At 41.9% G+C, this 288,358-nt stretch overlaps 2 protein-coding genes across 2 annotated transcripts; one reads left to right on the top strand and one right to left on the bottom strand.

The window, feature by feature from the left end:
- Positions 1–112,355: 112,355 nt before the first annotated feature.
- On the bottom strand, positions 112,356–126,655 carry PERP (p53 apoptosis effector related to PMP22). The gene is made up of 3 exons (XM_081094920.1): positions 126,299–126,655; positions 116,578–116,718; positions 112,356–113,836 (listed from the first exon to the last, which is right to left on the bottom strand). Exons 1-3 carry the CDS (start codon positions 126,510–126,512, stop codon positions 113,610–113,612), a joined length of 582 nt encoding a protein of 193 aa, XP_080951046.1. The 5' UTR covers positions 126,513–126,655; the 3' UTR covers positions 112,356–113,609.
- Positions 126,656–152,854: 26,199 nt separating this feature from the next.
- Positions 152,855–279,672, top strand: ARFGEF3 (ARFGEF family member 3). The gene is made up of 34 exons (XM_081094574.1): positions 152,855–153,085; positions 159,091–159,142; positions 186,904–186,985; positions 190,112–190,243; positions 202,937–203,005; positions 215,386–215,508; positions 218,771–218,813; positions 221,215–221,293; positions 225,471–225,575; positions 226,435–226,768; positions 232,903–233,015; positions 233,811–234,721; positions 237,979–238,145; positions 239,114–239,279; positions 242,907–243,014; positions 243,344–243,559; positions 243,722–243,832; positions 245,983–246,133; positions 246,731–247,051; positions 248,927–249,060; positions 251,311–251,456; positions 252,988–253,167; positions 255,501–255,645; positions 257,159–257,281; positions 259,318–259,421; positions 261,083–261,227; positions 265,767–265,895; positions 267,862–268,038; positions 270,336–270,450; positions 271,124–271,226; positions 271,401–271,532; positions 272,761–272,882; positions 275,784–277,002; positions 278,622–279,672. The coding sequence occupies exons 1-34, from the start codon at positions 153,001–153,003 to the stop codon at positions 278,811–278,813; spliced, it is 6,534 nt and encodes a 2,177-aa protein (XP_080950700.1). The 5' UTR covers positions 152,855–153,000; the 3' UTR covers positions 278,814–279,672.
- Positions 279,673–288,358: the final 8,686 nt, after the last annotated feature.

The raw sequence follows: 288,358 nt of genomic DNA, 5'->3' as shown, positions 1-288,358 counted from the left end.
TCCACATTTTTGCTGCTTCCCTGTGTTGATAGAGTGGCCCTGCGCGCCAGGTGTCCTGTAGGGCCCAGTGGCTCAGCCTCCCCAGTTACCTGGGGTGGACACTCTTGGTGCACTCTTGGTGCCTTGGTTGTTGTAGGATCACTGGGAGGAATTGACCTCCAGGCCAATTGGCTGTGGGAAGCAGCTGTGTCTGAAGTGGGAGAATGGTCCCCCTCTGACCACTGGGTACAGTGGCTCCTGGATCTAAGGAGGTGCTAATTCAGCCCCTGCCTGAGGCCACACAGCTGGAGCCACGAAGAGGCTCAGCTGTGAAGCAATGCAAGCCGCTGCGGGGCCCTGGGCCTTCCCTTGGAAGCTCCGGGTCTGCCTGGCTGGGCTGTAGTTAGGTACATTCACATGCAAAAGCCTCTGCCGCAGCCTGGGTGGGGCGGGGTCTCAGGGAGTCAAAGGGCGGAGAAAGCAGCTATGGTGATTCTCCACGCCCGGAGTCGCGCGTCTCAGTGTCCCGGTAACGGCTGCAAGCACCTCTGAGGGAAAGCCGCCCTCAAGTTCGCCCGCTGCCGCCTGACAGACCAGCTTCTCCCCGTATGAGTCCTGGGTCCCCAGAGACTTGCTGGAACCGGAGTTCAGAGCAGTCGGGAGCTTGTGATTCAAAAAGACAGGCGCATCCTCAGGTGCCACCCCCTTTCCGCGCGCGCGAGCCGCCACCGTACCTCTGCACTTCACCTCCGCAGCTCCTCCGGCTCTCAGCTTGCTTTTCTTTTCTTCTAGTTGTAGAAATTACACTCAGCCAGCCTTCTGGTTGTTCTGGATGATGTTTGCTCTGACCTTTGCGGTATTTTTCAATTGTTGTGTGAGGCGAGAATTTCCCGGTGTTTATCTATGCCGCCATCTTAGTTTCTCCCCCGGAAAACAATTTCTTAAATGAGACCAAATACACTATCCAAAAGGAGAAGCAAATGTTGATAAATTTGAAAATCAATTATAGTCCCCTCCAGCTCTTCCTTTCAAAGTCCTACACCCAGACTCTATTTCATGTTCAACAAAATAAAAGTGCCTCTGTTACCAACACACATCCCTCACAAAAGGTATTGAAGTTATACATAACAACAAAGCCTTGTGGAGAGTCTACTTTTAAATGCAGTATTAAATCCTAAGACTTACTATTCCATCTACCCCAATTTTAGGGAAGGCTGTGGGAAAGATTCAAATGCACAAAGGTTAAAGCTCAGTTTCTTCTTCAAGTACATGTTAACATTGTTAAGACAAGGTTGAGGCTAAGTGTTGTTAACAGTGGGAATATACTTGTCACTGAAAAACAGAGTCTATATCCAAGTATTTTACATGCAGCTTCTGTGAAATGCATTTCATGGGTGGGATCCTATTGATTTGTGATGTCAAAATCCAAGGCAACGGTTTCCCAAAGGAGGTAGGAAGTGGGTGAGATGTCCAAGCACTCCTCCTCAGAGGAAGGCAGTTGTCCAAACACTTTTCATATCTGGGGCTCCTTATTTCTGTGTGAGTGAGCAGCCTTTGGGCAGTTTCTAGAATGTCCTATCATGTGCTGGAGAACAATAATAGTGAATTTCGAGTAGTCTCCGAGAGTCAAGTTTGGGAGATTCTCTCGTTCTCTGCTTTGGTAGACAACCCCTGTAATTGTCCATTCACCTGCATTGTCTGGATAATAATTCACCCTCCCCAGCTTCGGGAGTCCTGTGAGGTTTTAGGGTTAGTTATTGATTTCACTCTAGTGTCTGGAAGAATTCACGCTGCCTGTTGGTGGGATGCCCGCCTACTGGAAACATCTCTAGCGGGTGTCCTCCTGAGAGTGTCAGTGGATGACTGAATAGTAAGAGCCAATGGGCCATCTCAGAGTCCTGGATCCCACTACAGGTGAACAGGATTTCCTCTGGACCTGTATGTGGTTTTAGGTAAATATTTGGCTTTCTGAAAACCCAGAAAGTAGACAAGGGGACTGGAAATTGAATTTATTATTGGACCTTTATCATAGAAAGGTGTAGGGCAGGAAAGTCAGCACAGTGCCCTGGAGTTCCCATTTGGTCTGTGGATTATTTGCGGGCACTTCCTAGGGGGTTCAGGTGCTACAGATACCTGTGCAAGGCCACAGTGGGAAAAGTCTCACTGCTATTCTTATGCCCACGGGGCTGGGTTGTCTACAGGTCCTCAGTCACACCGGTCTGTCCTTCAGGCGCAGATAAGGCAGTGATATTGAAACTGTTGCATCACCTTGCTGCAGCCATGCATGATTAAATAGACATGCTGGAAAGGCAGAAGAAGGGGCTGAGTACAGAGCTGAAGCAGTGTCATTTATGGTAAAGCACATTTTTCCTTTAGTTTGTAATAAAATCAATCATAGGTGATGGTAATTACTACAATACGCTTTTCGTATTGGTTTGATTTCTACATTTCTAGATAGTGTTTCCCATTCGGGGGTTTTCTTTTTTGTGTGTTTTTTTCTTTAAATGCCCCATAGAAATCTAAAATAAAGTTTTGACTGAGGGCGGGTGAAGGGAACATGGAGTATGATAGTCACTTTTGTTCCAGTGTTAATGTTCAAAAACTCCGGATGTCTAATATTGAAAGCCAGTCCAGAGTGTGCAGAGTTAAAGAACTCGCTGCCTACCCCTCCTCTGGCTGTGGGGCTGAATCACACAGGAAAGTCTGCCTCACAGGATTATTAATTCACTACTGTGATTTTTCTCTGTTGCTGAAGGGGAGCTGGGGGAGGAGTGTGGTAAGTTGAGTGGGCAGCCAGGAAATGTGATATTTGTCTGGGTTCCTTGCGATTGGAGGAAATTCTGTCTTCTTTTGATTCAGAAGTTTAGCAATGTAACTTTTTCTTTTTTTTAAGTAGTTTGACTTTTGACAGTGGGAGCTACCCCAAGTCCACTTCTCTGGGGCTGTAAAACCAATTCTCTTTGATATAATTTTATCGACTGATGTCATGCAGATGGAGTGCCCACATAAAACCTTAACCTCCGGAGGAGCTGGGTCCCTGCCTGCCTCTAAATCCTTGTGTAATTTAAGGCGGCACTTCTCAGCCAAGTCTGCTCAGACCTGTCGCCTAACAGTCGCCTCTTTGAACTTTACCTCCCTTTTCTCCTTTATCTTCTTTTGATGAAAGTGTACATTAATACGAATGATCTTCAATGCCTGCCGTCTGAAGACCCATAATCTTAGTAATCAAGCCTACTATAATGGACAAAATGCAAGTGACATGTAAAACGCCCCCTATAAAATGGGGCTGTGAGAAAGTTTCGATGCTGTACAACAATTATTTTGAGTTATTTGGATAAAACATATTCCTCAAATTGGGGAATAATATTATAAATAATGTAGCACTAACTTAATATAACTTCAACATATTTCATTTCCAAAGATGAATTGTAATTCCTATTTCTGTTAATTTGTAAAGAACTCTTCTCTATTATAATATGATATTCTAATAATAATCATAAAATCACACATATTGCATACTTATTATATGGCAGTCCATGAGGTAGGCTTAAAAAGAAAACCTCTTATTTAATCCTGACAATACATTATTAGTTAAGTATTATCCCCATTTGACAAACTAAAAAAAAACCCGGAGGCTCAGAAATGCCACACACAGCCAAGTTTAAAAATACCGTTTAGCTATCTCCAAAGCTCGTGTCACACTAAGAGGAATGTTTAGACTGCTCAAATTAGTTTTAATAAAGTTTTCTATCATTTTTTAATGTTTTTATTTTTAATGAAAAAAACCATATTTAGAGTTATGTAAAAGGTCTAAAGAATAGTATGTAAATGGATACTTGTATTTCCACCACTGAGTTTAAGAAATTAGACATTGACAACACTTTTGAAGTCCCATGGACCCAGCTCCAATCCCATTCTTCTTCATAATTCCAGATACTTGCAATTTCAGTGCCTGGGAGTGAGCCATATCGCCAATTAGAAAGTAGGCTTCTTGAAAAATGAACTTTTTTTTTTGTTATGGGTTTACGATTCTTTCATTTTCTTCTTAGTTTTACCACATATGTATTTACTCCTAAACAATGTATTGCTTTATTTTGCTTGGGTTTGAACCTGATATAATTATTCTTTTGTGACTTGCTCTTTTCATTCAATATGATCTATGAAGACCGTAGGGTGGTCATTTTCATTGTGACATAGTATTCGTTAGACATTTATGTTACAGATGTCTTCTCAAATTTATTTTACTAGCTTTTCACAAATAGCTTTAATTTTAATGTTAGTCAAATTTAATTTTTCCCTTTATAAGCAAAAGTCTTATTTAAGAAATATTTTCTTTCCCAGAGATCATATAAACATTATCTTATATTTTTATCTAAACATTTAAAAATTTTGTTTTCCATATTTAAATATTTAATATCTCAGAAATTGATTTTGAGATATAGTAGAGAACAGTGAGGAATTTTATTTTAGTTTTCCATAAATTCGGAGGAGCCACATAGTCTGAAGTCAGACCACCTGGGTTTGATAATTAAAATGTTACAATATTCTCCATAATATTCTGGCACCTCTTCTGAAAAAGGTATTTCTGTGTACCTTATATTTTTTGTTTATTGCTTTTGTGACTATTATCTTTTTTAAAATTTGGTTACTTTTCCTAATTTGTTTGCTGTTATATAAAATAAAATTGACCTTTATGGTTGGAGTTGTATTTTAACAAATTATCTATAGATTCTTTTGGGTTTTTTATGAACTCAATTATATCATCAGAAGTGTGATTTTTTCTCAAGGGTGTGTGTGTGTGTGTGTGTGTGTGTGTGTGTATGCACATGTGCATATATGTGTATAAAGACATTAAAGACTAAAAAGTTATCCATTTATTCTGTTATTTTACCACTTAAGAACTAATTTCATTTTTGTATATTAATTTCATTCTTTGTCCATATAGATAAATTTTCTATAGAATAAAATTTTATTGGTTTTTCCTTTTTTTAATTTTGTTTTATTGATATCTGAGAGAGGAAGGGAGAGGGAGAAGAGAAACATCAATGATGAGAACCATGGATCAGCTGCCTTCTGCACGCCCCCTACTGGGGATGGAGCCCAAAACCCAGGCATGTGCCCTGACTAGGAATCAAACCCTGACCTCCCAGTTCATGGGTCAATGCTCAACCATTGAGCCACACCAGCCGGGCTGTTTTCTCATTTTTAAGTAATATCTATTAGTTGCAGAAAACTCAGAAAATAGACATAACAAGAAAATCAAAATACCCATTAACCTATCATACTGTTTAATAAAATTCAGCAATATATTTTATATAACTGACTACATATCCAAATAAAGCTACTTATTTCCTATTTTTGAGGATTTTGCTTTCTAGTAAATAACTACTGTAAACATTTTGATGTTATACTCATTGTCTTTTTTTTTCTAATAATAAATACATATTTTAACACAAATGAGGCAGTAGCATACATGCAATAATATAACCTGATGTTCTTCATAAATGATATATGCAACCATTTTTTCACATTACTGAAAAATTTTCTGTAACATTATTTTTAATTTCATTATATGTGGAATTATATTATTTCAATTATTTTATTTTGTTGCATACTGGTGTGTTCAATTTTTTGCTGACTATAAATAGTTATAACTTTGCTCAGCCGATGTGGCTCAGTGGTTGAGCATTGACCTATGAACCAGGAGGTCATGGTTCGATTCCCAGTCCAGGCACATGCCCAGGTTGTGGGCTCAATCCCAGTGTGGGGTGTGCAGGAAGCAGCCTATCAATGATTCTCTCTCATCATTGATGTTCCTCTCCCTTGCCCTCTGAAATCAATAAAAATATATATTTTTAAAAAAGAAAACCTAGTTATAACTTTCTGTCATTCCATGATGATTGCCTCAAGAAAAATTTCTGGAAGAAATGGAAAATTCTAAGGTTTTTTAAAAATGGTATTGCCAAATTGTTGCCTTCCAGATATTTTGTTCTAACATTCTACTAACCATGTGGCTGTTCCATTCTATAATCTCTGTCTCTCAATCTCTCTCTCTCTCTCTCTCTCTCTCTCTCTCTCTCTCTCTCTCTCACACACACACACACACACACACACACACACACTCATACGCACACGCCCCAGGACTCTAAACTTGAATCATTACGTGGAACAAAAAAAAAAAAAAAAAGTTCCTAAAAGTTTCACTAAAACTACCTGGGAAAACTTTTTGCAAAATTACCCACCCTAGAAATTGCTGTGCTTGCTCCCACTGAGTTTTTTAAAAAGTGTTTTTCCTGGCACCTTTCAACAAGATGTCTAGAGCATAAAACTCAATTTTTCTTTCTAAGGTAGAGAGAAGCTTTTTATTTTAAATTACATCTGATGGAATTCCTTCACGTATTTATTTCTTTGTTTCTAAATATAAGTATGACACGCTCAGAGCTGTCTGTGGTTACACAGGGATTTTTGGAAACAATTTTAACTTTGGGCATACCCCTGAACGTGGGCAGCGCCTACACATTGTCATCTCAACCTCCTCTTACCCTTTTGGGAAGTCCTGATACCCTCGTGAGGAGACTTTTTTTTCTTCTTTATTTTACTCTTCTCAAATCAATGGGGGTTTCCTTATACTCCCCGGCCCAATTCTAACTTACACAATTTTAATAGTCAGTATTATATTGAGAAGGCATGTTCTAAAATATTGGTACTCACTTTTGACTACACATTAAAATCACTTAGAGAGTTTTTAATATGCCCATATATGAGCCTACCCTGATGTTCAGGTTTAGTAATTCTGAGGTATCTGCTCAGTTATGGGTCTTCTAACTTGGATTCTACCATCCACCATTCTAGATCATCAAAATGAGCTCTCCAAAGGAAAATGAAGCTAGAAAAGGGAAAAGAGCTGACCAGGAGAAAGGATACCCATGAAGCAGGAGTGAAAATCTCTTTCTTGAAGTAAAACAAGATTTCAAAAGAGAATCAGGTTAAATCATGTTGGTTAATGAAAATTAGATAGTGTAAGAATTTCATCATTTCATCATCGTGTTTGGTACATCCATTTCAGCTCAGTAATCTTCTTAATAAATCGTGAGTATCTTCAAATCATGGTATAATTCATTGTTTATTACTTTTGATTTCCCATAAAGGAAGGAGGGAAAGAGGGAAGAAAAGAAAAGAGGGGGGCGGGAAAGGGAAGGATAAAGGACACAACAAATGTGAAGGGCACAAATGAGGGGAAGGGGAGAAAGTGTGAGCAGATCCAGCAGGAGAGCAGGAAGGTACCCACAGAGGAACAGTGAGTGGCTGAGAGCAGACATCCTGTGAGGGGCAGACAGGTATGCTCAGTAAAAATAGGTGGGAAAGAAAGAGGTCGAAGCAGAGGAAGATTGATAGAAAAGGAAGAGGAGGCACAAGGAACACCAATGCCGGGGCTTGCCTCAGACAGGAAGATAAGCCAAAATGTAGGAAACCAAGAATCCAGCCTTCCCATTTGCTCATATGTTCCTCCTCTTAGCACACAATTACTTATCCTCTCAAAGACAAGGCAATTCAACCTACAACTCTCAAACAAGACTATGATTGCTATGACATCATATATGGAGATGCTATCAGTTTCCGCGGTGATGTACTTATCTCACCATTCAATTTTCTTTAATTCTTCTCTTCTTTAATAATGTCCATGCATTCACAAATTAAAAATGAATGTTAGTTATTGATCTCCTTTTATACCACACTAGTGGCCCAGTGCACAAATTTGTGCACCTTGAAAGGAACTTAGGTGGGTCTCAGCCCATCCTCCACGCCCCCACCTGGCCCCTCCTGCTGCAGCCCCTGACCCCCTGTCTGCTGGCAGCCCCACTCCCACCGCTGCCACTCCCACGCGTTTACCATGCCAGCCCCACCTGCACCCACTGATGGAGCAGAGGGAGGTGGAGAAACCCTGGGGGGCAATTGGGGCCAGCAGCCACTGCTCACATCTACTGATGGCGCCTCCGAGCAATCAGGGTTGGCACCAGATGCGGGCAGCAGGTGTGAGTAGGGGCTCCGGTGCCAGCAGTGGTGCGAGTGGGGCCAGCACCAGCAGCAGATGTGGGCGCCGGAAACAGGTGCGAGTGCCCGGTGGGACTATGGAGCGTGGGAGCAAAGAATTTTCAGTAACCACCAGAGGTTCACCCCTATGACAGCGACTGGCGCCCTGCTTTGGTCTGGTGCCCCTGCTCACCTGCTCCACCATCCCACCGCGGCTGATGCCCTCCATGATCCGCTCTCTGCTGCCTGCTGCTAACATTCGCCATGTTCAGCGCTCTGCCTCCTGCTGCTAACACCTTTCATGTTCTGCATGCATGCTCCCTAGTGGTCAGCACATGTCATAGCAACTGGTTGTTCGGATGTTCAGTTGTGCCGCTATTTGGTCTATTTGTATATTAAGGTTTTATATATATAGATTAGCATATATTTAAGTATTTTTCACATAACTTCCACCCACCTTACCTCAAGTGGTGAAAGAGAAGGTGTGTGTTAGGGGAAAAGCCAATATGAGAAAATCTTGCTCTACGAGCTGGCATCTTCCTTCATCCTTCCTGGTGAAGTAAGAATGGCATATATGGGGAAACCCGTGTTTTCAGGTGTATTGTTTATGAGATGTCTGGAGTAGGCACTACAGAGTTCATTCGTTGGCTCAGTACCTTTTATGCTCCCAAGCTGTGTCTTTCTGCTCAGCTAACCTCGAGGTTGTCTTCATCCTTCTGGCTTTGTTTCATGGTTATACGTTTTTGTCTTCAGTTCAGCATCTCAAGCAGGAATCGGGGCCAAGGGAAACTTTCTGCCCTTTTAATCAGAAAGCAAAATATCTTTCCCAAAAGTCCCCCTGCAGATCTACTGAATGCCTCTTCACCAGAAATGGGTCAAATAGCCACTCTCAGTTCCAAGGGAGTGTGGGAAAGAGACTGTGCCTGTCCTGCTTCCATAGTATAAAGAGAAACAGGAGAAGGGGGATGAGGATGGCTTGGGGAAGCCAAACCAAAGGGACTTCCACACCCTCATCCCTCATTTGGCTGGTGTCCCTTTCTATGCTCCTTTCAGGCCCTAGGACTTCCTAACGAACTTGTCCTCTGTCACTCCTTCCAGCACAATTTCCAAAGTGTGTTCCTTTTATAGAAACACAAACCCATGGAATTTCCACCCATTAAAATAAAGCACATCTATATGTGTTTTTAAAATATGGTTTACCATCTACATGCTATGTTTCCTGGGGGCAATACTTACTTCATAGGTTTCCCAGGTCCCTTGCCCCTTCCTTGATATCTACCACCTTTGAAATGCCAGGCTTCGGGTATAACATGGCTGCAGCTATTCTTGCAGCAGGTATGAACAAGTCACTGGGGGGTTATTTATTGCTTTCATCAGTTAAGTGATGTATCCAAAAATTCTCTAACTTCTTCAAAATCTCCCTCCACCCCAACAATAATTTTTTTTTTTTTTTTTTTTTAGCGATAGGGAAATTTTATTCCTTTTTTATTTTCTTATCAATAAACAAAAGCTCAGTTGTTTTTATTCCTCAAGAGTCCCCTTTATGGGTACTCAGTGCCCACTAAGAAGTCTCCCCTGACCCCCCCCCCCCAAGGGCTAGAAGGCCTGGAAGGGTTGGAACTGGGCCTGTGCCTTCACTGTGTTCTCATAGTTCCCCATGTTCCCATCACTCAGGTAGATGTGTGTATTACAGATGCCACAGAGAAAGTATGCTGCCGTCACCTCATAATCCCTGAGCCCAGCATAACCTCCGAGCAGAGTGGGACTTCTGCATCAACACTGGATAAATGCCGATTCCACTGAAATGAAGTGAAAGGATCTGAAATGGTCCATCTGGCCAAGTGACTCTCAGCTGGTAGGAGCTGACATGCCCAGATCAGGCGCCAGTCTATAAAGGAAGTCCCTCTGTAGCTTCAGTCAGCCACAGTCTCTCACCAGACTGTTCTGCATCTAAAAAAACTCCCCTCCCATCAAGTCAAAGAGAAAAATAAGCAGATTTAGGAAATGAATGAAAGTGAGGATTGATGTACTCCTTTTGGCATCTTCACAGCTCATTTGTTCTGGGGAAACACCTTTATGCTACAAAACAGGTCCATTGGCAGGAGGACCCGCAGGGAATATGTTAGGGAAACAACAGAATCCTGGAGCCAAATTGTCTCTCTCCTGCCCCCTTAAGCTCTTCTTCTTTGGTGGCCATTCTTTTCATTTTAATTCATTTCCTACTTAGAGATTCTTCATGGGCAGGCCCTAGGACTTCCTAACGAACTTGTCCAGCAAGCACAATTGCTTCCTCTTTTGTCAGCCTACCCTATCCTCTATCATTTTTAACTCTCTCTTAATCAAACTCTTTGAAATCAAATTGAACTAAATCCAAAAGCAGTCTAGTGTTCATCAGTAGAATTGAAAATGTATCTCTTGCTGAAAGGCTCATTTAATTAATCCACCCTGACTTTATGATCACCCTTTAATGTACCTTCTTAGGATTTATATTCCCAGTATTCTCCTTCAGCTTTTCATTTAGTTAAGAGAGCCATCTTCCCCATTATAAAGGTGGCTTCTTAAGAAAAGGACTGTGTTGTGTTCTGTAATTAAAAAAAAAATCTTTCTATTTGACAGTATTGTTCTCCCACTAATGCACTCACCATTCGATTAGTATATGTAAGTAAAGGTCCTGCAATGGATTTATCCTGAACCTCTCATAGACCAATCCTGACCTTGATGTTATAAACACTGAGTACTACCAGCTATCTGTTAAAATAAAAAATACTAGTGGGCTGGTGCATGAAATTCTTGCATGGGGGAGTGTCCCTCAGCCCGGCCTGCACCCTCTCCAATCTGGGACTCCTCAGGGGATCGGGCCTAAACCAGCAGTCGGACATCCCTCTTGCAATTCAGGACCACTGGCTCCTAACCACTCACCTGCCTGCCTGCCTGATCACCCCTAATCACTCTACCTGCTGGCCTGCTCGCCCCCAACTACCCCTCCCGCTAGCCTTCTCACCCCCAACTGCCCCCCCTTGCCGGCCTGATGGCCCCCAACTGCCCCCCCTGCTGTCCTGATCGCCCTCAACAGGCCCCCACTGCCAGCCTGCTTGCCCCAACTGTCTCCCTCACCAGTCTGATCACCCCCAAATGCCCTCCCCTCCTGGCCTGATCACCTCTAACCGCCTTGGCCCCACAACCATGGCTTTGTCTGGAGGACATCCAGAAGGTCTCCCGGTCTAATTAGCATATTACCCTTTTACTAGTATAGCTATGTGTATATATCATGTCAGACAATTGAAATGCATTTCTTGAGTGTGTACTCTATTTTGGCTATTGAGGATGACCACAGAGAAATTAAAAGATTTGTTACAGATTTAATATAAAAATTGGGTCCCTTTTCCCTTAGTATACTTTTTCCTTCTTTGTCCCTGTCACTGATGCAATGCTTATGAATTTGTTGGACTAAGTGTATACTAACTGAATGTACCAGGATTTGAGAAAGCCAATGGGCAGGGTCTCTTTCTTCAAAGTATCAATGCCCATTTTACAATCTAGCTTCTTTACTGTGGACAGCTCCAGTGGTCTCCTAAGTATAATATGTATTGTCCTGAGAAAAATGTAGTTAATGATCAGGGTGGGGCAGAATTGGAGAGAAATGGTTAAGCAGTCACTATACTGAAGGTTTTATACACAGGAAGAGGTGGGGCAAAAGATAAGATGATATCTTTATAAGAGATTCCTAAGACAAACAAGTTTTGAGTGGATATATTCAACACCATTACCCAGCCCCTTTCTCCCAATGCCATTTCAGCCCTCCGCTATACGGTAGAGTCTGGAACATGTAGGAGTATCCAAGTCACATAGCCATAGCCAAAGAGAGTATGCAAAGGGAAGTCTGTGACAAGGCCTCTGCCTCTTTCCTAATAAGAAGACTAGATGTGGCAGGTGCCAGCCTCTCTCCCTTCTTTCTTTCTAGACTGAGATGTGGTGATCAGCCTGGCCATTTTCATCATGAGCCAACCAGCATAAGGCCCAGAGGGTTGCCCCCTAAAAGTTATGGAACTCAAAGCTAGAGAGAGCCAGTGTCTCTGATGATGTCTTTGATAATGATTCCATATCTCCAGGTTCTTATTATGTGACATAATTTAATGTGGACTTATTATTAAAAGAGTGCCTCATTCATAACTTTTCTGGGGTCAGCATTGATTTTATGTGTCTTCTTCACTTATTAATGACAGATTTAGTAGCCTGCTTGCAAAAGTCAAGCCCTGTGCTTCTGTTATATCATTGTGAGTCTCAATATTTTATTCTCCCTTAGATAGCTATTTAATTTCAAAATAAATTCTACCCCAACATGGATTTTGGAGTGGAAGATCTTCATTTCAATTTGAAAAGGAGCACAGTGACTCACAAAGATTATAGTTTTGAGAACCAGACCTAAGACACACAGAAATTCAAGTCTTATCAAGTCATGAAAAGATATGGAGGAAACTTAAATGCATATTGTTAAGTGAAAGGAATCAGTCTGCAAAAAGCTACACGTAGTCGGAGTCCAACTATGACACTCTGGAGAAAGGAAAACTACGGAGACAGTAAAAAAGATCAGTGGTTACCAGACAGTTGTGGGGAGAACGGAAAAGATGAATAGGAGCACAGAGGATTTTTAGGGAAACTACTCTTTCAATATGAAAGTATAATGGTGGGTACACATCATTACACATTTTTCAAAATCCATAGGATGTACAACATCCTATCTAATAAAAGAGAAACATGGTAATTGGCGTACGACCACTACCCTTCCCATTGGCTAATCAGTGAGATATGCAAATTAACTGCCAGCCAAGATGGCGGCCGGCAGCCAGGCAGCTTGACACTAACATGAGGCTTGCTTGCTTCAGTGACAGAGGAAACCAACATTCCCCGCCTGCCGCTGCAGGCCTCTGAGCCTGCAGTTTAAGAAACATAGTAATATATAGAAGCTAAACAAAACCCCAGGAACCTGCTTTCAGGGAGCCCGGGATCTCAGAGCTGGAGTTGATACAGAGTTTCGATTATAGAACCGAAACAAACCAGATACCTTCTTTCAGCAGCAAAGCCTCAGAGCTGGAGCCAGAGCTAAAGCTGCCCCAGAATAAAAAAGAAAAAAGAAAAAAAGGAGCAGTTGGGAGCTTCAGTCGGCCTGAAAACAGCCCTCAGCCCCTCACCCAGACTAGCCAGGCACCCCAGTGGGGACCCCCACCCTGATCCAGGACACCCTTCAGGGCAAACCATCCAGCACCCACCCGTGCACCAGGCCTCTACCCTATATAGTAAAAGGGTAATATGCCTCCCAGCACCGGGATCAGCAGAGCCGCGAGGCCTCCCGGCACCGGGATCAGCATGACAGGCCCAAAGCCCCTGATCGCCCTGTGGCTCTGTGTGTGACAGGGGGCGGGGCCACAACCTCCCTATCCACCCTGCTCTATTCGTGACAGGAGAAGGCGCCCCAACCCCCTGATCAGCCCTGCTCTGTGCCTGATAGGGGGGAGCTCCCCAACCCCCTGGTCGCCTGCGGCTCTGTGTGTGACAGGGTGTGGCGCCCCAACCCCCTGATTGGCCCTGCTCTGTGTGTGACAGGGTGTGGCACCCTAACCCCCTCCTCCCCCCCACGGGCCCTGCTCTGTGTGTGATGGGATAGAGCCATAACCTCGCCATCGGCCCTGCCCTGAGTGTGAGAGTGGCGGCGCCCCAACCCCCTGATGGGCCCGGCTCTGTGCATGACAGGGTACAGAGCCCCAACCCCCCTGATGGGCCCTGCTCTGTGAGTGACAGGGGGAAGTGCCCCAACCCCCTGATTGGCCCTGCTCTGTGCATGACAGGGGGTGGCACCACAACCTCCCCATCGACCCTGCCTTGAGTGTGACAGGGGACGGTGCCCCAACCCCCCAATCGGCCCTGCTCTGAGCCTGACCAGGGGCTGCACCTAGGGATTGAGCCTGCCCTCTGCCACCAGGAGCAGGCCAAAGCCAGCAGGTCGTTATCTCCCGAGGGGTCCCAGACTGCGAGAGGGCACAGGCTGGGCTGAGGGACCCCCCCATCCCCCCGAGTGCACAAATTTTTGTGCATCGGGCCTCTAGTAAGTTAATAATAATGTATCAACATTGGCTCATCAATTATAACACATATACCACACCAATGCAAATGTTAATAAAAAGGGAAACCAGAGGGTGGGTGAGGGAGCATGTGAAAACTCTCTGTAGTTTCTGCTCAATTTTTCTATCCGCCTAAAAGTGCTCTAACAATTCTTGGAGTATCTGGAACCCAGGGAACACTCAATAAATAACAGCTATTGTTACTCACCGTCTCCCTTGTGAGTGTGTCCCTGTTATAACAATTTCATAACTGGCTTAGGGGGCCCATTGTGTTAGAGTTTCTCAACTTTGGGACTATCGGCATTTTGGACTAGATAACGTTTTACTATGGAGAGCCGTCCTGTACCTTGAAGGACTTTAGCAGCATCTGTTCCCTTCCAACTATAGAGAACCTGCTTCCCACATCCATCCATATTCTGTGACAAAAATGTCTTCAGACATTGTGAAATGTCCCCTGAGGGGAAGAAGTGCCCCCACTGAGAACCATTGCATTAATTGCTGTTGAAGGAAAGTAAAGGGCTCCAACGATGGTGATCTTTACTTCTGTCCCATTAGAGGAGAATTTCCAAACTCCTAATGTGAAACGCATGCCACTGGAAATAAGCTATTTCTGCTAGGGACTTTTCATTTCATGATTTTGGCCTTGAGACCAAAATAGACTGGGGACAGATCCTGCTTTCGCATTATTTGAAAGCTGGGAAGCTCATCAGTTTCTGCCTTTGGAAGTTTCTGTCCCAACTGATCTAAATAAAACTAAAACCATATGGCCCGAGTGGGGATATGACGCTCACCTTTCCCCGCTTCATTCCTCTTGAAATAAGCACAGGAGCCAAGAGTGGCAAAGCCCTTTGCCAAAAGATCGCTTTCAGCCTAGTTTATTTTTGTTTGTTTTATTAAAATAACTGCTCAAGACATTTTGATACATCATGGTATTTTCCTCCCAAGAAAAAAGTTTTCAGATTAGTAATATTTTTCTTCACTAATCTCAGTCTTAGCCACTAAACCGCAATCAAAGGGTCTGGAGAAAAGCAAAAGACCCCGTTGTTTATTATTTATTGGGCTAAAAGGGGATTTTATGTGTGCACCTTAATTGGGTTGGATACCCTATGACTATCTTATTGAAGTTTGAAAGCTGGGAGTTTCCAGGAGATGTGCTAAACTTAATTTGCCTGTATGAGTTTTTATTAGGTACCAGCCAAAAGATTTTATTTATTTGTTTATTTATGTGAAGAAACAGGGATTTCGGCAACAGGCACCAGTCCAGGGGAATTCACGGTTCAATAAAGACTAACAACCCAGACAGGGCTCATACTTGTTTCTCCAGATTTGTTATCAAAGGAAAACAGGACTTCTAAGAATGAACTTCAAATGAATCATTCCTTTTCACCAAAACTTCTTAGCATAGCCAAAAGATACTCTGGCTAGTTTGGGGAAAGAGGAGAGGGTGGGCAGAAAATAGGACATGTGTGAGAAGGGGGCCTAGTTGGCTCCATCCTCAGAGAAGACGGTTCCTGTGCCACCAACAGGCCCACCTCCAACTTTGCTAAGCTTCAGTTGTTGGACTTGAATGGTGTCAGTTAAGAGTGTTTAGGGTTGACCTGGCTGGGTAGCTCAGTTCGTTAGAGCATCAACCCGATAGGCTAAGGTTGCAGGTTTGATCTCCAATTAGGACACATGCAATAAGCAACCAATCAATGCATAAATAAATGGAACAGCAAATCAATGTCTCTCTCTCTCTCTCTTTCTCTCTCTCTCTCTCTCTCTCTCTCTCTCTCTTCCTGCCTCTCTCTCTCTCTAAAAAACAATAAATGAATTTTTTAAATTATAAAGAGTGTTTAGGGTATGGGTTGTATTCTAGGCCAGCACTAGGCAACAGACCTTAAGCCACAGAGCCACCCATGTGTTCTTCAATAAACGTATTTTTCGTGTGCTTGTGAAACACTGGGCTTACTAAAGGGCAGGGTAGGGATGATTCTCACACTAAAAAAAGTACATACTATAAGTCATCTTTATCACCAAAAGACTTTTCCTTGGAGATTTCTATGAAGGTGGTAACAGCAGACAACTCTGGCTGAGCATCAGAATACCTGTGGAATTTTTTAAGACACCCACAGTCTGCTCCAACTCCTTTTCATCAGATCTCTCAGGGTAAAGTTCAAGCATCAAAGGTAGTTTGAGGTTGGAAGCCAATATCACATAGGGTATGTAAAAACAGTAGTTACAGAAGGTCACCCAACCATGTGTTCCATTTGGACTCCTGGTAAGTAACAGAAGCACATGTCATGCCCTGCCCCAGGTAAAGACGCCATGCAGAGAACAAAGGGTGCCTTTCTTCCTTAGTTCACCTTGGATGGCCAATTGCCTCAAACTTCCCAGGTCAGATATCTTACTCTCTATAAAACTATTATCATTGTCAGCCTCTTCTGTGTGCTTAATATATTAACCAGTTAAAGTGGTAGATAATTATTCTATTCTCTGAGTCCCTGGGTTACCCTTCTCCATCAGAGCCTAAATAAATATTAGAAGAGGCAACAAAATGAGATCTTGAGGGATCTAAAAGAATCTCCTATGGGGAAAAACTAGCTCTTATAACAGCTTATATGTATGAAACCTGGCAAAGCCCTGCCAGAAGGTGACCTTTTTAGGGAGAAGTTGAGCATATTCAGAATTTAAAAGGTCCTTCTATTTAAACAAGTATTCTATATGAAGAAAGTTTTAAATTTTTAAGAGGATTCATTTAAAATTGAATTACAGAAATTGCATATCAAGCAAGATACCTTTGATCTGGGCTAGTAAAGAACTGGAGGTGCCATTCAGTAGAACCAGCCAGAATATCTGCTTAAAATGTGCTACTCTTAGCCTGCCCCATGATGTACTTGACCTCTGGGGTTCAGAACCCCATGATGCATGGACAACGTCTTGATGCTGTCCTGTAGAAGATACAATTTTCAATGTTGGAGTTTTAGGATTCTCTACTAGACAAACTCTGCCTCTGGTGGAGTCCTGTGCAACCAGGCCACATAAATGGGCCCCTCGAGAGCTCAACTGCTAAATTGAATTGTGATGGGAACATATAATAATCTGATGGGTGAGTTGTGGAGCTACCACTAAATAACCCTATATCACTTTAGGGATGTTAATCAATTCATTCATTTATCCATGTACTTATAAAGCACCTATTATCTGCCAAAAGGTGTTTCAATAGCTTGGGATGCAACAGAGAGCCCCATGTCCTTGCCTGGGGGGGAAATGTACATGAAACAAACCATCACACAGATACATGTAGAAATGCAACTTATGATTAGCATTGGGAAAGAATTGTATATCAAGGGGGTCCCTCTGTTGGCATGAGGGGTCAGGGAAGACCTATCTAAGTAATTAAGCTGAGATCTAAAGGATAATTGGGATTCAGACAAAATGGGTGGGAAGGGGAGTACCAGCTATGGATAATAGCAGGTGTGAAAGATGGTGCTCAAGGAAGAGTTGGAGAAGTGGGCATGGGAGTTACAAAGATTTGCCTCACAATGATGGCCCCAGGGTTCTAAGGCATTCATGAAGGAAATGAAAGGGAGAGGCTCTGAAAGCAAAAAGAGCAAGTGGTACATTGGTGATCTGTATAGTGGCCCACAGCTGATGAGATTGAGAGCTGTTGGAATGAAGGAACTCTAGCCTGTATGCTCAAAGGATATAATTTTCTCCTTAGAGAATTTTTTTACCTACTCATTAACGTGTCTTCCAGGAGATAGCAATAAGAATGGATGGCTGAGGTGGAGTGCTGGAGAAATGTATTGGCAATGAGGAGGTCATAGAAAAGAGCCTATCATATGAACTCTATGTTGATTAGGCCTCTGGATATTACGTTTCTTAGGACAAGTACTTATCCAGGTGCTAAAGTCTTCAGTGAGTGAAGGGAATTGATCAGAAGACCTGCAGATAATCTTCTCATGCCCTGGGGAGCCCCTAGGACTTTTTCCATAAGCAGTAACAATATTCACTGTTTTCTCAACCCTTTCAACATTGTGAAAACCACACTAGACTTAAAATCAGAAGTCCCAGGTTCAAGTTCTGATCCTCCGACTCTCTAAATGTGCCCTTTACCTTGGATATGTCACTCTGAGCCTTTGATTCTGGGTTTTCTCATCTGTGAATTATATAAATGACCTTCAGAAGGTGGGTGGGAGGTGGAGAAGGGATGACCTGCCTCACTAGGGAAATACATCACATTTTTAGTGCAGTAGTTTTCAACTCTCCTCACCCATGAGAATTTTGAATTTGATCTAGATTGGGCCAAGCTTTGGGAAAATTTTAAAGGTCCCCTGTGATTCTAATGAGCAGAGTTTGGGAACTACTGCTCAAGAGAAACAGATGTCATTTGAGAAGCATGTTCAATATACACCACTAGACTATAAGCCCTATTTTTCTCTTTTGTTCACTGAAATTACCCTCGTGCCCAGAGTATCTGTCACATAATAGGTACTCAATAAATTATATTTGGGAAGACCATGATTATAAAGCAGATCAGAGCACTGCCCTGGGGACATAAATAAAGTTAAAATTGTTGCTGAATTTCTTATTTGATTACTTAATTCTCTAGTCAGTCCTGGCCATAGAACTGTGGATGACTCTATAGCCCCAACCATAAAGCTAAAATATTTAGGTTTGTTTACATATAATGAACCTCCTTTGGAATGTTCCCCAACACACACATATGCCCATGTGGCTTCAATCTCATAAGGGGGTCAGTATTCAGAGAATTTCTTTTCATCACACCCCCAGGGAGACTGAGGCATCTTCTACCTTGAACCTGTTTCATCCCTCAGCAATCATAGAGTATAGAGATGATCTGTTTGTAAATGTCTCCCTGTCTCCTCCTTTTACATAAAATTCCCTAAAGACACAGAGTCTGTGTTTTTTCTTGTAATTCCAGCACCCATGATAACAATGATGATAATGATGTCCCTGGCAAGGAAACAATATTTTATCATTTAATGAATAAGTTTGTATACTGTCTGGAACTCATTGGGGATTTTCCTCTACTGAATTTCCTCTCAGCTAGGGAAAGAACCAGGATTAGACCACAGAGTCCAGCCAGAAACGTACTTGGTGGCCAATCGTGGAATAACTTAGATGTTTATACGTTCCTGAGATAAAAATTAAAGAGAAGGGCTAAAGAAAGCTTTGGTGGCCATTGGCCCCTAAGGATAGACTTGTGGGCTCAGGGTACTGGCTTTTTCCCAGCCTGCTTTGGGGAGATCAGCCAATAACCTTGGCATCAAAAGTTTAAAGGAAGGAGAGCTCTTATGGGGTCAGAGGTGTCCCTAGCTGCAAATTCTTCTACTGTGTGGTCTCCCAGAACTAACTGAAGAATGAGACCTTGGAAACTCAGTCTCCTGTCTTCTCATTAACCAGCTGAGTGATCTTGGGTAAGTCGCTTAACCATCTATGGGTTAGTCTTTTCATTCATAATGGGAATAGCTAAAAATCATTGCCTTACCCACAATGTAGTAGTGAAAACAAAAACTAGGCAATACCTGTAAAGCCTCTTTATCGTGAAACTCTTTATTGCTACACAAAGTGATACAGACAACAAAGCACTGCTCATACTTTGGTCACTTAGGTTCCCCCAGATCTAGCACAGGGCCTGGAAGTAAGCATTGGTAATGGGCCATTGCCCATGCTGCCTGTCATTTTAGCTGTGAATAGTGGTGCTATTGTCTCTTGATAGAACAGATAAGAGTCCAAGGGAATCTCAACTTTACAAGATACTTTAAGCTATCCATTCCCTCCCCTGTGGGAGTCCCCCAGCTATAGGGAAATAATCAGAGCCTCTTTGAAAAAGTTCTTCTACCTGCCCAGGACTGCTACACCTGCTACTTGTAAGTGCCCAGGACACATCCATGAGGGACCCTGAAGGCCTAGACGTCATCCACAGCGGCCTTGCCTGTCCTTGTCCTTCACAGCTATTCCTCCACATCCATGTTTGCACATCATGTAGCCTCTAACTGATCCTCTCCAGCTCTCTTGATAAACCAAATTGCCCAGTAGCTGTTAATCCATAAGAAAAATCCTTCTTCAGAGAATCATCCTTGACCCACTAGCCTGCCTCCTCCTGGATACGCCCCTGTCACAGTCCACTTTCCTTCTCCAAGTCAGTAGGCTTCTTTGGCAACTTTCCTGCCTGGCATTCTAAACAAAGGCTTACGCTCATCGTGTTCTTGTTATTTTTCTTCCTCTGCTTAAAGGGGCCTAGATTTTCCTTATCGCAAGTGGGCACCGGGATAGGGAAAACATGGTATTTCTTATTTTCTGACTTTTTTCCACACTCAGTAGAAATGGCGCACATTTCCTTCTCTTCTTGATATTGTTATTCTTTAGATGGATCTGGGCCTTGTTTAAGAAAAAAATAAAAATCTTTTTCTTCTACCTATCTTATGTTGTCCAGCTGGGGCCCTGTACATTGGACTTACGAAAGGCAGGTTAACAAGAGAGAAACAAGCAGAAGTATATTAACATGTGCATCACACCTACATGTGGGATCATTCAGGGCTGACGGACTCAAAGGGGTGGTTAGAATGTGGGATCTATGTTTCTACCTCAATAGGGGAAAGGCAAAGCAAATGATTTTTTTTGAAAGATAGATTGGCTCTTAGGAAAATAGGTGGGAGATACTATAATTTGTGAGATGTCTGTCTGAGTGTGGTGCCAACTCTGCCTCCCAGAAAAGAAGAGTAGAGTTACCCCAGGAGATTTATGACAATTGATTTCTTTTCGGAAGCTCTCCTTTTAAGCAGATAAGGGATTTCAAGAGTTCAAATCCCTTGCCCAACCAGTGTGGTTCAGTGGTTGAGCATCAGCCTATCAACCAGAAGGTCATGGTTCGATTCCTGGCCAGGGCACATGCCCGGGTTGTAGGCTTGATCCCCAGTGTGGGGCAGGCAGGAGGCAGCTGATCGATGATTCTCTCTCATCATTGATATTTCTCTTTCTCCCTCTCCATTCCTCTGTCTGAAATCAATAAAAACATATTTTAGAACAAAAGAATGTGCCTAGGAAAGACTAGAATAGATGAAAGGAAGTTTCCATGAAGTGAGAGGAATCCAAAGTCTAAAGTAGCCTGAAATGGCCTGACTCTCCTTAGAGGTTGGCAGGCTCAGGAGCTGCATTGCTACTGATGGCTTCCAAATTCCATCGATAGGGAGGATAGTTTGAGGTTTACTCAAAAAGGCTGTCCACTGGGAATGTTCCTACTTATTCTGAAAATGATTAATAAATTAGGAGAAAAGAGCCAGAAAACTTGTTATAAAACATTCTGTAGAAACTTGCAGGGGTTGGGGGAAGTGGACCAACATAGAAGGAATTGGTCATTTCAAATGGATGGTGCTCAAGCTGACACTTCAAAATATTTGATGGAAAACTCTAACCACCAACCTGTGAATTTGGTGACACTGCTCCAAGACAGCAGACAAAAGGTGAGCGAGACTGCATTATCTTCCTCCCACTTTTTCAATGGAGGCAAAGAATCTGTTTCGATGTAATCCTCTAGGCAGTGGTCGGCAAACTCATTAGTCAACAGAGCCAAATATCAACAGTACAACGATTGAAATTTCTTTTGAGAGCCAAATTTTTTAAACTTAAATTGTATTGGTAGGTACATTGTTATTAACTTAATTAGGGTACTCCTAAGGCTTAGGAAGAGCCACACTCAAGGGGCCAAAGAACCGCATGTGGCTCGCGAGCCGCAGTTTGCGGACCACGGCTCTAGGGCACAGTGAGAAAGAACTTCCCCTCAGTCCTGGCCTTGTCCCATCAGCTCTACGCTTGGGCTGCTGAGAGGCACAGAACATGGCAGTTGTTCAGAAAGCCGTTTGCAGAGAAGATAGGAAATAAAATGGAAACTGAATTGGGCGGACCATGTGCCTCCCATCTCCAAAATTAAATCAACCCTGAATGGCCTCTGCTTCTCACCTTTCGGGGTAACTAGAACACACCAGATAACTCCTGCTGAACTATATGTGAGCTATCGTGGAGCCTCTGTGCAAAGCCCATCTTTAAAAACCAGCCTTTCCTTAGGAGGCTTTGCATTTTAAAGGGCTTTTTTTTTTCTTTAGCTTTTTTAAAATAAGTGTCTTTTTACTTTTTAAGAAAAAATGCTCATAATAGAATCCATTTTTTCTTGGTGCTATTTTTGCATTATGAGTAACTGACAGTCTAGGTTACACGGAGACTCCCGTGGGCTGCTGGCTCCAGACAGTCTCCACAGCTCCCAGCAGTGTAACCAGAGCACAGCTCCACCAGCGAGGGCCCCTGAGAAACCACTGCCCAGATCTGGGACATCTCCCGGGTGAAAACCACAGTCTAGAAATTGTGAAAAGTACAGAGAAGCCTGAAGAAGAAAAAAAGTCCCTGACCATTTCACCACTCTCAGCATTTTGATGAAAATACATTTTTTTGTCAGTGCAGTGGTGGCTTCCTAGATTTTAAGAAAATATCTTGATTTCAAATGGAACCCCGAGGGTTAATTGAGCCATCTAACATGTGAAGACTGTGGGCCATGTTGCAGATGGACTGTAAAAGCCATGAGGGGAGGGGAGGGAGCTTCTAAATTTAACAAACTTCCCAAAAAGGCAATCTTAAACCTCACTGAAGCCCTACTATTTTTGAAATTGGAAATCCCCTCTTTCACCACACAACTCAGTGGTCGAGCCATCTAAGAATTCAACTTTTATGCCGCGACAGGACAAGCGCGTCCTTCGGTGAATGCCACGGTTACTCCTCTTCCTTCCTGTCACCCACGGGGTCAGGGACAAGCGCTAAGTGAAACGTGACACCTGGTGCCCACGGGCTGCCTCCCGTGGGAGCCCACTCCTTGTGCTGCTGTGGCTCCACTTCAAGGGGGTGTTCCCTTTCAGACATTTCTTTTCAACCCTCATATCAGCTCTATACTCGTTTCTGGACTTTTGCCAAAACTTCTCCTTGAGACAGCTTGTACTAGTATTTGCTTTACATTTTTTTTAAAGGGCTTATATTTTGGAAAATACACTTCATCCGTGTCTCTAACCTTTAACGTGGCCTGGAGGAGAAATGCGGCAGTTTCTTTTTTATAACATTGAAGAGAAGCGAGATATCAGTCACTTTGTCCAGAAAGCCAAGCTTGTCCACATCCTTACTCTCTCCCTCAAAGTTCATTCTCATGCTCATTTTGACTCGGGCTATATTTAGGGTGTCAAATGGCCTGCCCCGGACATTCCAGACAGTCCCACCACCCCTCCCCCTCCTACAGCAGAGCTCCTGGTGCCTCCCCCCACTCCGTGGCCCATGAGTGACAGGGGATGGGCACAGGACCCCATCAAAGCAAACTGCTTTCCTTTCATATTCACAGGCTTTAAAAAAAAGACTTTATTTTTTTAGAGCAGTTTTAGGCTTACAACAAGTTTGAGAGGAATTTACAGCTATTTCTCACACACTTTCCAGGCAGAATTGAAACGGCTTTTCTTCATTTATTTTCACTGCTAAGCCCTGACATGATATCATAATATCTCAAAAGCCCTAAGGATTAAGAGAAAAAAAATTAAGATCACCTTTTACATAACTGAAAACAGACGACTCCTGCTACTTATTCCTGTCCATTATGGTCATTCCTCACTCTGTAATGTGCTGTGTGCGCCTGTTGCTGTTAGATTGAGTTCCTGACTTATCCAGCCAACGACTGAGAAACATAGAAGCGAGGTGACCCCACAAGGAAGATGAAGCCCCTCATTCCATACTGTGTACTTTTAAAAATTGAAGTTTCTCTCTTGACTATGTCAGAAATTCAAAATTTTGGAAATTTGGGGAAATATTGAAAATAAGCAAATGGAACTACCAATATATATCATCTCCCCAAAATTGTCACTCTGAATGTTTTGGGAAATATTCTTTTGTCGATTTTTCTGTGCCTATAACACACATTTTGCCAATCCCCACTCCTCTAGTTAGGATCATATTAGACATACTGTTTTATAACACATATCTTTTCACTTACTATATTATAATCATTTTCTTATCATTAATTTTGTGTATCTGTTGTTTTATTTGTTACTATAGGCCTGGTGCATGAAATTCGTGCATGGGGTGGGGCGTTCCTCTGCCTGGCCTGCACCCTCTCCAGTCCATGACTGTTCACCTGCCTGCCTGCCTGATCATCCCCTAACCCCTCTGCCTGCTGGCCTGATCATCCCTAACCACCCTCCCCTGCTGGCCTGATCGCCTCTAACTGCTCCCGTGCTGGCCTGATTGGCCCTAACCGCCTCTGCCTTGGCCCCTGCCACAGTGTCCGGAAGGAGGACCGGACGACCAGAAAATGTCCGGTCGACCCGGTCTAATTAGCATATTACCCTTTTATTAGTATCCTATCTAATAATAGACAAACATGGTAATTAACCATAACTTTGCTACCCTTCCCATTGGCTAATCAGCGAGATATGCAAATTAACTGCCAACCAAGATGGCGTCCAGCAGCCAGGCAGCTGAAGCAAACAGGAGGCTTGCTTACTCCAGTGACGGAGGAAGCCAAGGTTCCCCGCCTGCCACTGCCGGCCTCTGAGCTGCACTCTAAGCAACTATGTTGCAATTATAGAAGCTAAACAATCCCCAGAAACCTGCCTTCAGCTAGCCGGGCCTCAGAGCTAGAGTGGTAATAGTGTTTCAATTATAGAACCCAAACAAACCCAGATACCTGCTTTCAGCAGCTGAGGTCTCAGAGCTGGAGCTGAACCTCAGAGCTAAAGCTGGCTCTCAGTTCCAGTGACAGCCATAGAAGGTAAATAAATCCCAGAATTAAAAAAAAAGAAATAAAGGAGAGGTTGGGAGCTTCAGTCGCCCGCCAGCCTGAAAACGGCCCTCAGCCCCTCACCCAGGCTGGCCAGGCACCCAAGCAGGACCCCCACCCTGATCCGGGACACCCTTCAGGGCAAACCAGCCAGCCCCCACCCATGTACCAGGCCTCTATCCTATATAGTAAAAGGGTAATATGCAAACTGATCCTAACAGCAGAAAGACTGGGAATGACTGGTCACTATGACACACACTGACCACCAGAGGGCTGGTGCTCAATGCAGGAGCTGCCCTCTGATGGTCAGGGTGCTCTCACATGGGAGGAGCTCTGCTCAGCCACAAGCCAGGCTGATAGCTGCCAGTACAGCAGTGGTGTTGGGAGCCTCTCCTGCCTCCTCAGCAGCGCTAAGGATGTCCGACTGCAGTTTAGGCCTGCTCCCCGCTAGCAAGTGGACATCCCCTGAGGGCTTCCGGGATGCCAAAGGGATGTCTGATTGCCATCTTAGGCCCAATCCCCAGGGGAGCCGGCCTAAGCCAGCAGGTGGTCATCCCCTGAGGGGTCCCAGACTGCGAGAGGGCACAGGCTGGGCTGAGGGACCTCCCCTCCTCCCCGAGTGCACAAATTTTTGTGCACTGGGCCTCTAGTAGATTATAAAAACCCACAAAAATAGCCAAGGCAGGTATCAGCCCCATTTTACAGATTATAAAAATGAGGCACAGATGTGTCTATATTAAAGTCATAGAGCAGCTCAGCTTAGATCTCCCAACTGCCAATATAGTGCTCTTCTCCTACATCAAATTAAAAGGGCAGAAAAGCACAAACTGAGTTGTCATTGATATGCTTTTGCAAGGAGTAGTGGTATTAATAATAGGTAATTACTATAGTGACTTCTTGGAGAAAAAAAAAACTAGGTAAAAGTTAATGGTTAGAATGAATATGGCTGAGAGAAAATACAATGTTTTCAGGAATTTAAAGATATTTGGGAAATGTTGGTGAAGATGCAGAATTCTTACCCATTGCTGGTGCAGTATAAATTGGTGCCACTACTTTGCAAAATGGTAAAACATATTAAAATGCCACTATCCTAACACCCAGTATTTCCTGTCCTAGGTATACACCAAAGAGCAGAGCAAGATTCAACAGACCATGGTGTGCAGGTCAAATCCGGTCTTTATAAATAAAGCTTTGTTGAAAGACAGCCACACCCATTTGTTTATGCATTATATAGGGCTGCTTTTGCCCCATGATAACATAATTGAGCAATTGTGTCAAAGATCATGTGACCTAAAGTATTTACTATCTGGTTCCTTACAGAAAAAGTGTTATGCTCCTACCTAAGAGGAAAAATGCACATATTCACAAAAGGACATGCACATGAATATTTATAGAAGTTTTATACACAATTTCCCAAAACTGAAATCCACCCAAATGTCTACCAATAATAGAACAAATAAATGTTGGTATATTTATACAATGGAATACTATAAAATAATAATAAAAAACTTGCTACCTGTAATACAACATGGATATATCTCACAGTTAATGTTGAGAAAAGAAAGCAGACGCAAGAGGGTATCTATAAAATGATGTAGTTGCATAAAGTCCAAGAATAGTCCAAAATTAATCTATGGTGACCGATGTCACAATAGACTGGAAGGAGGTATAGAGACTTCGGGGAGCTGGCAATCTTCTATATCTTATTCAGGGGGGTAGTTAAATATTTTAAAGTCCATCAAATGCTAGCTACACTTGAAAGTACATTAAATCTCAAAAAAATTTAAAGAAAAATTGTAAAATATCATAAATTGTCCAAAGAGCTAATAAAAGGAGTACAGAAAATAATTTACCATGCTATAGTCAGATATGAAGGTTCCCACTATATTATGAGAGAGGTCTCTGATTAGAATAAAGTAACTATGTTTTTGTTGTTGTTGTTTTTTTAATATATTTTTATTGATTTCAGAGAGGAAAGGAGAGGGAGAGAGAGATAGAAACGTCCATGATGTGAGAGAATCATCAATGGACTGCCTCCTGCACAACCCCCACTGGGGATCGAGCCCACAACCCGGGCATGTGCCCTTGACCAGAATCAAACTTGGGATCCTTCAGTCTGGAGGCTGATGCTCAATCCACTGAGCCAAACCAGCTAAGGCAAAGTGACTATGTTTTGTTAGCAAAAGTAATGGAACATGAATGCAATGAAAGGAGGTCACATTAGCAAGAGATAAGTTTATTTGCCTTGTAAATGTTCACTGAACAAAATGAAGGGCCTAGTAGAGCCTGCTCTAGGAGTAGGCAAAACCCCTGGACTCAGACGCTGCCTAGGGAGGACTCAGAGGGCAGGCAGAGGAGGAGCAAAAGCACGAAGGGGACAAGGAAGGGAGATCCGAGGAGGGGCTTCGAAGGTGCCTCTCAAACTGCTGTCTTCCAGGCAGATCTGTATATACTCAAGGGTGATTTTATGGAAAAAATAAAGAAATTATCTGCCCACATCTCTGAACTGTGTGAGCATGCAAGATAGACCAAAAGTAAAACTACCTTCCTGATCACTGACAGGACCACGCAGCCTCCAGATGTTAAGGACATAGGGTTCCATGAATCGAATATATGAATGAAGAAAGTCAGCAAAAAAGAAACTCTAAACCTTGGGAGAGAAGGGCGCAATCTGCATTCATCTTCTTGTCCAGTTCTTTTTCATTATTGAAATATAGTTGACATGTAATGTTGTGTAAGTTTAAGGTGTGCATCATTTGATCTGATACCTTCACCTATTGCAGTCTGATTGCCACTGTAGACTTAGCTAGCACCTCTGTCACATCACATGATGATCATTTCTTTTTTGTGGTGGGAATAATTAAATCCAGTCTCTTAGCAAATTAGATGATTATAATATCATCTATGATCACTATACTGTGCATAAGACCTTCAGGACTTATTCATCTACTAGTGGCAAGTTTATATTTAAGCATCTCTCCTATCCCCTCACTGCTCAACCCCTGGTAACACCATTTTACTCTGTTTCTATGAGTTCAGCTTTTTTATATTTATACTAGAGGTCCGGTGCACAAAAGTTTGTGCACTCAGCGGGGTCCCTCAGCCTGGCCTGTGCCCTCTCGCAGTCTGGGACCCCTTGGGGGATGACCACCTGCTGGTTTAAGCCCACTCCCTGGGGAATTGGGCCTAAGCTGGCAGTCAGACATCACTCTGGCAGCCTGGGAGCCCTCGGGGGATGTCCACTTGCCAGCGGGGAGCAGGCCTAAGCTGCAGTTAGACATACTTAGTGCTGCTGAGGAGGCGGGAGAGGCTCCTACCACCACCACTGTACTGGCAGCCATCAGCCTGGCTTGTGGCTGAGCAGAGCTCCCCCTGTGGGAGAGCACTGACCATCAGGGGGCAGCTCCTGCATTGAGCGTCTGCCCTCTGGTGGTCAGTGTGTCATAGTGACCAGTCATTCCCAGTCTTTCTGCTGTTAGGGTCAGTTTTCATATTACCCTTTTATTATATAGAATAGAGGCCTGGTGCACGGGTGGGGGCTGGCTGGTTTTCCCTGAAGGGTGTCCCGGATCAGGGTGGGGGTCCTGCTGGAGTGCCTGGCCAGCCTGGGTGAGGGGCTGATGGCTGTTTTCAGGCTGGTCAAGCCCCCCCCCCCCAGTGGGGACCCTTACCCATGGAGGTTTGGCCAGCCTGGGTGAGGGGCTGATGGCTGTTTTCAGGCTGGCCACACCCCCTTTAGGGTGGGGGATCCCCACTGGGGTGCCTGGCCAGTCTGGGTGAGGGGCTGAGGGCTGTTTTCAGGCTGACCAAACCCCCCGGTGATGGAAGCTCCCAGCCTCTCCTTTTTTTCTGTTTTTCTTTTATTCTGGGATTTATTTTCCTTCTATAATTGAAACTTTGTTGTCTTCAGTGGAGTTCAGAGCTGGCTAGGAAGCTTGGCTTCCTCCATCACTGGAGAAACCAAGCCTCCTGCTCGCTTCAGCTTCATGGCTGCCGGCCGCCATCTTGGTTGGGTTAATTTGCATATAGTCGCTCTGATTGGCCGGTGGGCGTGGCTTAAGATGTAGCAAAGGTACAGTCAATTTGCATGTTTGTCTTTTATTAGATTAGATTCAACAACTACTGTATTTTTATCTGTTTATATTATTTATATTTATACTGGCTCTTTCCTTTGCCTGAAACTTTCTTCCCCTGTAAACATGTGACTAGCCACTCCTTCACATCCATCAAGTCTTTGCTCAAATTTCACTTTCTGGTCCTGACCTATATTTAAGCTGCAGTTTACATTGTCATCTCAACATTGTAGATTTTTCCTTACTCTGCTGTTTTTTTTTTCAATTGTACGTATCACTTGCTTACGTACTATGCAATTGACTTATTTATTATGCCTATTGTCTGTCTTTCTCCCAGTAAACTGTGAATTTCATTAGAGCAGAGATTTATTTTTGTCTTATGCATGTCGGTACCCCTGGCATAGGGTAGACACACAATAAATATGTTTCATGAATAAGTGAATTAAGATGGACAACCATCCTTTTTGACACTAGTACTAGTATTTAAAATTACTCCTGTGGTCCATAGACTCTCTTCAAAGAGATTGCAGTAATTTGTACTCCCAACTAGTAATATATGAATATGCTTATTTCCACACATTTTTATTAACATTGCATGTTATCAGTCTTTTTAATTGTGGACTATTTGTCAGAGGCAAATATATTTCATTTGCCTCTGACAAATAGTCCACATGTCTATTAATCATTTGCAATTTTTCTCTAGAAATTGCCTGTTTATATCATTTGGCCACTTTTACTTTGGATTGTCTTTTTATTAAGTTAAGCATCCCTTTTATAAATAAACTTAACCCTTTATCTATCATATATAGTCTAAATATCTTATTCCATTCTCTTTATCTTTTAAAATTTTGACTTGAAGCATTTAGATACTTTTCTGTCCAAAGAAATGCAAGAATATGAATATTCCCTTTTATTATCTAGATAAAACAAAAGATATTTATTTTATAGCCAAACTTTACAATGTCTTTTTGCAGGAAAGGATTATTTTCAAGGACCAAGGCTCTTAAATTGCAGTTGTAGTTCATAGCAAGGACAGGAACCTTGTCAGCAGATGACTTTGCACAAAGTCTTGCCTCTCAGGAAAAAGAAAGATAATTGCTAGGCTAGGTTTGTTAATCATTTGACCTTTAGGATAACTCTTTATAGTCAGTAAGAAGAAACAATTTTATTGTTGGTTTTTGCCTTTCTTTTTTAGTAAAACAAGAAACCCGGTTAGTTCCAGGATAAACCAAGGCATGATTCTGTAAACAAAGAATAACAGCTTTATTAAATAATACATTTTATTTGTATAATGGCTTACTCTTTCAATGTGCTTTCATAAATATTATTTGATTTGATCCTCAAAAACAAAACTATCTTACAGAAAAGAAAATCAGAAGTTCATAAACTCTAACTCTGGCAACCAGGATCCCATGCTGAGTCCATGAGAGAGTCAGACCATGTGAAGGATTTCCTACTCAACTGAGTTTTAGTAAATAAAATGTTAAAAGAAAATGATATTAAAATATTAAATTGAACAAGTTAGGCCTAAAAATAAGTTTCTCTTTTTGTTTTAATGAAAACAGTTCTTGTGCATCTCCTCCTGTCTAACAACAAAAAAAAAAAACACAAAAAAACCCCAAAAAAAACACACTGACATTTACCTGGTGCCTATTGCTGCCCTGGGTTAGTACTTATCATTCACAGCATACATACAAGTCAACAGAGTCAAGAGAAAAAGGCTTCTGGAAAATATTCCTCTACTAAAGGCCTGATGCACAAAATTCGTGCAAGAGTAGGCCTTCACAGCCACAGCTGCCTCGATCCCTCCCTCACAGCCTTGGCGGCTCCACCCCAAGCTTCATCCCAGAAGGACGTCCGGAAGGATATCCAGTTAATTAGCATATTATGTTCTTATTATTATAGATTATTTTATAATCTATAATCTCTTACATTTTGAGGGCCTCATACCCAATACAATCATCTTGGGTTGGTAGGTTGAAGAAATTTTTTAAAAGATGTAAAAGAATATCAACAACCCTAGCTGGTTTGGCTCAGTGGATAGAGCATCAGAATGAGGGCACATACCAGGGTTGTAGGCTCAATCCCCAGTGGTCTCTCTCATCATTGATGCTTTTATCTCTCTCTCCCTCTCCCTTCCTCTCTGAATTCAATAAAAATATTTTTCTAAAAGAATATCAACAACTTTTTAGATAGCAATCAATGCATTTTTATTTTAAAAGTATATGAGAATATAAAATGAAGCCCACAAATGTATTTGAAAGCTCTTGAATCACATTCAAGTATATATGGCAATTCTATTTTATATACTTCTATTTTCTTCCTACGGAAGTCATAGTGAAGACCATAATGAAGCTAAACATAAATTTGCCTTTACAGATATTCCCAGTGAGGCGTCAACACCCCCGAGATCTGCATGTAGGCTGCAGTACGTATTTCTAGGGGAGGGCTTGTTTATATACTCTGAAACATTTTGGACTCCCTTAGCTTACAAACCAAGCTTAAATCCATACCCGCCCACATGTTCCTCACTCAGCTGACCCCTGCCATTCTTAATTAATCCAGTTTATGCCGGATATTTTTAATCTTTTGTGCCATCTGCTTCCAAATACTGTTTTTGTCAAGTCTTGGCTGACTTACCACACCATTCAACCTTTCTTATTTTTGCTTCCTGGTTTTGACTGCTGTGTTTCAGCATTTGTGTTTCATTACCTTGAGTTATAAACTCAGCAGAGGCACCAACTTTCCCCTTATTTCTGGCCTTGGGCACTTCCTTAGTATTTAGTCTGAGACACGAGAAGACCTTCGTGTGCCAATAAGAGAGCTGGCCAGCCAGGCTGCGTATCGGCCTCAGTCTGGAGACTAACTCGTGTCAACATTGCCTCGTGCCAATGAGAAAAGGACTTGAAGCCATCTGAAGGAGAAGTTCAAAGAATTACAGTGATTTTCTTGTGCCATAAACGAACAGGGGACTTTTGGCTTAAAACCACATATGAGAGTTGCTCATGCGGATTTGTTCCAGAATATCCATTTTTCTAACACTAACACCCTACCAAGAAAAATAAAAAAGATATGTAGAGTTTTTCTTAGGATGCCTATGGTCACTTTCTATTAAAATAGCCTTCTTCTTGCATAACTTGTTTTTCTTCTGGAGAAAATTTGTTAACCCATATATTTCTGAACTGTAGCTGAATTCAATGCCAGTCCCGGTCAGCAGAAATTCCTTTGGGGTAATAGCATGGCAAGAAGGTTGGCAATAATATTGCAGTCTAAAAAACCAACTTTGTTGTTTATAGATTTATAGCTTTCCTCAGCTTAGGTCACTGTTATCTGCCTAGGATTTTACTGGCTAAGGCAGGGACCATATCTGTTTAATTTTTTTTCCACTTGAGGTCTGCCCAGAGCTTGGAGATAATATGTGAAAACATTATTTGAATATTCAAGCATAGTGCTTTTTGCTTTATCAAATTGATTAATAGACTTCTTGTATTAGGCAAAAGAATAATGGAATTCACTCGATATATATATATACAATATAATTCCCTCCCAATATTCTTTTACTGACTTTTTCTTATTTAATGGGCCTCATGAATTTCTCCTCACTTTTTTTCTTCTTTTATGCAAAGCAAAACAAAAATCCATAAATCTAATATCTTCATTTCCAGGGAGGACTTTTAACCAAGATCAGGCCCATCTTTTTGGAACTAGCTAATATACCTAGGTGGTCTTCCTGCCTTCCCCACCCCACCCACCCCATCTCTAGCATCCCTTATGTAAGTCTGGTCCCTTGTGTTCTGCTATAACCTATACAAAGTGAAGACAAAAAATTCAAAAGGCTTATATGCAATTCCTGATACACCATAAAGTTACCTCTGCTTTAAACTCTATAATAGCTTTCCTAGTGGTTTTCCTGAGTGCAATCGCCTGTTAGAATATCTATAGAAATAGGGTAAATGCCCTGTCACTTTTCCTCATCCTTGAAATGGATCATAGAACTTGAAGCAGTGGACCCCATGTACTCATCAATAAGTCATCAGTTTTACAACTGAGACTTCTTAGTGGTTGAGGGGGACACCTCCCACATCTTCCCTATACCCTATTTTAGAAAAGGGTATTACAGGGGAATTCTCATTATAACACCCCTCCCCAATCTCCCCCGGAAGCGGCCAATGTACTATCTCTAGAAACCTCAGACAAGTCTGAGAAAGCCCTGATCCCACACCCTGCCATGGTTTCAAAGGGCTCCTATAGGTCAAATCATGGCAGAAATCACTAATAATTACCAGATCATCCTCAAGTGCCTTCACTTTCACAATTGCTCCCATCCTGAACTGAAAAGAAATGAGCCTGGTTTCTGAGCCCAGTTCAGCTTCTCCTAAGAAAACCTAAGAAGCCAGGACCCCCTCGGAAGACCTTCCTAAAGACAGGAACCAAGGAAGTGAAGTGCTCCTAATACAGGTGGTCCTGAATTAACTATGATTCAACTTACGATTTTTTAACTTTATGGCGGTGTGAAAGTGATGGCATTTACAAAATGTAATTTGAATGTTGTTTTTTTCCTGGGCTAGCAATAAATACAATATGATGCCCTGTAGGATGCTGGACAGTTGCTGCTTCCAATCAGCCGCACAGTCATGAGCGTAAACAACTGACGCTCTACAGGGTATTCATGTTTAGATGATTTTTCCCAACTGTAGCTAATGAAGTGTTCTGAGCTTGTTTAAGGTAGGCTAAGCTAAGCTGTGATGTTCGGTAGGTTAGGTTCATTAAATGCATTTTTGACTCAACGATTATTTTTCATCTTACAATGGTTTATAAAGACATCACCCCATTGTAAGTCAAGGAGCCTCTGTATTTAAAAACCTCTCTTTGTTGGAAGCATCGGGGCCACAAGAAGGAGACTGAGCTATGGTAGATAATTGTATAGGGAGAGTTTTCACATACGTTCATATTCAGAAGATTTGGGAAATGAAGGCTTCTGTTTAATTATCAGAGTATAGCTTATTAGTTAGAATATTGGCTTGGCTGCAGTAACATCGAGATTCAAAATAACAGTGGCTTTGAAGACACAGACTTTCTGTGTCTCTCCGATATAAAGCACAGGTTGACAATCTGGGCTCGTGACGTGCCTCCCAATCTTGAGGCTCTTCTTTTTGTAGCTCTTTCACCGTCAAAATCTGGTTTCCATGTGAAGATCTACAACGGTCCGTTCAGCTCTCATCACCACACCTGCTTCCCAGCCAAAGAAAGGAGGACAGGGCATGGAAGGCATTTCTTCCCTCGAGGAGCAGAGAGAGCAGTGGCGCACAGACTTCTGCTCATCCCACCGGGCAGCACTGAGTCCCTGGGTACACCTGTCTTTAAGAAAGGGGGGCGGGGGAAGGAGAAATGCCTGTAATACTATCAACAATAAAAAGTTTATTTTAGCCCTAACCGGTTTGGCTCAGTGGGTAGAGCATCGGCCTGCGGACTGAAAGGTCCCAGGTTCGATTCCGGTCAAGGGCATGTACCTTGGTTGCAGTCACATCCCCAGTAGGGGGTGTGCAGGAAGCAGCTGATCGATGTTTCTAACTCTCTGTCCCTCTCCCTTCCTCTCTGTAAAAAATCAATAAAAATATATTTTTTTAAAAAAGTTTATTTTAAATAAAAGAAAGGCTGCACAGTTAATACTTTAGCTGGTTATCCACGAATTCTGTTTTTAAAAATATATTTTTTAATTTATTTCAGAGAGGAAGGCAGAGGGAGAGAGAGAGGTAGAAACATCAATGATAAGAGAGAATCATTGATCAGCTGCCTCCCACTGGGAATTGAGCCTGCAACCTGAGCATGTGCCCTGATCAGGTATGGAACCATGACCTCCTAATTCATAGGTTGACACTCAACCACTGAGCCACACTGGCCGGGCTCCACGAACCCTTTTAAAAGGAGATAATAGATACAGGAGGGTAACTATTAACTCTTGCCACAGTCTACTTTCCAAGGATTAAACTAACTCCAGACTGTGTTTTTCACCAATTCCTTAGTGAGAAGGGATTGGAGGCTAGTATCAGAACCACTCTTTACTGATTATAGAGCATGTGCCTGCTACGTAGAAGGTGCTCAGTAAATGGTCATTGTTTTTGCTTCACTTCTTAACACCCTTCATAAAATACCTGCCATAGCCCTTCATTTAGAAATGATTGCCCTCTCTCTCTGCTCCGTATCATGAAGAGTTAGACAGCCCTGACTTTTTGGTGATTCGATCGCCACTTTAAAAGTAGCCTATTGTCCAAAGAATTCTTTCCCAGAGTACACAAATCATTTGCTCTATGAAACTGAACCTTGTCATTTCTTACATTTCCTTCCCCACTGATTACAGGAGAGCTGGATTTTGCACTTAATTGTCTCATGACAAATGTGTATGACCTGAGTGTACTGAGGCAAGATAATAGTTACTTAACAATTTATATCATTGCTAAAATGAAAGGAATTTCAGGCAGCTTATAAAGAAACAACTAGTACAATAAGATTAAAAATTAATTAAGGGAAGAAATTTTTTAAATGAAATAAATGGAAAGCAAAGAATGGAATATAAATAAAGCCAGATGTGAAACGAATGCTCAAATGCACGTCCCAGAGCTCAGAGACCCTCCCTCAGCCATTGGACTCAACATTGTATATTATTTTGCTGGGGTTGCCTTTAAAAAAGACCAAAAATTAGGCGACTTACACAATAAAAATGTATTGTCTCACAGTTTCGGAGGTGAGAAGTCTGAGATCAAGGCCTTGGCAGATTTGGATCCTTCTGGGGCCTATGAGAGAAGAATCTATTCTAGGCCTCTCTCCTCAAACTCTCGTTAACCATCTTCTTGTCCACCTGATCTTCTCCCTGTATGTGTGGGCACACATTTCCCTGTCTTATAAGGACAACAGTCATATTGGATTGGGCCCACCCTAAAGACCTCACTTTAATGTGATTGCCTCTATGAAGACTCTATCTTCAAATAAGATCGCATTCTGAGGTACTAGGAAGTTAGGATTTGCATGTATTTTAAGGAGACACAATTCAACCCATAACAAGTGACTTCCAATGGAACAAACTTGGAGCTTGTTGTTTTGTTTCACAATTTTGTGTTTTATGAGTTTTTAATTTTTCAAAATCTTGCTTTAGGATTTGACAGTGTCTTAGGATGATGATTTAAACATTAATTACTGCATAGAAGGCTAGACAGAGGCCCCAGTCATGTAGGTTTGCTGCCCCTTGCATGAATTAAGCTCCAAGAGCTGCTGGTAATAGCTGCTTTTTCAGGTCTCTTATTCTATATCTCTTTTCTCCTCCTCTATAACTAACATAATACCTTCTTTCACCATGTTCCATTGCCCTTTCTGGTGTTCACGATGACTTCTGTATCCTAGTAGTTTCCTAGCAGTTTCTGCTGGGTGCAATAATGTATTAAAATATCCATAGAATTTGGGTAAATGCCCTTTCCCACCACTGAGAGAAATGTCAGTCAAGAATCTGTCTGGAAACTCAAAATAGCAGAGAAAGGTTTTTGCCTTTTAAATTTTTCTTAATAAAAATAACAAGACGGCACAATCCAATCTTTGTGGCAGTAATGGCTCAACATTCTTGAGAGAGCAAGAAGGTGCAATCATCAAAATTTTAGAGTCAGAAGGCCTTAATGTCATCTCTTCCATCATTTCCAGGAGAGAGGATGAAGGCCAAGAAAGATGAAATCTCCCAGCTCCCTGCCCAGTCATCTTTCTATTACGCTTTCTCATCCTTGTCAAACCCATATATTACTGCTTCAAACACCACCTACAGATGGAACATGAGAGCACAGGACAGGTGCCCTTTACCCGAAATCCTCAAGGCCATATGTTTCTGAATTCAGGCAGCTCTTGGCTTTTAGAAAGACAATTCAGTGCACATACCATACATCCCATGCCATCTTCAGTTGAGTTGAGGCAGCACCTTCTCATCAAACACATTAATATCTCTGCAATGAAGCAGAGATATTAATGAATGTTCACAATTATGTGCAATAAATAAAGATCATGCATAGCTTCATGGTACTTCATGGGTCAGATTTTTGCTTCCAAAATGAGTTATGAAAAACTTAGTGTTCAGAGTTGTCAGTCCTCTTTGGATTAGGGAAAAGGGATTGTCAACTCTCCTTTATCTACAAGAGAGATTCTCAAGCTTGGTAGGCAGAGGAACCACTTGGGGTGCCCTTGCCCAGAAGCACTGAATCAGATTCTTTGGGGGTGCAGCCTGGGAATTGGAATTTCTGACAAACAATCCAGATGATACCGATATAGACTGCTGAGGAAACACACTTTGAGAAACTCTGTCTGGAGCTCAGCGATAGAGCATGGGAAACAGGTGGGAACCCCAACGGGGCTATTTTTATCACATGCCTGACACCTCCATTTGACATTAGTTTGACCCTGCAGTCAAGTTTCACAGAATTTTTCCATGACATTCTGATGGGAAATGGGTGTCCAAAGGGTGCACATATGCAAATAATCAAAAGGACTGTAGGGAAAAACAAAGGTGAATGAGGAGAAATTTGTTATTCTAAGAATGCTCGAGCCACAATCTGGTTACCAGATTATGTCACATCTATTCACTCATCAGTTGAGAGCTTGCTATAGGTCAGACATGGGTACAGGTATTTGTGAAACCACAGAATAGTTCTATACAAAGTAATCTGGATTTTGTTTCTTGTTTGCTTTTTGTAATTCTCCTTCTCTTTCCCTGTACCTCTTCTTGTTGTTTATTTATTTATTTATTTATTTATTTATTTAGAGAGGTGGGCATCAGCCATTGAAACATATTGAGACTCTCCAGGCTATAGCTCCATCTGCTGGAATAAAAGGAAATTAGCCAGTTCGTGTAGCCTAAACTTGTTTCGCTGACCCCTCATTTACCCTCTCACCCATCTCCTCTATTACCATTCATTTTCTCTACAATACCCACTATTTCCTTAAATTCCCCTCCCTCCTCCTCAGAGGATCTGTTACTCTAGGTTTCTCTGTTTATATCAGTTTGCACTTGGAGATCTGATTATTTCTGCAGAGATTTCTCTGTTGATGTCTCTGTTTGGAGCAGGAGCTCTGTAGGTGGGTGTGTATTTCTGTGGGAGGGAATGGAGGTGAGAAGATGATGTTTACATTCAGATACATCAGTGCTCACCTGTGGGAACATAACAGATGCTGTTTTTAGACTGGCTTCTATGGAAATGTAGAATTTGAATAAGTGAAGGGGAGGAAAGAAGGCAAGGGGGAAGAAGGAACACTTGTGGAAGGGGAATGGATATGACTCATGGGGGGCAGTATGAGAAACCTGGATGAGAGAGGCCCCTCTCCCCTTTGTCAGTTCCACAAGAACAGGGACTTATCTATTTTGTCTTCTGGCGTCTTCTCAGGAGCTTGATCAGGGCCTGACACACAGCAAGCTCCCAATATTTGTGGGAGGAATGAATGTTATTGTTGTGGTGGTTACTGTTTCCTAAAACAGTGCTCTACAAGTATCTACAACTTTGTGAGTTGTAGAACGTTTCTTAGTCAACAAATATTTAGGAACATCTTTGGTGCCAGAAGTAGGTGGGAGAAGTAAGAATGAATCCATGAAGGTTGGCTTTGAATGCCCGACGAGGAGTTCTGAGGTGGAAAAGGCTATTGCAGTAATTCAGGTTGTGGGGAGGGGGCTTTGTAGGTGCCAGACTCTGCAGGAACCCTCCCAAATGTTGTGTCTGTAATCATATAGTTCGGCTCCTTACTGACTGGGGGAGTTGGGACAAGTGACTCTTCTCTTATCTCGGGATTCTTCTGCTCTGCCTGACCTATAAATTATAAAGGTTGCATTTCCTCAGTGCTCAGATCTAAACCGCTTTCTCTTCTCTACGCATATTTTCTCCTCCAGGCCAGTGGCTCTACAAACCACACATATGTAGATCACCCTACATTTATCTCTCTAGTTGGATTCATTGTCCAACTGCCTAAATAACCTCTTCATTTGGATGCCTGCTATTTTTTTTTAATGTGGCCAAAATCTAACTCTTGACTTCATGTCCCATTTCTATTTCTCAAAATCTGCTTCTACTCTGGTTGTCCCAACTCAGTTATTGGCCCTGCCATTTGCTCAGTTGCTTAAGCTAGAACCCTCTTTTTGGACCCTTCCTTGTCTTCACTTTCCTCCACATGTACCAGCAAGTCACAAAGACAACAAAAAAACTTCCATCTCTACTCACTCCTGTAGCCCAAGGCCCCATCATCTCTGACTTGACTGCCACAGTGGCCACCCAATTGCTTGCCCATGTTCCACGCTTGCCCCCTTATAAGACTTTCACCACATGGAAGCCACAGTGTCATTTTAAATTTTAACTTAGATCAGTCTTTCTACTGCTCTGCTTTAACTCTTTTCAGCCCTTTACATTACATTACAACAAACTATCACATTACAACAAACTCCAAATTCCTTGCTATGGTGCATAGGGATCTCCATCTTCTGGGCCTCTCCTACCACACTGACCCCAACTCCCCCACCCCTAGTTTGCTGCAGCCCTGATTGTCTTTAATCTTAAGCATGCCAGCTCCTGTTTTATTTTTAAGAACTGTGCACTTTCCCTTCAGTCCCTTCATGACTGACTCCTTTCTCATCTTTTATGTCTCAGCTTACTGTCACATAGTTTGAGATGCCTTTTTTAATTATTCTATCCAAAGTAGGCCATTTACCGATTCTCTCTCAGACAAGACTGTTGTTTACTTCACAGGACTCTTCTACAGCCTGTAATTATTTTATTTGTTGAGTTGGTTATCCCCAACAAGAATGTAAGTTCAAAGGCCCTATCTTTTATACTGGTGAATCTCTTAGAAAAGTGCTTGGTACAGACTAGGCATTTAGTAAACATTTGTTAAGTAAATGAATGAGCTTTTGCAGGACTCCTTATCTTATTCTGTAACCTAAAGATAAAATTACAACCTGCTTCAAAGAGTTGTTATGAGTATTAAATGAGAAAATATTAAGAGATCAATACATTTAGTCATTATTATTATTACTAATACTATTCTCCCATATTATTATGACTAGTAGTAATAGTCATAGTAGTAGTTCCATTATTCTTTTTAAAAACCCTTAGGGGTAGTTAAAATTAACTAGGATAGGCAGATAAGGAAATGAAGATCAGAAATGTAAATAGCTTACTCAAGATCACTTAGTACACATTAAAGCTTGAATTTTGAGAGTGAAGAGTTGGAAGTGACTACAGATCTCAAGCCTAAAGCAATTGGAGGAAAGGTGTTCCCAAAGGCATAAGTAAGTTCTGGCCAGAGTTGTCTCCACAGGAAAGATGTGTGATGCTGAGTAGTAGCTGGAAGTCTAAAGTGAGATATAATAAACTACTAGAGATACAGAACTTTTACTCAGATGAGAAGTCAGGAGTTTAAGATTTGAGCATTAACACCACTGTGATCACAACACCATATCTAGAAAGCTGTGCAATTACAGTGTATTAGCAGAAACACACACACACACACACACACACACACACTCATTGAGGCCAAAGATGGTGCATCCTCCTCAGATGGGCCTCTCTCTCTCTCTCTATTCTACCTACCCTTTTATCCACCCCACTGTCCACTGAAATTTCCTTCAATAGTTTCCATTCCTAGGCCCTTCCTGTCAGTATCCCACATCCATTTTGGAGGCTCACTGTGAGTTCCTCAAGCATGTGACAGACTTCAGGACGCTAAGTATGTCTGTACCCTCTAATGTAGGATCATGCTTGGGTGCTGTGAATTTTTTAAAATGAAACAATAAAACAAACTACAACAACGAAAACTCCTTCTCCTCTTATACTGATATCTCTAAAAATAGCTAAATTTCATATAGCACTTATCATGTGCCAGCCACTAATTAACTAAGTTGTTCCTTATAACAACTCTACGGGGTATAGGCCATTATTTTCTCTAGTTTACAGTGGAGATTTAGACACAGAGTGGCTAAGTAACTTTTCTAACGTCACCAACCACTGAGGAGAGCTGGGGTTCTACCCATCGGTAGGGCTTTAGCATTGTTGTTCTAAGGTATTAGGTTGCACAGGCTCTGTCCCTCCGCTCATCTCTCCAAAGACCCACTTTCCATCTGAGGTGAGAAGGAGAGAGAAAAGAGTGTTAGGGAAAGCTATTCTGCCAAAAACATATAAATATTATGCCAGAGTTGCCTGACCCCCCCCCCCCCACTCCCCCAAAAAAAGGGTAAAATTGGGAAGAGAAGCCAAACAGTTGAGGAAAGAGCTGGAAAAAGTTACTTTTGGGGAATAAGGAAGAGAAAGCTGATAAATAAAAGAGGCAGAATGAAGAATAAAAGACCGATCAATACAGGAGAATATGGATAATGTAGTGTCCTAGAAATGAAACACCTCAAGAAGGAGGAGGAAGTCAACAGAATCAAAAGTCTCTTAAATTGGGGGAAGAAAATTAGGTTCACATATGACTTAAGAGACATATTATAAGACAGTAGATCATTTAGAAGCTGGGTTACTAGCAAAATATGTGATTAAGTGTAAACTGAAGGTATACAGTCTCTTCCACACATTTGATAGCACACAGAAGTAGGCAAATATGAATGCTAGAGAAGACAGCAAGTAAAGGGGAATATTTGCTCCATTTGGAAAACCTGTAAGTATTGAAAGGTAGCATGCAGATGGGGTGAGAAGAGAGTGAAGATGTGGCAAGGGGGGAGAATGACAACAGGTGCACATGCTGAGCTGAAACTAAAGGGATCTAGAGACATGGTTCTTACATTTGAATGCGTAATGGAATGAAGTGGGGACTTTAAAAACAATTGGTGCCTAGATCCCGCCTCCAGAGCTTCTGATTTCATTGGTCTGGGAGTGCCTGGGCATCAACATATGTAATATTCCCTACTTGTTCCAACATGCCTCCAAGTTTGAGACTCACTGATGTAGGACACAGAGAGATCACCTCTTCATGAAATGTGAAAATAAGAACCAAAAGAGGGTGTAGAGAGAGATCATTTAAATTGAAGACAAGTTCAATTGATGAAGCTCACACATGGTGGCTTGAATCATCTTGGTAAAAATAATTAGATAAGTGGTTTGATTATCTATGGAGAGGGAAGGATGAAGTTTAAAGAAAGAGGCCCCTCAAAGAGCTACTGTGAGAACACTAGAAAGGCTCCCTCAGCAGAGAAATGATCGGCAACATGGAGGGGAAATGACATTGTTGTGTCTGAGTCTTCATTGAGCCAGGACTTCACACTGACCCTCTTATAGCTGTGCTTCATAGACAGGTGGAGATGTAGAGAAAGCTGACGGAGGGTGATCCACAGTTGGGTTGGGCTCAGGAAGGTCAAAGAAAGAGGAAGTCAGTTGACCATGGAGACCAGTGTTGTGCTATGGTTGGTTAGAAAACAAGTTGAGTAGCTTTGGCAAGTGGGAGAGAAGACCAAGAAGGGTGTTGTGGTTAAAGGAAGGAACACTCACAACTGAGATCCCAAGTGGAAAATAATCCTTTGGGTTCTATAACTTTTGCTAATATCTTAATAAAAAATATTAAAAATGCAAGAACCACAGGTGGACCACTTTGTGATGTACCTGATTGTCTAACCACTATGCTGTACACCTGAAACTAATACAAAATAATATTGAATGTAAACTGTAATTTAAAAATAAAAATATACAAGTACCATGTTGGTGCTAAAGTTCAATGAAGTTTGGCAAAATGAACAATAGACACAAATTCTTAGATTAATGACTAGCCAACAACCAGCTATGAGATTTTAAGCAAGTTCCTCTGTAGAGCGCCAGGACTCAGCGTCATCATTCACACTAGGAAGGGGCTGCCCACATAACTTCTCGGGACTTGTATTCCTGAATCACTACATCAGCTTGTTAGGTTGCTTAGCTGCATATACTAGTATCATCAACCTGGAAAAATATTCCTCCTTAGCGTAACTTCCTTCCTGCTCCTCCCCCAACCCAAACACTTTTTATGTCCTCCCTTGCCTCTATTTGCCCACACCCCAAATGGCAGTAGCAATCTTGATATTAGAAATGGGCATCTTGAGGGGGAAAACCTCAAGGTTCCCATTTGTTTCCTAGCATTAAACTAACACACGAATTTACTGGTAATCCACTTAGCGAGATGGAGCCTTATTAAAACCAAAAACCAGCGGCTCATGGGAAAGCTCCTGTGCACTGAAGCAAAACTCCTCATTTGTATCAGCCAAAAGTTGTACTGCCTTATATTATCAGGCATCTTAACCAAACTCAGGTATCACATTATCATTACAAGTTTCACAATTTGTATCCTAGAGTTTTCTTCTTCTTTTTTTACTGAAAAGTTGAGTTTAAGGTAAACTTTAACCTGCTAAGCGAGCGGGCTCGTCTAGTACACTGCCTGCTGGCCCACTTGTTTCATTTTAAATGAAACTAACCTTTGCTCTTTATTCTCTCTCCTTCTCTCCTCTCCCCTACGCTTGCCTGCTTCCTGGAAATGTCAATCAGGTCAGAGTTCTCAGATACAACTTGAGACTGTTTTTATCTTCCTAACCAGGTGCTGCAGCATTAGGGACTGCATGGGACTGTGGCTGTAATGTTTAGACACAGGTTTATGAGGGAGAAGAGTCTAATGCACAAAATCTTCTATGTAATGCAGACATCACAGAAATGTTGAGGTGCTTAGTTACCAGTGGACTTGGTTATAAAAATATGTATCTATATGTATATATACATCCCACTAATTTGTAAGTGAAATCTACTGAAATGCAAAGGAACCCGTATGTAAAAGTTATGTTATTACTAGCAAGAGCAATAATGATGATTTATACTATTCCATACACTTCCCCATGTGCTGAGCATGTGTTCTTCAGAGTAATGCTCAGACTGTGCAGGAGCTGGTTGAACAGTCATTCACTCACTCCTTCATTCAGTCAGCTGTCCTATCTCGTGAGAGGACCAAAAGGCCAAACCGCCCTTGGAGACAAATGGACAGGCCGTTTGAGGAAAGGCAAGTATCTACGGAGGCTGATTGCATCCTGGGACTCAGAAGGTCAAAAAGTGATGCGCAAGAGACTCAGGCATCTCCATCATAATTTATCCAAATGATTCGCACTAGAACGAATAGCGCAAGATTTCCAGAAACCTGACAGCCTGACAGGGAGGATGCTATTTTAGAACCACCAGGTGGGCATCACCTGGGATTCACTGTTGACAGTGAATCCCAGGTGGAGCACCATATTCCCAACTTGTAAAGGAGGAGAACCCATGTTGAACATCAAGATATTTTGGAAATCCCAGTGCTGATTGTTGACCTGTTTGTATCTCTCAGCTGAGAAATACGTAACAATAAAAATCAACTAGCACTTTGAAATGAACTTCTAGCTGATGAATTTCAATGTATTGCCTCTCAGTTCCAAATTCCTTTTATAGCTGCTCTTCGCACGTGGACTGGACCCATTAAGCAGTCCTCCTTTACGGTGAGCACAATGTAAGCTTTGTCTGTGAGGCCATCCATTGGAATGACTTTGCAAGAGGACAGGAGCTTCTCTTCCTACTTCTGGTGTGCCCCGTTTTGCTTTTTCTTGTTCTTATTTCATGATTAGTCAGTGATGCCATGCCCAGGGCCTCCCAGTGGTGTCCTGCCCCTGCCACATGTTCAGAGGTTCAGTCCCTCAGCCACTATTCAGCCCTAGCCTGGGTCTGTGACCACCTTCATATAGCCCTCCAACTTAGGCACTGCATGCTCCAGGCCTCATGACCACAGAGGAGGCCAGCTCCCTCTGTGCACCCCCTCTGGGCACCCACTCACCAGGCCAGCTTGCCTCTAGCCTAGAGGATCGTTCCCCACACCCTTCCCAACAAATACACCAAAACACTCCTGGTCTTGCACTGCCTTAGTTTGCGCTGCTATAACAGAATACATTGACTGGGTGGCTTAACCAATGAACATTTATTTCTACAGCTCTGGAGGCTAGAAGTCTGAGATCAGGGTGCCTGCATGGTCAGATTCTTGGTGAAGTCCTACTTCCTAATTTTCAGATGACCAGTTTTCTGAAAGAGAGGACAAAGAGAGGAAGAAAGGGCTAGCTCTCTTCCTCTTCTTATAAGGATATGAATTTCATCCTATGGGCTCTACCTTCATGATCCCCTAAGAACCTCACCTCCAAATACAGTCATGGAGACCACATAGTGACATTTCAGGAAGGACAGATCACATATACAACTGTGGTCCCATAAGAAGACGACACACCAAGAAAATTAACAGTGAAGAAACGTATGCAGACCTCAACAAGCTCCTTAAAAAGTTTTAAAACGTGGGCCCAGCACCAAAAAGTTTCATTAATAGGGAGGAATGTTCATGGTGCATTATCTGCTTACAAGCAAATCTATGATGAAAAGAAGAAGCAAACCACATGGACATAGTTCTGAAAAGAGTGACACCTCCTCAGGAAGAGACACAGGCAGGCCCTTTGGGAGGTTTTCCAGCAGAAGGCATTGTCATCAAAGAAGATGACAAGTCACTTAATTCCTAAAGAGGAATGCTCACACCTAGACCCTCAGCAAAACTGAGGGCCCTTCACATATTAAGATACCCATTAAAAGGCAGGGAGGCATTAAAAATAAGAACAAAACCTTTTTGTAATTAAATCTCCAGTTGTGCTTGGCATGCTACCATATCCAATAACAATAGTTTCTTTGTGTTAAGAGTTTAGAAGCTACACACATAGCATGAGTTACAGTAACCTCTTGGTTGTCCCATGAGTCTGTCCAACTTTTGTTGATTGAATTGGCTCTGAAGCTGATTCATTTTGCCTTTCTATGACTGACCTTATAAGTTAATTATTGGGAATACATAGTTTGTCTCATGGTACTTCTCAGTGTTTTGTTACTGGTGAGGAGAGGTCCTCGTTCCCACCTATTGCTCACGGGAGTGGAATTCTTGCAATATCCCAAGAAAAATAATTTTCTGAGACTCACACAGGAGAATGAGTGATTTTTATTTCCGTGGAATCATATCCCTGAATTTCCAAAATCCCATTTCCCGTTGGCCCACCAAGGAAGAAGTGTAGCTGGAGCTTCTATAGGGATAAAAATCAAAGCCAATGGCTAGAGTTTCTGTTCCATGTCTGCATAGTGCAACCCAGTATCAGGCTAGCTTCATTTGTGTTTCCCCACTGCAGTCCATCAGTCCATTGCATGTGGGGTCCACAGGGTCACATGGCTATGGAGGAAACACAGGTGAATGCAAGGAAGCAGGAATGAGAGAGCCCCACGAACCAAGAGCAAAGAGCCAGGAGAGGGGATTATGTATTCCCAAATTTTTACCCTCTTGCGGTGGTCACATCCATTCTGGCCAATGACCTGCTTCCAGATGTGACTGGCAAGCACCTTCCCTAGTCACCCCAATTTCACTGAGCATGGGTCTATCTCCCCTTTGTTGGACCCCTTCCCCCAGTGATCTGCAGGGGATGGCTCGGTGGTTCCTGGGGAGTGAGTGCAAAGTTGCAAGTTCCTGGTGAAGCTGCCCAAATGATATGCCTCCCTTTTACTCCTTTCCTATTATTAATAACCAGCTAATTACAATAGTATTATTTTTTGTCATTCATATAATTTCAAAATTTGTGCAAATTTATGAGAAAATTTTTTATTTTTAAGATATTTTTATTGATTTCAGTGAGGAAGGGAGAAGGAGAGAGAGATAGGAACCTCAATGACGAGAGAGAATCATTGATTGGCTATTTCCTGCATGACCCAGACTCAGGATGGTGCCCACAACCCAGGCATGCATGTGCCCTGACCAGGAATCAAACTTTGATCTCCTGGTTCATAGGTCGACGCTCAATCACGGAGCCACACCCCAGCTGGGCTGAGAAAAATTTTAAAGCCCTCTCAAAGAACATAACAGTAGACTTTGAAGAGTTCAGAGTATGCCACTCCAAAATATGGTACGGTGACCTAAGGATTATTTGGGGCTAAAGGCAATTGAAAAGAAGCAAACACACAAAAACCCTCTGCCTTCTCCCATCTACCAGGAAAGGCAAGACAATTCTTAATCACCAGAGACAACTCTAGACTCTTATCAGCCCAGAGAATCTACATAACAAACCTTACTAACTAGCCCTTATCTTCCATTAGTTTCTACCTTCCCACAGTTTGCCACCTCTAAAACCCTAAACCCCTTTACCTCTGTTCTGTAACTTTTTGATAAATGTATTGTTTTTGTTGTTGTTGATACCATATAAACTCACATTCTAACCACCCTTTCAAGTTACTCATCACTGAGGTTTCTCCCACAAGCTCAGCAAGTGTTAATAAACAGTTGGTTTTTCTCTTATTAATCTGCCTTTTGCCAGTCTAATTGGCAGTGTCCCAGCTGAGGAACCTGGAAGGATAGAGGGGAAATAATTTCCTTCCCTACAGCTTCAATGACTATGACGACATATCTTGGATATCATGAATAGGAAGACTCAATAACCAAAAAGTGTCAGTTAACTTCTAAGTGTAGCATTGTCCCGATAAAAATAATACCATAAAATGTATGTGGAAAAAATAAACAAATTTAAATAGCTTGAAAAAGAAACCTGAAAGATAAAAAGGAATATGAGAGATTCAGTTTACCAGATATTAAAAATACCACAGAGACTTCGTAATTAAATGTCTGGTGTTGATACATAAATAGAAAGACCAGTGGAATAGATGAAAATAATTTAAAAGGATACAAATACATTCAGAAATTTGGTATATAATAAAGATGACATCTCATACCAGTAAAGATGAATATTTAGATTAATGGGACAATCCATTGTCTATTTGAAGAACATATAAAATTGGATCTAGCCCTAACTGGTTTGGCTCAGTGGATAGAGCATCGGCCTGCGGACTGAAAGGTCCCAGGTTCGATTCCGGTCAAGGGCATGTACCTTGTTTATGGGCACATTCCCAGTAGGAGGTGTGCAGGAGGCAGTTGATTGATGTTTCTCTCTCATCAATGTTTCTAACTCTCTATCCCTCTCCCTTTCTCTCTGTAAAAATCAATAAAATATATATTTTTTAAAAATTGGATCTACACTTCACATTGTACATCAGGATAAGAATCCAATTGTAGCAAATATTTAAAAATACAAATAAATAAGTAAATAAAAATTGTAGAAGAAAATATGGGTGAATTCCTTGCTAACCTTGAAGTAGGGAAAGCCCTTATATGACTTAAAATTCAGAAGTCATAAAATTATAGAAGGTATATTAAATTACATATCTTTTTAAAAATAGTTAGCGTGGCAAATACACCATACACAAATTAAATGATGAAATGATAAACTGGAAAAAAAATTTGAAAATTGTATCAATGACAAATGCTGTTCTCCCAAATAGATAATGAATTCCTAAAGCACTCCCAAGAATTAAGAAATAACCTAATAGAAAAATGAGCAAAGCACATGAACAGACATTTCACAGAAAAAGAAATATTCATGGACAAATAAAAAATAAATGAATTTGAGAAAGACAAATTAGAACGACATTACTTCACCACAAAGGCAAAAATGGTCCAGCCCACCTGGAGGGGAATCTCACACTACCTGCCAAAATTACAGGCTCAGTGGTCCTTGGACCCAGGAGTCCCACGTCTGGGCATCTTTCCTACAATTACAGATGCACACGTGGTAAGTGAGGGTATGCAAGGCTACTTATTGTGATAGTTGGACCCAAGTTAACCATTTTGTACGTCATTAATGTGCAGAAATGCTGGGACATTTTCTGCACTGAGACAGAAAGAAGTTCAGTCTAACTTGTCAGGCAACAAAAGCAACATGAAGACCAGAGTGTCGTGTGTACTCCATTCTGTATAATAAAATGAGGAAGGTGGGTAAGAACATCTCCTGTTTTTATCTCTTTGCATAAGCATGAAGAAATATTGGGAGGATAGACAGACAAGCCAATAAACCAGAATTAGCACCGAGGGTAGGGAGTGGGAGAGGATAAGGCAGATGGGGACAGAGGAGGAAGGAGACTTCTTTGCATATGCCCTTCTATATCATTTTGCATTTTGAACTATGTAAATGTATTAACTTGGAAAAAATGTTGTGTTCTTTGAAGCAAGAGGTTGTTTTCATTGCAAATGAGACAAACAGCAGGGCCATGAGCCCAAATAAGACTGTCAAACCTCAGAGGGAAGGTAGGGGAGAGTGGGGGAAAGGAGGAGAGATCAACCAAAGGACTTATATGCATGTATATTAGCCTAACCAATGGACACAGACAACAGGGGGCGGGGGGGGGGGGGCGGTGAGGACATGAGTGAGGGGTCGGGGGAGTAACAGGGGGATAAGGACACATATGTAATGCCTTAAGCATTAAAGAAATTTTTTTTAAAAAAAAGAGCATTCTAAGTTTCCATAATTTACTACATGATTTTTTTTTTAGCTGGTTTCTTCTTTGGAACAGGATTTTTTTTCTGTTGTTTTCTTTTTCTTTTTATGGCATGAGTCATCGTGGATATTAACATTTAATCTCAAATGTCACCCTCGCTGCACACTCACACACTCACACTGTACCCCCATGAATCACCTCCCCCAGCATCCATGCCCCCACTGAGCCGAGAAGGGCCTTCACCTGCCATCCTCCTGCAGAGCTCTGACCCAGCTGTGTACACCTTTTCATCAGATTTGAGTTCAGTTTGTAGCAGCCTGAGTCCAAAGCATAAAAAGCCATCACTCTCCTATATGTCCAGATTATAATAAAAAGGAAAAAAGACACAAAGCGTCAGTGTAACCAAAACACTTTGACAATGATGTAGAGTAAAATTGTGAAGTGGTTAATTGTCATTGATCCTCTTCTATCTCTCTTTCTAAGGACCACCTGCCACCTTGTGATGCCTTCTTCCCTAAGGTACTGAACTCCCACCTGGTACCAAAGCCTCTTGTAACCCATCATTAGTAAGAAGAGCTCCAATGTGTTGGGCCCCACATAAGGTAGGTGTTATGTATCATGTGCTCCTTTAGTCTCTCCTCACCTCATTCCGGCTACTGCTTTAGAGAGCTGGTAGAATTACTTCCCACCCTTTTATGTAAATGGAACCTGAGTCCCAGAGAATTAATTCCTAAGTTAATATCCCAAAAGCTGAAAGTAGCAAAATTAGGTTTGGAACCCAGATATGCCTCTGGCCTAAGCCCACCTCTCCTGCCTGAACCATATATACATCATACCCATTTCCTCCTCAGGGAGCAAAGACCTCTCTCTCTCTCTCTCTCTCTCTCTCTCTCTCTCTCTCTCTCTCTCTCTCTCTCTCTCTCACCTGCCCAATATTCTGAGGGAGCTACTGCTATGGAAATCAATCTGACAAAGTAAATGTGCTCTGGTGGTAATGTGAGTATGGGAAACGCAGAGTTTATTCTTGTGTTAGTATTTATTTATTAACCATTGTATTATTTGTCTTCTAATTATTATTGTTATTATTTTGTATCCTTGTTTATGATTTATCTTTTAGGTAATGATGGCTAGTAATTTAACCTCCTTTTGCCTACCCCTGTATTGTTAAAGGTTTTTCTCCTCCTTGCAAGAACATCTGTGATTCAAAGTGTCATTTTGGCTGTACAGTACTTTTACCCTTTTGGGGCCTTCTTTTAGAACAGGCCATTATCCTGTTTCTGTGAACGCAGTTTTATTGGAACACAACCACACCTGTTTGCTGACAAATCATCTATGGCTGCTTTCACGGGACTACAACAAGTGGGACAGGCACCTTGTGGCCCACAAAGCCAAACATACATACTATCTGGCTCTTCACCAAAACATTGGGCAACGCTTGTATTAGAACTTTGCCCCCCTCAAGACACTGTCCCACTCTAGTGGTTAAGGGTTTTTCATGCTGGAGTCAACGCAAGCATTCCAGTTAGAACCCAGTTGTTAAAGAAAACCTTGCCCATGTATCATTTTCAATGGATGATGATGAATGCCCAATGATATAGCACTTATTTTCCATTGGATACATTTTAAAAAGTGATGTGACATTTTATTTAAAAGTCTATTGTTGCCCTGCTCAGTTTGGCTCAGTGGATGGAGGTTCAGCCCACAGACTTAAGGGTCCTGGGTTCAATTCCCAGTCAAGGGCACATACCTCAATTGCAGGCTCAATCCTCGGCCCTGATTGGGCACGTGTGGGAGGCAACCAACCGATATGTCTCTCTCATATCAATGTTTCTCTTTCTCTGTCTCTCCCACTCTCTCTAAAACTAAATGGAAGAATATCCTCTGGTGAGGATTAACAACAACAACAAAAACCTATTGCTGACAAGGTGTTAAGAAATTAACCCTTTGCCACTATTCAAGTTTATGGTGACAAATTTCAGAAGATCAAGCTGAAAATACACTAGGCACTACCTAGTTTTTAAAATGATTTTAGGGAATCAAAGTAAAGATGTTTGAAGATCAGTACTGGAAGAGGGGGATCACCTATGTTAATCCCTATGATTGGGCCAGGGAACGGGAAGGGGTAGCCAGAATGTGGACTGGAGGAGGTGGGGGCCGAGCAGTCTTGAGGACAGGGGGTGGCTGCCATGCTGGAGAGGGAAGAACTTCCCTGAGGGGGACCAGCATGTGCCAAGGCCCAGAGGCAAGAGACAGCCTGGAGTCTTTGACTGTGACGGTCATACCGCTTAAACACGGGCAGATGGTGGAAAAGAGAGCAAGAAAGATGGCAGAGATTCACATATGGGAAAACAACCCGCCCCAGCAATACCATCTTATTAACTTCCAAGGTTCAGGGATCAGGGCGATGGTTGAAATGAACTTGGGTCCCAGCTCTACTCTCATTATCTGTGAGAAGTTGAACAAGTGATCTGCACACACACACACACACACACCCCACCACCACCACCATCTCTCTGCTGTCCAGGTCCCAGCTCTGTCCCCCCACAATGGGTCTGCTGTCCCCAGTCTCATGCTCCTGTAGTGCAGTCAGTGCCTGGGGGTGTCAGACATTTGATGATTTCATTTGAAAATGATACAAAAAGAGGCAGCATAGTCCTATTCTGAAATGACATGCCCTCATTGAGGAATACTCAGTACAGTGAAATAGAGGGAAGTTAACAAGTGATTTTGAAATATGTGGTTGGAATTGCCCCAACCAAAATATCTTTTAGTTCCTTTTTACTTCCCCCTTTTTTTTCTATTTTATGTTACACTATTTAAGGGAGAAGTTTTTTCAGTGGAAGTGGGAAGGTTGGGAGGGACAACCATTATCATTAGCCTTAACCAGTCTTTTCAACACTACCTTCCCGGTTTCTTCTCTCTGCTGGCAGGGAGAGGGCTGACAGCTATGTTTCAAAGATAGCAAGAGGGCCTGGAACCTAGTATTTGTAATGTCCTGACTCTGATTGCAGCTCTCTGTGTGTATGCTCAGGCACAGGTGTGTGTGTGTGTGTGTGTGTGTGTGTGTGTGTGTGTGTGTGTGTGTGTGTAGAGAGAGGTCACTGGAGGAAGGTTATTTATTAACTATGCCAACAAAACTGGAGAGGTAGAGGACACATTTCAGAAACATCTTAGGAGTTAGGAGTCTGGTCTAAAGGAATTAATGTGTGATGAAATGAGATAGATGAGGGGAAAAGAGATATCTAGGAAAATTCCCTTATCTCTGGCTCTGCTGACTGAATGGATGTCTATATAGTTACTGAGACAGGTGTTAGGAATTCAGTTTTTTAGCTTTCATATTTGAAGTCCCCATGACATAGTTAAATGGAGATGGTCAGCAGGTAGCTGGATAAATGGGTTTGAAGAACAGGAGTGAGATCTGGGCTGCAGATAGAGATATTGTTGTAAGTAAAGCTTCTGGCTATTGATAAGCTTGCCAGGTAGAGTAGATAGTGTTGAGAAAAGTACAAAGATAGATGCCTAGGAAATTGCATCATTTAAAGATAAGCCACAAAAGAATTGACAAATGATTAGAATAAAAACCAGAGAGAATACTATCTTATTATCTGAGCAGCTAGTAAAAGAGTGATTTTTTTTAAAAAAAGAAAGACATGGCTGAGTCAAATGTAAAAGGGGTGAAAAACAGTACTCATTCATTCATTCATGGCTTCATTCATTCAACAAATATTGAATGTCTAATATGTGCCAGCGATTGTTCTAGTTGCTAGGGACAGGGGTAAATATGAAGCTGTCTTTCTCTCAAGGAACTTAGTTTATTGAGTAAGACAAAAGAAAATAAGCAATCTATATAATAAAAGAGTAATATGCTAATTAGACCAGATAGACCGGACGTCTTCCAGATGTCCTTCCAGACAAAGCCACGGTGGCGGGTGCCGAGGCAGAGGTGGTTAGGGACAATCAGGCCAGCAGGGGAGAACAGTTAAGGGCAATCAGGCCAGCAGAGGAGAGCAGTTAGGGGCATCAGGCAGGCAGGGGAGCAGTTGGGGCAGTCAGGCAGGCAGGCAGAAGCAGTTAGGGGTGATCAGGCAGGCAGGAAGAGGCAGTTAGGGGCAATCAGGCAGGCAGGCAGAGTGGTTAGGGGTGATCAGGCAGGCAGGCAGGTGAGCGGTTAGGAACCAGCAGTCCTGGATTATGAGAGGGATCCGACTGCCAGTTTAGGCCCTATCCCTGCCAGTTTAGTCGCACATCCCCCAAGGGGTCCCAGATTGGAGAGGGTGTAGGCTGGGCTGAGGGACCCCCCCAACAACCCATACACAAATTTCGTGCACTGGGCCTCTAGATACATATAATATGTAAGGAATAAATTAAGGTGTTATGAGATAGCATGGGTATGGCTGGGCCTAAGGGACAGCATGTTCAGCGGAGTGACCAGGGCAGGTACAACCTTGTGTAGATGTCATATTCAAGGAACTTGGTTCTCAGTAAACAAGAGACCTGGGATGATAACTACAGATGGATATGGGGTGAGGAGAGGTGTTGTTTTTGTAGAAAGATGGAAACAATTTAGGTTTATTCAAGAAAGGGAAAGATTGGAATTCAGAAATGAAAAGGGATTCACTCACCTACAAGTTCTCTGGGGGGTTGGATCAAAGGGGGGAGGGAAGGGACAGGGTGGGGAGGGGGTTGGAAACAGGGTACAGGTAGACAAACTAGGCTTGTAAAGAAAGCAAGCCTGTCTTTCATAGAGATAGCAATTAAGAAGAGGATGGATGGATGGATGGATGGATGGATGGATGGATGGATGGATCTGCAGATAAACTCTGGAACAAGAATTATAGGTTTTTAAGTACTAGAAATGATCAATTAGAAGATAGAAGTATTCATCTTTCTCTCCATTCATACAAAAAAAATAGTGAGTAAAAGGATTCACTTGAATGAGCAACCTCAAAGGCCTTTCAAAGAATCTGGTAGACTTTACTGGAAATACTTCAATCAGCAGCCGAATGCATGGGAACTGGGTCTGTGGGGGCTCTGCTGGGAAGTGATTGCTGCCTGGGCACAGTCCTCCAGGGGAGGGGGGCTTTCTCATATCAGCAACCATGAGGCACAAAGGTCACCGGGCCTGAGGAAGCGATATATCCATTTCCTCCCCCACATGTTTCCTCTATAACACTAGCACTCAGTCTCCTGCCTGAATGCTTCATCGAAACTTGTCCCTTGAAGGTCAACAATGACATCGTTATTGCTAATTCAAATGGCCTTTTCTTCCACCCGGTTCTCATCATCCCCCATAGTCTATTGTTTATCAAAGTCATTTCAGTGATAGCTGATACAGTTGACCTCTTTTTGAAACTCTCTGGCTTCCATGACACTGCACTACTGTGATTTTCCTCCTACTCATGAGTAAGGGGTACTTCCTAGAGCAGTGGTTCTCAACCTTGGCTGCACATTAGAATCACCTGGGAATCTTTTTAAAATCCTGATTTCTGGGCCTCCTCCTACGGAAATTCTGTTTCTTTGTTGCTAATGTTGTGGCCTCGCCCCATAACAAAGAAACAGAATTTCTGGAGGATGGGGCCCAGAAATCTAAAATTAGAATCTAAAAAGATTCTAATGTGCAGCCAAGGTTGAGAACCACTGTCCTAGAGGATGGAAAAATAAAGTTGACAGTGTAAGTCAGTGAAGGATAGAGTTGTGTGAGTAATACAAAGTTCCTATAATGGCCATAAGGTCCTGCAAAACCTAACCCCCTTTCCTGCTAATATCCACTCACCACTCACTCCATCCACCCAGCCACGCTGTTCTTGCTGTCCTGGAAACACACCAGGTACACTCTTGCCTTTGCCATACTCTGCCTGGTGTGATCCTCCCTCTGATATCCTCATGTTAACTCCTTCACCTCTGTAATGTGGGTTTAAGATGTATTTGAGAATATTCAAGTATGTTCTGAAAGATGAGAAAAACAATGAGATGGGTAAAACTTCTAAGATAACTTAAAAATAGTAAGCATCCTATGAGACATCTTAAAAACAGACATAATAAGTGAGATATAGGATTTTAAAAGCATAGAATAATCAAGACTGTTATTTCTATAAAGAACGGAATGGAAGGACCAAGTAAGGTACAGATCCTGGCATTTCCAGGTTGACAGCTATGTCATCTCAAATCGACCACCCTGTGGTGATACATATTAAGGTCCCCACTCTGGTTCAACGTGTGTTCTGCTCAAGAGAATAAGAAACAGCTCATAACTGCTCAACAGATTAGTAGATTGAGCCACAGTTGTTAGCCAAGAGTACTTGGCCCTGAGTGTCTCAGATAGAGCAAGTGTATGTTGGCCCCAGATACCTTTTGTCTGCTGAGTCCCTGGGTTAAGTTCAAGTGGTCCTTACAATCTCACTATCAGTGAGAAGGCTGGTGTGTACTTCTGTGTGTGTGTGTGTGTGTGTGTGAGAGAGAGAGAGAGAGAGAGAGAGAGAGAGAGAGAGAGAGAGAGAGAGAATATATTAACACTGGAGCCCCGGTGCCCAGATTCATGCACCGGTGGGGTCCCTTGGCCTGGCCTGTGCCCTCTCGCAATCTGGGACCCCTCAAGGGATGTTGGAGGGCCAGTTTCAGCCAGATTCCCACAGGCCAGGCTGAGGGACCCCACCAGTGCATGAATCCATACACTGGGCCTTTAGTATGCATATAAGATCTTTGGTAAATCTCTTCCTGCCCTTCCCCCTCCCCTCTTCCCTCTGAGATTCATCAGTCTTTTCCATGCTTCCATGCCTGTGGTTTGCGCTCCTGCCTTGAGTGTCTGCCCCCTGGTGATCAGTGCACATCATAGCTACCGGCCAGCTGGTTGGCCAGTTGGCCAGTTGCTTAGGCTTTTATATATATAGATTGCATAATGCAGGATTCATATAGTGTGAGCCTTCTACTTGCTTATTTATTATCTTAAGTATGTTAACGTATACTATTTCTTCCCCATTGCTGCTCTCCATGTGTTTTAGGTTGGTTCAATAATCTATATGTTTTGAGTACTCTAATTTGGTCTGTAAGCTTTTTTGTTCCATTACAGAACTGTTTGCCTGGGGCTTGGAGGTTCCCATTGCATCAAGATCATTTCCCACAATAATCTCTTTCAAGGCTTTGTTTAAATGTCACCTTCTCAGTGGAGCCTACCCTGACCACTCTATTTAAAATTGCAATTCCCATTACTAGCACCCTTACTCTACTCTATCTTTCTTATCCTTCCCAGACAACATTTTCCTACATTTGTAATTTACTTATTTGTTATGTTCATTGTTTATTGTCTGTCTCTCCCACTAGAAATATAAACCCTCTCGCTTTTTGTCTGTTATTCAGTGATAGTTCCCATTCATAAAATGGTGCCTGAACCATGGAAGGCACTAGAAAAATTTTATTCTTGTGTTTAGTTGTCACAAACCGGGCATGAATAAAGGAAATGGTCTAATGCTGGGTGAATACAGGCTGCTGCTCAGAGTTTACAAAGGCATGGAAATTAACACCAGCTTCAGCGCTGAGAAACAATGATGAAAAATGCACAGCCCCAGAAAAGGCTAAACTATCAGGGATAATTTCAGAAAGGAAAATCTAAGAACAACCTCTGGATATATGGAGAATTATTAAATGGAAACTTAGTTCTTGTCATCCATTTCTAGTGGACTATTAGAAGAAATTGTAGATTTTTTATTGGTATTATCAGTAAGTTTTTGAAAACACCTCTTTCTAAAGTTAGTTGCAAATTCCACTGCTTAAGGGAATAAACATGGACTAAGCAGATAATTAAATGAAGTAAGAAGAGGGTAAAGAACGGGACAAGATGTGGATTTGGGTGAATTTGGAGAACCTATACCCTATAGCAACCCTTTCTTGGCCTAGAGATGAGATACAAAAATGAAAACACAATGTTACCACATTCAAGAATGTTCAGAATCTATATTTTTAAATATGTTTTTATTGATTTCAGAGAGGAATGAAGAGGGAGAGAGAGATAGAAACTTCAGTGAGGAGAGAATCATCGATTGGCTGCCTCCTGCATAACCCCTAATGGGGATCGAGCCCGCAACGTGGGCATGTGACCAGGAATAGAACCAGTGACCTCTTGGTTCCTGAGTCAATGCTCAACCACTGAGCCACACCCAGCTCAGCCAGAATCCATTTAAAAAAAAAATTTCAGTATATAAAACTTTGAGCTAAACAAAATCCATTCATTTGGCCTGCCAGTTTGTTGTATCTGGATTCTACTCAAGGCTCTCTATCATCTGCTACCAGCCTCCCTTTCCAACCTGTATTACCTCTTTCTCAGCATGGATCTCCCACTCCTTTTAGCCATCTCTACCCTATTCTCTCAACACTCTTAGGCAGTCCTACTGTTTCCCTTTGTAGCTTAGGACCCACCCTGCCCATCTCTCTAACCCATCTCTCTAATCTTCCATTTTTTAAAGACACACAGATCAAGACCCATCATGTCCTCACAATTTCTCAGTTCACTCTAGTCTACAGTGATGTGTCTTGTAATTTTTATGGCTTTTGTAATACTGCTTTATGAAATTAGATATGTTTCCTATGCATAATAAGCATTGTTCTCCCAACTAAACTGTAAGATTCTCAAAAGTTAGTATCTGGTACTAGAGCACACACAGGCCTTGGTGATAGATCAAGTTTTAATCTGGCCTTTGCCATCTATTATTAATGTGGCTTTGAGCTAGTGACTGAACTTTTCTCCGCCTCTGTTTCTTCATCTATAAAATATAAATAATATTTCTTCATAGAGAGGATGAAAAGTTTAAATGAGAAAAATATAAAATGGACATTGTTAATGGATAGAAAGTGTCTAGCACATAATAAAGATTCAACCAGCATTTATTGATTTTATTTCTATAAAAACTCTTTTGTGTGCTCTACAATGCCTGGTCGTAGGTTTATGCTTAAAAGGATATTCACAGTAAATATTTGTTTATTTGTTTCATATACAGAAGATTATAGATTATCCTGGCAAGAAAGAAAGAAAGAAAGAAAGAAAGAAAGAAAGAAAGAAAGAAAGAAAGAAAGGGACATTTTATCATTTTATGCCTGGATTTAATACTTGGAAATTTCTAACAGAGACTTGGGAACACGCAATTCTCTGATAATTCAGTTATGAGTTTTGCCTATGACCAAGACAGTAAGATAAAATATTCAGGACTTCCCTCACTCCTGTAATAGTTTACTTAAACTATTATCTAAACTATTATCTAAAGCAGTGGCCCTCAGATAGGGAGGTGGAGGCAAGTTTGCTCCCAGGGAACATTTGACAATGTCTGGAGATGTTTTTTGAATATCACAACTGATGGATATTACTGGCATCTGATGGGTGCATGCCAGGAAGGCTGCCCAATATCCTTCCATGGAAAGAAGAGCCCTGCCCCCCAACCCCCAGAAAATAATTATCTGGATCCAAAAGCCATTAGTGCTGAAGTTGAAAAACCTCAATCTAAAGATTCTCTAAGCCTGAGGTCATCACCATTCTAAGATCTCTCCCTTTTCACAGCTCTCTATTATGCCAAATTCATCAGACGGAGAGCAAGTATTGGCCAAGTAAGTGGTGGGTGATCAGAAGAATCAAAGAGCCAACTCTGGAAGAATTCTCCTCAGTTCAAGGTGCACTGAACCAATGTCAACCCTTTCATTTCCATCACACCAAGGCATCACTGTCAGTGTGTGTCTGAATACAGTTCATTCGCTTCTCAAATAACCTCTCTTATTGCCCCACACAATTAAAAATTGAAGCCAATATGAAGGACACTGAGTAAAATAAGTCGGGAATCCCAGATGATAATTATGTTAATTTAAGACTTAAAGGGACTAGAACCCTTTGTAAATGTAAACTTATTATCACAGTTTTCCAGAGACAACTGCTTTTATAAGGTCAAATGTCTATCTTACACTCACACATTGAGGCTGTGAATAAATGTGGTAATAGCACTGTTCTTCTCTCTCGGAAATTTCCTACATTAGTGGCTTGGTTATTTTTTTTCTGGTTAAATACAATATAGCTGAATGTTTGTGAATTTTTTTCTTTATTCTTTCACTTTCTCTTTTCTTTGCCTTTTGTCCCTCCTTTCTTCCACCCCCCCCCCCTTTTTTCTTTTCTTCCTTCCTTTGTTGCTTCCTTTCTTACTGTATCTTTCTCTCTCTCTCTCTCTCTCTCTCTCTCTCTCTCTCTCTCTCTCTCTCTCCAATTATAGGGACAAGAAGAAAATTTCTTAGTTATGGTTTCCCCCCTACTCCCCCACACACCCATCTGAGCTCTAGAAATTAATTTATCATCTACTTTTTTAAAACAACATTGTGCTGCCATCTTGTGGTAAATTGAGATATTCAGTTGGTCAAATGAATGCAGTGTTCAAAATTATTGAAACACTTGGAAATGCACAACCATGCACTTGGGACCCTAGTTAAGGAAGAATGGACGTCATCTCACTTCATGGTTTAAGAGCCAAGACCCAGATCTCAGGGTCCCTCAAGCTCCACATTCCTCCTCCCTTCCAAAGCCAGTGATTTCTCCCAGGAAGAAGGCAAACTTATTGATCACAACATGAGCATAGAAAACTTGAGTATAGGAAAACCTTTATCACAGGTCTATGGCATGTTTTATGTCTTTAGAAGAAACTTCTCAGATTTGAGTATTCAAAATTACTTTCTCTCAAGTCATCCCTGTAGACCTACTGATTAACATCAGGGATCAGTACGACTATATTAATTAACATGTTAGATCTACTTATATTAGCATAGGGGAATTGCCCACTTAAATCATGATGTCAATGTTAACTTAAATTAGTAACCAAAAGTCAAATACTTTGGGAAAGACAGAAAATGACACAAAAAGCATAATATTTTTAAAGGTCAAAATAATATTTGTCAATAAAACAATACAAATGTCTATTCACCTATTGTGGCAGGTGAGTTACACAAAATACAAAGTTGATATTTAATGAAAGCTCTAGATAGTCTAGATCCCTCAGGTAATACTAAGACCTCAAAGTCAGCAAGTTCAGAGCAGAATTGACTCCTCAATTTTTCTCATCACCACACACACACACACACATGCACACTATGGTCTCTGGCTACAGCCAGAATTATCGTCAAAAATACAGATCTGGTCATATCACTATCTTTTTCTGTAATGGATGCATAATTGACATACAATATCCTATTAATTTCAGGTGTACATCGTAGTGATTCTATATTTATGTATATTATAAAATGATGCCCACATTAAGTTGAGTCACCATGTCACCATATAGTTATTACAGTGTTACTTATTATATCCCCTATGCTATACATTACATCCTCAAGACATATTTATTTTATTATATACTAGAGGCCCCGTGCACGAATTTGTGCATGGGTGGGGTCCTTCAGCCTGGCTGGTGACCGAGGCCTATCGGGGAGCCAGCTGGCCGGGAGGTTGGCTGGCCTGTCCCCCAGATCAGGGCCTGGAGGGAGGGGCCTCAGAGGTTGGCCAGCCAGGAGGAAGGACCGCAGGAGGTTGGCTGGCTGGCCACCCCAATCAGGGCCAATGGGGGGCGGGGGGCAGTTGGGGGGAGGAGCCATGGGAGGTTGGCTGTGGGAGCACATTGACCACCAAGGGGCAGCTCCTGCATTGAGTGTCTGCCCCCTGGTGGTTAGTGCACATCATTGCAACTGGTCCACGGGTCGTTCCAGTCATTCCAGTTGTTCAGTTGTAACAATTGGAGATATATATATATATATATATATATATATATATATATATATATATGAAGCCCAGCACGTGAAATCATGTGCCCCACCCACCCGTGCCGGTCTTTGGTCATTATAATGTTAGGGCCACAGGCCTTTTATAATATAGACTAGGGGCCCAGTGCACGAAATTCGTGCACTAGGTGTGTGTGGGGTGGGGGGGAGTGTCCCTCAGCCCAGCCTGCCCCCTCTCACATACTGGGAGCCCTCAGGCGTTGACCCCCATCACCCTCCAATCGCAGGATTGGCCCCTTGCCCAGGCCTGACGCCTCTGACAGAGGTGTCAGGCCTGGGCAGGGGACCCTCATTTCCCCCCATCACTGGTTCTGCCCCCAGCCCAGGCCTGATGCCTCTGGCCCAGGCATCAGGCCTGGGCAGGGGACCCCCAGACCCCTCCGATTGCTGGCTCTGCCCCTTGCCCAGGCCTGATGCCTCAGCCAGAGGTATAGACCCCCATCACCCTCTGATCACCTGATCGGCCCCTTTCCCAGGCCTGATGCCTCCGCCAGAGGTGTCAGACTTGGACAAGGGACCCCCATCTCCCCCCGATCACTGGCTCTGGCCCCCGCCCAAGCCTGACGCCTCTGACCCAGGCTTCAGGCCTGGGCAAGGGGACCATCATATCCCCCCAATCCCCGGCTCAACCCCCCACCCAGGCCTGATGCCTCGGCCAGAGGAGTTGGCCCTCATCACCCTCCGATCAGCAATCACCGGATCGGCCCCTTGACCAGGCCTGAGGCCTCCGGCAGAGGTGTCAGGCCTGGGCAGGGGACCCCCAGCTCCCCGCGGTTGCAGGCTCCGCCCCTGCCCAGGCCTAACACCTCTGGCCTAGGCGTCCGGCCCGGGCAGCGGGGACCTGCAGTGGCAGTGGGGGGCGCCGCGATCGTGGGCTTCGCTTTAGGCCCAGGCAAGGGACCCCTAGCTCCTGGGACTGCCAGCTTTGACCGCGCCCAGCTCCCATCGCTGGCTCCACCCCTACTTCCTGCTATCACTGGCCAGGGCAGCAAAGGCGCCTGATTCTCCGATCATGGCTGGGGGGCAGGGCAAAGGTGGCCCCAGGGCCGCCTTTGCCCTGCCCCCCAGCTCTTAGCTCCCCCCTGGGTTTCAGATCACTGTCAGTGGCAGGGGGCTTCTTCCTGCTTTCCCTTTCACCTCCCTGCATTGTGCCTACATATGCAAATTAGCCGCCATCTTGTTGGCAGTTAACTGCCAATCTTAGTTGGCAGTTAACTGCCAATCATAGTTGGCAGTTGATTTGCATATAGCCCTGATTAGCCAATGAAAAGGGTATCATCGTATGCCAATTACCATTTTTCTCTTTTATTAGTGTAGATTATATCTTTACTGCTTCCATATCTTGGCTTTTGTAAATAATGCTACAATAAACGTGCTTCAGATAAATACACAGAAGTGGAATGCACGATCATATGATAGTTCTATTCTTAATTTTCTGAGGAAACTCCAGAAAATTTTCCATAGTGGCTGCACCATTTTACATTCCCACCAACGGTGTAAGAGGGTTCCCTTCTCTTCAAATCCTCCCAAAATTTGTAAACTCCATTAGTTTTTGCTTATCTGGGAAGCTCTTTATCACTTTCAATTATGAGTAATAACCTTGCTGGGCAGAATATTCAGTTATAATTTTTTCATTTTAGCATTTTAAGTAGATCTTGCTACTCCCTCTGGCCTGCAAAGTTTCTGTTGAAAAATCAGCTGCTAGTCTTATGGGGTTTCCCTTGTATCTGACTAGTTGTTTTATTTTCTTTTTTTTCTTTCCTTTCTTTCTTTTTTTTTCTTTTTTATCCTCACCCAAGGATATTTTTTCATTGATTTTTAGAGAGAATGGAAGAGAGAGAGAAAAACAGAGAGAAATATCAGTGTGAGAGAAACACATGGATTGGTTGCCTCCTGTATGCAACTGTGGTACATATTTTGACTCTGAATGGAACCCGGGACCCTTTGGTCTGCAGGCCAACACTCTATCCACTGAGCCAAACTGGCTAGAACTGTTTTGTGTGTTTTTTCTTGATGTCTTTAAGATTCTCTTCTTATCTTTAAATTTTGCCATTTTAATTATAATGTTTTGGTGTGAATTTCTTTGGGTTCCTCTTCTTTAGGACTTTTTGTGCTTCCAGGACATGGATGTTAAGGAAGTTTTCAGCCATTATTTCTTAAAATAAGTTTGATGCCCTTTTATCTCTTCATCTTCTGAGATTCCTATAATGTGACTGTTAGCATTGATGTTGTCCCGGAGACCCCTTAAACTCTCCTTATGTTTTTAATTTTGTTGTTGTTGTTGCTGTTCTGATTGGGTGGTTTTTTTCTCTAGTCTGTCTTCCAGATGGTTGATCCATTCTTCGGTATCATCTAATAGGCATTGATTTCCTCTAGTACACCTTTCTTTCTTTCTTTCTTTCTTTCTTTCTTTCTTTCTTTTTTTTTAGTAATTTTATTCTTCAGCTCTAATTGTTTTTCTTTATTCTTCTCTAACTATTTGTTGAAGTTCTTACTATTTTCCTCCATTTTTCTCCCACGTTCAGTGAGCATCTTTTTGACCAGTACTTTGAACTCTTTGTCAAATTACTTATCAATGTTTCATTGGGGATTTTTCAGAGGCTTTATCTTGTTCTTGTTGTTGTTGTTTTGTTTTGTTTTTTCATTTACAACATCTTCTTATGTCTCCTCATTTTATTCCAGTTCTGTGTTTGTTTCTATGAAGTAGGCAAAACAGCCCCCTCTTCTGCTCATGAAGGAGTGGCCTTCTATAGGAACAACCGTTGGGTAGATGGTGTGCCAGTGGCCTTGGCAGACCAGCTGGAGCAGGCACAAATGGGGGGTGGGTTGAGGAAGCTCCCAGGATGCACAGTGTTAGGGCCTCCTTGGTGGGATAACTGGATCAGGTGCAAGACGGGGTTTCCTGAGAAATCCACAATGGGGACACCCATAGGGGATGGCTGGAGCTGCTGTGAGCATTGGCAGGTCAGCCAGAGCATCTGGACCATGCTCCCACTCATGCTATGAAGGTGGAGGGGGGACGTAAAAAATGGCAAGACCAAGCCATGTTTAGAAGCTTGGAATTTTGAGCCCTATTTCACCCACCCTCAACGTTTATCGACAGAGGGGAGAGGGGCTAGAAATTGAGTTAACAATTCACTATGCCTACATGATGAAGCCTCTATAAAAAAACTCAAATTTTGAGGTTCGTAGAGCTTCTAGGTTGGTGAACATATCCATGTACTAGGAGGGTGATACACCCCAACTCTATGGGACAGAAGCTCCTGTGTTTGAGACCTTATCTAACCTTACCCTACGTATCTCTTCATCTAGCTGTTCATCTGCATCCTTTATCATATCTTTCAATAAACTGGTAAACAGAAGTGTTTTCTTGAGTTCAATAAGCTATTCTGGCAAATAATCCAATCCAAGAGGGAGGGAATCATGGGAACATCTGTTGTGTAGCAAAGTTGGAAAGAAGTTGTGGGTAACCTGGGGACATTATTACTTGCAATTGGCATCTGCAATGGCCGAGGGGCAGTCTTGTGGAACTGAGCCCTTAACCTCTGAGATCTGATGCTACCTCCGGGAAGACAGTGTCATAACTGAATTAAATTGGAAAATAATTGTAGAATACCCAGCTGGTGTAACAGAGAATTGCTCAGTGTGGGGAAAATCCCCCACACATTTGGTGACCAGAAGTGTCAGAAGTGCTTTGAGTATGAGAGTAAAGGAGAGAAACACAGAAGGGAAAACTGGGTGGTATTTTAATTCACCATCACAGCCAGGAGCCCAAACCATAAATTGGACATAGTTATATAAATTCTGTTGGAATTCTAGAAGTTCTGTATTATGTCAATTTTAGATATCTGTGATATATTTGCTATGTGTCTTCTATATTTGTGGAATGCAATAAATAATTTAAAATCAAAAGGGCTTGAGAACTTGTCTTCAGAGATGACTAGAAAGAGAAGAAGCTGGGGGGCGGGGGGGAGGGCCTGGCCCTCAGGGGACAGTAAAGGTCGGGAAGCAGCTGAGTCACTGGAGCCTGCAGTAAAGGAAGAGCCCAGAGGTGTGTGCTTGAAAGAAGCCCAGGAATGAGTAAGAAGGAGAGAAGCTGTACAAATTTTTCTGACAGGTGCAGCACTGGAAAGGGCGGAACTGGGGTTCACACCTGGGTGGGAACACTACCAAACCTCTCGAAACCTGTTTCCCATAAAGGACAGGCTGGCGGATGCCAGGTTTGCTCTGTGAATGGTGCACTGATTGTAAAGCGTTCAGGTCATCTGAAAGTACAGTTGCGCTGTTTAGGGCCACATGGACAGTGGCACCTGATAAAGTGGCATCTGTCACCAGTTCTTTGTCTTCAAAACTGAAGACTGGTGGCCACCAGACTGTGCAACTGACTCAAAGGTGAGTCACCGTCAACTAAAGCAATAGACTGTGTTTCACAGATTGATCTTGTACGTTTTGTATATTTATTGCACAATACACTTGTGCATTAAAGGGAAATAACTGTTGAGGCACTCCAGTGCCAAACTTTCTGCTACAGCAACCTCCGGGAAAGAATTCGAACTTGTCCACGACCATCTAACTCTCTCTGTAAATAAACTTCCTTGCATCTACCGCAATGCCTGAGTGGTTTTCTCTCTTCCTCACATTTGCCTGGCAAAATCCAATCCCGGTGAAATCCAACCCTCCATCACTCTCTGCCTGCAACCCGGCAGCTGCACGGGGCTGGAAAAACTGCCCAACTGTGGCAAATGTTCTTCTTTTAAGTTGACAGCAGCAAATGTCTAAGTGTCTCTTCAGCCCATGGTAGCCCAAGCAGCTATACCACATTTCCCTAATCAGCTCATCTTGTAACCTTTTAGATGAGTTCACATCTGCAATCTCTCTCCTCCTGCTCCTCCTTCTCTCTCCACTCTTCCTTATTTCCTTCCCCTTCCTCATTTTCAGCTGAAAGCTTTGCTTCCCGTTTCACAACAAAAGTTGAAGCAATAGAAAAGAAATGCCACACAAAGCCACCGCCACATCCACCCACCCACCTACATCTGTGCTCAAATAATTTGCCTTCCATTCTACAACTCTGGATGGACAGTCTATGGTCTAATCTATGGCCAACTTGTCCACCATGTCCCCTCCTTTTCACCTCCTCCAGGACACCATTATCCCCTTTATCTCATACACCATTATTTTTGCCTCCTCTATGGGATCAGTCCCATACATGCTGCAATATCCCCACTGTTACACACACACACACACACACACACACACACACACACACACGCACATCCCATGTCTCTTCCTCCTCCTACAGCAAAAATCCTTAAGAGTTTTTAATAAATTGATGATCTCCACTTCCTCTCCTCTCATGCTCTCTTGTACACACTCCAATCGGGCTCTTCCCTGACCATGCCACTGAAACAGTCCTTGTTAAGGTCAGCAACCTCCATGTGGTTAGCTCAGTGGTCACAGTCTTCTTGGTGATCTACCAACATTTTCTGCTATTCATTTCTGCCTTCTTGAAACACTTAACTTGGCTTATAGGGCATGACTTCCTACTGGTTCTCTTCTGAACTCACTGGCATCTCCTTTGTAGTGTCCACTGAGCATCATCCTCACATACCTGACCTCTGGATGTTGGAGTGCCCCAGGACACAGTCCTCTGACCTCTTTTATTTTCAAGCTACATTCACTTCCTACGTGAACTTAGTTTCCAATGTTACTATAAGCCAGGAACTCCCACAGTGACATATCCAGCCAGACCTCTCTTCTGAATTCCAGCCCCCTAAATATGTCTGTTGGACATCTCGCATAACCCATGGATCATACTAGTTCTGTGTTTGGCCTCCAGAATCCATCTATGAGGGCAGACCAGCTCTTCCACTTAGTAGACATACGTGGAGAAACGTGTGGACATGTGAAGCCTGAGTTCTATTTTTAGAAAGGCTGCCCTGCAATGTTGACCCCGGTTGGCCTCTGGGAACTTAAACTTCAAAAGGTTCCCTCCATTTCCCAAACTGATAAGAGTGGCTCCTTGTGCCTCGTCTGTGCAAACAATATGATTTATGCTGAACCCCTTCTTTCCTCTGGGAGTTGGAATTTTGATACAGGCTGGGCAGAGGCTGCCTATGTGACCAGCCTCCATAAAAACCTGGGCACAGAGTCTCTAATGAGCTTCCCTGGTAGTCACTTTTCGCATGTGTTGTCACAACTGGTTGCTGGGGAAATTAAGTACCTCCTGGTGACTGCCCTGGAAGACAACTCTTGAAAGCTTGTGCCTGGTTTCCCTTGACCTCGCCTTTTCCCTTTGTTCATGTGGTTTGTGTCTTTGCACTGTAATAAGTCACAGCCATTTCTATGACTACATGCTGAGTCCTGTGAGAGAGTTGTTCTAGCAAATCATCGAACCTGGGGGCAGTTTCAGAGACGCCCAGCACACAAGTATCTCTGGACTAGTCACTTCATTTTTCTGTGCTCTGGCTTCCTCATCTGTAAATTGGAATAATAATGGCATCCAACTCATAGAGCTGTTGGGAGGATTAAGTGAGTTAATACACATAAAGAACTTAGAACAGTGCCTGGCTCATGGTAAATGCCCAATAAATATTATATTACCTCAAACAAAAATGTCCAAGAATGTACAGTTAGGTAATACAGGAGGAGCTGGGGTAAGAACCTGAATATTCCTGAATTTTGTATCTGACTGTGAAAGTTATACTTTTGTCATTTCTCAAACATTTAAGCTACTTGGGACTCTACATTTACATACATTCACCTGTCTGAAATAACTCAATTCTGTAAGTCATGCATTGGTTTACCTATAGAAGTCCAAGCTCATCAGTTTGTTTTCCTGAATAGCCACATAAATATTTATATGATAAATTCACTCTATCTACACTAATAAAAGACAAAGATGCTAATTGACCATACCTTTGCTACGCCCCAAGCCACACCCACCAGCCAATCGGAGCAACTATATGCAAATTAACCCAACCAAGATGGCGGCCGGCAGCCATGGAGCTGGAGCAAGCAGGAAGCTTGGTTGCCCGAGCAATGGAGAAAGCCAAGCTTCCCACCGGCCCTGAGCTGGCTGTGGCCTCAGCTCATGGCAACAAAGTTTCAATTATAGAAGACAAATAAATCCCAGATACCTGCTTCCAGCCAGCCTCCACTGGGAGCTTGGGTGGCTGCAAACAGCCATCAGCCCCTTACCCAGGATGGCCACACTCTCATGGGTGAGGGCCATCAGCCACTCATCCAGACTGGCCAGGCATCCCAGTGGGGACCCCCACACTGAAGGGGCTGTGGCCAGCCTGAAAACAGCCATCAGCCCCTCACCCAGGCTGGCCAGGCACCCCAGGGGGAACCCCTACCCGAAGAGGCTGTGGCCAGCCTGCAAACAGCCATCAGCCCCTCACCCAGGCTGTCCAGGCACTCCTATATAATAAAAGGGTAATATGCAAATTGTCCCTAACAGCAGAAAGACTGGGAATGACTGGTTACTATGACACACACTGACCACCAGGGGGAAGACGCTCAATGCAGGAGCTGCCTGGTGGTCAGTGCGTTCCCACAGGGGGAGCTCTGCTCAGCCACAAGCCAGGCTGATGGCTGTCAGTACAGCAGTGGTGGTGGGAGCCTCTCCCGCCTCCTCAGCAGCACTAAGGATGTCTGATTGCAGCTTAGGCCTGCTCCCTGCTAGCAAGTGGACATCCCGCGAGGGCTCCCGGGCTGCCAGAGGGTACGGACCAAGCTGAGGGACGCCCCTTGAGTGCACAAATTTTGTGCACCAGGCCTCTAGTTAGAATATAAGTGCAAGTCATGTTATTGACTATAATTTATTGGACATTTTTCTTCTACAGAGCATTGTACTGTTGACAAAGTTCAGAGGTACTTGTTTAAAAGATTTTCAGCAGAGTCTTCAGTTTCTCTTACTAAGCATTTGTAGACTACCCCATGCAAAGCTCTATAAACCCACAATGTTGCTGAGAAAAGTCATTCACTAGTTTAGAGAGTGACCATCATTGACCTTGCTACTTAGCAATAGGAGCTACCCACCTGACAGCAAACAGCTTCCTCCAGACATCAGGAAATTCTAGACAGGACTTCTAGCTCACGTATCAGAGAGAAAGATAAGGAGGGAGGGAGGCTCATTAATCTTGATTAAGCTTGCCTCAGTGTACCCCACATTGTCTCTGAGATCTTTCTCCAAAACCCTCCCATTTTATTGGCCAAGGCCAGGCATGTCACAATTTACACAACCCATCTACTCACTTCTTTGTATAAAACATTTGAGAGTATTTACTCTGTGACTCAACTCTCCCTGGCACTTTTCTGTAGTTGAGGAAGCAGACCAACCAGATTCTAAAACTTATTCTTTGGAGAAATACTATCCATGTGGTTATTTGTACCTGCCTTTCAAATAAGGAATTCCAAGCTATGAGTTTTCCTTCACCTGAGTTCCTCTGTGTTAGGCAGGTGGCTGGGTGCACAGAATCAATGCTGGAGCATTTCAGTTATTTTTATGGTCAGTAGAGGGCACCTGGGAGGTGAGGAAAGGAGTTCAGGTGTCAACCTGAGGACAAACTTGTTTATAGAACATCATGGTTATCTCCAGAAGTAAGATGCTACTGAAGTTTGAGTTTAGACTATAATAGTATTTTTTTTAATTTTTATTTATTGGTTTTAGAGAGAGAGAGGAAGGGAGAGAGAGAAACATCCATTCGTTGTTCCATCCATTTGTGCATTCATGGTTGACTCCTGTATGTGCCCTGACTGGGGACCGAACCCCTAACCTAGACTATAATGTTTTGAGTAACGAATCAAAGATAAGTTTGTACTGGTTCTAGCAGGTCCTGATTCCTGCCCTTCTCCGCTTCCATCTAGTCTCAACATTGCAGCCAATGATCCTTTACAAACATAAGTCAGAACGGGTCACATCTGTGTTCAGACCTTTGCAATGGCTCATATTCTGCATAAAAATAAACAAGGCCTTGGGTGGCCTACAAGTCCTTGCATGACTGGCCTCTACTTATTCTCTGATCTCAACTCTGTCCTGTTCGCCCTGCTGCAGCCCATGCTGCTCCTCAGACACACCAGGCATGTCCCCCTCTTGGGTTTTGTTCTAGCTGTTACCCGTCCCGGATCTCCTTCCTCAATACACACATGGTGGCCCCTGGCTTCTTACAGTCTGTACTCAACCCCTGGCACCGCTGATTCCCTTCACCCTGCTTTACTGTTCTCCACAGCACCTCCCGACACGCTATTTATTTATTCTATGGTTATTTGTTGTCACTCTTCTTCACCAGAATCTCAGCCCTGATAGGGAAGGACGTCGCCTGTTTTGTTCATTGCCTAATCCCCAGAACCTAGAACAGTTTGGGATCCCTGGTAGTGGATACTCAAACACTCAATGCTGTCCCTGTTTCAAAGTGATCCCATAGTCACAAATGGATTTCCAAGCATTTAGTACCCAAAACAGAGTCTGAAATACGTCAGTGAAAAAGCCAAAGGAATATAGACATCCCTTGAGAATGACTTTTTATATAGAACCATGAATATCTCTCAACACTGAGTTGGTAACTAACTGGGTGTTAAAGGATCCTGACATTACTTCAATAGGAAGCTCAAAATCTAGAGGTACAGCTTTATGGAGGCACTCGGGTGCTGATACTAGAATTGCTGAGCGCTAATTTTTTTTTCAGTTAAATTAGTTTAACTGGAAAATCCAGCTCACATTTCAGTTAAGGTCAAGGATGCATATGAGTAGCACAGGTTTAAAATATCCTCTCCCATCATTCCCATATTTGTCAGCTGAAGGTCCTTGATCTTTGTTTCAGAAGGATGATAGTCATTACTGTAATGTGAACATGACTTTGAGGCTAGGTTTTGGTAAGGAGAGGGAGAGGGACAGAAAGAACTGGAGAAGTAGACATCTAGTTCAACGATTCTGTCTGGTTCAGTGAGCATTCACTACTCATGTTGAGTGCATCAGACGGGACGGGACACCAGGCACAGGGACAGATTAGAAATGAGATGTGAGAATAAACATGAGGAGGTCACGTTGATGTGCTGGGGTCAGTGCTGTGAGAGTCATACTGCCCTGGATGAGGGGGAGGAACCTTCCTCAGGTGCTGGCCCTGGTGCTCTGGACTGAAATGTCATGTCCAAAATTGCTTTATTGGCCCAGTCTTTTGCTAAGACTAGCATAGGCTTTAGAATCAAAAGGACTTGGGTCTGAATGTAGGTTTCATTAATCATTAGCTGGGCAACCTTGGGCAGTTTATTGAACTATCCTGAGTTCATGTTCCTCGTCTTTAACATGGGGATGATTGACACTCGACCTTATAAGCAGAGAAGAGTACAGCATGAGCGTTAAGACTGCACCTTGAGTAGCTGTGTCTAAATCCCAATTCTGTGATTTAGTAGGCATGTGCCTGCATAAGTTCTTAATGTATTTATAGATGCAAATCAGTAATAGGGATAGTTATATACCACATGATGATTTTTTTAATTTAAATTAAATTTCAATTTATGTTTTTAGAGCAGTTGATATAAGGTTCACAGCAAGATTGAACTGAAAATACAGAGTTTCCACACACATGCACAGTCTCCTCCACCATCAACATCCCCCACCAGAGTGGTACACTTGTTACAGTTGGTGAACCACTATTGACACATCATAGTCCCCTGGAGTCCACAGTTCACATTGCGGTTTATTCTTGTTGTTGTACAGTCTATGAGTTTTGACAGATGTATAATGACATGTATCCATCATTAGGGTATCATACAGAATATTTTCATTGCCCTAAAAATCCTCTGTGCTTTGCTTATTCATCCCTTCCTCCCTCCAACCAGGCAACCCATGATCATTTTACTGTCTCCACAGTTTTGCCTTTTCCAGAATGTCATGTAATTGGAATCATACAGTATGTGGCCTCTCGAATTGGCTTCTGTCACTTAGTAATATGATTTAAGGTTCCTCCCTATAACTATCCCTGTTTTCATGGCTTGACAGCTCATTTCTTCTTACACTGAATAATATTCCATTGGCGGGATATGCCACAGTTTATTTTATCCATTCTTCTATTGAAGGACATTTTGGTTACTTCCGAGTTTTGACGATGATGGATAAAGCTGCTATAAACATCTATGTGCCGGCTTTTGTGTGAACATAAATTTTTCACTCATTTGGGTAAACACAAAGAAGTACAATTGCTGGATTGTATAAAAGGATTGGCCACAGGTGAGCATTTATCATCAAATTTAGATCCATCTTCAAACTAATATATACATAGTTACAGTAGAGAAGAGTGAGAAATATTTTTTATGATTTAAAATGTTTCTTCAGTTTAGCCTTGTAGAAGTAGTTATAATTAATATAATAAGAACTCATACATGTGCTTATTTACATTCTTCCTTTTCTATAATAGCTTATCTCAATTGAAAACTTTCAGATTACAGCCAATTAAACTTTCAGTACATCTTCTAAACTAAGAATGTGTTACACATACTTAACACGCCACCAATTATATTTGCTGTGTCCTGATTCTTTAAAAATTGGCATACCGTATGTGTTTGAGTGATAAATTTTTATTAACCATAAGATTCAACAAACTAAAATGCTGGTTTCCGATCATATTAGAAAACCAAGTTTAATGCCTCCAGTGCATAATAAAGTTGAAACTTGCCGAAACCGGTTTGGCTCAGTGGATGGAGCATTGGCCTGCGGACTGAAGGGTCCCGGGTTCGATTCCGGTCAAGGGCATGTGCCTGGGTTGCGGGCACGTCCCCAGTGGGGGATGTGCAGGAGGCGGCTGGTCGATGTTTCTCTCTCATCGATGTTTCTGACTCTCTATCTCTCTCCCTTCCTCTCTGTAAAAAATCAATAAAAATATAAAAAAAAATAAAAAATAAATAAATAAAGTTGAAACTGATGGCATTATTGTGTCATAGGTAATGATGAATTCCAGTACCTCTTAAGAAAGGAGGCCGGGAACTTTCTTGATCTAAAGCAGACAGCACCTGTAGGGGCCTGGGATCCAGAAATTTCAAATCAGCTGATGAGTTTGAGGCCAGAATTTATTCCTTCCCAAAACTATTTTGTTTAAATTAATATGTGTATTATGTATCATGTCATTAAAGGATTTTTCTTCTGAGGTCAAGAATAGCTCTCAACCAAATATAAAGGTTCATAGTCATTTACAAAGAACTTACACATTCCTGTTTCCTCTCCGTCCATCTGTGAACATTAACTAAACTCAGAAACTGCATTCAAACAAAAGTGTGCCAAGTCCTTGTGAATGGGAGAGTTTCCAAGAAAGTACTAAAAATGCATATTTAATGAATATATTCCCCTCACGGAACACTAAAACATGGCAATTCATTTATTCATCCTTTTATTTAACAATAAGTTTTGCTGTATTTTATTCTTATTGAGATCTAGGTAACACTATATTTTAGAGTACATAATAAACATTTCAGTTTTATAAATTATGCAAGTATACAAATTATGCTGTGTGTGAAACTGTTTAAGTATAGCTGTACAAGTGCGTTTAGAAGAATCCATGACCTCCCTTAAAGTTCTCATCTACTAACTCTACTCTCTTCGGAAAACATGTACTTTAGGGAAAAAATATTGTTTAATAAGTCTATATCACAACTCCCTATTGTTTTTTGAGAAAGTGATTTGTGAAGGAACAAAAGTAAAAACAGTTGCTTCAATTACAGTTGAAACTATTTTTGTCCTTCTCATCTTGGTGCCATACTGCCTCCAGGTGGCGCCAGAGTACCGCAGATTTCTACCAACAAGTAAAGCAAGAGGAAACAAAATTTACATACAGACGTAGATTGTGGCTTGTTCATCTCTGTTTTATTTTTCACCATCATTAAAAATTGCATTTTAATATATTCAATAATCTGGCCCTAACTTTCTGTAAGTATCAGCTTTCACATGCCTATTTCTTATCGTCCAAGTTAAAATATAAGCTCCTTGAGGGGAGGTTCCATTTCTCTCTGTGTATTTCCCCAGCAACTAGCTAAATACAGTAAATGCTCAGGAGTCCTTGATAAGTTTTAAAACAATGCAGAAAAATGCTGCATCACAGTTTAAAACTGAAAAGCCAGGGGCTTCTGTGATTATTGAAACTCCAGCAGAGTGAAAAACAGGGCAAAAGTTACCTAATGAATTTGAAATGTGTAAATCGAATTGTGCAATTTAAAATGCCCTTGATGTGGTGGTGGTCATTGTATTTAATTTCAAAATGCTATTTTCACAGCAATAATCGCTCCCCAGCGCTTCTAGGAGTTCACTTTCCAGTTGACAGCAGAAATCCAGAGTATGTACATCTGCGCGTTATACCCCAACAGTGTGCAGTGCAGAGCAGATCCTCTGTACTGAGTAGATGGATGAGTGATAAGAAAGTCTTCAGCCCTAGCTGGTTTGGCTCAGTGAATAGAGCGTTGGTTGGCCTGTGGACTGAAGCGTCCCAGGTTCGATTACGGTCAATGGCACATGCCCGGGTTGCAGGCTCCAGCCCTAGTAGGGGGCATGCAGGAGGCAGCCCACTCAATGATTCTCTCTCATCATTGATGTTTCTATCTCTCTCTCTCCCTTCCTCTCTGAAATCAATAAAAAATATTTTTTTTTAAAAAAAAAAAAAGAAAGTCTTCAATATCAGTTTCAATTAGGAAGTGGTCTTTTTAAAAATATATTTTTATATGATCAATTTTTAAAATTTATTTTTATTGAATGTATTGGGGTGACATCAATTAATAAAATTTTGTATATTTCAGGGGTATAATTCTATAATACATCATCATGTGTTGTGTCTCCTTCCATCACCATTTACGCTCTCCCTTTATCCTCTCTTACCTCCCCCCACCCCCTTGCTCTCTGGTAATCACCATACTATTGTCTGTAGATGAGGCTGCTTTTTTTGTTTGTTTTTGCTTAATCCCTTCACCTTTTCCACCCAACCTCCTGTCTCCTCCCCTCTGACAGCCATCAATCTGTTCTCTGCATCTACAAATCTGTCTCTATTTTGTTTTAGTTTCTTTTGTTCATTAGATTCCACATATTAGTGAAATCATATGGTATTTGTCTTTCTGTGACTGGCTTATTTCACTTAGCATAATACTCTTCAGATCCATCCACGCTGTCACAAAAGGTAAGATTTCCTTCTTTTTTATGGCCAAGTAGTATTCCAGTATGTAAATGTACCGCAGCTTTTTTTATCCACTCATCTACTTAAATCTTGGCTATTGTGAATAAAACTGAAATGAACATAGGCATGTATATATTTTCTTGAATTAGCATTTCAGGTTTATTTGGATATATTCCCAGAATTAGAATTGCTGAGTCATAAGGCAGTTCAAAAATTTTTTGAGTTAAATCCATACTACTTTCCACAGTGACTGTACCAGTCTGCAGGAAGTTGTAAGCCTTTAAATAAGTTACCAAGTGTGTTTCCTTGTGCATTGTTATATACACTAATCTATTTATTTATATTTCCAAAATTCTTTCTTACATTACCTAATGTCTCTCTCTATATAGATCACATTTACCCAAAAGTTTCACACTTTTTTCTTTCAAGTGGTCCATATCTTCTCAACAGGTCATATAATTAATGAGACTTTGGAAAAATTCAGGACTACATTTCAAAGAATAATTTTTGCTGTATATCAGTGTATTATAAAAATTTCACAGTTTAACAAATTATGCAAACACAAATTACACTATATGTGAAACTGTATTTAAACATATTATATCTGACCAAGCGCATTTACAACAATTCATGACATAGTCCTTTATGTTGAACATGTTCTCTTAACTCATTAAATCCCTAAAAGATGATTTGCTACCGGCCAGCTAGGGTGGGGAAGGGCGTGGGGTTAATCATTTAATAAACTATGAATCAGACTCTGGGCTCAAGTTAGCTGAGCTTTTCTTTCCATGAAAAGCACACTGAGATTTAAGCTGTATTCAGCAAATATGGATGCAGCTGCCCTCAAATATTAAATGCTTATCCTCTGGGATGGAGCCTTAAGAAGCACTGCTGACCAACGGTGCTTCTTGGTCACACAGGTTCAAAATCAAATAAGTAAAGTTTCCATGAGATTTGGGGTGGGTGGAGATGCAATGATGGAGTGCTTTAGATGTGAAATTGCATTGGGTGGGGCTATGGGAAGGCATTGGTGGTTCCTGGAGAGAAATGCATCATAAATGAGAGAAATGAATAGGCTATTGAACCATCCTGCCTTCAAATATTGAAACACTGTTCTTATTTTGGTTATTTCAGGAAATCCCTGAACAATGCGGTTAAATTCAGATAAACTCATATAAAAGGATGTATAGAATATATTCTCTAACCAGCCTTTCTTCCTGTTTAATTTGATATTTTAATATTAATTATACAGTCTTTTAGTATTGTTTTATAGTCTTGATTTTGAAGAAAAATAAGTCTTGCTTGAAATGAAGACAGTTTCACGGAGTTTTTCAAAAGGCACCTCTCCCACAAATCCTGCTCCTCCCCAAGCAAGGATATTACCAACATGAGAATAAATGGTGTTGAAAATGCTGGGGAAAGACGGGTGCCTATTGGTGGAGGGACTTGGTTAATTAGAGCACAGCTCCTTAAGTAAGAGTGATGGGTGAGGTCATCTGTGTACTGTGGGCACTTCCTCCAGAATATGTGGTTTTCCTTTAAGATTCAGGGTCACTGAAAGCCTGACTAGTAAAAATATGTATTCTTTACCTGAGAGAATTTTTAAATGGGTCATTAGGATGCAAGTGCAAATACAGAGGTTTCTAGCGAGCACAGGCCTCACCATAGCTTTCTTCCTGCCGTAGCCTCTTGCGTGGTTTTTGATATCAATCCCAGCCTTTCCCACCCTCCCCCTTTCTCAGTGAGCACAGACAGTGGGTCTCAGACATTTGGGCGCACTTGTCAAAGAAGCCCATGACTGGGCCCACCTGAGACTTCTGAAGGGGAAGCTCTGGGCGCGGGGCCGGGGATCTCCATTTTGAACAAGCCACAGGCTCTGTTCCCACGCTAGGTACCAGTGAGAGCAGCAGCCTGTTTTTCCTCCTACTCTCATTCCTCTGTCAACTGCCCTTGACAAAGGAGGGAGTGAATTATCAGGGTGCTTCTCAAATGTTACTGCGAACTGAATCACTAGGGAATCACTGGTTTCATTGGTCTGGGGTGGGGCCTAAAGCTTCTGCATTTCCAACAAGCTCCCCGGTGGTGCTGATGCTACTGGCCCTCAGACCACGCTTTGAGTAACAAGGGTCTGGGGCAAGAAATCTGTGACCTTTTACAGAATTTGGCCCAAGCCTCCCCCCACCCCCTGCCCACTGCTCCCTCCACTCCCTACCCTACCTCACCCCCATCGTCCCACTGAAGACAATCTCATCCTACCTAATGTAACACTGGAATGTGTCCCTACTTGGACTTTTTAAAATTGTGGATTTGCTTGTTGGGCAATAAACTCTGAAGGCTGAACAGGCATTTTTCAGGACACAACGGTAATCAAATAAAACTTGCAGCAAAATGAGCTATCATTTCACAATGTCTCATCAATAATGCACCGCATGGCAATTAGGCCGCACCATTGCCATAATTAATATTGCTTTAACTCACATCACACCTATAGATTTCCTCTTCTCATTTGGTCATTTTTCTCCCGATACACAATCATGTTCTCACTCACCTGATGATGTAAGTTTAAACCAGACTGCGGATGATTTTGTGATGTCATTTTGTTTTTGGCATGCAAATGGTTTAGGAAAATAGAGGTGTTTGGAAGGGAAATTATTAAAGAGAAGAAAACAGTCTGAGAAAGTTAAAATTGAAACTTCCCAGATTCACAATTTTGTCTTGACGTTTCCCTCATGAGTGCCATTGAGTGACAAAGCTACTTCCATGATAAATGGCGAACTTGAACGTCTTCAGAAAGCAGATTTTAACACTGCTGCCAACAGAGAGTGGGGAAACACCCATATAAAAGAAACTCTGCCTAAGCATATTTAATGTCTCACGTGGATGATTAGGGTTGGGAGGTGAAGAAGGAGAAAAATGACCACAGAAACAAAACCTGTAGGTTCTGCCTAGACCTACAGTGGATGGAGGGATGAAAGGATGCAGGCCCATCACTGCAAGGGAAGGGCACTGTCAAGTAAAACCCAAGAAAGGGGGGGAAAAATGGTAACCTTCATTTTATTGGTAATATTTTCTTCCCAAGATTTCATTTTAGCAACCTACTCTGGCCAGAAGATGAGAACAAGAAGAAATGAATGGTTTACCCAGTTGAAGGGTAGCATTTATGAGATGCTGTTATTACCATATACTAGGCTCTACTCCTGGTGACCCTATGAATGAGTGAGGTCCCCCATGCCCTGTCCTCAGCAGCCTGCTCAGCTCCTGTAGACTCGTGCCTGAGGCTTCTTTTATGGAATCAATCCATTTCGTATTTGCTCTTCCTCTTTTCCTGCAGCCTTCTATTTTCCCAGCATTATTATCTTTTCCAAAGAGCCCTGCCTTCTCATGATGAGCCCGAAATAGGGCAGTTCCCATTTTTGTCATTGTTGTCTCCAGTGATGTTTCAGGCTTCCCTTGCTCTAGGGCCCACCCATTCTGGCATTCCCGGGTATCCACAGAGCTCTTCTCTAACACCATACTGCAAATAAATCATTTTTTTCTATCAGCCTTCTTCACTGTTCAACTTTTGCATCTATATATATAGTAATTGGGGAAATGCCACCTTAGCATATTGTTTGTTTTGAGTTAAAGGCAAATAAGAAAAAGCTGATACAAGAGAAGTTCTCTGCCCTCCCCATGTGCCTAAAAGTAGGACATAAACTTATAAAGGTGTCTCCCATCTCCTCCCTACAAGCCGTACAGACATTAATCACCAGAGACAACTCTAGATCCTTATCAGCTCAGAGACAGCACCACCTGAACGACATAACAAACTGTATTAACTAGTGCTTATTCGCCATTAGTTCTCCCATAAATTTACCTCCTGGCAATTTGCTGCTCAGAAACTCAAAGTCCTTTTTCTTGGTCTTTCATGTCTCTGCAAATTTAATGTTCTTTTGTTGAGATGCTCTACAAGCCCAGTTCTAACACCCCTTTGAGTTACTGACCTGAGTGCTCTCAGGCTGCACATGGTAATGAACTTGTTCATCTGTCTTTTCTTTGTCTGGTTTATGGCCCCAACCAGAGAACCTAACATGGGAAGAGGAGAAAGATTTTTTCTTCCCCTACACAGCTGACTAATGAGAAAGTTAACATGAAATTTAACTAATATAAAATATTCTCTCAGATAAATTAATGGAGACTGTCACAGTACAAAAGCATTGCTAAAATACACCCAGAGATAATAGCTCAAATGTGTTTCACTTTGTTACAGAGAACAGAAAGGTTGGGGGTGGGGGAGACAAAAGCCCAGAAACAATAAAAAAATGGAATCATAAATGAATGGTATTTGATGGCGCAGACAGAATAGAAAGGACATGTTTCCCTGGGGGCCCCTCTCGCAACAGGCTGTTAATTGGTCAGTTCTTGGCCCTCTGCCTACACACTGATGAGAGGGCGGTGATAACATTCACAAGGCACTAGGAACCATTCATTAAAGCGTTAAGACCTCATATTAAAACTTCCCTCACATCCATAATTTAGCCAGTGTCTGGATCTATTCTGTTATTGTCACAAAAACATTCTTTAGAAGTTTCTACTTAAAATTTCCACCCTGCACAGTATAGAGGGTGTCCCGAAAAAAATGTATACACACACTTTGAATCATTATAAAGGCAGTGTTTCTTAGAGTACATCTCATTTTCAAAATTGAGCTATCAGCTGTTAAAGTGTGTATACATTTTGGGGGGGGTGTCACCCTGTATTTTAATTCATACGTTTATTATTTTTCATTCTTCCTAATCACAATTTGTTTTCAAATAAGAAAAACATTTGAAGAGGAATTTCCTCTTGCTATTCAGGGTGGTGTTTGAGCAACAAAACTCAGACAGAAATCTATGTAGAGCATTTGAAATCATCTCCTGTGGCAGCCCAGCTCCCCCAGGAGCCCAGGTCCGCACCTGAAGTAGGACAGTTGGACTGCCCAGTCCTGTCCTGCCAATAGATCCTGCTAAGACCCCCATCTCGATGGCATGCTGTGAAGAACAGCCCTCCAGCATCCCTCTGTCTCCTTTGACAACCACCACCATTGAGTGTTGGTTATCGTCCCCACATTACTTTTTGAAGAGAGCACTTCCTGGCTTCATGGGTCCCCTCTGTCCCGGGAATTTCCAGGTTACCATGGGGCATTGTAAGTTTGCTGAATCCAAGTTTCTCCACCCAGATCTGGACATCACATAGTGCTGGTTTTATTTAAGTGAACGCTGCAGTCTACTACACCCACGGAAGATGACCAATGTGACCTGTGAGAGAGGAATGAATGGGCATTTTGTAGTGTGTCTTTATGATGCAGAAGAGTCATTCTGAGTTGTTCTTCCACTGTGATAGCACGATAATGTGCTTGGAAACACAGGTTCTGGAGATGGACTACCTGGGTTTGAATCCATTTACTTACTGTGGGACATTAGGAAAGCTACAAAACCTCTCTATTCTAATGTTCTCCCTATAAATTGACTGGGAAATATATATAGTGTGATGTGTAGTAGCTATAGTGAAACTACCCTAGGATGGGGTGGGGCCCACTTTACTCAAATCAGATCCAGCCAAGGGAGTCAGACCTAGCAAATTACACCACAGACAATTAGGTCTCTAAACAAGAAATTATAGTCTCAGGAGGGGGTAATTAAGGTTCCTAATTGCACAACACCGTTCAGAGGCGCCCTCCCCTCGTCGATGAATTAGCATGCCTCTGTCAATCCAGCCCTAAAGGTATACTGAAAGAGATTTGGCTGGATTTAAAAGAAATCAAGTAGTATGCAAAGAAACTCGATGACAGCTAAAAATGCAACTAGAGTTCTCCTCTGTCTTCTGAGCTTCACTGTAGCCCAGAGTCACCATGCAGGGCTGCTAACCCACAGGCTGGAAGAGGCAAACGGAGGAACCCAAAATTGCTCTTTGCTAGGAAACTATAGGCCCCAAGACGAGCTTATTGTGACCGGTACAGTAGTTCTTAAACCTGGCTGCCCATTGGAAACATCTGGTTATTTAAACCACCACAGTGGTATGCTTGTAAGCCAGTCCTTGGGGAAGGGCTGATCTGTGATTTGCCCTATTTGCCCATTGCTATGGGGAAAATGCTACAGGGTGGCCGACTTTAAATCACCAGCATCATGTCACTGAACACAGCGGTGGGAAGAGAAGCCCTGCAGCGACCACCCAGCTCTGCCACCGAAGCAACTGGGACTGGGCCTCACTGGGGATTTTAAGAGGGGAGGGGTGAGGCCTGAGCAAGGGGGGATGGGGGGTGGGAAACAAGCCCAGGTGATTCTAATGTGCAGCCATGTTTGAGAGCCCCGGATCTGTCCACGTGGCTGGCTGGCTGGCTGCTTCTGCTAACATCTTTTGACCATCTGCTTACCAGTGACAGGTCAGTGCATTACTTTTAAAATATTGTCGCCAGCCCTAGCCGGTTTGGCTCAGTAGATAGAGCGTCGATCTGGGGTCCCAGTTCGATTTTGGTCAAGGGCAGGATTGCAGGATCCTCCCCGGCCCGGCCTGGTCGGGGCTCCTGCAGGAGGCAACCAATTGATGTGTTTCTCTCTGATAGATGTTTCTCTCTGTCTTTCCCTCTCTCTCCCACTCCCGCTAAAAATCAATGGAAACATATCCTCAGGTGAGGATTAAAGTATAATACTGTTGCCAGGTTAGATAATGTGCTCAGGGAAGCTTCTCCTGCTCGCACACCTGAGGTGCCTCTTGGAGGTGCGCAGTGGATGTGTCTAAAAGTAGTCTGTTTAGTCAAAAGCTGGTGTTAAATAATGAGTTCGACGCACGGGCTGGGCCCGCAGGTAGCAGGTTGGCAACCATTTTCTAACTTCAAGAGGCGTGTAAACTGGCTCGGTGTCTAGTGCTTCGGCCTGAGGACTGAAGGGTACCGGGTTCGATTTCTGGTCAAGGGCACATGCCCAGATTGTGGGCTCGACCCCTAGTGGGGGGCATGCAGGAGGCAGCCAATTAGTGAATCTCATCATTGGTGTATATCTCCCTCTCTCCTTCTTCCTTCCTCTCTGAAATTAAAAAAAAAGGGGGGGGGCATGTAGTACGGATAGGGGCGGTGTGAGCAGCAGGTCTGGAGAGGGGGAGAGGAGCACAGAGAGGGCTGGGGCTGACCTGCTCCTGGGCTAGCCCCGCAGTCGGCCCACCCTGCTGCCCTCGCTGTAGTGGCTGGAACACTAATGCTCCCTCCACGGCCTCCCATGAAGCCAGGCGTGGCAATGAGACGCTTCCACCCAGTGAAGAGATATAAGCCCAAATCTACTGGACTCCCAAAGGCGTTCTCTTTTTCTATTAAAAAACCAAAGACCCCAGCCTGTCTTATTTCTATCTGGACCCCAAGGCTGCCACAGCCGTTTTGTTACCATGAGTTAAAAATGCCAAAAGGATCACAGTTACAGTCGCTCTAGCCTCTTTTAGTCGCTAAACTAATACCAGAGGCTTTCGCTATATGTAGACAGGCTTGTATGTCACGTTTTCTCTGATGAGCGGCCGAATGTAAGCTAAACTGCCGAACTGGTACCACTACTACCCACTCACACTAGAATAAGTGATGCCTGAGCTGAATCTTAGAGGATGAGGCAAGCCGGTAATGGGGGAGGACTGGGGATGAAGGGGTTCTAGCGGAAGAACAGCATGGGCTGATACCTACAGGCACCAAAGGGCAGGGCACATGTGGGAAACCACCGGCAACAGAGGCCGACAGGAGCTCAGGGCATAGCTAGCATCTGAGGCTGAGAGGAGGTGCAGCTGCAGAAGCAGGCACACACCAGCTCAAGCATCCTTTGTGGTAACTAAAGGAATTAGAACTTTATCCTAAAGACAAAGGTACATTTAGGAGAATTTTAGGCTGAGAAGGTACATGATCAAATTTATATTTTAAAAGGATAATATGGCCCTTTAATGTGAGATGTTACTCCTAGAAATTTTTTTTTATTAAACTCCTTTTAATTTTATGAAAGGGGAAAATCAGAAACCATCCAAATGTCACCAATAGGACATGGTGAAATAAGTTATGATATCACCCTATGATGGAACGTTTTTGCAACCACATTTTTAGGGGCTGTGTTATTATGCAGTGACATAATAATGAAGAAAAATGCACAGTATAAAACGTCCTTTTTTTCAGGAAAAAAAACATGGAGGGAAAGTCTAGAAAAAAATTATGAAATAATAATAGCAGTTCTTGGTAGGTAGTAAAAATGCCACTGATTTTTATTTTCTTCTTTTATAATTTTTATTTTCCAAAATTTCTGTGTAAGCATTTTCATAATCAGGGGTAAACTGCTACCTAAAATGTAAGACTGGCATCTAGAGGGGGCCAGACCAAAAGCAGAAAAATCGGTTAGTTGGAATTAAGTGTCTATTTGGTCTCTGAGTCTTTGTGCTGGCAACTCAAAGTTGGAAAGCAGTGTTCCAGGAAACTCTCTGGACCTGCTCAATCACCCACTCTGGCCCCCCATCAAGATTTCTTGATTTTCTGGAATCCCAGGCTGTTATCCACACTCCTAATTGAACTTCCATTTTGCAGCTCCAGCTTTCCCACTACCTTGGGTAGCCTCCATCTTGAACTCACCTGGGGAATAAGGATTTGTACTCTTATTATATCCTCAGGATCAATGTGATCACATGTTTGTGTTCCCATGTTAGTCACCGTTTCTGCTCTGACCACGGCTTCTGCCAAGTGCAGCCCTGGACTGCCATGGTTTGTATCATGGGACTCTTTATTACCCATGAATGGTAGTAGTTGGACTGCAGTGACTAGAGTGGGCATCTGCTCAAGAGAAGTTAATCAGTGGGCCTAAACCTGAGCCAGACCCTTCAGGTTCTTCCCTCAGGAACTTGAATTGGGAGGTACAGAGAGAACAAGCAGCTGGCAGGCACTAAAGTTGAAGGGATGCCTGGATGAAGCCAGGAGGAAAGTCCGTGGTCAGAATAAGTCATGGCCAACCAGTCATGAGAAAGCGGAAACTATGACCAGGCAGATTCAGTGATGTACGAGAAAGGTGTGCAAAGGTGAGGGGAAAAGTGACAGGTGAACAGAGCAAACCCTGGAAAATGGCAGACCTGCACATGGAGGTGAATTAGACTGAAGTCTCAGGAACTTCAGCTAGTTGTTGCCTTAACAGATCCTGGCTGGCCTACTCTTTTGTTATTTTTCATTTTAGCTCATCGTCCTATCTTGTTTCTTTATAAGACTAAACCCTAATGCCCCCCCTTGCTTTGTACTTTATTTGACTTATGTTATGAAAGTCTCATTTCTTGAAATCAGAAGGGCTGAACCTCAATTGTGATGGATTCATTTACTTATTTATTGAATTGTTTAACACTTATTAATTATTTTGTATATTCCACATAACATATTGAGATTGTGCCAGGATCCTATACACTAGAGATAAAAAGATATATGATGCAACACCTGCCCTTACTGATTATTCAGTATTAGCTCTTATGTGATAGATAGAGGATAAATATGAGAGGTAAGTAGAAGGATAGAATGGATATGATTGAACAGGGAGTGTGGGTGACAGAGGGAAGGGCAGGAGGGAAAAATTATGTTTTAGGCTTCTGCCTGGGTCATCGAGAAAATGACAGTGTCATTCTCCATAATAAAAAATGTTCATTAAGGACATCCAGGTCTGGATCCAATATGAAGCTATAGAAGGAAATCCTAAATTAAACAGAAATTTAGGAACAATAGGTATTACTAGTAATATTTGGATCTGTGGCTTTTCCAATAAGAAGAAGACTAAGAACAAAATTCTTGACAACACTAATATTTAAGGGGAGGCCAGAGAATGAGGTTGCAGAAAATGATAAAGTATCTTTATTCCATGATTAATATGGTTTTTATAAGATTAACCCTGTGAATAAAATTGATTGGGCTAGCCCTGGCTGGTGTGGCTCAGTTGGATGCGCTTCATCTCATGCATCAAGAGGTTTTCAGTTCAATTCCTGGTCAGGGCACATGCCCAGGTTGCAGGTTTGATCTTAAGTAGGGTTTGTGCAGGAGGCAGCTGATCAATGTTTCTCTCTCATCGATGTTTTTCTCTCTCTCCTTTCGTCTCTCTCTAAAATCAGTAAACACATATTTTAAAAATTGATTAGGCTATATAGTTCCTAAAATGCTCCTATATGATCAAAACTCCACTTAAAAACCACAGCTTCAAGCTAGCATTTATAAAGCAGACTACCTGGTATTATAATTTCTGGAGTGAGTCTGTAGTTGAATTTAAGAAAATTAAAGCCTTATCCACGTCATCCCAGTCATACATCTCTATGCTCACATAACCACTCGGACTGAAGTGTAATATAAACAGGTAAAGCTGCTCCAAAAGAGATGGCTAAAGGGATGGCTGAGACTTGGCATTATTCAGTAGCAGGAGTCAATTCCATTGGGATTACTCATGTTTTAAGACTTGTATCAATAGACACCCAGAGATTCTACAAGATAAGCCAGAATGTATGCTGATGGACCCAACACCTTGTTTATCTTTACCACAAAAGTTAGTCTTTGCTGAGAAGTATGCAGTCAGACCGTGCTGGCTTCCTGCCACTCTGTTTGAGAGCACAGGGCAGGTGTCATGTGAGGCTGGAGAACAAAAGAGCCAGTGTAGCATTGCCAGATCTGTGGACATCAAAGCCTTCCTCTCAGAGTGACCCAACGACAGTAGAACCAGGACTTATTAGAGTTACCAAGAAATGGCACGAGTAATCATTCCTCTCTATTCTCAAGCAAATGGAGAGAAATTGCCTGGTACTTCTCATTACAATTGTAAGTCCTCAAATAATATATGCATATGAACTATTGTAAAAGATGAATTTATGAATTATTTTAAAATGTCAATACACAAGTTGTAAAAAATGTGCATATATGTATATAGAGATATAGACTTAGGTATCTACATATACAGGCATCTCAAACATCTTACCTATTACTTAGCAACTTGCTTATTTTTTACTTAGCATTTTGCCATCCAGAGATGTACCTCTTCTTTTAAATTGCTACGCAGTATCGAAATGTAATATTTTATTTAATAATTTTTTCTATTGTTTGCCATGTGATCAGTTCCCAACTCTCTGATACTGAAATGCTGCTGTGTATAAATTTCCTTTTCTATGTGTTATTCTGACTTCAAGTGGGTATATTCAAGAAAGACCAAATGTTGAAGAAAGCATATTTTATTTTGATCATAATGAATACTGACAAATTGCCCCAATCATGTTTCTGTTATATTGCCACTAGCAGTATATGAGAGAACCTTTTCCCCCACACACTTTCTCAGCATTTTTTTTTTGCCAATGTTTAATATTTTTTACTTTTAGCTCAAAATGACATATCCCTGTTGTTTTAACTTGTATTTCTCTCATCTAGTGTTTGTATGTTGACTAATATAAAACAGATCCATGCTTGCATATGTGTCTGTGTGTGCATGCGTGGGAGTTGATGGGGGGAGAAAAGTGTGTGTGCGGTTTGGAGGCCAGGTCTGGAAGAGAGTGGTATCTTAGGTTTGTTCATCTGCATTTCCTTGGCCAGAATTCAGTTGCAAATCCTCACGAACTATAAAGGCATAGGGAAAGAGAGTCTTTCATTGTGTCCACAAAGTTTGACCTAGCTTCTGCTGCTAATGAATGCCTAACCTTCCAGCAGCAGCAATGGATGCTGAACCCTCAAGATGGGACCTTTCCTTAAGAGCCCACCAAGCCTCTTGATGGCAAGCTGATTATCATGGGCCCCTTCGGCCTTGGAAGAAGCAAGGATTCATCCTTGTTTGAAGAGAAAATCTGCCATGAGCCTTGAGCATCCCTGCACATTCTTTTTGGGTATATGCCAAGATTACAATGCCCTCATAGCACTTACCCAGGCCATTTCTCTGGGTAGTATTTGCAGCAATCAGCCTTGAGGAATGAGGTCATGTCTCCCTCCAGGACTAAGAGAAGGTTGCTGTAAGACAACAGGTTCCCGGAGCTGAATGCTCCTCACTTGTGATGCAAATCTACTGTATCTATGGGGCCTTCAGTTACACCCCCATGAGACTTGAAGACAAAGGGAATTGACTTACATCATGCTGCTTGCTGTGTTGAGAGTGAAAAGTTTTTGTCTCTGATCTAAGAATCTTATGACTTCTAACAGTATCCATAAAATAGTAACAAGTTAATTTATTAGCTTAAAAATAGGATAAGCCCTAGCTGGTTTGGCTCAGTGGATAGAATGTCGGCCTGCAGACCGAAGGGTCCCGGGTTCGATTCCGGTCAAAGGCACATACATGCCTGGGTTGCAGGCTCTATCCCCAGTAGGGAACATGCAGGAGGTAGCCAATCAACGATTCTCTCTCATCGTTGATGTTTCTCTCTCTTTCTCCCCTCTCCCTTCCTCTCTGAATTCAATAAAAAAAAATATTTTTTAAAAATAGGTTAAGATTAAATCCCATACTTGAAAATTCTTACCAGAATTGATACCAACACCAGATATGCATTTACTTTCTCTGCTTTCAGCATCACGAACCAAGAGCAAAGCAAAGAGCTGAATTATTAGCTTGATACCCTGTACAACATTGCCTTAGACCAAGGAATCTTTTTAACAGTAAAAGAGGCACAAGAATAGAGCTACATGAATACAGTATCCACTGTTCTTACCACGTGCACCATCATTCTAAAGCATTTGGCTTAACAGAATGGTAATCTGTTAAAGATTCAGGCAAGGAGCCAGTTCAGGGTTAAAACCCCAAAGGTTTTGGGATACTCACTTCTGGAATGTGGTAGACACACTCAAACAAAGATTGATATAGAGTGCTACATCCCCAATAGTTAGAATGCTTGGGTCCTGAAACCCAGTAGTGTAAGTAGAATTGGGCCTTCTTACATCTCTCCTGGCATCTCACTTGTAGAATCTATCTTCCCTTCCTTGTAGCCTTTGGCTCTGCTAGGTTAGTTTCTTTGGGAGAAACCTTTAGGCAGAGGACACAATAATGATTCCATTGAACTTGGAGCGATAACAACCCCAGATTAGCAACTACCAAGTAAAGGAATCATGCTACCATGGAAGTAACTGACTGTGATTAACATGAAGTTCTGGGATTTCTTCTACACACAGGTCAGGAAAGAATACGTTTACAATCTAGGAGGTATATTGGAGCATCTCTTGGTTATTCCATGCCCCAGAGGATGATAAGTGGGCAATTGCAGCTATTATAAGGTAATGGAAGCAAGACAACCTAAACACTCATATCCCTTGAGGATAAGATCTGGGTCAACAATCAGGGAAATCGTTCAGGCCAGTTTAATAGAGGTTGAGTAAAAGGGAATTCTGGAATGGAGGGTGATGCAAGATGATGAAAATCAATTATGGCCATAGAACCTGTTGCATCTTTAGGAACTATTATTTGTTTCACTGATTTTCCTGCTTTCAGTCTTCTCAGAGACATAACTGGCTACCACCTTGAAATAGACACTATGACTGATTGACCTTATACTTCCTTTCTTGAAGAATAAGGAAATATTGTGCACAACTGAATCTGAGTAGTGCAACTCATGGGCTGTATCAAACACTTCTTAGGTGCTACTTTGGATCCTTTGCCCTCATCCGTCTCTGAGAGCTTTACCAAGTTTTTCACATCTGTGCATGTGCCCTGACCCATGTCAAGCAGCCACTACCCAACAGTACTTGTCTCATGTCAGTGCCACATACTTTTTGCTCTCTGCCCTGGCTTTCCTGATGAGGCTGAGGCAACAAGCACCAAGAGAACTTCTCAGGGGACCCATGCAATCATGACTCAGAAATTTAGGAGAATTAATGTCCCATAGGATCAATATGTAATGGTAAAAGTGACCTGAGTGAATAAATTCTTCACAGTCTTCTTTAAGACTGTCTCCACCCCCTAAACCCCATCTACTCCAATAATTGATACTGACAGTGTCACTCACCTGAGGAGAAATCCCAGATGACTTTCCCACCACCCACTGCATCCTCAGTGGCTTGTCTCTGTCTTTGAGCCCCAAATAATTATGGTAATTACATCAGAGCACAATTAACAGACTCCGATACTCCACACCTACCAAAGCCCCCTTGGCAAGGCTGGATCAAGCAAGAGAGCTTAGCATTTAAGTCCCTTCCAGCTATGGGGAGTGCTTATAGACTCTCCCCCAAATAGCCAATGTAAATCTTCCCTGAGTCTTCTACATTGTGGGCAGCCATTCAGTTTTCTTTTTCTTCCAGCTCTGGCTTTGCTTGATCTTAATTCAGGTTTTCTCTGGGTACACTTGGTTTTGATGGTTAGACAGGGATCCTCCGTGCACTCCCAGGCTCCCTGAGCTATCGGACAGGTAAGGCCTGTAGCACAGCAAGCGCTGCTTCCCAGCCCTGGAGCCAGTGACCCAATCCCAGGCAGCGGCCCCACCTATCACATGGCACCACTCCCTAGGGGCCACTCCTTGTTTCATCTGGAATGAATGCCAGGTACTTCTACTCCTCACGATTTATTTCATGTGGACCATATGAGTGCAGTTCTGAACTTTGCATTTCTTAGTTTAACACCCTGCATGAATCCTAGAGAAATCCTCCTACCCCCATTCCTCTTTGTTTCCCAGAATGAAAACAGTGAAAAAAAATGCAGTTAAGTGAAAATGAAGCTTTGGGGAGAAGAGAGGTGTGAACATAACTTAATTATTATTTTTAGCACAGCACTAAAGGCATCAGAAGGCCTTGAAAAGGTTGGCAGTGACCAGCTCACAGCCCAGGATCCAATAGAATGGTAAACTTAAGACTTGCTCCCCCAAAATCTAGTGGGCAACTACCTCTATAATAGTGATTCCCAAGCTAGTAACATTTCAAAAACAAAACAAAACTTTCAGGAATGGCAGGGTTTATTTTATCAAGTATAAGCATTACAAACAAATAAACAAAGACCCTACCATTTAGTCTCGCCATTGTTTCTTCAATGAAAGGACAAAATGTCCTTTAAAATAACATCTAAAGATGGGAAGAACATAATTGGAATGGAAGAGAGCCTTTAACCAAATTAACTTCAAGAAAAAAAAATTCCTGCTTTAAAAAAAGTATTACCTTATGATAATGTGTTTTTAATAACAAAAACCATGAACTTACTAAGAAAACTCAATGTTGAAATAACATTGTTTGAATGGGAAGAGCCCCTCAAAGTCATCAAGTCCAATTCAGCACAGTTCAAAAACCCCTGCTACACACTGCAGCCCCCATTCGGTGCCACTCGGTCTACCTGGCCCCCCAGCTGCTCTCCACTGTGCCCAGCTCTCCAAAGTCTCTGATCCCAGCCAATGCCCCTTGCTAGAATCGGAAGTCTCACATAAGAAAAGTACTACCATTTTAGTTTCAACTCAGAATTGGAAGAAGCACAGACCTCATCCCCATGCTCTCCAACCAAACCCTATCCCAAGAAAATCTCTTCCCTCCACCTTGAGCTACAAAATGAAATCTCTCGTGTGTATCTGGCGAAAAATAGGTATGGGAAAAGGAGAGGGTGTGGAGAAGGAAGAAGGACCGTAGCTCAGCCACCAGCATTCCCTGTTGCATATGGGATTTTATGTATTCTCTTTCCATAGAGGATCTCCAGTAGCTACTTTCATGGGAAAATTAATTTCAAAGTACAAAAGAAAACAAAAATGAAGAAAAGTTAGGGTTTGGGCTGGACGCTTGGGGGGCTAAGGCCAGCCTGGATGGGACTATGTGAGGCAGTGTGTGATGGGGAGAGGCTGTGCCCGGGAGGAGACTGGGGAAGGAGAGCAGAGTTGACCTGCAAAACTGTGGTTACTGCCATTTGAAATTTGTCAGCTGAGTGACTGACCTCTTTTGCCCTCATGCAGAATTATTTATAAAAACTTGCACTTTTAAAATTTCTGCAATCATTAGCCAGTAGCATGCTTATTCTAAAGCAAGGGTGGGGAATGTCCAGCCTGCAGGCCATATAAGGCCTGTGAAATCCTTTGGTCTGGCCCTGCCAAGGCATTAGGGGTGAGATAATTAGATGCTTGACCAAATACCGCAGGCTAATTTTTAAGTTGATAATTATGTATGGCCCTCAAATGATGTTATAAATATCCAAATGGCCCTTGGCAGAAAAAGGGTTCCCCACCCCGGTTAGAGGATAATTCTGAAACCATTTTTCTATTCTTTCCATAATTTCATGAGACTATTTTTCTTAGCTGAACTATTTATTTCCTTCTGACTTAATTAGCTCTTTTTTGTACCTGTTTGTTCTGCAATCCATTCGCTCACCAGTGCACAACCCAAAAGCCTGAAAACATGGGTTTTGAAAAGAGCCCTTCCTGTGAATCTCATGTCAAAGAAGGAAAAATCGAGCTGTAGAGTGTCTCCTAGAACCCAGCGCTGCATTTGGCCTGACTTAGTGAAACATTATAATGTGAGCCTTGCTTATGGTGCACTAATTTTGAATTCCTGAGTGATGTGGACAGATACAGTGGAGCAAGTTTGAGCAGGTCCATACCACCATTTACCAGTGGGAACAGAAAGTTCCCAGAAGGAAGTCGCTGTTGAAGAAGCATAGCTAAGAGCAGTGCTATTTGGAGAAAGGAAGAAAAAAAGTCTCTGAAAAACTGTCTAAAACCTTCCATGCCCTAGGCTCTCTAGGTCTTGGTCAGTGATAATCACAGATAACTTCAAATTGGAACCAGCACATTCTATGTGAATGAAAAAAAAATTTTTTTTAACAGTCCGTCAAGTTTAAAACAAGAACTTTGCCAAGCTGGGACAGGACATGAGGCCACATTCAGGCGACTTGAAGGACAGTTTCCAGGATAGAAACTTTTCACATATGTGAGACTCAGATCTGAGTAACCGTGAGCAAGCCACAAACTCAGGGTTTCTTCACATTTCTATTAACTGAGCTGGACAACTCAGAGCGAACTACAATGAGAGATACTGAATGACGTTTCCAAGAGGAAACAAGTTTTGGCATGAAATTGTTCCTCTAACACATCTATGGCTGTGACCAGTCAGGCAAGAATGCCACCACCGTGCAGCAAGTCATACAGTGGCTTCCCAGCAGGTGCTGGCTTTCAGACACCCATCATTTCAAAACCCTCCACTATTGCTCTTCCTCGCTGTATCTTTTCAATGTGGCTTCCTTGGTTTCACTCGTTTAATATCGGAACCATATATTTAAAACACCTACAATAATGGTTTGTGATGGAGCCCTTTAAAGAGGTTGAGCTCATTAAAGAACTGAGAGCCCTGGGAACTGGCTCAAGAGCAGAGATGTCAGAGACAGCACTAGAGCAAAATAGAGCCGAGCTGGGAAAATATTTTACAAACTTGCAAGTGAGTCCTTCAAGCTTTGCACGCCTGCAGCATTCAAAGGGCAATTTACAAAGAAACAAGATTTGACTTAAAAAAACAAACAAACAAAAAGGTGGGCCCTCAAAATTAATATCCTAACAAATATCAGATTCAGTTCTGACGCTCAAATAACTCAGTCATGTGGTGGTCACCTTAGAAGAATAGACATCATTCAGAAATGCAAATGGAATGAGACACTTCTATGGAAGGGTCAGTGGATCACCTTGGAGACCTGATGGTGAATGCTGGGCTCCCTGGACCCTCCAGTTTCCCTCAGAGCCAGCAGTCTGGGGAGCCCTGCCTTAAGTTGGAGCTCCTGGGGTTGTTCGCTCTCAGCAAATGTTTTTGGAACTTCAGAACTGGCTAGATTAGGGCCCCTGAGGCAGATCAAACCAACTCGGAACACACCCAGGCAAGTCGAATCCAGCCTAGGCAGGATTGTAACATGGAGAAGAAACAATATAAAGGAAAAAAGTACCTCTGATTATACCTGACTCTGCCCAGGTGTGGTGAGCTCAGTACATGTAGGGAAGATCTGGATGCTACTCTTGCTGTGGCCTGCCCACTGTAAGTACGGTCCAGACCCATAAAAAACACAAGGGAAAGAATGGCTGTCTCTCCCTCTTTCTATCTTCCCATTTACAAACCTGCCCTTGTGTCATGAAGCAGAGTTAGAGAGCTCCTGGCATTGCCCTTTTGGGTGGTAAGCGCATAGAAGCCATGAGCAGACAGCACAGGATACCCTGGGCCAGGAGAGGTGCTCAGATTTGGGCACCAGAGAAGCTTCACTAGCGACAGAGACCAAAACAGATGGTCCCTGAGGCTGCGTGAGGCAGGCTTGTCCACTGTGAAATCGGTTGGCGGTGAATCTCAACCGGGGACACTTTTACCCCCGGGAGACGTTTGGCAATATCTGGAGTTGCTCAGTTGTCACAACTGGGAGGATGCTCTTGGCGCCCAGGGGGTAGAGGCCAGGGATGCTGCTAAACGTCCTACAGGACTCATCAGGCACAAAGTGTCAATGATGCCGAGGTTGAGACACCCTGCTCTAGAGAATGCCCCCACTCCCACCCTGAGTGAAGAGAGGAAGAGAAGATCACAAAGTAATCACCGGCTCTCAAGGAAGCAGAGCGCTTCCCCAAGAAGCTTGTCAGGGGGTGAGTGCTCCCCAAAGGAGGGAGGTAGTCTTAATGTGGTTGGCTCTGTCCTGGTAGAGGCCTTTGCATTGTGCTAGTATCTGCTACTTCAATCCTTATTTATACAGAAAAAATAAATGGAAAGGAATTCTTGCTGCTCCCCTAGAGAACAATTCTGAAAAGACCTTTTTGTTTGTTTGTTTGTTTGTTTCAGAGTCAACAGAAAAAGCTGACACTGTGGGGCAAAAGTAAATGTCTGTTTTGTCAACTGATACACCCCAAGTTACTGGAATAATATTTAGCACATAAAAGGCATTCAAAATAGATTTATGAAGTAATTAACAGCCTCAGATCAACCCAGAATTCTCCCCAGGCCTCCTCCCCATTGAAGAATTAGCAGCTGACATTTATTGTTTATTAAGTGCCAAGAACTGTTCCAAATGCTTATAACATCTAAATTATTTGAATTACTCCTCACAACCACTTTATGAAGTAGGCACTATTATTATCCCCATTTTACAGATGAGGACAATGAGGCAAAGGACAGTTAAGTAACTTGTCCAAGGTCACATGACTAGTAAGCAGTAGAGCCAGGATTAAAGCCCAAGCAGTCTTAGGTAAAGGTGGCGCCATTTTCCCCAGGGAAGACCATATACATGGATTGAGCACTGCTGTGTCTCACACAGCACCAGTGACAAATATCCCTGACAACAGAAAGTAGGAAAGTACCCCTTGGCCTAGAATCAAGCCCTGAAATTATGATAAAGATGCAAGTCCAGAAAAGGAAGGAGTTAAAACACACCCATGTCCTGGAGGAACTAGAGGAGTCTTTGATGCTGGGAGGTGACAGATGAGTGGGTTAGGAGACAGCAATGATTTGCCCAGCTTCCTGCACCTTCAAATTTTACCATCAGCCAGAGTCTCCTCCCCCTCAACACCCACTCCACCAACTCAGTTGTTCTTTGAACCTCATCAGAGAGATGAGGGGCCCTGCTTCAAGCAATTCAGCTTACTTAGATGTTGACCTGAATGTCAGGTTTCTTCTGACTCTGTGCTCCAAATAACCCCCAGCCGCATCCCAGTTGGTCCAAGCCAATAACCTCCTTAGCTTCTGTCAGTCCCTTCTCTCCCTCCCAGTATGAGATCTGTCTTCCTGAATCCCCTGTTTCAGGCATATCTGGTTAGCTTCTGTCAGATCATCTGCCTAACCACATCCCCACAGGCTGTCTTAGCTCAGCGACTACATCCCCACACTCTGCTCTCTAACCTGCCTGGCTAGCCCTTCCTGATGCCATCACCTGCCCGAACTGCTACCTGGCATGAGTTCCCATGCTTTTCACATGCCATGCTCCACCTGCCTGGGCTTCCCACTGCTTGCAGCTGAATCTGCTCCAGACTCTGCCCTGCCCCACTGGGATGGGTGTGCCCCAGCTCCAGATTCTCTTTCTCGTCTGTCTGGAGCAACCACCTCCTGAGAGCTGAAATATGACCTATGCCCCTGCTTAGAACAAAAGCTTGATCCATGTTGAGGTCAGCAAACTGCACTTCTGTCCTCCACCCTACGTAGAGTCATGTTATTGCCTTACAACTGTGAAGGTTTTCTTAAATTCCCCAGGATAAGGTGACCATCATCCTTGGTGAACCCAGAGTACACTGGATAGATCTCTATGAAGACACCTGTCAGCATAATAACTTTCATATGTATATACTGGGTGGCTCAGTTGGTTGGAGTATTGTCCCATACACCAGAAGGTAGCCGGTTTGATCCCCAGGCAGGGCACATACCCAGGTTTGATCCCCTGTCAAGGCTTACGGGAGGCAACTGATCGATGTTTCTCTCTCCTCTCTCTTTCTCTTTCTCTCTCTCTCCAATCAATAAAAAAAACATATCCTCAAGTGAGGATATATATATATATATAATCAGGGTGGAGAATATTCTCTTCCCTACTGGAAGGCATGAAATTTCTTTTGAGGTAAAACCATTTCTGTTAGGAAAAATTTTGTTAAGATCCCTTGGATTGAGTGTATTCCTGAAATAAATATAGCCTAGTCCTAAGGCTTCAGTGAAAAGGTCAGGATGATATCAGACAAAGAGAGGCATTTTTTGATCCTCAGGACAAGTAGGGAGAATAAAGGAAGGAGAAACATGGGCCAGGAGAGTGTGGAACCATCAGAATACAAAAGGCCACACAATGTTTTTCTTTCCTCTGGAAAAGCCAACCAGCCTGACAATAAGCAGATTACTGTCGAAAAGCAGCAATGAGTTTGGGTTTGGCATCTGGGTGTATTTGAAAGGAATCATAAACAACAGGGGTAGACATGGACCCAGAGACAGAGGAATCATGGAATTGCGAGCCCTTTGGGATATTTGCATATATAAACATGTCTTTTTATATCAATATATAGAGATAGATAATATCTTGGGGAGATGTAGGGCTTCCCAATCAAGGCACTTCCGCCTAGATGTCAGAGGTGTGCAGAGAGTAGCCTATGCCTCCTCTATTGAGCAAAGATCACATCTTGTTCATCTTCATTCAGCCTTTATTTAACACAGTGCTTGCCTGGCACACAGGAGGCGCTCAACAAATATGTTGTGACTTGGTAAATTACTGCAGCTACTGAGAGCAGCTCTACCTTGCTGGGCTATGCAAGATGTCTTTGTATCTTCTTACATCCCCAAGAGTCTGAAAACTACCATCTGCCTGATCCTCATCATGCCTCTGAGAAATCATCTCAAGAGAGTTACCACGCCAGTGAGTTATGTTTCACTGCCTCACTTGTTTGGGCAGAGGGCACAGAGCCCTGGGCAGGGGGAGAGGGGGAGGGCGCCATACTCCCAGGCCTCCAGATATTTCTGAGTCCATCCTTCCTGAGTCAGCTCAAGGGTGTGGCCCATGTGGAGGACCTGAAGTGAAGAGTGGGAACGCTGTCAAAACCTGGGTGGGGAAGGGTGAGGTAGGGTGGGGAAGAGTCATTTCAGCTTCTGTGTGTGCAGGTTTATTTAGTTCTCACAATCTTCTTCTAGACTAGAGGCTGGGTGTGAGAGCTATGGACTATAAAAGCAATGGAGAGGATTCCAGGTGAGGCAGAAAAGCTACGAGAGCTGTGGGATTATCAACCCGACATAAATATTTACACGTGGCCCTGCTTTGATGGCATTTGAGGCCCTCCTCAGTCTGGCCCAATTTACCTAGCCAACTGACTTCCCAACATCAAAGAGAGGCCTTCTGAAGTTGACATTACTTGCTAACTTGGAGGACATGTAGATTGGTCCCAAGTAACAAAATTTCCACATAAATCTCATAAGAGCAGGGACTCTGTGAGACAAAACCCTGGTCTTGTAATTGAATGAGCCACCCATTTGTTGCTGGGGTTGTTGATCACTTACTCTATTGTTCTAACAGATGAGGTGGCCTTTGTTTAAGGAGTCAGTTCACTGGATTTTCTATCAGCTGATTTGTGTGCTGTTACACAAATGAGTATTTATGTACTTTCTAGACCACGTCACTGTCATGTAAGAAGTTCAAACAACATTTACACATGTTATGCACTGGAACACATTATTTCCCTGGAAACAATTACAGTAAGTGCTACTTCCTGAAAATAATTACAGTAAGTGCTACTTACTCCCTCTAATAAAAACCTGTCGGCCTGTACATCATCCAGGAGGGACGGATGATGAAGAGGTCTTGAAATCCTGCAGGAGGCCCTGTGACTCTAGCCACATGTCCGCTTCACAGTCAACTGTGTCCTTGGGAAGAGTAAACAATCACTCACTCGGGGTTTCTTTGAGTCGGAGGCTGGTGTCATGGCGATGTGGGCTGCATTGGGGAATTTTCAAGAAACAATAGCTAGAGTCACATGAGAAATATTTGTACTCTGCAGCCCAGAGAAAATACCTATATTAATGAAGCACTTAGGAGTCTCTAAGTTTGAACACTGCCTTGCCACCCAACCCTCCACTGTCACCACCAAGTATTAATAACTTAGGTCTTTGAGCACTTGTTCTTAGCAGGCACTGTGGTTAGGGCTCCCATGTATTGATTCATTGAATTCTCAGAACCTGAGGATGTAGGCACATTTACTGCTTCTTTTGACAAACAAGGAAACTGAGGCTTGGGCATATTAAGTAGTTTGCCCCAGGGTATAGTTAATTATTTGTAGAACCTGGATTTGAGCTCAGGAAGCTTGACTCCAAGAATTATGTAGTTAAGTGATATGCTACTCCAAAAGCAGAGAACAAGGAAACTGAGACAAAGGGAAGAATGATATGTGAATTGAATATATAACCAATATGAATTAAACTGAACTAGGAAAACCAGAATAAAAATTTCAGAGAAAACACTAGTAGTTATCTTCTCCTATCCTTTTCTGTAGTTCTCTCCATTTAAATTTGACCTTGACCTATACCACCATAGGGAAATGAAGGCTACAATTAAATACAAGGAGAGACCAAAAGTTTGCTGTGGAGTTTTAGTGTTAGGATAATGTAAGAAATGTTCAAGAGCAATCTGATTATCCAGTGTTCTTCCTTGTATGCTGAGTTTAGGCCCTAACCCCCTAGTGAAATGTGGCTCCATTCAATTGCTGTGACTGATTTGGGGCCAGTCTTGTACCATTTCTTTCATCGCTGCCTCACAGTCCAGAGGCATCATGAGAACCACCAGCTGTGCGCTGGGCTGGCGTTCAGAGCTGTACTTTGTTTCTACTGTGGTTGCAAGGGCTGTCTTGCTACACAAGTCCATGGGTGCAGTAGGCACTGCTATAGACCTCACAGAATAGTAACAACTAAATAAAAACAACTCCATTAAGCATTCTCCACCATGCATAAGTCCCACATTAATAAGAACTTCCTGCAGGATCTATTAGTGTCTTCACTCAACCGTACAACAAAACATCTGCCCAAATACCCAGCACTGACTGTCCTTCCACACCGAAAGCCTGTTCCACTGTGCAATGTCCCTGGTGTCATCTGATGAAGGCATTTTGCCAAAAGCATGTTGGGTGCCCTTTCTGAGCATAATATAATGACTAATTATCTTTGCCTTGGCTTTCAGAAGCTTCTCATAAATTGGATAGGCCAAACTATTTTGCTCTAAGATCATTTAGTGTCAATCTTCAAGTAGGGATGGGGGGCCCCAAATGGGAAGCTGAAATTAAATGCAATGTGTTTAGGAGCCGAGAGTTACAGGTAATTCTGAAGATCAGCATAGACAGAGCTCTGATGTAAAAATAGCAGGTTCCAGAAAGCACTCTGTATGGCACTCCCTTCTGTTAGTTCCAGATCTATTAGCAAAATGCTATTTTTTTCAAGGTTTAATTTTTATAAAAGATGAACAACTAATTTTTTTCCTTTTAAGGTCTTTTATTATGGAAATGTAAAAATATACATGAATTCAAAGAGAATACAGTAAAATTCAACCTTAGATGTGCAGTTGGATGAGTTTTTTAATTTTTCAATTACAGTTGAAAATCAATATTTTATTAGTTTTAGGTGTATAGCAGAGTGGTTAGACATTTCGATAACTTACACAAAGTAATCACCCCAATAAGTCTAGCACCCACCTGGCACCATCCACAGTTATTACAATATTATTGACTGTGTTCTCTGTGCTGTACTTTACATCCCCATGATTATTTTGTAACTGCCAATATGTACTTCTTCATTCCTTCATCTTCTTCACCCATCTCCCCAACCCCCCAAATGGCAATCATCAGTTTGTTCTCTGTATCTATGAGTTTGCATCTATCTTGCTTGTTCATTTATTTTAGTTTTTAGATTTCACATATAAGGGAAATCATATGGTATTTGTCTTTCTATGTCTGATTTATTTCATGTAGCATAATACCCATCCATGTTGATATAAATAAGACTCCATAAAGATGAACAACTATTATTTAGCATCTATTGATGAGAGTTTAAGATCGGAAATTTGACTTTTGACGCAATCCTTGTGTTTTCTTTAAAAATCAAGCAGAGGAGTACCATCCAGTGCACACACTGACCTATCCCTTGTAACACTCACCCTCCTGGGTACCCCTAACAGGTAAAATTGAAATGTACCACAAATAAGAAAGGAAGACGAAAGTACGTTACCTGCTCTCAGAGGCATAATAATATACTGCTCCTCCTATTCATTGATTTCCCAGAAGCCAGAAAGTATGTGGGGAGTGGAAAGCTAGAATACATTACAAACCAGCAATATCAAATGTAGACTTTATTTCTCATGCTCTGTGCTACTGTCTCCTCAGTGGTGCCGACTGTAAATATGCTGGTCTCACAACAAAGTCAGGAGATACCTTCAAAACACGTTTGATCGAAGTATGATTTACCTTACTCTATAGGGAGATATAAATGTATCTTATTAGTTAATTTGATTATTGAATTTTAGTAATAGTATGTGTTGCATTAATCCAATTAATGATATCTGCTGAGAGATTAGGTCCTGATTAGTTTAATTCTGAAAAAGAGGTTTCTGGAACAATAATGTATCATCCCTCCAACCCCCACTATGAAAGTAACCCTATCAAGGACATCTCTTAGTTGGATCTAAATTTCAAGGATTGCATTCCTGAAAGATTGATAATAATATAGTATCTGCCATATGCACTCAGATTGGGAGCTGGAAAGGAAGGGTACAATCCAGGATCCGTCTTTCCTCCTCATTCCACTGGCATGTTTTCAAACCAGTTAAGTTTATTTTGTAAGCCAGGTTATCTAGGCCTACAGACCCACTCATGTGTCTATTTCCCACATGCTATCCCCTAGTGTCAGTACAGCTTTATTTGACTGTTCCATGATGATTCAGCCAAGCTTCAGGGGCTGCAGGCAAGGGTCTGATGTCCACACTAACTGATGAGTCAGTGAAGAGTGACTTCTTCAGAGGCAGGTGCTGTGGTAGCTGAAGCTTGATGGGAGCGTGACTCTTAGGATACAGAACAAAAGTGGGAAAGTCCAGCTGGGCCTCTCCATCAGGAAATGGGAGAAAACCAACCAATTTGGAGGTTTGACCTTTTTTCCCTTATGAAGTAAAGTTGATTATCCTACAGAGATCCCCATCCTAGACTACAAATAACTGAGGCTTAGGTAAGGTACATTTCTTTCTCCAAACAGCACAGCTGCAAGTGGTGGTACAGAAGTGAAAACTGGACCTCCTAATGTTCCCGTTCATTGGTTTTCAAACTTTGGGGGGTTATGGCAGGCTGTTTACATCTTTTTTAAAAAATTGTAGTAAAATGCGTAACATAAAATCGCCAACGTAACCATTTTTAAGTGTACAGTTTCATAGTATTGAGTGTATTCACATTGTTGTGCAACAGATCTTCAGAATTTTTTTTTATTTGCAAACCTAAAACTATGCACTGTTAAATAACTCCTCATTTCCCCTTCCCCCATGGCAACCACCATTCTATTTTCTGTTTTTATGAGTTTGACTACATTAGATACCTCATATAAGTAGGATTTTACAGTATTTGTCTTTGACTGGCTTATTTCACTTAGCACAATATTCTTAAGGTTTGTCCATGCTGTAACACGTGACAGAATTTCCCTCTTCTTTAAGGCAAAATAATATTTCTTTATGTATGGTATGTATTGTGTGTGTGTGTGTGTGTGTGTGTGTCACATTTTGTTGATCCACTCATCTGTTGATGGGCACTAAGATTGCTTTCTCCTTTTGGATATCATGAGCAATGCTGCTATGATGGTGCAAATGCCTTTTTGTGATCCTACTTTCAATTCTTTGGGGTATATACCCAGTAGTAGAATTGCTAGATAATAAGGTAATCCTATTTCCAGGTTGTTGTTTTTTTTGAGTAACTGACATACTGTTTTCCACAGTGGCTGCGTCATTTTCATTTTTATCAACAGTGCACAAGGATTCCAATTTCTCCACATCTGTACTAACACTTGTTATTTTCTGTGTGTGTTTTTATAGTAGCCATTCTAATGTGTCTGAGGTGATATTTCACTGTGTTTTTTATATATATTTCCCTAATAATTAGTGATGTTGAGCATCCTTTCATATGCTTGTGGTCATTTGTATATCATCTTAGGAGAAATGTCTATTTTTAATTGGTTTATTTGTTCTTTATTATTGATTTGCAGGACTTCATTATATATTTTGGATATTAATCCCGTATCAGATATATGTTTGCAAATATTTTCTACCATTGTGAAGGTTGCCTTTTCTCTCTGTTAATTGTGGTCTTTGAAGCACAGAAGTTTTCTTTTATATAGTCTTATTTATCAATTTTGCTTTTGTTGACTGTGTATTTGGTATCATATCCAGAAACCAATGCCAAATCCAATGCCATGAAGCTTTCCCCCTATGTTTTCTTCTAGAAGCTTTATAATTTCAGGTCTTGCATTTAGGTTTTTACTCCATATTAATAAATATTTTGCATGTGGTGTAAGGTAAGAGTCCAATATCATTCTTTTGCATGCGATATCCAGTTTTCTCAATACCATTTGTTGAAGAGACTATCCTTTCCCCATTGAGTGGCCTTTGCACCCTTTTTGAAAGTGCTCACTGCCCCAATGATGTTCAGTTCAAAACTTATAATTAAAGCTTATACATGTTTTAGTAAACATAAGATCTTTCTCTGATATAAATGCATTTTAACGTCATTAATTATAGCAAACCAGCAACAACTTATGCATTTATCAATATCTGGTTGCAAGCTAGTGACAGAATTGAGGCACATCAAGTGCCTCAGCATACCAGCTGCGCACACAATGCCAAATAGTCTTTCAGGGAAGGCATTTCTTGGACGCTAAGAATATTTTGCCCATCCTTACTAAGCTAGGACATTACATAAATTTAATCAAAAGATTAAATGTCCTGATTTCTGTGGAAGGCATTACCGTTTTAAAGCAAAGGATATAAATAGGACCAAACAATGACAGGCATTTGATTCATGAATGAGGAGGGAGTATTTGCTCAGAGTTTCTTAATGGATTCAGCTGAAACCTGGGCCACTTCATGTTGGGTCCTTCTGTGCTCCTCAGGAAAATGGAGTCTTGCATAATTGGGAATTGGGAAGTTTGGTGTCAGAATATTCTGGTCTAGGATGTGTTACAGAAAGAGAATCATCAGCAACATCTGCAATATGGATGGACAAGACCTTATGCAGTATAGGTGATACCTGTGTCCTACTCTTTGCTCTGCTACTGTTCTTTGCCTGCCCAAAGGCAGCCCAGAGGATAATAGCAACTCTCCATTTATATACCAATCATTAGCTTATTCACATAGCCTCCGTGTTTATTATCTCCAGTTTTACAGAGGAGTAAAAATCAGGTCCATAGAGATGAAATGCTTGGCCAGAGAACACAGAATAAACGTCAAACCATGCCACCCAAATTCAGATTCCAAGGTTAGTAACTGTTTCTTTTTACTCTGCTGTTTCCTTGATTTTAAACAATTATCTAGAAACTCTTCATTAGCATTTGCTACATAGCCTTCAAATACACAGTCACTTAGGTACTATTTTTCACATATTATATCAAAAATTTTTAATTGGCTGCCCTGATACTGTGCTCACTTAGTTTTCTTCCTTCCTCACTGGGTGCTCCTTCTCAACTTCCTTTATATCTCTAGATGTTGACAGACTCCAAAGTGTCCTGTCCTCGCCCTTCCTCTCTCTCTCTCTCTCTCTCTCTCTCTCTCTCTCTCTTTCTATGGAATCTAATCCAGTCCCATGGCTTTAAGCAAAACTTTTATGTTGATAATTCCTGATTTCTCTTCTGAACTTCAGGTAGATATATTCACCACCTGCTTATTCAACTTCTTTACTTGGATGTCTAGTGGCTCTTCAAGTGGAATATGTCCAAAAGAAATGTTTAGTTTTTCTCCCCCAAATATGCTTCTGCCTTAGACATCCCATCTCACCAAACATCTAGTTTCTCAGGCCAAAAATGGAGGAGTCATCTTTTATTACCCAGTTTTCCTCATCACTTACCACCCCCACCATCCATAACTATATCCAAGCAAGTACTATCAACTTTACCTCTGAAATATATCTGGGTTCCAATCACTCTCTTCACCTTCACCACTACTGTCTTTGTCCACACCTCCCCCTTCCTTGTCCTGGACTACTGAAGCAGTCTGTTAGCGGGTCCCTCTGATTTCAATTTGCCCCAAGCACACCCCTCTGATCCCAGTCCACTTTCCAGTTAGTGGATGGATGATGTTCTAAAAATATAAATTATATATCATTCCCTGACCCCTCCAGTGCTTCCCACTGCAAGTAGAATAAAATATGATCTGGCTTTTGGTTATCTTGCTGAATCATAGCCGACCACTTCCTCCTTATTCATTATATCCCTGCTACACTGGCATTCTTTCTGTCCCTCAAGCATGCCAGGTTCATTCCCATCTTACTACTCCCTCTGCCAATAACCCCTTTCTCTTGGCTCTCTGCTCAACATTCTTTTCTCAGCCTAAATGTCGGCTTCTAAGAGAACCTTCCCTGGTCAACTAAAAGAAACCAGCACAGCCCTGCCATCCTCTTTCCTGTTAACCAGATTTTTAAAAATATCACTTGTTTCTGTCTAAACTCATCTTTCTTATTTGTTTGCTGGCTGTCTCTACCTGTCAAATGTTATTTTCATGAGGGTAGGAACTTTACCTGTCTCATTCACCTCTGGGTCTTTAGTGCCTAGAGTAATACCTGTCATGAAGTAAGTGTGCAATAAAAGTGTGCTGAGGGAATGAATGACAAAATGGCAAAATGAATATAGAAAACTTGTAAAACATAGATCATTAAAAAAACATTGTTAACCTCATTATCCTGAGGTAGCTACTGTTTATACATTTTTAGTTCTGTTCTTTCAACCCTTACCTTCTCTCTCTTTCTCTCTCTCTCTCTCTCCCTGCCTCCCTCTCATATGGACACACAATGTTATATAACATATATATGTAACTATATATGTAAATGTGAAAAAATAAGATCACAGAAATCAAACTTGCCTTTCTAAATTTGAGAATATATTGAGATCTTCCCATGTCAGAACACGTTGGAATTTTTTAAGAGCTTTTAAACTTTAAAATGGCTGCAGGGTAGGGAGAGAGGTAAGCCAACAAGAAGCAAGCTGATTCCTGCTTCAGATAGGTTCAGGAATCAAAGACAAACCTTATCTCTGAAGGCAAGGACGCGGGGAGGGGTTTAATGACAGGAGGATGAACTCAAAGCCTTTACAAGAAGCATATAGAAGCCCAGTTCCCCTTCTCTACTGCACAGTTAAGTCACTACTTCTCCTCAACTTCAGCAGAAGACTAGGAATGTGCGAGAGTACTGAGGGCAAATCACAGCTGAGGGCACAGTGAAGCACGTGTAGAAAACTCTACATGCTCAATGGTGCAAGTGCTGGTCATTTTCCCACTGATTCTGAGAATGATAGCCAGCCAACTCTCTGACTTTTAGGCAAGAAATAGCAAAATTCTGCTTCAGGAAAACTGACTAGCCCAAGAGAAAAGACTTATATTAGCAATTTAGAGCCTTCCAAAGCAACAACCAGATTCACCTTCTTAACCTGTGGTGAGGCCCAATAGATGAGCCCAATCAACATATGTGGAACTTTCAAACTAGAATTTTTTATTTCGTGTCTCACTCTGAAATATAAATGAATGATCATCAAGCAGCCAAGAAAAGCCAAATTGTAAAAGATAATCTGAAACATATACATAAACAACCAAAAAGGTACATGGATGGAACCAGAAATAAACTTCAAAAACTTGTTAACATTTTATGGGAAGTGAGAGAAAATTTTGCTTCTACAAAATAAAACAGGTTGATAATTTTCCAAAAGAGAGGAATAATTAGGAAATAATAAAAAGCTTTTAGAATTGAATATATGCTAGAAGGACAATGTTTAGATTCAACAAAAAGAATGAAAGATTAATATTGAGAAAATCATTGCAAAGAAAGCATAAAAACACAAAGAGATGGACAGTGAAGAGGAAAGTAAAACAAAAGAAAAAGAGATAGAAAAATGGAGAGAAAAGGTCAGAAAATTGGAAGAAGTAACTAATAAGGTCCAACCTATGACTGACAGGAGTTACAGAAGGAGATAAAAAAAGAAGTGAAGTGCTATGAGTGGATAAAAACCAGCATGATGACACATCATAAATTTAAAAACATAAAAATAAAGAGAAAGATACTAAAATCTTTCAGAGATGAAGAAATGAGTTACAAGCAACGGATTGGAAATCAGAATGGCATCCGGCTTCTCAAGAGCAATATGGAATCTAGAAGGAAAGCCTTCAAAAGCCTGAGATAACTTATACCTTCCAATTCTGAGAGCAGTTATTTCCAACCAAAATTCTAAACAAGTGAAAAACGAGTCAAAAATTAAGTCCCAGAAAAACAAAAAAAAATTGTAAGAGAAAATAAATGAAATCATTATTATGAGACTCAGCTGAGAACTATACTTACATGGACATAATAATATAAAATATGAATATTGATATAACCAAAAATAGTGACATGACATCACTGAGAAATTGGGAAGAAGTATCTGAATGTGTGCATGCATGCCTGTACATGTGTGAGTGTGTGTGTACCTGCGTGTGTAAGGGTGAGTGGTAAGAGTTTAATATAAAATTAAAAACTCAAGGGAAAAAAAAGACACGTTACTTTGAAGGATAAAGGTAAATAGAAGAAATGACTAAACTGATTTTCCATGGTTGCTTCAGGATCCCAGGCACAAAGAGGGAAGAGAGAATGGGCAGGGCCTGCTCTTTTCATGATAAGCTTTTTGGTTTACATGACTTTAACTCAGCTTATGTATCATTTTGACTTGTTTTTTAAAAGGACACAAGGACTTAGAGGGAAATACTTTCAATGTGTCTGGAAACGAGTTAGTAGGCATTACGTTTAAAAAACAAACCTACTAATGTGTTTGCACTTACAATGCTGTCCTGGAAAGGCTTTCGCAATATTTTGAAAGTGAGAATGGCTGCAAACTGTAGCAAAAGTTGAGTTTTGTCTATTGTAGAGACACACTTTTTATTTGGACGCATAGTAAGGAAATGACAAATGGTACATATTGTTTTAAATACTTGACTATCGAATCTTTTTAGTAGCATCTATTAATATCTGGAACGTGAATACTTTTGGAACGTTTCACATGCATCCCTCTGAAGAAAATCTGACCTCTTGTTTTGTACTAGGAACATGAGGTCATAATTCTATATACAATGACTTTTTTCTTTCTTTTTCTCAAAAGCCTTAAAGGTATTTGTAGAGCTCAAAAGAAAAAGGCGTTCCTATCAGTTCAGTCCTGCCAATGAGAAAGCTGTGTTTGGCACAGAACAGAATCTAGGCCTTCTGAAGCTTCGCCAAAGATTCTCATTCTGTCTGTTTTTCCAAACTTTGTTCAGTGTAAAGGGTGTTCCGGGGGAAAGTTCTGTGTTTTAGCATGTAGTTGTCCACACTTTGTCTGCCAGTCCTAACTCATGCCCTGTTGACTCACTCACCCCCAGGCTGAAGGAAGCACTGGGCTGCTGTTACCAAAACAAACATGGGGCCCAAACATGGGGCCCAAACAGTGCTTTCTCGCCCACAACCTGCCTAAAAGAAAGACCACAGCAACAGGGAGGCTGTGTCTAGCCTCCTCCCGTTCCTCACTTATTTCCAAGAGCAGCCTTCGGGTCACACAGCTGTAAATTCTGAAGACTTTTCCTGCCTCTTCTTCAGAAAACACCATCATGTAAAAGAAAGTGAACAACTAGGCATGTTTTATATGTCAGCTGACTGATTAGACTGGTGAAGGCTGGAAGCCGCACTCTGTTGGAAATGGCTTTCCTTTAACAACTCAGCTTTAACAGGGTCCGAGGACAGCATGAGGAAGACAACCCATCCAGCGATTTGCTAACCCCACTGGGACAGTGCGGCTATGCATTAGCCAGTTGGAGCTGGAAGCTTACTGTTAATCTGCTTGGCCAGAAAGTGCAGACGTGGCATTCTACACTGAGGAACTTCAAGGTGGCATTTAAAAAAAAAAAAAAAAAAAGGTATAATTTCCCTTGAGGTGCTGGGTATTTGCAGTGTGTGAGAACAGAAAAAGGCAAACATGATTTGGTAGTGTTTCTGAATATTGAATTTACTCTTTAAAGACATAAGTTGGGGAATGGGGAGTGTGTTCACTCGGTCCCTAAATTCCTGATACTGAAATAAGAGCTGCCTCTGTGTTTCTGAGCATATAGAAGGAAATCTGGGGAGGCCAGGATAGGAGTGTGTGCAGTGGGGATGGAAGGCCTGACATTCTTCAACAGTGCCAGGGCTCCTCTGGGGTGCCAGGCTGTGTGCATGTCCTGACCCCACAGCCAGGCTGCCCGGTGGGGCTGTGCAGCTGTGCCTGCACAAGGGCACCCTGCACAGGGTGCTCCCCAAAGAAGGCTCCATTAATTCTTTTCCTAAGTTATAACAGCCCCACTGGGAAGATCTCTCCAGAATGAGGACCAGGAGGCATCCTGCATGGCTAATGTACTGTTAAGAGACAAAGGAATTTGTATTTGTTTGGGGTTGATGAGGAATTCATTTCATAATGTTGAAGTCAACTTCTGTCACCTCGACATCTTCAGAAGAGATTATTCCAATGGTAAATTCCATCAGCATAAAGTTAGCCATAGTAAATGCCAGCTTCCTATGCATACTTCAGTTCATCTATCTTCAACATCTGCACAGAAACTAGTTTTCTTTTCCTTGAAGAAAGAGTTAGGCATTGAGGTGTTGCTTAATTAGGAATTGGGTGGGGTAGCATTTGGAAACACAAATTTCACTGAAGCATTTCAAATGAAGACTATCCACTGAGTAACCAGAATAGAAAGCATAGAACAAAGAAACAGGATTCGAATATGGAAATTCCTAGGAATTCAAAGTCCCATGCAGCAATTCACTTTTAATAATCAAATTCAGTTTCTATTTCAAATCTAGTGTTCCCTCTTAAAAGCAACTTATTCAAAAACCGGTGATAGTAACAGGTTAATTACTGTGAATCTTCATGCTGGGAGAACTGGCTGGGCAAACCATTACACAACCATCTATTATAATTCTTTAATGATTCATTATCATGAAGACAATCTTATGCCATTTAAATCAACAGGTTCCAGTCCTTCACCAGAGAACTGTCTTTAAACACACACATTCTTCTTAGTCTTCCTTTATTTCTGCAGCTGAGGAGAGGAAGTTGTTGAGATTAACCATAAAGCACGGACTAGTACAAGTGGGACACCATGAATGTGACAGGCTCGGCACCTTTTCTTATTTCCCACAGCTGAGGTGTGTTAGTCTCCCTCTGCCACACCCAGATACTTACCAGAATTGCAAAACCCAGGAACAAAGGATGGTGTGCATGAGAAGGCAAGCCCATCTCAGGGAAGAATTATCTCAAAAATCAAAGGGCTCTGACCACCCACTGGTGGGTCCCAAGCCCAGTCTGTCTTCAGGAATTTTAAAACCTGAAAACACTCTACAGAGATAAGACAAAGCAATCTATCGACCCCAAAGACCCATGTTAACAGTCCATTGCAGAAATACCCATTGCAGAAAGAACAAGGAAAAGCGTTCAAAAGAAGTAGCTGGCATTGAACCTCTGCACCCAACTTCCCTAAGCTCTGCTCTTGGCCAGCGGAGGCATTGGCAGGACTTCCCACTACATTCTTGTTGCATAATTTTATGAAATGTCCTTGCCCTGACTGGGTGGCCCAGTTGGTTGGAGTGTCTTCCTGTACAGTAAAGGCAGGGGTTTGATTCCCAGTCAGGGCACGTACCTCGGTTGCAGGTTTGGGTAATCTTCCCTCATATCTGCTGTTTCGTGAGACTGATGTGCTAAGGAGGCAGCTTGTCTGCTCTATTTTATTTGAAGATTTATGGGGGTAGGTAGAGGTGGAGGGCTCAATAATTAACCTGTGATAGTAAACACTTTTATGTTAAAACAGGCATGGCCATATTTCAAGTTAAACATTTATATATCTAAGATTTACAATAAAATATGGGGGCTGTGCATTCCCATTTCTCTGCTTAGAGTACCTGGGTGAACATGATCTAGACACATGATGCATAAAAGTGAAAAGGAGCCCTTCTTCCATGAAGTTGTATTTCTGATCAGGAATATTCTATAGTATAACAAGAACCAAAAGGATAAAATATGATGTATTTCTACATACTCTGCTCCATCTATGTGAATATCATGTTTGCCAGATTGTTTACTATAATACATATTTCAAAATATCCTATAAACAATAATAAACACAACATTCTGTATAGTATATGGATGATTCTAATGCCTGAAAAAGTTATACTTCAGTAAGGACCAGTAGCCTATAATCAGAAAAGCAGCACATAGAAGACTAACAGTGAGTGCTTCGGGATGAATGCTGCTGGGTATTCACCCTCCAGCAGGTCATCAAACCAAGGCCAGACACTCCGATTTTAACCACACACCTGGGAGGATTCGAAAAGTGACTTATACCTCTGATGCATGTGATGCAATTACTCACAGGGTCCAATCACAGAAAAGTGCTCCAGAAGAAGATAGTCTAATCGTAAAATCTCAAAACAATGGGAACTGTTTTCAAACGCTGTGCAGTGAGATACATAGATCCTATGGTTTTTAACCTTACCCCCGCCCCCTTTTTCCTTTCTCATTTTCTTCAGCTGCTTTTCTTATTCCCACTCTCTCTGTAGAACCAGTCCCTACCCAGGCCTAGTCCAGTGATGGCAAACCTATGACACGCGTGTCAGAGGTGACACGTGAACTCATTTTTTTGGTTGATTTTTCTTTGTTAAATGGCATTTAAATATATAAAATAAATATAAAAAATATGTCTTTGTTTTACTATGGTTGCAAATATCAAAAAATTTCTATATGTGACACGGCACCAGAGTTAAGTTAGGGTTTTTCAAAATGCTGACACGCCGAGCTCAAAAGATTCGCCATCACTGGCCTAGTCCTTCACACTACGAGCCCTCCACCTCCAACTTTACTCCATTAAACAACGTTGGTTGAGACCCAAATATGCTCTTTTCAGGTCTGCCTAGAAATAAGTCAAAGTAAGTCTATTCAGCATTCATGTATGTTATATTAATAGAGCTGACGTTCAGCAGAAGCTTGTAGCAAACATCAACCTAATTAAGTTATTATGACTATACTCTCCCATTGTTTTCATTTCCTTACAAAAGGAAAGCCTATCAAACTTCATTGTTAGTCCAGAAGTATATGGTTTTGAAGCTAAAAATAATTACACTCCATGGATACCATGTGTGACAACTGAAAGAGCTTGACATACTACTTCTTTGTTATATCCAACAGTAAATGGCACTTAGCATATCTGACTACTTGTAGTATGAGCATGAGATAATTGCTTGGGAACCTAGAACTGCTTATTTAAAGGGTGGGGACTCTTAATATAATTACAGAGCCAAAACCCACCTCCGCTTTACCATGGGAAATATCATAGAATGCACTGTTCATCTTAGATGGCTTCCCAGTCAAATTCTTCATTACTCTCCAGAATCCGCTGGAATTCTCTTGCTGTTTAGGACACAAGGGTATCTGTCCTGGTGAATGGGAACCAAGGAACAGAGGATCTCTGCACTTGAATGAGGCTGAAAGGAGCAGAACACCTTAGCCAAAGTAATGACAGTGTGTCTGTCTTTCATCACATCAGCTCACTGGTCCCAGGAAGCTGTATTTTTCCTAAATGTGCATTATTTGAATGCAGCATGTTATTTATTGAAGGGGGGGGGGGGAGTTGCGTGGGAAAAAATTAAAAAACAAGAGCACATGTCTTAGAGAACCTTGTATCTGAAAGTCCTTTTCATGTACCATGGGAGACCCAGTCTCTTAATCTTTAGGTATCCATTATCTTCTTGAATTAGCTGTGCTATTATTTTAGAAGATGACTTTTTTAACACTGTTGGTTACCACTGCAAATCCCCCCAAAGTCTGGGCTTTTTTTGGTGTAAATAACCCAGACCACATTCTTCTAAATTTGTGGAGACATTCACCTGATATTTTGAGAAGCGTAGAAGAAAAATTAGCTGTCAAGGACCAAATGGCTAACAGAACTAAGAAGAAATACTTCCCTTCCCCCGCCATGCCATTCTACAGCCTTTCTTTACATTATACACCAGAGCAGAACTAAGGTACAATCCGTGGTGTAAAATAAACCACCAAACGGGAAGATGAGCAGGATCAAAAAGGAAAAGAGACTGCTTGCTGTCCCACCCCCTGAATGAAGAAGACCCCATCTCAAGGAAGAAGCAACTTTTCATTTTATCAAATACTAGAGGCCTGATGCACGAAATTCATGCAAGGGTAGGCCTTCCTTCCCTCCGCTGCCGGCACCGGCTTCCCCCTGGCACCCGGGAACCGGGCAGCCCTGGGTTCGTCTGTAAGGTCGTCTGGAAGGATGTTGGCCTAATTAGCATATTATGCTTTTATAATTATAGATTCTTACTACCTAAACTCAAAGCATTTTTTAAAAATTCCCTTCCCCAGATTTGAAGAAAAATGTTTTAAAAAACTGCAAACTAGAAACAAGATTAGAATATCTGGTTTATTGGGAAAAATTCATAATAAAAACTGTAATTGCTTATCCTGCAATTTACAAAATAATAATTCGATATATCAAATGAATTGGTTTTTGTTATGTAAATACAAATGGTAAAAAAAATAATAACCCATGTGATATATCATATATTTCCCATTCAGAGATCTCATATCCCTGAATTCTCCTGTTGCATGCTTTATACCAGATATTTTAAATCAGCTTATCAAAGAAGACCAGGTTTTTTACTATATTTAAGTTTTTACTTACAGTTACAATCTATCAGAAGCTGTGTCTATATGAGTAGAGCCTGCTCAACTGACATGAGAAATTCAAGTCATTTCTCCTCCCAAGGTTGTTTTAATGTTTCTTTTGTGCTAGGAATGGCCTTCCTAATGCTTTGCTGCATAACCTGATCATACCTGTTAGTCACAATGACTTAGACCCAGCCTATCTTTCAACGCAATCTACTCTGATCTTTAACATATAGACACAAAACAGTACAGATTAAAATATCATTTTCCCACACCCCACCCCTACAAACCATTTTTAAAGAGAAAATGTCATCTTAGCATTTCCTTGCATAGAAGACCTTACTACTGCAACAGGTTTTGGTCATGAAAGAATACTTTCGTAAATGACATATCAAGTTAATGTGAAGCTTAGCAAAAGATCTATTACTCAGGATGTGAATTAGAAATTCTCACAAATGATATGCATTTAGGAAACTCTTTTGCCTTCCTTAACTAGCTGAAGGCTGGAAAAGTATTTATTTTTTTACATTTCTTTTAGAATATTTGGTCCCTGACAATTTTTTACCAATATTTCCCTCTTCTTTTCCCTTAATAGATCTAGTTTAATCCGGGACAGACAGACACTTGATCAGATTACTTAAATCTTTTAAGTCTTCTTATTTTTACCTTATAAAATGGTAAGTTTCATATTCATATTCTTTTACAAATGCGGTATAAATTATATGGACAGATATTAAGAAAATATTGGCATATTACAGGTAATTTGTTAAAAGAAGTTTTGTTTCACTCTATAAAATATATATAAAAGACGAATATGAAACTATTAACACCATTTAAGAAATAGTTTCTCGAAAATTGTTTTAGCACTTTGACTAGTCTAATGATATGAACAGTGCCCTGCTCCCCTCCCTGCCAAATAGGTTCAAAGTATTCTGGGAAAAACAGTTTCTTTTTCTGGAATCCATCCTGGCAGCAGGAATCCGTCCCCACCTTAGGCGGAGGAGTAGAAGTACCGGGGCTTGGCATTGCCCAGGAGGTCGTCTTCGTAGTTGGGGAGGCAGCAGAAGAAGAAGGAACAGCCGATTAGGATAATCGTGGCCGCCCACCCGAAGCCGTAGGCCCAGTTATAGATGTAATTGACAGCGGGGTTGAGATGAAGGGTGAAGGTCTGGGTGTATTTCACCGGGTAAATTACCAGGGAGATGATCTGGAACACAGCTAAAGGAAAGGAAAAAAAAATCCCAAAGTGTGAATGCATGCATGCACGAATGAATGAATGAATTGCAACAATAGATTAAATCCCTTTCCTAATGTTTTTGCCTTTAAATAAGTATTAAATCCACCTAAATGATGCTAATGGAAGGGGCTAGGGCCGTGGTCGGCAAACTGCGGCTCGCGAGCCACATGCGGCTCTTTGGCCCCTTGAGTGTGGCTCTTCCTAAGCCTTAGGAGTACCCTAATTAAGTTAATAACAATGTACCTACCTATATAGTTTAAGTTAAAACAATTTGGCTCTCAAAAGAAATTTCAACCGTTGTACTGTTGATATTTGGCTCTGTTGACTAATGAGTTTGCTGACCACTGTAGGGTAACTAGTTAATCGTGAGCCAAAAGAGATTTTTAAATATTGTGTGTCTGAGAGAGCTGGCATTGAGCGGAATCCTGAATATAAGAAATACGGACAGGAGACAACTAGAGAATCACTCTACAGTCCAGGTGCAAGTATTACATACTGAAGCAAAAAGCCAAAACTGTGGCATATAATAGAAAGCAGTATGGTAATGAAGAGTATTTTTATTATTTTTGTATTTCCTGTGCCAAAGACATAGTTAATATTTTCACTGTTAGCAAAAATAATGTATATATACACATACACACACGTGCATGCACACACACATCTATCACTCCATTCAAAATACACCATTGGAATAGTCCTTCAATAAATGAATGCCTAAATGAAATAACGAACCAATGATGCAAAATGATCAATGCAGAGAATCACCAGAAAAGGAAGTGAGGATCTAAAGAATAAATGAGAGATGGAGGGCGAAGAGCTTTTCAGGCTCAGGGAGCAGAAATGAAAGATGGGCTTTGGTGAAGTGTAAGAGAGGAAATAAAGAAATGTGTCAATTTCTAATCTTTTCGGCATATGAGTCACAATATTACAATCATTATTAATCATATTAACATTTTAAGCAACTCAAAAGTAAAAAGAACATAACCTTCTTTTATAGTTTTTTTCAGTGAATATGCATACTTCTATAAAGCTATAATGAGTATATCCATTCTGTGCTATGTTCTGCATTTTGTTGACTTAATATTTCATATGTACATTGCCATGTCAAAGGGTATGAGCAGATTTTAGTTCTGCTTGAGCATTCAAAAAAACAATTTGAACTGCAAAAAGCCAAATAGAAGCAGAGGTGGGATTTGACAAGGTTCCTCGTATCTTTTGTGATTCCAAGTAATTTCTGATTTTAAAATATTATTCCAAAAGCAAACTTTCAAGCATGAGGAACACTGGAGTAAACTTTATCTTTAATCAAGAGGAATTTTTAAATGTACAAGCGAGAGCAGAGCCTGCATGGGCCAGTTCCCTGAGGCCACCCCCTGCCTCTCAGCCAGGGCCATTTGTCCTGCCCTAGGCTCTGTGGGAACCCAACACAAAGTGGTCTCCCTCTGGGCTCATGCTCGATCTCATGGACCCCGTTAGTCACAAGGCTTCTGACCTGTGTCCAAGGCCTTCTGCTCACTCTGTGTCTGTACTCCACGTCTGTAGCTGGATTTCTGCTTTGCTCCCAGGAGCCTAAGTTATCTTGAGACATGACCTATGGCCTTACTTTGCCATCATCAGCTCCTTCTCCTTTCCCAGCCTCAGGAAATCCAGTTTTGCACCTAAATCCATTCTGTGGCTGGGGTCCTGCCCCTTTGAGAGACTTCCCTAGGGCCAGGCGCCTTCATAAAATTTCATATTATTCTTGCTCCCAGAGTCCTAGTTGTTATATTCCATGAATAAATGTTTACTCTGAGCCCCACCCACCTGCATAACTAAATTTCTGGTTCCCCAGCACCGGCGATGAGGCAATTACAGGGCTGGCCTCTTCCAGGTCCCCCATCCCACTACAGAAAACCCTTTCACGACCCCCCGCATCATAAGACCACAAAACTCCTTCAATAAGTAAAATGGCTCAAGGACATAACCGCCCCCCAGCATGGGGCTCCCAGAAGGTCGGCAATGGGCCCACTGCAGAGACACTGTCCCTACAGAGCTGACTCAGCCCCAGTCCCTCAGGGTAGGGGTGCCACTGGACATGGCATCACCTACAAGAGATGGTATACAGTAGGGGTGGGGAATGTCCAGCCTGAGGGCCTTATAAGGCCCGCAAAATCCTTTGGTCTGGCCCTGCCAAGGCATTAGGGGTGAGTTAATTAAATGTTTGACCAAATACAGCAGGCTAATTTTTAAGTTGATAGTTTCGTATGGCCCGTGAATGATGTTATACATATCCAAATGGCCCTTGGCAGGAAAAAGGTTCCCCACCCCTGGTATACAGAATGACAACCTTCCTCATTTGGAAGGGGAGCAAAGAGTACCAGGTGAGACACAGGAGGAAGGGGCTCTAGATCTTCTGTTTTTTGTTGCTCATCCTCACCCAAGGATACTTTTCCACTGATTTTTAGAGAGAGTGGAAAGGAGGGGGAAAGACAGAGAGAGAGAGAGAGAGAGAGAGAGAGAGAGAGAGAGAGAGAAACATCAATGTTAAAGAGACACACCGATTGGTTGCCAACGGCTCTAGATCTTAAAACACATCTCTCCTCCGTGAATTCTGCCCTTGGTGACACACTTTCTGAGAACAGGTCAGGAAGTGCAATTGTCAGGGATGTTGTTTGGGGACCGGGCACTCCTCCACTGATGTCCAGGGAAGGTGGAATGAAGAATCGCTGACACACAGACTTACCCGCCAGGGCCAGGAGGCCTCCGATCACTCTCAGGAAGACGAGCATTTGGGGTCCGCAGAGGGCAAAGAAGGAGAGGATGAAGCAGATGACCAGGATGATGAAGCCACAGAAGAGTGTGGCAGCGGCTGCCCTTCCCCATGCTGCGAGCGAAAGGAAACAGTGATCAATAAGACAGATGTGCCAAATTCAACAACCGCTTATCAAAGTATGGGTAGCAGTGTTTTTTTCTTTCTACTAATTACATTTGGATGGAAGAACAGTTTTTCTTTTGACAAGACTCAAGCATCTCCATGTCTCCCGGGGGAATGAGGCAATCCATATGTAGGACACTAATATACTGATACGCAATAATGCCTCATCCCCTCGTTTTTAGGACAAGTGTTTCTATCTCTGAGATGAAAGTTAAATTTCATTAAATTATTTCTTGTTTAATAAACTGGCCATATAAACTAGTAGATTTAAAAGGTTCACTCAAGTTCTAACACAGCACGACCATAATAAACAGCATTATGGGTATTAACAATCCAAAGTACAATGTCTTTAGGAAATGTTCCCACCACCTCTAAAAGGATCTTTGTTTCATATCAGTACTTGGTTCTGTGCAAAAATAATCTTTGAAAACATAAACTTATGAGTAGGCAGAGATGTGAACTAAAACAATTTAATTGTAAAGTAGCTGTGATTTAGAAAAAAAAAAAAAAAACACAGTTAAGCACAGTCTTTCTAGACTTTTGCCTAAATTTTAACTCTGGGGTATTCAGAATTTATTGCACAAGAGTTCTTAACCATCGATGCTGGCCCTAAAATGAGCTCTGAGTTTGAAAATCTGCAGGGGCTCCTCCAGCCCTGTGTCCTGTGTCATGCTACCCCCCGCCTGTGGAAGTGAAGAGCCATGAGCCCAGGCTCGTGATTCCAGCCAGTATTCTTACTGTTCAACCTGCTCTGGTTTTTAAGATTTCTTCACACACAACCTTCTCTCTAGAGGTAATAACTAACAGTTGGAAGTAATTGCTCTGTGCCAGGCACTGGGTTAGGAACTGGACATATTTAGCTCACTGAATCCTCACAATAACTTTTTAGGGCTCATACTGATATAATTTCTTTAGAAATGAAGCTACATACATACTAAGGCTTTGAGAGTTCAAATAGCCTGCTATAGCCACACAGCCAGTCAGTGATGTAGGCAGTTTGATTTAGAGCCTGCCTGAATCCAAAACAACTTTTTTTAAAGCTATAATTTACATACCATAAAATTCACCCTTTTCAAGTATACAATTCAGTGGTTTTTATATTCACAGGGATGTGCAACCATCACCACTTACAATTCCAACATTTTTATCACCCCAAAAAGAAATTCCATGTCCTTCCATTCCCCCTTCCTCCAGCTCTGGCAACCACTAATCAACTTTCTGTCTCTATAAATTTGCCTATTCTGGACATTTCAGATAAATGGAATCGTACACTATGCAGCTGTTTTGACTGCCTTCTCTCATTTAGCATAATGTATTCAAGGTGCATCTATGTTGTAGCACGCATCAGTGCTTCATTCCTTTTTATAGCCAAAATATATTCTATTGCATCGATATCCCACAGGTTGGTTATCCATTCTTTCATTAATGGATGAACATGCATCTTAACCGATTACTCTTTGTGGCATTTGAAAAGGAGAGTCGTGTGCACCTCTGCCCTGGTATTACTCCAACTGCAGTACAGCTCAGCTGACAAATTCATCTTCACTTAATTCTAGGTCATTTGACTGGTCAAAGTTAAAGATACGGGTGGGATAGCAGAAAGAGCAAAGGCTTTGGAGGCAGAACTGGGTCTCATTTATACACTGCCTCTGCCACCTATAAGCCACTGTCCATCTGCGCATCTGCTGCCCAAGGCTAAAAATACCTTCTTTCAAGATGACTGTAATGATGAGAGCCTGTGTGTGAAAAGTCACATAGCTCAAAAAGTTCCTCCTGTATTTCTATGATGTTTCTCCAGGAACTCAAGTTTTCATTTTACTCTACATTCGCAAGGTTCCGCACTGTCACATAAAGGCTGCTCCTCAGGCCCCCACTGCATTTTCATATCTCCATCTGTTACAGACAAGCCCGAGCTAAGTTCCCCTGTTCCTGTGAGCAGCCCCCCCACCGCCCCCATGTCCTCCAGATCTTCCTCTGCATTCATGAATGACTGGGACCCAGGTAATGAAGGAGAAGACACATTTTGATATGCTCAAATACCATGTGTTTACCCAAACTAGCCCTTAGCAGCAGCGGTCTAGATGGGCCTGAGAGAGTACATGCGTGGGCCTAGTTTTATCTTTACAAGTTTTATTCCCTCCAAGTCTCCTTCCTCTTCCTGTGAGATCAATGAGATATTTTAGGGGCAAGGTAAAATAGAAATGTTTTCTTTTAAAATAGAAATGAATAAAATAAAAAAATGGAATTGAGTAAGTCTCTTTTCTCACTTTTGCTTTGTTCTTCAAGCAAGGTAACTTTCAATAGAAGAGGAACTGTGCTTTGAGAAGAGCATTCATTAATCAGGTCATCTCAAAGTCTAGCCCACACATCACGGAGTCAAAATCATCAGGGGAGCTTATCAGAAATACAGATTCCTGTGCCTCCCTCCAGAAATACTGAATCAGAGCTTGAGGCGTAGTGCCCAGGAATCTGCATGTAATCTGTGAACGTAAGTATAAACACAGAGCATTTTAAGAACGTTTCCTATGCTATGTTAAATCAACTCAGTTAATCTCTTGCTTATTTACAATGCTGAATCATCAAAATGGAAAATTAAGGACATTCTGTTTTGACAAAGGCTGCCTTGGAAGTAGACCTGTAAAACCTGCTCCCACAGATGGAAACACCCACAATGACTCACTTAACTATCATTTAAGACAGAAATCTTGGCATGGTTTTAAAGATTCTATTCTGACTGATGAATGACAAGTAAGGCAAACTGCCTTCTCATGTCAATGACTATTTTGTTGTAAAATAATGAGATGGATCCTACCAGAGCTGAGCAAGGTCCTCCCAGGCCAATAATCTGTCCTAAAAGAGGACCAATTGTCATGAAGACTTAGGACATGGCAATTCCCCATGACATATATTTCAAAAACTTGTACCCTAAGTACCTTTGGTCTCACTTAATTACTCAGAATGAGCCTCATATCTACAATTACCCAACTCTTTTGGGAAGTATTTACATTTTTATATTGTATCATGGTCTATACCAGTGATGGCGAACCTATGACACGCATGTCAGAGGTGACACGCGAACTCATTTTTTTGGTTGATTTTTCTTTGTTAAATGGCATTGAAGTATATAAAATAAATGTCAAAAATATAAGTCTTTGTTTTACTATGGTTGCAAATATCAAAAAATTTCTATATGTGACACGGCACCAGAGTTAAGTTAGGGTTTTTCAAAATGCTGACACACCGAGCTCAAAAGGTTCGCCATCACTGGTCTATACTAAACCGTATTTACCAACCCTAATGGAAAATGTTGACTTTTAAAACTTGTCCTAAAGCTACTTTGTCTATGATTCAACAGCTGGTTCTCAGTTCTTCAAAGGCAGACTGTCCATCTTGATCTATTCTGAAGACATTATTACTTTATGCACTTTAAATTTTACTGCCTTTCCTAATTGTGTGTGTGTAGGGAGGCAGGACTCTCATTGTCAATTATTATTCTCTGAATTGAGGCCACAAAAGCATACAATACTCCAGGTAAACAGTTTCCCTGTAGGAAAGCTTTTTGCTTATTTGTTTTGTATCCTTAAGGGAAAATACATTTGCTGTTTTATATACATAATCTATTATGTCATAAGTTTATCTTCTAAATACCACTTGGAGAAGTTCACATTATCAAAGAAACCAGCAGCGTTATAAATCCTCTTTTAAATAAGATTCATTAAAGATCCATTTAGATGAAGAATGGCTTATCAAATTTTTCTCTGGCTTGCAAAGATTCAACATTAAATCCACAACATGGAAATAATTCTATGGTCGCTAAAGAAACTCTGAGCTTTTCATAGGAAATGTTTTTGAGTTGTTTGCATGAAAATGAATACTATATCTTTTCCCAGAGATTACATGCAAAAACACAATGTTACAAGGCAAAAGGGACTAGGAAAAGATCAGTAAGGTCAACTGATAAGAGCAAGCAAAGTAAAAATAAATACCTTGAATGTCAAGCTAGAAATCATAAATCAAACTGAAGTTTGTGAAAAGAAAAAAATAAACTTTTATTTTAAGATGAGAGCATTGCTGATATTTTTAATATTGTTGGTAATATTTTAGAGACTCCCTAATTTTTCTCTTAAAGTTAGCATTTCTTTAATGGTTTTCTGCATTCTTCAGTAGTTTGACATGTGGACACTACACATTAACCAAAACAGCCTGTAGTCTAGCCCCTTATTCAGTGCCCTGCAGATACCAACCTATTACCCAACTAGAGTAGGTTCCCTTTCCAGAACAAAGGATTCATCTGTTAATAATATCAAAGGCCCCATCTACTGAATCTGAATGTTGTCCGATCTCTTCATGTTGTTTCTGTAGGATTCTTTAGATGATATACAGGCACAACTGAAAACCGGGTAAAATCGTATTTGAAAAAAATAAAAGATCCTATCTATAAATAAATATAAGCATGGGTGGATGACATATTCAAAAAGACCATTGCATGTTCAATGAGGAAGAAATCTGCAGGAATACAGGCCAGTGCTTCTGAAACTTAAAAGTGCTTGGGAATCACCTGGGGATCTTGTTCAACTACAGATTCCAATTCAGCAGGTGGGATCTGAGTCACTGCGTGTCGGATAACCTCCAGATAATGCTGATACTGCTGTTCTTCGACACTTTGAGTAGCAAATATTACAGGACAACACCGAAGAGGCCTCCAAAGAAATCTGCACAGGGAGAAGCAATTTTGCAGGTTTTGGAAGGCAGAAGGAGTGGCTTTAAAGGAGGAATGACAGGGTCACCCAGGCAGTTCCACAGTTGGTGTGAGATTCCTAACATACTCTGCATTTCTCCTGCAGCAGAGCCAGATGATAACTCCTTACCATGGTGTTTTCATGGAACTATGAGACTTTACCCTTTCATGGTCTTTTAAAGGCAGAACGGTGAAAGCTTCCTACACAGGAAGATGCAAAAACAGGGAATTGTACCCTGAATTCACACAAGATAAACAGCAGCGAATTTAGGATCTACCCTTACATACAAGTCTGTCAGACAGAAGAAGGCCACAAAGCAGGATTTACAGAGAAGCGTGTTTCAGCTCCATGGGTAGAAGATGGTAGAAGAGAAGTGCTTTTAAACAAATAGCATCAAGAAGAGTACTGAATTCAGTTGCTGAACAAAGGGAAGAAGCTCAGATGGGTCGTGGGTGGTGTTGAGAGCGCTTGGAGAAAGCTGGAATAGGTGTACTCTTATTCCCTTCTAATTCTGCTTGTCTAGGAGTCTGTGTCTGTTTACCGGGAAAAGACAACTCAGGTCACTAACGAGGGATTGAGGTTAATGATACATGCGGCAAATGTGGAGTGCACTGGGCTAGATCACTGGTTTCTAGACTTCAAGATTGTAAAAATGAATATACATATTTTTTAAACTATGAAAATCAATTGAGAGTGGCCAATTATTTCATTTTACCATGTAAGGATGTAAACACATGCCCGCAAAGAGTAATCTATTTAATATTTCACCTTGCCCCCACCAAAAGCCACAAGAGCATCATCTCAAAATGCAGTCCCTTAAATTGAAGTTAGCCTAATGTAAATCTATTAACTTCATATTTACCGTTCTCATTTCCTGTACATTTAAGAACCATAGGGCTAAATGATCTAAAAATGTTTCAGATAATACTCTGATTCTTTGACTTATCCAAGAATGATGTCATGTTAAAAAAAAAAACAACACACACACACACACAACAAAATCAAACCATTCAGTGCGTTCTGTGGTATCAAAGGGCACCTTTGTAAAAATGAGGCTCTGCACTTCTTTCTGCCCAGACAAGGCAGATGCTCTTCAACACCGACTCCCCACTTTCATTCTTGGTGCACACATTCCTCTCTATTCTTCTCTGCCCTGACAAGCTGGAGCTTGCTTAAGATTTGAAATCTACACCACCGATGCTTAAAATAGTCTCCTGAGGTATTTTACTTATACATGAAATAAGAATGATCATTTCAATATTTAAATCTAGATATTTTTTTCCAGTTTTGAGAAATAAAAACCATGAGTTTTTTAAAATTCAAACAAGTATATGTAAAGCTGGGTATTTATTTAGTTATTATTATCATGAAAAGAACATACTTAGCATGTAATTTGGTTCATTTATAGGAAAATGAGGTAATATGGTAATCTGAAATTCTTAAGGAACTATTAATAATGGAAAAGAATATAATATTCTGCCTTTTATGTAATATTAAGGAACTACATACCTCTCTATTTAAAAAGTATTTATTATTTAGTATTATTAATGCCAATACTTGCCAAGAATAACCTGTCTTTAAACCAAAATTAATGTATTAATATTATGGTACTGGCCGGGTTAGCTCAGTTGGTTAGAGCATTGTTCCGATACACCAAGGTTGTGGGTTTGATTCTTGGTCAAGGGCACATATAAGAATCAACCAATGAATGCATAAATAAGTGGAACAACAAATCAGTGTTTCTCTTTCTCTCAAATCAATATATAAAATTTAAAAATAAACATTATGAATATCAATAAGAAATGGTGAAGCACTTTGTAATAAAAAGGTAAACTTATTAGTTTCAGAGGTAAATCACAATGTTTATTTTCTAGTACATATCGAGAAGTTGTTTTTTTTTTAAAAAATGGATGTTCCTACTCAATTCTTTATATTGAGATATCATTTTAATTAGAGCCATCCACCTTAGTCCTTATGTGTTTATTCATATGTAGGAGTGTGTGCAAACTGCTTACTACACTTTAGATAAAGTAGTATAAACATACTGTTTTCAGCAAGACCTTATTAAGGCTCTCTGAAAATCTCCAGGGTTCAGAGATGCCTAAATCATCACCCTACAATGTAGGCACAATGGCTGCACCTGTGAGGCAAAACTAATGAACAGTCCTTGCCAGGAAGTGGAGCAGAAGTATAATAAACACTCCCACTCATCCTTGACTACAACAGCCCTAAACGGACCTCTCCTGGTGAATTCATATCTCTTTTCTCCTTCCCGTAGTCACCTAATCTATAGTAATAGATTTAAGACTCACTTGGAAAACTGAACTTTCCAAAAACCAGTTTCTCTTTTAAATGGATCTATATACACTGGACCAATGTTTTCTTTACAATCAAGAGTTAATGCTTTATTATGCTAAGTGAAATAAGCCAGTCAGAGAAAGATAAATACCACATGATCTCACTCATTTGTGGAATATAGTGAACAACATAGGCTGATGAACAGGGATAGATCCAGAGACAGAGAAGCAGTGATAAGACTGTCAAACCTCAGAGGAAAGGTAGGGAAGGGTGGGGATAAGGGGGAGAGATCAACCAAAGGACTTGTATGCATGCATATAAGCCCAGCCAATGGACACAGACAACAGGGGGGTGAAGGCATGAGTGGGGGGGTGGGGGCGGGGGCAGTTATGGGGAGAATGAGGTCACATGTAATACCTTAATCAATAAAGAAACTAAAGATTGGAAAAAAAGAGTTAATGCTTTAGACTCTGTCTAATTAAAAAAATTAAACCGAGAAACAAAGCCTGCTTACTCCCTTCCAAATACAAAGCAGTCTATCAACCTGCGGTTGAAAGCGCCACACCCTAGGAAAGTGAGCTCATCCTGCAAGTTCAGGAAAAAAGGAAGGAGCCCTGACTTGGGGTGAACGCACAATATGCAGATGAGGTACTAGAGAATTGTACACCTGAAACCTATATAATTTTATTAACTAATGTCACCCAATAAATTCAATAAAAAAGTGTACAATTCAATTTAAAGAAGAGAAAAACTGCATTGTGTGTGTTTCTCAGGAGGGCTGTGATCACAGGCAACGCCTTGCAGGTCAGGTCCCGTCCCAGCAATAGTGCTGATGGGGTTCTGCCAGCACCCCAATCCCCACAGGGCACTGACTTCTATTTCATGTGCACAGTATTGCTGAGTATTCTTGGGGTCTGTATTAGTCTTTGGAGTGATTATCATTGTCTGTTTAAAAAACACACCTATTTAAGCAGACCTATTAAATCCCCTACAAGCTACTAAATTCGAATGCATTTTAAGATACAGATTTATTATCTCAAAGAAATGAATTCTCTATATATTAGACACTCTATATATGTGTGTGTGTGTTAACTCGATTAAAAACCTAACAGACTTTCAATAATACAACAATGATGTTTCAATAATTCAATAATGCTGTTTGTGTTTGAAGAAAAGAAAAACACACTTTAAGGAAAGCAGGAATTCCCTTCAGTCTTTACCTTTTATGACCTACCAATGAGAACCATGCCTCCTTTTGGAGAAGAGAAAAGGTCACAGTGGGAACTTGAAAACAATTCCATAGTCGGTAAGAATCAACACCAAGCCCTGGATGGAGGGCCTCAGAAACAAACAGTTTGGTTGGAAGCTCTGGGCCATTTGAGGGTTGGAGGGGAGGAGGGGCCCGTCAAGTCTCTGGTCCCAGAAGGAAATGAAAAAAGGTAGGTGACCTGTCTCTTTCTCGGTTTAAAACTATTAAACCTGGCTGGTAAGGTCCCAGTGAGTAATATTTGGCTTTAAACTTCTGATTTTGCTCCTACTTAAACCCGGCTGTTCTTCACATCTACCAGTTAGCAGGGGTAGCATCAGACAAAACCAGGCTCCTCTGGGGTCTGTTCTATCAACATGTTAAGCACCGAGGCTTCCTCCATGCAGGAAAAATGAAATACTCCGTCTTCAATATACAGTGTCCCCAAAAATGTATACACGCTTTAACAGCCAATAGCTCCATTTTAAAATGAAATGTATTTTAATAAACACTGCCTTTGTGATTATTCAAAGTGTGTGTAAACATTTTTAGGGAGACACTCTATATGTGTTAACTCTGCTTCATTTCGCTGGTGTGGAAGATGTGTTTGCTTTTTCGATTTAAAATGACATTCAAATAAAGTTTTCTAAACAGCAAGGCAGTGCTTAAAGCAAAAAAAACACCACTACCCCCCACCCCCCAAGACAAAAACTAGCCTGAAGCATTGAAATTAGTACGGTATCACCTGAAGTCGGAACAACTGAAATTTTCACCAAGAGAGCTTTCACGCCAACATTAGGGAAGGCCGGTATTTAAAATACATATATTTTAATCATAAGAACCATAGGAGAAGGCGGAATGGGAAGAAATTTCAGTAGGTATCAAAAAATATATACTTTGTTTATTGTATTTACTCCTCGAGCCTGTTCAAATGATTGAAATCATCTTTTGCACGGAACTGACAAACCCTACGAAGAAGCTCTGTTTGAACTGGGTCATTTTCCTCCAGTGTTGATCCTGGCTTGGGCCACTCAAAGCCACTCCTGCTATGTTTTGTTCAGATTGGAGGCATGAAGCTAAAGCTAAACTCTGAACAGATTTATTTTTTTAAGTCACCCATTATTCCTAACCCTGTGCAGTCCCTTCCCAAAGGGCGGCTTGCGAAGGCCGGGCACTCCCACTGCGCCGGCGCACACCCGGCCGCGACCCGGAGGACTTCCCGGAGGCGGCGGCCGGCGGCACTCACCGTATTCCATGAGGCTCTGGCAGCCATCCGCCTCGGACCCGCTGCCGCCGCCCTCGTGGAAGCATCGCCACCACAGCGAGGACGTCTGGATGTGGTCGCTCGACTGCAGCCAGCCGCGGCCGGCCAGCGCGATGATGTCAAAGGCGATGGCGCTGAGCAGGAGCAGGGGCAGGATCCACCTGCAGCGCTCGCAGGCCAGGCCGCAGCGCAGCATCTCGACGGCGGGGCGCGAAGGAGAGGGGCGCGCGGGGCTCGGCAGCGGCGGAGAGTGGCCCGCGAGCGCCGGCCGAGGGACAAAAGGGCCGAGGCGGCGCCCAGCCACACCCAGATCCCGGTGACTCAGAGCGCCGCCCTGACCTGTCCGCGGGCGGGACGCACCGGGAGAGGCGGGGCGGGCTCAGGTTACACCCGTGCGGCTGCGCTTTCCCGTCCGCCCCGGCCGACCTGGAGCGCCCGGCCCGGGGAACCCAGGCCACGGCCCTGCTGCAACCGGGCGCGCCTCCGGGCTTCCCCGCGACCTTCTTTTCCTCTTACAGGATCCTCTCACTGCAAATGGGTTTTTTTTAAATATATTTTTATTGATTTCAGAGAGGAAGGAAGAGGGAGCGAGAGATAGAAACATCCATGATGAGAGAGAAGCATGGATCGGCTGCCTCCTGCAAGTCCCCCACTGGGGATCGAGCCCACAACCCGGGCATGTGCCCCCGAATCGAACCTGGGACCTTTCAGTTCGCAGGCCGGCGCTCTACCCACTGAGCCAAACCGGCTAGGGCAAACGTTTGTGTGTTTTTTTATTCTCCACGTGTGCCCGTTTCAATCTGCACAGCACTAGCTAAATATTTAACCCCTGGCGTCGGGCAATGGTCTGATTTTCAACCATGCCATCCTAAGTCGCAGGCAGCTTGAGATGGGTGTTGGAGTTGTACCTGTGTGTTAGCGAACCCCGGATCGGGCCCGGGCACTGCCTCCTGGGCTCACCTTTGTACCTCGGACTCTCGTCTGTTTACAGGCCCGCCTTTCCCACTGGGCTGCCAGCTCTGCGACAGCCAGGCCATGCTTTACTTGTCTGTGTGTCCCTGGTGTCTGGCACTGTGCCTGGCTCTTCAGGGAGCTCAGTTGACATTTGATGCGTGAGCACACTGAATTTAACATATGTTCACTTCCGTCTCAGAAGCTCTTCTTCTGGCTTCTCTGATACCTTCTCGTCCTGTTTGCCTCAGTCCCTCCCTGCCACAAATCTCTACCTATTCAAACCCCACTCTATCTATTCTTTTCATTTACTATTGAAGTTTCTCCAGATAGAAACCATATGCCAATAGGCATTCAGAACCTAAAATGCCACCTCAGTGTCCTAGCTCTGCTTCTGTCACCACACGACTCCTCAGGTGTGGCAGGGAGCATGGGTGGCAGCTGGGCGTGGCTCTGAAGGAGAAGCGAGTTCTGGGTGTTGGGCAAATCATGAAAAACATCCAATGAGGGTCACATCTTACCTTGCACCTCCAAAGATTTCTTCTGAATCCCTTACTTTTCTATTAATTTAATAGAAAAGGAGTGGGAAATACATGGCGATGTTTAAAACTGAGTCCTCTGTGCTTCAGTTTGGTGTTCTCAATAGACACAACACTCTTATCTAACTCAGTTCTCTGGTAACTTTTTAGGACAAATGAAAAAAAGCACTGAGAAAGTATCTGAAACCACAAGAAATCATTTCCCTAGCCTTCATTTATACAAACCAAGTTCACATATTTTCATTAGAGGCAAATATTTTCACTTTCAAAGAATAGCACAAGGGGTATTTTGGCGAGAATTAACCGTTTACAGTGGAGATTGTGTAAGGAAAATATGCTCTTAGGGCAGCGGTTCTCAACCTGTGGGTCGCAACCCCTTTGGGGGTCAAACAACCCTTTCACAGGGGTCGCCTAAGACCATCAGAAAACACATATTGAATATATAATTACATATTGTTTTTGTGATTAATCACTATGCTTTAATTATGTTCAATTTGTAACAATGAAAATACATCCTGCATATCAGATATTTACATTATGATTCATAACAGTAGCAAAATTACAGTTATGAAGTAGCAGCAAAAATAATTTTATGGTTGGGGGTCACCACAACATGAGGAGCTGTATTAAAGGGTCGTGGCATTAAGAAGGTTGAGAACCACTGTCTTAGGGTTTTCAAAAGTAATGAAAATATTTGTTTAATTGGCTGTCTATAATACAGTTGTGAGATATATCATATTCTTTTTTAAAAAATATGTTGATATTGATTTCAGAGAGAGGAAGGGAGAGGGAAAGAGATAGAAACATCAATGATGAGAGAGAATCATCCATCAGCTGCCTCCTGCATGCCCCCCTCTACTGGGGATCAAGCCTGCAACCTGGGCATGTACGCTGGCTGGGAAGCAAACCATGACCAATGAACCACACTGGCCAGGCAAGACAAATCATATTCTTACAAAACAAATAGAATACTGACTATGAGAACAGTGGTTTCAAACAAAAAGAAAGTTTCATTGGTATCTTAATATCTCTGAATAATATTTCAGTGAATATGAGGAAAAGGGTTCATTAATGCTGAGGTGAAAGCAAGAAAAGTATTTAGAACTTCTGGAAGAGACTAAACCAACATGCTTACTGGTAGGTTCCAACAGTAATGTATATAACACAGGACTCACATACTGTAGAACCAGATAGCTCAAGTTCTGATTATTTCTCATACAAGCTGTGTGACACTGGTCCACTTAATTTGTTTGTGCCTCAGTTTCCTCATCTGTAAAATGGATAGTGCTCACCCCATAGTGTTGTAATGAGTATTAAAATAACTAATACATATGTGTAACCTGCTCAGGATAATGCCTGTACATAGTAAACCAAACATAAAGGTTGATGATGGTGACAATTTTCACATAGGTTTCTCACTTTAATAAGATCAGAAGGGGGCCTTTTCATGTTTTTGAGGAGCAAATTCTATATATGAATACCAACTGTAAGTCATTAAGTTACTAGTATCTGAGACAATGCAAGCATTCATCCTAGCCATATTCCTGAAATGATGGCTATGGTAGAAAGAAGACAGTTAAATAGCTCTCCCTGCTGGATAACTTAGGGATTGCTCAGCACTTGACAATGTAAACTATACCTGCAAAAAGTTTTTACTTCAATAAATTTTAGGGATTTGTGGTTCTAAACCCAATGAGTAGTACAGACAAAAATGCTTAAATATATAATTTTAGAATAAAAATTCATAGCTGTATTACTCTCCCATCCGGAGAAAGTAATAATAATAACATTTTCTGGGAGTTTACTATGTGCCAGTAAGTGTTTCACACCCACCTGTAAGGTATGCATTGCTATGATCTTATAGACAAGAAGATTGGGCCACACAGAAATGGAGCATCTTGCTCAGGACTGCACAGGCCTTGACTGGCAAAGCCACACTCCACCTTAGGCAGTTTGACACCAGAGACAGTAGTATTTACACTAAACACTCATAAGAGTTTGGGTTATAGTTCTCCAAAAGTTTCCTTCTTTCTCTCCGTTACCTCAAAAACATCCAACCCACTACCAGTTCTCTCCCAAGCTGTAATGAAATGACCCCCGTACAAGCTTCTGTGCTCTCAGTAGTAAACCAGTGACAGGAGTGCAGTAGAACAAGCACTGAACAGAACTCGGACGTTCTGAGTTCTAGCTCTCACAGACCCTGTGATTACTTTCCCTCTAATCACTGTCCAATCTCCCTTGCTCATGCAAACATTTAATTATCTCTACTTTCTCGCCCTTATTCCTTCCTCATCCGACTGTAATCTCTTTTACTCATGAGTGATGGTAAAAAGCTTAACAACCAACTTTCTGAAGGTGAAAAAAATCCTTGATTTATAGCCATTGCCAATTTTCATAGTGTAAATACTCCCCGATGGCTGATTTCCAGCTACCAACTTGATGTCACTGGATACAGAAGTAGGAAGAAATATGTGTAATCATCTGTCTCAAGCCAGTATGAGCACTACTGCATCTACCCCCATATCCTACAAACTATTCTGTTTTTCAAAGGTCACCAATAAGCTCCTATTTGCCAAACTCAATAGGTGTCATTGGCCTCTTTGTTGTACCAGGAACCTTGATGTCTCTCTACATTTGACTTTCTAGCTTCTTGGCTTCTATAAAGATGCTAAAGCCCAGTGCCCGAAGACCGCCAGGAACACACCTGCAGCAAAGGAAACTGAAAGCCATGAGGCACCCTGGGGATGTCTCAGTGAGAGGGCGTTAGGGAGGCCTAGTCATAAGATTTAGGCTGATGTTAGGTGATTTTGAAGAGAGTGGTCTTGTTTATGTCTAGTGCTATCACAATTAAAGAGTGATCTTGTGTGGTGTTCATATTCTCTGAAATTATTTATGCTCAACATTGGATCATCATGGCCTAGCTATTGGTTGCCAGGCCAACTACCAACGGTCAGGGGTTGTCTCTGGTTTCTTTCTTCCTTCCTTTCTCTTTCTTTTTCTTTCTCTTCCCTCCCTCCATCCCTCCCTCCTTCCCTCCCTCCTCTTTCTTTCTTTCTTTCTTTCTTTCTTTCTTTCTTTCTTTCTTTCTTTCTTTCTTTCTTTCTTTCTCTTCCCTCCCTCCTTCCCTCCCTCCTCTTTCTTTCTTTCTTTCTTTCTTTCTTTCTTTCTTTCTTTCTTTCTTTCTTTCTTTCTTTCTCTTCCCTCCCTCCTTCCCTCCCTCCTCTCTCTTTTTCTTTCTTTCTTTTTTTCTTTCTTTCTTTCTTTCTTTCTTTCTTTCTTTCTTTCTTTCTTCCTTCCTTCCTTCCTTCCTTCCTTCCTTCCTTCCTTCCTTCCTACCTTCCTTCCTTCCTTTCTTCCTTCCTTCCTTCCTTCTTTTCTTTTTCTCTATCCATCCCTTCCCTTTCTCCTGAATGTGCTAGTCTTCCTCCTCCCTCCCCCCCTCCACCTCTTCGGTTCACCATTATTGTCTTCTCTGGGTTTCTATCCTTTTACGACTCTTCTGTTCATTCTATACATTTTCTTCGTGTTACACCATCTACTTTCATGATTTCAGGTTCTGCTTACATACTCACGACCTACAGATATGTGTCTTTAGCTCACACTTTTCCTCTATGCTTCCAACTTTTATATTCAACTTCCTGCAAGATGACACCACCTGGATTCTCCCTCAAGCACTCTAATCTCAGCCAGTACAGAGTTGAAATTGCCCTCTCTTCTCCTAAACCATTTTTTATCTTCTTCCTGAAGGCTCTATAGCACCTTCAGAAACTTATCCACCAAAATTGAATCTAAGATTATCTTTGACTCTTTCTCTTATATCCAGTTTGTATGCAGTGGTTGAAAAAATTGCCATCTACCCTATTTCTCAAATGTTCCTACAATGCAGACTCTCTGCTCCATCCTTGCCTTAACTGCCCAGCTGCTTCTCAACTGCCCTCCTTGTCTACAGCTGTGAACACCCCCTCTCCCAAGTCCATCTTCCCTGAGGCTACTGAAATGATCTAGCTACGTGTACATCTGACCCTGACACCGCCCTCTGTGCACCTCGCTGATTCGTCATCACTACTATCATCAGGAATGAAATTCTTAAAAGTGACACACAAACCCCTCCATGGTCTGGCCCAGGGGTGGGCAAACTTTTTGACTCGAGGGCCACAATGGGTTCTTAAACTGGACCAGAGGGCCGGAACAAAAGCATGGATGGAGTGTTTGTGTGAATTAATATAAATTCAAAGTAAACATCATTACATAAAAGGGTACGGTCTTTTTTTTTTTTTTTAGTTTTATTCATTTCAAACAGGCGGATCCGGCCCGAGGGCCATAGTTTGCCCACGGCTGGTCTGGCCCCTGGTAGCCTCTCCAGTCTCATCTGTCACCTCTGCTTACCTTACACTTTCCAGTCTCTCTCTCTCTCTCATCTCTCTCTCTCTCTCTCTCTCTCTCTCTCTCTCTCTCTCTCCCTCTCTCTCTTACAGGCTACCCATTTTGCCTTTATTCTTGAAGTTATTTCTGGAATCCTTTATTTCCAGCCCGTCATGTTTACCTAGTTACTTCCTACTGATCTTTTAAGATCAGCTTCATACCCATGTCTCCCAAGGAAACTTCCCTGAATCTTGGCATGTTCCCTATAGTCCCACCTCCAATCTAAGGTAACGATGTGCTCTTTTTTCTATGCTCCCAGAACCCTTGAAGCGTATGTAGCAATCACTTTGTTATATAATAATCTTTTTTATGTCTCTGTTCGACTATGAAGGTCCTTGAAGAAAGTTACCATGTCTTATTCATCTTTGCATCCCCAGGACCTTTTCCAATGCAGTGTTAAGTAATTATTTGCTAAATATATGAATGAATGAATGAATGAATGAATGAATGAATGAATGGCTATGCCAATAGCTCTTCTCCTGTGAAACGTGTCCTCTCAACTTCAGTATATTCACCGATTTGTTGAGGTGATTAAAAAATGAACTGTAGGAAAATCAAAATTGAGAAATAAAAATTTGTTTAAAACAGTAGATGGCAGCAGAAGGTTGTTTTTTAGCATAGCATTTGAAGAATAAAGTTGACCAAATACTCATAGGAAAACCCATAGCCACATAGTATAACTTTAAAAATGCCTGTATACTTTAGTTGATAGTACTGAGTTCATATTGGTTGATTAACTGTGGAAAATGTACCATATTAATGTAAGCTGTTAGTAATATGGGAAACTGGGTACAGTATAGGAACTCTACACCACAAGTTTTCTGTAAATTTGAAATTATTCTTAAAAAATAGTTACTTTTTAAAAATGCTTCTACAATGCTTGGCATATAATTTTTATCATCCTAAAAACTCCAATATCAATCATTTTCTTTGTATAAAATTAATTTTGAAAACCTCAATATCAATAATTAATCATATATATATATATATATATATATATATATATATATTGATTTCAGAGAGGAAGGAGAGGGAGAGAGAGATAGAAATATCAATGATGAGAGAAAATCATTTATTGGCTGACTCCTGTAACCCCCCTGCCCCCTACTGGGAACCAAGCTCGCAACCTGGGCATGTGCCCTTGACCGAAATCAAACCTAGGACCCTTCAGTCTGCAGGCTGAAGCTCTATCCACTGAACCAAACCGGCTAGGGCAATCTTCAAGTTTTAAAAGTAAGTTTTTAGATATCCAAAAATAAAGGTTATTTATTTAAGTATATAAATAAATAATACCATTTTATTCTATTATCATTATAAATGTATTATATACTCATTTTTTAAAATTTGAAGAAGACAGAAGGTATAAAGAAGAATAAGAGTCACCCATAGATGATCACTTTCCTTTTTTTTACCAGAGAAAACTGCTGCTAATATTTTGACAGCCTTTTTAGGCATTTTTCTCTGACACAGATAGTTTAAGTTACTTGTTAAAGTCACTCTATAAGTTGGTGTTAGAGCTAGGACTAGAGCCCAGACCAACCTTCTTGGCTTAAGGCAGTGGTTCTCAACCTTCCTAATGCCACGACCCTTTAATACAGTTCCTCATGTTGTGGTGACCCCAACCATAAAATTATTTTCGTTGCTACCTCATAACTGTAATTTTGCTACAGTTATGAATTGTAATGTAAATATCTGATAGGCAGGATGTATTTTCATTGTTACAAATTGAACATAATTAAAGCATAGTGATTAATCACAAAAACAATATGCAATTATATATGTGTTTTCCGATGATCTTAGGTGACCCTGTGAAAGTGTCGTTCGACCCCCAAAGGGGTCACGACCCACAGGTTGAGAACCGCTGGTCTGAGGCCTCAGCACCTGACCTCCATGCAGGTAATAAGAATAGCAGCTTAACCCTTATTTAGCACTTACTAAGTGCCTGTTCCTATTTTAAACGCACACTAATTTCTCTTATCCTCACAGTATCATGAGCAATGTACAACTATTGCTTCTCTATTACTGATGAGGAAACTGAGGCACAGAAAAGCTAAATGATTTTTCCTAGATAACGCAGCTTGTAAGTGGCAGAGCTGGGCCTCAAACCTGGAGATTTCAGCTGCAGAGTCTGTACTATGAGCTCCTAAAACTCAATTTTAATGTGCACATTCTTAAATTTATTGGAGTCCATTTCAAGTGTGTAGAGCCAACCCAGGTGTCAGTATATATTTTAAGACTGCTTATCTCTGCAAACCAGTTCCAGCGGGGGCTCGCCCTCTCACGCTCTATCCACCATAAAGGTGATTTTTGTGCTCCTGGGATGATCACTGAAATTCAGGTTGTATATTCGAGGGTGATTTCCACCTGGAAATTTTCCAATAAATTTTCAGCTGAGACCTGAATGTGTAAATATATGCCCTTACAATACACTGTTTAAAAATAAACCCACAAGATAGGGAAGGGGATGAGGGAACACAGGTCCAAGTTGAACAAGGTTATCTTAAAAATATAGAAATTTGCTTTGTTAATGAATTGAAGAGACTGGCGGTACGTTCTTTCCTGCTTACATCTGAAATGCTATGTGAGGCCACCCAACCTAGCCCGTAATGACCTCTCTAAGACCATTTGGTCTTGTCTCCTGTCTCCTGCCTTTCCACCGGTCTCCATGTTTTCTACCAAACTGACCTTAAACACCTCCAGAGAATACAGAATGATCTGTGTTCCTCCGCATTGACTTCATCAGCCAGTCTCCATGTCTCTCTCTCTTTTTTATAATTTATACTAGGGGCTCAGAGCACAAATTCATGCATGGGTGGGGTCCCTTGGCCTGGCAGGCGATCAGGGCCGATCTGGGGCTGTGGGAGGTTGACCAGCTGGTCGTGGGGAGGGGCCACGGGAGGTTGGCTGTGAGAGCACACTGACCAACAGGGAGCAGCTCTTGCATTGAGCATCTGCCCCCTGGTGGTCAGTGCGCATCATAGCAATTGATCGACTGGTCATCCGGTCGTTCAGTCATTTGGTCACTTAGGTTTTTATAGAGAGAGATTTTTTATTGATTTCAGAGAGTACAGGAGAGGGAGAGAGAGATAGAAACATCAGTGATGAGAGAGAATCATCAATGGACTGCTTTCTGCATACCCGCTACTGGGGATTGAGCCTGCAACCCTGGCATGTGCCCTTGACCAGAAATCAAACCATGACCTCCTGGTTCATAGGTGGGTGCTCAACCACTGAGCTACACCAGCCTGGCTCCATGTCTCTTGATTTCAGAAAATGCATCTGCCAAATAATAGATTGGATTGCCATCTGGATAAAAATGAGAAAGAGAAAAATACATGTATGAATGTTGTGCAATATTTAGCACCTGCATTGAAAGAAAAACAGTCATTCTGAACTCAGGAAATCTGCGCTTGAGTCAGCTGTCATTGTCGAGCAGGGAGAGAGGGCATGGAGCACTGGTCCAGAGGCTTATTAGTTTAATAATGTTCAATCAGAGAGCGTTGAAAGAAGTGTGTTGGCCCTTAGGGCTCACATAGACTATTAAATAGAACACAGGAATATCTTCAAATCTTTTTGACAAGTTCTCAGATTCATTCTTCCTGGAGATGAACTTAGCAGAATGTGGCGCTTCTTGCCCATTATTGTATCGCTGTCAGTGTTTCAATTCATTGGACTCAAATGAAAATTTCTCTTACCTAACTGAAGTAGAGCTCTAAGTGGTTCTCTCATCCTAGTGTCCTGTATATACACACATACACAACATGTGAAATAACAATGCTGTGCTTTAGTAAACCAGTGATAAATTTCTGCTTTGAGAAATTTAATACATTTATGAATATATAATTTATTAAATTTATAGAAATATTCATTTACCTCATGTTATTTTGGCATATAGAGAATGCTAGTGGGCCTAAGGGAAATAGAACTCTCAAATGGTAAACAAACTAATCATGTTTATTTTGGAAGGAGATATTTTTATGGTTTTGTTTTTTCTGTATGAATCACTCTACTAGTCGCAAAATATTTTATAATTGATGCAGTTTGATTATAACAAGAGGATTACTTTTTTATTTTTTTTGAAAGATTTAAAGCAATGTTTCTTTTAAAATAGCTATGAGTTAATCAAGCACTTTATTGGTTGGACTTGTGGCAACTAGAAAGGAATATAGACACCCCCCACCCCCTACACACACACACGCACACACACACACACACTAGGTTCCTTTGAGTTTTTATTTATTTATTTATTTATTTATTTATTTATTTATTTATGTTCCTTTGAGTTTACAATATGGAGGGCAGCTCAGACTGGAATATACATGAAAACAAGTAGCATTAAAAGTGTTTATGACTCAGTGCTCAGTGGAAATGGATTGAGTAGACATTTCAAGGGCAACTGGAAGCAGAATTATGCAGTAGGCAGATGTATTGGTTTTCTATTGCTGTGTAACAAATTACCACAGACTTAGAGACTTAAAACAACCCCCAGTTGTTAGCTCACAGACCTGTAGTTCTGAGGTCCAGGCAGGCTCAGGTGATATTCAGACTCTTCTCTCCTCAGTACCTCCCAAGGCGAAATCAGAGAGTCAGGTGGATGAGGCTCTTTTTTAAAAATTTTTATTTCTTGATTTGAGAAAGGGAGAGACAGACAGAGGGAGAGAGAGGGAGGGAGGGAGGGAAGGAGGGAGGAAGGAGAGAGAGAGAGAGAGAGAGAGAGAGAGAGAGAGAGAGAGAGAGAGAGAAACAGGAACATTGATTTGTTGTTCCACTTATTTGTGCGTTCATTGGTTGACCCGGTATGTGTCCTGGCCAGATCTCAAACCCACAACCTTGGTGGCCTAGGCTCTTACGTGGAGCTCAGGGGAAGAATCTGCTTCCAAGCTCATTTGTTGTTGGCACAACACAGTTTTCTGTGACTGTAACCTGAGGTTCCCATTTTCTTGTTGGCTGCCAGTCGGGTTCTCTCTTTGTGCCTTAGCCTCCTCCATCTCCAAAGCCAGCAACCCGTGCAGCGAATCTTCTCACCCTCTGCATCTCTGACTTCCTCTTCTGCTTCCAGATGGAGAAAACTCTCTGCTTTTAATGGGGTTGTGTACTTAGGTTGCACCCACCCAGATGGTCTCCACTGTGCCAATAATGTAACATGATCACAGGAGTGACAGCTCCTCACATCTCCAGGTTCTATCCCACACAAAGAGGAGGATACCCAAGGGTGAGGGTTATTGGGGGCCACTTTGAATTCAGGGAACAGTCCACAAAGAAGGCGGGGCCAGAGCACATCTGAAAGAAAGAATAGGTTCTAGATAAATTTATTTTATGTAAAAAAAGCCTATCCCAGAGTGAGGAAACAGTGTATTCATTCAGCAGATATTTGTATATTAACATATGATTATTAGGATTAAAATGAGCAAAGGAGACATGAATCCTCGCGTGATGAAGCTTAGAATTGACCAGACAGAACTGCACAAACTGCGTGTAGGGACAGGGAGTGGTCCACAGTTTGGGGACAGAAACAATCCCTCTAAAGAGATAATACATGGTAAAGGTAATACAGAGTCACATGGGTGTGTTTATAATACAAAACTTAGATATGTGATGTTTGAAGGTTTTTAGGACAAGGCGGGGAGTTTTAATAAGCAGCCCTGTGGCCTTTGGAAGGAAGAAATAGAGACACTTAACCTTTCTTCTAGAGACCTCAGGTTGTTAAAACTTGCCCAGGTGAGCTTTAAAATTAAGCACCACTGCCTCTTGAAATCATGCTTTTTTAAAAGGCTGAAATGTGCTGATCACAATTTCTATTTTTTTAGAATGTCTAAAAACTTACGACACAGCACAGGACGTATGCTATTCGTTGCCTTGATGGCATGGTTATAGAGTCCTTTACTAATCAGAGCATCATATAAATAACACAGGGTAAAGGAAATACTAGGGCTTAGACCAGCCGTGGGCAAACTACGGCCCGCCGTCCGGATCCGGCCCGTTTGAAATGAACTAAAAAAAAAAAGACCGTACCCTTTTATGTAATGATGTTTACTTTGAATTTATATTAGTTCACACAAACACTCCATCCATGCTTTTGTTCCGGCCCTCCGGTCCAGTTTAAGAACCCATTGTGGCCCTCGAGTCAAAAAGTTTGCCCACCCCTGGCTTAGACTATACTGTGTCTTGCAAACACCAGGACCAAAGCATTGGGCCCCTTATGTTATCTGGGATATAGCCCAGGTGGGTTTCTAGCACGCTGGCTATTGGCTTTCTCAGCCAGAGTATTTAGGATGTTCTGGGACCTGAACATCAGCTACTCCATGGTGCATGAGGAGAATGGGTTCAGGCCAGAGGTCTTCTGAGGAACCTGCTTAGCCCTGACATTCCAGGGCATCTGGATAGATGAGAACTGTAAACAATGGGAAGAGAGACTAGAGAACAGTGATAAGCCAAAAGGAGAAAGTGGGGGTGGGGTGGGGGGAAAGAGAGGATCTCTCAATGTGCCTGGTCAGTAATGGTAGAGTGAATTTACAGTTCTCCTCCTAACGGTCTAGATGACACTGTCCCCCTTAAATGCAGACTATGCATCACATTTAGTGTTATCCCAAAGTCTGGGAGCAGTAGCCCAGATCTCAGCTTTTTTTTTTATTTATCTCTGAAACAACATTATGATAAGAGAATCAGACTAGGGAATAGCTGGTGTTTCAGGCTTGATTTTGCAACTAAATCTATGACTTTGGAAAAGACTCCAGATCTCTCTGGAATTCATTTCTTCAATCTGTAAGATGCAGGAGTTGGACTAGCTGATGAGAGCTATACAAATGGAGTGTAAAGTGAAACCAATTACCTTGATGATCTGAGCCTGAGAGGCACTTCCCCTGAGAAATGAAGAAAATCAGGGATCAGGGAAAACATGTTGGAGATGATTCCTGAGGCTTTTCTAGGTAATTTCATAAATTTCCCTTCTTATCCTGATATATTTATATACAACCAATATACAAGAAATTTTTTATTGATGAAAAAATAAACATGATATACAATAGATCTATCCCTGTATATTTGGAGACCCTGGGGTGAGAATAGGAATGGAAGGCAAATACCATATGTCTAATTATTTAAAAGTTATAAATCAAGGCAACAAACTGTGAAATGAAATATGTTCTGTCCTCCTGTCTTGACAAGTAGACCTTTCTAACAAGCTGGAAGGGCAGGTAGGAATTGAGAAAACAGGGAAAGTTGATTTCCAACCCATCCTGATGCTTTTCCCACTTCTGGCTCCTTCCTGTACTGCCTGGACCTCATGTACCCCAATGGGCACACCACTCACATGCCAAGCACTGGTCAAATCCTCTGCAGACTGAGGACCCTTGGCAACCACATAGGCCTGGAAGTGCATTTGGACCTTGGGAAGATGGGCTTGGGCTTGGGCTGATGAGCAGGAACTTGTGGGACGTGGGCACCCAGAACACGGTCCAGAGGGCACTGGATGATCATGTCCCCTTGGCCTTGTGGATTCCAGGTCCCGTGGGAAGGGCACAGTCAAAGGCTGGCTAATGTGGGACCCTTGGAAGCCAGAGACTGCAAAGCTTTAAGCAGACTGACCGGTGTCTCCAGTAGAACTGACATCTGAACACCTTTGCCTCCTGTGCACATGGTGGAACACGCCCTGCGGAGCCCCACTGCACGCAAAGGAAACACTATCCGGGAGGCTGATGGCCCGCATGCCTGCTGGTGCCCCACATGCCTCTTTCCATCCTCTCCTCGGCTCAAGCCTATGGGGGACAGCCTTTCCTACATTCCCCTTCCGTTGTTTCAGGAAGTCTGTTCTGCCATCATCACTTAATCGTACCTTTTAATTCGGTCTGGGGAAGTTTTCTGAATTTTGTTTAAGATTTAAAGCAATATCTTTATGTGCCTGAGAAAGGACTAGAATAATATAGAATATATGTTAGCAATGGTTATATAAGGATAGTAAATCACAGATGATTTTGACACTTTTTAATTTATGTATATTTTCTACAATGAATGTCTTAATTCATTTAAGAGAAATACAAGTCATATGTTTTCTCCAAAGATTATTTAAGCACATACAAGTATGCAACACACAAATGGTGTGATCTGGGACAGAAAGCTTTGCTTTCATGACTTATTTTTTCTTTTATTCTTGTAAACACAGTTCTACCTCATGCTCTTGTCATTACAGATAAGGATTCCAAGATATAGGGTAACCATAATTAGGTCAACCATTCTCCTACAAGTGGATATTTAGGTTTTACCAGCTTTTCACTGCTATAGGCAATGCCACAACAAACATCCTCATGTACATTTCTGCAAGTATTTCCTTGAGATATATCTCCAGCAATAAAAATAATGGATCAAATATGATACACGAATGGATGAATATTAAGAAATGTCCCTTCAAAAAGGTAGCACTCATCTTCATTTGCACTAAAAGTGTGTAGGGGTTCTAACAAATGCTGGCCACGAATGCAGTCTACAAATGTCATTTTGCCAGTCTGATAAATGAAAAGATATGATATCACCTCGACTTGATTTCTAGCTCATTTTGAATGATATGGGACATATATATTGGGCATCTGTATTTCTTAACAAATTTAAATTAAGACTCTGCACAGTGCTGAAGTTAGGGTGACTGCTACTCAGAGCAGGAAGTGTGCAGAAGTAACCTCTCCCTTCTTTGAATCTGTATCCAGTGTTATTTGCTGGTTGTTTCTTTTAAGATTTGTGTGTCTTTGCAACCTGACTATGAGCCCCTTCATAAAACTGACCTCACATGCCTCCAGTTCATGAATGTAGTAAAAACAGAAACAGAACTGGGTGTAACCTTACCCAGTTACAAGACTTATTTGTTTACGATAAAATCCAAGCTTCTTTCTGAGGCCCCAAAGCTTCTCATGATCTGGTCCTTGCTAATCTTGCCAACCCCACCTGGTGCCACATCGCCTTCCTCACCAGGCTCCCTCCTGGCCTCCTTACTGTCCCTCCAACGCACCAAGCGCTTCCCTGTGCCAAAGGCTTTGCAATTACTGCTCCCTCTGCCAGGAACACATGTCCCTAAGCTCTTCAAAGCTCAGCACAAGCTTATCAATCAGGCGTCCATTTTTCCCCCATCTTAACGAGGCAACCCCCACGCAGTTACTCTAACACATCACCCTCTTTATTTCATCTAACATGGTCTTTGGTTGAGGGTCCCTAAGACCACACTCAGACTCAATGATGTTCTAGAAGGAACCCCAGAGCTGAAGTAGTAGTTATGGTTATGGCTGTGGTTTGCTATAGTGAAGGACACAGTTTAAAACCAAGGGGAAGGGTGCATGGGTGAAGCCCGGAGACACCAGGTGCATGCTTCCAGGTGCCCCTCCCGTGGACTCACACAGAGGTGCCCTCAGTTCTCCCAGCACCAGTGTGTGACAACACGTTGGAAGTGTGGCCAACCAGGAAGTGCACCCAGCCGTGGTGTCCAGGGTTTCACCAGTTCTCCTGAAGACAGGCCTTTCTTAAGAATACGCAAGGTTTGAACTACCTGGGCCTGCTGAGCTAACCCTCTCCTGTGCAGTCTGCAATGTCCTTGTTTACTGACTCATTGCTGTTGACTAGCTCCCCCAGTAGAAGATAGTCCCAAGGCAGAAAGACCTTGTCTGTGTCCTCCCGCTGCACACCCAGAAATTAGCCCATTGCTGGGCACAAAGACTCAATGGGTATTTGCTGAAGAGATAAATGAATGAGTAAAAGAAACATTTGAATAAGTATTTTCAGTAAGTTCCTCTTACCTCACTTCTTACAGAAAATTTTGTCACACGTATACACCTTGAGAGCTTGGAAGGAAATTATAAAACTTAACAGTTTCACAGAGAAAAACAATCCTCTGAAGTTAAGTCCTTATTAGCATAAAATGCCAAGCATTCCTTCAAGCAATATTTAAATCTCATAATTATTTGTCTTGGCATGATAATTCTATCTGAATATGTCAGAGGTTTGAAAAATATTTTGGCTTTGTAATGAATTTCACTTTATTGCAAAGCCTGACTTTCTCAAATTATAGTAATAATTCTACTATAATGTATTCTGAAAAATTTATGAATTCCTTTAACTTAAATTTCAGTAACATCTTAATCTCTTGAACTTCCTGATATGGAAATATCTTTTTATCTAATGTCATAATTTCTTGCAATGTATTCCAGTGGGGTAAAAAATCCTTCAGTAAATGTGATAAGTCTCCAATATAGAACATTTCTGGGGTTTCTTGGGGGCGGGGGGATGGTGTTTTATGATTACATTACCTGATACTTAGCTTTGCCATCTGCTCTGCCCACTAATTATAAATGTCAGGAGAAGAACTCACAAACGTATAACATAAAAATGATTTAAAATCTCTGTATCTGTTTCTTTCATTAAAAAGTGCTGCTAAGAAGACATTATTATTCATGATTATTCATGATTCAGGCACAAATTATGAAGTGAACTGGTTATACATGACAGAACAATTTGTTTCCTGGACTAAAGGTTTCCTGAAGCTAACATGATGCTGGGCTATAACTACATTGAAAATTTCATAGCATCTGCAGCATTATGGCACAACAGAAAGTAAATTATTTAAGGGATGATGCTTATGGTAGGGGTGACCATGCAGAGATAAATAGTTTCAGCTGTATTCACACTGTGGTTTGAAACGAAAGGAATTGTTAGGAAAAAAGAGAACAAGATGTGAAGATATATATACATATATTCATAATAAAATAAATCCTGCTGTAGCAGGATAAATCTAACTGTGAACAATGAATTTAAGCTCTAATTAAAGCCATAGTTTCATGATATTTGTACTGTTCCTGTTTTAAAGAGAATAGGTCCCTTGCTTTTGGAAAAATCATTGCCTTGATAAGTCAAATACTATATACTAGACTCTATATAGTAACCATATACTTTGGTAATAATTATCATCACCTGGGTGCTTATTAAGATCACAACTTTCTAGGCTCCATGCCTATAGAATATGTTTCTGTAGTAAGGGAGGGGAATATAAATGTTATTTTCCAAATGGTATTCTAGTTCAACAGGAAATGTCCTAGACCAGTGGTTCTCAACCTTCTCGCCCTTTAAATACAGTTCCTCATGTTGTGACCCAACCATAAAATTATTTTCGTTGCTACTTCATAACTATAATGTTGCTACTGTTATGAATCATAATGTAAATATCTGATATGCAGGATGGTCTTAGGCGACCCCTGTGAAAGGGTCGTTCAACCGCCAAAGGGGTCGCGACCCACAGGTTGAGAACCGCTGTTCTAGACAAACCACACAGTTATTATCAATAGGTCATGGTATATCTTTCCCCAAAATCAGATTTGGCGATGTTTGCGGAATTGTTACTGCTTCCTTAATGTTCATAAACAGGGAACTGCTTGGGCCCTCAACACTTCAAGGATGTCTTCTGTGTATCCTTAGTTGCCTCTCTTTCCCATTTCCAAAGTTTTAGTCCTCTATCTAGTCCAGCCGTGGGCAAACTACGGCCTGTGGGCCGGATCCGTCCCGTTTGAAATGAATAAAACTAAAAAAAAAAAAGACCGTACCCTTTTATGTAATGATGTTTACTTTGAATTTATATTAGTTCACACAAACACTCCATCCATGCTTTTGTTCCGGCCCTCCGGTCCAGTTTAAGAACCCATTGTGGCCCTCGAGTCAAAAAGTTTGCCCGCCCCTGGTCTAGTCTCTTCTCCTTTTACACTCAACAAGTGTCTTCCTGTTTCACAAGGAAAACAGAAGCCAGCGGATATAACTCCCACAAATTCCTCTTCCACATCAACAAACTGAACACTATCAAAACTCAGCCTTCTATCTTCCCCTCCTTGTTTGTAGAATGGCCTTCATCCCCGAACTGGGCAATTGACTCTACCTAAACACCACCTTTCCCATCTCCTTAGGATACTTGTTTCACTCACTAGTCTGGCTGCCTCCTGCCTCTTCAACCTCTGCCTTTATGTCTCATTTCTTTCACATAAACATACTTCCTACCAACAGGCTTTTTAATCTCAAATCTGCCACTGGTCTAGTGTTTATCAATTTCACTTTCTACCCTTCAGAGTGTTGTGAAAACTCTTTTTGGAAATAAAGTAGTGTGTAACTTAGGATATCATATTATAAATTCGAGCTGTCTCCATTGCAGCAAATACTGTGGACAACTGAGTTGAGTGGCAGCTGGTGGAGATGATGTAATGACTATCCATTGGCTGGGAGCCAGCCAGCCATTCACTTTTCTCTTCACTGGTTTCTCATTTGATTTTCTGGATTTGATCATAATTGTATCAGGAGAGCTAAGGTTTTAGAGTTTAATTTATGCCAACATGATGAACAGTTAATCATGAAGTGAAGTTTAGAAGAATTTTATCTACTATAATAAGATTTCCCATCAAGTTTTGGTTATAAGTTAATAACTTTCAATGTGCTTCTGGATTAGGCATAACTGTTAGGCATTTTTGACTTTGTAATAATTGTATATTTTAATAAAACTTCTACAATTAGAAAAACCAAGATGGCGTCATAGGTAAACACTGGAGTTTGCTGCCTTGATAACCACTTCAAAAATACAACTAAAAGACGGAATGGACATCATCCAGAACCACAGGAAGGCTGGCTGAGTGGAAATTCTACAACTAGAAGGAAAGAGAAAAGCATACTGAGACTCAGAGGAGGCGCAGTGTGGAAGTAAAATACTAAGGTGCGGAGGTGCATGTAGAGCGGGCTGGCGGCTGAGGGCATGGTTGTCATTTTCAATCGGGAGGGAGTCTCAGGCTCTGAGCTCCAGTTCTGGGCGAGTCTCTGGGGACCCAGACTCATACAGGAGAAGTGGGACTGTCTGGCATCGGTCAGAACTCAAGGGCAGCTTTCTCTCTGAGGGGCTTGCAGCGATTACCAGGACACTGAGAAGCAGAGCCTCTGAGGGCAGGACTGAGAGCAGCCATAACTGCTAGCCCTGCCCTGTTGATCCCGTGGGACCCGCCCCGCCCAAGCCCTGCAGGGAGGCTTTTGCTGGATAGCCTCAGGCAAAGGCACCTCCCTAGAGATCCAGGAGCCAGGAAACCCAGAGGTCAGAGTGGGACCATGCAGTTTGCAGCTCCGTGGAACCATAAAGGACACACTGAGGGGGCAGACTCAGTGAGCACCAAAGCCCCATTGAAGCAAGTCTTGTCCCAGAGGGGTGTCTCCAGCACAGAAGTTCTCCCACTGCAGACACAGCTGATTCTCACAGCCAATTGGCCTGGAGGTCAATTCCTCCCAGAGATACCTACAACAATCAAGGCTTAACTACAACAAAACTGTGCACAAAGACCACAAGGGGGTGCACCAAGAGTGTCCTCCTCAGGTAATTGGGGAGGCTGAACAACTGGGCCCTAGAGGACACTCAGCACAGAAAACCACTTTATCAACACAGGGAAGCATAAAAAATGCAGAGACAAAGAAAAAGGACACAAATGACAGAAATGGAGGAAAGCAAACTACTGGATATAGAGTTCAAAACCACACTTTCAAGGTTTTTCAAGAATTTTCTAGAAACTGCCGATAAACTTAATGAGATCTACAAGAAATCTAATGAGACCCTCAAGTTGTGATAAAGGACCAACTAGAAATTAAGCATACATTGACTGAAATAAAGAATATTATACAAAAAAAAAAAAAGAATATTATACAGACTCCCAACAGCAGACTAGAGGATTGCAAGAATCAAGTCAACGATTTGAAATACGAAGAAGCAAAAATCACCCAACCAGAAAAGCAAAATGAAAAAATAATCCAAAAATACGAAGATAGTGTAAGGAGCCTCTGGGACAGCTTCAAGCGTACCAACATCTGAATTATAGGGGTGCCAGAAGAAGAGAGAGAGCAAGATATTGAAAACCTATTTGAAGAAATAATGACAGAAAACTTCCCCAAACTGGTGAAAGAAATAGACTTACAAGTCCAGGAAGCGCAGAGAACCCCAACCAAAAGGAATCCAAAGAGGACCACACCAAGACACATCATCATTAAAATGCCAAGAGCAAAAGATAAAGAGAGAATCTTAAAAGCAGCAAGAGAAAGGAAGTCAGTTACCTATAAGGGAGTACCCATACGAATGTCAGCTGATTTTTCAACAGAAACTTTGCAGGCCAGAAGGGAGTGGCAAGAAATATTCAAAGTGATGAATGCCAAGAACCTACAACCAAGATTACTTTATCCAGCAAAGCTATCATTCAGAATTGAAGGTCAGATAAAGAGCTTCACAGATAAGGAAAAGCTAAAGGAGTTCACCACCACCAAACCAGTATTATTTGAAATGCTGAAAGGTATCCTTTAAGAAGAGGAAGAAGAAGAAAAAAGTAAAGATAAAAATTATGAACAACAAATACACATCTATCAACAAGTGAATCTGAAAATCAAGTGAATAAATAATCTGATGAACAGATGAACTGGTGATTATAATAGAATCAGGGGCATAGAAAGGGAGTGGACTGGCTATTCTTGGGGGGGGGGAAGGGGTGAGGGGGATGCGGGAAGAGACTGGACAAAAATCGTGCACCTATGGATGAGGACAGTGGGTGGGGAGTGAGGGAGGAGGGTGGGGTGGGAAAGGGTGGAGGGGAGTTATGGGGGGAAAAAAGAGGAATAAATGTAATAATCTGAACAATAAAGATTTAATTAATAAAAATAAAAACAAAAAAACTTCTACAAATTACCCTTAAAATAACTCATTAAATTATTAGAAGAAATAATGCTGATGTGAAAAACAGAGGCATGTTCTGGTTGCTAGATCCATAATAATGACAACATTGAGAAAAAATGTTTCTTCTAACCAATATATTTATAAATTTGAACTATTTTCCAAAAACAATAAAATGCAAGCCTTTTAAATAAAGATTAATTATAGCTTTTCAAATGCTCAAAGCCATGAAATGTATTATTTGCAATGATTTTCTTGCAAGTGAAAGTTTAAAAATCTTATCCCCTAAAAAGCACCTTGTATATACAGCAAGTCAAGCTTATTGGTAAGGCCTCAAATATTTTCAAAGAAAGAAAAAAAACCCATAAATTTATCAACACTATTTCATTAGGTTAATGAGAAACTATTACTATATATTTAGTTGCATATGTATATCAAAAGACAAAATTACATAGTTGCTGAAAAAAATTATTGTCTGCAGACATGGGTATAGTGAATATGATTCTTGATGACAGATCAGCTGAGAAATGTGAAACTATGCTTTTAAGTGATAACACATTCTCTTAACAAATTTTAGTTCTGCAGAAGATACAAAAGAGAATTAGGCAGAAATGAACAGACACAGGTTTATGATTATACTTAATGAGAGCACTAACATTTATAGTATTTACTCATAAATTACCAACCCTTTAATTTATGCCAAAGATATGTGACAAGATAACTTTTATAAGGCATTTATTGTGTTGTTTAAATTTAACCTAACATATCACAGGTTTCAGTAACCTGATAGAATTGGAAAAAATACATTATTTGAAAAACATAAACTGGTAAATTGTAATGGAATTGTAAGTGATTTAGAAGTAAGGCCAGGAAATATAGAGTAATTTAAAACATTACTAGAAACTACCACCTACATTACTATTTGGAATCACTTTTCATACATTGTAAAGATTTGGCATCCTAAGAATTCTACCGAATTTCTTGAACTTGAAAACAAAAGTAGTGACAGTTGTTTAATTTCATTAAGAGAAATTTTTACTTTTTGATATGCTTTGTTCAGAAATTGGAGCTGAGGCTGAGATAGGTGGTCCCCACCCAGATGGACTCTGCGGCACAGGGTGTGTCTCTGGAACTGTCTTCACCAACAGGAGAAGGGAAGGATTTGTGTGACTTCTACATCTGAGGCCTGGGCTCATCTACTCTCTTCCTCTTCTTATGAAATACGACATAGCCTGCCCAGGACCCACCTTTGATTACACAAATGGGAACAAATCCCTAAGGGGTGTGATCTCCTGGAACTGCCGTACCAACATGGACCACTGACTCAGGAATTAATTTAAGTGAGAAATAAGTCTGTGTTCTATATAGAACTATATCCTTGGGTCTTTGTTAAAGTAGCTTAGCCTTTCCATTATCTAATACATGAATACTATATCATACTGAAGTTATTGATTATTATGAGGAAATATTAATTAAGCTTTATGAACTAAAGAATGGGAGTCACATTTTTTTCTGTTTAAAAGAAATCTCATTTAGCTAACATTTTTGAGATAATATTTCAGCAAGAAAATTGGCATATTTTTTTCAGTTTTAATTAACTGAATTTGGATCTATAGGGGAAAAGTAACAATATATTTCAAGATGTTGACTATATTCGATAGTTACAAAATACATCTTAAGTAATCACCATGGTACTATATGTCCTCAACAATTTGCAGGACAGGAAGAGAGGGCGAGGGAGAGGGAGATAGAAACATCAATGATGAGAGAGAATCATTCATCAGCTGCCTGCCCTGACCAGGAATCAAACCATGATCTCCAGGTTCATGGGTAGACACTCAACAGCTGAGTCAGCTGGCTGGGAAAAAGAGAACATTCTTAATGAAGATACTTTGAATTGAATAAAAGTAATATATTAATGTTGTTGCAATTCTGTTTTAAACTTCTAACATTTCCAAAAAAGATATTTTGGATACCAAATAAAATGATTTGTATAAAAGATCCATTTGTTTTTCAAAATCCTAAGTCCACATGTGAATTAAAGTTGATGCCCAAAGAAAAAAACAATTACTAATGCTTTGTTATTAAAATACATTGAAGAGTGATAATAAATGTATCACCATTTTAGATTAAGATTTAAAAAGAATTTGCTAAAATTTGCAATTTCAGTTGCTAAGTAAAGTATATTGTTATTAACAGCATCCACAGCAACTTATTTGTGTGAACCAGATTTTTTAACCAACGTAACTAAAAACAGTGGGAAGAAACAGACCTCAGCACCAAGCACCTGGGCTGTGCATGTAGTATTGTCCTCCTGTCTCCAGCCTGGAATAAATTTAGACAAATGTGCCTGCAATCATGAATAAAATCATATTTAATAGTAACTCTATCATATTTAACAGTACGTTATTTTATAGATAAAACTTTTGTTTGTTTTTAATCTGTTTATACATTATCTATGTGTATACTGGGTGGTGATAAAAAGGGTCTGCTCTGTGAGTTGACATTTTTTTAAAAAAGTGTTTTAATGTTTCCCTCCCTTTCCTCCATAACCAGCATCTGGAGTGGGTTGTTTATAAATGTGTTTCTACCTGCGCTCAATCCTCTGCAACCCGGCTCTCTGCCCACATTATTATTCTGGGGCAGGCTTTCTAACTCAAGTCTCACATCCATTAGATTCTTTTCTGTGTTTATCTTTGCCCATTCTGTTGCCATTGACCTTGTTGCCTGATTATTTTAATTTCATTTTTATGCCACCTAAAAAAAACCCCAACACTTCGCAATTATAAAAGTAAACATCTTTAAAGGAAAAATAAACTCACCGATAACCCACCAGAGAGAAACACTATTAACATTTTATGTTTGTTTTCCAGTTATATATATGCATGTATATTTAAAGTTATGTGTGCATCTACATCAAATATTTAAATAATAAAATTGAAATCATTTAGTACATAGCATTTTACAATCTTATTTAGCTATATAGAAACGTTTCATGTTATTCAAAATTCCTCTGCCATATTATTTCTTTTTGTCAATTTTATTTTTAATCAGTTTACATTCACTATGATTTTGTATTAGTTCCATAGACTTATTCTTCGAGGCCATGTAGCATGCTGCTTTATGGATACACACATCATAGGTTATTTTTCCATTTCTCTATTGTTGGACATTTATTTAGTTTTCAATTTTTAGAAATAATTGATTGACATTAAAATCCTTGTAGAAAATCTTTACCCACTTCCATAGTCACTTGCTTAGGACGAATTCCTAGACGTGAGATTGCCGGGTCAGAGCCTTATCTATGCTGCATACACACACATTCAGGATCCCTCCAGGAATGTGGTACCAGTCACCTTCCACCAGCACCCGTGACATGAGAGGACCTAACTGACCAGCTCCTTAGTAACTAGCAATACCATTTAAAATCTCTCAGCCAATTTGATTGATAAAAAAAAATCTTATTTTATTTACAAGTTTGTGCTCTTCCTCTGTGAGCTGACTACCTATTCATTGCTTCTTTTTTTTTAGGGTGTGTATCTGTTTTTTAATACTTTGTAAAAACTCCTTTTATAAAGTTATTCAAAGTTTATGTCTCTAAAATGGTTATTTTTTTCTAGTTTGTCTCTTAAGCAATTTTTTAAAATTATAAAGATAACAGATATTCTTAAAAAGTAAAAAATAGTAATATACACAAAATTAAAATGTGATTTACTCTTTCCTCCTTCAGTCTACCCATCAGAGTGTCATCTGTTTTTTAATGTCGGATGGAACTTCTGACATACAGGTTCTACATATTGAAATAATCAAATCTATTTACCTTTTCTTTTTCAGTTTCTGTCTTAGCTGGTTGTTAGAAATAATCTTGATGCAGTAAGAGGAGTATATTCATTTACATTTTCTTCAAAACCTTTTATGGATCAGTTATTAAATTTAACTTTTTAACACATTTATAATTTATTTTCTATATCATATAAAGTTGTGACCTATATTTCTCCCAAATAGTTAAGAATGTAGTCTAACATAATTATATTAACGACTATAATGTTAATGATAATAATACTTTTTTTTTTCAGCACTGGAAACCTTTCCCAAAGGCGGCTTCATGGGATGTGGATGGTGAGTTGCAGGGTCCTTGGGGGCTGGGACTTTGCAAGTTTGCTTGTTAGTACAAGGTACCAAGAAGGCTTAGGGAGAAGTATGAACACACCCTCCCCTGCCCCCCATCTGTTGGACCCCTTCTGTTACACTTCCTTTCCTGGCTGCCTTCCCACACCTGGGGGTTCTGATTGCTCCTTCTCAGCCTCCTCTTTAGGTACTTGGGCCTCTGCCCACCTTTTGAGGGTAAGTGGTCCCCAGCTTCCTCCCTGCCATCCTGCTTCTCCCCTTCCATCCACTGCCTCCCAGCAACCTTTGCTGAACCCAAGGCATCAACAATTCTCAATACTTGATGCTTTCAAATCCTCATTTCTATCACAGAGCCCTGATCTGAGTTCCTGCTGAGAAATAAAACACCCCATGGCTATCTCATTATCATTCCAACCCGAACATGTGCAAAACCCAGATTTTATGAGTTCAAACCCTTTCCCCCCTCTCTTCTTTAACTTGGAGGACAGGCCACCATCTTCCCATTTTCCCAAACAAGAAAATCATGTCATCCCACATGCTACCACACCAGTCAATAAAGCCTGCTGCTTCTGCTCCCTACATATCTCTTGTTACTTTTTCCTCTATTCCTTTCCACCCACCATTGGCTTACCTGATTTCTAGGTCACTGCAGAATCTTCTTCTGTTCTCCCAGCAGCCAGCCTACCTCTCTGCAGTTTATCCTCCTCACTATCACTACAGCTACATTTCCAAAGAAAAAACACTATGCGTCCAATCCTCTTACCTCCCAATCACAGCTTTCACAACGGGTGTGTGTGTGTGTGTGTGTGTGTGTGTGTGTGTGTGTGTGTGTGATTTCCAAATGAGATTTCTGCTTTCCTCTCCATTTCCTACAACAACCACCCCGGGGCCTCCATCTGTGAACGACTTGGTTACTGAAACACGGGCTCTCTCTCAATATTTGAGTCCCTGGCTCACACTGCCTCCCCCATCCGGCCACCCAGGTCGCCTCCCAAGTTCAGCCTAAGGGTTCTTCACTGGGGAAGCTGCCCCCGTGCGCTCCCCTGCACCCTCATCCAAGCCAGATAGCCCTTTGCTGCTGCGTGGGCCTAGTGCGCCCCCTTCCTTTCCCCTCCACCCTCCAGAGGAAAACAATTCAGCACAGGAAAGGAAGGGAAGAAATATTTCATAAAAGGGTTTTGAATTTAAAAATATGTTCGGAGTCCAATTGTTGTTGGTTTGGGAAGTCCGAGTCTCTGGGCTAGGTTTCCTCGTGTCGTGTGTGTGTGTGTGTGAGAGAGAGAGAGAGAGAGAGAGAGAGAGAGAGAGAGAGAGAGAGAGAGAGAGAGAGAACGTTGCATACGCGCTGGACAGAGTGACCCTAATCACAGGTAGCGCGCGGGCCAGGCACCCAGAGAGCTGATCACTAAATGGTGAAAGCACGGGCCAGGGGATGCAGCGGGGGACGCCACACCCCGCAGGGGACTCCGCGACCCGGGCTGGGCAGCCCCAACCCCGCGCAGGGGGTGGGTGGCGCGGGGAGAACCGCGGAGAGGCCCCTCCCCGCCGCCTCCGCGCCACGGATCAGACGCTCGTGGGGGCCGAGCTGTCAACGCCCGGCGGCGAGCCAGCTCCGGACGTCCGCCTCCACCTTCCTCCAAGCCTCCCTGCCCCAGGGGCCCGCCTTGGTGGCGGGGCCAAGGGAGCGTCATTCCGCCTGGGGCCCGACCCCGCTGTCGCCGTGGCCCCGCTAGAGCGCACCTGACCCCGGCGGGCGGGCGGGCGGGGCGGGGCGCCGGGACTGACGTGGCCCGCGGCGCGGAGCGGCCGTGATTCATCCGCTGCCGCGCGGGGCCGGGTGCTGGCGAGCGCAGCGGCCGCCGGGGCGCGCACGGCCAGGCAGCGGCGTCCCCGACCGGCCTCGCGCTCCTTTCGCTGTGGGCGGCCGGGCCCCTGAGAAGGTCAAGATGGAAGAGATCCTGCGGAAGCTGCAGAAAGAAGCGTCCGGGAGCAAGTACAAAGCCATCAAAGAGAGCTGCACCTGGGCCCTGGGTAAGCGCGCGGAGCGGGATGCGGGCACGGGCGCTGCTGCTCACCCCGCCGGAGGGCCGCGGGGCCGGGGCTGACATCCCTGTACCTGGGGGGGCTTTCGCCGAGCATCTGTTTTGCATGCATTTCGCGCAGTTGGGAGAGTTGCCTTGGTCGGTGAATTGAGGTACGACGTGAGGATCTTGGTGCGGGTGTTGACATCTGTTCGTCTCCCTTCTGGTCTGTTTATCTCCTAAACATTAACGGGGAGCCGCTGTCCTCCACGCCGGGCGGGTCCCTCCTCCAGACCCCCAGCACAGTGGATCGTGGTCACCCATCACTGAGGGAGACAGGGCCACAAAGGCTGGTGCGAATCCAGGGGCCTGATTCCGAAGTGCCTGTGGGAAGAGGGAAGTTGGACCATCAACCCGGATCTCGAAACATTGTCGAATGTAATCAGGAAGGAATGGCTGTTTAATTTGATTTTCCTGGCAGAGGCCAGCTTGTTAAGTATCGTCTTTCATTTTTATTGCACATAAAATATAACATCCGGGTGGGATTGTGTTACCCTACCCCTGCAGTTCTATTGTGGTCCGCCCTTCAGACAGGTGGGATTCAGATTTGTGAGCTGTGCAGGCATTGAAGTAAGTTCCACCTGACTCAGAGCCCAGCCTCGGAGAAAGCGGAAAGACATTGCAATCAGGCGAATGTGTGTTTCCCATCTGACTCAGGTTGCAGAACTCAGCCTCCTAGAAATGGGAAAGGCATTGTAATCAGGCAAGGATGTGGGCAATCAAGATTGTCTGGATAGGAATGCAAAGAGATCAGGAACACACTTTGGGTGACGGTGATGCTTTTGAAAAAGCAAAGGCCAAAGAGAAAACAGGCAGCTCTGTGGGGCCCTGGCTTTGCCCAAGTCTGCAGGTGCTTCCTCCTTTCCCACTCCATTAAAATATGAAATGGAAATCCTTTCTCTCTCAACCAAAAACAAGCAGTGCTTGTCAAGACATTATGCTGTCCTGCAGCCTAAAAAGAGATGGAAACATTAGCATATTTCCCACTAAATGTAAAATTCTTATGGCATTTCAGGCAACTCTGTTAATTCACCTATGTTGGGGGGGTGTGTACAGACATTCATAGAAACATCTTTTTTTTTTTTACACCTGCATATTTTCACAGCATTTTCTAGAATATTGTCTAGGAAGTTGATCTTGTAGTTAGAACCAGAACGTGACCATTTGTTTACTGTTAAAGAAAAATGGACCAGATAAATCAGTGAGCAGCAAGGCTCTTAAAGCCACAGGACTGTCTTGCATTGCCATTGTCATTCAGCAGAGTGATTCAGACCTAGATTCCCAAAGGCCTCTATTGAAAGGTCACAGATGGCTGGGTAACATCGTAAAGCAGGGCCCAACTGCACTCTAAACATGCCATTCCTTGTATTCATTATTACTTTGCTAATTTAAGCAGATTTAGATAAAAGGGAGGAGAAGAGTATTCTAGTATTTTTAATGTTTGATGCTCAGCTTCTTGTTACGTTGCCGAGATCAGGTCCTTGAAGCTACCCAGGAAGACCAGAGCTGAAGCAGGGAGCTTGTCCAAGCTGAGAGCCTAGAGTCCAGCCTGACTGTAAGAATAGATGGGTTTCCTTTCTCTGGTTAGCAAGATGAGATGTGAGTGCATGAAATAGTTAAATAACAGTGCAGGGCATGCATTGTGTAGGCTGGAATGAGTAAACCAGCAACACAGATCTAAGAAGAGGGGCCTACTGTGAGGGCAAGGGTGCTGGGAGAGGGGGGATTGGTGTGACCTGGTGGGACTTTTGAAGTAGATTTGACTTGATGAATGGGTACGCTGTGGGTTCCTTCTTTTCTTCCTTTATTTTGCAAACATTTCTTTATTAAGCAGTGAGATGTAAGGATGAATAGATGAATAAACACTTCCTCCCTATCGAACTTTGTTAGAAGGCCATGTTGGAGGGAGAATGCAGCCTAAACAAAGGCATAGAGATATGGTTTCCCTGTTTTCTTTCCTACTCCAGTCCATGTTCAACTTTTCCATCTTTTTTTTTTTTTTTTACTAAAAACACTTCTCTTCAACCCCATAATTTCTTTATGATTAATGTATAAATTCCTTCGAACTCTTTTCAGTCTAGCCCCAGCCTTCTTTCTTGTTGCTCCCCCACCAAAGGTTCAACAGAAGCTGCACTACTTTCTCCAACACGCTGTGCACGGCATATGTCTCTGCCTTTGCTCATGCTAGTCCTTCTGCCAGGAATTCCCTTTCCAGTCTCCTAAGACCCAACTCACACAGGAAGAATTCATTCCCTGAACTCCTTAGGTGAATTGTGGCCCTCTGGCTCTAAGCCCTGCCCGCATGACTCCTCAAGCACCTGCTGCTTCGGATTATAGTTAACTGTATGCATAGCCACCCTGTAGGGGGAAAATATTGAGAAATATGTTGGGATCAAGAAACCAAAAAAACTAATTCAAACAGAATGTATTTTTAATTAAATGTCCCTTAGGAGGCTGGGGGTTGAGTTTGGTTCAGGAATTAGTGTTTCAAAGACCTTGCTCTGCTCTTTTTTGAGGTAACTCACATGCTCTGCATGAGTCTCCACAGCTTTGGGCTCATGAATGATGATACCATTTAGACCAGTGATGGCAAACCTTTTGAGCTCGGCGTGTCAGCATTTTGGAAAACCCTAACTTAACTCTGGTGCCGTGTCACATATAGAAATTTTTTGATATTTGCAACCATAGTAAAACAAAGATTTATATTTTTGATATTTATTTTATATATTTAAATACTATTTAACAAAGAAAAATCAACCAAAAAAAAAATGAGTTCGCGTGTCACCTCTGACAGGCATGTCATAGGTTCGCCATCACTGATTTAGACCATTTCATGAAAAGGGGGCATCAGCACACGTAAACCATCATGGGTGAGAGGGGTCATCTCTCACTTAGCCTGTCATTCATGATCATCTCAAGAGAGTGGAGCATCTCCAGTCACTCCTGTTCAGTCCTTGGTTTCACTTGAAATCCCAGAGTCAGGGAAGGATGGTTTCCTCAAAACCAGATTAGGGTGCTGCTTCAGAAGGTGGGGAGTGGATGCTGGTCAACCAAATCAACAAATAGCAACAGTGTAGACGTGAGCTTCTTGAGCAAAGGGACAGGTGCTTATGCTTTTTTGTGGCTTCTGCTCCTACAATATGAGAGGCAGATGTTCAATAAATAAATCAACATGGTAATGACTTGTTTAAGTTTTATGTAATATTAATATTTTTTTCTATTTACAAGACCTATAGGTGTTCATTTTAGAATACTGAAAAATATTCAAACAGTATAAAGAAAAAAATTAAAATCACCTGTAATCTCATAACCCAGCGATAACACCACATTTTAGAGTATTTCCCTTCTGCAAAGTGTGGTATTATATCTATCTATATATATATATAAAAGTCCAGCGACCAAAATGGAGGAACAACTAGAACAACCAGAATGACTGGTGGCTATGACGTGCACTGTGGCAGCCAACTGGCCTGATCTGGGCCCCAGTTGGCCCCCTTCCGGGCCGGCCTGGCCCCCGATTGGCCCCTCAACACCCTGATTGGGGGCGGGGCCTGCTGGCCAACTGCCTGCAGGCCCTCTCCCTGGCTGGCCCGATGGGCTTTCATTGGGGCAGGCCAGCCAGACCCCACCTGTGCACAAATTTGTGCACCAGGCCTCTAGTATCATATATCCTGGATTACCATTTATATTTTAACTTTAGCATTTTATGTCATTAATATATCTATGAAAATTGGTATTTTTAATAGTGGTATCATAAATGGCAAAGAACATATATGTATCTCTCATCTATTTTGAGCTATCTAGTTTGTTAGATTTTTTTTTTTTATCAGTGAGGAAATGGTCTGACCAGAGGGTTCAGCTTGTGGAAAGCCTGAGAGACTAGCATTCTCTTTCAAGAACTGGCAATCCTGGAAGCTTGTGAGCTGGGAATGGCAGGGTGAAGTAGAATGGCACAACATTATACTGGAAGGGACCATGCCCTTATTTTAGCAATGTTTTTACTTATATCAGGGACTCATATTGAATGGATTTAGAAAATGGAGGAAAGGAGAAAGGAAGTTAGAGACGCAAACACCAAGTAGTGGAAGGATAGTCTATCTAGCCACCATCCTTCCCTCTGTCTTCCCACTTTTCCTTCTAGCCACAGTTTCTGTTACTTTCACAGCCAAACTTCTAAAAGAGTATCTATAGTGAGTGTGTCCACATCCTGTACTCACTCTTCAACTCATTACAATCCGACTTTCTCCTCCATCATTCCACCAGCTCTCAGTGAAGAATAACATACACAGACCTCAGTCTACCAGACCATCCTTTCACCCATCTTACAGGGCCTTTTGGCCATACTAAGCATACTGGGCACCCACTTTACCTGGGCCTCCATGACCGTGTCCTACTAATCTTATCATACCTCTTGAGCTGCTCTGTCTCTTTTTTCCAGCTCCTCTTCCCAGCCTAAGTGTTGGAGTTTGCAAGAATTAGCCCTGAGCCCTCGTGTCTTACTCTCAATCCTGCTGGATTGAACACATCCATCCATACCCACAGCGTCAGTTCCGTTTCTGACAATGTTATGCCCATGTTTATATCGCCAGCCCACACCTGTGCTCTGATCTCCAAACCCCAATGCAGCTACCCACTCAACATCTCTGCTTGAGGGATGGGCTCCTTATGGCTGCTCTGTGACTTGCCTCTCTCTTTCCCCTTCTTCCAGCTCTTCTAGCATTTGTAGAGTTGGGCACCATTGCACATTCTGAATTGAATATTAACCCCTCTCTCTGATGGGGAAAACCAGGACAGTTTGGTTGTTGGGTGTCAGAGCCTCCATGGGGTGTCAGAGCATCAAGTTGTCCTGGACACTGGCCCTGCTGGGCTGTGCTGACCTGCGTAGCCTTTGAGCTGCTCCCTGCCCCTGAAGCTTAGGACTTCGTTTTCTTGTTGCCCTATCTCATCTTAAGGACTGACATTCCTTTCACTTCCTCCCTTGGCCACAGCATCACTGACCCTACTGCTTCCATCGTTCTGTTTTGTGGATTGCCTTGCTCATACCAATGTTTTGTCCCGTTGGCCACCATAGGCCCAGAGCCTATCAGCATGCTTTCGCCTGTTCTTACTCCTGAGTCTCAGGGAACATTTGGTGTCCATTGTTCCCTCTGCTCTCTTAGCAAGGTTGGGAGAGATGTTTCCCCTTCCCCAACGAAAGTGGGTCAAATTGACGGGGCTTGCTCGCTCTAAGCAGTGAAGAGAGCATCAACACAGTTTGAGCTAGAAAACTGAAGGCAAGTGGGAGCTATTGAAATAGAACCGTTTTTTGTTTTTTTTTGGGAGAGAATAGTGACCTTTTCATTATTTCTACAACTGGAGGCAGCAATAGTGCGAGTAATTCACAACAATGGTAAATAAAGTATTGAACATCCAAGTTGAATTCATGAGATTTGGGGTGAGCCTCCCAGTCAGTATTTCTAATTATAGTGTGATTTAAAAAGGTTTAATCCACCATGTCATACATGTGTGCAGGAATAATGAGATATTACATAAAATGCTTTGTGAACTTGAAAGTCTCTTATGTATAAGTTATTATTGAAGGGTATTAGAACCATAGTTTCAAGGAAACAACTTTTCTTTCTCTGTCTCTATTGTAAGAATATAGAATTTTAGTCTGTTGTAACTAGATTAAATTGGCATTCTGATTCAGGTTAGGAATTGAATTATTCATTCTATGTCTCTATAGGGAAATACGTCTCTGGGGCTTTTAGGGGAGGAGTATTTTTAAATATGGACAATTTGCAGTCAGAGAATTGAGAATTGACTACGATTATAGAAATTTCTGGGGGGAAAAGAAACTAACAGTGAAATTATGACCTTAACCAATAAAGAAATTAAAGATGAAAAAGAAATGATGCACAATGCAGATTCTAACTTTGTACATATTTATTTTTAGCTGTAATTTTCCTTTTGCAGAAACCCTGGGTGGTGTGGATACCGTTGTCAAGATCCCTCCACACTTGCTGAGGTAAGGAGGCTGGAATTGTATAACATAACAATTGCCCACCGTGTTTCCCTGAAAACCCAGATAACCTCGTGGGTTTGTAGGATGATACTGCTGACTGCCGGCTTTTTTGCGCGCATGGACTGGGATATTTCATGAGGTTGGCGTGATAGGAGTGGACTGCACTGATTTCCACCTGTCTGTGGAGTAAGGGAAATCTCAAGCCAAAGGAACAAGCTATGGAAGTCAAAGATGAGAGAATAATGGCCGAGGGCAGAAATGACTATAACCGAAGTGAGGATGTGGACAATGGATAGTATCTTCTACTGTGGATTAGGAAATGGCGCCCCTCTTTGGGGGGGGTGGGGGGATAGGCCTACACCATGTGGGTTGGATTCAAGCTGTCACTGGCTCCTTGGCTGGACACCATCTCACAGACTGCAGCCACAGGCAGCAGCCCTGAGACAGAACCTCTTTCCCTACCTTCCTCACTGCCCTCATTTTTGTAATTTCCTCTCATCACCAGAAATGCATGCCCTTTGTGGAAAATTTGGAAAGAACAAATAACAAAGTAGTTCATATTTACACAGCCTGAGGAGAACCACTGAAAACAGTTTAATGCATTTCTTAATAGGCGTGTTTCCCCACACACACATATCTTTACAAATTCATGTGAATTTTTATTTACAAATTTGTTTCCTGCTTGTTTTTTTTTTAGTCAACATCACGTAAAGGACATTTTCTAATGTCAGTATATGTTCTTTAAATTAAAATATTGCATATTCTTCCATTATATGGCTGTTGTAAATTAATTGTGTAGTTGCTTTCTTCATATTGGACACTTGGATTGTTTCCAGATTTTCTTTGAGATTATTAAAAATATTGAGTTGTTGAGTATAATTTCTGTATTTTCAGGACACTATGATTTATTAGGTATTTTCTCTCTTTTCAAGGAGATTGAACAAGATTTATGTTTCTGTCTTTTTAAAAAATTTATTCTGTCTCACGTTGATCTGCTATTGGCTGATCTATTATAAGGGAATTTATGTGTTAATCAAACTGAGTACATTTTTGTGGGCATAATGCTTCTAAATGGACAGGCGTCTGGCAGTATTTGTGCTTGGAGGCGGGGAGTGCCCTCTGGATGTTTGTGCTCACGGGAGAATGACTCTCCAAGAAACAAAGCATGAGTAGTTTAGGGAGATGACCTCTGGTCCCCAACTTCTAGAGGCAACCTTTCTAAAAACTCATTTGCTTCCCAGTTGATTTTGCCACATCTTCTTTTCCATCTCACCTCTTACAGTCACCCTTCCCCTGCCTGACAAAGGAGAGACACAGCTGTTACCATCCCATCCTGAATCTGAGGTGTGTTGTCCTGGGGGACAAACTCTCTTCCCACCGACAAAGGACTATGAAACTATTAGTGTTTGTGTTGGTAAAGGGGATGGGTATAATGACCAGGGCACACATTTTGCAGGGTAGTTTTTACTTCTTGGCCTTCAGCAAAATTGAAGAAGGACTTAATCTGGTCATAAGATAATAGGTAATAATATTTTTTGATAGTCTCCATTCAGTTTTTATTTATGTAAACAAGGTTTTATACTGTTTATATCTATAAAAGTGGGGGTGAAAGGTACAAAATTGATGGTAAACCAACCTTATTATAGCAATAAGGAATATTTATCCACAGGTGTATAAACTAATTGAGGAGAATAATATACTAGCAATATCCATTTCTTTTTTTCAATTTTTTATTTATTGATTTGAGAGAGAGAGAGAGAGAGAGGGGAAGGGAGATATATCTATATATCTATATCCATATCTAGAGAAACAAATGCATTTCTAATTAAATTATACTTTCTTTGCTAACTACATTAACATTTCTAATGAGTGATTATTAATATTTTTGGATCAGTTGTGAGCATTAGGAATGATAGCTGAAACCAGAAGAAAATTGAACACTTTTGGCTTTATGGAAATTTTTAAAAAATCACTCTATACATATTTTTTGTTATAGAGAAATAAAACGGGAAGATAAATGAAAGTCTCTTAAGCATTAAAACATAATCTTGAGAAAACATTCTGTGGGGAAGAGGAATGGAAATACAAGTTCAAGGAGAAAAGAGAACAATGCAGCTTTTTTCCTGTGAAAGGAGAGTTTGTTCATGTATTTTTTGATGGATAAAGATGGTTTTCAAATGGGTGTGGTATTTAGATTTCATTACATTAAATAAGTGCTGTAGTTTAATTAAAATTTTTAATAATTTTAATATGCCAGAATTATAGCCTTGGCAATTAATTAAAATTATAATTAAAATTTTAAATGGTAATTTAAAACATGTGAAAACCAAAATGTTAATATTTTCTTAAAGGCTACAAGAGCAAAAATGTTTCATGACACTGCTCTGTAGCTTGTTTCCCAGTCCAAAGAGTTGTCGAACCTACAGCGAGTCTTCTGGTCCATTGGGTGGGACTGTTCATCAGGAGACAACTGGCATTTTCCAGCTCTTGGTGTATGTGTGTGACCAGATGAGTTGGATAAAAAAACAGCCTTACTGGGCCCACGGACGTATGTTTGGTCACCTGTTTAGACATTTAGCTTTACTTTAGTCTATAGTCTTACAATATACTCCAAAGCCTGCTAGCTGTCTTATACAACCCATAGGGGGAGGCAGCAAATTGGTTGGAAGGATGCAGATGAGAAACTGTGGATGAATATATACAGGTGTCTTTCCATTTCTTCACCATTAGCAGAAATTTAATTCAGAGTTTTTATTCTTTGATAAAGAGCTGGTGATGTCATCCTTGTATACAAAGGCCTGTGTATCATTGTATTCCAGGTGTGCAGTGAGGTCTGTCAAGCATTCATATAAAAGAATGGAACCATATGAACAAGTCAGCCGATGTGAGCCTGCACTCAGCGACTTTGTGTTGTGAGGGAGGAGGATGAAACATATATAGCTGGAAAACACTGTTCTAAGGTTGCAGGTGTAAGCTTATTGTAGAATTTTATCCATTTAAGGAGGTTTCAGTTGGACTGATTTGAAATAGTTGGGAGCCTTTTAAGTCCTCATTTAGTTATTGAATCAATAACTTTATTATTTCACTTTATTATCAGGAAAGTGACACAGGAAATATACTGTAATGGGCTTTTCTCCTTCTGTTGTAAATCTGTCCTTTGATTCATCTTCCTGGCACTTTTAAGCCCAGAGAGTGCGTACTCTGTCCAGTCATTATGTTGTTGTTTTTTAAAATTAAATTTATTGGGCAGTTATTATATTTAACACACCATCTTCTTACTGTTTGAGCATCTGCTCAAAAAAATCTAGTCACTGTAAATATTTGCTCATGAGGAATTATTTGGATATATCAATTATTAAAAAAAAATTTCTTCAATTATATTTAGTATATGAGAAAGAAACCAAATTCATAGACTATTTCTTGTGTTCTCCAGATTTTATATTCAGATTGTTTCTATTTCTGTTGCGTAATCATCTAGAAGTGATTATTTACAGATTTTGTTGTTACAGGTTTTGGAAAGGGCTATAGGAAATAATTCAGATCACAAATACTTTTGCTTTGCAGTTTTTCTTACTGTTTTTTTTTTGCCATTGATTGATAGCTTTTCATGTTAAATTAACATTCTGATAAATAATTACTGAGACCGTTTTGATCAGTTGTGTCCAAGGAGAATGTGGAATAGCCTTTAGCAGTGGGAATGGTAAGATCCATGTTAGAAATCAAGGGGTCCTGAAGGTCTAGTTTCTCTTTTTCTTCTCCCAACTTCTATGAATCCTCTCGCCCTTTAAGATAGTGTATGTGACAATGCTATACTATTTCCTAACTTACATAGAAGTTAGGAAACAGTATAGCTGTTTCTGTGTGCTATCTGCCAGCCTGTAAGCCAGCCCTAATGGTTTTCATGTTCTATTCCCTTTGATAAGGAAGACCTACAATTAGTTCTCAATTATAGAGCTTCTCCTTGTTAGCAGCCCCTGGCCTAAAAGCACTTTTAAATGATGCAGTCAGTTAAGATGCGCATAACCCACCCAAGCTAGGATGTAGGGGATATTGGGCTTGAGTGATAGTTTGTGATGTGAGCAAGGTGATTAGTGTTCAAAAACCAGCCACTTATCATTCCTTTATGACAGGTAGTTGGTGTCTTTATTTTATAGCACTTGGATGGCTGTAAATGGAAGTGCTCGTTAGAAGGAAACATAACTCCATTTGGAAAAAGTATAGCAATCCAATCACGAGTTTCCTTTCTTAGGCCTCTTCCTTCCTCTTGAATGGAATGAAGGTAGGAATTCTGATGTGCTGGTTACTTTGTGCATGGTTTTCATAATTAAACTGTGCCTTGAAGGCAATATAGGCCTGGGCTTTCTGCTTTCATTGCAAACTAGGCCTCTGAGATTTTGTTTGTATTGATGGGTTATAAAAATGGATACCAGGAGATGGATAGAGACCTGAGCACATTGATTCATGTTGTAAATGGCTCAGTGTGGTGTTGGTATATCTCTTTTTCACCATCTAGGACTTTTCTCCTGGGGGAGGCATGGAGCAAAGACGAGCATCGTATTTAGTTGCTTTCGGACGTCTTTGTTTATTCAGTATTTTATATTTTTATTTTTACTGCATGTTTATGTGTAGTTGAACTGCGTATCAGTTAGTAACATTATGTAACTACACAACACCTGCTATAATGTCTTTTTCAAGTTAAGGCCAATAAATTTGACGTAAGAGCTCCCTTGACCTCTTTACCTATTCTAACGTGCGCTCCTCGGTTACTGTGATGCGGCTTAGCATGTGCAGTAGCCTGATGATTCACATTTCCCCAACGAGGACACATGAGAACATGAGCTTCCATTTTTTAAACCTTTACTATGTGCCAGGGACTCTCTTAGATGCCATACATCAGCGGTTCTCAACCTGTGGGTCGCGACCCCTTTGGCAGTCGAATGACCCTTTCACAGGGGTCGCCTAAGACCATCCTGCATATCAGATATTTACATGACGATTCATAACAGTAGCAACATTACAGTTATGAAGTAGCAACGAAAATAATGTTATGGTTGGGTCACAACATGAGGAACTGTATTTAAAGGGCCAGAAGGTTGAGAACCAGTGCTATACATACTGGTCTCCATCCTGACAGCACTTCTGTGAGGCTGGGAAACACCGAGCTCGGAGAGACCCCTCAAGTCAACCCGGGATAGAGTCAGAACTGTGGACTCTGAAGTCCCCTTCTTAACCCGTAAAGGAGTATCACCTTTCCCAATACAAATTTAACACAGAAGTTTATTTTTTCTTACTTGTAATTTATGTGCAAAACCAAGATAATATAAAGCTAAATTTCATGCAGTAAGCTATTTGATGAAAGCACCATTATTAAAAAGAATTATTGAGAAATCTGCTATATTTAGGCACTGCTGATTCATGAGTGCAACTTACTAATGTAGGAATATGGATAAGATCACCTTGTGTTGGAATAACTTTAAATGCAATTTCCAGGGAGCCAGAGCTTTTAAAAGGTGTGTTCTGTATTCAGATTTAGGGGAGAGCCATGAATTAGTAGAGCTATCGAGATTAGTGTGCACATGACTTTGCCAAGACATGACCTAAATGGACTTTTCCTGTCTGTGCAGCAGAAGGAGACCTTAAGATAAAAGAGACACTAGCCTAGAATTGATGTGAATACCCAGGGGGAAGCCTGAGCAATTATGTAATTAAATAACTAACTCTTTCCTCTCTAAGCTTATGACTGAGGGAAAAGGCTAAGAAACAGCTAACGTTAGGGAGGGTTAAGATGAGCGAACCCGCAGAATTATCAAGAGAAGATTTTGTGCAGGCCTCATTTTTAGGCCTAAACTGTAGGAATGCATCTAGAATAGATCATATTCTGAGTAGGAGCAAACCTGCTCTAATTCTTAATTTAATGAAGTCCAAAGAGAACTGTTGTATTTCAAAGATTTTTTATCCCCTCCCTCCCCACTCCTCCCCTGAAACTAACTTCCCCATATGCTTACTTTATTTTGTAAACACCATTTTGTTTTTCTGTATTTACCAGCTGGGAGGAAAGTCCTTTAAAGACAAAAGGGGTTTTGTATGCTAATGTCAGGGACTGTTGGTAGAGAAGAAACCAAGAAAATGTTCAGCTGTGCATGGGTTGTGGCTGAAAGGGCCGAGGGAGGGGGCTGGACAGAGAGTCGCCCCCCAAGATTGAGCTATGGGAGGGCTGCTCTGTGATTCCACAGGATCTTAACTCCAACTCTGAACTAAGCCTGGATATGGAAAACAGAGCCAGTAACATGACATTGCTGAAAAGGGGGAGGTAGGCGCTCATGCATTTCAGAGATAGTAAAAATATAGATGTAATTTAGAGCCAATAGGATATTTGATTATGAAAGAAAATGATTGTTAGTTTAGGGTGTGTGTGCCCAAGCATACAGTACAGTGGACGCCTTTATAAATATTTGTTCGTGATGATTGCCTTGAATGTCGGCCTCTTGAATACTCAGTCTTGAATGTCGACATCTCCATTGGAGACATCTGCAGGGGGACCTGGGCTCTCATGGAGGAGGCAGTGGCAAGTGGGGACACAAGTGAGGTCCTGGATTTGGAGTTGGAGCCAAGCAAGCAGCATTCTTTGTACTGGGCCCATAGGGGGGAAATTCCACAGGTCACAAATAGACACAAATTCCCCTTCAAGAGCTACCACTTGCTGGGGGAAGTAAACAGATAATTGAAGTACACTAAGTTCTGCTTCTCCCACGTATGGACGTTGGGCTCTGAGCTACTCATTTTGCTTGTCAGCTTCTATAAATGGAGATGCGCACTGGTGAGGTGCCTCTGTTTCCCCAATGTGATCATGGATGGACCCGAAGATGCAGAGGAGATAGATCTAGAGCAGCGGTTCTCAACCTGTGGGTCGCGACCCCTTTGGGGGGTCAAACGACCCTTTCACAGGAGTCGCCTAAGACCGTCGGAAAACACATATAAAATTACATATTGTTTTTGTGATTAATCACTATGCTTTAATTATGTTCAATTTGTAACAATGAAAATACATCCTGCATATCAGATATTTGCATTACGATTCATAACAGTAGCAAAATTACAGTTATGAAGTAGCAACGAAAATAATTCTATTTTGTGGGGGTCACCACAACATGAGGAACTGTATTTAAAGTGTCGCGGCATTAGGAAGATTGAGAACCACTGACTTAGCATAATACCCTCCAGCCTCATCCATGTTGTCATAAATGGCAAGATCTCCATATATATATATATATATATATATATAATGTGATATTGTGATTTATAGTGAGAAATATATATATTTGGTCTTTGTTCCCACTGCTGACACAGAGCCCCTGAAACTCTAGGAATTTTCTAAGTGGTGAGAGCTGAGAAGGTGTCTTGTGTTATATTAATGATGTGACACCTGGAAAGCTGATTGGATAGGGGCTGAGTCAGTGGAGCCATCCCTGTGATCAGAGGGCTGGGACCCCTGACTTGGGGAGGAAGAGGTGTTGGCATTGTAGCCAATGATTTAATCAGTCTACCTGTGTAACAAAGCCTCCATTAACCCGGAAGGACAGAGTTTGGGGAGTTCCTGGGATGGCAAACTTGTGCAGTGCTGGGAGAGTGGCCGCCTGGAGAGGACATGGAAGTTTCATGCCACCTTCCCACAGGTCTTGCCCTGTGCTTCTCGTCCACCTGGCTGTTCCCAAGTTACATCTTTTTGTAATAAACCAGTAATCTAGTAAGTGAAGCATTTTTCTGAGTTCTGTGAGCTGCTACAGCAAATTAACCTAAGGAGAGGGGGGGGTCATTGGAACCTACACTCCGTCTGTAGCCAATAGGCTAAGCAAGTGATTGATAGATAACCTGGGCTTGGGAGTCTAGCCTGAAATGGTGGTCAGGGACAGTCTTCTGGAACCAAGCCCTTAACCTGTGCAGTCTGATGCTACCTCCAGCGAGACAGCGTTTGAGCTGAATTGTAGGGCACTGAGCTGGTGTTGGGGAATTGCTGGTTGGTACTGGGGAGCCCATACCCCACTTTGGAATTGGGTGCACAACCCCTTTAAATCACGCATTTTCTTTACCTATGTATTGGTCACTTTAATGCAGCTGTTCTCAGACATTTGGCTCTCAAGGCCTTTTACACTTTTCAAAATGACTAAGGATTTCAGAGAGCTTTACATTGTTTAAATTATAGTTACCATATTAGATGTTAAAATAGAAAATTACTAATAGTTATTAATTTATTAAAACCAATACGCTTATTGCATGCTCATATAAATGACTTTTTAATGAAAAGCAACTACTTTCAAAACAAAACAACTTAGAATTTTACTGTTTTGTTTGTGTGTGTTTTTTCCAATCTCTATGGTGTGGCTTCATAGGAAACAGCTGGGTTCTCAGCTCTGCTTCCCCATCAGTCCCCTACAGTCTGCTGCTTTGGTTGAAGTAGGTAGAGAACATCCAGCCTCGATAGATTCAGTGGTTTAAAATGGGAAGGGGATTTTAATTGCCTTTTGAAATACTTGTGGGTATTCTTTTTAAATAAACTCCACTGTCTACTCCTGAAAGATTAAGAATGAAAATAGTTTTGACTTCATGGATCTCAGGTATTTAGGTTATACTTTGAGAACCATTTCTTCACCATTTAAATGCCAGAATCTCAACTCTTAAGAGTCAGCAGGTCTTCCTCTAACCTGATAACAGGAGCCGCCCTCAGCCCTGCCTTCTCCCGGCCTTGCCTTGGGCTCCCAAACCCTAAGGCCCACACAGTAGTCGTGCTGCTATGCTGAGATGGAGGTGGCTCTCCATTCTCCCGGTTGCAGGCCTGTGGAACTGGGTCATGTTATGCTTCAACCACCCCCTTGCTATGGAAATAGCCCTATAATAGTCCTGCAAATAATGTACTTCTTACTGGGGTCCTATGAACATTACTAAGATACCACATAATGGGGATGGTACTTTGCAGAACGTGCAACAAATCATAAGAGAAATGTCACTGATCAGATAGCTCATAGTGTTCTGGTGCTTTGCATTGTGATTGAAGGTTGTTTTTTACCCCCCTCAGTGTTGAGTTTCAGAGTGAGTTTACATAGGAGAAAGGTTCTGAGAACTAAGGAGCAGAGAAGAATCTGGATTTAAGAGTGTTATTTGTGATTCCTAGGAATACAGAGAGGCCTGATTGGTCCTTGGGAATCGAACAAATGAGCCTGAGCAGCAGGGTCTGGAACACTTCAAGGTGGCAGTTGTAAAGGTTCTTTAAAATAAATGCTGGCATCTGAAAGGAGGGAACTGAAATCGAATGCCGCTCTGTCAAGGGATTCTTCCATTTTCACTTACAGACTCAACACTTTTCTCTAGCTGGCCTCTTTTGTAACGCTTTTGTTTTGTCATTAACCAGAGTTACCTCCTTGAGTTTAGGAGGTAATTGTTGGTATTTGTAAATGTTTTGGACCTTTGATCATTTTCCTCTACAACAGAAACCTTTGGTTTCCTGCTCAACATCCAACCACCCATAACCCTAACAGGACCTATTGGGTATCAGCATCTGCCTTTATTATCAACCCGGAGCTTCAGGGGGGGCTGCCCCATTAAGGGCATGGCTGTGTGGCCTGGGCTTATCCTGCATCAGGCGTATGTTTCTGAATGGAATGTGAGAGGGATGCTTTCTCAGTTTGTGCAGGGAAGTTCTCCTTCCTTTGAAACTTAACACATTCAAATAATGGTTAGAGGGGTGACAACTATTTTGTAGCTGTGAGGGGAGCCAGCCAGGGAGTAGTGCTGACACCATACAGGTTGGGTCAGCAGAACGATGGAAAGGACCTGAGTTCTTGGCCTAAACCTGGAACCAGCCTATCTCCTTGTTTAAGCCACTTAGGGGAGTTGGATTTCCTGTCATTTGCAGCTAAAAGCACCCTTACTGATGTGCTCTCCCGAAAGGAATCCACGTGAGTCCTCAGGGTCTCGGGGAGGGAGGGTAACCCAGGTGAATGTGGCAGCCAAACAAACCTGAAGATTTATTGGTGAGGTCCTATGCCTCTTGTCTGGCTGTCGTTTGGCCCTTTCATTGTCTTTATTTCTTCTGCAAGATAAGGCAAGGGAATTCTGCATTAAGTACAGTGGGGCCTTGACTTACGAGTGTCCCGACTAACGAGATTTTTGAGATACCAGTTGTCTCTCAGCTGATTTTTTGCATTGAGTTGAGAGAGTAATTTGAGTTAACGAGCTCCTTAACGAACTCGGTCTCGGAACGAATTGAACTCGTAAGTCAAGGCCCCACTGTATTTGGTAACTCTCAGTGAAATAAGAAGAGAGGAGAGCTAAGACATCTGTGGCATTCACAAGGTGTGGGCTCCTGGAAATGGGGCTTTGGCATTCTCTCCCACACCCTGGGCACACAGGCGCATGTTGTGGCCTTGTCCTGCTGCCATAAATAACTGATTGACTTGTGTGTTTAACCCAGCCGTGGGCAAACTACGGCCCGCGGGCCGGATCCGGCCCGTTTGCAATGAATAAAACTATTGAGAAAAAAAAAGACCGTACCCTTTTATGTAATGATGTTTACTTTGAATTTATATTAGTTCACACAAAACACTCCATCCGGTCCAGTTTAAGAACCCATTGTGGCCCTCGAGTCAAAAAGTTTGCCCACCCCTGGAACTTTAACCCCACCTGCAACTCTAAACTCCATGGTCCTTATGCCCAGGGCCTCTGGTGTAATACACCGGCTCCTTAGTAGTGAGGGCTACCAAATATAGAGCATTGATCTGTGCCAGGAATTTTACTAATGACTTCATGCATGGTCTTATTAAATTTTACAATAAGTGCAATAGGGTACTAACATAATTTATATTTTAATGATAGGAAAACTCAGGCCAGAGTGATAAAAATCATTTGCTTAAAGTTACACTGCTAATCTGTGATAGAATTTCAAACACAGACCTGAGTTGAAAATTGTTTTCGATGAATATATTCTGTGTCTTTAATGCATATTTGCTGAATACCCACCTGTCTTTTACATGTGTTAGAGTGGGAATTATTGTTGTCCCTATTCCTTCATTTCAGCTTTCACCTTTGGGAAATGTATTGGGGCAGAAGTCCCATATTTCATTACTTGAATGTTGGTTCTTTTCTAGAAATAAGATTTAACAGGGTGAATAGGTTAGGAATGCACCCAGCTGTAAGTTACAGAGAGCCGAATAGTGGTTTAAATAAGATAAGGCTTAATGTTCTCGTTAGTAGGCAGTCAGGAGGTAGGCACTGGTATGTCCAGGGTTCTGTTAGCCTTCCATTATTTTTGACGCTTCCTACCACATAATGGCTGTTTCAGCTCCAGTCATCACATCCCCATTCAAGACAGGAGGCAGAAAGACAAAAGGCAGAAGGGCAGTGCCCCCTAAACAAATCTGGTCCCTTTGATCAAGAAAGCAAATGTTTTTCGAGAGCCACAAGAGAGGCTGGAAAAGCAGGAAACAGGATTGTCGGGAAAGACTTGGACCAATCTTGATCTATCCCTTGAGGCTGCCCACACTATTGTGAATGTTCTCCTACGTCCCATGTGGCTCAGGGTTCAGGATCTGGAAGAGGGGCCGCACACAAATGAAAGAGACGAGACAAGAAATAATTTGGAAATATTGGGGGCCAGGCGGGCAAGCCCAACTCAAGGGGAAGGACTTCCACTGGTGCCCAAGCCTCGCCAACCTTTTATTCAACTTTGGATACACATCTAGCTCTAATTGCAGTAACAGACAGACTATCTTAAAGGTCAGTAAATATTAGAAGGATTTACTCTGAGACTATTTGATGAGGAAATAGCTTGAGCCCCCATTGTCTGGACTAGACAATCAGTGCATAACTCTGGCCCTTGCCATGGGTTCAAGGTTCACCAGCATTCCGGGATCCTTGTTTGCACTCTCTGCTAGTGAAGACAATGGGCGGCTTCCTGCACACTATCAGCTAAAACGAAGCTGGAACCTAGTTGCTACTAAGAAGGCTGCTAAGACTGCTAGCCACCCATTTCAAAGTAGAGGCTGTTAGAATTCGAAGAGGTGCTAGAGAGACCCCCATCCTGCAGGGAAGACAGCTGAGACTTCTGGAGACCACAAGCATCTGAGCCAGGACAAGAGGGCTCATCCCCTCAGACTCTACTGCTCTTCTCACTGCACCTCCCTCATATTTCTATGAACTGATTGCTTTCAAAGCTCTTTAATATGCCTACTCAGTATATCCTGCCCATCCTTTCAAGTATCTAGGGAAAATAGAAGCTTCTTAGCATCTTGTGAGTAGAAACTACACTCCAGAGAGAGCTAAGTAACTTACATGCCCAGGGTTGCACCCTTTATTTGTTGGCCAAGACGAAACCACAGACTTCTAAGTTGGGCCAGAGTTCTCTTAATAGACCCAGTGCCATCTGTGACACCATGATCTTCCCTTCTTGCTGTCACACTTATCCAGAGTGGGCGTCTCCATGCTCAGGCGCCCTGAGCTTTCAGTTGGGCAGGCCCAGCCGCCTTGGCACCCAGCAAGGGTGGCTCTGGATTTCCAGGAACGACTGGGTAGAGCCCAGCCTGCATCAGGATGCTGGGTCCCTCTGTGTCTCCAGAGAGAGAGAGGACAGCAACCTAAAGTGGCTGTGAGTAGTGGGGATGAGTAAGCCCCCACAAACTTGAGTACTTTCATTTCCCATGTTGCTTTGACCAAGTCCCTGCGTTCAGCCTCAGCGTTCCTGGTCATCTTGATCCCGCACAGTGTGTTCCTGCCTCCCCGGCTGGGACTGAGAGTGCCTCGGTGCTTTCTCACACGTTGGGAAAAGCACCCCGATGTGACCAGGGTGTCGTGTCACCCTGGAAACAAGGCATCTGTGTAGCCAAAAGAGTGTTTAGGTGACAGTCAAAACTCCATTTTCTGCAGTATAAGAACCTCTCCCATGGATGTTAGGATAGAAAAAGAGTGGGTTTTCCTTTTTTTTTTACCCTGTAGAGGAAGAGACAGTTTTCTTTATCTCTAGAAGTATCTGTGTAGTGGGGTTTTACTGATAAATTATAGCAGAATTACAATTACAGTGTTTCAAATGCTTGAATACTTGATACCTTTATTGACAAATTTCCCTGTCTTCCAAGTGAACATTTTCATCAGCCTCCAGGATCTTAGCTTGTTATCACTGATTTTTTGTGGGCACCCACACATGTACTTTTGCAAACTCCTGAAGTCTCTGGATTCAGGCCATTTACAACCAAGCCTGTTGCAAAATGGCTGTGTTGCATTTACTCTTTCTCACACACACACACACACACACACACACACACACACACTAGTGGCCCAGTGCACAAATTCGTGCTCATTGAAAAGAAATTAATTACACACACACACACACACACACACTAGTGACCCAGTGCACAAATTCGTGCTCATTGAAATTAATTAGAAGAAATATTTTAATATCACTATTTGCCCTTTGTCTATAATAGAAGTGCCAACCAAATTCACGATCGACAATGACAGATTGAAACACATGCATGTGATTGGCGCCAGAGAGAGCTTTATATATATAGATAAACTTGCTTAATTAGACCTGCTTTCTGATTTAGCTAACCTTTTTCCAGCCCAGTGAAGCACCCCAACTTCTCTTTAAGGTAATTGTCAGTAACACAGCAGTAAATATCAACATGAAGCAGGTTATTATTGTAGATTAGGCAGGGAGAACAAAGGTAAAATATTTAACTGCAGCAGTGTTTGACAATGTTCTGCGCAGTGAGAAAACCTGAAGTCATTTTCAAAGTCCACCATTTCTTACTTCTTTTTAGTTGGGTCAAGTTTCTAAGTTTTCTAAATCTCCATTTTCTGGCTAATGAAAATAGGATTCCACCAAGTCTCCTATCTACCTAACTGCAGGACTTCTGTGAGGATCAAATGAGATAAGGCCTGAAAACGTTTCACAGATATTTGGTTAAAGTGTAAAATGTTTCCACCTGGCTATAGAGCAAATCATGTTCCCCGATTCTCCGGGGCCTCGGATTCACGAACTGCAAGGAGGCTAGTCGCTAGGGAGAGGAAGCCGGGTGTTGCTACGTGAATTCATTACCTGGTGCCCACAGCAACTGTTTCTGGGCTGGGCTGTGGACCGCATTTTGTACAATGGGATCTCGGCAGCATTGGCTGCCATTTGGTGAGGTGTTGTTCTGGGGTGGTGGCAGGGCCTGTGTCCCACTTGGGGGAAGCCAAGTGTTGCTTTATAGGCGCCAGGTCCGTGGTGCTGTTTTTCTGTAAATGGCCAGTGCGCATCACAACTCCTGCATTGAGTGTATGCCCCCTGGTGGTCAGTGCATGTCATAGCGACCGGTCGGACGGTTGGACACTTAGCATATTAGCCATATATTAGAGAGAACAGAGAGAGGTAGAAACATCAGTCATGAGAGAGAATCATTGATTGGCTGCCTCCTGCAGGTCCCACACTAGGGATCAAGCCTGCAACCTGGGCATGTGCCTTGACCTGGAATTGAACCATGACTTCCTGGTTCATAGGTCAATGCTCAACCACTGAGCTACGCTGGCCGGGTGCATTTGCTTTTTGTAGTCTCGGATGGATATGAATGCAGAGAATAATAACATCGGGCCGATTTATGATAACACCCATGAGACGGAGAATCTGCCCTTCTGGTCAAATCTCTCAGGCCTTTGCTGTCCCATTTCATGCCCTGGACTGGATTGTTGTCAGGCAGCTTTTACTGTCTGACTTTTACCATCTTTTAGTCTTTAATCATCCCACGAAGTGTCTAAGAGAATAGTCCTCAACTGTTCTTTCTCTTTGGTGCATAAAAAACACTGGGCATATTGTTTTCCAGCCCATGTTTCATTTAGGAGTGTCATGTGGTTTTATGTATGGATTTGATATTACCTCCAGTGGCATAAAGCAGCCTGTTGCTGATGTATTGTGACAAGTACAACCGCCTGCAGGGTGACTGGGTTCTGAGGCAGTTTAAAACAGGCTGAAGGGTAACTAGTGCTCAGTCACAAATCCAACCTTCCAAACTCAACTTCTCCTGAGAAACAGTCTTCTCTTCACACCAGATAGTACCAGACCTGAGGCGATTGAGTAGCAGATTAATGTAGATCTTATTCATCTGACTCTTCAGGCTGGCAGAGAGAAATTCAGATTCTGTAATATGTTTAAAGCAGACAGCACATAAGGAACGAAGCAACCTTTTTGGCTTTCACCCAAGGTGTGTTTTTAAAATGTGCTTCGAATGCAGAATCTATTGGGATACTCAGTCATTGAAACACCACAAATGTATTTCTGCTGGGAAAAGTTGCTGTTTATGGGGAAATAAAATTTTACATCATTGTTGTCTATCTGATGCATACTGCCAAAATGAATTGCTTAAGGGGAGTGATCTCTATACATGGATGCCTGAAAGTGATTTTTGATGCCCCTGGAGAAAGAATTGCTGAGTTCTTGACAGAGGACAGATTGGATACTGAAACTTGACTATAAACAGGGTTCTTCTCTCCCTCAGGCTTATTGAGTTATAATTCACAAAGAAAATTGTACATAATTAAGGTGTACAGTGTGATGATTTGATATATACATTGTAAAATGATTTCCACCAGTAACTTAACTCACATAGATTTTTTTCATGTGTGGTGAGAACACTTAAGATCTATTCCCTTAGCAAATTTTAAGTATACAATACAGTATTATTAACTGTAGTCACCATGCTATAAAATGCATTCCTATGACTTATTCTGATAACTGAAAGGTTGTACTAAGAGTTACCGGCCTCTGGCAACCATTATTCTACTCTCTCTTTCTATGTTTTTTACTTTTTTAGATTCCACATATGAGTGAGATTATGCAGTATTGTCTTTCTGCCTCTGGCTTATTTCATTTAGCATAATGTTTTCTGAATTCCTCGATGTTGTTGCAAGTGATGGCTGAATAATATTGCATTGTAAATCTACCTATCAACTAGATAGGGAGATAGATAGATAGATAGATAGATAGATAGATAGATAGATATCACATCTTCTTTGCCCATTCATCTTTTAATGGGCACTTAGTTTGTTTCCATAACTTGGCTATTGTAAATAATGCTGTGATAAACATGGGAATATAGATATTTTTTGAGATACTGATTTTGTTTCTTTTGTGTATATACCCAGAAATGGGATTGCTATATTTAATTATTTGAGGAACCTCTATACTGTTTTTCATGACTATGCCAATTTACATTCCCACCAACAGTGCACAAGGGTTCCCTCTTCTCTACATCCTTGCCAAAACTTCTCTCATCTACACTAATAAAAGACAAACATGCAAATTGACCATACCTTCGCTATGCCTTAAGCCATGCCCACCAACCAATCAGAGCGACTGTATGCAAATTAACCCAACCAAGATGGCGGCCGGCAGCCACAGAGCTGGAGCAAGCAGGAGGCTTGGTTGCCCCAATGATGGAGGAAGCTAAACTTCCTGTCTGCGCGGCCGGCTCTGAGCTCCACTCAAAGCAACAAAGTTTCAATTATAGAAGATAAATAAACCCCAGATACCTGCTATCAGCCTGCCGTGGCCACGGAGCTGGAGCGAGCAGGAGGCTTGGTTGTCCCTGGCGATGGAGTAAGCCAAGCTTCCCTCCCGCCCTCCCTGGCCAGCTCTGAGCTCCTCTCAATGCTACAAAGTTTCAATTATAGAAAATAAATAAATCCCAGAATAAAAAGAAAAAAAGGAGAGGCTGGGAGCTTCCATCGCCGGGGGGGGGGGGGGGGTTGGTCAGCCTGAAAACGGCCCTCAGCCCCTCACCCAGACTGGCCAGGCACCCCAGTGGGGACCCCCACCTTAAAGGGGGTGTGGCCAGCCTGAAAACAGCCATCAGCCTCTCACCCAGGCTGGCCAAACCTCCATGGGATGAGGGTCCCCACTGTGGGGGGGGGGGGCTTGACCAGCCTGCAAACAGCCATCAGCCCCTCACCCAGGCTGGCCAGGCACCCCAGTGGGGACCCCCACCCTGAAGGGGGTGTGACCAGCTGCAAATGGCCATCAGCCCCTTGCCCAGGCTGGCCAGGCACCCCACTGGGACCCCCACTCTGATCCGGGACACCCTTCAGGGCAAACCAGCCGGCCCCCACCCATGCGCCAGGCCTCTATCCTATATAATAAAAGAATAATATGCAAACTGACCCTGACAGCAGAACGACTTGGGATGACTGGTCACTATGACACACACTGACCACCAGGGGGCAGACGCTCAATGCAGGAGCTGCCCCATGGTGGTCAGTGCGCTCCCACAGTACAGTGGTGGTGGTGGGAGCCTCTTCCGCCTCAGCAGCACTAAGGATGTCCAACTGCAGCTTAGGCCTGCTCCCCTCTGGCAAGTGGCCATCCCCCGAGGGCTCCCAGGCTGCCAGAGGGATGTCTGATTGCCAGCTTAGGCCCAATCCCCTGGGGAGCAGGCCTAAGCCAGCAGGTGGTCATCCCCCAAGGGGTCCCACACTGTGAGAGGGCACAGGCCGGGCTGAGGGTCCCCCCCCCCTCCCGAGTGCACAAATTTTTGTGCACCGGGCCTTTAGTGTTTTGAAAATAGCCACCCAAACAGATGTGAGGTGATATCTCGTTGTAGTTTTTATTTGCATTTTCACAATGATTAGTGATGTTGAACACCTTTTTTTAATGTACCCATTGGCCATTTGGATATCTTCTTTGGAAAAATATCTATTCAGGGCCTTTGCCCACTTTTTATTAGATTATTTGTGTGTTTTTTGCTATGGAGTTTTATGAGTTCCTTATTTACAGTGTATCTCCAAAAAATGTATGCATACTTTAACAGCTGGTAGCTAGTTTTGAAAATGAAATGTATTTTTAATAAACACTGCCTTTATAATTATTCAAAGTGTTTGTATACATTTTGGGGGGAGGCACCCTATATTTTGTATATTAACCTCTATCAGACGTAAGGTTTGAAAATAATTCCTCCCATTCGGTAGGTTGCTTTTTCATTTTGTTGATTATTCTGTTGTGCCAGCCTTTTAAGTTTGATACAGTCCCAGCTTGTTTATTTTTGCTTTTGTTGCCTGTGCTTTGTCATATTTAAAAACCATCACAAGGCCAATATCAGGGAGCTTTCCCTATGCTTTCTTCTAGGAGTTTTATAGTGTCAGGTCTTACATTTAAGTCTTTAATCCATCTCAGGTTAATTTTTGTGAGTTCTGAAAGATAGAGATCTGAAAAGTATAATTTGGCCTATGATATACAAGTTTTAAAATATATTCAGAAAATAAGAGAAAAATAAGAAAATACACAAATGATAACCCTCTGAGAAACAAAGTAATGTTTTACATTGTGAAGTGAGTACGTTCTTTCTGTAGAAAATTAAAAAGCCTAGAAAATATAATTGTTGACAATGCCATATTACTTGAACTATGTGGTTGGTGTCATTACATCCTTACTTTGTAGATGAGGAGATTGAGACCGAAAGAGGGGAAGGCCCAGCACTAACTCAGAAATGTCTGAACTCTATCTCCTAAAGTTGGCTGTAAAAGTCAGATCACCTGGAGATAATAAATCTTAATATTTGGTTTCTTTTCTTCTGAGTGTATGCAATGAAAATTAGGTCACATGGTATTAACATTTTGTAACTTGTTAATTTCACTTACTATGATATAATTTTTTTTTTCATGAAGAGTTTTTAAAAAACATTTTAAGGGCCCATTAAAAAATCTCATCAAATTAATGTACCATAAGAAAAAGAAACTAATGTTAACATCTTCCTCATTAACAGTTATGATTCTACCAAAGTTGGTCAGAAATTGGCATAAAATCCTGGAGATCTCCTCCTTGAAGGTGTGCTCTTGGTTTTAAGTTTAGTAAGCCATTGGAATACTAGTAGGGTAGTTTGCTTGTTTGGTAGAGGATTTCACAAGGACATTCATTCTCAGTTGATTGTGAACCAAGGAGGGTTAATAAATTTTCCTCTGTAGTTATTTATCAATATTCCTAATCACCTGCATAACCAACCACTGTATCCTGTGTTATGGGGGTGGGGAGGCTCTAACCCTACCAGGAGGGGTTCTAAAAATGCTAGTAGGGTCAAGCAGAAGCATGAAGGAGGGTGGTGTTTGTAAAGATGGATGATGTGTAAGTAGAGAGGACATGAGCATGTGTCTGATGAATGATTGTTAGCCTTGAACAGTACAGTTTATCTCAGCACTGAGGATTAGGCTTTAAGGGGGAACCTGTCCATGTATTCAGACTAGCCTGATGCTTAGCTTTTATATCTTGGGCTAAATTTGACAATTTAATGCTTGATGTTTTATTGCTGTAAATAAAAAGTCAATAAAAGAGAGAAGGACACAGACTCTTATATTTTCTGGGATCTATGGACCTGCACATTTTATATCTGAGTTTGCTGTTCAGACAGAAGCAAATTTATTCTGAGAGAAGTGGGGGTTATTCTGCTGGCTTTCATGTGCTGCATTGTTTTGGAGGAGAACATAAGACAGATGGAAGTTTAAAATTTTTTTATTACTTTGGTTAATTTTCCTGGATGCCTTTCCCTTCCCCTTTTAGCTTCTTGTGATGAAGGGGTCCATCTTTAATTTTTTTCAAAGATAAATAAGTTCTGGGGATGTACAACCTAGTGACTATGCTTAATATCGTATTGTATGTTTGAAAGTTACTAAGAGAGTTGATCTTAAAAATTCTCATCACAAGAAAAAATATAACTGTGAGATGATAGATATTGACTAAGCTTATTATGGTACTCATTTTGCAATATTGCATATATGAAATCATCACGTTGTACACTTTGAACTTATACAATGCTATATGTCAATTATAAGTCAGTAAATCTGGAAAAAGTTTTCAAAATGAGTAAAAATTTACTCTTCTTTATAAATTATTTTCTTGACTAATAGTATTTTGCTTTTTTAAATATTGCAAGAATATTAGGTGAAAACTTTAAAATAGAAAAACCATTCTCCTGTGATAATGTAACAAAATATTTTTGTATTTGTTACTTTCTATTTTTCGCACCTTATTTTCAAATAGAAAAGAACATCTAGATAGTATTTAAAATTTTTCAAGATGATTGGTAAACTTACTTGCCAGTAGTTGTCCATTTGTTACAAAAATATCTATTAGAATAGTGAGGTTCATAATGTAATTGAAGGTTGGTTTTCTTTATGGAAAAGAACAGCTGGTATAATAGCTGTGAGGAATACACAGATTATCAATGTAAGTACCAGCAAGAAATGGAAGAAAATGAGTTTCATATTAAATATTTTGTCTGTAGGCATGCAAATTCACTCACCTTTTTGAGATGAGCAGAAGGAAACACAATTGATGACTATTTTTGTGAGGAGCCAATGGCTTTGTAGCTTTAAAATATATTTTCTTCAGATTATGCTGATACTCTCTAGAGTTATTATATAAAAATTGATACAAATAGGAAGTATAAAAAAGAAGAGCTCTGTCATGCCATTGTCTGCAAATACCCATCATCAACATTCAACCCAGCTCTTTCTTAAATTGTGCCCTAATTGATTTTCATTGCTGTATGTCCCTTTGTACTGTTTGGACTTTTTTATGTATATACATGCATTTTATAATAAAATAATAGATAATAAAAGTTTATATCTTGAGGGAAAATATGAACATAACTGCATTATATTATTTAGGATTCTTTTTAATAGATTGACTCATATAAAATTGCTGATGGGCAACCCTTTTCAATCTACAAATATGGCAGTTTCATTCGCTCAACTTAATAATTGCAGTAGGCTTGCTAAGACATCTTGAAGGCCTGAAGGAGAATAGGGATATTATGTTCACAGCTGTATCTCTAGGGTCTAAAACAGTTCCTGAAGGATGACTCTAATCTTTGTTATGAAATAGAAAAGACTTGACACTGATAAAAATATTTTTATGAAAATAGAAATGAAATGAAAATATTTTAACTGTACTGCAGAGAAAATCAACTAAGGAACCAATTCAGTTCCAATCACTGGGACTCTGGGGTGGCTCTGGGAAAGCTTAGTCAATGAAAATCCATCAATGTTAATACAAACTGTTAAAGCGTCAGTATTCAGAAGCGTGCATAGCATCAGCAGTGTCACAACAAGGGGGCAAAAACCTCCTGTATTCAAATTAGGAACGGTCGTGACTACCAGGAGCAGTGATAGCTGTAGCTTGAGCCCAGCAGCTGTCTCCAGAGCCACATTTTTCCCACCTGCTAAACTGCCTATATGTTCCCAGCTGCATACCAGCTGTCAAATGTAATGCATTGCTTCATGAAGGACCACTCAAAATAAGATCATTTACATGACTTGTTTGATGCCTGTCCCCAATCTTTTTACCTGGTGGACATTTGGGTTGCTGTTTTATTTACTTATTTTTAAAATTTATTTTTCAATTACAGTCGACATACAATATTTTAGTAGTTTCAGGCATATGACATAGTGATTAAACATTTATATACCCATCTGGCATAATTACATAGTTACTACAATATCATTGACTCTATTCACTATGCTGCACTTCACTTGGGATTGCTGTTTTTGAAAGCAGTGTGCCATAGGCCTGGGGACAGCAGGCGGGGGGAGCTGTCTGGTGGTAACAGATATTGTGGCAGAGGCCGAAGATCATGGGTTTTGAAGACAGGCGGTCTAAGTTTAAATCACAGCTCTGTCATTTACAGACATGTGACCTTGGACAGGCAATCTCTTTGCTTTGTTAACAAATCTCTACTTTGAAAAGTTATAGTTCAATAGAACAGTAAGTATGGACATGGTACTTTGCACATCGAAGCCACCGGTTTTCAACCAGAGCCATGGTTATGATGTAAAGGAATCCAGTTACTGAATAAATGGCTTAGATGGTAGAATCCTAGAATTGGAGAGTGGAAGCAGACCTTAGAAATCTAAGGTGCCTTCGGGCTCCTTCCTATGAGGTGCGTCAAAAGGGAGTCAGCCTAACATTCGGGAATGCATTTGGTTTTACTTGAGGTTCATGCTTGTGCACGTATTGAATAGGTAATTTTTGATAAAGCCTAATGTTTCCCCTGTTCATCTATTTTAATTTCCCTTTGTCCATTGTTATCTTCCAGCCCAATAAAGCTGGTCTGTGAACCGTGATAATGCAGTTAAGGAAATCGGCTCCTTCTCCTTGACGTGACCAGACACCGAGTCTCAGGATGATGTCTCCCTCGTGCATATACAGCCTTGCTAATTATTCTGCTTTAAGACATAGCAGCATGTCAGGACACGAAACCTGGGGCCACTGCCTTTTTATTTAATTAGGCACGAGTGGATTTGCACATGCCTGTGCATAAGAAACAGTTGCTTAATGTAATTGAATATTGGTTTTTGGTATCCCCTGTTCCCAATGAGGCAGCATCTAGAAAGATCAAAAAAAGGTTTATTCTAATACAGTATGTGTAAAGGGCACTGAGTGTGTACCACGTTGCATCTTCATTATACATTTCATTCTGAGACCCAGTTACCAGGCCCTGCTATTCTTTTCTATTAAAATCACCTTCAAGAAAGTAGGTGCCGGGAGCCGGTCCATCCTTGCTGTTTCAAGGGACCTGGCATATATGGCATACTGTTCTTAATATGTTTGCTCACCTTCTTGGCACTATGTGTTTTAACCAAGGTCACCTCTCTGAGAAAGGTTGTTTCCCCAGGTAGGGATTTTCCCCTGAAGTTAGGGAGGGAATAAAACCCCTTAACTAAGTGCCAGGCGGGTAGTTAATCACTTTAACTACGAACAATCATGCTTAAGCTACATAATCTTTACTCCCTCGAATAGAGATAAGAAATGCCCTAACCTTTGGAATAGAGATTGATAGGATTGGAATCAACTGGTATAAATACAGATGTAACAAGAAAACAGAAGACAGAACTTAGAAGACAGAACCAAGAGACACAGAACCTAGACACAGAACCTACACAGAACCTAGACACAGAAGAACTTCGCTGGAGAGAACATGACAAAAGATCCTGGACAGAAACTGGATACAGAACCTAGAGACAGAACCTAGAGAGAGAACATGGCAAAAGATCCTGGACAGAAACTGGCCACAGAACCTAGACACAGAACCTACACAGAACCTAGAGACAGAAGAACTTCGCTGGAGAGAACATGGCAAAAGATCCTGGACAGAAACTGGCCACAGAACCTAGAGGCAGAACCTGACTGAAGAACCTAGAGACAGAACCTGGCTACAGAACCTGGATAGAACATGGCAAAAGAATCTGACTAGAACCTGGTGACTGAACCTGGCTGGAGAACCTGGACAGAACCTGGCTGGAGAACCTAGCGAGGGAACATGGCTACAGAACCTGGCTGGAGAACCTGGAGAACCTGGCTGGAGAACCTAGCAAGAGAACATGGACACAGAACCTGGCTGGAGATCCTAACCAGAACTTCACTGGAGATCCTGACCAGAACTTGGCTAGAGATCCTGGCTAGGCTGCTGATCAACTGAACGCTGTCTCCGTGTCATTCCTTCTTCGCCGACTCCGTCCACACCTTTGGGGACCCCTGGACCTGCTGGGGCTGGACCCCAGCAAGTAGGCAGCATGATTTTTATGGTGTCACAGAGCCTGCAGCAATATCAGTTGTGCCCTGTGAGCTTCATTCCTTTCCTGTCGGAGTCGGGATCTGAGGCGTGTGATGCTGATCTGGGACTGCTGGGTCTGAGGGGATGAGAGGCCTTGGATCCCGAGGAGAGTGAGCATCCCTCTCACCTCCTACACCACATAGGCACTCACACAAAGCTATGCCCATCCTACCAGACCCCCAAGCTCAGGGAACAGGGCCGCCTTTTCTGAGGCAGACACTGAAGATTCTGCCAACTTGGGCAGGGGCCTATGCCCTGAGAGCAGGGGATATTAACATAGGATCGATGTGGAGTTGGGAGTTTGGGGGTGGGGGGGTAGGAAGATGTGAATCCCCTGAAATTATTTCCTAGGAAAATGGTCTTTTGCCAGATTTTTGTGTGTTTATGATCCAAAAAAGTTTAAGAAACAAGTATGTTCTAGCTTTGCTCTGATCTTTTGAGACCAAAGAGTGTTGGAAGGAATTTGGTCTTGGGTGTCAGATGGATTTGGGTTTGAATTGTTTCCAATGGATTTTAGCTGTGTGGCCTTGGCGTGACCAGAGAGGCTGTGAAACCTTTCTGACCTCCATTTTCTGAACTGTAAAACAAGGTTCAGAATGCCTATAGGTTTATGCTAAGCAAAATAAGCCAGTCGGAGAAAGATAAACATCACATTATCTCACTCATGTGTGGAATATAATCAACAACATAAACGGATGAACAAAAATAGAGCCAGAGTCATAGAAGCATCGAACAGACTGTCCAATCTAAGAGGGAAGGCAGGGGAGGCGAGGGTGGGTGGGGCGGTAAGAGATCAACCAAAGGACTTGTATGCATGCATATGAGTATAACCAATGGACACAGACAGTAGGGGGGTGAGGGCATGTCCTGGGCTGGGGAGAGGAAATGGGGGGGAAAGGAGACTTATGTAATACTTTAAACAATAAAGAATTTAAAATTTAAAAAGATTATAGTGACAGGTAGACTAAGTAGAGAAATGATAAATGTTAATTTTCTTTTTTCTCTCTTTCATCTCGTGAATAAGATGAAAGAAACTATCTGTTCTGCCTTATTCCTTGCCAGATCTTCCTGAGCACCCATCATGTTTTGCACACAGTAGGCACTCAAATGTTGGTTGAATGGCTGGTTGGGTGGGTGGAGCAAGTGCCTTGGTTTAGTGCCCAGATGAAATCTCTCAGACTGCTTCCTCAAAGCACTTATTTTCTAAGAGGGATCTTGATGCGATGATTGGTTTTGCTAAGACAACCCTCCCAGGACAGTTAGCCCCATGTCCTTTGCACAATCTTTCTGAATATTATGGCAAGAGTAGATCTGCTTCTTCTTGTGCTGAAAGTTATCATCTCTGCTGGACCTTTGTCTGTATCAGGGCTGAGCAAATCCAGTAGCCCAAATCTGGTCTGTTGTCTATTCTTATAAATAAAATTTTGTTGAAACACAGACACGTTCATTGATTTATGTATCAGCTATGATTGCTTTTGTGCTGTGGCAGAGTAGGTTAGTTAGGACAGAAACCATATGGACTGCAAAGCCTAAAATATTTATTATCTGCCTCTTTCTGGGAAAAGTTTGCCAAAACCCTGGATATATATTATCTGTACTCCTTACCATAACTCTGCAGGATTGGTCTTAAGATGCCCTTTTTATGTATTGAAAAGCTAAGACCAACAGAGTTTAACAATGTGACTGGGATTACACAATTTGTATACATGGTTAGGGTTTGACTCCAGGTCTGTGTGATTCCACAGCCCCTCTAAACACTGCTTCCCACTAAACACTGCTACCTTTTAACTCAGCCAAAGCCTAGCTGAACCAGTTACATCTTCCAGTCCTGCCCAGTGACTGTGACTGGCACGGGGAGCAATTCGGTGATGCCCCCTGGAATCATGGTGCAACCTGGCAGTCCTGGCGATTGTCCACAACCTGGCTCAGGTCTGCAGTGTCAATCCTGTGGATGGGTAAATAAGTAGGTGAGATAGTGGATGAGGATTTCAAGGACTAATCCTGCAGATGGCAGAGCAACACGGGTAAGCACCTGTTTATATGCAGATATCATGCTGCTTCCCAAGGGTCGGCAGGGTCGGCATTCCCAGGAGTGTCCTTGTTGCTGCTGGGTGTGGCTTCCACTCTTGTTTGGTGCCCTTGGTGAGTAATAGGTAATATTTGTGCATTTTCAGCACAGAGCCACCCAGCATAGACGTTCCTGCTCCCTATGAGACTGTGAGAGCTTTGGGCCTGCACGCTTGCTCGCTGGCACTGTGCCCTCATTGGCAGGTCTGACTCTAAATTTGAGATGAAAGTTGTTTCACAGTGAATTAATTCTGATGGAAATTGTTACTGTTTCAAGGGGTTACAGACGAAGTTCTGTAGTTCTTCTGTTAGTGTTCCATCTGCGCATTATTTCTTCTTCTCATTCGACTTCACCCTTCCAATTAATTTTTCCAAGCTTATAAACTGGTTATGATTACATAAAAGAAACAAAATGGGAAAAATCAGCTATTCTGCTTTAACTGACTACATAGCAGTGTTACAAGCTGACGATAACAATAACAGAGACACAGTTTTGGCCACCCAACTGGAAATAACACAGTTGGGTAATTTATCCATCTGTCAAAGCATGTATCTAATCAGTGGTCACATAAAAATGGGTATTGTAACATCCAGTTAGTGAGGGGGAGGGGAGAAGGATTAGGAGGCTGAATGCTCTTCATGATGGAGCCTGTTTTTGTTCTGTCTTTGTGACCAGCAGTAGGGAGTGCCTGTGACGCTCACTTTATTGTGTCACGGAGCTGCCGACGGAGGATTCCGTGGAAAAGCAGCAGAGCTGCAGAGTGGACAGGAAGGAATCAGAGCTATAATTAACTTCTGTCTCAGTGTGTTCAACAACAGTGGCCCTTATTTCTCCACAGATGAAATCCTGTGGTCTTACCCTGTGGCTGTCACACTGTAAAGTCAATGACCCTTTCAGTCTATGGTGAAAATAGAAAGCATAATAATGGGCCTGCTCTGTTTTAAGTGGGGATAGAAGAACCTGGTGGAATTAAGTCATGTTTCATTTGTTGTGCCAGTGTAACTCTATGGGGAAATAGCGGGTTGATTAAAATTCTTGGTCTGTTGTTTAATTATTTAGAATGATTGCTTCCAGCAGATGTGTTTCTCTTTGTAGTCCTTTTGGTTTGTTGCTGGCATGTTTTAGTGTCCAGTTACTTATTTTTAATCCTCCCCCGAGGATATGTTTTTATTGCTTTTAGAGAGAGGGGACGGAGAGAGAAAAAGAAACATGTATGTGAGAGAGAAGCATCGATTGGTTGACTTCTTTATATGCCCTGACTGGGGATCGAACAAGCAACCTAGGAATGTGTCCTGACTGGGAATCTAACCCACAAACTTTTTGGTATTTGGGACAATGCTCCAACCAACTGAGGCACCCAGCCAGGGCCAGTTATCTTTTTTTAAGCTTTAAAATATCCAAGTAGCTCTTCATGTATTTTGTTTGTTTCTTCCATGACACCAGGTACTTCTCATTGGTCAAGGCTACTGATGATTAATTTGTATTTCTGTCTTAGAAATGTGTTTATTAAGAACCCATCAGAATATTCATATATACCCCTTACCAGAGACTAAAGAGAAAATTTTAAAAATTACAAATGATTACTGACTTGGGAGAGAAATTGAAAAATTAATAGAATTTTAATTTATATTGATGAAGCAAGTTAATGGTGGTGGTGCAGTCACTTCCTGGGTGAGGGAGAAGAATGAGCAAGTCATAGAAATCTGTATCAATGGTGCTTTCTAGAGTTGTTCATCCCAGGTGTACTGGTAAAAGCTATTTGGGAAAGAGCAAGGCCTGTTCATGGACTAGTGAGAGCCCCATCAGGTAATATTGATGCACCAAAACAGTTGTTTGAGAGTCCTTGTGTTTGCTCTTCCTGGAGCCATGCTAGGAAGGCAAGCTGCTGCTATGCTATCATTGCTGTACAGCGTTTTGTCCTGTTTTGTTTTGTTTTTTAAGCCCATGTGCATTTTCATGGTTGGTTATAGTTTTTGTATGTGTGTGAGGCAGCATTTGAGGGATGGGGGTGTCCATAAGGCTCCTAACACTTGACTGCCAACTTTGCTGGGCTCACATGTCCTTATTTGTGTGTTTGCCAGGGAGAAATGCCTCCTGCCTCTCCAGTTGGCTTTGGAATCCAAGAATGTGAAGCTGGCCCAACATGCCTTGGCAGGAATACAGGTATGGCTAGCACTGAGTGCATTGGGGACGACAGAAATTGACAGGCCGCATTGGCATGGAAAGAGCAAATAGTTAATATTTTAAATACTAGCTGTTTAAAGACCCAGACAGACATTTGATTGAACTAGGTAATAACAAGAGAGGATAACAAGATTTTTAAAAATATTTGTCAACATTTCTTTGTATACAACATTATCTTATTGAGCCTTTGTCCTCACACACTGATTCATGAGGACTCAGCTACACCACACAAAAGTGAATTTTTTTAAATTTATTTTTTGTTAATCCTCTCCAGAGGATATGTTTTTCATTGATTTTTTTTATTTGTTATTTTTTTTCAGAGAAAGTAGAAGGGAGGGGGAGAGGCAGGAAGAGAGGAACACATCAATTGGTTGCCTCCCACACACACCCCGACTGGGGCTGGGGATCGAGCCTGCAACCAAGGTACATGCCCTTGACCGGAATCGAACCTACAATCATTCAGTCTGCAGGTTGACACTGTATCCACTGAGTAAAACCGGGTAGGGCCAAAAGTGAAATATATTATGTAATGTCCAACTTTTAGGAGAGTAAGGGATCCCAAGAGAGACACCCCAGGTTCCATATCAACTCAAATCTTGTATACACTCAATGTCTGTGGTTCTGTGGATGAAAATTGATGGTAAACCTGACACATTTTGTTTTGTTTCCTACTCTACAGTTAGGTTGGCAAATGGGATAATGTGTTTTGTTTTCAGAGTAAGATTGAGAAGAAAAAAAAAATTGGTCTAATAGGAAAAGTTAGATTGTTTGAGAACATTTCCTTCTCTGAGCACTTGTTCATTTGTGTTTTACACATTACATAATAGAGCCATTGCAAGAGTGCAAGAGAGATGGCTATATAAATGCACTGACTTTTTTTTTTAAAAAAAATATATTTTTATTGATTTTTTACAGAGAGGAAGGGAGAGAGATAGAGAGTTAGAAACATCGATGAGAGAGAAACATCGATCAGCTGCCTCCTGCACATCTCCTACTGGGGATGTGCCCGCAACCCAGGTACATGCCCTTGACCGGAATTGAACCTGGGACCTTTCAGTCTGCAGGCCGATGCTCTACCCACTGAGCCAAACCGGTTTTGGCAATGCACTGACTTTTTAAGTGGTTTGGTTTCTAAGTGACAAGCACTGTGAAGTTCAAGCCTGCAGGGGTTTATTCAGCAGGGCCATGGATCAGCAGCATTTGTGGGATGTCTTTTCACATCCGTATGTACAATTTCATTGTTAGCTCTCTAAGTTCAAAGAGGTCCCTAATACCTTTCCTTACTCTCTCCCCCACTGGATTAGATAAAGTATGTTTTATTATATAACAGCATTAGACATTTTTAAACATCATCCATAATGTTATTTAAATCTTTGCTCTTCTCCCAGGTAATTGGGCCAACCAAAAATGAATGGAAGGTTGTTTTAACCTGCCACTGATGTTTTTTTTTTCTCAAGTATTGTATAGATTTTCCATTTAGTTACTATTTTTTTAACCCTCCAACACTCTAAGTTAGGGGACTGTGATTTCAAGGGTTTACTTAATTATGATAACATCAGTGACCTGGTGGGCAAGGAGCTTTCTCTTACCATTCCTTGTTACCTCCGATTAACTTCAGGCAATATTTTTGGGCTTCCCAGTCTTTATCACTGTAGTTAATAAGAGGTTCATACATTAACTTTAACTCTGGGCTGCCCTGCGTGCACTAGATAATAGTGAAAAATCTCTTTTGAGATAATACAGGCAAACATGTCAGAGAGTTCTGGGAAGAAAGTTCACCATCTTTGTTCTGTTCTGATCGGCATTCAGCTAAAAGAGGGAGTCATTGCTCTGGACAATCAGAAGCCAAAAGCTCTTCACAGCAGTGACTCTACACTGAATTGGCCAAGGGCAGATAGAACGGGGATTAATAGAAAGTCCTTAACTGCGTCTCACAGACCCACCGCCCCAGGACAGAATGGGGGAGAACAGCTTACTTTCAGTCCTTGTGAATTAGGGGTTCTCATTCACAAGTGTGAGTCAGCACAGAATATGCCGTGACTTACAGCTAATTTGATCTGAGAATGTGATTAAAGCTATGAGTTACTGTTTGTTTGTTTGCAATAAACACATTTAATTATTTTACATAACTAGAATTCTAGAGATGGGTCGTTTTAGGTTTGGTGCACCAGCTCAGTGGTGCCACCAAAGACCTCATTTCTTTCCCTTATTTTCTGCCATCTTTTTATTTTTTATTTTTAAAAGGCTTTATTATTAGAGCAGTTTTTGATTTACAATAAAATTGTGAGGAAGGTTCAGGGAATTCCATGTACCTCTGTCCCACACATGCATAGCCTTCCCATTGTCAACACCACTCACCAACATGATTCAGGATTCTTTTTTTTTTTTTTTTTAACCAAAGAGGAGCCTACATTGATACACCATATTGACCCACAGTCCACAGTTTACCTTGCGGTGCACTTACCTTTCATGTCAGGCCACTCATGAGGTCCTTCACACTGGAGGCCACATGTCAAGCCCGAGAGCACCTGTGAAACTATGCCATTGACGGTATGGAGGAGAAAAGGCTTAGGTGGACGTCACAGCTGATTTCGGATACTTCACAAGCCTAATCCGTGTGAATCCGGGGAAGGATAAGTGAGCAGAAGCTGTAGGCAGTTGGGTTTGGGGATAGTTCACAGTCGTAAGTGAAAAAGTAAACATCTGAGAAAAGGAACTTGTTGTCTACAGGACTCCTTTCCTGTGACCAAGCTCCATTCAGAAAGAGTGTGTGTGTGCATGACTGTTATGAGGTTTCATTTCCCTTGACACAGGCATGCTCCCCCCCATCACCCAAATAACCTTTGTGCCCACCATGTTAGAATTTCACTTGGTGAAATATATAATGATTTATCTAATAGCAGGAAGAAGACTTTGCCAAAAAACTTCACCAAAGGTTTGATGTGTTGTTTTCTTTGCAATGGCATCTGGAGCAGGAGTTCTTTCCTAATTGCCTCCAGCTTCATGCCTCCTAAGAAGAATTATCCTCCGTACGTACTAAGCTACAACAGAGTAAGGCAGCAGGAAAGAGCCTATCTGTGATCACTGCCTTGTGCCTCTTTACAGAAGCTTCTGTCAGAGGAAAGGTTTGTATCCATGGAAACAGACTCCGATGAGAAGCAGCTGCTTAATCAGATCCTGAACGCCGTGAAAGTGACACCGTCCCTCCACGAAGACCTGCAGGTGGAAGTGATGAAGGTTGGTTTGATGTGGCTACCAGTCTGCGTCATTGGCACAGGAACAAACTCTGACTCCCCCTAGCCCCCCAGCTCTTACTGTTTTCTGGGAAATGCCTCTGCATATTGGTCATGCTAGCTCACCCTTTGCTTGGAATAATATATGGTTATTATCCTTGCTTATGGTCCCCCGGAGTAACCTTGATTATTGAACAGAAAGGACACCTAAGTGAAAAGGTATGATTTCAGTACATCTGTAAGATTTTTGGCCCACTCATGCATGTCAAATGTTAGAAAATGTATTTATCACTTTTTGAGAGCATGTATGTGAGCAGTTCTAGCTTGGGACAGATCCGATCATTTTGGGTATCCTGCCTGCCTGTCTATGTTAAAACAAAGCAGAGTTCTAATGCTGTTTCAACATTCACTAAGGTCTTAGAATAGTCAGTTTTTAGGGGAAGAAGACCATAATTTGGAACCATATCAGAATCACATCTTTTTTCTCCATGCTCAAATTATGTGACCTTAATCTCCCACATTCCAGCTATCATCTCTATTGCTGAGGGGGTGGGGGGGAGTGGCGGTTGACATCTCTCCCTTTTCCCTTCCTTGAAAATCACCATGGTTGGGAGCCCCTTACACTGACTCTGCAGTATGTCATATCCTGGGAGTGAAGAGTGAGTTGGGCAGGAAAGGATAGAAATCTTTCCCAGAAGAGCGCCCTGGTCAGAGCTGGAACCAACAGACTGGCTTTCAATAATGTCTCTGCCCGTTTTCTCCCTAGAGGAATGTTTAAGAATAGCTGGCGGCATAGAATGGTTGATTTCTTCCTGGAAGTGCACTGAGGGATTTTTGTCTTGGATAAGAGATTCACGTCTCTGGGCTTCAGTTTCTCTGCTCAGAAAAGAAAAGCTTGGTTTCAGTCATGGCATTTTCTTAATGCCCTGGGACTCACCCTAACCCTGTGGTGGGTGGTTTAGTGTAGTGATTAATGAAGAGCTCAGACTCCAAAGCCAGCCTATCTAGCTAGGTTTGAATCCTCATTCATTTCCTAGCAGATTCATTTCCTTGGACAGATTCCCTAACCACTCTAGCTTGATCTTCTCATCTGTAAAATGGGGGTAATAGTAGCAACTACCTAATAGGATTGTTGTGAGGATTAAGGAGAGTGATATTTGTGAAGAACTCAGCACAGTATCTGGCATAAAGCAAGTGCTTTCAAAGTGTTAAATATTACCACTACTCTTCCTACTTTTACCTACTGCTACAGCTACCTACTGCTGCTGAGTCAGAATCTTAGTGGTGGGTCTAAGAATAGTCCTGTACACAGTAAACATTGGGAAACTCTGAGCTGGAAGGCCTTGAGAAGCTTATTTGTCTTTAACTCCCTTTGCTTCGGGAATATACAGGTTTTTCCTGTCCGATGGCATATGTTTGTCAGTTGTGCAATCATAGGAACCGAAGCATAACCACCTCTAGATTTGTTTTATTTCTCTACTACCCCCTTGGCCACTATTGGGGGGGAGAAGCAAGGCCAGCTGCCGTGTTAATTGCTTTTACTACTTCCAAGTCTAGTCTGCTGAATCCTTCATCTACTATTAAGTCTCAAAGTACTGGAGGCTGAGCTCTGGTGTCATACTGATAGACACGCCTCACAGATTTCATATTATCTGGAAAATCTCCCAGGCATATAACTTTTTGTAGAGGACAGACATATGTATTAAAAGTTAAAATGAGAAAGTACCTGTTTTTGTAGGAGCTGTGGAGAAGCAGGATGCTTCATGGTCATGTCCACAGTAACACCTGTTTTGAAAAACTGTACTTGCTTTAAAAAATAACAGTTCAGCAGTGCCTTCTGCCAGCTTTGCTGAGCACAGGAGTTGACACATGTTAACTCTCCTGGAAATCCTGGAAAGCCATCTTAATGGACTTTTTAATGACATCACAATAGACCGTGGTACTTGTAATTAATGTCTGGAAAGAAATCAGACATTGTCAGAAAAGAAAAACAACAATCTGGGCTGCCATTCTTCACAAGTAGATTTCCAAAATGCCTAGAAAGATAAGGGCTTTTGTTGCATGCTGTTATTTTTAACTAGTTCAACATTAGAATTGGAAAAATGTATTTTTTATTTAACTCTAGCTGGTACACAATACTATGTTAGTTATCTTAGTTTCAGGTGTACAACATAGTGATTAGACATTTTTATACCCTGCAAGGTGATCTCCCCACTAATCCTAGTACTCATCTGTCACTGTGCAATCTAATCACCATATTATTGACTATAGTCCCTTTCACCTTTTTCACCCATTTCCCCACTCCCTATGGCAACCATCAGTTAGGTCTATGTTTCTATGAGTCTGTTTCTATTTTGTTTTATTTTTTGTTTATTTTGATTCCATATATAAGTAAAATTATACAGTATTTGTCTTTGTCTGATTTATTTCACTTGGCATAATACACTCTGGGTCCATCCATGTTGTTGCAAATGGCAAGATTTCATTCTCTTTTTCTGGCTGTGTAATAGTCTATTGTGTGTGTATATACCACATCTTGATCCATTTGTCTATCAGTGGACACCTAGGTTGCTTCCATATCTTGGCTGTTGTAAATAATGCTGCAGTGAACACAGGAGTGCATAGATCTTTTCAAAATAGTGTTTTCATTATCTTTGGATAAATACTCAAAAGTGGAATTGCTGGGCCAGATAGTAGATCTGTTGGGACGTTCCCCCCCTTCTTTCTGATGGATAACCTTTAATGAGGTTATTACTGATACAACTGGCTGAGTCTTCAAAGACTGCAGGGAATTACGGCTGGCCTTCTGCCTCTGTAAGCGTGTCAGAGATGAGAGAATGCAATCTGGGAAGGGCAGGCCAGCTTTGTAGATAAGGCAATATATGATATGGAATACTGAGAAAGCATTTGATGAATGTTTTGTTATTGGACATCTTATTTTACGTGCATCTTTGGATAATATAAATGAATATTGGTGGAAGGCTTTACAATTTTCAAAGGAGAAATGACAGGAGCTGATTATTTAGCGTTTATTATGCATCAGAAACTCTGCTAAGTACTTGACATTCATACTCAGATCACACACCTAGTTAAATGATGGAGCCAGTACTTGAACTGTAATTCAGCCTGAGGTCAAGCCTGTGTTCTTAAAGAGTGGGTTACATTGCCTTCTTACTCTATCTGCAAGACATTTTAAAGTTGATTGAATAGAAAAGTTATGTCACAGACTAACAAGGGGCAAAGCTAGAGTGACTTGAAGTCCCGTGTGTTTTCTGTACCCTCCCATGACATTATAACATTGTATTTACTTACTAGTTCAATTAGCTAGATTCAAGTATGAAGAAAGGATCATAGTAATTTTCCCACCAAAGTAGATGATGGTTCTGTTTGAGTGTGAGTGTGTGTGTGCGTGTGCGCAGAGGAGGGGAGAGAAGAGGGGAGGGGAGGGGAGGAGAAATTGAGATTATAAGTTAGGGGAAGGGAAAGAAAATGTCATTTACCATTGACATGTTTTCATATTTTGTACCAAAGCCAACCAGATGTCTACAGAAAATATAAAGGTGAATGATTCATGGGGGAAAAGCTTACTATCTGTAGAACTGGTAGACCTAAGCTTTAGGTTGTCCATGTAGAACTCTGGTCTTACAGTGGAGAGGACAGAGTACTTTTAAATTATGTACCAGCTTTGCAGTCCATGCCTTGGTCTGGGAGTAAGAAAGAGGCCAATGGAGGAACATTTCTGCATGCCTTCTCAATAATATTTTAATGGCAGAGTCTCATATTTTGGCCTTTTAACTCTGGGCATTTGGTCTTCTAGAGCAGCCGTGGGCAAACTACGGCCCGTGGGCCGGATCCGGCCCATTTGAAATGAATAAAACTAAAAAAAAAAAAAAAAAAAGACCATACCCTTTTATGTAATGATGTTTACTTTGAATTTATATTAGTTCACACAAACACTCCATCCATGCTTTTGTTCCGGCCCTCCGGTCCAGTTTAAGAACCCATTGTGGCCCTCGAGTCAAAAAGTTTGCCCACCCCTGTTCTAGAGTGTCTTAGGGGAGGAATGATCATTAGCCAAGTTTGAGGGTGAAAAATGACTAAATTGTCTTGCCTTCTCATAACAAGGAGAAATCCATTCTTAGTCTAAAGCTAAGTCTATTGAGACACATTAAAGATTTGCAGCGATCTCTAGTATTAAAGAACAATCCAGTGTTTGATGAAAAATGTTTAATTTCAATGTGCAATTGTTAGAGGTTGATCTGTCATGATTACAAACACATTTCTTTGGTTATTGCAGAAGCATCGAAAATAGGTGGTTTTGCTAAGAAAGTGGTTCCCCAACAGCCCTCCCTCTTCCTGCTCCGAAAATTGAAGATAGTGTTTTCTACTTTGTATACACATTGATAAAATTCGTACTATTTCCCCCCCAAGCTTCTCTACCCCTTAGTGTGACTGCATTAGACAGATAATAAAAATATATGGAAAGGAAGAAAATATTGAAAACTTAGAAATGTGGTTTTCCTTTAAGTAATTTATGCATTACTTTTTGAGATAAAGGTATTTTCACATTATCTATTCTTTTTTTTTTTATGCACCACCATTTCCAAGTGCCATACCAGTTGAATATATTTGAGAATAATTCTAAGTGTTTTAAAACTTTATACCCATGGTGTTTGTTAAGCAAGCAGAGATGCAGAGGCTCCTATATTTACTGGGAATGTGTTAGAGTTCCTAGTAGAGTGGGGAAGATCCTCCAATTTTTTCATTCCTATTGTCAATAAATATTGCTTCCTCTGTGCTAGGCGGGGATGATCCCATGGCAATGAAAATGAAACTGAAATGAAATAAAAACAGTCGTTGTCTGAAGGCCAGTGATAAAGAAATCAATGAAATGCATAAATACATATAAACTGTGATAAATACAATGAATGAACAATCTAGGAAAACTAAGAGTGTATTTATTTATTTATTTATTATTATTATTATTTTTTAAAATATATTTTATTGATTTTTTACAGAGAGGAAGGGAGAGAGATAGAGAGTTAGAAACATCCATGAGAGAGAAACATCGATCAGCTGCCTCCTGCACATCTCCCACTGGGGATGTGCCCGCAACCCAGGTACATGCCCTTGACCGGAATCGAACCTGGGACCCCTCAGTCCGCAAGCCGACGCTCTATCCACTGAGCCAAACCGGTTTCAGCAAGAGTGTGTTTATAGTAAGGTCTGAGGGTGGGCAGATGAGAAGAACATAGAAGTCTCTTAAGAGGTAATATTTAAAGCAAATAGATCTAGTATTAGAAAGAATCAAGCAAGAAGATTGGGATTGGAGAAAGTGAAGAAAGAATTACTGTATTAGTTAGGATTTATTTCCTCGGAAACAAGGCAGAAGTTTATTTTTCTCTTGCATAAACTTGGTTTAGTATTGGCTGAACCACATTAACAGAGATGTTTGTTTCTTGGATTTTGTTTCCCCACCTCATTGTCCATGATGGCCCCCCATCGTCAGTCATCATGTCCACATTCTAGCCAACTGGCAGAAGGAAGGATAGGCAGGACACTTCTGCTCACATCCCATTGGCCAGACTTGGTCACATGACAACACTCGGTTGTAAGGAAGGCTGGGAAGTGTAGTCTTTATTTTGGGCAGCATGTGCCCAGAGTTCTAAACTTCAAAAAGAAGAGTCTCTCTCTTGCTGAGAGAGAACTGGCAGTCTGCCACAATCACTTATCACATGAGAATCGCAGTCTGGTTTATTTTTCCCCAGCAAGAGGCAGCTGACACATCTCCTCTGCCATCTCCTGCCCTTTTTTTTTTTACTGCACTTTCCTCAGCAGAAAAGAATTATAATTCATTCAGAGAGGTGTGAGGTTAGCTGAAACCTAGTGGACTACAGTGGCCTATTCAGGGGGAACGTCACGATATAATCTCTCTGACTAGTTCGTCCTAAACTCTCGATTCAGGCATGACTACAGAATCTCACTAGGTACTAAGTGAAAACTAATTACATATGTCAGTATTGTTTGCGTCCCTTTGGTGCCTGGCAGAGCATCTGGCATGTGGCTTACTAGTTGCTTGTTACTTCAGTTATTGACTAATGGAGAGGAGAAGGAAACACATGTGATAGTTTTCAGTGGCCACCAGGATAAAAGGAAGCAAAAAACTCAAGTTGTGATTATAGATAAATATCTGTTTGAGTTCAGAACTGAGAAAGAACAACATGGATTTGGACTTTAGAACTGAAGTAACCTCACACATCATCAGATCCTTCTTTTTATAGGAAAATTGAAGTTGGAATGGTTCAGTTACTTGGTGGGGCTTACACAGTTGTTGGTAGCAGAATTGCTTTTTCAACCATTTAAATATTTCTGGAGAGGCTTTGTGGCAACCCTAGGAGTTGATCTGGTCTTTGGATGTGTGGTATTGGATAGGTGAAGAAGAAAACTTTCTAGACTTGTGTTTGAGTTAACTGCAAGGTCAGTGTGAGTAATATGGCTTCTGAAAAATAATGAAATGTAATGAGAAAGAAGAAATGTCCTACAGTTTAGATAGGAATTAACTGAGACACCTTTTCGTGGACAAGTGTGTCTGTAAGAGTAGCAGAATGGTATGATGTAATTGTCCTAACAATCATTACACTCTCATTTTAGACTTTCTTGTTACTTTTTCTGCTTTTCAAAATATTTGGTAGCAGAGGGTAAAAACAGAGCTTCTGGAGCTAGAATGCTTGGTGAACATAGGAAAGTTTTTTAATTTATCTGTGCCTTAATGTTCTAAGCTGTAGAATGTAAATGATAATGATGTATACCTCCTAGAGAAAGACAGGTGGTGTCTCAGTATTCAGGGCGTGTCACTGAATTTTTTGCCTCAGTTTCTGCTGAATTTGACCAAGTAGAAAAAGAACCAGAATGTTTTTAAAGAAGGAATTATGGGATTGCTTTCCATTTGAGGAAGTTTCCAGCCAGTATATGTGAGGGACCAGAAGGAGATATGCATTAAGTAGCAAAGCTAAGGTATCAGCCAGAACTAGAGCTGGGGTCTGAAGTGCACCTGGCACTGAGGATTTCAAGGGTCTGCTCTCTCCTTGTTCCAGGAAAGACAGGGCCTTCTGTGGGCTGGACTCCGATTCTTAGATACCCTTTTGAGCTCTGGTAGATTATTTTGTTTGGTTTGACTTGCAAATATCATTTGGTATTTGGAAAAATGAAACTACAATCACCTCAAGAAGCACTCATATATAAATAAAAATTATTTTAATAGTTTAAGAAAGAGGAAAAGAAGAATTCCTTGCTCATTCAGTGTGCCCCCATGCCCTCGATGTGCCTTTGGGTAGGTTGTCTCCCCCAAATCAACTTGCTTCTTGACTATTTCCCCAAGTTTAATTTGTTAATTATATGTTACAACATATTAAATTAAGACTTTCATGAAAAGATAAAAACAGCATTACAACTGGTGTGCTGTGTTGGACCCTGATAAACTTTCCCAGAATACAGTATATTTTTCCAATCATAATGCTCATAGCAACTTATTATAACTCCTTATCTTATGACTGTCTTCAAAACCAGATGTTAGCCCTGCAAGATAGGGGATCAGGGTGTCTTTTTTGTTCACTCTATGCCCAACATCTCATGCTAGATCTGCCCCCTGGTAACACCTCAATAAATATTTGTTGCATAAATGAAGGAGAGCCCGAGGAATGCAGCACACAAGTAGATATAAAGTAGACATGCAGTGGCCGTCTCTGGAAAATGGTCCTTTAGCAGAAACAAGGTCTTTGAAACATAAATCTTTGGCAGGTTACCATTTACTATGTTAAGTGCCAAAGACAGGTTCAGAGCAGAACAGATGTCAGGCAGGGAGAATGTTCCCTAAGTCTCATGGGAGATACCCTCTGGGGAGCAGAGGTGGTTTTCTCACTCTCCAGAGTGAGGTCCTGCCAGATGGCTTTACGTCTGAAAGGAGGCTTACTAAATTCCGGTTGCCCTCACCAGGTCACCTGACACTTCAGTACGTGATTGCAAAAATTGCCTTTAGCCATTTATACCACCTGGATGTGACATTCAGATTCCCAGGACAGTTTTCTTCTATAGAGCTGGGCTGTCTTATCACATTGTCTACACATTTTCCCATAATGGTTAAGCACCTAGGTGCGCAATCTCACTGACCACTGACACTCTCGGAGGTTGATTCTCCTGTGGACAGTGCATAGGAGGGATTGAGCCTGGGCCAGGACTCACCATGCCTCCCAGGGCCAGGCAAGGTGCTGTAAACAGGTGGCATCAGAAAGTCAGACCTTACCACTAGGAAGCTTATGAATCTGATGGGGGTGAAGAGGACACACAGATTTAAGTTATATCTAAACGGCTCCAGATAAATTCTGTAGAAAAAAGCCTTTTAGATTTTCTGCCAGTTCTGTGATTGTCACGTCTGTTGCGGTATTGCCTGTATTAAGCATTTTGAACAAGGGATATCACTGTTCTTCAAAATATGTTACTTTATTAATATCTAATATGAAGCTTTGGGAATGGAGGAAGCAGGAGAGATTTTAGCAGACTGATCAGACATGAGGGAGTATGTGGGGAGAACAGTGTAGGGTGATACCCAGGTTTTAAATACGGAGATGTTTGCCTTCTACGTTGGGAATTCCCTGCATCCCTAGCCAAATGCACCCCAGTCAGTCCATATCCATAGGAATGACTGCAATCTGTCTTTAACTTCACTGACATCTTATTAAGTGTCTGCTTTATCACTTCGATTTTCCATTTGTCTTAGTACAATTAGTTTGGCCTGACCAACCCTAAAATAATACATGCAGAACATTTAACATAGGGCATTTAAATTGAAGTACAATAAGGTTCCAACCTACTTTCTAGCATCATCTCTAGCCTCTACCTTCATACTTCCATGCCCGTACTCATGGCATTTCCTCTGCTTGGTACACATCTCTCTCCCTTTTCTCTCCTGCATCAGTGCTTTGCTCATATGTCATCTCATCTGCAAAGTCTCTCTTCTCCAGTTATGATGTCTTCTAACCTTCAGAGTTAATATATACAGTAGTCCCCACCACCACGTGTATGTGGGAGATATGTGTCAGGTGGATGCCTGAAACCTTGGATAGTACCGAGCCCTCTATCTGCTATGTTTCTTTCCTATACATGAACACCTTTTCACTTAAATGAAGCATTTTACGGCCTCTCTTCAGCATCTCTGAATTGCCAGATCCTTTCACTTGTGCTAGTTCTTAAAATAGATCAGCTTTACTTTCTCCTTTCCAGGCTATTTTTTTTTTAATCCGGGGTTTCTGTACACATTTTAAATTGCAGAGTTGATTGGGAATTTTGTAGTCTTTATAATGATTTTTCCCCTTTTCATGGAAGACTGAGCCTTTCTTTATTTAAACTCTCACCCAAGGATATTTTATCATTGATTTTTAGAGAGAGAGGAAGGGAGAGTAGGAGGGATGGAGAGAGAGAGGGAGAGAGAGAGAGAGAGAGAGAGGGAGGGAGGGAGAGAGAGAGAGAGAGAGAGAGAGAGAGAGAGAGAGAGAGAGACATCAATATGAGAGAGACACATTGACTGGTTGTGTCCCGCACACATGCTTTCAGACCAGGGCCAGGGATTAACCTGCAACCCAGGTATGTGCCCTTGACTGGAATTGAATCCATGACCTTTGGTGCACAGGCCAATGCTGTAACCACTGACTCACACCAGCCAGGGCTTAAGCCTTTTTTTCCTATCCTCTTAGATCATTTATAGAGGCCGTGCCATCCAGCTAGATTGCAGGACGCTGCCCATCTATCACTCAAGTTCCTGCTGTTCAGTGATAATGTAGTCAGTATGCTTTCGTGACCCCGTGAGGGCTGTATTTTTAATGGAGTCGCCCTCGATATTTAGATGTTCCTGTTTTTCTCGAGGCCAACATGCTCAGAATGTGAATTTAAAAATTTTGCCCTCTCACGATGCAGTGGAAGTCAGACACTTTAAATTAATTTGCTGTGGCTCTGAGTTTCCTTTCACTCACTCCGTGTTTTAATTTGGTGAATTAATGCTTGCTAGGCACTGGGCATAGCAACTGTTTCTCCACTTAGCACTTTTTGGGTGAGTCAGTTCTGTCTGCCTCATCATCCTTGCTAGACACGGGTGTCCTTTATATCTCTTGTGAGCCACGGGGGACCAAGGGACTGTCAGAGCTGTAATTAAAACCTGCTGTGCTGCCAACACAACAGACTGTGTGCGAGTTTAAGGAGTTGGCTTCCTTACTGTGCTTCACTTTCCCTTCATTATTGTCTGTTGTGCTTAGCTTTTGCGTATGGCTCAGTGAGTCTTTTGGTATTGGTGGCTAGGCATCAGGTGGGGAAAGCCTTTCTTCAAAGATATTTTGAATAAAACCAGCAATGGGTGGGTACAGGGAGCCTGTCTGCTGCAGACTCCCGCTGCAAGGCCTCCTGTGCCTTCCCTGGCTTCCCTGGGGCAGAGGGAGTCGAGCCTCCCCTGTTCCCGTGAGAGACTCGTGATTACCAAATCCTGCCACCAGCACCCTTCGTGAAGACTCTCAAAGGCACCGCTCCCACTGCCTCCAGCCACTGCCGCCAGAACGCAGCTCTTGCTCAGAGAGCTGGGGTGGGTTTTTGAACATTTCTTTGCAAACCTACTTTTGTGTGCTTTGTATGAATGTACACAGGATGGAAGGCAGAATGTCGGTCGTCAGTCCTGTAAGAAACGATACGTGGGGTAAACAGGTTTCATAAATGTCCAGTTGTCAGTCTTTGTCATGAATACCTAAAAAACCAAGGCCCAGGTGGACCAGTACTCACCTTCACAGACCACACCTCCGCCAGCCATCCGTTTTCTCATACCTTCCTACCCACCTGCTGTAAACATGAGGGGGAGGGGGACACAAGAAAAGGAAGCTGTGCAAAGTAGCAGAAAGCTAAAGTAGGAAAGCATCATCTGAGAAAGCCTGAGGGCCTTTTGGGTGCTCAATGGATGTAATAGTCTAATGGGAAGATCATAAATCAGTAAATGCATCGTTCATGTAGGAGACTGGTACGTGCTCTGAAGTGAATGAGCGGAGGTGTCACAGAGGTTGAATTGAGACCTGAAAGAACCAGCTACATGAGTGACATGAGGAATAAGCATAGGAGGAGTCAAGGACAGGAGGGTTCCAGGCAAAGGGACACCCAATCCAGAGGTATTAGATGTGTCCTCTCCCCAGGCCAGATGGATCCTGGTGACTGCTGCCCACAGCTGTCTTGCACACCAAACACCAACCCCCCGGGGGGGGGCAAAGATAGCCCTTAAATTAAAGAAAGCCTTTTTCCATGAGGCCATAAAGCAGTTGCTCCATTATCCCTCTCTTCCAGCCGGCATAGCATTGAGATGATTTTTATCAGGAGTCGACGCTTGGGTATCAGGCATCTTAAGGATTAAAAGACTGAGGAGCAGACCCACAATGAACTTATCTAACCTTGTGACTAAAATTGGCAAAAATCCCCTTTTCCTTTTTAAATTGCACACGTAATTGCTTTCTCCGAAGGAGTGACTGCATCTAGCACTGGCCTGGCTGGTGACTCAGAATGAGAGCTTGGGGAGGCCTTGTCCCATCTGACAGTCGTACTTCGGGTGTGCCGCTGAGGTGTACATGCTGTGTAAGGTGACTGTGCTAGGCGTCAGTGCTCTCCCATGAATTGGGCTACATTCCAGGAGGCTGCTACTCACAGGACCAGGTGCAAGCAGGGCCCGGCTGTTGTGTCTGGGAGCAAGGAGCAGACACCAGCACTTTTATGTCTGAGGCTACCAGCTAGCAAAGCTGCAGCGTCAGGAGCCAAATGGACAGGGGAGAGTCTGGCGTCTTATCTCCAAAATTAGAAGCAATTCTTAAAATGCCACAGGCTTTTATTGATCTGTTCCCTAATAGCTCTACAAGTAGAGAGTGAGATTTTTAATGGTTGCTAACGATCTTGCAAATGTCATCGACTGGCTGTCTATATATCTTGGAGAATAAGGGGTACACAGGACTAACAAATCCCAGGCAGCATTCTGAGGGAAATTACGGGGGGGGGGGGCGGGGGGGGGGGAGGAAAGTGACCATGCAACAATTTCTAATCCCATGTGGATTTGGGAGGGGACAGGAGCAGGAAAGTTGAGTGATGCTTGGATCTAGGAAGTAGAGACAGTATTGCCAAGGGGTTCAGGGCATGGAGTCAGATTACTTGGGTTCATATCTCAGCTCCACAACTTGTTTCCTGAGTGATCTTGGGCATCTTATTCAATTGTTCTGAGCATCAGTTTCCTTATCAGTAAAATAAAGACAATCATAATGACAATTACTAAAAAAGCAGTCTAGATCATATACACACAGTGCCTAGCACTAAGCCTGGCCATTTAGTTTCCTTATCAGATACTGGTAGACTTCCTGGAGTTGTTGAGGAATGCCTTTCCTGGCTTGCCTTACAGTGGTCCTTCCCCGGGGGTGAAGGTAGCATCCTTTACTTTTTAAAGTGTTCATCTCTATTTTATTGGACAATGTGCGGCCACCAATTAGAGAACAGTGAGTGAAATAGCAACACATTCGATAAAGCAAAGAACAAAGGAGTCATCAACAGGACTGCACAAAAGCCATATGGAATAAAAATCACTTTCTAGGTTTTTAACCCCCTCTCTCTTCCTTCCTCCCCCACCTCCTGGTTGGTAAAGGTTTTACTCTGCATAACCTACACCCCGACATTTGACCTGAACGGGAGTGCAGTGCTGAAGATCGCGGAGGTGAGTGCCCGCTGCTGCCCCCCCGCTCCCACCCTCGGGTGCTGCTTGCGCTTGTGCTGCTTGCTCACAGCTGCTTCACCCCAGCTGGCATCCATACCGGGGTAGAGTGGAGCCTAGCAGTGGGGTGAGCCCTTCTCTGGTCATGACCCTGGGGAATTTCCACTAAGGGTTGGATCTGTGAGAAGTGGGCTCGGTGGTCCGTCATCCTAAGTCATGGTGCTTTGCATGCTTTGGTTTGCTTAACTTGAGTCTGTAACCATAGAAATAACAGTACTGGTTCTCCCCACCTTACCTCACTCAGAATGCATTCTTAGTCTGTTTTTCCTAAGCTCAATCAAAAAGCATTTGAGTTTTCTTCAAATGTTTTTTAAGAAACCAGGTATTTGATTTAGAGAGATGTTTATTGATTAAATTCCATTCCTGTCTCCTAATCCCCGATGAGTGTATTTGAGGCTGTCGCTGGAAAGCCTTCTCTTTTCTGTCTGTATTGATCTGTGCTGTAGCCTGAAGCAATCAGTACCTCCCAGCGCTCCCCCGAGTGTGTCCTACAGAAAACTTGGCTTTCTGATTGTCTGGCATAAACCTTTGGTTTTTGGAGAACTCATCATTCCAGAGCTGTACTTTAATACGCTTAGAATAATTTTCTTTCCATTTCTTGAAAAGAATATCTTCAGGATTTGTATGTTTTGACAAGCATGCACCTTCAGACCTTAATGAGGCATTGATATTCTGAATTCTTAAATTACGGAGAAAAAGAAAGCCTATTAGTGCTCATGGGTTTTTATTTTTACAATAATGATTACCATTTATTGGGTATACCAGGTAGATGCTAAACACTTCGGGCATGTTTTCTTTTTTTCATCATTATTGAGGTATAGTTGACAAATAAATGTATATATTTAAGCGGTACAACTCTGTGTTTTGATATATGTATATATTGTGAAATAATCACTACAATCAAGCTAATTAGCATATCCATCACCTCACCTAGGTAACATTGTCATGGGTAGTATTTATATTGGCTGATTCATGGGCTTTTACAGTATTGTGTGCCATTAAAGAGTGAAAATTAAGAGAAAATTATTTTGAGCACACAGGACATTTTTGTGAGTCTATCAAAATAAAAAGAAGCAGATAATTAGCTGACTTCTCACTACAATATAAATCAGTTCTCAAATGTGTATTTATATTGTTGGAAAGAATACTTTTCTTTCACACATTTATATGTTTTACTCCATACAGGTAAAGAAAGAGAATAGCTGTCAGTATTTTTTTAATGAATTTTGAGAGTTACCTGTGAGTACTCATTATTGGCAGGTTAATTTTTTTCTATTGTGGTAAGAACACTTAGGATGAGATCTGCCCTCTTAACATAATCTTAAGTGTACAATACAGTAATGTTAACTATAAGCACAATGATCTAGAGCAGATCTCCACAACTTATTCATCTTCTATAACTGAAACTTCATACCCATTGAATAGTACTTCCTCTGTATTTCTCCCTCCTTCCGGCCCTTGGCAAGAACGACCACTCTGTTTTTCAGAATTTGACTATTTTAGATTCCCCATTACTTTTATTTTTTTTATTTTGGATATCTGTTTATTGTTTTTGAATTGTAACAGAACCTAAAGAAATCTAGTGAATATGCATGTTAACATCTAATGATAGCCTCTTTACAACAGGTTTATATTTTATACTATGTAGAATATTTGATTTAACCAAAAGCTTCTACAAAATCTAATCCTTACAGCTATCGCTTTATTTTTTTATATTTTTCATTGTTGATAGTATTACAGATGTCTCCCATTTGCCCCCCATTAAACCCCCTCCTCCCAGCCCCTACCCACCCATCCCCATGGTCTTTACCACCCTATTGACTATGTCCATGGGCTATGCATATAGGTATATAAGTTCTTCGGCTTATCTTTTTTAAAATGACAACTGTAGTGTTTTTGATTGTTTGTTTGTGGGGTTCTTTTGTTTTTTGTTTTTTTATCAGAGCAAGAAGCAGGGCTGGCATGTGGGAGGCAGGCCAGTGCAGGGCGGGAAGGGAAATGCAGCCGTCACTGCAGCCAGCCCTTGGGAGCTGGGGGGGCACAGGTTGTTACAGCGCCCTACGTTGCGGGATGGCCACCAGGAAGCCCAAGCTGAGAGGAGGAGGAGGTTGTCTTTATCCTCCTCGCAGGAACCCATTTTCGAATAAGAACCTGAAAGTTCGGATGCAGTTCCTGAAGAGTGGACAGGCACTGCCCTGGGCCACCCAAGTCAAGCGTGTTCACTGAGGGCGTCTGGAAGCAGAGTAAAGACTCGGCAGGCCTGTCCAGAACAGTGAGGCAGCAGGGCACAGAGCTCCCCACCAAAGCCTGTAAAGGAACCTGTTTTTGAAGAAAATCTCAGCCTGAGAGATGTAAAGGTAAAGGCCTCGCCGTGGGAGGTAGAAACAGGGCTCCAGAGTCCCATGTTTAGATGTCAGCCCAGCTCTGCCACCCCCAGCGTGTTGCCTTGGATACCGCCCTGGCTTCGGGCTGCTTCTCTGTAAAAGGAATGCTAACAGTGTGGTTGTTCCGATTGGACAAGAGAAGTAGAATCCACATAAATAGCTTTCCATGCAGGTCCGGCCGCATAGTAAATGCTTGGTCAGTGTCGTTATGGAACTTCACATGGACAGTGGTGTCGAGCTTACCCCTAAACAATATGGCCGATACCCTGAAAGGATGGGTCAACGAAGGGCCAACTTCCTGAGAGAACTGTAACAAGCTTACTCAAGTCCCCTCTTGTCCTGCCTGCAGCCCACAGAGATTTCCTAGCTGGACAAGGGTTCCCAGTCAGTGTGCAGATAATGAAGCAGGGGCAGCCCATCGCGGAGAAACCTGCTACTCCAATGCTAGCTTTGACTTGTTGCTCCTAATAAAGACCTGGAACTCTATTCCTTGGAAGGAAGAAGAACTGGTGAAGTTCTTAAAAATAAACCGTTCATCCTGTGTTTGATAGCGGCAGCCTTCCCCTTGCAGGCCCGCAGAAGATTCAGTGGGACCCAGGGTATAGGCTGCCTCTTCTCCAGGCCTCTCAGATCCACCACTCTGCTCCAGTGACTGGACATTCTGGAAGACTCTCCAGCAAGGCCGGGGTAGGGACTGCTTCGTAATGGCCCAAGAGTCACCACTTCAAAGCACCTTTGCTAAGTGTGCAGTATGACCCTTCTGGACCTGGCATGGACACCAGCTTCAGAAGAGGAGGAATCTAGCTCTCCTGCCTGGCAGGCCCGTGGGTCAGGACATTTCCATATCAGTCTGCTGAGGGAGGCTGAGTGACCCATGAGACAACGAGCATACAGGGTCAGGGGTCACTCCGATCAAAAAGCCACCAAGAGAAACACCCTGGAGAGTACTCCTCCTGCTAAGAAGAATAGTGGACCTTTATTCATGGCTGCAACTCAGAATAGTTCTAGGTGTAGCTATAGGTCTTGGTTCTCTGTGGCCATTCCCTCGAAGAGTCAGTAATTCGGGGGAGGCTTGAAAACATAACATCACTCGCGGTAAGAGACAAGTATATGCACTCCAAGATAGTGTTCTGTCTACACCTACTACGTATTTAGCATTTACTCTCTGCCAGGCACTGTTCTAAGAACTTTACCTACATTAAATCATATAATCCATATAACAATACTGCAAAGCAGGATAAGGACAGTGACACAGAGGTTCACTATCTTTCCCAAAGTCACACCGTTAGGAAGTGGTAGAACCAGGATGCAAGCGGATGTGACTGAGCTTTCGGCCTATACCCTGTGCAGCACGTGTTATCATCAGCTCACCTGTGATAGGCCCACCCATAGGAGCCCTTATGCTGCCCCTGTGTAAGTGGTGGTAACCCACGAAGGGGCCACCTCTCCCCTTATCCCAAACCACGCTCAGGCATGAATACCCTGCAGGCACAATGTTGAAATGAAACTAATTTCGCCTTTATCTAATATATATCTTTTTAAGAGAGTAGTTTACATCAGTTCACAGTTAATAATGAGTAAAGATCAGAACAAGAGATGGGCTTACCAAAGGTTCCTATAGGATCCTATAAAAGGTCAACTATTTTCAATAGTTACTTGATTAAACTTTGACTTCTCCTCTTTACTTAGCACAAATAATATGCCTCGGGTTGCCCCAGAATTCTGAGTAGTGTTTTGGTCTTAGGCATGCAAACTTGTAAAAGCTTCCTCCCCCTCCCACAGAAGTCAAGTTGAGAATCACTGCTCTGATAGTTACTATTCCCTCCAGCCAAGCTTTGTCATAAAACCACGTGGAAATGTGCTGTTGTGCTCTAAAGCCTCAAGTGTGTTCCACCCACCAAATGCATGGGCAGTTCCTCAGGTCCCAACCCAGACCAAGGAATAAGAATCTGCCTTCTTATAAGATACTCTTATGAATCATGCATATTAAAGTGAGATCTAAAGGTCATGTTCTGCTGGGTTTATAGCCCTAAAACCCCAGTGACAGCTGCCGTGCCTCTGCTTGGCTAATGGGACCACCCCACAAAGTATGGAGTCCCACCCAGCAGCAGCATCCTCTCGATGGTGATCCCCCAATGGTACAAGCTTTTGATTCTTCTAATCACCCTTGTCTTTCATCTTCTCCTGCCACATCAACTCCACATTTTCTTCTTCCCATTTGTCAGCACTTGATATATATTAAATGTATTTCTTTTTATTTTATTCATTGAGTATAGAGAAAGAGAGAGAGACATCAAGTTGTTCTTCTACTTATTTATGCATTCATTGGTTGCTTCTTGTACATGCCCTGACCAGAGACTGAACTTCCAACCTTGGCATATCAGGATGATGGTCTAATCAACTGAGCTACCCAACTAGGGCTCAAACATATTTCCTAAATGCTTTAACAGTTGAATCTGCTACAGAGCTATCCCACTGTTCCATCTGAATATGTGTTTTCACCATTACGAACAGGGTCAGCCTTTAAAAAAGAAGGGAAATGCCCCCTCACTCAATCCATATTTAGGTAACTTGGCATAAAAAGAGCACAGAGTAGATCTATTTATAGGAAAACATAGCAACAACTTATAAATGTAAGTATATGGATCAGTAGTTATAAATATTAGATTATCAAATGAATAATGTATAGGTAATTTAAGAAAGGATAATAGTAGAATCATCTGGAATCAGATACATGAGATAGGAATAAACATCTTTCTTAAAGGCCTTCATTTTATGGGTGTGTGTTTTGTTTTGTTTTTAATTTGCAAAATAGCTTACAGTCTTTTGGTTTTCACCGGAGTAGTCATTTAAGAAATGCTTTTTCATCACCAAAATGTGGAAATTACAAAACAGACTTACTAGTATACTGCCACACACACAAAAAATAATAGTGCTCTGTAGACTTACTGATACCCAATGATTTTTGTAAGCTCTCAAGTGCTTTTCATCTGCTAACTTAGCCTTTGAAAATCTGCATCTCTATTTTCAAAGCAGGACATTTCAGCCTAAAACTACCACTTAGCTCCAGCAAGCTTTCTTGGTTGTATCTGAACTTTCCATAAAGATAAGTCTTGCCCAGCTGGCATGACTCAGTGGTTGAGCGTCAACCTATGAATCAGGAGGTCACGGTTCTATTCCCTGTCAGGGCACAGGCCCAGGTTGCAGGCTTGATCCCTAGTATGGGGTGTGCACAAGGCAGCCAATCAATGATCCTCTCTCATTAATGATATTTCTCTCTCTCCCTTCCTCACTGAAATCAATATATATTTTTTTAAAGATAAGTCTTTAACTTAAAGGAAAAAAGTGACATTTTCTCCTCTTGTCATGTTTGATATAGCTAGGGAAACAATATATAAAAACGCTTTCAAATAAATCATTTAAAACAGCTATGGAAATGTTGGGAAAGAGTCCAGACTTTCTTTTATTTCATACTCTGCTGTGCACTGACCATTACTCAGAGATAGTGCTTATCCTGAAACCTGTTGGTCAGGAAATGGGATGTGTACTTACTTACGTATGAAAAATGAGGCTATTTCCCCAAGGTACTGCTGAAACTTTACAAGGATCGTTAAGCATTTAAAATGTAAATAGGAAGGTGGCAGCCTTCGTTTGTGTGACTAACTTAACTTGCTTAATTAAACTGCGGTAATGAAAGTTTTTTCAGTATAGGGTCTTCCACGATACGGGAGGAATTAGAAATATCACCAAATTTAGAAATGGGCAATTACGAAACATGTGTTTTTTATTCATTTTTATGAATTACCATTTCTAAAACTCTATATGGATACATAATTCTTCTCTTTATTGATTGAAAGCTGGGCCCAAGATTTCTCTTGCTATGGTCAAATTAGCAGATAATGTTGAGTTTTCCAGGTTAGCTATCTTAACAGGAAAAGCTGTGGAAATAACATTGCCCAGGTCCTGGGGTTAAAGAAAGAGGTGGTGCCCAAACCAGAAGGTCTATGAAGTTAATTTGAAGATGGTTAATGATGTTGTTTCATTGGAAAGGACATGCCTGCTGAAGGCTCCTGTATGGCATTTTCTCAGTGAGAAAGTCGAGTTCGTAAATGTGTATTTTCTGGTTTGATCTTATTGACTCACGGGAAACTTCTAGTCTCTGATTCTGTGGCATGCTGTCAGGTTCAAGCAGAGTTTGTCTCAAAGATTATTGTTTTATTTTTTAAGATTCTTACTCTCAGGGACCTTCTTTCACTCCCATCTATCTATCATCTAGCCATCCTTCAATTCCAAAACACTGATTAGTAATATTTGCTAGTAATAGTTGAGTCCTTAGGGCATGTCAGTAGTAGCATTTCCCATACATTCTCTTTTAATCTTTACCACAACCAAGCTAGATAAAGAATCCCAGGGAAAGTGAGGTTCATTTGCTTGTCTAAGGTTCTTTAGCTAGACATTCAAATCCAGACTCTCTATATTCAAGTATGTCCTGTTGACCACTATGTAATATTGCTTCCTGGTAACCTCCGTCTTAGAATTAGGATCTTGCCGTAGTCATATTGGCAACCGACTGAAATTCTTAGGAGTCTTACCCACCTGAGACCTTTACCAAGGCATTTAATTCAATAATGGCTCTATGGTCTTTTTTCATGTGAAGCAGAAGTATTGATGAATTTCACCTTTTTTGTGTGACCATGGATTCAAGTGACCATTAATCATATGCCACTTTCTTGAGTATCTTTACATTTTGATACACAGTTTATCTTTTCTGAGCATTGTTACCATCACAGGATCTGGAGTTTAGTTTAGTTCCTCTTGTTACCCCAGGGACCTTCAAAAACATTGAGGCCCAAGATCTGCCTCCAGAGATTTCAATGTAATGATTCTGGTTGTCATGAAAGTATTTTTTAACTGAGCTGACTTACAACCCTTGAAATGTTCAATAGTACTTTTTTAAGTCTATTTCTGAGATACACTTCAAATAAAGTATTCTACAGTTAAGGAGCAGATAGTCTCCAGATATGACACAGATGACCTGATCCATTTCTCTTTGAAGCATCTTATTTGCTATGTTCTGGTAAGGCTGAGAGGAGTAACCCTACCTCCTGGCAAGAGAAATGGACAAAGGAGCCCAAACCATTGTCTCAAACCAGCTGAGGCCATTGGAGTAAAGAAATCCCATTTTAAGGGACTGCTTTCTCCACTTTGCCTTCTGGAAACACTTTCTTCTTTGTGCGTAAGCCTCTGTATTGACTGTTTTGACTCCTCTGAGGTTTCTGTTTTTTGGCAACTTACTGCCAGATGGGCTTTGAGCAAACTAGTTTTTTGTGCAAGGAATTTCCACACTTGCCTTTAATCTCTGACTTGCAAGGCTCTTGAAGAACTTATTTAGAATTAGAAGACGCAGAGCAGTGCAGAGCTCCTCTCTACTTCCTTTGGGCTGGCTCGGAGGGCAGAGGCTAGAGTTCGGTGGACCCTGTGTAGACCAAGCAGAAGGCTCTGCCTGAGAAGGTGCAGGGATTGCTGGGCTGAGGTATCGGAATCCATTTTAACATGTCAGCTAAGCCAAGAAGAATGAGAAAGAGGAAGAGGGAAGTAACCGTCAGAGTTGTCCTTGTATGCCTGGGCATGGTAAGAGTTTCCTTCTGACTGAGATCCAAAAGGAAAACCAGTAAAATTCCTACCCAAGCATGGTGATCAGACTTTCAGTTGCCCCTTGTGTGTATGTGTGTGAGCCTGTGCGTTTGCATCAGCGGGACCCACTTATTGAGGTGCTCCTGTTTCATACCTACCTGTTATTGCCATTCAGCTGGAAACAGCCTGGTCACTGACTTGTCAATGTGATTCAACAGAGTTTAGACTTGTAGTGTTAATCAAAATTTTCTTAATTTCTAACGTGATAAACAAGCATTCATAGTCTTCCCTACATAAAAGACAGTTCTTCTTTCTTGCAGTTTAATCTCTGATCCTTTTATTGTTATCACCATAAATTATTTTTATCTCCGTAAAAATTTTCCAATTGGAAACCTGCTAGCTCTTCTCTTTATGGGACTTATTACTCAGTACTATGCACTGTTTTGACAAAGCTGCACCACTAATCCTTCAGACAGGAAAGAGAAAGTAAATGCACAACTCAACATGGTGAAGCTCATATGCATTTTGCAAAGTTAAGCAAATTTCTATTGTGGAAGCTTTTTTAAAACTTACCACTTTGGCCAATGTTGAATATCTGCTACATTCCACTGTGCTGCTTCATATTTAATAATAGTGATTCCACCCTGGGTTTAACCTAGTACTGTTATTTATCAGTCTACTTAATGACATAAAACTCCTATTGCTATATATGGCTTGCAGACTTGGCTTTGTTTTTTGTTTTTTTTCCTTCTGCTGTCGGGGTTTAATTTGCTTCACTAACAGTTTGTTTTTGCTCTCAGTTGTGTTTAGCATGCCGTAAACCTGGATGTCCACAATTGCATGAAATGATCAAAATGTCCATTATGAAACTCCTCACTGCCCTGTGTCTTCGTGCGTTCCCTGGTGATCAGGGGGCTGTGGCTTTTCACAAGGTATTGGACTTGGTACCTGGAGCCTCTGGCAGAGATCCAGAACTGAGGTTTTAAAATGTCAATTCTACACTACGAAAGCAAAGGGCATGGGATGTCGAAATGACATTGGAGATATGAAAAGAGGAAATTGATGAGCCCTTTCCCAGAAACTCAGCCTGCATTTGGACTTGGTATTCTCTTAGCTTCTCTGATTCAATGTGCTCATTTTAGCACTGCCCCATAGTAGAAAAAGAAAACCATTCATAATGTGAAAACTCATTGGCCTTTAAATACAATGGTCAGGTTTATCATGGAAACCCTAGTTCTATGAACTACCAATTTATTATTATTCTTATAGCAAGTGTAAGAAACTTTTCTTCAGAAGATGTCAGGATAGCTGAAAGCATTTCTTCCTGGGCATCTAAAGATAGCAAGTTATCATACACATGCTCATTTTTACATTTAAAAAGATACCCTTTGGTCACATGAGTATTTATGATCCCAACGTGGGAAAATGAGTTTCTTTGATTAATCCTTTTTCTTAAAAAAGCAGAGTAAACTGCTTACCTTTTCCCTTAATAAAATGCCTCCTGCAGTAGACTTACTGCAGTGGAAATGACTTTTCCACTGTTATACCCCTAAACACTGAAAACGGTGGTGACATTAAAAGTTGAAATACATTTGGTATCTGGGAAGTTTTTTGCATACAGTGCTGTTTGTGTTACTTAAAATTTAGGTCCTAATGTGTGCTTTCTTTCATGGGTTTAAAGTGACTGATGTAATTTTTTAAGGAAGGTTTTATAGTGGGAATGGCTTTTAGTATTCAGTAGAATTGTATTTATATTGACATAACATATGTAGTTCAGCTTTCAAAATAGCTACTCTTTCATCTTTAATGCTTCTGAGACTTTAAATTTCTCCTGAAATTTAAGCTTAGCAATCTGAAAGATCACAGTTATAATGATTTCTTGGGAAAAGATTTAAAGAAAATTTGAATTCTGAGGTATAAATAGTACCAGAGTGCCGAATTACACTATAGAGAATCTGGTTTCACCAAAGTGAACCAGTGCACTCATTTAGATGTATTTTCAAGGCTTTTAAACCATTTTATCACATGCAGAAATAAAGGCCTTTCAGGATTAAAACATCTTTTTTTCTAAGTATGTATAAATAGTACCTTCGAGTATATTACAATCCATGATTATCTGAGAGAATGAGTTTGAAGTTAACCTGCCCTAAATGGTAGTTTGAAAAACAAATATTTTGAAACTTGCTCTTGCTTTTTTCACATAATATGAATAAATCCAAGCCAACTTCCAAATAGACTTTTGAGTTTTAAATGCTCATTTGGAATATTAAGCATTTAACAGGAGATAAATTTAACTGTTAGAAAATATTTACTTTCACTTCGTTAATTTTACCAAAAAGGCAGTTACAGAGAGGCCTGACAGAAAATTCTAGCTTAAGCATTAGCAGCAACAAAGATTAACATTTAGTCTCTCTCCCATCTCAGTTATCAATCATCAAATTAAATTTGCCATTTAGGTGAGAACCTAGTATTTTCAATGTAGATAATCTTGGAGTTATTCCTAGAAAAATAATTTAGGCATACTACATCCCTTTTTCTTTTTCTTTTCTTTTTTAAATATATTTTATTGATTTTTTACAGAGAGGAGGGGAGAGGGATAGAGAGTTAGAAACATCGATGAGAGAGAAACATCGATCAGCTGCCTCCTGCACACTCCCCACTGGGGATGTTCCCGCAACCAAGGTACATGCCCTTGACCGGAATCGAACCTGGGACCCTTGAGTCCACAGGCTGATGCTCTATCCACTGAGCCAAACCGGTTAGGGCTCCCTTTTTCTTTTTGTAGGACTAAATATGCTTGGTAAAATGGAAAGGATTACATACATTATGGAGAGAAAAAGTAGACCAATTTAAAGTATGCATTTATTGTTATGCCCATTCCTATACCTTTCAGAGAAACTCGAGGCAATAAAATCTGAAAAGTCATGACATTGAGCAGCAGCATCATCAAGTGAGAGAATCTTTTCCCCAAAATTGGGATTTCTCCATGCTGCAGCCACCAGGGAGCCTCCTCAGGTTCCACTGGGCATTCAGACTCACAAGACACAAATAGGCCACAACTGGCATTATATTCCCTCGGCGGGATACAGGACAGGGAGCAGACACAGATCAGTGGCAGGCGTTTGTCTTTCCCAGGCATCCTAACACCAATACTGAGGGGAGGCTCTGGCTCTCAGATGTCAGCTTAGGGGCAAGAAGATAAGAGCCCCTCATGGGTGCAGTCACGTTGGCTTAGGAGCCCCATGTTTCAACTAAAGTTGACCCTTGAACAACACAGAAGATAGGGGCACCTCCCACTCATGCAATAGATAATTTAGGTGTAAGTTTTGACTCCCCCAAAACTTAACTACCAATAGCCTACTATTGACTGGAAGCCTTCTCAATGACATAAATAGTTGATTGACACATGTTAATGTTATATTATATACTGTATTCTTACAACAAAGTAAGCTAGAGAAAATAAAATGTTCTTAATAAAAATCATAAGGAAGAGAAAATACATTTGCAGTACTGTACTATATCAATTCCGTAAGTTTTAAAAAATTCATGTGTAAATGAACCCAGGCAGTTCAAGCCCATGTTATTCAGGGTCGACTGTGCTGTATATAGGAGCCAACATCTCTGTACCTCCATAGTCAGAGCGTGCAGCGTTCCCTCAGAGGACATAGCTATGACAAGGGTCACTCAGGGATGCTCAAACCTGTGACTCCTTACTAGATTTTTAAAGTTAGTTTTCAGTTTTCCCAATTCAAATACAGCTTGGTAATCGGGGGGGACATTTTACCATAAGCCATGCTGCCTAGTAACACAGCTGACATCCACCTTTATCAGGTTTCCAGGAGAACACGGAGAGAGAGTTAACCCAAGGTCAGGCTTGTTCATAGAGCAGCAGAAACGGCTTCACTAATCCTCTCCCCACACCTGGTAACTCAGGAGTTAGTAAACTCTGCTCTATTTTGCCTTGAAGGGAGCTTTCCCTGGTTTTAATTTCCAGCCACCTGAGTTTGTCCCAGACAGAATTCCTGGGCATATCTAAAAACCACTACGTTGCATTCTCCTCTGGTGCTCAGAAGAATGAGCTTCTGAGAGGGACAACCTGTAGGGAAATAATACTTTTCCTACATGCTTAAAACATAGATGCTCAGGGGTTTAACATATATGTAGGACTCACTGATAGCTAGTTCTAAACCAGGCTGACTTTCTGTTTAAGAGCAATTTCATATCCTCTCCGGTTAATTCCAAAGCATGTTGGTAATACACTAATATCCATGGAGTGTGTATGTTGCTGTCTTATCTCTTCACCAGGTGTGCATTGAGACATACACATGTAGCTGTCACCAGCGTAGTATAAACACTGCCGTGCGGGCCACTCTCAGTCAGATGCTGAGTGACTTGACTTTACAGTTACGACAAAGGCAGGAGAATACGGTGAGCCCACGTTCATCACAGCCTTGCCAGTGTCTCTGTGTGTAACCGCATGTATGTGCCCCCCACCCCACACATCCCCCACCCCACACATCCCCCACCCCACACTCTGCCAGGGCTGCTCCTTACTGAAACAATGGAAGGGCTGGCTTGGTTTTGAAGAACATTTATTTATGTAAATTAAGCTCCTGAAATATATATTTGCCTGTTTCACTCCAAAGCTTTGGGAGTTTTTTCCTTACAGTTTCTATCCTTTTTTTTTTAGTCATTATTTTGAAATGCACTTTTCTTTTGTAATCTTTTTTTTTTAATTCTCAGACTAAAAATATGTTATATAAAAATATTATTATAACATATTAACAAATACCAGAAGTAAATTCAAAATTAATAGCAGTTAATTCCATGCTTTGAGGCTTGTATCTGTGGGTCTCTTGCTAACTAAAGAATCATGACTGGCCGTATCCTTCACCTGCGGGCACTGGCAGAGTGAGGCTGGACTTGTCATCTTTCTGTCATCAAAACACCCTGGAGCTTTTTGCTCTAAACTTGAACAGATTGTCTAAAATGAGTTTCCAGGGGAAACATAAATGTAATTGGCTTCTTGCATAAATTATCTTCCGGGAACATTAATGAGGAGATGATTCCTCTTCAAAAATGGTGTTTTGTTTTTTAAATCTGCCTCTGTGAGAACTCAGATTAAAGTTCTTTTAAAATCTGCAAAAAGTATTCTGAAGTTAACACTTTGTTTTTTAGAATGGGAAATGTCAGTGACAGCCTGAAATATCTCAGAAATTAATTTTAGAATTTGAGATTTTATGTTTAACTTCAAATATTGCTAACTTTTAACTTCAATTACTATGTAATTTTTAGAAAATCATGGACTTGAGTGGAACTTTTGAGATTACCTGGTCAAATTTTTTCATTCCTCATAAAAACAGATGAGGACATGAAGCCCAAAGAGATGAAATTGAAATCTAAACTTAATGAGCTTACCAGTGAGAGAGCCAGAACTAATCCCTGCTCTCCTGAGTCCCAGCCCAGGTGATTAATTGAGCTCTGGCAGCCAGTGTTGGGAAAAACAAACACTAATCAGATAAAAACTAATATTGATATTTTTCTTTTGTGTTTTCTATATCCAAAGTTCAAGTTTCTATTAAAAAAGAAGTCTTAATTTTAAATTTTTAAAATATATTTTTATTGATTTCAGAGAGGAAGGGAGAGGAAGAGAGAGAGAGAGACAGAGAGACAGAGAGAGAGAGAGAGAAAGAGAGAGGGAGAAAACACATCAATGATGAGAGAATCATTGATTGGCTGCCTCCTGCACGCCCCCTACTGGGGATTGAACCTGCAACCCGAGCATGTGCCCTTGACCGGAATCGAACCCGGGACGCTTCAGTCCACAGGCCGATGCTGAGCCAAACGAGCTAGGGCAAATTTTAAGTATTTTTATTGTATTAGCTTAGTCTTTGTTAAAATTATTTCATGTATGCTAGCATTTGAATGTGGTGGTGTGACAATATTAGTTTAAAATAAGTCAAATCTATAAATATAAAACATTAAGAGAAAAAGTATTTTTAATGGAAATAAACCCAAGATGTTGAGAATTATCATGTTCATATATGATCAATCATATTCCATCTTTCCTAATTGGCCACATGATGAAATACTGGAATAGTAATGATATCTTAATGTTTTGAGATGGAATATTTCAATACAACTTTGTAGTTTCAAAGTGATTTCAATTATATTAGTTATTTAATCTTATTTTTAAAATTTTAAGTAGGAGATTATTAGGTTTCAAATGACTCAGCCTTACAGCTCATGCTGCTCTTTTGTAAGAATGGTAACAGGTATAGTTGGTAAGAGCTGGATAAAACCCAAGGGTCATTTGCCTCTGTCCTGCGTGGCTAATCAGCCTTCTGGTCCTGCTCATCACTGACCATCTGGACTCACCCCAACCGGAGGCAAGATCCCAAACTAGGTAGAAAATTAATGTTTCCTATTACTGCCTTTCTGTTACTCATGCGGTCCCTGGAGATATTTTCATGTCCCAGAAAGACTCAGTGCTCAGTATGCTAATATTCAGAGCATCTGTGATGTCTCCTAGAGAGACTAAGTCTTGCCACCTAAGAACGGTTATTTTAAAAAGCCATTAAATGGCATGGTCCAAGGAGGCTATGTGTTCTCCCTCGGGACACTGAGCATTACCTGGGGAATCTGTGTGGTGTTCAGCGGGACCCATCACGCTGGGAAGACATTGCAGGCCATCTCAGAATTAGAAAGACTTAGTTTCTGTGGAAAGAAAATCAATCTAGAACACCAAAAGCACTAACATGAACTGTGCCTTCAGCCTAATGTCTGCCTGCATCCCACCCCACCTCCCAGTACAGGATAGCATTTCACAAAGAATGTGTGGAAGCAGCTGAGCTTGCAACTTAGGGAACAGAAAATACTAGAAATATGTTCCTATAACAAGTTTAAAGACAAACAGTGCCATAGGATGATTTATATGTCTTGTAGGTGATTAAATGAAAATGCCCTCTTACTATCTTATCTCCCTGTGCTAAGTGTTGGGGAGACTGTAGAGCCTAGTTCCTATTCTCTGCTCAGTAGTCATGGAATTCTCCCTGCAATGGAAGTCCGTGTAACTATTTGTAAGTACCTTTCCCTTCCTATTCTACCTTCTTTCAAGGTTCTGTCTCTACCTTGATAGTTCTGGATCTACCAAGCGATAGCCTAGACTAGTTGGTCTGGTCAGACAGTTGGAAATTAATATGCCACCCATCAAATAGGAAACTGGTACTTCTGACCAGCAGTCATCTTTGGACCTGGATTTTTAAGTCCAGAAACAGATCCTTCTACAACTAAGACTCTGTATTCCTCAGGTGCCAGAGTGTAGTCTGTGACCTTGGGAAATATCATTATCCCTGCAAAGGCAACTCAGCTGTTTAGGTGGGTATTGTCCCCAGTCATAGCTCAGCACCTGGAATGAGATAGTGTATCATGGGGCTTAAACTCCCAGGAAGTTTATGGACTCTTGAATGAATTATTTTTGCAACTGATAAGTTCAGTTCCAGACATATGTTTTCCTAAATACCATGAATAATGAAATGCTATCAAGACCTGGAGGGTGAGCTTAGGTGAGTTAGCTGCACCCAGAGCACTCAAAATGACATCTTGTGTCTAAGAATTTTCCATTGTTTAAGTCCGGGTTTTTTCTTGCCTGAATCTACTAATTGTCCTGTGTGTGTGTCTCCCCTACTAGATAATTGAAAACCCGGATGTCCCACAGGAATTCGGGAATCAAGGTATTGAATTTGATTTTCGCTAGTTCTCAGTTTAAAAAGTGGGTCTTAGAACGCCTCCCGTGCTTGGTGGTGGGGATGTAGGGATGAGCAGAGCTCTCAGGGTAGTCCACCTCTCTCCTTGGAGCTTCTGTTCAGCTCTGCCTTACATGGTATGATTAAACCAGCTGTTGTCTTCCTTCTGTTCCTGCACTCTTATGCCAGCCACCCCGGTTCCTGTCCAGCAGTGAGAGGGAAGGGAACTCTTCATAGACCTTCCTGTTGGAGGCTGGTTTTTTAGTTATGCCGTTCTTTATGAAATCGGGTGTATTAATTGTTAAAGTGAGAATGAGATGGAGGGAGGTAGAACCCTGATGGGTACAAGTGCTATTGCACCCGAAGTATGTTTGTGAAGTACCAGTTTTTTGATATGAAAAAGGAGTCATCTCACAAGGAATCTTGCAGAAGGATAGGAATCAAGGTAAGGAACTCTCATTCTGACCCCACAGGAAAGAGAAAAAACAGAGGTCTACATGTAATTGATAAGCAGTTTGATTTTTTTTTAACGTTTGGTAGTATTGTTTTCGGAAAGAGATATGGAAAATTCAAATCATCTCATCGTAAAAAAACGGAAATGTACGTTTTATATCAGATTTTATTCAGTGATTTAAAAATATTGGAAAAATTTCCCTTTTTGATATTTTTGACAGTTAACAGGGAGAATGGGTGGAGTAGAGAGACGATGGGAATGGAAGGGAGGGAGAGCTATACACAGCCACAATGAGGAGAAAAAGAGTAAATAAAAGAAACGAGAGAAGAGTATCTGAAGTCATTTTCTAAATCACTGCTGGAGTGGTTGTTTTCCACATCTCGCTGTGGTCTCGGGCTGTGGACTAGAAGTGCTATAGATTCTCTTCACCTTTTAATGCTCCCAGTGATAGGCTCCAACATTTTCTACCCCTCTTTCCTTCCCCTTTGGCAATTGCAGTTCCCATACATCTTCACTTTATTGTAGAATGACTTTATATACCGGAAAGCAGTTCAAAGTCCTCTTGGTCAAAGATACATCTTTAAAAATATTTATTAGTACTAAATTGATGGACTCATTTGAAATTTATCTAAAATTGAGTTTAAAAACTACTTATGAGTTTTATTTTTTTTTTAATGTTTTTATTGATTTTCAGAGAGCAGAAGGGAGAGGGAGAGATAGAAACATCAATGATGAGCGAGAATCATTGATCAGCTGCCTCTTGCATGCCCCCTACTGGGGATGGAGCCGGAAACCTGGGCATGTGCCCTGATTGGGAATCGAACCTCCTGGTTCATAGGTCAATGCTCAACTACTGAGCCACACCAGCTGGGCAGTTTTATTTATTTTAACATGTTTTATCATTTTACCCCCCCCCTCTCTCTCTCTCTCTCTCTCTCTCTCTCTCTCTCTCTCTACCCCCCCCCTTTCTTTCCTCCCTGAATTTAAGATAACAAATTCTAAGGATCAGCATTTCTCTTTCCCCTTCCCTCTTCCAACTTTACTTTTATTTCTCTCTTACACTCTGGCCATTTTTTCCTCCATCTTCCTTGACTTCATGGTCACTCATTTATTTATACATTCATCAAATACTTAGCCACATTTGTATAGATCTTTACAGGTTTTTATTTTTAAAAACACACACACAAATGCTCCCACTTGTTACTTTCCTTGGCCCAATTATTTGGTGTAATGGGTATTATCTCATCTTACCACAAGAAAAACTGACGCTTACCCAAGCTTATGCATTCAGCAAGTTGTGGACCAGTACTTAGGTCGATTCCAAATGTCAGCCTTTTCCCAGTGCACTCCAGTGCTTCTGTGAGAGTTTTGTTGCTGGTTTCAGGATTTGAAATTGTTTTTTATTATTTTTTTCTGACATTTGCTGTTGCTCCATTAAGACCGGAGCTCTGAGGATGTTGGACAAATAAAGTGGGTGAAGATGATGACCAAATTGTTTGCCCTCTTTCTCTAGCTTCCTAGTTTGAAACGCCCACCTTTCTTAAATGCTGCCATATTTTATCACGTTGGGATACAATTCTGCTCCACAAAACCCAGAAAAACAAGAGGTCAGAATAAGGGACACATATATACTCTGCTGGCCTAAACATTGATAAAATCATTGTCAGTTGTGGTGATTCTTACCTAAATGTCTTTTCATTAAGTGTGAATGAATTTCATAAGAAACAACCTATTTTCTTTTTAGACTATCTTTTGAGTGTTTTACTTTAGAAAGGAGTTATTATATTAAAATGTGTTACACTTCCTTGGTGGCCTAAGGAAGTCAGCATCTAAAAATCATCTTTTTAGTCCTGAAAACATAAAAAGGAGGATGGGAAGGACCATTGAGGGACCTTCGAGTGCGCCTGCTGATGTCTAATAACCTCCTGTTTGCAGGGTCAACCGTAGAGGCCCTCTGTGACGACCTCGTCTCTGTGCTCACTGTTCTGTGTGAGAAGCTACAAGCCTCCATCAAGTAAGTGCCTTCAGAATCGGTGCTCTTATTCACTAACAGTCTATTACCAAAGTGACTTTTGTCTGTAACAATATGCAAAATATAGGCAGAGTATAGGACGATGGCTCCTCCCATTGGTATTAATTTCTGAGAATTGGTTTCAGTGACCTTGGGCAAGCCTGCATTACCCAATACTATTACTGATGGATATAACTTTCTGATGAGAAAATGCCGAGAGAGTCAGTCCCTCAAGCATGGATCTGAATGGAAAGAATGTTGGCTGAGAGCTAGAAGCTGTGAAGGCTAGTCCTCACCGGGACATACCCAGCTGTGACCCTGAGTCTCATCACACTGTTGCACCTTTCTCCTCTGTTACAGGCAGAGTTGGACTGTGTGGTCTTTTTCTGTCTCAATGAACATTTCCTGAGCCTCTGAGCTCACATGCACATCTTTAAAAAGAACATGTTACTCTGACTTTTATATACTTTTCACTTTTATGCCAATTTAATTTAATCAGCTGTCAAGGATGCTTTTTCTGTACCCTCTACCCCCATCTTATCATTATTAGGGAATAAAACAAAGACCACTAAAACTTTGAAAAGTACAAAGGCTATGTTCACTGCTTTGCAAGCAAGGGAAAACCAATAAGCTAAACTTTGTTTCTTCTGCGTAGTTTACTAGGGGAAAACGCTAAAGGTTTTTAAGTGCTAGAAAAGTTGGGGAACTCATGGTAATTTGCCATTAGTAACCCAAAACTAGCCATCAGGATAAGTCAGAATGAGTCTGTGTATCTACAAATGATAAATTAAAGTGTGTCTTTGTTGATTGGTCAGGCAAGAGTCCTCACCTAGGTCCAGGAAGGGCTTTAAGTTCATGGCTCTTTAAAATATGGGTGTCTCTAACATCAGCTACAGGGACTCCCCATGTGTAGAGTGACCACATGACCTAGGTTACCTGGGACCATCCAGGTTCATGCCTGTTGCAATTATTATAAACATTCAGTGCTGATATCTTATAAGAAGTTCTGGTGTAAGTGGGATTTTTCAGCTGCACAGGGCCTAGCATGTAGTAACGACTTGACAAATATTAGCTCTAAAATGGTCTTTTTCCTTTCAGCATTGCCAGTGCTAATTCTAGCTTATGATGCATTTGAGCATTGAGCTTCTTATATCAGAAATTTGACTGTAGATTATTAGGAAAACATATGGCACAAACATTCATTGCAAATGCATACAGATTAGAAACTAAAAGTCATAGATTTCTGTCAGTTACTAAAAACAAAAAATGTTTTTGAACCATATGACTAGGGAGCTACAAGCAGCCATCAAGTAAGTGCCTTTAAATGGGGAAACTAACTCCTGTGACATGTATATGTTTTTCTAGGGTTTCTGATTGGACATTGGATCAAAGATACTTTAGGCATATTGTGATATTCAGCTTAATAGTTTCCTTGCTTGGTTGTTCAATGCACTTCTGCCTCTAGATACTGTTTACCTTGTTTGAATCTGGTCTTTCCCGTCATGATTCTATTACCCTAAGATGGGGGTTCTATTGCTGAAGAATCTGAGGGTGCAGCATGCTTAGTACAGCTTCAGTAGAAGACCTTTAAGTCCACCTGGTCAGGTACTATCATGTGCTTGGCTACTGTCACTCTGGCAGTTGTGTTAATTCTCCTTGTTAACTTCACACCTCTTACCATTTCTTCTGATTTTATTTTCGTAACTCCGTGTGTTTCTGTTAGCTAAACTTGACACCTCTCTTACCTTCTAAATATCTTCTTTCTCTGAAATCACGCCATGGTCAGGAGGTCCCTTCAACAACCATCTCCAAAATACCTCCTAGGACTTTAGCTCTGTAGAGATATGTATCCATGACATGTTCAATCTCTCAGGAAGATCCAGAAAATGCATTCAGGTACTCAGAATAACTCGAATGCCTTGGAGATACGGTATTAATAGAATTCTATATTAGGCGAGTTACATGATGTTTATATCCAAGAACTTTTGGAAGGATAATTGGGCTTAGGAATATATTTATTCATTCTCTCCCTGTTCGTCTCCCACCACCCTCTCCTCCCCACACAGAATGTCAAGGAAGAATCTGCACCAAAGCAGTCTTGGAATCCGTGAACACTGTTCTGTGTTCAAATTCCATTCCACTGCTCACACAGTGGCTTAAGTCCCTCTCTCCCTTTTCTAACGGAATCTGAACTGTTTTAGGGGAAGCACAGTCAGAATGGTTCAAGAGAAAACTCTGGAGGTTCAGAACGTGCCGTCCGATTGCCTGGCAGAAGTCCCGCCAGGACGGGCAGCTGCTTAGCCCCCACAGGCTCCTGGCCCACTCAGGAGACTTGTTCTCCATGGGTCCTGCACCTGCAAGAAATTCAGAGATGAGCAGAAAATGAGGCCAGCAGACACTCAGCCTGCCAGCCATGAAATGCTCAAACAAAAGACCAGGCAAAATGACTCACACCCTCCTGCGCAGGCGGATTTTTCTCTAGTGTGTTTTGAAAGAGTTGGCTGGTTTCTAGGCTCCTTTCTGCCTTGTGCATCCTACACATTTTTCTGTCTGGAGTCAGACAAATATGACACACACACACACACACACACACACACACACAGGGCACGTGCCTATGTGTGTGTAGTGAGGGGCATGCACGGACAGTGCCAGACAGTGCTTACATTTCAGACAGCCCCTCTAATGACATGATTCGTGTAAGGTCATTAGCACCTGTTTTTCCAGGTGCTGCAACCCACAGAAAAGCTGCCACATCTGATCTCCAAGGAGACTCCCAGGCCAGTTACCTTGGCAATGCATTCCCCTGTCATCCAGTCTGATGCCTGGGGGTTGCCACAGCCACTTCACAGATACTCATAGGAACCTGGGCTGCTCAGGGAAGCTTGTGGGTGTAAGTGTACAGACACAGGAATTCCATCCCTGGCCCAAGAGTGGCTAATCATGCCTTGTCTTTCTGCCTCTTCTTGGCAAAGAATAATTTTTGAGGAGACTCAGCCTTGACCCCTATCTCCATCCACCCTCTGAGGGTTTTGTAGAGTACATCCAAACCGGAGTGGAATTCCCTTCTCAAAGTCATCGCATTATCTTTATCATTGTACAGTTCTCTTTTGACAAGGGAGATCTCTGAGTTAGCAAATGTTTTCTGTAAAGAGCCACATGCTATCTCTGTGTCCTGTTCATTTTTGGTTTGGTTTTATTTTACAACCCTTCAAAAATGTAAAAATCTTTTAGTGTTAATAGGCCATGGCAGGATTTCTCCCTCAGGCTGTAGCTTTCCAACTGGTTTTAAAGCATAATGTCAGTTTTACCGAGCTGTGTCACCAAGGTACTTAACACAGCACTGAAGTGAGGGGCCCCGGCCCCTTCTTCTGATCCTTTGTCTGACAGCTGTGTGGCCATTGTGTGGATGTGACCTGGGCTTTGGCGGGGAGCGGGGTCTGGTATTAACTTCCCCTCTTTCCTGTCTCCTTAAGTTTCGAGTCTGCCTGTCACTGGTCTTGACTTTTCCTTCTGCCCCCTTCTCCTGGAAGTTATTTGAACTGTTAAGGGCATTAAGCTTCCTTTGGGTATATTTTCGCTTTAAATCAGAAGAAAAGAGAGACAACCAAAATTATTTTTTAAAACAAGTTTCTCCTTTTACTGAACATTTTTATTGTCTTAAAAATGTGTCCTTGAGCATTAAATTCTTCCTTACCTCATTCTGGTGGGTTAGGCAGCAGACGTAACCTGGGTATGAGAATGTGCATCCCAGCCCTGGCCGCGTGGCTCCATTGGTTGGAGCATCATCACAGTTGGTTCCTACTCAGGGCAGAGGGATCTATGCCCACGCTCTCCTCTTGGCTTATAGAGGCCGCCGTCTTCCCACGTCTCTTCACATTGTCCTGCCTCTGTGCATCCCTGTCTCCAAATCTCTTCTTTTTATAAGGACACCAGTGCTATTGGGTTTGGCCCCAGTCTAATGACCCCACTTTAACTTGCTTGCCTTTATAAAGAGCCTCTCTCCTGAAAGGTCCCATTCGGAGGTATTGGGGGTTAGGACTTCAACATATGAATTGAGAGGAGGACACATTCAACCCATAGCACTAACCCCTTCCCCCAACTAACATTTCTGTAATGCCTACCATTTTCCCAGGTGTTCCCCACACAGCACCTCTAACCTTGCCTTGGTTTTGTTCGGCAGCGACAGTCAGCAGCTGCAGCTGCTGTACCTGGAGTGCATCCTGTCCGTGCTCAGCAGCTGCTCCTCCTCCATGCGCCTGCACAGGGGCTTCACAGACCTGACCTGGTGAGCGCCCCCGCCCCCACGCCAGCCCGAGGGCTTGCTCTTTCCCGCTGTGCCGTGGGTCCCTTCCCACAGCCCCCATGACCCACCAGGCCTTCCGTCTGTGTAAATGTTCTCGCAGGGAAAGTAGGGAAGCTGCTCTGCTGACGTGCACCGGAGCGAAACTGATGATTACTGCGGCAGAATAGGCCTCCAAGGCCCTGTTACAGATCGTTTACATCATTGGATCGTGAGACTCAGAAACGAGGAGATTATTTTCTAGGTTATTCATTTGTTCTAAAAGCATATAAAGGCTCCGGAAAGTTATGCGGGGTGGCGGGGGAGGAGCAAGAAATACTGAACATTATTCTTAGCCCTACCCTGGTACATTTTCCATCTCAACCCGAAGACTAGTCACTTAGTCATAGTCAGAGATTCACGCAAGAGATGGGGCCTGCAGGCAGCCAGCTAATTGCTCTGGGTTCCTGGGCTTCTCCACAGGGAGAAATATGAATGATATGTGTCAGAATTTTAAATAAACTTCTCAAAATAATTTTGTTACTTATAGGAAAAGGAAGCTTTATAACTGAGCTATTTCACATTTTTAGTCTATTTCTCTATGTAAGATGGTTTCTTGGTGCTTCTCTTGATATTTTATTTAGTTAACCATAGCTTGACTTATGAGAAAAAGTATTTTATTCTTATACTCACAAATGATGGAGGGACGTGGAAAACTGAGGCAGGACATAGGCAAAAAAAAGGAACAATAAAGAACCCAACTCTTTAGTCATTTGTGTGGCATCTGTGTTTGCACTTGGGATAGTATTCACATTTGATCCTTTGGCTTGTCGTGAAACGCATTTTTCTCCCCACCTCTTCCCAGGAAAAACCTTTGCCCTGCTCTGATCGTGATCCTGGGGAATCCAATTCATGACAAAACCATCACCTCTGCTCACAGCAGCAGCACGAGTGCCAGCATGGAGGCGGACACAGCGTCTCCAGGCGTTTCCGACCATGGCCGGGGCTCGGGCTGTTCCTCCACCGCACCTGCCCTGAGCGGGCCTGTGGCTCGGACCATCTATTACATTGCAGCCGAGCTGGTCCGGCTGGTGGGGTCGGTGGACTCCATGAAGCCCGTGCTCCAGTCCCTCTATCACCGCATGCTGCTCTACCCCCCACCCCAGCACCGGGTGGAAGCCATCAAAGTGATGAAAGAGGTAGGGATGCCCCAAAGCATACCACTGCGCATGCCAAGGACTGAGCACAGTATATTTAAGCAAGAAGCACTTGGAAAATGTGTACCAATTACCTGCTCGGACTTCATTGCTACCACACTCTATCCAGTAACAGATAGTCTCTTTAGGGTTGAGGGGTGTGTGTGTGTTATGTGTATACACGTGTGCACATACATGTGGAACAGGGGTCAGGAGGGGTATAAGTGCTCACTGATACAAAGCCATTTGATAATCTGAGCTGTATGCATCTGATTGGGCCCTGGGCTGAGATTCTATTCTGCTCCCTTAGGCACTATTTGTGCAGATGTGTTTATCTGCTCATCTTTGCCAAAATTGGATTTCAAAATTTTATACTCAGGTTTTACATTATCCAGAAAAGAGTATTACTAACGGGACCCTTCGCCCCATCCCTTCTTAGGCCTGGTATCTCCCAAACATCATGATCCTGGTGAGAATATAAGGTTGTCCATACCAGCGTGCTTCTTCATGGTTTTGAGGAGGAATTTGGGTTATTTTAAAGGTACTTTAAACAAGAATTCCTCTGCTTTCTCTCAACTAACAAAAAAGAAAAGCGATCAACATTTTTGTATTTGCAAACTTGGTTGTGAGAGTCAAATTGCACTTCCTTTTGGTGCCTAACACCAAAACAACAGAGTAGCAAAATTCCCTTGTTGATGACTCATTTATTCTAAGCAATATTTGTTACTCACCATTTCTAAAAAGCTTAATTTTAAATGCTTCTTGGTGTTGTTTTAATGAGAGTTGACTGTAATGAATGATGGCAAGTCCTGATCCTGTGTTTCTAGAAATGAAAAAGCGAGCCAGATTGAATTGCTGGTTAAGAAAATCGATGAGCACACAATGATAACCACATCTTTTTCTTACCTACTATGTGTCAGGCACTTCACATCATTAGCTTGTAATATTCATGATGACTTTGCAGTGTTGAAGGTCATTGCTTCAGGCAATGGAGATCAAAGGCTCAGCTTTAATAACCAGCCAACACTAGGTTGGTGAATACGACATGGTTTGGGAGGCCAGACTCCGTTGTTACCACCCAAACAGCAGACGTCACCTGCAGACCCAGCCCTGCCCCTTAAGCTGGTAATGTGGGCAGTAGAAGTGGACATTTTCTGAAGAGGCAGGTCTTTAAGAAAAGCCACGCATGCTCACCTCCTCCTGAATTCACCACCGGGAAGAAGTGAGAGAAAGAGAGAAGAGAGGCCCAGAGTTTTATTCCACTGGATGTTCCTCCCATAGAAATATGATGTCAAGAAAAAGGATTTTCTCTCCTACAAAAAAACTAAGTCTTCAAATGGTCAAATGATTTGCCCAAGGTCACCAAGAGAGAGAAATGGTGCAAACGTTGGTCTAGCTGAGCCTAAACCTATGGTCATTTCCTATACCACACTTACTACTGGACTTAACTTTGATATTGCAATGCAGATTACTCCAGGAGCTCCTTTGCTGGAGCTGGCTCAGTGACCCTCTCGTAATCCTACGTTTAAAAATCAGAGTGCAAATCCACCAGCCACATTATAGTAGCTAAATCATTTAACTCTGAACTTACAATTTTTCATCTGAACATAGTAGTGATATTCCAAAGGGTGGGAGCTCAAAATGTGATCAAGTTTGTATAAGTACATTGTAAGCATAAAATGCTAAACAAATATTTGGTGCAATTATTGCTAATCTAAGGAAGAGAAAAGCAAAGCATGATGAATGGAAATACTGGTCCTCATTACTTCCTGCCCAGAGTAGTGTACCTGCTGGTCTCTTTGTCTCCTGCTTGTCTTCATTTTGTCTTTCTGAACTTAGGTTCATCAATCACCACTGTTGACAGTTTTCCCACTCTCAAATAACTCCTTATCATCCCTCAAGTCTGAATTCCTCCGCTAAGTTTCTAGACTGTTCGGTTTTCATTCTCTTTTCCTAGGATCACTCTTATTCCATCTGACCGACCCCGTTCTGTTCAATTCCCACCTTCCTGCCTCTATTCAGACTCCCCCGGTCCTATTGGCCACTTCCACGTAATTGGTTGATTACAGTAGGCTAGACACTACTGGCACCTCACATTGGCTTATTTACAGTCTCCCTTAGGAAGATGATATGCCCAGTTTCCAGATGGAGAACTGAGGCTCCACAAGAAGTTGCTATTTGCCCCAAGTCCTTGTGTGTTGTAGAGTTAAAACATGAACCCAGGTGTTCTAATACAGCTGCCTCTTTGCTGTCAAAATCCTCCTCCTTTATGGCTTTGCTTCCTCAAACCACTGATTTTGCTCCGCTTAAAATCCCATCCCATCACTTACAATTGATTATATGTGGCAAAACACTGATTGTTTCACAGTTCAGTGTGGAACAAACTTCTTGTCTCCTAAATATATTTTTGTATGTGTTGCTTCTGTATGTTTTCCCAAGTACCTGACACTGCAGAGATTGAATCAGAATAAGCGTTTAATATATTTTGACTATGACAGATGGGCCTGAAAACAGACCATTTGCAAAGAGGGTATTTTGTGAGCAGCAGCAACCTCCGAGTTGACAGGCCCTGGAGCTGTTACTACCCATGGTAGAGCCACTTGATACCTGAATGCTAAAAATTCTTTGCCTACAGGGTATGTAGGTGTCTAAATGCATTTAAAATAATGTCTTGACTACTGTAAAGGAAATTAAGTTATGTTTCCCCCTTTTTCGTAGATGTTCTAGCTTCCCAAGGTTATTTTGCAGGGCAAGCACGGAATTAGAGCCCAGCATCTGGTAGCATAGCGTGTCCAGGCAGTGCTGCCCCATGGACACAGCAGGTTGACGTGGGCCAGGTTGCTCTGTAAAGCAGTACCTCCACTTCCTATGACAGCGCCAACAATTTGGGAAGGCTGGTAACCTAGAAACTGAAATGTGCTGGGTTTATGCACACAAAACCACTGGGCACCCAGGATGTTTGCTTAGCCTTTTGGAGTTTGAACCCTGGTGCATTATTTCCTGTTTCCTTTGTAATTTTTCGCTCTGCCATATGCCCCCTGTACATATTCATCAAAGACATGCAGGACAGTTTGTTTTTCAAAGTATATTTTCTTTTCTGTTTCACTTTCCCCCAAAAAATACACCTTGCTTCCTTCTCTCTCTCCCATGGTTCAGCTTTAGGAGTTTCCTAATCTTTATCAGAGCTGGGACACCCAACCACTGACTTCATATCCCTCATTCCCACCTGAAGAAGCTGACATTAAACATACTGAGGGTTCTTCAGAGGCCTAATTATTCAGTCCCCTTTCCCTCCAGATTTGGAAACAACTGAGTAATAAATACAAGATTAATGTGGGAATTCATATATGTAATCTAATTTATTACTGATAAATCTAGATTAGAGAAGGTAATGGATCCCAAGAGAAAGGGATATTTCCCACTCCATTCCTCCTGAAATGACTTACTCTTCTAGCAAGAAATGGGGCAGCTAGAGGCTGTATGCCTAATCACTTCACTTGAATGCAGGCCTAGGGTGTGTGTGTGTGTGTGTGTGTGTGTGTGTGTGTGTGTGTGTTGGGGGAGATTTCAATGTCAAAGAAATAGAATGTGGAGAAAAACGTGGAAGCTTCATTTCTGTGCTTCCAAGAGAGCAGAAGCTCCCAATTTCTGGCATAAAAAAATAGGGAGACAGGGGAAGAAGAATGCCCCTTAGGATATAACTTTTTCTACTTAATATATCAGGAATGCAAATATAATTCACTTTGAAAATAATAGACATGGGATAAGATGTCTGTTCCAGTACACTTAATTAACCAGCCTTTTCTTGAATTAAGTTAGCCTCAAATTGCAATATTCCATAGACTTCTACTGTATGGAAATAAAGTGAATATTGAACAATTATGAAAATTCTATACACGAAAACTTGTAGGATGCAGCCAAAGCAGTGCACAGAAGGATATTGATAGCTTCAATTGCTTATATTAAAAAACAGCCTAAACTTAGTGTTCTAATTTTCCAGCTTAGGTAGTTAGGAGAGAAGCAGATTAAATTAAAAGCAAGCAGAAAGCAGGGAAAATAAGGATAAAAGCAGAAAGTAATGTGGCAAATAGGAAACATAACATAGTAGATCCATAGAGTGAAAAGTCCCAGGACTCTGAAAAGACTAAGAAAATTTAAAAACTCCTGGAAAAAGCAGTAAAAAAAATTGCAGAATCATTAAAAACAAACAAAAATAAGAATGAAAAAAATGCTCATAACTATAGAAGGCACCCTAGGCCACTACATTTGATAACTTAGATAAAATCGGTAAATTTCTAAGAAACAACTCAATCTTTAAAAAATTGGCTCATGCCCTAGCTGGTTTGGCTTAGTGGATAGAGTGTCCACCTGCGGTCTGAAGGGTTCCGGGTTCAATTCCAAAGGTACATGCCTGGGTTGTGGGCCCAATCCCTAGGAGGGGGTTCACAGGAGGCAGCCAACCAATGATTCTCTCTCATCATTGATGTGTCTATTTCTCTCCCTCTCTGAAATCAATAATATATATATATATATATATATATATATATATATATATATATATTTATTTTAATGTTGGCTCATGAAGAAATTGAGGACCTAAATAGTCCCATTATCTTTAAAGTAGTTGAATCAGTAGGTAAAATTATTCTATTTAGAAAAAAATTACTGGTTGCATATAACTTTAGAAATATTTAAGGAACAGGTAATTCTAATACATGGACTTTTCCAGAGAGTAGGGAGATGGAGTACTTCTTAACCCAGTGTTTAAAGCTCACCAACATGATAGCAAAATAAGACCAAGAGAGAGTAGGACAGTTAAATTACAGGCCAATCTCTCTAAAGAACATTGATGCAAGTGCTTTCTAGTTATGTGCTATAAAAACTTGAAACAATCCTTAAGCACTTTCTTGGCCAAAGCCAGTCCTTAACTGGGGAGTTGGGAATCCATGAGCACTCTACGGAACACTCAAATCAGATTTGAAATACGAAGAAGCAAAAAACACCCAACCGGAAAAACAAAAAGAAAAAAGAATCCAAAAATATGAAAATAGTGGAAGGAGCCTCTGGGACAACTTCAAGCATACCAACATCTGAATTATGGGGGTGCCAGAAGAAGAGAGAGAGAGAGAGAGCAAGATATTGAAAACTTATTTGAAGAAATAATGACAGAAAACTCCCCCTACCTGGTGAAAAAAATAGACTTACACATCCAGGAAACGCTGAGAACCCCAAACAAAAGGAATCCAAAGAGGACCACACCAAGACACATCATAATTAAAATGCCAAGAGCAAAAGACAAAGAGAGAATCTTAAAAGCAGCAAGAGAAAAACAGTTAGTTACATACAAGGGAGTACCCATACGATTGTCAGCTGGTTTCTCAACAGAAACTATGCAGGCCAGAAGGGAGTGGCAAGAAATATTCAAAGTGATGAATAGCAAGAACCTACAACCAAGATTACTTTATCCAGCAAAGCTATCATTCAGAATTGAAGGTCAGATAAAGAGCTTCACACATGAGAAAAAGCTAAAGGAGTTCATTACTACCAAACCAGCATTATATGAAATGCTGAAAGGTATCCTTTAAGAAGAGGAAGAAGAAGAAAAAGGTAAAGATAAAAATTATGAACAACAAATACATATCTATCAACAAGTGAATCTAAAAATCAAGTGAATAAAAAATCTGATGAACAGAATAAACTGGTGAATATAATAGAATCAGGGGCATAGAAAGGGAGTGGACTGATAATTCTTAGGAGGAAAGGGGTGTGGGGGATGCAGGAAGAGACTGGACAAAAATCGTACACTTATGGATGAGGACAGTGGGGGGGACAGTAAGGGCAGAGGGTAGGGTGGGAACTGGGTGGAGGGGAGCTATGGGGGGAAAAAAGAGGAACAACTGTAATAATCTGAACAATAAAGATTTATTTTAAAAAGAAAAAAATTATAATACATAAAAAAAAAGAACACCCAGATCACTTCTTCTAAGATTTGACTTCCAAATAGTGGTGCTTCTCCTTAGGCTGTATCACTTAGTGGAGAAAGTATATGTTCATTTGATCTCACAGTTTTAAAAACGTTTTTTATGTGATTCACTTTTTCGTTATTTCCTCCCCTCCCCCCCTTTTTTTAATTCTAGCTACTTGGGAGCCCACAGCGTCTCTGTGATTTGGCGGGACCCAGCTCCACTGAGCCCGAATCCAGAAAAAGATCAATTTCAAAAAGAAAGTCTCATCTGGATCTTCTCAAACTGTATGATACATTCTCCTTTTTAGGTCTCTATTGCTTGGCAAAGACTACTTCTCTGAATACTCTTGAACTTGTTTTGAATCCCTGAAATTTTGTGATTCTATACTATATGAGGTGTGACTATTTAATAACATACCCACAGACCATATGAGAACTCTTATCCCAATTTATTATAACTGTATAACTTTCCATAATTTTATATTTACTTAAACCCAATGTACAAAATGAAATGTACAAACATTATTTATTGGGGTTATTTTAGAGAAAACCTTTTCCAATTAATTATAGTAACTATAGAGTTTCTCCTTGAGGATTCCTTTGAGCTAGAGATGATTTCCTTTTCCCCTACAAAATGAAAAAGTATCTGATTTGTAATAGCTACATTCACATATATCTATTCAGGAATATGTTTACTATATAGAAGATGTGCACACTATCATAATCATAGCCATTATAACCATTTTCTGTTTGAAAACTGAACCTAATACAATGGTGAGATTATTCATTGTCTGTCATTGTGAAGATGACAAATTCCCATCCGGAATTTTGCTTGTACCCAAGTAAACCAGCCGCCCTGAGCGCGGGATTCAGGGTGGGCTGCTTTACCTGGAGGTTTTCCTCTGCCATCTTGAGCGTGTTTGTGTCCGTTACTTTTTGCTCAGACCATTTAATTTCAGGTAAATCAGAGCACATGTTTTGAATACTATACTGTCCGCCGGTCAAACAATACTTGTTTATTTTGGAGCATTTTCCCATGCTTCGTGTATTGATCCCGCTTTCTCCTTTGAACACTTTTAGCATCATGGATGGCATGACCGAAGCGTGCATCAAGGGTGGCATCGAAGCTTGCTATGCCGCCGTGTCCTGCGTCTGCACCTTACTCGGGGCCCTAGACGAGCTCAGCCAGGGCAAGGGCTTGAGTGAAGGTCAGGTGCAGCTGCTGCTCCAGCGCCTGGAGGAGCTGAAGGACGGGCCTGAGTCAAGCAGGGACTCCATGGAGATCAACGAGGCCGACTTCCGCTGGCAGCGGCGAGTACTGTCCTCGGAACATACGCCGTGGGAGCCGGGGAATGAGAGGAGCCCCGACATCAGCATCAGTGTGACCACGGACACGGGCCAGACCACTTTGGAGGGAGAGTTGGGTCAGACCACCCCTGAGGACCACTCCGGAAACCACAAGAATGGCCTCAAGTCCCCAGCCATCCAGGAGAGCAAGGAGATGCTGAGCAAAGTGTCAGAGCCAGAAGCAGTAGACCAACCAGATGTTGTTCAGAGAAGCCACATGGTCGCCTACCCTGACATCACGAACTTCCTGTCAGTGGACTGCAGGATGAGGTCCTACGGATCTAGATACAGTGAGAGCAATTTTAGCGTGGATGACCAGGATCTCTCTAGGACGGAATTTGATTCCTGCGACCAGTACTCGATGGCAGCGGAAAAGGACTCAGGGAGGTCTGACGTGTCGGACATTGGGTCGGACAACTGCTCACTGGCCGATGAGGAGCAGACCCCGCGGGACTGCCTGGGCCACAGGTCCCTGCGGACTGCTGCTCTGTCTCTCAAACTGTTGAAGAACCAGGAGGCCGACCAGCACAGCGCGAGGCTGTTTGTGCAGTCTCTTGAGGGGCTCCTTCCTCGCCTCCTGGCCCTGCCCAGCGTGGAGGAGGTGGACTCGGCCCTCCAGAACTTTGCCTCTACCTTCTGCTCAGGTTGGTAAGCAATGTTCGCTATATAGTCACCAAGAACATTCAGAGCATACCAGCCCCTGTCCCCTTTCTGGAGTGTGGGGGAGTGGGTGGAACTGAAAATTCCAAGCTTTTAATCATGCTTTGGTCTTTATGGTGGCCAGCCCCCATCCAGGAACCCACCCAGAGTCACCTCTTTAAACAAAAGATGCTCTTGGTTCTCTTATCACTTAGAAATTTACAAGTTTTAGGAGCCCTGTGGCAAGGAGGGGATCAACGACAAGTATTAGAATAAGGGATGCTCCTGGTATTCTTCTCGCTTAGGAAATACAAGGGTTTTAGGAGCTCTGTGCCAGGAAGTGCGGGCAAAGACCAATGTATATATTTTCTATTATCTCAGGGTAGTACTGAAAGAAAGCAATTAATGGGTGCAAAATTTTATGGGAGAAATAAATGATTGTCCAACCCCAGGGAGGTCAACTGTACCTCCCCCTGAAATGCAAGGGTCCCTTGACCATAGGATACTGAGGTGAAGCTAGAGCAAATCTTTACATTTGTGTTTCTGTGCCTTTCCAATCATCCAGAGATTATCTCTGAAATATATTGGTGTCCTTTCTTGGAGTCATTTCCAGCATTTATGTGTATCTGCAATAATAATAATAATAATAATAGCTCCCACTAACATAGCACTTCCTGAATGCACCACGTTAAGAGTTTTACATGTATTAATTAATTTAATGCTTATAATAGCCCCAGAGGGTAGGTGGTATTGTCCTCATTTTACAGATGAGAAAACTGAGGCATGGGGAGGTTAAGTGGTGCGTTACCCAAGGCGCATGGCTGCGAGTGGGGATGCCAGGATATAAACAGCCGGATTCCAGACACTGCTCTTACTCATCGCATGTGTCACACCAGGGAGCGTGGGTGGATGGGGGGGCGGGTGAATGGCTGGGTACATCAGAGATGCTGTTTAAGAACACAAAAACCTCTGCAGTTGATTTGTCCTGGTGAAAAATCAATCACAGGCTGAAAAACTGTAGCTCAGCCAATGTGAGATGGTTTTCCAAGTCCTGACAGATGGGTACGCATGCGAAGCCAGCATGTCATTGACCCCTGGAAATCTACACGAAGGAAACACATTCCAATAGAGATTGGTACACCAAAATGTATATGATAGTATCGCTTCACAGCAAAAATGTTAGGATTAATCTGAATGTCCCCAAATAAGGGAAAAACTAAATGAGTACATCCATTTATATTATGTAGCCATTAAAATTATGTTTTCAAATAATATTTAATGATATGGATAATGCTCATAATATAATTTTTAAAAGAATCAAAGTTAATATCAAAATGTTAATTCTTATCTCAGAATGGTATGATTACAGATGATTTTCATTTTCTTCTTTGTACCTTTTTCCAAAGAACTAAAAAAAAAAAATTTCTTATTACTTGTATCATCAGAAAATTAGAATCAGACTTAACAAATTTGTTCTCAAGAAAATCATATAATGTGATTACAAAGGTTTAAAAATTGATGGTTCCCAGTATGTTGAGTGGGTAGAAGAATATTCTTATGCATAGTGGGTAGAAGAAAAGATTGGTATAAAACTATTTGGAAGGTATTTTGGCCATATCTATCTATATATGTCTTTATTCTGTTCTTAGGAATTTATCCCACAGATACCCTTGCAGAAGTATTAAAAGTTATGTCATCCTTTCAGCCCTTTTTGTAAAGAACATCTTAATGACAGAGTGAGAGAATGAACTTCATAAACTGGAAAAAACAATAGCCAGAATAAGCTGACAGTTGTAGTTCCTATAGTTTATACCCAAATTTGAGGACTACTATTACTTCTAGAAAAGTATATAATTATGAGTTACTGCACTAAGCATCCTCCATGCATTATTGCATCTAGATCTCGTAGCAAACTTGTTCATTCATTTGTATTCATTCATTCAGTGAATATTTTTGAGGCTCTACTGTATGCCAGGCACTGTTCTAGACACTGGAGATTCATTCTCTAGTGAAAAGAAAACGAAGTCCTACCCTCTCATAGATCTTACATAATAGTAGATAACAGTAGTGGTGGCAGACAATAAACAAATTATCCTATATAATAAAGAGCTAATATGCTAATTAGACCAAATAGCAGAATGACTGTCCGAATCACCTTCCAGACGAAGCCAGGGCTGCGAGGGCTGAGCCCTTTGCACAGATTTTGTGCATTGGGCCTCTAGTATATTAATATAATGCTGGGTAGAATAAATGCCATTGAGGCATTCGAGTTGAAAGGGAAGGTCTCTGGCCGAAACCGGTTTGGCTCAGTGGATAGAGCGTCGGCCTGCGGACTGAAGGGTCCCAGGTTTCGATTCCGGTCAAGGGCATGTACCTGGGTTGCGGGCACATCCCCAGTAGGAGATGTGCAGGAGGCGGCTGATCGATGTTTCTAACTCTCTCTCTCCCTTCCTCTCTATAAAAAATCAATAAAATATATTTTAAAAAAGAAAGAAAGGGAAGGTCTCTGAAACCTGAAAAAATGGAGTGAGAAAGTCATCTAGAGATCTGGGGCAACCATTCTGGGAGGAGGGGAAACAAATGCAAAGGCCCTGAGGCAGGCCCAGGCTTGGTGAGGTCAGGGAACACAGGTCAGCGTCGCTGTAGTGAGTAGAAGGAGAGAGGAGAAGGAAGTTGGGTTTTATTTTATTGTGATGGGAAGCCATTGAAGACTTTGAGCAGGAGCTACATGAAGTCAAATACTCTGCCCATTTCTGGGTAAAAAGCTGAGATTTAGAGGGTCTTAGTGATTTTACCAAAGTAGCTGGTGAGTAGCACATAAAGATTTGCCCAGGTAGGTTGACTCCAGACTGTATGCTCTGCGCCACCAGGCTGGGGCGTGTAGCTGACCCTAGAAATATGCCTTCCAGGCTGTCACTGCTTTACAGATATGCCCTACGTGATACATGTGCCTGTCACTAGGATTGCTTCCTGGCTGGCTGTAGGCCAGGCTGGCAAGTGCACTGCTTGCAGCCCCTAAGGCAGCGGTTCTGAACCTGTGGGCCGCGACCCCTTTGGTGGTCGAACGACCCTTTCACAGGGGTCGCCTAAGACCATCCTGCATATCAGATATTTACATTACGATTCATAACAGTAGCAACATTACAGTTATGAAGTAGCAACAAAAATAATTTTATGGTTGGGTCACAACATGAGGAACTGTATTTAAAGGGCCAGAAGGTTGAGAACCACTGCCCTAAGGTCTCTTGGTCCTCTCCCTTAGGCATGATGCACTCCCCTGGGTTTGACGGGAACAGCAGCCTCAGCCTGCAGATGCTGATGAACGCGGACAGCCTGTACACGGCAGCGCACTGCGCTCTGCTCCTCAACCTGAAGCTCTCCCATGGCGACTACTACCGGAAGCGGCCAGCCCTGGCGCCTGGCATGATGGTGAGTGTGCGCTGTCCACCCTGACCCTGCAAGGACAAGCGGTGACCTCTGGGCTGGGATGCTGAGCGTCAGTGCCCTGTGAGGGGTGGCGCTGTGGAAGGCAGAAAAAGATGTGAAGGTTTGTACTGCGCAGGGAGCGCAGACTCACCCCCTGCTCCGGAGAGTGCAGGACCCCAAGTGCCTGGACACGCCTGCCTGCCAATGGCCCAGTCATTTCATCGGGTGGCATTATTCAACACACACACGAGACATGTTCCAAAACTCATGATCAGCAGGTTAAGTAACAGCAGAAGATGTGCAGGGAATGGTCCCCTTTGCTGAAAATGAAGGTGTCTTTTACAAAAACTTTTCATTGTCTTCCAAAATGTGCCTAGACCTCCTCAGGTGACCCGGAGCTAAGCTTACTCATTGTCAACAACAAAGCTGCTCCTGTAAGGTCTGGGGGAGAAGGATGGTGCTTATCCTGTGGTCAGATCTCCTGCCCCAGCCAGCCACTCTGTGGTGTCCCCTAATGTCCGTTCCTACGCCTAATCCATGGAGCTGCGTGAACGGTATCAGTGATCGTTTGCTCGATAAAGTGTAGGTTCCCCAGGATCAGTGGTGGCTTCATGCGTGTAAGTATCTCTTGAAACACCCATGAATTTTCAGGGGGCTCATTCCACTCAGCTGTTGCTGTTGGGCAGCAAGAAGAAGCCCTGTTCTGTTAAGTTTCTAATCCTCCCACACATCAGAGAGTAAAAAATATAAAATGCGGTGTTCTAATCCTTCAGCAGGGTTTCTTAAAAAGATATAAATGAAAGGAACTTCATGAAGTTTGGGACTTCTCCACCTCCCACCTGCAATCAACAGGTTTTGTTTTTCCTACAAGCAGTGGTTCAGGGGACGTGGGGAGTGAGGAGGCAGCGGAGGAGCCTGTTTGCTGGCAGGGGGTCTGATTTGGTCATTTCCTCCTGTGATCTTCCCTGTAGAAAGAGTTCATGAAGCAGGTCCAGACCAGCGGGGTGCTGATGATCTTCTCCCAGGCCTGGATCGAGGAACTCTACCATCAGGTGCTCGACAGAAACATGCTGGGAGAGGCTGGCTACTGGGGCAGCCCCGAGGACAACAGCCTTCCGCTCATCACCATGCTGACCGGTCAGTGGCCCCTCACACAGCTCCGTGCCACTCGGGTGGGAGGGTTCCCTCTTCACATCCCCTTTCAGAGCAGTAACGGTGTTTGATTCAAGCAGACCTTAAAATGGCACCCACAAGACGGCCCTGGCAGATGGTGACAATTGGAGAGAAGTGTCACGAATTCACCTCACAAGAGTGTCCTGTCCTTTTCCCCTGTGGGACTGCGCAGCCCACTGTGCCACACTAGATAAGGACTTACTTAGCACCTGTGCCTGTTGGTGGAAAACTGTAGGGCTCTTCTGGGATATGAAGTACTTTCTGGGCACGAAGCCCAGAATTATTCCTGGAAATTCTCATGTACTAGTAGATACTATTATCTGTATTGTGCTATAGCCTTCAGTGCCAGTAACGTAGAATGATTTATTTTAAACTTGGCTTCTTCCCCATTTCTTTTCCATACCAGAGGTCCTCCCCTCTTTTCCCAGTGGCACCAGAATTAAAAATAATGTCAAGTAGCCTGGCCAGAGTGGCTCAGTTGGTTGGAGCATTGCCCGGTGCACCGAAAGCTTGTGGGCTTGATTCCCAATTGGGGCAGGGCACATATAGGAGGCAACTGATTGATGTTTCTCTCACATAGATGTTTCTCTCTCTCCCTCTCTCTCTCTCTCTCTCTCTCTCTCTCTCTCTCCCTTCCTCTCTCTCTAAAGTCAATAAGACATATCCTCGAGTGAGGATTTAAAAAAAATTTAATGTCAAGTAGTTGCCCAGCATCTTCGTCTTCAGTGTCCAGAGTTTTTAAAACCCTACTTAGCTATTAGAAATTTCACATGAGAGCATTGCAGAGTATGGTCATAAAGAAAATTTTGGGCAAAAGCAGCCATTCATGATGTCAGGTAAAGGTCAGGGAGGACTCAAAAGTTTGGTCTAGTCATTAGTAACCTTGATAAATTAGCTCTCCAGGCTTGTCCTATATCTGATCTGAGTTGCTAGACTGATTTCTGAGCTGAGCGATGCCGTCCTGGCTCCAGTTGGTAGGTTAGGTAGAGTGTGGCCCCACATAGCCACCTTCCTGCCCTCTCTGTAGTGTCACATGTCCTCACACAGCTTCCCGTGGCTCTGCACCGGGCAGGGCACACTGACAGGAAGGAGCAGGACTGGGCTGGGGCAGCACGGGCCAGCTAGGAGGCAGGATCTGTTGTCTGAAGGGTGTGTTATGTTGCCTGTGGTTGGTATTGGAGGCTCTCACAAAGGTGGCAGAGTTGACTACTGGCAGGTGAAATCCAGCAATGAGAAATGTGGGGGCTATTTAGGAATCAGACAGGGAATCAAAGCATAGAGTGAGGTCTCTCTGCAGCAAGCAGAGTCCTGGTCATTGTCTGGTATTTGGAACTTTGATTCCAGAAGTAGGATGGAATTTGGGGAAAGCAAGGCTAGGTCCTAAGCCATGAGGATCAGGATCACTGGACAAGTGAGCAATTTATGTTTTATTAATCATGATAACAGTTACATCCATTTGAAAAATACAGATTCTTCAATATGTGAGACATGTATTCATTCTACCCATAAGTAGTCCTTGGTTTCCATCTGTTTCATAAACCCCCTTCAGTGGGGGTTAAAGGTACTCCCCAGAGCTTAGAGTGCCTTGGAATTTGGGTGGGGATCCTAAGCCTGCCAGGTTTAATTTTAAAAGACCATAGTTTGTGCCAAAATTAATCTCTTACCTGAACCTTAATAAAAGGAGTCATTCAGCAGATGGAGAAATGAACAAATAACAAGCCATTCATAGTCACCATGTTCATCAGTCATCACTGTTAATCAGCCATCTCTTTTATAATAGAACAGTAAGCTTAATTGCAATGTCCATAGGAAAGTTATCTAACTTTAGATTAATGATGGAAAAGCAGCTTTTCATAAGAATTAGACAAAATTAGGCTCTGTGATTCTTTGTAGAAAATTCCAGTTACTAAATGACAAGTGAATTTGAGCAGCAGTTAACCTAGAGCTTGGAAACTTCCATCTCATCTTTTCATTATGTGCCAGGGAAAGCTATAGCAGCCATCTGATTATCAACACTGTCCTAACTGTGGCCATTCCTGATGTCGTGTCAAAGTGCCCTATATGATTGTGGAATCTTGGTGGTCAGATCAACTTGGCATTACTTGAATTCATCAGTCCTTTACCTAGCACACTGGAAACATGATAACTTCGATAAGTGGCCATTTCTGGTGAATGTCATTAGACTGACCACACGTCATATTAATTTCAGTGAAACTGGTCTGTTTCCACTTTGGTTGTAATGTAGATTTTTCCCTGCCTTCCTCCCCTGATTTTATTGAGATATAATTGACATATGATACTGTATGAGTCCAAGATGTACACATAATGATTTGATATATGTCTGTATTGTACAGTGATCACCATAATAAATTTAGTGTACATCAGTCACCTCACGTAGTTACAATTTTTTTTTCTTGTGATGAGAACTTTTAAGATCTACCCTCTTAGCAACTTGCAAAGAAATGTGTTGCCAGAAGTCTCTATGCTTCTTGGAGTCACTGTAAGACTCAAAAATATAATTAAATAATTTTCAAACACCATCCTGTTGGGTGGAGGGTGAAGTCCAGGAATAAACCTATGCTACTCTCTTTTCCCATTGAGTTCAGCTGTGCTAGTTGCTGCATTCAAGTACATATGCTTCCACTCCACGGTCACTTCCCCAGTGCTTACTTCCTGTTTACTGAGGAACTTGGGGCCCTGAGAATGGAGTACATGCCTCCAGGCTACCAGCTAACTTAATTCAGAGCCAAGGCTGAAGCCCTGCATTCTCAACCCCAAGCCAATTCCTTCTTGCCAGCATGTTAGGGATTGGTTTGTTGAGCTAATTTTGTAGATGAAAGTTTAACAAAAATTTAAACAAGGTACATTAGGATCCCATATTGAGCTGGAGTGTGGTTTCATGGAAAGAGGCCTAGATGGGAGTCAGAAGATGTGACTACTGAACCTAAATCCTTCCTTGACCAGCCTCCTGGCCTGGGCAGTTGATCTACTTTGAGTATTTATTTCCTCCTCTTTGACATAGGAAAAACAATACCTACTCTGCCCATATACCTGAAGTTGTTGGGAAAAATCTAATGAAAAAAATGTTGCGTCCTCACACTTTGAAAATTGTAAAGTATTATTATTGTTAAGATGTTATTATAGTACTATGAAATCAGGTTATACAATTATCTCACCAAAGAGGTTTATTTTATTTTTCATATTTATGAGGAAGCTCTGGAAGACAAATCCATGTTGAGATATCCTGTGTATATATAAAACTTGGGGATAATACCAGTGTTTTGAACAAAAGTACTCAAAGATCATACTATTCTAAAAAAAATAAATTTTTAACAACAGAAATAGCAGTCTATCTTTTTTTTCAACTAAAAAAAAAAAAAATACAGCAGCCTAAAGAAGAATGCTCTGGCAATGAAAGAAAACTGTACTGAATGAAACAAAATTTTTAATATTTTGATAAAAGGTTGCTGCATACTTGTTATGTAACAGATCCAAGGAATGTTTATTGGGGAAAAATAAATACTGTGGTGGCTGCCTGTTTTTGACTGGACTGTGCTATTCAAGGAAAACGTTGCTGTTTTACTTCGGCAGATATTGATGGCTTAGAGAGCAGCGCGATTGGGGGCCAGCTGATGGCCTCTGCTTCTACAGAGTCTCCTTTCACCCAGAGCAGGAGGATCGATGACTCCACAGTAGCAGGTAAGGGCCTTGAGTTTATGAATATACATACATCACATGTGGCACTAGCAATTAAATCATTATTGGCAGTTTCTAGGGCTGACATAAATGAATTAAGCTTTTGTCTTTGCAGAACAAGTGCCTGGTGGAAGTTACTTAGCATCATCCAGCCGACGATGGAACATTCATTATTTATAAGCACAAAGTGCAATCCATTAAACTCTATTTCCTATAGTAGAATTGCACACAGCTCAGCATTGCTGTCTTGATGGCCAAAGAATCCCGTGCTGTCATTCATTGCCAGGTTGTTTTTGTCTCCAAAAAGTGACCCATGCCCTTTCACATTCTAGGTGTGGCATTTGCTCGCTATATCCTGGTTGGCTGCTGGAAGAACTTGATCGATACTTTATCAACTCCCCTGACTGGCCGCATGGCAGGGAGCTCCAAAGGGCTGGCCTTCATTCTAGGAGCTGAAGGCATCAAAGAGCAGAACCAGAAAGAACGCGACGCCATCTGCATGAGCCTGGATGGGCTGCGGAAAGCGGCGCGGCTGAGCTGTGCTCTAGGTACTGGCGGGAGGAGAATTTGTGACCCACGGCCTGAGGGGTGTACCTGCGGAACACATTGGGAATGTCCTAGTGGGAAACAAGTCTTTTAGGAGAGTTCTGCCAGGTGGGTGGCTAGAGAATAGACTCAATTAAGGGGTAACTTGTTTGTTTCCTCTAAAGGAGTTGCAGCTAACTGCGCCTCGGCCCTTGCCCAAATGGCAGCTGCCTCCTGTGTCCAGGAAGAGAAAGAGGACAAGGAAGTCCAAGAACCCAGTGATGCCATAGCACAAGGTAACAGCTGACAGGCAGAGCTCACCTGGTGTCTTATGTGCGGCGTGCACACACATGCACGTGCAAGAGCAGGCACTCCTGTCCATTCCGGGTGTGAAACATGGCATAGGTTTACCACTAATCATGAGATCCCACCGGGTCGTAGGCTTGGGTCTGTTTTACAGGGGTGATCTGACTGCTCATCCCTCTGAATACCAGAGGCATAATGGCTGCTCACAGGTGTTGTGTAGGACACCAGAGGTCCACCAGCTGAGCTAGTCAAACCTCTGTCGTCATCTGGCACTGGCTTGGCACTTCACAGAGTACACATTTGAGGACATTGTAGGTTACAGCAGAGAAGGCGGAGTGGCCAGTTTTCTGAAGGGGGAAATCAAACAGATGGAGGAACTCCCCGAGAGGAGGCACAGGAAGACTTTGCTCTTGTCAGAGAAAAACTTGAGCTTTGTGAACTCAGAAGAGAGTTGATTTTTATTTAATCAGTTAGTTAATGAAGTGGGTGATTATCTAAGTACTAGAGACCCGATGTACTAATTCATGCACCAATGGGGTCCCTCGGCCTGGCCTGCGGGATCAAGCCAAAACCAGCTCTCTGATATCCCCTGAGGGGTCCCAGATTGCAAGAAGGTGCAGGCCAGGCCAAGGAGTCACACCAGTGCACATTCGGGGCCGGGGAGGGACCGAGGGAGGGCTCCAGGGCATGTCTGGCCAGTCTTGTTCAGTTCCGATTGGCTGGACCCCAGCAGCAAGCTAACCTACTGGTCAGAGCATCTGCCCCCTGGTGGTCAATGCACATCATAGTAACTGGTCAACCGGTCAACTGCCCCCTGGTGGTCAGTGCACGTAATAGGAAGCGGTTGAGAGGCCTTAGCATATCATTAGCATATTACGCTTTGATTGGTTGAATGGATGACCAGATGACGGGACACTTAGCATTTTAGGCTTTTATTGTATAGGATAAGGAAAGAAGATGGCCTTCCTAATGAGGAAGATAAATGGCAAACAGCCAACAGAAGGAAAAAATGGGAAGCTTGGTCCAATGTATGCGAATGCTATGTATCAGGTATATACTGTGAAGTAAGCTAGTGACAGGAACATGGGGCACATTTTTAAAAGCTGAGAAAAAACAGGCTGAGCACTGTTCCTCAAACTTGAACGTTATATATAGATCCATATGAAAGCAAAGCAGTGCTCACAGATCCCAGTATTAACTGGAAAAGGGTATCACAATTGCACTTAATATGCACGACCATAAATTATATAAAAATTCTTACATTTAAAGCTTTACAACTTCAAAATGAAAACTAATATTCAAATTATATGCAAATAAAAAAATCAATATCAGATGCATGTCACAAATGATGCTTTGCTAAAAGTCAATTTGCCCCTTGCAGCAGGAATACTCTTCGACTTCCTCTGGCGTGAGCGTGCTCTATTTCTGGGTTCTGGCTCATCACTCATTGTCCCACCAGGGCTGTCTTCCAACAATTTGATACCCTTATTCATGGAGAATGTCATCGTTTGGCCTTGTCTTGGCATTTAGCATAATTGACATCTTAAGTCATCTTCTGCATCCTTTCTCATTAATATTCTACAATAAAAATTATTACTTGAAGGTCACAAATATAAATGTAAACTCAGGGAATGAAATGATATGGTAATTTTTAGATATAAAGCAGTCATCGTGACATTCAGAGCATAATACATAGGTTGCTTTGGGTGATCATCATCATGAAGGCGTAACATTAAATCTCAGAGAGAACTTGCAGAACATCAAGAATCCTTCCATATTATTACTTTGAGTACACAGGGGCAGGGAAGGGTCTGGGCCCAGATGGCTTTAGCTGGGGTCAGCACATGTAGCCTGATCCAGAGCCCAGGGGTGGGCCTGGAGGAGCTGCACCCACCAGCTCAGATTCCATCCAACTTCTGATGTCACAGAGCTGGCGTCTCCAGTGTCGGTGGGGCCCGAGGGCTAAGGAACTTGCATGATGAACCACAGGGACCTGCCATGGAGGAACTTGCTGCCAGTGTTGTCTTCTGTTTCCCTTTGCCCTTGCATGATAGCACATTTCTTCCTCTCCATCCATTCTCTCTCCCTTTCTGTCTCCCTCACTCAGAATGCTATTTTAATGAATGTCTTTCTGGCACAGTGAAACTAAAAGTGGAGCAGAAACTGGAGCAGATCGGGAAGCTGCAGGGGGTGTGGCTGCACACAGCCCACGTCTTGTGCATGGACGCCATCCTCAGTGTAGGCTTGGAGATGGGAAGCCACAACCCGGACTGCTGGCCACACGTGTTCAGGTGCATGGCGGGATCCCCACCCCGCATGGCACCCACCCTGCCATGGGATCCTGAGGGTGATGGAAGGGGTAAACTCCAGGGTCTGCAGCCCTTAAACAGAGGGAATAGTTCGAGAGTTTGGGTAAACCCCAAGTGAGAGATTAAAAAGAGAAGAGGGACCAGGGGCCCAACTGAATGTATGTCATAGAGAACATACAGGATAGGATTCAGGAGATTCTGACTAGATTATGGACATTGTCTAGGAGAGGCAGATGTGTTTTACAGAGGAAGAAAAACCAATTTCTTAAATAGTGGATGATAAAAGCCATGTCAGTTAATGAGTACTATGCGGATCTAGAAGCTGGCCATGTGTCAGCAATATAATATTGCCGCGCGTTTGTTAATGTCTTCTCATTTAAAGAAGGATGTTGGATAGCTTACAGGGAGACACAAAATACAAGAGGGGAGAGAGGCAGGGAGATGGCTGTCCCCAGAGGAAGGAGGAGATTGGGGCGCACTGTAACACTAGCTGAATTTCCTTTGTGTCTCAGTGTGGGATTTGCAGAGCTGGTCCGATTGAGCTGCGACTTTACCAGCTGCTTGTGTGTCACTCTCTAGGGTGTGTGAGTATGTGGGCACGCTGGAGCACACCCACTTCCGCGATGGCACCTCTCAGCCCCCCCTGACCATCAGCCAGCCCCAGAAGGCCCCCGGAGGCTCCGGACTCCTCGGGGACCTGGAGTGTGAAGGCTCACCCCCGGAGCAGAGCCCGGAGCAGGAGAGCTCCCTGCATACCGCCCCGGTCATCCAGCCCCTCTCCATCCAAGAACTCATCAGGGAAGGCAGCCGCGGCCGGGCCTCCGACTTCCGCGGGGGCAGCCTCATGACCGGCAGCAGCGCCGCCAAGGCTGTGCTCACGCTGTCCACGCAGGCCGACAGGTGTGTGCGCACCCCTCCTCACCACCCCCCAGAAAGGCCGCTCGCCACAGAGCACCCGTCGCCTGTTGGCAACATCACATCTGTCTCTTCTGGTCTCAGAGTCACTCCTGGGACAACCTGATTTGTTCACCAGTCATTTAAACCTCTTCATTTTTTTTCATACATAGCTCTGTCTCCTGCCACGCCCCACACTTAGAATGACCTGTTGTCAATGACTAATTGGAGGTTCTGGAGGCAGGCTGCCCAGACTCCCGGACTCCAGGCAACTTCACCTCTGCATCTTGGAATCGGGTCATGAAGTAGCTCTCTCACAGGATAGCCGCGAGGTTCAATTCATCAGGACACTTGAAGCATGGAGGACAGAGCTTGGGAAATAGTAAAAATCCACTCTTTTTATGATAATTAATGTTTTAACATCCCACACCCAGAGTGTGATATATTATGAAGTGATGCCCAAAACCACGTTAAATTTGAGAGGGAAAAATCAGCAATAAGTTCAGCTGTGTGTTGACACTTGGATGTTGAAAGTGCTTTTGGTTACCAGTCCCATGTTCTACCGCCTCACTTCACTCTCCAGACTTGGTGGTTGTGCCCTGACCACTCAGCACAGGTGCAGTGGGGTTTATCAGGTGAGAACGGACAGCAAGGGGGTGCAGGGGAGGAAGCGCACCCACTGGCTGGGGCTCTGAACACCCAGTCTTTCCTTGCTTTGACACCAACCAACTGCAAGGTCATGCCTGTCTAAATAGTTGCCCTGAGACTCAGTTTCCCACTTCATCTACTAACCCAGGACATGTACTAACTCAGTACAATAGTCCCCCTTTTTCCTGTTTACCCCGACAAGGTGGCTGTGCAAGTATTTTGGGGTCTGGATACAGGTGTCAGGTGGGATATAACGTTCACCGCTGTTGTTTCTTACAAGGAAAGAGTGGTTCATGAGCTACAAAGCCCAAATGGTATTAAAACTGGAATCACAAAACAGCAAGAAAAGTGTTTGCTATAATGATTTGTGAATGAGTTCACTGATCTGTGTCCCATGTTACTCCTTCAACGGGGGCTTGTTATTTGGTTTCTCTTAGAGACACTCCCTTACCCAGCACGTGGCACCCCACGGGGCTGCTTGCCCTCGGGTGTCACCGCAGGATTGGAGGGTAGGCATTGGGGGACCCAGTGCAGTGGGAGGCTGGCTCACCTCATTCCTCATGTGGCCACACAGACGGAATTTGGTCCTGACATTCCGCTTACCAGTGAGCCTGTGATCCCCCTCAGCCCTGCTACCTGCGCTCACCCCTCCTCCCTAACTCCTGCTGGAATGTCTGTGCCCAGCTGAGTGGAAAACAAGAGAACCTTCAAGGTCCGTTATGTGAGGGAATATTCATCATCCCAGTAGGTCCTGGAGCTCCCACCGTGCCCTGGGCCCGGGTGCCTGAGTTGGGGGGGATGAGGACAGTCCCCGCACTCAGGGAGCTTACAGGAAGGGATTTCCTCCTCTTGTATCCCCAGAGCCATGCCCAGTGTTATACTCATCAATGTAGTCCATCAAAAGCCTTAATTAATTTGCTTTAATATAGCTTATGAGCTTGAAGCTAATTCTGAGGATTCCATCCCCAGTTGTTCATTTTCTGGGAGCGATACTTTGCCATCTTTCAACTTCTTGCCAATGTCTGAACTATGCCTTGGGGCACCAAGATTCTTTTTTTAAATGTGTTCTGTGCCCTTCAAATTAAACTCCCAGCGTTAGAGCGTACTCGTACATAGTCATTAATAAAATAGCATACATTGTATTAATCACATCTAACAAAATTACCATAATCATTCTGCCATAAAGGCTTTGCTGGATTGTTTCCAAGTAACAAATCGCTTTGTTTCATCCAGGCTCTTTGAAGATGCTATAGATAAGTTGAACCTCATGGCTTTGGGAGGTTTTCTGTACCAGCTGAAGAAAGCATCGCAGTCCCAGCTTTTCCATTCTGTTACGGACACAGTGGATTACTCGCTGGCAATGCCAGGTAATTCTTTCCCCGAAGAAACTGTGCTGTGAGATAAGCAGGAAACAGCCCAGACCTCTGATACCAGCACCCTGCCTGCAGACTTGATTCCACACTCCCTTAGCACAGGCTCATTTGTCTTCTAGTATTGGGGCATGATGTGTGTGTAGGTGAGGGGTGGGATCATTCTATGTGAATGCAAATGTCGCTGCTGCCACTGTGACAGGCATTGTCGCTGGACCTGGGCTAGGTTGTCCTGCTAAGTTTTGAGCTTGTGATGATAGAGGAATTATATGGCTACTCAGAGTGCAGAGAGCTCTCATGAGGGTGGGAACCCTTCTGCATATCACAAACCACACCACTCGCCTCAGTCCAGGCAACTTGCAGACGCCACTACTAATTCCAAACTGGACTGTGGGGGGGAAAACTGGAAGAATCAACAGAAGCCTCATGCAACTCCTAGGAAAACTGCTCGCAGGGCACACACCCTTTAATGACGGGTCGCTGTCACTGTTTTCGCGCAGGAGAGAGCAGATGAAGGCCAGCCTGTGGAAAAGGGAACAGAATGGTACTGAATCGTCCCCTGGTCTCAGATGGGTGGCAGGCTGCCCCTACGTGCAGCTGTCCATCAGCTGCCGGGTGGTTGTGCTGAAACAGGGAGCACCTTGTCCCGCTGAGTCCAGGCAGAGGCACAGAGCCCTGTGGCGGGTTGGACTGCACAACCTCAGGCCCCTTCCATCTTTAGGAATCTGAATTTCAAAGTGTAATATATTTGGCCTCTTGATCCTTACTGCAGATTCTAATTTGAGAACCACCATCCTTTCCCCACTAGTTTTTTTTTTTCCTTTATTGATTAAGGTATTACATATGTGACCTTATCCACCCCACTCCCGTTCATGCCCTCACCCCCCTGGTGTCTGTGTCCATTGGTTAGGCCTATATGCATGCATACAAGTCCTTTGGTTGATCTCTCCCCCTTCCCCCCACCCTCCCCTACCTTCCCCACTAGTTTTTAATAGGCTTTAAAACCTTAGCTGTATAAAGCCAGCCTTCCAGAACCTCAGCCCCCCAGAGCATCTCTGAGCCCAGGGAAACCTTCTGAGTCTTTGACATTGGAGAAACCAGCAGACTCTGAGCCTATAAAAAGCAATGAGCAGGGTCAGGAAGAGGCTGCAGACCCAGGCAGAGGGAGCACTGGCCTTTCAGTCAGTCAGATGTGAGTCCAGATGCTGCCTTCATTATTTACCAGATGCAGCATCTTAGAAAAGTCAGCTCATCTTTCTAAGTTTACTAACCTGTTTACTAACCTGTAAAATGGCAGCAATTACATTTACTTCTTAAGGTTTGCTTTCAAAATTAAAATGGTTAAAGATGCAACGAACCAGCACAAAGTCTGAGGCAGAGTAAGCATTCCATAAATGTCAGTGATTGTTATTACTGTCATTTTGAAGTGTATTTGATATGGCAAGACTAATTAGAAGCATTTTGGTTGGGAGAGCCTGCTAGTGAGCTTTTTATAGGCCGTAAAGAGGAAGCAACAGGACATGAGCAAGAAGGGAGTGGGGAAGACTAAGGTAAGAGTGGCAAAGAAGTAGCAAGCGATCAGAATGGGCAAGGACGGTACGGAAGTGAAACAGGCTACACAGCATGTTGCTGGGTAGCAAATGGGCCTGACTTGCTTGGCAAGGGCTTTGGTGTGGCCACTAAGGGCTGGCCAAGTGAACGATGACCATGAAGAATGACGATCACAACAGTCATGATAATAGCCAAGAGTGTGGGTCAGGTAGTATGTGTCTGCATTAAGCACTTTATGAATATTGTTACTTTCAATCCTTAAGATAACTTCAAGAAACAGGTTCTATTATCCCCACTTTTACAGTGAGAAACCGTGGATCGGAGACATAAATCTCTGGTCCAATGGAACCCAACTACTAAATGGTGAAGAGAAGATTTGAGCCCAGGCAGCCTGACTCCCCAGGCCTCCTACTTAACCACTACATCGTCACTCTCCCTAATCGACAAGCACTGTTCACATTGTCATGGCAGCCACTGGGAAGGTAGTGGCGGACAGGAGAGGTGCGCCCGGCCTTGTGGAGCGAACCACCTCCGTCTCTCTTGAATCCAGGCTCCTCTCCTCTCTTGGAAAGCACTCACCGAATCATCCTGCTGGCCCGAGCACAGTTCTTCCTTTTCTTCCTCTCTCTGTGCTTGAACAGTCAAACCCTTCCTGAGTTTGGGCTTTATGGCTTCTATGGTCTTCTCTTCTTGTAGGAGAAGTGAAATCCACCCAAGACCGGAAAAGTGCCCTCCACCTGTTCCGCCTCGGGGACGCCATGCTGAGGATCGTGCGCAGCAAGTCCAGGCCGCTGCTCCACGTGATGCGCTGCTGGAGCCTGGTGGCCCCGCACCTGGTGGAGGTGAGTCCCTGGGAAGTGGGCAGCTCGGGGACTCCTTCAGCAGAGCCAGCACCGGGGTCGCCAATCAGTGTGTGGTACAGAGTGCTGTGGCCACAGTGCAATGAGAAGGTTCCCATCATCGGGTCCCAGCATCATAGTTCTGTGATTATACCTTGTGGCATCTGAAGCATCACCCCAAAGGGCAGCACTGCCCTGGTCTCATCCTGACCCTCTTTACAGTTCGGCGAGGTGCCTTCCACGGCCAGTTTTCATTCATTATGACCTGGTGTCGACCTGAGTCTGACGCTTTATTTTTATACATGACTATAGCAATGCCTTTTGTTTTGTTGTCTCTCTCTCCTACTAGCTAACTATATTCTGGGCAGTGACCTCTTGGTAGGAGAACCATACCGAGTTTTCCAACAAAATTAGTACTGGGACTCCCTTCACTCTCCAAAGGAAAGCAGTTCACTTGACACATTTTATGGCAACTCACCATCTCAGTGCATGATGACTGGCTACTGCTAAGTTGGTGGGAAAATTGTTGCCCTGTTTTACAGTAACTATTCTTAGTAGCTCTTTAGTGCCTATCGGGTAGAGATGTCTTACCTGGTAGAGATATTTTGGGAACTTAATTCACTAAACTGAGAGCCTTCTGGTAAGGAAAGGGAGTGGAAAATAATAGCTTATGGAGAAGCAGTATATCAGTTATCTACTACACTTTAATAAAGCTTCTCCCAAACCAAGTGGTTTAAAACAACAGCCATTTAGTTAACTCAGGATTCCCTGGGCCAGGTGTGTGAGCTGGGCTCAGATGGCACTTCTCCGGTCTCAGCCAGGCTTGGCAGATCTCAGCTGGCCTCACGTCACCTGTGGCCAGCTGATCCGTGATGGCCTTGATTGGGACGGCTGGAGAATGGGCTCTCTCCTCCTCCAGCGGACTAGCCCCAGATCATTCTCATGGCATTTTTAGAATTCCAAAGGAAAGCAAGAGGGCAAATCCCAAATCACAATGACTCTTCAGCTCTCCATTTGTAAAAGATTTGATGTTGTTCAAAGCAGGCCGCGCATCCAAGCCCAGGGGGAGGCGAGGAGACTACTACAGGGCCTGGAAACAAGGAGCTCTGGACCAATGAGAGCATTATCGGTGCAGTTGGCCCCCCTCACTGAGGGACAGATGATTCCTCGGGTCTTTATGTGTTTGGGACACAGTTCACAATGAGCCCATGGGCAGCTCTGGTGCCTTTAAAGTCAGCATGTTCTACATCACTGAGCAAACTGTCCTATTACCTAAAAAAAAGAAATTACTAGATACTCTCAGCTTCCTAGAAACATTTAAGTGACGTTGGAGTTGTGTCTAAGCAGTTTGTTAGATTATTAAAAAGACAATTTAGTGTGCTGTTCATCTACCCGTGCCCCTTGAAATGTTTTTTACTGCGACAGAATTGCTGCCTCCACCTCCCTGCAATGAGGTGAGTTAGGAAACCTTTGGAAACCAGATTCTTCCTTGCCTGGAGTTCTGATGTTGTTCTCTTCTCTCGTGAACTTGCAGGCTGCCTGCCACAAGGAAAGACATGTGTCTCAGAAGGCTGTCTCCTTCATCCATGACATACTGACAGAGGTTCTTACGGACTGGAACGAGCCACCTCATTTCCACTTCAATGAAGCCCTCTTCCGACCCTTTGAGCGGATTATGCAGCTGGAGCTGTGTGACGAGGATGTCCAAGACCAGGTCAGTGTGTCCCGGTAATCAGCATCGCCGTCATCGTTGCGGCTAGCTCTTCCTGAGTGCACTGGCAGGCATTGTTCTATGAATTTTGCGTGTTCACCTTTCCACTAATCCTATGTGGAATCTGTGACAAAGAAAGGTGAATCCATTTAGCTGAGGATACATGGTCAGTGCTTGGAGGAACTGGGACTCGAACCTACGTAGTCGCGCTATTCTGGTCTATGCTCTTGTACCTAGTCTACATGAATCGTCTCTCTGAAATCTAAATATGTTAAATAAAGACTTAAGCCGTAGCCTGTTTGGCTCAGTGGATAGAGTGTCAGCCTGCAGACTGAAGGGTCCAGGTTCGATTCTGGTCAAGGGCATGTACCTGGGTTGCAGGCTCCTCCCCGGCCGGGGTCCTGGTTGCAGGAGGCTACCAATCAATGTGTCTCTCTCATGGCAATATTTCTTTCTGTCTTTCCCTCTCTCTTTCCCTCTCTCTTAAAATCAATGGAAAATATCCTCAGTTGAGGATTTAAAAAAACCGAAAAAAACCATGGAAGACTTAAAATTGTTTTTAAATACATTGACACTCTGGCAAGAAAGTAAAGAATACAAAAATGTAACAATTATGTAACAATTGGAAGCCACAGAAGTAAGCAGAGCTTTAAGACGGGGTTTGCCTCGACAGAATTCGTCACGAGGTGAAACTAAGTTCTGCTATCACATTTTTGAGGCCAGAAGAACAGAAAATAAATGTTTAATGCAAATCTTTAAAACTGGTGTTCATTCAGACCAAGGTTGCATTACAAATGAACCCAAGTAGCAACCTCCCTGAAGATATGATCAGCCTGTTTCTAACACTGGCTCTTAGTAAAGATAAAAAAATAACTCTCCAGTATTAAAATCACAAACTGGCCACTCTGTGGGGGTCAGTGCATGAAATTGCACCACCTGGTGGTCAGAGAAGCTTTGCACAGGCACTGTACAGAGCAATTCCCATCAAAATCCAAGCTGACTTTTTAAAGATATTGGCAAGATAATTCTCAAATTTATATGCATATTCAAGGGATCGGGACTAGAGGAAAACAGATTTGAAAAAGAAGAACAAATTTGAAGAATTTACACTACCCAGTTTCGAAACTTCAGTAGTCAACACAGTGTGGTATTGGTATAAGGATAGACTTATAGTACGATGGAGCTTAATAGAGAGTATAGAGATAAATTCTCACACGTATGTTCAATTAATTTTTTACAAAGATGCCACTGGAGTTCGATAGAGAGGATGTTATTTTCAACAAATAGTGTTTGAACATATGCAATAAAAATAACCTACACTTTTACCTCAACATATCCAAAAAAATATCTCAATATGGATCATAGGCTTAACTGTAAGAGCAAAAACTATAAATATTTCTAGGAGAAAGTATAGGAGCTGATCTCTGAGACCTTGGAGTAGGCGAAGATTTCTTAGCAATGATACCAGCATTGTCCATAAAAAGAAAAAGTGATGATGCTCACTCCAGGAGCACATGTGAAAACTACAACAATACAGAGATTAGCACAGCCCCTGCGCGAGGATGACATGCAAATTCATGGGACTGTCCATGTTTTGTGCAGTTCCCAAGCATCCTGACCACCCTTTGCTGATTAACACAAATACACATCCAAAAAAATTTTGATGAATTGGGCTTCATTAAAACTTAAAACTTTTGCTCTTCTAACAGCATTGAAAAATAAAGACAAGCCCGAGGCTATGAAAAAGTATTTGCAAATTATAGATCTCAGGAAGGATCTGAATCTAGAATACATAAAGAATTCTAAAAATAGTCCTAGCTGGTTTGGCTCAGTGGATAGAGCATCGGGCTGCGGACTGAAGGGTCCAGGTTCGATTCTGGTCAAAGGCGCATGCCTGGGTTGTGGGCTCGATTCCCAGTAGGGGGCGTGCAGGAGGCACATCATTGATGTTTCTCTCTCCCTCTCTCCATCTTCCTTCCTCTCTGAAATCAATACAAATATATTTTTTAAAAAAGAATTCTAAAAATAATTTTTAAAAAGACAAGGATGAGAAGACAAAGATCCAATCTAAAAAAAAACAAAACAGTAAAATATTTATAAATGGCTAATAATAAGCTCATGAAAAGTTGCTCAGCAACATGAATCATTAGTAAAATGCCCATTAATGCAACATGACCGCTTACTTAGGTGATTTTTGCATGAGTTTGCCTGGGTTCTGTTATTTCTCTTTCACTAAAATTAGCCCAGAAATAGGGAGCAGAAATACATCACCCTTCCCAGAAATTCTGCTTCTTTTAAGAGAAGGATTTTACATGCCACCCCTTTGCCTCTGCCAGGTCGTCACATCTATTGGTGAGCTGGTTGAAGTGTGCTCCACCCAGATCCAGTCGGGCTGGAGGCCCTTGTTCAGTGCCCTGGAGACAGTGCACAGCGGGAACAAGTCCGAGGTGAAGGAGTACCTAGTTGGCGATTACTCCATGGGTAAGATAGTGTGTGGGTATGATATCCTGAAACTTCACTGAATTCCTCTATTAGTTCTAACAACATTTGTGCGAGTCTTTTAAGACTTTCTGTGTATAAGACCATGACATCTACAGACAGGGAATTGTACCTCTTCCTTTCCAAATTGGGTGCCCTTTATTTCTTTTTCTTGCCTAAGTGCTCTGGAGAGGACTTGAGTAGGAGTGGTGATAGTGGGAAGGATGTGGGGCTGACTTTTGCTGTAGAGCATTAGTTCTCTCAGCCCAGTTTCATGCTATCAAAGCAAAGTGAACAATAGGGAAGCCCGGCATTTAGCCGGGCTTTGTCAGCAGGAAATAAGCTGCTGTTGCAGGGACAGGAGTTCTGAGTTCAGCCAGCAGGTGAGAGCCCCGAGCACTGTCAGGCCCTGCTCTTACAGATTGGATGAAAGACTAAGAGACTCCTGTTGTTTTCACTTAAACAGATCTGTATTGAGCTAATGCCTAAAGCCAAAATGAAAAATGTGATCCACTTGCTAGAAAGAAGCAGAAAACGATCATAACACAAGCAAATCCAAATCCAGGAGGCTGGGTCTGGATGGAAATGGATGGGCACCCCGAGGGCATGCCCAGCAACCAGGGGTATTGTGTCAGGGTCCCCAAGACCACCTCCACTTTCAGAGACCACCAGAAGGACTCAGCAGATAATCATGCTAAGGTTTATGACATGGTCCAGATTTATTCCATTGTTCACAGCTAAGAAGCAGGGTGGCAGCATAGGAAGGATAAGCCAGATTATAAGGGGGGAAGACAGACCAGATCTGGGGAAACCCCTGTCAGGCTCTCACCCTCCCATGATGTGTCCCACGGAGCACACTTTTATCCCAACAGTGAAAAATGCAGCGATATGATATAACGCGTCAGCCCAGGAAAGTGCATTAGAAACCCAGCTGAGGGAGGTCCCGGAGGTACCTTCCGTGTAGCATACACCAAAATGCCTGACTCCCCGAAGGGTAGCAGGTGTTCAGAATAAACCACATTGTTTGCACGTCTGGCACAGTGAACTGCCTTTGTTCATTAAGTGTTGCCCGGGATTATTCTGAGAGTCAAGCTCCCAGACTCCAGCCAAGGGCCAAGCTTGCAAGCAGGCCTTAAAGGACAGCAGTCTCGGGCCTCCTATGTTAATTCTTTTCTGCACAGGTATGAATAAAGTAGTATACTCCATCAGGGATTTAGCTAAACCTTCCCTTCTCTATAATTGTGCAGAGGCCCACGTTTCACTGCCCTATAGACCTGCACATTGCCTCAGCCCTGCATAAAGCCAGCTTTGCCCCATCTCTCCCCTCGGCTCTCTTTGTAGCTTTCCTGCAGCTCCCCCTGCAGGCAAAGCTAAGAAGCACAGCACAGTTGTCCATTCAAAAGGCACTGGCTTTTCTTCAAATTTTTCTAAGGCCCCCGGAAAGGTGCAGGAAGTATGGGCTACCTGAAGGGTAGAGACTTCACTTCCTTAAAATTCTATAATCTTCCTCCCTCAGGAAAAGGCCAAGCTCCAGTGTTTGATGTATTTGAAGCTTTTCTCAATACCGACAACATCCAGGTCTTTGCTAATGCAGCCACCAGTTACATCATGTGCCTTATGAAGTTTGTCAAAGGACTGGGTAAGTGGAGTCCTCCTTTCATGCCTTGTGACAGCTGGGGACCCTTTCCTGCATGGCTTTGTAGGGAAAGCCCCGGAGACAGGCCCTCTGACTGCCTGGAGCAAGCCAGCAGCCTGGGACAGGAGCAGATGGTGTGTGTGACTTCGTCCACGGCTGGCATTTTTCATTGTGTTCACGGAATAATCTTGTCATGAAGTATGTTTCCTGTTACTTCACAGACCACTGTTTTATTTAAGAAGCTCTAGCTTTGGTATTCCATTGTTCAGTAAAGAGCGGAGCGCCTGCTCCCTGGGCAGGGCAGCTTGTTTGTACTGTGGGATATAAAGATGAATAAAACATGCTTCCTGCCTAGGAGACGCTCTGGGAAACAGACACATAAATCAATAATTACAGTTCAGTAAGATGAGGACTTTCATAGAAGCTCGTGAAGAAAAAAAAGCCACTTAAGCTGAAATGAACAGGCAGCTGGGAGGAGGAACTGGGCATGCTGTAGGTTTCTTACAAGGACTGATGTTACCCCAGAACTGGATATCCAGGAGAGGAGGTCAGATGTGGAGGACAGGACGAAGTAATGAATTCTATCTCTGCACATCTGGACATGTTGACTTTCAGTGAAATATTCGCGTGCAGATGCTTCTCTACATGTTAGAAATTTGGGATTTTATTTTAGGGAGTTGAGACCTGAACATAGAGATGCAGGATTAGCAGTGTGCACATGGAGAATATTTAAAACAGGTGGGTCCTAGTTCTTTCTGTGAATTACAAGGTGGAATTACTAGTATTGAGCTGGGGGTACTGGGACGGTCTGAGCCCCCAGCATGCTGGCTGGATACTGCCCCCGGCTCCAGGGGGTACCATCTGTATAGCCTTCGACTTTGAAATACTGTGATCCGCAAACAAGGAAATGAATTTATTTTTAATTCCCACTTGGTTATTTCAACATGAATTTGACCTAGTCTGTGTTTTTATACTGTGAGGTGTGTTCATCTAAACCAGGAGTTTGCAAAGTCTGGCCCACAGGCCAAATCCAATCACCAATAGTTTTATAAATACAGTTTTATTGGAGCACAGCCACGGTCATTCGTCTGTGGCTGTTTTTATGCAGCAGGGGCAGGGTTGAGAAGCTGCAGCCAAGACAGTCTGACCTGCAAAGCCTGGAGTATTTCCTGTCTGGCCCCGTACAAAAACATTTGCCAGTGTCTGAAACATAAGAAATGTTTGTCTTTTCTAAGGAGAACATGCCTCTTTGTCTGCATCTGAATGTTAACTAATGCCTAGTAATTATGTCTGTTTACTCACAGGGGAGGGTGCTAGTTGCTACAATTATAGACAATTAGAAACAATTACAGTACTTTTTATTAAAAGTCGAGAAATAGGTTCATTACATGAGAAGAAAAATCATTCTTAACTACTGTTTGCCTATAGAAAAATCTAGAAACCCTCTACAGATCTGTAAAAAAAGAAAGAAAAGAATTTTATTTCAACTCAGTTACGTAGCCTCTATGCCCAAACCCCAGATGTTCAAAATCTTCCCTGAGCTTCATTTATCATCACCATTTAGTGCTGAGCACTGGCGGCAACATGGGGGCCTTTTCCAGTGGAGAGAGGCCTGGAGCTGCATGCAGCCCAGCACACGCTGGGCTCCGGATCATCCTCATCAGAGCTTCAGAAGTCGCACCGTCAGCAGCGGGCCCCAGGGAGTGAGTCCATGTGCCCAGGGACAAGAGAACACTGTTCGGCCACGGCCAGTACTCCGGCAGGACAGAGAGAAAATGCCCATTGTTTGGTAAAAAAGGGGCGTTACAAAACAAAATAATCTCACCCACAAAGGATGTGCGGTATGATCCCACCTGTGTTCAGTGTGTACACATACATGCAGGGGACAGAATGAGTGAAAGGATTTTTCTCAGGGTTGTACACGTTAAGTATTTTTTTTTGTCTGTGTTAGTAGATATTGGGTGAGTCAGTGCTGTGCGAGTAAACAGGTCTTCTGTTGTAAGGGCGTAAACAAGGATAGCTCTGTCTCTGTCCCCCAGGGGAGGTGGACTGTAAGGAGATTGGAGACTGTGTCCCGGGACCAGGGGCCACCGCCCCCGACCTGTGCCTCCCTGCCCTGGATTACCTCCGGCGCTGCTCTCAGGTACGGGGTTGCTCATGCCAAGTCCCGGGCCCTGGAACCTGCCTCGGGAGATGCTTGTGTCAAAAGACACCTGTGGGTGCCTTTGGCTGAGGCCCAGGAGAAGCACTGTCTACTGTCTCTGAGGCGATTGGGACTAAGGTTTGGAGCATAAATGTTTGGTTCCCCCCCACCCCTTTTCACGAAGGAGGGAGAAAAAGTAATAACCATGTACTAGAACGCAGTTGGACCCCGAGATCTCTGGTGCTTCTCATTTATTCTCAGATGAACTACCATCATCTCTGTATTTGTCAGGCTGTCAAGGGTGGAGTCATGAGATCCCGGGAGATCTTCCTTATACACCAAAACGGGGAAAGTTCGGGTGCAGCCAGTGAAGAGAGACACAGAAAAAGTAAGAGGGATATATTCAGTCAAGGGCTAGTAGGCAAGTCCAATAAAACATCAGCTGTCAGTATGGGCAGTGACCGTAATTATGCTCAGTTCAATAACGTTCTGTCCTCACCCTGATGTCCAGTGCCTGTGGAACAAGACGACACGCTGTCCTTGAAGCCCTTCCTCCCCTGGGCTTCGGTGACACCTCTCAGATAGATTTTCTCCAGTCTTCTCAGCTGGTGTCCCCAAGGCCCCATGTGACATGATTCCAGCTCTCTTTCCACCTCAGATCCTCTCCTCTCACTCATTGTGCTCCAACCACTCTCCCCTTCTGCCCCTCACATCTGCCCCTCTGATTACACCCAGGGCTTTGCTGCTCTCTCTGCCCAGAATTTTTCCTCCTCAGATCTCTGTATGACACCCTTTATCTTCCAAATCTCACTGGAAGCATCGCTTGTCAGAGAAACCAGGCCTTTGGTATCTACCGACTCCCTGCCAACGTTCCCCACACACCATGGTCACTCTCTATAGTACCACCTGCCCAATGTTCTCTCTAACATTTACGTCAGACATTTTATGAATGTCTGCAAAGATTCTTGTCTGTAAGACCCATGGGAAAGGAATTTTGTCTATCTTCCTCACAACTGTTTCCCTGGTTTCCAGAAGACGATGGTCACAGCAGGCAGGATTGTAATCTGTGAAGATACAAGGATCCTTGGCAGTTTGTTTCAGTAGCAGAGATCCCTAGGGGACCGGGCTCTAGTGGAGAGAGAGGAATAAAGAGCCCAGGGCAGTATTTTCCATGGCTGACCTTACCCAGAGTTTCCTCGTTTCCCCTTTGCCCCCTGTGTCCCTGATGTGGGGTCACATGAGGGGGAATCGGAGTCTGGTATCTGATTTGCCTGCAGACTCTCTTCTCCGTGATGCCCGTAGAACACCTCCTCCCATAGGCAAACATTCTTGACATGTGACATGGTTCCCTTAGTAGGTTCATACAAGTCTATAAAACTCATAGGCAATTGAGCTGCTGGAAAAGTAGTCATTGTGGTTTTTTTCCTCTGCCTTTTTGTTGCCATTGAATGCTATTTCATTTGCTTCCTGGGATAAATGCCTCCTGCGAGCTAGCTTATGAAGCCAAGTCACAACCACTCAACTTTAAACCTTTCATCCAGTGGCAGCTTCTCTGGTTTTCTCTCCCCTTTCTATAACTAGTATATTATTTTATTGTTCTTTAAAGCCCAGAGTGTAGCTTTTTCCAATATATAACTGAAATTTGGTATTTTTTTATTTAGTTACTGGCCAAAATCTACAAAATGCCGATGAAGCCAATATTCCTTAGTGGGCGACTTGCTAGCTTGCCTCGAAGACTTCAGGAGCAGTCGGCGAGCAGTGAGGATGGCATTGAGTCGGTCCTGTCTGATTTTGATGATGACACTGGTAAGTTCATCGATTAGATTAAATCAGGTTATTGGCTGTGTCCGTATTCTCAGAAGCTTAAGCCATGAATTAAGTAGCTTATAGATCTTGAATGATCATCCATTTAGGTTGTTATTGTTTATGATTCTAACAAGTCTACCTAAAAGTTTCGATGGGTTCTCCAAACTCATTTCACAGTTGATGCCTCCACCTGAAACCAGTGCAGATTCTGCTAAATATAATTTTTAACTTTGACTCTCTTGAATTTAGCACATTGGAATGTGGTTGCATTGGTACTTAAATTGGCTGGTAATTGTCTTTAATTCCTTCTAGGAAACACAATCATTATATAATTACTTCCTGCAGGACTATTTGGTTAGAGACTGGGGGAATTAAGCCATTACTGAAGAGAGAATCTATTTGTGACTGGCGAAGCTAAAGACTCATTAAGAGAATAATTTTAAAGAATGTGTTCCAAATTAGTTCCCATGTAATTTCCACTTTGGCGTATTTTCAGACCGGCTACCTCATGCTCCAACTTGCTGACCCTGTCCTGTTTCTAGATGTAGAAATGGAAATTATATCCTTAAAGGGGTCTGATATCTGCAAATGGGTTATTTCCAACCCACACAAAAGACTTTTTAGGGGAGGCTTCTTAAATTTGCTTTTGTGTTTGTTTTACATTTTTCTCGTTTTATTTTTCTATTACAAATTCATTTATGGGGGTGGCTAGAAGATTTACAGTTTTCTAGAGATTATAAAACCTCACTAGTTCAGGCTACTTATGAGAAAGAATTATAGGAATAACTAATGTAGAGAAAAATTAAAATACTGGAAATTGGCCATATGTTGCTTAATAGAGGTTTCATTTTAATGGTTAGATTAGCATTGTAAACCTCCAACTCAGACAATTGTAGGCAAAAGCTAATGCTGCTTATCTATAATATAATTTTTAATACAGTATTCAGGGTGTCCCAAAAATGTATACACCCACTTTGAATAATTATAAAGGCATTTTTTATTAAAATACATTTCTTTTTCAAAATTGAGCTATCAGCGTTAAAGTATTTATACATTTTGAGGGAGGAAACCCTTTATGTAACAGTGGGCATTCCCTTCCATGTATGCAAATCATTAATCCATTTTTTTTCTTGTGGATTAAGTTTAGCCAAGCACCCACATAAAGTTTCCTACAGTATAAATTTATTGAGGGTTTTAAAGTTATAATTATATAGGAAATACAGCTAAATTAGAGAAAGGAATAAAAGTAAAAGCTTTAAGTTAGTATTAACAATTCTCACCATTTATATATTCTGAGAGATTTCTCTAGTTTCCAAAGGCAAATGATTATTTTCCCCCCTATGGACATTTCACAGACACATATAAAACTAGACAGAGTGGTATAGTGAACCTTAATATATCTATCACCCAGCTTCAAGTATAAACTTATAGTCAACCTCATATAATGCAAACACACACACATGCTCACTCTCCATGTCCCTCACTCCCTACCCACTTCCTCCTTCCTATATTATTTTAAAGCAAACCTGAGACATTAGTATGTGTTCTTTAAAGATAACAACCATAAAGTTATTATCACACCTAAAAATTAACAATCACTCTTGACTAACATCAAATATCTATTGTGTAAAATTTTCCAATGTCAGTTAATTTTTAGGATTCACATAAGATCCATACTATATGTTTAGCCGACATGTCTCTTAAATCCTTTTCAATCTACAGATTTCTTCTCCAGCTTTAACCCCTTTTCAATGTATTTGCTGAAGAAGTGAGGTACTTTGTCCTGTAGAGTTTTCCATTTGGATTTTATTAATTGCACCCCCCATAGTGCTTTGTGACATGTTCTTTTGTCCTCTGAATTTCCTATAAATTAGCTTATGCACTCCTGCTCTTACAGAGTGGGGCAAGAGTAGGTTTACAGTTGTTCCTATGGAAAATAATGCAATCCTATATCATAAAAGCCTAATGTGCAAACCGACCAAACGGCAGAATGACCAGTCGCTATGACGCTCACTGACCACCAGGGGACAGATGCTCAATGCAGGAGCTGCCCCCAGCCCACAGGCCAGCCAAGGCAGGTGCCAGTGGGGGCCCCGCCGGTTGCCCCACAGATTGGCCCTGATCACGGGCCAGCCTAGGGACCCTACCCGTGCATGACTTTCATGCACCGGGCCTCTAGTAATAAATAAATAATAATACAAGAATAAACTCCATGTTTCATGTACTCACAACTGTAAACCTATTTTTGCGCCCCCCCCCCCTGTATTTTGAAGTTCATAAGAATTTCTTATCACCTAGTTTTATTATATTTATTGTCCATGATTTTGGTTTTGCCTCCTATTAACAGGGATATTTAAAACTGGGTAAATAGGTTTTTTTAATGGAAACATTTTTTTAAATATGTTTTTATTGATTTCAAAGAGAGGAAGGGAGAGAGAGAGAGAGAAACATCAATGACGAGAGAGAATCCATTGACTGACTGCCTCCTGCACGCCCCCTAACTGGGGTTCAAGCCCTTCACTGGAATAAGCCTGGGACCCTTCCGTCCACAGGCCAGTGCTCTATCCACTGAGCCAAACCAGCTAGGGCAATAGAAACATTTTTAAAGTGCCATCTTCTGATGCAGTTTTATTTTGTAGGAAAATTTGAAGTATTGAAATTAAAATGTAGAGTGGGCTGTTTTTTATATTCTACTCTAGTCCTTTTCTGCACAGTTTTCTGAGCTATAGGTTCACATATTTCCAGACAGTGATGTGCAGAAATGTTGGTTCATACAGTGCTTGCATAAATGACAGAACTAAAATTATTTGGATCTAGTAAAAAGGATTTCATGTTTTTTCTCTCACCTAGTAATGAGCAGCACTAAGAGTTAGTATGTTATTTTAAAAATGAAACTCTGAGAAGAGAAGAAAGAGGAGAGTTGTGTACTGAGGGCAGATGAACCTACTGACACTGGGAGCATCACTTTCCCAGCTCTGAGTAATATACACAGTGATGTGTATGTACACAGGATTGAGAGGATGCCAGAACTGCAAACTGCCGTGGGGACAGGTAAATTCAAAATAATTTATAGATTACAAAAAAAAGAAACCAAAGATGAATGACCTTTGGAAAAAATGGGGCACCTAGAAGAGCAAAGATAGACTAGCACAAGCAACAAGAGAAAAAACACAGATAACGTAGACTTCAGAATTGGAAACTTTTGTACATCAAAGGACATTACCAAGAAAGTGAAAAGACAGCCTAAAGAATGGGAGCACGTATTTGTAATTCATATATCTGGTATGGTTTTAATATCCAGAATATATAAATAATTCCTAAAATTCAACAACAAAAAGATAACCTACTGTAAAAATGAGCGATGAACATGAATAGCTATTTCTCAAAAAAAAAAAAAAAAAGATATACAGATGGCCTGTGAGTATCAGTAAGTATATGAAAAGAGGCCCAATAATACTAGTCATTAGAATTATGTAAATCAAAATCAGCATGAAATACTAGTTACACCTCCCAGGATGGCTATAGGTTAAAAAAACAACAACAGAAAATAAGTGTAAGCGAGGATGTGGAGAAGTTGGAACCCTCATGGGAACGTAAAATGGTACAGTTTTTACGGAAAACAATTCGGTAGTTCTCTAAAACACTAAATAAAATTACCATAGAAAGCCACTCTTTGGTATGTACTAGAAGAATAGAAAGGAGAGACTCAAACATATTCCCCAGTGTTCATTGCAGCCTTATTCACAGTAACCAAAACGTAGAAACAACACGTGTCCAGCATGATGGACAAAATGTGGTGTATACATACAATGGAATATTATTTATCCATAAAAAGTAACGAAATTCTGATACCTGCTACAACATGGATGTGCCTTGAAAGCGTTATGCTAAGTGAAATAAACCAGACACAAAAACAGCAAATATTTTCTGATTCCACTTACACAAAATATCCAAGGGAGGCAAAAGAGAGACAGAAGGTAGATCAGAGGTTACTGGAGATGTTGGAGTGAGGAGAGAATGGAGAGTTATTGCTTAAGAATTAGAGAGAGTTTCTGTTTGAGGTGATGAAAAGTTTTGAAAATAGATAAGCAGTGATGGTTGTACAACACTATGCATTTAATTGATACCACTGAATTGTACACACAAACATGGTTAGAATGGCATTTTTATGTATATCTTAAAATAATATTTTAATTTTGACTAAGGTGATAGAACTAAAAGGACATTATATTATTTTGCTATCAACAGCTCCCAAGAAATATGACAGTCATTTCATATAGAATTTACAAACCACATCACCTTCTTCCTGAAGGGGAATAACGAAGAAATTTGAGTGTTCTTTTTTCTTTGACTTTGTCAGAATATGTAAATTATAATCTGTCCATATATAGACCCTGAGGGCTGCCTTACTGGGGGATGCCTCCCATCCATAGAGCACATGGCAGTTTCCTAGTAGAGACCTCCTTTACCTATTTGACCTTGCAGTGATTCTGTGTCCTGTTTAACCAAATGTCACAGAGGTCTGGTTTTGCATTCCAGGTCTGATAGAAGTCTGGATCATCCTGCTGGAGCAGCTAACAGCAGCTGTGTCCAACTGCCCACGGCAGCACCAGCCGCCAACCTTGGATTTGCTCTTCGAGCTGTTGAGAGATGTCACCAAAACACCTGGTAAATATTTCTATGTCTATCATTTGGGGCAGGTGTCATACATATAATGTTTATCAGAAAGGGCCTACCTATTTTACAGCTGTAACCCTAGACAACATAATAGATGCTCAATAAATATTTATGGAATGGCTATGATGTTTAGGATTAGGCTATGATTATTTACAAGTCTTCCTACCAGTCCATTTACAAATAATGTGTGGTGGCCAGTAAGTTGAATGTGTTGGAGCCCCACAACAATCAGGCTGTGGTATCGACATCTCCGTGAGTGAGCTGGCTTTACTCTGTTCCATAAACCCAGCCTTGTATCTCACATGTTATTGGCGCCAGAGCAGTCGATAGGGTTCACAGTGCCTCCCACTGACATAACCAAACCATTCAAACGTATATGCGGTATTAAGACAGCAACGTCTTGATTGTATAAAGGTCAGAGGAAATTAACTTTGTGAAATGACACTTCGTGGTCACCTAGTACCCTGATGGCAGAGGAAAAGAATGTCCCTTAGAAATGTCTCTCTCATTCTGAATTAAGGTTAATATATACACTTACCCAAATGTTCCTAAGATTAAAGAAATTTTTATGGATTTTAGTTTTCACTAACAGAATCATAACCACAAATGAAACCACTAGTTTATAGTAAGAAGAGAGGTTTTGTATTCAATATAAATAGATGAAGGCTTGATAATTGATACTGTTTTAAAATCTATTGCAAACTTTATATTGGACTTTTTCCCCCAGAAAATCATAATAGCTACTCTCACATGTTAAAGTGTTAAATGCCAAAATAAACAGGTATTTTACAGAATGAATTATATGCCACTGCCTCTAAATATCTTTTATTGGTGATTACCATTTTCTGCTTTCACATTTAGTGCTACTAAGTGTGTGAATTTAACCCAGTAATTCTACTCCTAGAAATTTGTCATCAAAGGAAATTAACGGTAATGAAGACAAAAAAAAAATATATATATATATATATATATATATATATATATGATATATGCTAAAACATCTTAAATACAAAAAATATATATATAAACACGTAAATGCATTAAATTAAGTATGGTAAAAGCATATAAATATTCTATAGACGTGAAAATGAATATCTGTGAGTAATATTTAATGACATGAATAATTGTTTATAAGGCATTACATTAAAATATATATACACATATACAATATGGAGTATAATCTCAACTTTATGAAATTTTATACATTTATAAATATACACACACACTTTCAAAATGTACTTTTTTCTTTGTATTCTCATGTGTTTTCTGTGTTGATTATAAAAAGGATGCCTCATTTTTGTAAGCAGAATTTTTAAAATTCATCTTTCTTACAAAGATTTTCATTATGGCATTGACTATAAAGCAAAATAGAGAAACGCTACAATGTCCATTTTAAGGGAATGGATAAGTAAACTGTTGCATAAACATACAATGGAATAATAGTATGTGGCAATAAAAATGAGGATTACATAAGTTTGTTGACACAGAATGATCCCTAGAACATATTGTTAAGAGCAAAAATTCAACATGTAGACCAAGATTTACATTATCCTATTTATATAAAAGTAATAACAAATACAACTCTGTTTCTCTGTTTCATATATATATATATATATATATATGTATATACACACACACATTTACATTTTAAGGGTATTTTCTTATATGCATGTACTAGTATGTATCTGTATGTTTACATCTGGGGACTAAGTAGTTGATCAAGTGGTTATTTGAATTTATGTATTACTTGCATAACTAAAATAATGCAGAAACAAAAAAGAAAAGCACCATTGGAGATCTGTATTCCCTAATCAGTGTAAACTGTTTTTCCCTGCACTTTCTCAGAGAATGGGGCGCTCCCTCAGAAGAGGTCATCAATGCCAAGATGGCAAAAAGCTTCCCTTTTTAGAAGAGAGTTGCTGGAGTCACGATTCTGATGCTGACTTTTCTTTTTCAGGACCAGGGTTTGGTATCTATGCAGTTGTTCATCTTCTCCTTCCTGTGATGTCCCTTTGGCTCCGTCGTAGCCATAAAGACCATTCTTACTGGGATGTGGCCTCGGCTAACTTCAAGCATGCCATCGGTCTGTCCTGTGAGCTGGTGGTGGAGCACATTCAGAGCTTTATACACTCAGGTATCTGGCGCCCGAGCAGTTCGCATGGCATGTTTCATTAGCGGGCAGCAACATTGTCTAAAAGAGCTTACTAAATTCCCAATGCAAATACCAGTGCATGGTTTTTGTCCTGGGAATTATTAACATAGAATTACATGGTCAAGACCAGCCTTCTAATAGTTAATGGTCAAAAAGAAATTGTTACCTAACAGAGAGACAAACAGCAGGGGATGGGGTGTTAGAGAGCAACCAAAGGACTTGTATGCATGCATATTAGCATAACCAATGGACACAGACACTGGGGCAGTGGGGGTGTCAAGTGGGGAAAAAGGAGACATATGTAAAACTTCAGACAATAAATTAATTTTAAAAATGATCTAACAGAATACTTAAAATATATGTGCGACCAAAAGTAAGATACCTAATAAGGTCTAGGATATCTGTGCATTAGGAGAGGGGAGGCAAGTTCAAGTATATATTTAAAAGGGAGAAATATCCCTGCAGCCTGGGGGTTGCATTCTACTGTGCTGCTTCATCTGGGGTGGCTAAGTGAAGGAGGCAGGGTTTTAGAAAAGGCTGAAATTATGGGCAAGAAGTTGCTTAACAGGTTAAGGGGTGAAGATAAGGTCCTTAATATCTGTGGAACTTTGAAAAAAGACTTCAAAATGTGGGGTATGTGGAAGTCCAGGTAGAGAGGGAGCCAGACACGGGAGATCTGACTGCGGTGGTACCAGTGGGCAACATTAGGGAAACAGATTCTTGCTCACGACTCTTGTATGGGAAGACCTGGAAATTTGAGAGGAGGAATGTCGCTGCTAGCTCTAGAGGTTGCAAAGAAAAGGGAAAGGCATGCAGAAGTATAAAGGAAGAGGTGTGAGAGGCTCCCTCCTAAGGAGGGGCTAGAGAAATTAATGAGAACTTTACCCCAAGGGAGAGTCAAAAAGCAAAGGTAAGAAGTAGGTTCTCTACTAACCTTAGCAGAAAGATTTACCCTTTTGGGGGAAGGGGGTACCTAATTGAGAAAGAAAAGAAGTGGGTGTTTGCACATGTAGGCTGATAAGTAGATCCCTAGGGGTAGATGTTCCTGACCAGCTGCTTTGTTCAGTATGGGGCCCTTGAGGATTCTACTGAAAACTGCTTCTGTGGCCTCACAAGGACTTTGAGAAGAATACTGATGTGTTCCTTGAACTGGGCAAACAGAATGTGATTTTTGGAAGTCTTATTTTCTTTAGCCTGGGGGTAGTATGGAGACCAGACTCAATGGGTTCAGGGAGTGGTAGGATGAGAGATTCTGTTGATTTCCAATAGCTTTTAATTCAATTTAATTCTATCAGCAGTAAAGAAAGTATGTTTCATCCCCCCGCCCCCCCACACACACACCTTTTTCAAGAATTTAAATGTTGTACAAGCTAGTATTCAGGCTATATATTATATTCTACTTAAGTAAATAAATGATGCTGGGGTCCAACCCCAGCAGGTCCAGGGGTCCCCAAAGGTGTGGACGGAGTCGGCGAAGAAGGAATGACACGGAGACAGCGTTCAGTTGATCAGCAGCCTAGCCAAGATCTCCAGCCAAGTTCTGGTCTGGATCTCCAGCGAAGTTCTGTTTAGGATCTCCAGCCAGGTTCTCCAGCCAGGTTCTGTAGCCATGTTCCCTCGCTAGGTTCTCCAGCCAGGTTCTGTCCAGGTTCTCCAGCCAGGTTCTGTGGCCAGTTTCTGTCCAGGATCTTTTGCCATGTTCTCTCCAGCGAAGTTCTTCTGTCTCTAGGTTCTGTGTGTCGTTGTCTTGTTACATCTGTATTTATACCAGTTGATTCCAATCCTATCAATCTCTATTCCAAAGGTTAGGACGTTTCTTATCTCCATTCCAGGGAGTAAAGATTATGTATCTTAAGCATGATTGTTCGTAGTTAAAGTGATTAATTACCCGCCTGGCACTTAGTTAAGGGGTTTTATTCCCTCCCTAACTTCAGGGGAAAATCCCTACCTGGGAAAACAACCTTTCTCAGAGAGGTGACCTTGGTTAAAACACATAGTGTCAAGAAGGTGAGCAAACATATTAAGAACAGTATGCCATATATGCCAGGTCCCTTGAAACAGCAAGGATGGACCGGCTCCCGGCAAAATGATATACTTAACTATGAAAAATGTTCTTGAGCACATAAAAGTGAACCACATATTTCATCTTGATAAATCAAAAATGGATATTATATATTTTCATCACAGATATTTATTTTCTTATCACTCAGACTTCCCTCCTATGCAGAACCTTCTTTTGCAATAGTGTTGAGTGAAACTTGCTGTGCCTCTTCCTACAGACATCAGGTATGAGAGCATGATCAACACCATGCTGAAGGACCTCTTCGAGTTACTGGTAGCCTGTGTGGCCAAGCCCACGGAAACCATCTCCAGAGTGGGCTGCTCCTGTATTAGGTGAGAAAAGGGTTCCTTGACTCTCTATGAAACTGGAGTTTTTATTATGAAATCCAAGAGAATTAAGTTATCCTTTGTGGTAACAATCTACTTTTTAGATTGTTTTTTATAAAAATAACTCTATGCTAATATTTGTGTTCAGTTGGGAAATTCTTATTGTGTAGGCATTACGCAGTGCCCTGCCCTCAAGGAGCAGAGAGCCTATGAAGAATCATCACAGTAAGGAGTAACTATAAATGCTGAGAAAGGTCAGCAGGGCTTTTAGGAATGATACTTGATCAGATCACTTTGCAGGCAGGAGAATAGCATGAACAAATACATGGAAATAAGAATTACAAGTGACAAAAGGGGTTTTTATTTCGTTTTGTTAATGGTAACGGAGTAGTATGGACAATAGGGCTAGAACGGAAAAATTAGTACAGAGCGTATACAGTCTTGCATGCAAGCCTAAGTGTAAACATTGGCCTGTTTGGAATGGGGATCCATTGATATTTTTACATTAAAATAGTTTGGGAAGTAGTAGTATGATCATGAAACACCAGATGGACTGAAGGCAAGAGTGATGGGACAGCAAAACCTGTAAGGACACTGGGGAACAAATGTGTGTCTGTAAGGGTCTAAGTTTTGCAGCAGTAAAATGTACGGGTTTAAGATGTCTGCTTGCTTCTGGCAGGTACGTTCTCGTGACAGCAGGCCCCGTGTTCACGGAAGAAATGTGGAGGCTGGCCTGCTGTGCCCTGCAGGACGCGTTCTCTGCCACACTCAAGCCCGTGAAGGTAAGATGCTGGGAGAGAACCAGAGCAGGGTCCAGTCCTCCATAGTTCCCTGCCGAGTTGGCCACCTGGATTCTGCCTTCCTCAGAGCAGGCAGTCTCGGACCCAGTGACAGTGTGAGACCCCACTGCCATCCACCCCGAGGCACCCGGTGAATGACTGCTGTGTTTCTCCTAGGATCTGCTGGGCTGCTTCCACAGCAGCACCGAGGGCTTCAGTGGGGAAGGCTGCCAGGTGAGGGTGGCGGCCCCCTCTTCCTCCCCCAGTGCCGAGGCCGAGTACTGGCGCATCCGAGCCATGGCTCAGCAGGTAAGGGCTGGGCCTTTTGATCCCAGCGGCGCTAGAAGCTTGACACATTGCTGGGCGTCCCAAGCTGCCTTTCACTTCCTTAGGGACCTTTACCTCTTGCCAGTACAGTTCTTCACCAGGAATGACTTGACTCCAATTGATAGCATGATGTTTCTCCCCATCATCTCTTGTTTGTTGCATCCTCTAGAGCCCTGGGCAAATAGGTATTCAGACTGCTTCTAAGTATTTGCTGAAATATTTTTGTCACTGCTAGACTGTAAGCACCTAAGGATGGCACACTTATTTGATATTTTTCTCTTCTCCCATACAGAGGACAGAACTTAATAGAGTTGAATGTAACTGATCAGTAAAGTTAAACTGTCCTTACCCTTGCAGGTTTCACCATGTACTTTTTCTTTGGCTTCTCTAGTATTATAACCTTTGACATGTGCCCAAAGGGGTGGCTTCTCTAAATATAAAGCCATTACACCTAGCTAGCTAAAGAATTTCCCCAGGTGCATACAGTAAGAAGTGAAAATGTCCATGGAATCCTATTCTGAAATAGATCCTTCATGGAGAACAGCCAAGACCATTTAGTGAATCTTTTACTTCTTAATATTTCTTTCTTCTTCAGTCCCAAACCTTCCTCCTATATTCACTCTTCACATAACCCAGTAATCTGATAATGCTTACAAAATTTGGAAAGAAAAAGTTCATTAAAATACTCATATTTTCAAAGGAAAGTACGTTAAGTCATGTAAAATGAAATCACGTGGGTCAAATGTAGGATGTGGTTACCCTTCTCTTAGTCACTTCTCCTGTCAGGACTAACGATGTGGGCATACCACTCTACTAGACAGCAAGAGAAGTCCTAACTTTTTTTTTTGGATTGGATAGAATAAGGTACCAAACAGATGTCACAATCAGAGAAGATCTTTTCCAAACATCACCCCCCTTTATTACTTTTAATTAATATTAAACATCAGTGCCAGCTCTTTGGAGAGTGTTGACTTGTCACATGCTAGAAGTAGTAGTGTCAGCAGCTAACATTTATTGAATATTTGCTATTCTTATCTAATGTTTGTCCCATGTAATACACATGTACTAATTTATTTAATTCTCTTGACAAATATACCTGGTAGGAAACCATTATCAACCTCATTTCTTAGGTGAGAAAATGAGTAGAGAGAAAAGCTGCTTGCCAGCTAATCTCTTGAGTCAGGTGGCTCTCTGAACTGTACCCATACAGGTGTTTATGTTGGACACCCAGTGCTCACCAAAGACTCCAAACACCTTTGATCATGCCCAGTCCTGTCAGCTCATTATTGAACTGCCTCCTGATGAAAAGCCAAACGGACACACCAAGAAAAGGTAAGCAGCGAAGCTTAAACACTTTGAGTCTTATAAATAGCAAGGACTAAAGGAACTTTCCTAATTATAATCCAAGTTTTCTCTAAGAATACAGAAATATTTGCAGAGTCATTTAACAAATGCTTTCATACAAGATTGTTAGCCTTTTAACTTTCCCACATTTCAGATTTGCTAGGGCGGCCACAATGGGGTAGCTTAAGCAACAGAAATTGGAGTTGGAGACTGAGGTGTCCCCAGGCTTGGTTTTTGTCTAGGTTTCTAGATGGATGTTTCCTCTCTGTACCTGCCTGTGTCCTAATCTCCCTTTCTTATAAGGATGCCAGTCCTAGTGGATTAGGGTCCCCACTAATGACTTCATCTCTTAACCCCATGGTCGGCCAACTGCGGCTCGCAAGCCACATGCAGCTCTTTGGCCCCTTGAGTGTGGCTCTTCCTAAGCCTTAGGAGCACCCTAATTAAGTTAATAACAATGTACCTACCTATATAGTTTCAGTTTAAAAAATTTGGCTCTCAAAAGAAATTTCAATTGTTGTACTGTTGATATTTGGCTCTGTTGACTAATGAGTTTGCCGACCACTGTCTTAACCTAATTATTTATTTAAAGACCTTTCTCCAAAGATAGTCACATTCTGAGGTACTGCGGGTTAGGATTCAACATTTGAATTTGGGGACACATTTCTGCGTATCTATAGCATCATACATATAACTTTTTAAAAATAACTAATTTTGAGATGGGATTCATATTGTGTCAGTGAGAAATACATAAAGTTCTTACGAGCAACACAGCTGTCAGGAGACAAAAAATACGTGTGGCCCTGCCACGAGAACCTTGATCTTTTTAAATACAGGCACTGCTCAGAGATATTACAGGTTTGGTTCCACACCACTGCAATAAAGCAAGTAGCGCAAAAGAAAAACAAAACAGCAAGGCATAATTATTTCGCTGGTGGAGGATCTTGCCTCCATTTTGTTAAAAATCATAACATCTGTGAAGTGCAATAAAATGAGGAGTGCCTGTACTACCATCCTGCTTAAAAACAACTCTCCTTGCAGATAAAGGCAACTACTAAAGTTTTCCCATTTAAACTTCCAACAAACTGCAAGTGATGCTGGTAAATACTTGAGCACAATATGTGAAGGACAGTGGCTAGATCTTGCCACTGCCATTCATCCCTGAGGAGACATGCAGAGAGGCTGAGCCACTTCTCCCAGGTGGTGGAGCCAGAATCTAAACTAGTTTTATTTTAGGGCGAGTGTGTGATTGTCCCAAAAGTTAGATGCTTAGTACAGCAGTTAAGTGTGTGGTACCTACAAAATATAACAATGACCCTGTCACCCACCTTCAGAAATAGAGCTTTACCAATACCCTACATGCTCCTCTCCAATTCTATGCCCAGTTTCCCGCTATTGCCAGTCATTCATTTTTCAAGTGTACCACTAGTAAATCAAATATAACAATATGTTAAAAAGGATCATACACCACTATCCAGCAAAATTCATTTCAGGATGGTTCTGAAATGAACTATGATTCAACATCCGCAAATCAATGTGACATACCACATTAACAATACAAATCATGATCTGTTCAGTAGATTTAGAAAAAGCATTTTACAAGATACAAGATCCATTTATAAAAACTTTCAATAAAATGGGTTCAGAAGGATAGTATCTCAACATAATCAAGTCCATGTATTACAAACCCACAGCTAACATCATCCTCAGTGGTGCAAAACTAAAGCTCTTCCTCTTAGATCAGGAATAAGACAAGGATGCCCACTCTTGCCACTCTATTCAACATAGTACTGGAAGCCCTAGCCACAGCTACCAAAGTAAAATAAATAAAAAGCATCCAAATTAGAAAGGAAGAAATAAAACTGTCACTATTTGCTAATGAAATGGTTTTATATACAGAAAGCCCTAAAGACTATCAGAAAAAAAAAAGCTATCAGAAAGAGAAATGAATTAAACAAGCCCATTTACAAACATACCAAAAAAGAATAAAATACCTAGGAATAAACTTAACAAAGGAGGTGAAAGACCTATATTCTGAAAACTGCAAGATATTGTTTAAAAAAATCGAAGGAGCCATAACCGGTTTGGCTCAGTGGATAGAGCATCGGCCTGTGGACTGAAGGGTCCCAGGTTTGATTCCGGTCAAGGGCATGTACCTTGGTTGCAGGCACATCCCCAGTCGGGGGTGTGCAGGAGGTAGCTGATCAATGTTTCTCTCTCATCGATGTTTCTAACTCTCTGTCCCTCTCCCTTCCTCTCTGTAAAACATCAATAAAATATGTTTTAAAAAATCGAAGGAGATACAAAGAAATAGCTATTCCATGTTCATATTACCTAAAGCAATCTACAGATTCAGTACAATCCCTATTAAAATCCCAATGGCATTTTTCACAAAAGTAGAATGAAAATGTTTGGTTCTCCTCTATGTTTACATATATGCATCTAAAGCATTAACAGTTAAACTGTTTTGGTCCTTAGAAAGCTAAACTTCAATAAGGTTGCTAAAAATATTGGGTTTAAGAAAAAATCCAGTTAAAATTAATAAAACTCAACAGAAACTATTACTTTTTTTTATTTGATATGTTAATTACTCAGATATAAAATGCATCCTATCTCATAATTATGCCTATATATCCCAGTTGCTATAAAACCCTTGTATTATTTTTCTAAGGCTTGTAGATAATTAGTGTCATAACTTAAAAAGTGTCAGGAATTCCATTTATTATGATTAAAATGGTTATTGTGTAATGCCCTTCTTTTAAAGAAGGCATTAAAATACAAGTAATTTAGTTTGTGATTGTGCATATGTCATTCTGAAATGTGTAAAGCTTTTCAAATATCATACAAGGCAGGGGGTTACTCATCAGTCCCCACTCTTTCCATTTGCAGCGTCTCTTTCAGGGAAATTGTGGTGAGCTTACTGTCTCATCAAGTCTTGCTCCAGAACCTGTATGACATCTTGTTGGAAGAGTTTGTCAAAGGCCCCTCTCCTGGAGAGGAGAAGACCATCCAAGTGCCGGACGCCAAGCTGGCTGGCTTCCTCCGGTACATCTCCATGCAGAACCTGGCGGTCATCTTCGACCTGCTGCTGGACTCCTACCGGACAGCCAGGGAGTTTGACACCAGCCCGGGCCTGAAGTGCCTGCTGAAGAAAGTGTCGGGCATTGGAGGCGCCGCCAACCTCTACCGCCAGTCGGCCATGAGCTTTAACATCTACTTCCACGCGCTGGTCTGTGCCGTGCTCACCAGCCAGGAACCCATCACTGCCGAGCAGGTGAAGAGAGTCCTCTTCGAGGACGACGAGAGGAGCTCAGACTCCTCCCAGCAGTGCTCCTCGGAGGACGAGGACATCTTTGAGGAGACGGCCCAGGTGAGCCCCCCCAGGGGCCGGGAGAAGCGGCAGTGGCGGGCCCGCCTGCCCTCGCTGAGCGTGCAGCCCGTCAGCAACGCCGACTGGGTGTGGCTGGTCAAGCGGCTTCACAAGCTGTGCATGGAGCTGTGCAACCACTACATCCAGATGCACCTGGACCTGGAGAGCAGCCTGGAGGAGGCGCCCGTCCTCCGGGGCGACCCGTGCTTCATCCTGCCCTCCTTCCAGTCCGAGTCCTCCACCCCGTCCACCGGCGGCTTCTCGGGGAAGGACACGCCCTCCGAGGACGACCGCAGTCAGACGCGGGACCACGGGGGCGAGTCCCCGAGCCTGCGGGCGGGCAGCGGGGACACGCTGATGCTGCCGCCCAGCCCCAAGGTGGAGAAGAAGGACCCCGGCAGGAAGAAGGAGTGGTGGGAGAGCGCGGGCAACAAAATCTACAGCATGGCGGCCGACAGAACCATCTCCAAGCTGATGACGGAGTACAAGAAGCGGAAGCAGCAGCACAACCTGCCCTCCTTCCCCAAAGAGGTCAAAGTGGAGAAGAAGGGCGAGGCCCTGGGCCCCAGGGGGCCGGACTCGCCGCTGCTGCAGCGGCCCCAGCACCTGGTGGACCAAGGGCAGATGCGGCACTCCTTCAGCGCAGGCCCCGAGCTGCTGCGGGAGAAGAGGCCCCGCTCCGGCTCCACCGGGAGCTCCCTGAGTGTGTCGGTGCGGGACGCCGAGGCGCAGATCCAGGTGGGTCCCTGCCGGGCAGACGGGGCGGGGCGGGCGCACTGCCCCAGCAGTGCCGGGAGGCTGGGCTTCTAACCATGCACACGCCCCGCACAGGGCACGCTTACACTGTCCAAGATTGGAGGGACACCAATGAGAGGCCCAGTTTCCCTCCAAAGGCAGAGGATGGGCTGACACTAAGACCAGGATCTGCCTGTGTCAGTGATGTCAGTGTGAAACTGACATTTTGTTACTAGAAAATTTCAGGAATTATGTTTATGGGTTGTAACAGAGATTACTGAGAAATAAGATGGAAGCTACAACATATAAAATGGGTGTACTTCAGGCGAAGTGAAGTAAGCCAGTCAGAGAAAGACAAATACCACATGATCTCATTCATATGTGGAATATAATGAACAAAATAGATCCAGAGACATAGAAGAATGCAACAGACTGTTGAATCTCAGAGGGAAGGCAGGTGGGAAGAGGTCAACCAAAGAACTTGTATGCATAACCCGTGGACACAGACAATAGTGTGGTGAAGGCCTGGGATGGGCTAAAAGTGGGTAATGGAGGAAAAAAGACATATGTAATACTTTCAACAATAAAGTTTTTTTTAATGGGTGTACTTTAGCTGGTATGGAGTCCCGAGTTTATCATCTGAAGAAATTCCATAGCTAGGAAGAATAATATAAAGGGAAAAGGTGGTTATGCTGATGAATTGTTTTCATCTAAAGTTTTCCTAACCCATCTAGAGCACATAAAAATTCTCATTCTTCAGAGTGCTCTGAGTGCCTGTTCATTCATATATTTCATATTTGTAATTCCATCAGACATTGAAAAAATGAGCTTGAGAAGGAAACAGTGTTGGTACTGTTTTGTTCAATTTAAGACTAGATGAGATGGGGAGAAAACAAATAGAGGGTATCTGGAGTCATAGAGAGCCCTTTAAGAACAATCCAATGTTTTCCTGAAATTGTGGACTCCTGCTAAGGGCATAATAAATTAGACAATCTTGGGCCCTAGGATCTCATGAACCTATACAGAGATACATTCTTTGAATGAACATAAATTTAGAAATAGTATGAATCTCTTGTACGATGTGTTATTTTCCAGTAAAGTATCTTGAATGCCGAACTCAACTTCATAATTCAGAATCCACAGAAATCATAGATTTGCAAAAGACCAAACTGTGATGTATGATGATTATTTAACAGATGACCTTCTTGACAAATAACATATCTTTAATTGCTTTTCATGTCTTGGAGATTTGCTTATGATTTTAAAAGTTATTCTATATTAAAATAGAAATATTTCAAATTTTCTAGGCGTTATAGTGACTGCTGATTAAAAGTGTTATATGTCCTATAGTAATCCCACTATGAAAAAGCAAGAGAGTTTTTAAAACTGAGGAGTAAATAAGATTTTTATAGTTTGTGAAAGCTGAAAATAAGGTATGCGTAATGTTAGATAAGTTTCTGTAAATATGAAGTTACAATGACATTTTATTAGTAAAGACTAATTTATTACAGCCTAAAAGCCTGAGAAAACTCATTTGCAAATTGGCAGGGCTGAGCCACACCTGAGAGTTCAAATGAAACCACAGGAGAAAGCTGATGATTCTCTTAAATCCTTTCTCTTAGGCGTGGACCAACATGGTGCTAACAGTTCTCAATCAGATTCAGATCCTTCCAGACCCGACCTTCACGGCCCTCCAGCCAGCAGTGTTCCCATGCATCAGCCAGCTGACCTGTCACGTGACGGACATCAGAGTTCGCCAGGCTGTGAGAGAGTGGCTCGGCAGAGTGGGCCGTGTCTATGACATCATTGTGTAGAAGACTCACATTGAAGAAATTCAGTAGCAAGGGTTAGAGTCTGCCTGCCAATCTGACAGCATTTTCCCCACCACCAGCCCCGCTGACACCAGTGTCTCAGAGAACCATCAACTGCTCTCTAACTAATCGCACTGGGGCCATTCCGGATACTAAGTTTGTATCTAGATGACAAATGATACTCTGATTTTGCACATTATTTCTCCATTCCTTGACACATTCCTAAATCGTGAAGTTTATTTCCCAGTGCTTTCGCCTGCAATGTTATCACCATTTTCAAAGACCACTCCTTGGAAAACTACATTGATCCATTTGATTTTTTTTTTTTAAATGCAATTACTAAGAAAAGGTCTGCTGGTAAGTCAAGCTGATGTATAAACACTCATACACCTAGTACCAAACATTAGTCATTGGAGAAAGACTTATGTCATGATTGTGCATTTGGTGGAGAAGAAAACAGCTAGAAAGATATATTCATATTCTTAGGTGTCATAATCAAGAAAAGGATGATTTTCTCTAAAATATTCCAGAACATTTCAAAATTGTCCTAAGTTGTCAAGATTTTCTGGTTGGTACTCACCAACCTCTTTGTATAAGGTACTGTTGTGCCTTTGTTTCCCTATTTCTAATGGAAGAAAATTATTTCCTGGCAGAGTTTTAAGTTGGTGTCATGGCAGCCTTTGACACCCAGTACCCAGTGACATTCGCTGATATAGATATTGCCAAGATTCAGAAGACTGACCAGTCACCTGGCGGTCCCATTAGTCTTTGCTTTTGCTCCCAAGGCAGAAAAGAAAAGGGAAAGAAAAAATGGTGCCTTAGTCCCTTGTCGCACAGGCATTTCTATGCTCCACAGTTATCTCAACATAAGAAAACAAAACATTAAAATGCAACTCATTTGCTATCTACACCCTTGGAGAAAAGGAAGTGAGTTCTCTATTCAGTGAGCAGACTTCTCAGGGAAGGGGAAGGCAGTGTGGGGTAGGGAGACAGCTGGTGGGGTGGGAAAGGAGATTATGATGAAATCATTTTAATCTTCTGCTGTTATACAGCAACCATATGAAATTATGGTGTCAGTTACACAAGCTCTAGCCTCAGAAGAAAACTAAAGGAGAAGGGGACACAGGATGAAGTCTAAGAAATTTAGTTTTTCCACTTAAGATCTTTCTCCTCTCTGGCAAGTACATTTACCTCATGTCTGAGGTCCTCTTATTCAGGCCAATATTTTAAGTGAATATTTTTCTTAAATATTACTAGAAAATTAATCTGGAACCTTTATCTTATTATGTATTATATATTTAATATTTCTTAAATTATAATAATAATTATGGAAACTCCTCACCAAGCTCATTCATATATATTCTAATAGAGTTAGTTGTTATGACATACATTATAATTTTCCCAGCCCCTAAAAATGCATTCATAATTGTATGTGCCATCTTTAAAAATAGAACATCAACTTTTCAATATTAAAATAAGGATTTGAAATTGACAGCTTTACTCAGTGCTGGTATATGTAAACTTATCCACAAGGTTACCAGAAAGACAGCTGATTTATTTAGGCAGTCTAAAAGCAGGAACGTTATCGTTCAGTATGCCACCTAAAAATCACCATGGAATCCAGAAGACATTTTTTTCAGTTCCACAGAACACACTCTTTGCCTTCAGTTTTTACTCATTAGTTAATAATTTGAGTTTAGAAACAGATCAACTATTTGTAACAAGCAGTGAATTGTTGGGCTAGCAATGAGCTGTTAGTGCTTTTGAATTTTTATATTTTGTAAGTAGAATTGAAAATCAGGTAGATACTTTTTTTAAACAACTACAGTACACCAGGGTTGTTCTGTTTCTTTTTATAGCTTATCTTAAGTTCAGCTCTCTTTTGTGCACCAGTGAGTACTATAAAATCTACTGGGGGTTGCCGGGGGAGGGGGGGAAGGAAGAGAGGGTGCTTCAGTAGCGTATCAAATCGGAGTAACTATAAAAGGTTGTTACATATAAACATTTTGTAAAGCATGAAAATTCAAAGGAAGCCAGTCTCAATTTACCAATGCCATGGCCCAGAGTGTGTTCGCTAATTATTTAGAAATCAGAATTCATTCTCCCACAGATTCTCTATCATGGGATCCAAGGCTAGTTTATGAAAATGGGTTTACCGCATACTCTATCCAAACACTGCTCTAGTACTAACCTGATTGTGGGTACCAAGAATAAAGAGATGAGGGAACACACAGAGCTCTTTACCTATAATTTTGTTAGAGGCTTTGGTCCCTTCCCATCACCCTTTCTGTAGCCCACCTGAGACCCACACTTGTCTTCAGCCCACCTCCATTCCCTACATACTCTTCTCTGCAGCTACATCAGAATTCACCCAGAAAATTAACTGTCACAGCAGTACTTCCCAGAGGTATTTGCAGTTTTCAAAAATGACATTAGTTGATGCAAATAATCTCTAATGAACAGGACTTCAAGTGACAACAAAGTCGGTTAAATCCTCCCACAGATGGGGAAGAAAAGGAGATAATTAGGAATCCTTGGTAGAGATAGATGCGGGTCCCTTCCCAGAGTGCCCAGTGAGTCCCTCACACTCGTCCTGGTGTCTGAGTTTCTGCTTTGCCCCAAGGTCTCTGATAGACCAAGGTCCCGGCAGCCTTCACAGTTAAAACAGTTATTACCCCATACTTACAGGTCTAAGCAGAATAAGATTTTGCATGTTACTTTTAGTTGCCGATATTTACTAAGTGTGTGTTACCCTAAGGGTGAGATTTACTCTCTTTTTCTAGTATTTTAGTAAAGTGCACATCATGATCATCTGAAAAACTCAAAGTGTAAAAGAATCCCTGACGGAACAGCTCAGCCAGGTATATCACAGTCTTCATCCGATTTCTCCTTGCCAGGAGGGCTCAGGTTTGATGGAGGATCTCCTCGTTCTTGCCTCTCCTGATCAGCTTTTAAAGATGCTTAGGCTGCCTCTCTATATCATCTTGTTCTTTCTCTCCTTAAGATTCTTCTCTAGCCTTCTCCATCAACACAAAACTAGGCACCTTTTACCATTGTAGGCTATTTCATGACTGGCCACGGCTCATGCTAGCATACACAACATTCAAGTTAAAGTAGTTTCAGTCAGACATGACAAAGTAGTAGAATTCAAAAGTACCTTTAAATTGAAACTTCTTTATAACAGCATCACTGGGTTATTTGTTCTTGTTTTAAGGAGAAGGCTTATACAGTCAGTTGAGAGTGATATAGCCTTAACTGCAATTACATAATAACTTTGACTTCCCCCAAATACATCACAATACTGCTTCTCAGAAGGGAAGCTCACTCATGTCTGTCCCTTCAAACTGAACAGCAAGAAGTTACAAACAGCAGGAGGTGAGATTTGTTGAGTGCTCCTGCCAAGTTACATTTCCCTACATCACCATATTTTATTTTCACAGTAACCTTGTGAAACAGGTATTTTCCTCATTTTTTTAGATGAGGAAGAGACCCAGAGAGGTTAAGAAATTTGCCCAAGATAACCAGTAAATGGCAAAGTTGGTTGCAAAAGAGTTCTCTATACTATACCATTCTCTAAATGCACCAAGTAAACACTTTAGTGTCTCAAGGAATTAACAGTTAAAATAAGTTAAAAAATACTTGATTGATGTTCCAGATCCATAATTTTATGGGGATTTTTAAATAAGGTTAAGAAAGAAAAGGATCATGTTTACTAGTATATACAGAAAGACCGTACACAACAATATTTGAATGTTCAAAAATAAATCTAAACTTCCATCTTAAAGCAGACATTCAGTGGTAATTTAGAAAATTTGCCAATTAGGTGGAAATGGTGGAATAATATTGTTCATGGCCCGCTGTTATGCAGGAAAACCATGGCAGTCTCCATCTGGAGTGACATGCACAAATTGTGAGCCTTTTTAAATGACCATAGCCAACAGTGCCTCTCTACTTGCTTCCCTGGAAGTATATTGTACTAAACTTATAGGTCATCATCTAAGTTTGGGAATATACAAAATAAATAACCATTTTCAAATGCACACTCTAAAGAGGAAGTACTGGCTAGACAAAATGGTTTAAAGATCCAGGTACTGAGAGCATCAGGTCAATCCCCATAGTAACCATGTTCCATAAAGTTAAATATTCCTACTTATTCTTTAGGCAAAAGACAAACTCAGAACTTCCATGTGCTTGGCTTCCATTTAGGTGATTCTAGTGAGATTTAGTGTGGCCTTAAAATACACGAGACTATTTTAAGCACTTTTTATTGGAAATATGAGCTGTTCTTGGGCAAGATTTATGAAATTGGTGAAGAACTTGTTTATAATTATGCTTCATCAGAAACAAAACAAGAAAACAAACTGTGTTCCCTCATTGATCAGTGGGCCAATCTAGAAAACTGTGAGATCTTCTTGCTGTGCTTGTATTGTGATGTTCATGTTTGATGTGGAAGTAACTAATAATTAAAGTTTTGGACTAGAACACCATATAGATTTCCAAAACACAATTATTCAGGGAAGACAGACCAAAAAAAGGAAAAAAAAAATCATCTCCTGGGATGGTTTAAGAGAAACTCAGTTGAGGGCAATGCTCGATTTCCTTATGAACAGTGGCACCACTGTTAACTGAAGAAAAGCCACTCTCACACCACTGGCACCATGCAAAGCCTTCCTCTGTGAACTAATGCGAGGGGGCTCCAGGGGGGAGAGACTGGTTGAACCTCTTCATGACTAAGCTGCAGTTGACTGCTGGTGAATCCCATCCATTTATGGTCCTCCCAGCCTGTTCAACCACCAGGAATTATTTGTACTGTTATTCCTCTCCTGAAGGTTTAAGTCATGGTTGTCTAGTGTCGTCTGACTTTAGAATGGTGGTTCTCAGACATTGGCACCCAGCAGAATCACCTGGAGGGCTGGTTAAAACAGATTGAGTAGCGCTGGAAATCCGCATTTCTAACAAGTTCCTGGAGGAGGCCAATGCTGCCGGTCTGAGGACCACACTGAGAACCACTATCTTGAAAATATCTCCAACTCTCATCTTTAAGATCAGCTTGACTTATCAAGCACTAGAGAAAAACTGAACTTAACCTTGGCAAACAACTTGGGATTGGATTCTCTACAGCAGGGGTGGAGAACGTCTCGCCCTCGGGCCATAGGAGGCCCCAGAAATCATTTGGTCGGGCCCTGCCAAGGCATTATGGGTGAAGTAATTAAATGTTTGACCAAATCCAGCAGGCTAATTTTTAAGTTGATAATTTTGTATCGCCCAAGAATGATGATCCAAATGGCCGTTGACAAAATAAAGGTTCCCCACCCCTGCTCCATAGCATTCCTGCTCAATCTTCCCAGTTTCCATGGTTTATTATACCAACAACTGTTTTGTGTGTATTTTTATAAGCTAGAGGACAATGAATGTATAAGTTCTATGGAACAGTGAGATCAGTATAAGCTTCTCGTCTTTGTATTTAGAAACATTGATTCTGTGGATGATCATTTGTATCCTGTTGGCCCTTTGACTTGTGCTGAGGTGATTTTAAGTTTAAGTATGTGGTGTTTGTGTTTCTTCTGTCCATACAGTTTTAATGAAATGTTTCCATGTCGATTCCATTATAACCTTGGCTCCTGGCTTCCAGATGTTTTTGAGTAGTTGCTTGCTTGCCAGTCGTTTTCTCTCTCTCTCTCTCATTAGTCACCAAAATGTCAGCACTTCAAGATGACGTTACACTGCTTGATGTGCCTTCATTTTTCACGTGTCTGGTGTAAATTAATATTTTAATTTCCTGTAGACCTGCAAACAGTCTACCAAATGGCTTCATGGAAATTTGCAAACATAACCACCTCCCCTTTGAGCGGTATATGTGCCTGTTTTAAAGTCTTCTGAGTAAATATGTTGGGTTTGCACTCATATCTGCACAATAGAGGCCATATTCATTATCTCATTTTCCAAATGATGGAAGAAATGTAAAAATGCATCCATATGCATTGAGAATACAGTGATGTCATGTTAACTCAAAGATAGCTGGGCCTTAGTTTAGGTCTTAAGTCTTCATTCAAGTAATTAGCCTTGGAAAGTCTTTTTACATGGAGGAAGGAACACAGGGAATAATTCAAGAGAAAACAAATAAGTACCTTAGAATCATCATCTGTGTGTGAGCTATTTTAATTACACATAATTCTTATTGATTTAATAAAGTTTCTCTAAATACTTCTCAAATACCCTGATTTCATTCAAATTACTTTATCCTTTTGTATGAATAGAAAGTAATGACTATATATACTAGAATTAATGAGATCCAAAAGTATATCAAAGTGTTAATGGTATCAAGGATTCAAATCCTTGCCTCTGGATGGAAATAAAGGTTTTTTAAATTTATTTTACTTTTGTTTTAACTTTTTCTGGAAATGATGCATGCATTTAATTCTTTTAATGATAACTTATTTTCAGATTAAATTTTAAAATTAATCTCTAGGAATAATTTGTTTTCAATTTATTTTGCCAACTGGTGCCAAAAAGGGGAGGGGGAGATCTTCCAAACTACCACATAAGATATGATTTCCCTTCAAGTTAGGGAAGCTCTGGACCCTGGCGCTACCACCCGCCCATGGTCATCCATGGCTACCTCAGAATATGTGCAAGCTACTCTGTATTCCTCCCTCTGTTCATTCTTCTGGCTTTTGTGGAAGAGGTTCTCTCTAATAAAAATAAGTTTCCCACTAAATAGGTAAAATGGTACAAAGAGGAATGCTTTTGATATTCTGGTTTCACCTCAATTGAAACCAGGTGGTAGAATATACGGGTAAGGCATGATAGGGGCAGGAGGAGGTGCCTAGAGGGAAAGGCTGGTTGTTTATGTTTCTTGATTTGTTTTTTGGTGGGTGGGTGGGGGTAGGGAACTAAGAATAAATATTTATTGCCCTAGTCATGCCAAACAACTATTATTCAAGATTATTTTTATGCTTTTCTAGAGGAATAAAAGTAAATTACATTATAAACAGTTCCCCTATTACCATTTCCCCACTCTAAACAAAGCCAATGGGTGGTAAGGATCCTTTTATCCTTTCTTGTATGATGCCAAAGAGTCGAGTTGTTTTCATTGAAAATTATAAATAAATGAAGCTTGGTATAGCCATAATGATTTGAGTCAGTGTGCCATTTCATCTACAAAATGCAAAATTCATCATTGCAACTTTGTTCACCAGGAGCCTTGAAGCATTGTGTTTACTTCAAAGGACTTGTCAAGGAAGTAGAGTTTTTGTTTTGCCTTATTGTCAGTTTGGTCACATTTATTTTAAAAAAACTGAAAGCCACCCTCCTTTAAATGTTGATATAACTGTTTGATTTGATATAATCTATTGTTTAACAGGTCTCTCTAAGCAAGCTTGCAAGTGTATTTTGTGTACATTTTATCTGAGGTGAAAATGAAAATTCTAAAGAGAAATATTTTAAAAGATATTGTATTTATGTTGCTTGTGTTGTAGAATAAAGATTCAAATGCATTTAAAAAAATCTGATATGTGGAACAATTTTTTTAGCAAATAAATATATCAAAATAATTTGCGTAAATATACTGTGTTTACAGAATTCTGCCTAAAGAACTAGGTTCCTTTCCATGACATTTCATAGCTCTGAATGAAGATTCGGTACATGCCTAGAAAATCCATTGGAAGAAATGTATGTATGTGTGTGTGCGTGTACACCACTGTTGCCTTTTCTTAAAAAAGAGGGCTTATTTTACAATACTGTTTTGGTCTTCATAAGAATGAATATTATATTCATATTGTCATAAATACTAATGTAACTTATTCTTTTAAAAAACCAAGTGTCTTTTGTTCATAAATCACTAACTCAATTAACAGGCATATAATTATTAAAAGGGAACATTCAGAATATAATACAGCCACTTTTAACTTCATGACCTTATTGGTTTAAAATCAACTGTTTCAAAGGCCTATTAATAGTATAAGCCTAGGAACCCTCATGCCCAAAGTGTGAAAAACTGCGTGGCCAATAGAGGGATAAAAGACAAAACACCGCAGAGATGGACACTGTGTATATGACCTTAAATCACGAAGGTATGATTCCATCACACATTGGTAATCTCACAGAGTTAGTCGTTTACATCTTGCGGACAAAATGAAACTAAAATAGACACGAATGTGCTTTTCGTAAGGACATCACTAACTTATTAAACATAAGTGAGCAACCACATTCATGGATGGAGACCGCTGTGCAGACTAGAGAGGCCAGGGGCCTTTGCCGGAAAAGCAGAGCGCACATCCCAAGCTTTGCTCCCGCCTGGGAGTGGGGAACCCAGACGACCCTTGAGAACAAGCTCAAGGTTCCTGCTCTGCAAAATGAATGTAAACTCTCAAAGGGTTGTTTCAAAATAACGTGAGAGCCCCGGTGTCACAGTGCTTTGTACATGGTAGTGCCCAATAAATGCTAACTTCTATGGAGAACCCATTTCTAAATAGCCCCACTATTTTGGAAGATGATTTATAGTGATCTAATGCATACCTGTACTTGACATTCATATCCATGAATGCACTATAACACAGAAAGCTTAACATTTTTAAATTGATTTTTAGAGCGAGGAAGAAAGAGAAGGAAGAAGAGAGGGGGAAAGAGAAAGAGAGAAACATCATTGTGAGAGAGAAACATCAATCAGTTGCCTCCTGTAGGCACCCCAACCAGGATGGAACACGCAACCTAGGTTTGTGCCCTGATGGGGAATGGAGCCCACCACCCTCTGGCGTATGTGAAACGCTCCAACCAATCGAGCCACGCCGGCCAGGGGAGTGCAGAGCTTATATCAGGAGGTCAGCAGCTCAGAATTGGCAATAGCCAATTCTTCCAATATTACTATCCAGCAATGAATATAATATGTGCCTAAAGCTATATGTATGTCTTTAAAGAAGAGACAACACACTTCAACTGTTTGGCTTATGATCAAAACTTGTATTATATTTCAGCTTTGATAAATATTTCATATCACTCATTAGAAAATTTACTTTCCCATCTGGCTTAAAGCTAGGTTCAATAAGCAAGTGAAAATAAAATGGAAGCATAATGTAATATTGTGGCTTTCACATATTGACCAACATTCCCATTATCTCGGCCTTTGAAAGGGCACTCTAAGCATGCCTTTTATCTCTTCCTCGTTTGTTTTTATTTATAGATTCCTAGTTACAACATCCAGCCATTGGTGCCCTGAGTCTTCCCTGTTAACTTAATCTGGTTGCACAAAATGTTTTGTTGTCAGAGAAACAAACTACCCAGCTTAATGATCTCATCGGAACTCAGAGATGCAACAACATAATTAAATCCCAGCGAAGTTTATAAGCACTTTCCAACTCATAAAAGAAGTGCTATTTCAACATGAAGGAATCAAATTCACAACAGTTTAGAGCTGAGAATTGAAGTACTGAACTCCAGTTGACTTTGATATAGTTTCTTTGTCTTCCCAACATCAATACCTCATTTTATTGTGCTTCACTTTACTAAGCTTCAAAGATATTGCGTTTTTACTAATTAAAGGCAAGACTCTC

The sequence above is a fragment of the Myotis nattereri genome (genome assembly GCF_964212035.1).
Source record: "Myotis nattereri genome assembly, chromosome: 6".
NCBI classification, from domain to species: Eukaryota; Metazoa; Chordata; class Mammalia; order Chiroptera; family Vespertilionidae; genus Myotis; species Myotis nattereri.
The sequence above is the reverse complement of the archived record's forward strand: the minus strand, read 5'-3'. Positions and strand labels throughout refer to the sequence as shown.

What these genes read in the sequence shown, in the direction of transcription:
- PERP (XM_081094920.1), bottom strand. Translation starts at nt 126,512, where the DNA reads ATGCTGCGCTGCGGCCTGGCCTGCGAGCGCTGCAGGTGGATCCTGCCC. An exon ending in CCAGAGCCTCATGGAATACG is followed by an intron (nt 116,719 to 126,298) that starts GTGAGTGCCGCC and finishes TTTCGCTCGCAG; the next exon opens with CATGGGGAAGGGCAGCCGCT. An exon ending in AGGCCTCCTGGCCCTGGCGG is followed by an intron (nt 113,837 to 116,577) that starts GTAAGTCTGTGT and finishes CCTTTCCTTTAG; the next exon opens with CTGTGTTCCAGATCATCTCC.
- ARFGEF3 (XM_081094574.1), top strand. Translation starts at nt 153,001, where the DNA reads ATGGAAGAGATCCTGCGGAAGCTGCAGAAAGAAGCGTCCGGGAGCAAG. An exon ending in CCACACTCAAGCCCGTGAAG is followed by an intron (nt 271,227 to 271,400) that starts GTAAGATGCTGG and finishes TGTTTCTCCTAG; the next exon opens with GATCTGCTGGGCTGCTTCCA. An exon ending in AACGGACACACCAAGAAAAG is followed by an intron (nt 272,883 to 275,783) that starts GTAAGCAGCGAA and finishes TTCCATTTGCAG; the next exon opens with CGTCTCTTTCAGGGAAATTG.